General features: G+C 40.9%; 2 protein-coding genes across 5 annotated transcripts; one reads left to right on the top strand and one right to left on the bottom strand.

The window, feature by feature from the left end:
- The first annotated feature begins 102,893 nt into the window (after window positions 1-102,893).
- On the top strand, window positions 102,894-104,897 carry id2a (inhibitor of DNA binding 2a). Its single transcript, XM_048531868.2, has 3 exons — window positions 102,894-103,437; window positions 103,638-103,701; window positions 104,341-104,897. The coding sequence occupies exons 1-2, from the start codon at window positions 103,036-103,038 to the stop codon at window positions 103,692-103,694; spliced, it is 459 nt and encodes a 152-aa protein (XP_048387825.1). The 5' UTR covers window positions 102,894-103,035; the 3' UTR covers window positions 103,695-103,701; window positions 104,341-104,897.
- Window positions 104,898-120,896: 15,999 nt separating this feature from the next.
- kidins220b (kinase D-interacting substrate 220b) lies at window positions 120,897-257,121 on the bottom strand. 4 transcript variants are annotated; one of them, XM_059645604.1, is made up of 31 exons: window positions 256,934-257,121; window positions 226,292-226,439; window positions 225,138-225,236; window positions 224,940-225,038; window positions 222,242-222,340; window positions 219,047-219,145; window positions 217,960-218,058; window positions 202,863-203,060; window positions 201,780-201,878; window positions 200,743-200,841; window positions 195,260-195,358; window positions 188,144-188,321; window positions 177,772-177,936; window positions 174,358-174,537; window positions 170,869-171,034; window positions 168,250-168,401; window positions 162,462-162,760; window positions 159,856-159,996; window positions 157,811-158,054; window positions 157,607-157,695; window positions 155,364-155,508; window positions 151,219-151,381; window positions 147,853-148,031; window positions 143,145-143,368; window positions 141,967-142,083; window positions 140,913-140,969; window positions 132,081-132,095; window positions 130,204-130,341; window positions 129,015-129,113; window positions 125,553-125,786; window positions 120,897-122,972 (listed from the first exon to the last, which is right to left on the bottom strand). In XM_059645604.1, the coding sequence occupies exons 2-31, from the start codon at window positions 226,397-226,399 to the stop codon at window positions 121,590-121,592; spliced, it is 5,466 nt and encodes a 1,821-aa protein (XP_059501587.1). In that variant the 5' UTR covers window positions 226,400-226,439; window positions 256,934-257,121; the 3' UTR covers window positions 120,897-121,589. The 4 variants fall into 4 exon arrangements, with proteins under 4 accessions (XP_059501587.1, XP_048387748.1, XP_048387749.1 ...); XM_048531791.2 differs by lacking the exons at window positions 132,081-132,095; window positions 140,913-140,969; XM_048531792.2 differs by lacking the exons at window positions 140,913-140,969; window positions 141,967-142,083.
- Between the last annotated feature and the right edge of the window lie 7,640 nt (window positions 257,122-264,761).

Below are 264,761 nucleotides of genomic sequence, written 5' to 3'. Positions count from 1 at the left end.
AGCTGGCGCACAGGAGGATGATGCTGTGTAGCGACATGCAGAATTACAGGCTTTGTACACCATTGCAGCATTTCCCACAACACTCTGCGATCCAATAATTGACAGCTTTGATGCACGTGTTACTTTATCCATTTTTACTTCTATTGAAGAAGAAGGCACAGATTGATGCTCGAGCACTTGCAAATTTTAAATCCGAGATTGCTAAATTTTTGTTAACCAAAGAAAGGGGCATGGGGCAAAGATGAAATTTGATCACAGTTAGCCATGATCTTATTGAATAGTGGAGCAGGCTGCAAGGCATACATAGTCAAGTGTGTTCCAATGTTCACAGAGAAACATGAGCCATTGATTCCATGGAGGATTTTCATCTGCTTTGCACCCAAGCAGCACTCAGTTGCAAGACGCAAAGCAGTACAAAAAGCGGCAAAAACAGATGATGCTAGGTCTCCACACCTTTTGTCGTATCCTGGAATTTCAGCAGCTTCTTTTAAAGGTGTTGGTGAAATGTTTGTACCAGAACAAATGGTAATGAACAAATTTAGTTTAAATGAAGTGTCATAATAGCCCGATGGTCTCATTTGCCTCTCCACAATTCAAGGCAGGAACCAATTAGGAAGGAAGTCCCAAAGAGGCTGGCCTTAGTCCTTACCATGAGGTTAGTGGATCTGAAATGGGCAAACAGACTGCAAGAGCCCGAGAATTCTGAAAAGCTCAGTGCCCTTATTCTGATTGCAAATTATTCTTCAGGAATGGAGCCAGGCTCGCTGATGTTTATTGGTGTCTAACAGCCAATTTCATTGCGCCAAACCTTTCTGGAAACAGTAGCTGTTAGAGTTTTATTTCTATTTCATGCCCCAGAGGCTCTGTACTTGAAGCCCCTTCAGGGAATGGGTTTCCAATGACCATCTTTCTGTTTTGATTTCTAGTACAATGAGGCAGATTAAAAGGGCTAGGTTGTATAATCTCAGGTGAATTCAGAGAAGGACAATAAATGCTTTCTGGAAACACCAAAAACCACAGATGAATTTTAAAAATGTATTCACTCTCCCACAGCAGAATTTAAGACAGTATTTTGGATAAAGTTGGGTCCCAGGAGAAGGAACGGTGTATACATTTATTTAATTCTTTTCTTCACCACATGATACCCCATGTTGCTTCACAGCCAGTTAAATACTCTTAAATGTACATACTGTTGTAATATGAAGAAGAGAGAAGCACTACAGCTAATTGCACACAACAAGCTCCACAACCGGGAAGAAGCTAAAATATTTAACATTTTATTTTAAGGATTAATGATGTGCAGACCACCAGATAATGCTCATTCTGATTATTTTCAAATAGTGTTAAAGATGTTTTATAAAAATAATATTTAAGATGGGGGAAATAGGTTGCAGAGAGAAAGGGAGCTAAGATGTGTGCAAAAGCCTTTAAGTCAGACAAGCACTGAGACTGCAAGAAAACAAATTCTCAGAACCTAGGTTGAGAAATAAAGAACAGAGTCTGGAGGAGAAGCCTGGAGGAAAATCAGGAAGAAAGAAGGAAGATGCAAAGAAAAACAAAGTGCAAATTAACTAGAAAGACAGTGAATCAATTATAGATCTGCAAATATTATATTTCTGCTTGCAAGCCATGTTCTAATCAATGAATGTTTACAGGATAATTCTGGCTGAACAGAAATACGTATGAGTTTGACATTTCAATAAGTCAGGAACTTGACAGATTAAATACAGAAAGGTGTTTCCTCTCTAAGGAAATATTGGACCAGAGGGCAGAATACCAGAAAAAGGTGCCACACACTTAACACCTACGTGAGGAGGCATTTCTTCCCTCAGTGGCTAGCGAATCTGTGGAATGCTTTACTTCAGAAGACGTTGAATCTGAGTTGGTAAGTATACTCAAGGCTGAGATAGGTAGATTTCAAGCAGTAAGGCAATTGAAGGTTATGGAAAAAAAGCAGGAACATTCATTTTGAGGATTATCAGATCAGTCAGGATGTCATTGAATGGCAGAGCAGGCTCGATGGGCTAAATGGCCTCTTTGTGCTGCTGCATTTTATTGTCTCATGTGGAGCCTGTTCTGTGGCCTGTGCTCCTATCTGACAAGGTTCTAAATCAGAAAAATCAACTACTTCTGTCATTTTTTTTTCTGTTGTGGCTGTTCTGAATGTGCAGATGTGACTAAAAATATGATTCACTGCAAGACTGCCTCATTTTATAATTTTGGCAATCAAAGCACACATTTAAAAATAAGGAAAATATTAGAAAGATTACCATTTCTGGTAAATTCAAAATAACTGCAACACACCCGGGGCCAGCCCAAAATTGCTGTTCTCAAATGAATTCATAATGTACAAGTTAGCACATGGATAAAAGTTGGCAGCAAACTGACTTCACGTAATATGAACTAAATATATTACATCCACTATTAAATATGCAGCCATTATAGCCTACAACTGCCCACATTTTAGTACTTAAGCTTCAATTGATAGGCTAACTCAGAGGTTGGTCAGTGTGGGTAATGGAAAATATTTACCCTTTTTTAGCAGATGACTGGTCATTCGAACCTGCAGTTGAGGCATGTTGTAAAAGTCATTTAGAGCAGGGTGTAATTTGTTGACACACAGTATAGCAGGGAGAAGATTTTTGAGGTAATGTGAGTGATGTGGATGATGCATTTTGGTAGGAGAAGCATGGCCAGACAGTAAGAAATAATGATGCACTTTTTAAGATAGTGCAAGAGCAGAGTGATCTGTATGTATATATATGGTTGGCAGGATAGGTACAGAGAGCAACTAATAGAACATAGAACATAGAAAAGTACAGCACAGTACAGGCCCTTCGGCCCACGACGTTGAGCCGTGGAATAATCCTAATCCAAAAATAAAATAACCTAACCTACACTCCCCTCAATTCACTGCTGTCCATGTGCATGTCCAGCAGTCACTTAAATGTCACTAATGACTCAGCTTCCACGACTACCACTGGCAAACTATTCCATGCGCTCACAACTCTCTGGGTGAAGAACCTCCCTCTGACGTCTCCTCTATACCTTCCTCCTAACACCTTAAAACCATGACCCCTCGTGGCAGTCAATCCTGCCCTGGGGAAAAGTCTCTGACTATCGACTCTATCCATGCCTCTCATTACCTTGTACACCTCGATCAGGCCACCTCTCTTCCTCCTTCTCTCCAGAGAGAAAAGTCTGAGCTCAGTCTCTCCTAATATGGTATACTGTTTCCTGGGCTTTATTAATAAGGATATAAGGTCTAAGAGCAAGGAGGTTATGCTGAATTTATACAAGAGATTTGTTAGACCCGTCATAAAGATGAAACAGAACAAACGTTCTCCCAAATTTTGCTTCCTCCACAACAACATCAAATTATCATAAGAAGGAGCAGAGTATGCTCAGCCCTTCGAGTCTGCCCCATTACTCAATACAATCATAGCATGTCATCCATTTTAGTTCTCTGTTCCTGTTTTCTCCGCATACCTTTTGATCCCTTTAGTTCTAAGAACTATATATAAATCCTTCTTGTAAACATTCAATGTTATGGCCTCAACTGCTTTCTCTGCCAGAGAATTCCACAAGTTCATTGTTCTCTGAGGGAAGAAATTTCTCCTCATCCCAATCTTGAATGCCCTACACTGTTTCTTTAAGCTGTGACCCCTGATTCTGAACTTGCCAGTCATCAAGAATATCCTTTCTCCATCTACCCTGTCTCATCCTTGTTAGAATTTTAAAGGCTTCTATCAGGTCCACTCATTCTTCAAACCTCCAGTGAATAAAGTCTTAATCAATCCAGTGTCTCTTCATACACCAGTCATGCTTTCCAGGATCAGCCTGGTAAGCCTATATTGCGTTATGTCCATAGGCAGAACATCATTTTTCAGATACAAGGACCAAAACTGCATCCAGGTGTGACCTCACCAAGGCCTTGTGCACTGGCTGAGGAAACCACGTAAACCCTTCTCAACATTGCCCCCCTGCCTGAAACGCGGTGAACTTAAACTCAGCACCAGGCATCCCTTTTTAATGAAAGACAGTGTCCAATAGTCCCCTGAGACTATGGCAACTCTACCTTTGGGCACCAGTTAGCTCGGTTGGCTAGATAGCTGTTCTTAAACACAGAGAGATGCCAACAGCCTGGGCTCAGTTTGCACACCATTACCACCCCCCCCCCCACCCCTGCCAAATGTGGTTACCATCGAGGTCTGCCTTCTCAACCTCATCCTTCACCTGACCCATGGTGGCCTTCAGGTTTAACTCACTGCCAGTTGCCTCTCTCCATGAGAGTGCAAACTTGTGCTACTCTGGAGTAATGGAGACCTTAGCTTTACCATATAATTGCAGCAAGAGATCCCTGTTCCTGTATTGAAACCTCTTGCTTTGAAGGCCAATATACCAACGGCCTGCTCATGTTTATAGTCACTTGGCGACCACCCAAGTCTCTTTGCACTTTCCCCTTTCCCAAGCTATTGCCATTCAGATATAATCTGCCTTCTTGATTTTGCCACCAAAATGGATAATCTCACGTTTATCCACATTATACGTCATCTGCCATGCATTTGCACACTCACCCAAATCATCCAAATCACACTGAACTATCTCTGCATATAGCACAGCTCATCCTTTTGCCCCAGCTTTGTGTCATGTACAAACTTGGAGATGGTACATTTAATTCCCTCATCTAAATCATTAAATGTAATCAATACCTGGGATCCTCGCATTGATCCCTGAGGTATCTCATGAGTCACTGCCTGCCATTCAGAAAAAAAAGCTCATTTATTCTTATTAGAGAGAATGTGAACTGCAGTTGCAGATTCTGAAGATGCGTCTAGGCCCAAAACATCAGCTTTTGTGCTCTTAAGATGCTGTTTGGCCTGCTGTGTTCATCCAGCTCTACACTTTGTTATCTCTCATTTATTCTTATTCTTTGTTTTTGTCTTTGAAACCATTCTCTATCCATATCAATACACCAGCCCTCAATCCCATGGTGTTTTAATTTTACATGCAAACCTCTTACATGAAATCTTATCAAAAATGCTCTGAAAGCTCAAGCAAACTACATCCACTGTCTCCTCCTTATCATCTCAACTAGCTACATCCTCAAAACATTTCCGTACATTTGTCAAGCATGATTTCCCTTTTGTAAATCAATGCTGATTATGTCTGAGTCTAATGTTGTTTTCTCAGAGCAATGATATAAAATCCTTGATAATTCCCTTTTTAAATAGTAGGATTATATTGGCTACACTTCAATCGGTAGGAACTGTTCCAGAGTCAAAAGAATATTGGAAGATGACCACCAATGCACCCACTATTTCTAGGGCTTCTTCCTTAGGTACACAAGGATAAAGATGATCAGGCCCTGCAGATTTATTGGCCTTTAATCCAATCAATTGGCCCAACACCTTCTTCCTACTAATTCTCCCTTTCACTAGTCTGTGCATTCCCAACATTTTTGGAACCTGATTTTTGTCTTCCTTTATGAAGACAGAATCAAAATATGCGACCAACTGGGCTGCCACCTCTTGTTTTCCAGTAGGATGTAGGACTTACATTTCTCTTCACTCATCTTTTACTCTCCCCCACCTAAAGAATTTTTTACAAACAGTTTGTACAGACACACTTCTCGAAATTTATTTGTGTGTCTGCATGCAGTGATTCTATTTCTTTTTTCATTTTGCAGTTTTTTTTTCTTGTATCAAGAAAGCCTGGTTAAATTATTCCTTTTTAAAACATGAATTCACTTGTCTGGGAGAAAACTATCCACAAGGGAAGTATCCAACTGAAAGCCGGGTGAATAAAGTAGGAAAGCCAGTTCATTCTTGTTCATGCTAGAGTGTAACAACTTGAGGTATCCTGCCTGAAACTGTACCTAATTGCAGGATCTCACCGAGGGTCTAAATTATTGAAAACTCGAGCCACAGTATTGCATGCACTTCTGGATCCAACACACAGAAGGGACGTGAACACATAGGAGAGAGGGTAGGTAGGATTTACAAGATTGATTCCTGGGATAAGAACCGTCCATGATGAGGATAGTTTGAAGAGGTTAGGACTATGCTTCTTGGAGAAAAGAAAGCTAAGAGGAGATCTAATAGAATTTGTCAAAATCGTGAGTTATCTGGATAGAGCAGACGGGGAGAAGTTGTTCCCACTCATGAAAGTATATAGAATGAGATGGCACAGATTTAAAGTGATTGCCAAACAGAGTAAATATTTTGTCAGCATAAAAGCTTTTCCACACAATGAGTAGTTTGGGTAAGGAATTCGCTGTCTGTGATTGTGGTGGAGGCAGGTTCAGTTAAGGCATCCAAGAGGCATTGGGTGATTATCTGGACAGAAAGAATGTGTAAGGGTAGAGTGAAAGGCAAGGGAATGATACTAAATCATGATGATCATTTGGAGAGTAAGTGCAGACAAGATGGATGAACTGGCCTCCTTTCATGCCATAACACTTCCCTGATTCTGTAAGTTGTTTGTTGAATAGAGCATCGGGTAACTTATTGAGGGAAGGTGGAGTAGGAAGAAGTTTGCAGAGTCAAAGTGGAGCAGGGAGTAATTTATTGTAACAGGGTGGAACAAGGAGTAGTTTGTTGCAATAAAGTGGAATTAAGTGGAGTCAGGTTTTCAGACAGAGTGGGGGAAAAGGGAGTAACTTGTTGTGACAAAATGCAGCAGGGAGTAGTTTGTTGAGGCAGAGTTTAGCAGAGAGTAGCTTGTTGGCAATAAAGTGGAGCAGGGTGTAGTATAAGGCAGAGTAAAGCAGGATGTAATTTGTGTCGACAGTATGGAGCAGGGAGAAAGTGATACTTACACAGCATCACAAAACAGGTGAGTTCCATTTCTTCACCGTTAATAATCTCTTCTGATAGATCAAAAGTGATGAGTCAAGAGCATTTTATTGCCTAAACATTAACCTTTACTTCAGTGACTTTTCCATTACCCAAGCTGCTTTGTTCCTGTGAACAGGCTGTGCACATTTGATGGACGAGTTCCTGTTGTAGATATGAGAGTGTTTCTGCAGTGCAGAGTCGTCCTCTGGGAATTAGTTCGAAGCTGTCAATATGCACAACACTTAAGGCCCTTAGCGTGCATCACGGCTGGCAGGGGGCGGGGGGTTGGGGGTGGGGGGGCAGTGGTGGTCGGGGAGACTTTCATCCCATCTGTCACAGTTGGATTCAAAGCCAGGTGTTAAAGGTGAAAGGACAGCTTTCTCGTTGTACCACCCAGTCCCTGGTTTATTGAATTGTTTTGTACACTGCTGAAATTAAGCACCTCTTCCAATTTGATATATAATGCTAATTGTTCAGAACTACAAAGCAATGTGCATTGTAGTTTGTATCAGTGATGATTCTATTTTTCTTATTCCCAAGACAGTGAATGAAATGTAATTTATTAAAATCCTCAACACCATGACTATACTGCAGGCAATGAGCAAATTGGAATTTCTAGAGTAAATCAAATGGGACCTTTAGTCCTCATTCTTTCTTCAAAGCACAAATTGTTCTCTTAAAGGCTAAATGGTCTGGTCCAAATCATACATTACTTCGATGTAACAATCCGGGGAATAGTCTCACCATTCTGGCTGTGGGGGCCTCATTTAAAAAGGAGGCTTTTAAAGACTTGAAATGGTTTAGAATCTGTCATTTTTGAAGAATACTTATTAAAATCCAAGCAATGAGAATCTGAAACGGATGCTGTCAACAGAATGAAGTCTATTTTTATGCAGTTCAAAATTCAAAAAGCATTTTGAATCAGGCCAGTAAAGATAGATTTGGTAAATCAATGAACATTCTTAAGAAACAAAAGTATAATGATGGGGAAGGCTGCTCTAGATTCACATGTAACCCTATGGAAACTAGTTTACTGAATGTTGAGCTAAGAAAACCTATGTCGCATGCTGGTGTTGAATGAGTTTAGACTATGGGGTAGCAGGTTTAAAAAGGAGATGAGAAGGAATTACTTCTCTCATAGCATCATGAATCTGTTGAATCCACAGCCCTAGATTGCAGTGAATGGTGGGACATTGAATAAATTTAAAAGAGGAGATAGATTTTTAATTAAGATTGGGTTAGAGGGTTATAAGGAGCGGGCAGGAAAATTAACTTGAAGCCATGATGAGTTCAGTCATTATCATATTAAATGACAGAGCAGGTCTGAAGGTCTGAAATGTCTACTCCAGCTGCTAGATCTTATGAGTTAGCACATTAGAGTTGATGTTCAGATAGTTGTTACATAAGTCCTTCCATTCACTTAATATTTTCACTCCCTAAACCTTACTCTCATTTGCCCGGAGGTTTATGCTCATCATATTTACCCATTAAGATCAAATATATGTGTATATCTGCAGCACTACCTAATGAGGTTTAAAGCAAGTGCCGTCCACACCACCAGCACTTCCCAACACCCCCCAGTCCAAGCCATCTTAGTAGCAAACAGTAGGAAAAGCAAATGTAACTTTTATTAAATAGCTAACATTTGCAGAATGCACAAGATTTCAAAACATCCACAAGCTATTTGTACCCCGAATACAGGAAGTGGATTGTATTTCATTCTAACGTGACTGCGAAAACCAGAAGGCCAATAAAGGCTCTTAAAGATACTGTGTGCTTTACTGTTGAGTCAGCCAGCTGTTTTCAAGGGTGAGATGGGGGAGGGCACATAGGGTTGAGCAAGACTTCTTTCTGAGCCATTCTTCCAGCAAAGCATGTGATACAGATAATCTGTCTTCTCATGGACAGTGTTGGAAATATATGTAAATCCAAGTGGCACTAATGGGTTTTACGTAATAACTTTAGAATTAGATACAGTTGTTCCAGTGTGAGAATTTCCCACAATCTTCTTTTCTCTCCCTCTTGCCTTTGAGAATTAGTCATAGCATAGAAGTCACTGTTATTGTTATCATAAGTGTTCTAACATTTTGGCATTTGTTTGCGGTTGGTGGAAATATTAGAAGAAAGGTTTTGGCACTCAAGCTTAAGTAATATATTTGAATGTCATCTGATGTGTAATTTTGCAGCACACTTTGACTAATTAAATTCATATCATATATCAATTCTGATCTCCAGATTATCCTTATTGCAATTTTTCATCAACTAAAAAGGTACTAACTGCAAACAATCAAACCCTACCAAAAGCATTAGTTAGCAGTTAACTCCTTCAGTTGTGGCTGTGTTTTTCCCATCTGCGCTGATATTATCTTAAATCAGCTATGCTACTGAACAGTTTAATAGGGATTGAAATAAAGTGAGCCAAATTTATAGGAATATTAGGAACCAGAGTGGACCATTCAGTCCCTCAAAACTGCTGTGCTATTTGATGAATCTGATTTGTACTCAACCCCATATACCTGGCTTCACCCATATTTCTTGGAAACCCTCACCAAATAAAAATAATCTATCAATCTAAGTCTTGAAAGTTCCAATTTTTTTTATTCATTCATGGTATGAGGACATTGCTGGCTAGGTCAGCATTTATTGCCCATTATCCCCAGAGGGCAGTTAAGAGTCAACTATGTTGCTATGGGTCTGGAGTCACATGTGGGCCAGGGTCAGTAAGGATGGCAATTTCCTTCCTTAAAGGGCATTAGTGAACGAGTTTCCGACAACTGATAGACTTTTCAGGGAAAAGAAGGCTTCTGCTACGCTGTATATGGAAAAGGGCTTCTGGATTTCCCTACTAAAAGGCTTAGCTCTGAATTTAAGGCTATACATTCTTGATATAGTTTCTCCATAAGTTCACTGTCAAATCCTTTTAACAATACAAATACTTTCATCAAATCAGCCTTCCATCCTTTGTACTCAAGAGAATACAAATTATAGGCAAATTATAGCCTGTCTCAGTAAGTTATATGTCTAACAATTGGTATCAAACCACTGAACTATCAAATATTAAGCTGAATTATAACTCACCTCCAAACCGCCTTTATTTCAATAGCCATTTTACTTTCTTTATCTACCACCTTAAGTGGGCAGGACAGATAGCAGAATGCCAGACACTTTCATGGCATCCATTATCAAGGATACACTGCTGATGAGTTGTTTAGCAGATATGTTTGCGTGCAGTGAGACACTCCAGCTGTCAGTTGATATCACATTGGAAAAACCCATCCAGCAGTCCAGCTGTAAAATGATGAAACTCATACACATATGGTTAGCAGGTTGGAAACAAAAGCAGCCAGAACTTGAATTCACAACTGCAGGCAACATGTGAAGAAGCACCTTAGCTACCAAGCAACTGGGTCACTTGAGCACAAACATTTTTAATAAGACGAAAATGCTTTTATCTTAGGAACTTGGGCAGAGAGAATAAAACAATAAGCCAGAAACATTATTAAAGACAGAAAAGGTCCATCTCGATGAGAAATTGGCAAGGCCTTAAGCTGGCGCTGATTATTTAAAGAGAATCTCCCTGGAGTCATTTTCACAAGAATGAGGCTCTCAACAGCTGCGCAGTTGTACAGAGCAGGGCCCACAATTTACTGCTGCAATGGCAGGTGATTCCCATTTCATATCCCAACACTTCTCTGTCAGTAAAAATAATTCGACAAAGAGTTACCCACAGGCATTCCTGTCCAGTTAAACAACACGCGAACACTTAAAAACTCAGGAATTTTATGATAAAAAATAAGTTCTTGGGGCCCTGGTGGAGCACTGGGTGACAGAGGTACAGCACAGTTTTTATATGTTGGAATTTGGATTTGAATCCAAACCAGACTGAAGCAGATAAAGACCTCAACCTTACTAGAAATCAGCTAAATGTGATTTTCATTGAGCTTCATGAGGTTTGGCTCTGCAAATCCCTGCATACTTTCTCAGGCAATTGTTCCAAATTTGCCTCATTAATTAGGTATCTCACCCATTTGTACCACTCATCCAATGCCAGCCCCTTCTACCACTCGCTGTTTAAGCATTAGCCGTACGTTTTACCTGTCCTTAGCCATGTACCCTATCACATTCCTGTCTAATTCACTACCAATCATTCCCAATTCCCGCTGTAGCCCAAAATCTTATTATTGTTCAATGCGGGTCTGTCACGTTCAGAAAAGTTTTTAACACTTGCAACTAGCCACTTTTATTCAACAGCAGCAAAAGCTAAGAAAAAACAAAGACAAGCTGTATTTGCCTCTTGGAGTGAAAACAGACTGTTTGCCTTCCAAGCAACAACAAATTTTCAGTCAATGAATGATCACTGTGCTCAGCTCTCGCACAGTCATTGTCATAGAGTTTTACAGCACAGAATCTTACACTTTGATCCAACTCATCTGCACCAACAAGATATCCTAAACCAGTCTAGTCCCATTTGCCAACATTTGGCCCGTATCTTTCTAAACCCTTTCAAACATGCACCCATCCAGATGCCTATTAAATGTAGTAATTGTACCCACCTCCACCACATCCTCTGCCAGTTTGTTCCATACATGCACGACCCTCTGCATGAAAAAGTTGCCCCTCAGGTCCCTTTTAAATCTTTCATATCTTTTTTGGGGCGGCACGGTGGCTCAGTGGTTAGCACTGCAGCCTCACAGCGCCAGGGACCCTGGTTCGATTCCAGCCTCGGGTGACTGTCTGTGTGGAGTTTGCACATTCTCCCCATGTCTGCGTGGGTTTCCTCCGGGTGCTCTGGTTTCCTCCCACAGTCCAAAGATGTGCAGGCTAGGTGGATTGGCCATGCTGAATTGCCTGTAGTGTTCAGGGGGGTGTGGGTTATAGGGGGATGGGTCTGGGTGGGATACTTCAAGGGGCAGTGTGGACTTGTTGGGCCAAAGGGCCTGTTTCCACACTGTAGGGAATCTAATCTAAGAATCTAATCTCATCATCCTTACACCCTGAGGTTCCAAAACTAGTGTTTCATCTTGCTCACCATCATGATGCACACTACCCCTGACAAGGCAACAGTGGTCGTGACGGCTAATGACCCAATAATCCTGTGTCCTTGCAATCACTACTGCCTACACCCCTTCTTTGTTAAATTTTCCTCTTTCTCAATCCTTGACCTCCTTCATCGCAGACTGCTGCCTCCAATTTCTCAGTGTACGGCCCCCACATTCCCAACAGAGCAATGTCCCTGGGTAACATCTCTTAACTTGACCTGGGCTGATGCCTAGGACTGACCAAGGATAACCCACTCACCACCACCGCTGCCACTACCAAGACCAACTTGGATCGATAGCCCTGAATGAAGACTGCGCTGACCCCTGATTGATCTCAGGGCACGCCCCCCAAATGAATCCCTGCTCATCCCCTACCGCTCTTGGACTTGCAGAATTGACTGCGGCACACTCCCCAGACTGTAGTGAGATAGCCCCAAGTGTATCACTGACTGTGCCCACGTCCCTGTACTGATCACAGATGCTGCTTATGACTGACCATATGAGGGCCACCTGACTGATTGAGGCCTACACCCTGTCAATTTTGGGGTGCATTACCATTTTGTTGAAACACATGCAGTGTGTTTGATACACTGCTGCTGGTGCATGCTGGAAGTGTGTTATTGAGATAGCACAGTGCTGTGCGATTCCTTAAATAATGACCGCTGATAACCCTGACAAGTTACCTGGCTTTATATCTGCACTAAGCAGCAAGGCGAGGCAGAAATACTGTGAGCTTTTAAGGCACAGCAAAAGGCAAGGCAAGGCAGGGATGCTGAGCATGCTAAATTTGGTGAGGGGTAGGAGAGAGGGTAAACAGTTCTGAGATTCAGCCTGGTGCACATCATGATCTGTGTGCCCATTGCTGTGCGCAAAGTGCCCTGGCTGCATTACAGTGAAAGATGTCAGTGCATTCCAAAACGCAGCACTAAAGTGCAGATTTGAAATGTAAGTGGAACAGAGATGGGCCACAATAATGGACTGAGGTAGATGTCAATGCCCGTGGAAGTGGCGTTTAGCAGCTGCTGCCCACGAACTGTGCCCTGAGGTGTTAGTGCCCATTGGAAATCCAAATGGGCAAAACAGCGAGCTGAAATCGCCAGATACCTCCTCAGACTTTCGCATCGGGCATTCTCAGCATTTACTTTCTCTCTGAGTTTTGTAGAGTATGGGAAACAGCATATAAATAAAGTGAAATTAAAGGGTGATAAAGGGCGATAATCCGTGCAAATTGGCCCCTCATCACTCTTCAGCGAAAATCTCATTTCACCATTCAACACTTGGTTGGTAAATGGGGTTTTTGATCTCAATGTCAATAAGGCCTTCTTTGGACACCTTGCCCAATTTTGCCAAATTTCTCATAAAGGCCCATGTCTTTTGGGAGCAGAGAATGTTCCACTGAATACTTCTTTCTAGTTGTGATTGTTCAGATCACATTTTAAGTAAATTCAGCCACTATTAATCTAATTCCAAATGAGTACAACAGAACGGCACAAAATGGCCAATAATTTGGTATTAGTGATTAAAATTAAACTATCACACTCAACCTAATGGGGCTGATATTATAAAATTTAAATGGCATGGGAGCTGCAAAATATTCTGTCATGATTTTTGGAACTAACGTGGACTCATCCAGTGATCTGGAAGTGGTTGTTGTACAGAGTATAAAAAAAAGGGGAAAATTTCATTCCAGCAACCAATAGAAATTATTTGAGCAATAAACACAAGAATGTTCTTGGGTTTTTAATGTTGATGGTTGTTTTAAAATTGCCTCATATTAAAGTCCCTCATACACATTGTCAAAAATTCCATTACAATAAACTGCTGGAACCTTCTCCATCATGTTAGAAGATGTAAGTTCCTGCCGTATTCAAAAACTCCCATATGGTAATAGACAAGGATTGGTTAAATTGAACAGGTTGTCTTGAGGCTATAACACTCAAACCCACATTCCTGCTTCACAAGGCTTCACCCAAGGAAAGTGGGTCCACACCCCAGGAATGTGAATCCTCAATCAACATGCCTTGATCTACATTATGGAGAACAAAAAAACAGAATGTTGTTTAAAGGGAGAGAAACTGCAGAAAACTGCAACACAAAGGGACTTGCGGGTCCTTGTGCATGAAACACAGAAAGCTAGCACACTGGCATAGCAGGTAATCAAGAAGTCTAATGGAATGTTGGCCCTTATTTCAAGGGGATTAGTGTATAAGGGTAGGGAAACTGAACAAGATACTAGTGAGACCACATCTGGAGTACGGAGAGAAGATTTGACCCCTTTATCGAAGGAAAGATATCTTTTCATTGGAGGCAGTTCTATAAAACAGACTGTGTTAAATCTGGATGAAGATTCCACGCGTAATGTATGCTTTTGACCCAGATGTTCTCTACCACCTGAGAGTTTCCTTTGATTTGTACTGGGCGGTAACTTTATTTGATAGCTCTCTTTAGCAATGGGAACAAATATTTTTTATGAAGCAGGCAAAATATGCACTTTTGGAATTTACTTAAACGTGTAGGTTAACTGCGTAAGAAAGGCAGTAGTGTCCATGTTACTCCCAGTGTCATGAAGTGGTATGTTATAGGAATACAAGGCTAGAGTGGATGAATGCTTGCCTGGAGATGTGGAGCGCTTTAGGTTCCTGAGAGTACAACAGTCAATGATAACCAAACTCAGGCAAGTGGAACTAGTTTAGTTTGGGAAAATACTTGGCGTGAACTGGTTGGAACGAAAGGTCTGTTTCCATGCTGTATGACTATATGTGTGCTTGATATGTAATCTTTCTTCCAAATACAGAATACATCTTGAATATGTACGTGGGAATTTATTGCAACCCTCAATCCTCTTCAAGCCCCATTTCTAACTGGACTGAATACATAATATCCAGGAATGCTCAGCTACCAATCCGCCCATCTCTCAGCTGAGTCTCAGTCACAGCTACAATATCGTACTCCCACATGGCTCTCTGTGCTGTCAGTTTATTTGCCTTAATCCTCAGTCTCTTTGCCTTAAAATATATTCCATTCTTCCATATATTCCATTCCACACTGCTATAGGATAGCTGTTATCAAAATGGAAACGGTCCAAAAATTATTTACGGGGATCTTTCTGGGACCAGAGGGCTTGACTTATAAGGAGAGGCTGGAAAGGCTGGGAATATTTTCCCTGAATGCCTGAAGCTGAGGGGTAACCTCAGAATTATAAAATCATGAAGGGCATGGACGGGGCGAATAGACAAGGTCTTTCCCTCAGGCTAGGGGCACCTGAAATGAAAGGGCTTAGGTGAGAGAAGAAAGATTTAAAAGGGAAAACCTGAGGGAAAACTTTTTCACACAGTTGGTGATGCATAAATGAAATGGACTGCCAGAGGAAGTGGTAGCCATGAGTACAAATACAACATTTAAAAGACGTTTGGACAGGTACCTGGGTATGAAAAGGTTAGAGGGATATGGGCAAATTGCAAGCAAATGGAACTAGTTCAGTTTAGGAAACCAGGTTGGCATGGATGAGTTGGAATGAGGAGTCTGTTTCCATGCTATATGACTCTATGACTCTTATCATGGGTGGCAATAGGCCATGAGTTAAAATCTAAAATTGTGAAACAGCAAACCCAAGCCAATACGCATGTGACTTCTCCCATTTTTATGACAATGGGTTATGTGACACATCTATCTCACACCTTGGAGAAGCTGATACTATTACATCAGATCAATTTACCCAACTCTTTTGGGAGTCTGAGTTTAAACTTTTTGTTGCTCTCTTGTAAACCCCTTTGTATTTTACATTGGGTCTCTATACCATTTGCTGTCTTGCTCTTCTCTGTCTCTGTCAAAAATATTTTAAAAACTATTTTCCAACACCATTCAGTTCTGGAGAAGAGTCAGGTCAGTTTCAAAACGTTAAACAACCAGTTCTGAAGAAGGATCACTGGACCGAAATGTTAACCCTGCTTTCTCTTCACAGATACTGCCAGATCTGATGAGCTTTTCCATCAGTTTCTGATTTTGTTTCTTATTTCCAGCATCTGCTGTTCTTTGGGTTTTTTTTAATGTTTCTTTTTCTACAGATGCTGCTAGACTTGCTGAATTTCTCCAGCAATCTCTGTGCTCATTTCTGACTTAAATGTGATGTTTGTTAAACACCTTTCCCAGGAAAACCAACAGCTAATTAGAGAACAGTGCCACCAGCGGCAGGAGGCAATTTTTTTTTTTAAGTGATTGTTTGAGGGCCAGAAGGGGCAGTAGTGCTCCCCTCTCTCCATGACCTATCATTGCTGTTCCAATCTACTGATGTTTCCTGGCAACTGCTGATCTCAAGGTCCCTGCCCTATAATCTGCTGACATCCTTGTCCTTATTTACATCACCTTTGCTCAATCAGTCTTTTCATCCCTTTCATTTTCCAGCCTTTGATACACGTTCCACTGAGAACTCTTCATTCATAACTGCTGAAGAATTACTATCACAGGTGTCCACACCTGGCCAACACGTGGCCCAGTGGCTAGCACTGCTGCCCTACAGCACCAGGGACCAGGATTTGATTCCATGATCGAGTAACTGTCTGTTGCACGTTCTCCCCATGTCTGCATGGATTTCCTCTGGTCTGCATGGATTTCCTCCGTGTGCTCCTGTTTCCTCATGCAGTCCAAAGATGTATGGGTGAGGTGGCTTGGCTGTGCTAAATTGCCCCATCATGCCCAGGAATGTGCAGGCTAGGTGGATTAGCTATGGCAAAAGCATGGTTTCAGGGATAAGGTAGGCTGCAAGTCTGGATGGGATGTTCTTTGGAGGGTCGGTATGTACTCAATGGGCCAAATGTTCTGCCTCCAACTTGTAAGGTTTCAATGATTCTAACATGTCAATTTGGCTGACTGTGTGAGAGTAGAAAATGAAACAATTAAAGAAACAATAATGAGGTCCAGTGGTTCAAGTTGGCTGGAACTCCAGATCCAAGATTTCAAGCTCCCTATCCTTGGCAAGCGCCCCACCCAACTCCCACCACCCCACCCCCACACTTCCGTATTCTCCTTTCCTCATTTTAAATACTGGGAACTCAGATGTCTTACAGATCCAAGATTTGTTTTTGCTGCAATAACTTTGAACAGGCAATTAGCTGGTGATTTTCTCAATGCCCCTGTAGGAGAAGGATTTGCTGAATTAACCCTACAGTCACAATTTTCCAATGGGTTCTGTGAAAAATCTTAATTTTCAAAAATAAAATCAAAGTACAGCATTGATTTCCATTGTAAATGAGGTTTTGTAGGCATGTGTATTATTTGCTGAAGGAACATGAAGTTCTGAGATAGTAGGAGCTGCCGGTGCTGGAGAATCTGAGATAACAAGGTATAGAGCTGGATGAACACAGCAGGTCAAGCAGCATCAGAGGAGCAGGAAAGCTGACGTTTCAGGTGTAGACCCTTCTTCAGGAACTTCTAAAGAAGGGTCCAGGCCTGAAACGTCAGCTTTCCTGCTGCTCTGATGCTGCCTGGCCTGCTGTGTTCATCCAGCTGTACACCATGAAGTTCCAAGTGTATGTTAGAACATAGAACATTAGAACATTACAGCACAGTACAGGCCCTTCGGCCCTCGATGTTGTGCTGACCTGTCATACCGATCTGAAGCCCATCTAACCTACACTATCCCATGTACATCCATATGCTTATCCAATGAAGACTTAAATGTACCTAAAGTTGGCGAATCTACTACCGTTGCAGCCAAAGCGCTCCATTCCCTTACTACTCTCTGAGTAAAGAAACTACCTCTGACATCTGTCCTATATCTTTCACCCCTCAATTTAAAGCGATGCCCCCTCGTGCTCGCCGTCACCATCCTAGGAAAAAGGCTCTCCCTATCCACCCTATCTAACCCTCTGATTATTTTATATGTTTCAATTTAGTCACCTCTCAACCTTCTTCTCTCTAATGAAAACAGCCTCAAGTCCCTAAGCCTTTCCTCATAATGGTCACTCCTAATGACTCAGCAGTTGGGAAAACACAGATATGTGGGGATCACATTTCCAGATGAAAATCAATAGGACTGCAAAATTGTGAACTTCCCAACTCTTATTTTTAGGGTGGCCCAGTGCCAGAGGTCATTACAATCACACACCCTCATGACCTCGTCATATGATACCGTCACAATTGGAAATTCCACACTATTTGAGAAACAGTTGGGAAGGTGTGGAAATGGTATGCAAACAAACTTGACTTCCATGTCTCCACTCTAACAAGTTTCTTGCAGTCAAGGCCAAACAATGACCGAAGAGTACGGGTTAAATTGTGAACCATCCCGGACAGGATAAGGAGCAGACCAGCAGCAGCGTTGGGGACACTTGGGGCACCTGAGGGATGGACTTTGTTGCTTTGTTTTTCTAATGGCAGAGGATTCAGGGCAGAGGTGGGGGGAATGATCTGAACATTTCCTTTCCTTCAGGCTGTTTCTTTTATTTCTGCTTCTGTTTTTAATCCCATCTCTTGTGTTCGAAGATAGCACCAGAGAATAGTGAGATAACAAAGTGTGGAGCTGGATGAACACAGCAGGCCAAGCAGCATCTTAGGAGCACAAAAGCTAACGTTTCGGGCCTAGACCCTTCATCAGAAAAGGGGGATGGGGAGAGGGTTCTGAAATAAATAGGGAAAGAGCGGGAGGTGGACCGAAGATGGATATAGGAGAAGATAGGTGAGGAGGAGAGTATGGGTGGGGAGGTAGGGAGGGGATAGGTCAGTCCAGAGAGGACAGACAGGTGAAGAGGGCGGGATGAGACTAGTAGGTAGGAAATGGAGGTGCAGCTTGAGGTGGGAGGAGGGGATAGGTGAGAGGAAGAACAGGTTAGGGAAGTGGGGTCGAGCTGGGCTAGTTTTGGGATGCAGTGGGGGGAGGGGAGATTTTGAAGCTGGTGAAGTCCACATTGATACCATTGGGCTGCAGTGTTCTCAAGTGGAATATGAGTTGCTGTTCCTGCAACCTACAGGTGGCATCATTATGGCATTGCAGGAGGCCCTGGATGGACATGTCGTCTAAGGAATGGGAGGGGGAGTTGAAATGGTTCGCGACTGGGAGGTGCAGTTATTTATTGCGAACCGAGTGTAGGTGTTCTGCAAAGCGGTCCCCAAGCCTCCGCTTGGTTTCTCCAATGTAGAGGAAGCCACACCGGGTACAGTGGATACAGTATACCACATTGGCAGATGTGCAGGTGAACATCTGCTCGATATGGAAAGTCATCTTGGGACCTGGGATGGGGGTGAGGGAGGAGGTGTGGGGGCAAGTGTAGAACTTCATGCGGTTGCAGGGGAAGGTGCCATGTGTGGTGGGGTTGGAGGGGAGTGTGGAGCTGACAAGGGAGTCAGGGAGAGAGTGGTCTCTCCGGAAGGCAGACAAGGGTTGGTTGGAAAAATGTCTTTGGTGGTGGGGTTGGATTGTAGACGGCAGAAGTGTCGGAGGATGATGCGTTGTATCCAGAGGTTGGTGGGGTGGTATTTGAGGACTTCGGGGATTCTCTTTTGGCGGTTATTGCAGGGCTGGGGTGTGAGGGATGAGGTGGGGGAGACACGGTCGAGGGCATTCTCGACCACTGCGGGGTGAAGTTGCGGTCCTTGGGGAAACCAAGCGGAGGCTTGGGGATCGCTTTGCAGAACATCTACGCTCGGTTCGCAATAAACAACTGCATCTCCCAGTTGCGAACCATTTCAACCCCGCCTCCCATTCCTTAGACGACATGTCCATCCTGGGCCTCCTGCAGTGCCACAATGATGTCACCCGAAGGTTGCAGGAACAGCAATTCATATTCCGCTTGGGAACCCTGGAGCCCAATGACTTCACAAGCTTCAAAATCTCCCCTCCCCCCACTGCATCCCAAAACCAGCCCAGCTCATCCCCACCTCCCTAACCTGACCTTCCTCTCACCTATCCCCTCCTCCCACCTCAAGCTGTGCCTCCACTTCCTACCTACTAACCTCATCCCGCCCCCTTGGCCTGTCCATCCTCCCCGGACTGACCTATCCCCTCCTTACCTCCCCACCCATACTCTCCTCTCCACCTATCTTCTCCTCTATCCATCTTTGATCCGCCTCCCCCCTCTCCCAATTCATTTCAGAATCCTCTCCCCATCCGCCTTTTCTGATGAAGGGTCTAGGCCAGAAACATCAGCTTTTGTGCTCCTAACGTGCTGCTTGGCCTGCTGTGTTCATCCAGCTCCACACTTTGTTATCTCAGATTCTCCAGCATCTGCAGTTCCCCATTGTCTCTGACCAGAAAATAGTGACTTTGCACACTGATCGCAGGCATTCCTGTACTTGATTACACATGACAATAAAATCTATCTTAAGCCAGGATGGTGAATGGCTTGGAAGGGGCCCTGCAGGTGAAGTTTATCCCATGTATCTTCTGTCATCGTCTTGCTAGATAAATGTGGTCTTGGGTTTGGAAGGTGCTGTTTCAGGATCTTTGGTAAATTTCTGCAGTGCATCTTTTAGACAGTACACACTGCTGCTATTGAGTGTCGGTGGTGAAGGGAAGGATGTGGCACATACTGAAGTGAAAAGCAGGTTGGCTGCCTATTGTGTATGGTTCAGACAGGGTCTCAAAGGGTTAGTATTTGACTGCCTGCGCCAGTCACAGTGATGGTGTCATTGGGAACTAAAGTAAAGAAGAATCGGTCGTAAACAGACATGAAGCCACAGACACACAGACATAGATACAGACGCACAAACACCCACACACACCCACACACACACCCACACACACCCACACCCAGACACACCCACACACAAGGTTGGTAACATTTGTCATCTTACACCCACTTATAGCATACAAGCAGCACCTCTTTACCTGCACACCAAGGTGGTAATTAACACAAGGGAGTCTAAGAAATTGCAAATAACAACTTCTATTTGAGGAGACAACTGGTACATTTGAGGAGGCTATACATTTGAGGTGTGTTTTATGCCTTCTGTTCAGTAATGCTCTCAATTACAATTCACCGAGAGAGAGAGAGCTTTCAAGTCTGCTTTAAGATAGGGCATGTGATTCACGGTGCTGCAGACATTAGAAAACAGTTCAACATTCCAGGCTTTGTGCACTCATTGCTGCCGTGACAACTCTATTCATTCCGATGTAAATAGTGTCATTAGCAATAAGGTTAGTGGATTCCACTCTCGAGATAAGGTTGTATCAGCGATAATGGGAACTGCAGATGCTGGAGGATCCAAGATAATAAAGTGTGAGGCTGGATGAACACAGCAGGCCCAGCAGCATCTCAGGAGCACAAAAGCTGACGTTTCGGGCCTAGACCCTTCATCAGAGAGCTCTGATGAAGGGTCTAGGCCGGAAACGTCAGCTTTTGTGCTCCTGAGATGCTGCTGGGCCTGCTGTGTTCATTCAGCCTCACACTTTATTATCTCGAGATAAAGTTGTTGGTTTGACTAACAGCAAAACTGGATTCAGACTCCTTAAAATCAGAGAGAGACAAATGAAGAGCGCAATGTAAATGGGTTAGAAAAATTGCTTTAAGTCAAGTAAGATGGCCGATTTATGCAGAACATTTTCATTGCTTTACACTGTCTAAAGTCAATCTGTGCAGATTCAATTATGACACTATTCCACATGCTCATCTGATGGAAATAAAGCTACATAATGGTTCATATCAAAGGTGGTGGGAACATCACTGAGTCAGTAATCCAAAGGACCACAATAATGGTTTCAGGTCACAGGTTTAAATGACAGCTGGTAAAATTTGAATTTAATTAATAAATCTGGAAAATAAAACTGGTTTCAGTAATGGTGACCTTGACTACTATCGTTGATGTTTTAAAAACCCATCTGGTTCACTAGTGTCCTTTAAGGAAAGAAATCTGCTGTCCATACCTGGTCTGGCCTACGTGTGACTCCAGACCACAGCAGTGTGGTTGACTCTTCTAGCAAACCATTCAGTTCAAAGGACTGTTAGAAATGGGAAACATGTCCTGGCATTGCCAGTGATGCCTGAGCCCCATGAAAGAATAAGTAAAAGTCTTGTGGCATCAAATATTCACATGGGCTGTTTTCAAACGGAGTTAAGAAATTTTATCATATCAAAGACAAAAGTATATATTGCTACTCCTCGGGTTGTCCTATCACACAAATTTATATAAGGCTCTCAAGGTCAACTGTAAGGTGCTCAAGCTGTTTCAGGAAGAACTGACTCAGAGGGGTAGAAGTTACAAAAGTTTGAAAACAAGTACTAACAGATTAAAGAACAGCTTCTTCCCCACTGTTATCAGACTTTTGAACAAACCTCTCATATACTAAAGTTGATCTTTCTATGCACCTTCTCTGAAGTTTTTCTACATTCTCTTCTATTACCTTGATGTAAGGTATGATTTACCTGAATGCTACGCAAAACAACACCTTTCACTGTATCTCTGTACATGTGACAATAATAAAGCTTTAAAAAAATTAAAAATTTTAAAATAGAGGAGAGGTATACAGCAGTGCCAAATTTTAATTGATATTTGAGATATCCTCATTTATAAAGGCACAGATGGAGTAGGGAAGATCAAAGCATGGGCCCTTCCCAAGCTCAGGGGTGAACAGCACCCAGTCTTTACATATTTCCTCTGTTTATTTCTCACGCAGACATGCACGTAAACACCAGACAATTAGCCTCATATAATATAAATGCCATTTTACAGGTAAAGTTTGTGTCAGTGTTTTATTATTCTTTCCTTCTCCATCACTGTAAACCTGGATTATCGGTGATCTCCCTGCCACTGTAGCTGACAGCTTTGGTGTTGCTTTCATCAAGGCCTGTGAGTGTTAGCTCAGCTACACACATTCCTGAGGCTGTGTTTGAGGAGAACACACCTGGTCGGTCACAGAGCTCAAGGGAGAAAGATCATATGGTGGTATGAAAGGAGAAGTAGAAAGTCAGCTATTCTAAACTACCGGTAATGACAACCTCTATTGCAGAAAATACACTGCACTGCCTTGACTGTACCATCTTTCTGCTGCCTTCATTGGGAAGGGAGGTAAAAGTTTAGGCCATGTGGTAAAGGGATCATTTAACTGTTTGATGCACGTATTGACAGAACACTGAGTGACTCTGCTGCTGATCCCTGTATTAGGCTGGGAGGAACCAACAGCAGAAATACTGGGGTGAGAGCAGACTATGGTACACTATCAAGGGAGTAATCCTTGCAGACACATGGTACAGTTGGTTGCTTCAAATTCTCTATCCTGCAATAGTAAATCAAAAGATTACAATGTCCAAATGACTTTAACAAAAGACAATTCCAAAACTATGCTGTAAAATTGCAAAATCTTGTCTTGATGAAGTCTTGATGAAAGCAACACCAAAGCTGTCAGCTACAGTGGCAGAGAGAGCACCGATAATCCAGGTTCACAGTGATGGAGAAGGAATGAATAATAAAATACTGGCTCAAACCTTACCTGTAAAATATATTATGTGAGGCTGACTCTCTGGTGTTTACGTGCATGTCTGTGTGAGAAATAAACAGAGGAGATATGTAAAGATTGGGTGCTGTTCACCCTGAGCTTGGAAATGCCCATGCTTTGAACATCTAAAGCTTGTGATGCTTTCAGAATTCCATCAATTTTAATGTTCCTTGCTAGCTCAAACCACAAACCCATCTTGAAATGTTGGAATATCTGGTTATACCGAATCATTTTTAATGAATCATTTTTAAACCAGAAATGAAAACCAGAAGCACTGAGGAAATTCAGCTGGTCTGGCAGCATCTGCAGTGAGAGAAACAAAGTTAACATTTCAAGTCAGGTATGATTTTTCTCCAAAACTAAAGAGAAAGGTGAGAAGTGATAGGTCTTACACTATATAGAAGGAAAGAGCAAGGAGCAAGTGGAACAGAAGAGAAAGTTAGAAGATGAGGGAGATGAAAGATGACAGGTGTCACAGAACAAAAGACAAAGGGGCAACACACTCTTTCCACAATAATAAAATGTGAAGCTGGATGAACACAGCAGGCCCAGCAGCATCTCAGGAGCACAAAAGCTGACGTTTCAGGCCTAGACCGCTCTGATGAAGGGTCTAGGCCCGAAACGTCAGCTTTTGTGCTCCTGAAATGCTGCTGGGTCTGCTGTGTTCATCCAGCCTCACATTTCATTATCTTGGATTCTCCAGCATCTGCAGTTCCCATTATCACTCACACTCTTTCCACATGTGCTGCTTGACATTCTGACTTTCTTCAGTACTTGTTGTTGTTAATTCAGATTTCAGCCTCTGCTGTATTTTGCTTTTATATGTAACAAGTCATGTGCCTGGGCCAACCTACTTAGCTACATCTTACAAAGGCTAAGAAGTTGATTCTGCTCAGCACCGATGTAGATCCAGTCAAGTGGATGTGTATGTACATTTCCAGCCCTTTTTCATCCGCTCTGAGCCTCTACTAACAGGTGCAGTAACCAAAAAAATAGTTATTCTGACATAAATGTCGTTGTGTTTAATTGGGCCTTTACTCCTCACAAAACAGCCGTGATACTCTTTTGAAGGTTGGCATTATAATTAATGTTTCTGGTTTATATTTTGAACAGTATTTACTAATTATTATATTGCATACTGTTTCTTAATGCTAATTACCCCAGCAGTTCTGCGGATGTAATTACAAACTTCAGAAGCATTTACAAATCAATAACATGTTAACAAGCAATGAATTGCTAATACATAAAGTGAGATCTTCATCTGGATGTGGTGTCAGAGGTCCAAAGCATGCCTGGATTCATGGTATTTTCAAGAATGGTGAATTTATAGGATAACAATTAGAGAAGGTGAGAAGTTATATAAACTTACCTGATCTGTCCAGAGCAACACTCATTTACATTTCTTTGAAGAAGAAATTCTGGTCCTACAAGCTATCAAACTGTCAGTTAAACAAACTACTAAGTCATCAAACAACTTTAAGTACCTGATACTTTAGCAGCTGGAGAGTTTGAATTCTGCAGTAAAAATCAATATCTCAAAATATAGTAAAAGCTGGCAGCACTAAAATTGACCATGAAGTTGTTGGGAAAGCTTCAAAATAGTTCAAATGGTTCATTAAAGTATTATAGAAAAGGCAAACCATTCTCACTCTATGTAGCTCCTGTTTCACATCAACATGATTGACTTGTAGCTGCCCAGTGAAGTGACTGTAAGCTTTATAGTGATGTCAAACCATCTACAGCAACGAGAGATGCATCTCAGCAGTATATGTGGAGAGAGAAACAGACTGTAACGTTTTGGGGCCAGAGATCCTGTGTCAGAATACTTTATGTTTCTGCTTTTTTGTTTTATTTTCAGATTTCCAGCATCTGCAGGTTTTTTTTATGTAGAGGCGCATCTTGCTTTGTTATGTTCTCCAGTTTTGACTGGAACTGTTTCCATGCTTTACTCTTCCACACTTTGGTAGCTAGCTGCACTAAAATTCATGTGTGGTTCATCTATATTGCTGATGTAGCACAGGTAGTCATGCTTCTGCCATTGTCTGATGGTGTTTCACTGGAAACTGGTCATTTTAATTACAACATCCGTTGGCAATCTTCTGCTGAAAATGTAGACATTTCTGTTTGATGGATGGGCTACTTTACATTCAATTAAGTGGTTTTATCAACTGCCCTTTACTCTGAAATGTTTGCTGGGCTCAGAGGTTGATTTTGCCTGCTTAAGTGCATGTATACATATTACATTTCTAGTAACAATGTCAACATTTTAACAATTTTCAAGGACACACGCTAACACATGCTTGTCAAGTTCAGACAAGTATCCACTCCTTGTTCTCATACAGCATTTGGCTTTGGGCTTCTTATTCAAGGTAAATTCCTTCATCTTCCATTGTCACAACAGTTTCTCAGTAACAGCAAATTCTTTTATTGCAACACAATTATTTGATGAGTTATCGCAAATGTTGCAACTTTTATTTTGATACCAGCTTTGTACTTCTTTCTTTACTCCCAGAGGACGCATCCCTATGCATTGTTTGTCATGAGTGGTGTGGGCATGTTTTACAACTCCCATGAATCTTCTTGGCCACATGGTGTGTATTGCCTACTTGATCACACATGCTACCTTACAAGTCAAGTAAAACATGTTTTTCTGATGTTGTTGTCGTCAAGTCCTAATGCAAGCACAACATTGTGCAGAAAATTGGAAGTTTTAACATAGAAAACCAAGTGTAGGCCTTAACAAGACCAGGATATCACAAAAGATCAGAAAGAGTTTCATGTATACTAGCCTGGGTTTGAGTGCTAGTGTTCTGAGGAAGGGTCATTCGACCCAAAACATTAACTCTGATTTCTCTCCACAGGTGCTGCCAGATCTACTGAACTTTTTCAGCAATTTTTGTTTATGTTTCTGATTTACAACATTCTCAGATCTTTTAGTTTTCATCGAGTACTAGTGTGTTGTGTAGTTCACAGCTGAACAACCATCCACTCATCTCACCTGCATTGTAGCAAAGGGATCTTCTCACGCTGTATGCTAGAAGCCAGCTAACTAATGAGCTAGTTAAAAAGAAACAGGATTACAGAAGCACTCTGTCGCTCTGAGATCTGCCAGTCAATCACCTTCAAAAGGAAACACGATAAAATGGTAAACAGGAGATACCAAATTCCAAAATCCAAGAATACCCAAATTGACTGCTGAGCTATCAATGTTCCACTATCTACTCTTCATGAACAACTCAGAGAGACTGATCTGTATATCTTTTAACTTTTATCTTTTTGGATTCATTTCTTCAATCTAGCCGATCTGCGTGCTGTATTATTAATTCTTTTCGGGTTTGGCAATTAATAACTCAGTCTTTTATTCTAACCAAAGAAAGCCTGGCTAAATTGGCTCCTTTTAAAACACAAATTCATTTTGTTCTGGGAAAGGCATCCACAAGCAAGGGATCCTTTGCAAACTAATCTTGTTGTGGCCAACAGAGGGTCTGGTGAACAAAGAAAGGGAGACACATAATCCCTCGTCAACCCAGAGTTTAACAATTTGAGGTATCCATCTGAAACCAGAATAACTTGGGAGATCCTTTCCTCGGGCTTAATTGTAACAGAAAATATAAAGACATCTTATATCTCAGGTCAACTTATATGCCATGATCTACAAAATAAAGAAAAATACATCCAAATCAAATCTTATTTGCTTCTTATTATCTAAACAATGACAGATTTGCTCCTGTAAGAGGAAGAAATCTGTTACATAGGAATACTTATTTCAGGCAATAAATCTTGGCTCCACATATCCACTATTTATAGTTTGTTCAATTTATAATAAAATAGTTTGTTACTATTTAGAACAATTTCAGTCACCAATATATAACAACAAACTAATTTGATCATGAGATCAATGCATACGAGGGTTGCACACAGCTGTTCCCACACTAACTTCCTGTTTTCTACCTTATTAGTCATTCAGGCATGTACCCAACAGGGAATCAATTGGCCATTCAGAGCTCAGAAGCTCATGGGGTGGGATAGCCAGTGCTTCTACAGTTACCTAACGGGCTGGAGTAGTCTTAAACATATGGGTGTTGATGCTTTTTAGAATGGAGTAGGATAAAAAGCAGAGGGCAGATTCTTAAAAGGGCTTTGAACAATATGGGCCATGATGAGATTTCTATCAGAGTTGAACACAAAGCCTGGTGAGACCTACCTTGAACTCAGTACCTTTGCTGCATAGTGAGGTGAGTTTCTCACTAAGAAGTGGTAAGTTGCCAAGTAAGGCAGATTATAGCTTGTTAAACACTACAGCTTGTCTCGTTGTATTCAAGTTCCTTTCTCAACAAACTCGCCGAATAAGTTACACACGAAGAATCTTCGACGTGGAAATCAGATGGAATCGGCATGGAAATCCTCTCATCTTCAGCTCATTGCTCACTCTGAAGGACCTCCATGTTGAACACTGCACATCATCATCTATGGGCACCTCTCATTCACAGAAAATGTTTTGCAACATGTGCCAGCCTCAAAAATCCCTCTTGGCACATCTTCAATCCACCTACAGCACACCTTTGTGCTGCACCTTTGGTCTCATTCACCATTTGGATAGTTACACAGTCGAAGCCCTTAAGGTTCATCACAGAAATAGCACTGCATATTGCACATAAATATAGTAACTGGGCCCATGAGGTATTTTTTTGGCACTCTTTACACTATTTGCAGAGACAGGGTTCAGCAAGACTCCATTGGAACCTTTTACACTCCCTCCACCCCCACCCCCCTGGTCCCAGCCCCAGTTACATCTGACCTGGCATCACCTGCTATCACTTAGTCTCTAGCTGTGGGCAATAACAGCTTTTAACTCCTTGTGCTCTTCTTCCCCTCCCCCCACGGCCCCAGAACTTGCACCCTGCCCATTAACCATTTACAACTTAAAATCTTTACATTTTCATTCCACTCCTACTCCCTCCCACCCAACAAGAGTCATGGTCAGGCCTTCTGAATCAGAAGTAAAGATACTGTGGTGAGTTGACTAATATGCCCAGCAGTGTCCACTTTTTTTCTAAGAGGAGTAGTAGGAACACATCTACCTTATGACGAAGGATATGAACAGTCCATCGTGGTGGTTGGGGTATGTAATAAATCAGGAAGCGCGACTTGAAAGGAGCACCAAAATAGAGCCACTTATTGTGGCATACTTAGGCTAGTTGTGGGCAAGACATAGAGTTCTACAGACCCATCCAGTTGTGCTATTAAGCAGAACTGAATGACATTCTCATCCCCAAAATCACTTTTTCATAATCTAACAACCACCACCAGCAGTCACCCATGCAGCCAATTAAATATTTACAAGAGAAACCCATTATAGTCAATGCAAATCATCAAGTGTCAGGGGTTCGGGCCTACTTTAAAAGAGGCTCAGGTGATGTCACAGACTATCTTTCTATGCATGAGTGGGCTGTCAATCCAGGTAGGCCAGGGCTGTTTGCTGCTCGATGTCAGTACTGATCTGCTTCATCTGAGGATGTTTTTGTCAGTGGTGACAAAGTAAGAGCAATGTCGAACCGAGGAACTCAAGATTCGGTCAAGTCAGTTTTGGTCCCAGAGAATACATCCAAGTAAAACTGTAGACCATGAATGACATTTATCCCTGCATCCCTGTGGAGAAGCCTATATAGAACAATGTCTGCTTTGTTGAGGATTTGGACTTTATCCTGGACATATTCCATGGTGGGTTCAGGATGGCATCTGTTCTAGCTCTGTGATGTTAAAGATGGCCATCAGTAGTTTGTGATCAATCTGGAATACGGACTTGAGGCCTAAAACCACCCAACAGCCACCCCTGCATTGTGGGTAAAGGGTCCTATCATCCTGAGTTCAAGACACCAGTCAGGTGCAAGACCATCAAAAGCAAATAATACACAAAAATAGTATCTCATCCTGAGAACTGCCAGCCAGCTGCCATCCAAAGGAAACAAACCGAAAGGATTTCAACTGATCTGCAAAGCCAAGAATCTCAAAATTGACTGTTCAACAATTCACCTTCCATTATCAATTCTTCACAATAACGCATAGAGACTGATCTGAATATGTTTTAACCTCTCTCACTTTTTGGATTCAGTTCTCATCTCTAAACTGTGTGAATGAAGATTGCATTATTTCTTCTTTCCCTGTCTAGTAATTAATAAAGTTATTCTTTGTTAACTCAAAGCTTTCTCCAATTGGGTCCTTTAAAAACACATATTCATTTGGTCTGGAGGAAAGGTTGGCACAAGGGAGGGAGTGTATTGTTGCATGAATCTTGTTGCGATGAAGTAAACAGGTGAGTAAATAAAAAAATTGAAGCAGTTGACCCTTCATCCCCTGATGGCTTGATAATTTCGGGTACCTTGTCTGAAACCATAATAACTTGGGGTTTGTGATTCAAGTCCATGGCTCCCAAAAGAATACATTTGCATTTTTCTCTTTATTGGTCAGGGAATTGAGCACAAGAATCAGGATGTCAAGTTGCAGCCTTTACAACACTTCCATTGGGCCACAGTTGGAGCATTTTGCATTCAGTTCTGGTTGCCACAGTACAGGAAGGATGTGGAGAGTTTGGAGAGGGTGTGGAAGAAATTCACCAGGGTAATGCCTTGACTTTGGGGATATGATCTATAAGGAGAAACTCAGGAACAAAACAGAAGTTACTAGAAATGCTCAGCAGGTCTGACAGAATCTGTGAAGGAAAAATCAGAGTTAGCATTTCAGGTCCAGTGGCCCTTCCTCAGAACAGAAAAACTCAGGTTGATTTGTCTGGAGTGGCAGAGGCTGAGGGAAGATTTGACAGAAGTCTATAAAATTATGAGATGCATAGAAAGGGTTGATGGGCAGAATGTTTTTCACACAGTTGAAATCTCTCAAACTGGAGGCTGTGCATTTCAGGTGAGTGGGGAAAGTCCAAAGGAGATGTGGGGGGCAAGTTATTTACACAGTTGTAAGAGCCTGGAACATGTTGCCAGGGTAGTGCTGGAGGCAGATATGATAGAGGCACTTAAGGGGCTTTTAGATAAGCACATTAATATGCAAGGAACAGGGAGATAGGACAGGCAGAAGGGATTAATTTAGTTTGACGTCATGTTCAGTACAACTTCATGGGCTGAAGGGCCCATTCCTGTGCTGTACTGTTCAATGTTCTAACTTGCAGATACTTTCCTGGGGGCTGATACATTGGACGGCCATTCTCATTTTGGCGACTGAAATAACTTGCTAATTTAAATCATGGCCTACTGCTATAGATCATAGACTCCTTACAGTGTGAAAACAGGCCATTTGGCCCAACATGCCCACACCAAACTTCTGAAAAGCATCCCACCCAGATCCATTCCCCTACTCTTTCTCTGTATTTCCTATGGCTAACACACCTAACCTACACATTGCTAAACACAATGGGCAATTTAACATGGCCAATCCACCTAACATACACATCTTTGGGCTGTGGGAGGAAGCCAGATCACCCGGAGGAAACCCACACAGACACAGGGAGAATGTACAAACTCCACACGGACAGTGGCCTGAGAGAGGAATCAAACCCAGGTCCCTGGTGTTGTGAGGCATAGTGCTAACCGCCGAGCCACTGTGTCACTGATAATTCAGTGGTTTCTAGGAGGTGCACATAAATTTGTTTTTTGTAAACTTTCTTTGTCTTCCTTTAACTGGTTTCTTATATCGTGGATGATTTCGCTTTTTGTGTGTCCACTTTTCATGCCGGTCTTTGTGTATTAATATGTGAATCAGTGAAAATGTCATGCAGGAACGAACAAACAGTTCTGAATGCCTCATGCACGATAATACAACCACATTGCATCTATCCAGACCTCATGCCAACTCAGGCTTTGAGAATTGAGAGGCCTGCAAGGAGGGGAAGTGTTCAAGAGGAGCCCTCCTACTCAGATGATCCCAACTTATCCTAGATAGCTACGATCACCAGACAAATGTCCTCCACAAATCTACTATTATCATGTCCACTGCTTAGCAAACCCTCTACTTAAACCATACTAAGAGGACTGACTCACTAAAATAGATCAGGCAGCTGCACGCACCATTATAATGTGGTTAGTTACCACTATGTTTCTGTTTCAGGAAGTTCTGCTACCTTCAGGTCAAATTGACCACACCACTATCTCTTCCTTACATAGAAAATAGAACATAGAACAGCACAGCACAGTACAGGCCCTTCGGCCCATGATGTTGTGCCGGACATTTACCCTAAACCTAAGATCTATATAACCTCCAACACTACCTTATACGATCATCCATATGACTATCTAATAGCTGCTTAAATGCCCCTAATGAGGCCAACTCCACTACCCTCTCCAGCAATGCATTCCACGCACCTACCACTCTCTGAGTAAAGAACCTACCTCTGATGTCTCCCCGATATCTACCTCCTTTCACTTTAAAACTATGTCCCCTAGTAAAAGCTACCTCCACCCTAGGAAACAGTCTCTAGCTGCCTACTCTATCAATATCTCTGATCATTTGATACACCTTTATCAAGTCATCCTTTGTCATTCTAGAGAAAAGCACTAGCTCTCTCAACCTTTCCTTGTAAAACCTTCCCTCCATTCCAGGCTAAATCCTGGTAAATCTCCTCTGCACCTTTCCTAATGCTTCCACATCTTTCCTGTGATGACGCAACCAGAACTGAACACAATACTACAGGTGTGGCTGAACCAGGCTTTTGTAAAGCTGGAGGATAGCCTCATGGCTCTTGAACTCAATCCCTCTATTAATGAAAGCCAACTCACCATATGCCTTCTTAGTAACTCTATCCACCTGGGTGGCAGCTTTCAGGGAACTGTGAACATGAACCCCAAGATCCCTCTGCTCCTCCACACTGCCAAGAATCTTTCTGTTAACCCTGTATTCAGCTTTCAAATTTGTCCTTTCAAAATGAATCACCTCACAATTTTTGGGGTTAAACTCCATCTTGCCACTTTTCAGTCCAGCTCTGCATTCTATCAATGTCCCTTTGTAACCTAGAACAGCTCTCCGCGCTGTCCACAACATGACCCAACTTTGTATCATCCAGGAAGTTGCTAATCCACACTTCCACTCCTTCATCCAAATCATTTACAAAAATCACAAATAGAAGAGGACCCAGAATAGATCCTTGTGGTATACCACTCATAACTGAGCACCATGTTGAATATTTTCTGCCCACTACCACCCTTTGTCTTCTAAGGGTCAGCCAATTCTGAACCCAATCTGCCACATTTCCCCCTATCCCATGCCTCCTTACCTTCTGCATGAGCCTACCATGGGGAACCTTATCAAACACCTTACTTAAATCTATGTATACCACATCCACTGCTCCACTTTCATCCACGTGTTTGGTCACCTCTTCAAAGAATTCAATAAGTTTTGAGAGACGTGATCTACCCCTTACAAATCCATGCTATCACAAAAGAAACTGTGTCTTTCCAAGTGATCATAAATCCTGTCTCTCAGAGCCCTTTCCAATAATTTGCCTACCATTGACATAAGGCTAACTGGTCTGCAATTTCCAGGGGCATCCCTGTTCCATTTTTTGAGCAAGAGAATGATGTTTGCCTCTTTCAAATCTTCTGGCACCATACCTGTGGGCAGTGACAATGAAAATATCATCGACAAAGAGCCTGAGATCTCGTCCCTCACTTCCCATAGAATCCTTTGATAAATCCCATCAGGCCCAGGGGACTTATCTATCTTAATCTTCCTCAGAATTCCTAGCACATTTTCTTTACTAACATTAACCTCTCTAGCCTACCTATCTGTTTCACAACATTTTCTTCTACAACTAGGTCCCTCTCAGTTGTGAATACTGAAGAAAAGTGTTCATTAAGGACCTCTCCTACCTCTTTAGGCTCAGTGCACAAATTTCCTTTACAATCCTTGATCAGCCCTACCCTTTCTCTGATCATTCTCTTGTTCTGCATATATGTGTAAAAAGTCTTGGAGTTTTCCTTGATCCTATCTGGCAAGGTTTTCTCATCGCCCCTTATAGCTCTCCCAAGCCCTTTCTTCAGCTCCTTCCTGGTCAGCTTGTATCTTTCTAGAGCCTTTTCTGCTCCGCTTTTCCTAAACTTTACATAAGCCTTCTTCTTCCTATTTGGAGGAATTTGGCATTTTTGGATGTCAGAAGATTTCCAGATTTAATCAGCATGGGAAGTACCGAATGAATAAATCATGAATGAATGATTTATTGTCATGTGTATTTTAAAATGAAACACAAAATAAAATACAGCAAAAAGCTTTCGTTTATCGCCATAATTCAGCACCATTTTAATAGTTTAACATTAAAAGAAAATGAAAAGTTGCAGATTAAAAAGAAGTCCATCTACGCACCAGTTCTGAGCTGACAGACCCTACTAACATCAAAGTTGCTGACCCTTGGGAGCCATCTTTCACTGCTGGGCTGATTCACCTTCGCCACCACCTGCGGTGAGCACACTAATAGCAGAGACAACCATCGCGGTCGATGTTGCCATGGTGCCACCCCGCCACTGTTTCACTGCCACCAGTGCCAGACCCAGCCAACGACAACGTCGCCTATCCTAAGGTTCCGTCTTTCGCCACTGGGCCTACATTGTCAACGTTGCCTCAGGGCTCAATCTCCCCTGTGCTGGGCTCACTTTCTCCTCTGGGCTGGCTCTGACTTCCCTGCGCCCTCTTCTACAGGACTTGCCCTCACCAATGCTGGGAGGAGCTGACTCTGTTGTGCACATGCTCAGGAGGTCGGGTCCGCTCTTGCCCTGCCAAAGACACCAGAAGAGGTTTTTAAGGAGAGAAAAAAAAGACAAACGAAAAAGAAGCAGACCAAGAGTTAAAAAAAACAAAGAAAATCAAACGGAAGCAAAGAAGCCCTGGATCAGGAGTTCGGACACAGCGATGGAAGATCGAAGATACTGAGATGTGAAGTGAAAGTCTCCTTCAGGCTTTTGTAAAATTTCTTAGTTACACTGATCATATATGTATGTGAACATATCATGAGCAAAAATATTACCACCAACAGCCTTTCATACTTCATGAGGACTCCCTAAATTATTTGCATTTGAGACCACCTCCCTTTCACAATTTGTGAACCAAATTAGCAGCTGAATTCACAAAGCTGACTTTGGGCTATTTACGCACTGTTTCGTGTGTTACATTTTTTTCATGGGTCTTCAATTAATTGAGCAAAGAAGAAGGGTCTAGGCCTGAAGCGTCAGCTTTTCTGCTCCTAAGATGCTGCTTGGCCTGCTGCGTTCATCCAGCTCCATACTTTGTTATCTCAGAATCTCCAACATCTGCAGTTCCCATTATCTCTGATCACACTGTAGTTTCAGATGGAGGAAACAGTGCAAGTCCAGGTGTGGTTAAGAACACTGGTGAAAATATTGGGCTGTACTAGTTTTATTGAGGTCCACCAGCTGAATCTTCCTATTTGCAAAGTAAGGGCATTAAAAATAAATATATGCAACTTCTTTTTTCCCATAACTCATAAAATGTTTGGAGTATAGTTTACCATGAGGCAGAGTTTCTGGAGGTGGGTGAATCTTAACAGTTCCCCAACTGACAGGGATAGTTGAAAGGCAATGCGGTCATGCCCATTGGGTGCCCATCCCAACCTATCCGATTGCAAGAAAGCAAGGATACATTAAAAGACAGAAATTGAGCTCTAATATAGGGCATACAGCTCAGAAACAGGCCCTTCAGTCCAACCAATCCACATTGACCATAATTCCAAACTAAACTAGTCCCACCAGCCTGCGCTTGTCCTATATCCCTCCGAATGTTTCTTATTCATGTACTTATCTAAATGTCTTTTAAATATTATAACTGTACCCACATCCACCACTTCCTCTGGAAATTCAATCCACACATGGGCCACTCTCTGTGTAAAAAAGTTGCCACTTCTGTCTTTAAAATCCTTACCCTCTCACCATAAAAATATGCCCTTTGTTCTTGAAATCCCCCGCTCTAGGGAAAAGGCATTGTTATTCACTTTATCTATACCGTCATGATTTCATGAACCTTTCTTAGCTCACCCCTTAACCTCCTACACACCAGTGAAAAAAAGCCCCAGCTTATCCAGCCTCTCCTTGTAACTCAAACCTTCCATATCTCTGGAGCCAAGCTGTAATTTTTAATTCTTGCCCAGTTTGGGAAGTGTTGGTAACTTCCCTGTCAAGCTAAAAGGTGTCAGGAAGTGTACATGTGGCTACAAGAGGTAAGAACAGCGTCAATACAGTTGTACCGACAACCGATAGGAGGCATCTAGGATACGCCTGAATCCCGATAGAAATTGCTGGAGATTCTCCTGTCGGGAGAAAGTCTATTCTTACATGAGACGTGAGTGTCCCTGGCAAGACCAGCATTTGCTTCCCCTCCCTAATTGCGCTCAGACTAAGTGAGTCATTTCAAATGACAGTCAAGAATCAACCATGTTGTCATGGGTCATGGAGCGACACGCAGGCCAGACTGGGTAAGGTTAATGGATTTCCTTCTCAAATGATGTTACTGAACCAAGAGTGTGTTTTACAACAATTTGGTGATTGTCACCATGGTCATGATCTCTGAGACTAGCTTACAATTCCAGATTTATTGATCAAATCTAGATTCCCATGCCCCCAAAGCTGAATCTTGTGATTCTTGCTTACTAGTCCAGAAACATTACAAGTAAGCCTCTGTCATCTCCCTCACTCTGTTTCATTTTCCTTTCCCTCATCACCTCAAGCTTGAAAATTGACATGCCACCTGCTTTAGTATCTATAAATAAATGAAAGACTCATTGGTACAATGAAGGTAGCTCTACAAATAGCCAAAGCTAATCAACCAAACCCAAGACTTTGGAAAGTTAAAATTGAGCCATAGTTGAAACTGGTTTGTGGTCTTCTTCTCTTTGTGATAGATTTCTGAAGAAAGAGCAGGAATTGAGAGGCTATGTTTATATGATAACAGTGTAAGAGATTCAGAAACTTTCCAGACAAACTAGCATTCAAATATACAAATTTACATAGAATTCAGGTTAAACTCCTGCAAAATCAGCTACGATGGAATGGACTGTGTCTGGATGGCTACACAGCATTTCTCCCATGTGGTCCTATTTTCCCAACTCTCAAGTGGCCGAGGTTTCCGAAAAGGTCAAAGAAAACATTTCAAAGATTGTCTGAAGCTATCCTTAAGCCATAGAAGCTCATCATTAATAACCTGGAGCAACCTGCTACAAACTGTTCAAAATGTCTGCAACTTGTCCATCAAACGGAATCATACTTTGAATCAAAATGTCTTAATAATGAAATAAAATGAAGTAAAACAAAGAACTGAGGATGCTGGAAATCTGTAACGGATAAAAGCAGAAATTGCTAGGGTGTGTCGGCAGATCTGGCAGCATCTGTGAAGAGAAAACAGTATAACATTTCGAGTTCAGTGACCCTTCTTCAGAATTACACTTATAAAGACTCTGGATGTAAAACCTTAATGTTGTTTTCTCTTTGCAGATGCTGCCAGACCTGCAGAGTTTCTCCAGCAATTTCTGTTTTTAATTGTCTTTATGATGAGGCAGAGATGTGACAGAGAAGGAAAGAAAAGGAAGGAAATTTGGCGCTCTGGATCCTATTTGGCTTGAGTGATGTTCTGCCCCATGTGTCCAAAAACCTTCAGGTCTAAAATCGGGCAGTTCAGTCTGATGAAGACACATAGTAACTCTGAGTTAATGTTACCCATGAATCAATGCATGCCAGCACACACTGGTGTGAATGGGTTAAGATAATTTATTTACATATTACCCTAAAGTTGAGTACAAACATCACAAATTGAATCCAAAATCTCTTGAGAATTTAAATCTAAAGATCTGTAACTGTTCTTCAAGAAACAGAGTAGCTGTTACTATGGCTCAGACAGCCACAACTTGCATCTAAGTTCTTGGCGATAGTAGGAACTGAAGATGCTGGAGAATCTAAGATAACAAGGTGTAGAGCTGGATGAACACAGCAGGCCTAAGCCCCATCAGAGGAGCGGGAAAGCTGACGTTTCAGGCCTAGACCCTTCTTCAGAAATGGGGGAGGGAAAGGGGTTCTGAAATAACTAGGGAGACAGGGGGAGGCGGATAGAAAATGGATAGAGAAGAAGGTAGGTGGAGAGGAGACAAACAGGTCAGAGGTGGTGATGGAGCTTGTAAAGGTGACTGTCAGTGGGGAGTTAAGCAGGAGATAGGTCAGTCCAGGGAGGACGGACAGGTCAAGGGGGCAGGATGAGATTAGTAGGTAGGAAATGGGGATGGGGCTTGAGGTGGGAGGAGGGGAAAAGTGGGAGGAAGGGCAGGTTAGGGAGGCAGGGACAAGCTGGGGTGGTTTTGGGATGCGGTAGGGGGAGGGGAGGTATTGAAGCTTGTGAAATCCACATTGATACCATTGGGCTGCAGGGTTCACAAGCGGAATATGAGTTGCTGTTCTTGCAGCCTTCAGGTGGCATCGTTGTGGCACTGTAGGAGGCCCAGGATGGACATGCCTTCTGAGGAATAGGAGGGGGAGTTGAAATGGTTTGCGACTGGAAGTGCGGTTGTTCAGTGCAAACCGAGCATAGATGTTCGCACTGAACAACTGCACCGCCCAGCCGCGAACCATTTCAACTCCACCTCCCATTCTTTAGACGACATGTCCATCCTGGGTCTCCTGCAGTGCCACAATGATGCCACCCGAAGGTTGCAGGAACAGCAACTCTTGTGAACCCTGCAGCCCAATGGTATCAATGTGGATTTCACAAGCTTCAATACCTCCCCTCCCCCTACCACATCCCAAAACCACCTCAGCTCGTCCCTGCCTCCCTAACCTGTCCTTCCTCCCACCTATCCCCTCCTTCCACCTCAAACCCCATCCCCATTTCCTACCTACTAACCTCATGCCACCCCCTTGGCCTGTCCGTCCTCCCTGGACTGACCTATCTCCTGCCTAACTCCCCACTGACAATCACCTTTACTGGCTCCATCACCATCTCTTTGACCTATCTGTCTCCTGTCCACCTATCTTCTCCTCTATCCATCTTCTATTCGCCTCCCCCTCTCTCCCTATTTATTTTGAAGCCCCCTTCCCCTCCCCCATTTCTGAAGAAGGGTCTAGGCCCGAAACGTCAGCCTTCTTGCTCCTCTGATGCTGGTTGGCCTGCTAAGTTCATCCAGCTCTACACCTTGTTATCTCTAATTTCTTGGCTACTGGTTAATTTCACAAGATAACAGACCCACTCTGCCCACTTGCTCTCCATTTTTGCATAATACACTGTTTGCCCAATAATTACATTTGACACAGAAGCAAGAAAATTGAGAAAGTGGGCCATTAATTTTCATCTAATTTCAGAGCTTCCATGATATTTGGAAGCTCTAGCTTGTATTTTTTTTACTGTCAGCTGCAATATAATGTCAACCAAAAGGGATTTCATTTCCTGAATATCCAATTAGTATGTAGCTACAGGCACAGGCTTCCATACATCATTGCCCACAGTACAGGGAGTTGTTGAAATTTATTGTTCCTTCATCAGATTAGCTGTCACTGCATCTTCCAGAATGAAATTGGCCGCAGGTTAGATTCTTGGAACAAGGGCTCTCTAAAACATAACACAATGGCAACTAATATAGTTGAAAGGGACAAGCAATGAGGTGGAGAAAAGCTCGAGGAAAAGATGACCAGGCCACTTGTGTACAAAAGTTCAGAGATGCTGTGGAGCTCGCATTGTTCCCAGTGTTATTTCAGGAATAGTGGTTTTCTGCTGGATCCACCACAGTTTTGCTCTTCAGGACATCCTGAAAATTAAGACCTTAATCCAGGCAAACACTCAAATTTCAAGTCTTGAGACTGGAATTACGTGCCATACAGTTCCTGATGTCACCCTCCCATCGCATGACCAGCAGTATCCACAGTCAGTATGTTCATGATCGGGTGGCAGGGTTGGGCTAGGGTTGGCGCCATCACTTCTGGAAGCAGGCCTAAGCTGAAAACAAGCCAGGCAAATGTCTAAGATAATAAAATGTGAGGCTGGATGAACACAGCAGGCCAAGCAGCATCTCAGGAGCACAAAAGCTGATGTTTCGGGCCTAGACCCTCTCTGATGAAGGGTCTAGGCCCGAAACATCAGCTTTTGTGCTCCTGAGATGCTGCTTGGCCTGCTGTGTTCATCCAGCCTCACATTTTATTATCTTGGAATTCTCCAGCATCTGCAGTTCCCATTATCTCAGGCAAATGTCTAGGTGAGCAGGTTAAAAGGCTTGCCTCAGTTAGCTTGTACATAAGCCCAGACCTGTATATGATTGTTAGGTACCCTAGTCCTCTTCTCTCACCTTCTTTACAGTTATACACACACTATGCTCCTTCCTAGCTCCATACATTCCTCGCTACTCTATGCCCCTGTGGCCCAATGCCCCCCTCAAATCTGTTATGCCCTCCCCATTCCTTTGCCTTCATGCACTTTATGATAGAGCAAATTTCAGAACTTTAAATAACTGTTCATGGATTGAAAGTATCAGCAAAAATAAACTATTGCACATGAAAAGAACCAACAATTACTCTGTCTGGAATGAGCTGTTAAAGGCAAGGACAAACTTGTTCAAGTTTGAAATCAATTAACCATGTCTGGGAGAAGAAGGAGTTGAAGCAAACATAAATAAGCTCTTTTAGCAACTTCTTGATAAATGGCTGCCTCATGCTCCCAGGAACAACTGATAGCCCTGCAAAGGAACTTAAGAAGTTAATCACAGCAAAGCTGTATCTTCAAACAGACTGACAATTCCAAATGCAACAAGGAACAAAGAAGCTACTTCTGATAAGAAGGCAAACTGCAGACTTGCAATATTGTGGATGATAGAATCTAAAGAATCATCAATATTATCATATCATAGACATTAAGGATGAAAAAATTTGTATAAGAATCCAACACCAGAGCAATTCAGTGGTAGAACTTCAAAGTACAACACTGCATAAGGATTGAACCCTGGATACTTCATAGTGGAATCATGTCTAAATTCCGCTATGAATTGTGGAATAACCAGGTTGTTTTGTGAGGACTAACTTGCTTACTTGAGGGTTCTTACTTTGGTTGCTACATGCAGTAAAGTTTAAATCATTGTTTCAGTCCTGGATTGTCCATAAGATTTCTTAATAAGTAGCCAAATTCAAGGAAGCTCTGATGAAGGGTCTAGGCCTGAAACATCAGCTTTCTTGCTTCTGAGATGCTGCTTGGCCTGCTGTGTTCATCCAGCTTCACACTTTGTTATCTCGGATTCTCCAGCATCTGCAGTTCCTATTGTCTCTAAAGGAAGCTCAAGGTCAGCTACCCACAACAAACTCAGAACTTCTCATACTCCCTCATTACCCTTGCCTTCTCTAAAACTTCATTTCTCCCTATAAACTCATCTGCTCCCTCCAGTTTACTTTTCTTCGATAATACCATCCCTGTTCCCTTCAGTATTCACAATATGCAGAACTTATGAGTCACTAAACAACAGAGCCATTGAAATTCCATTTGAAAAATTACTCCTATTATATGGTCCAAACAGGTTTTCAAAACTCTCTTCCAAACATTAGTCTATTCATTGTTTATTAAGCTGTCAATCAAAACAAAGTTCATAGCTGCATCAAGGTTTTCTGATCTGAATCCAATAGTGGGAGCATTGAATTCAGCCAAATATTCATAATTAAATTCCACTGCACAGCTCTGCCAACAAAACCCCAGAGCAGTCAGCTGATGATCAGATGTCCGTTTCTTCCACTGTTTCAAAGATTGGACAGATGACTGGACTTTCAAACAATACATAGATTAAATCACAGGTAGTTATGAATTATATTAAGGCCTGATCTCAACACTGTTGAATGTTGAAGGACCCATTATTCAGTGGATAATGTGCACTAATGTATCTGAACATCTTGACAATGCTTGTTAATTTATTGATCCCTTCCTTTTCTAAACAATGGCCTATCATTAATCACTGTGTATAAACATTTATCACACAACATTATATTCAACAACTTTTGCCCTGATTCAATGGAAATAATAGGATGCTTAAAATTCCCTATGGAGTAGGCAAGGACAGGATTGCTCCATGTTACCTCTATACTCTCAGCCATGTCCCATGCCCTTCAAAATTATGCATAATACAAAAAAGAACAGGATACCTGGAATCAGGAACCACCAGCCATGCTTAAATCCCACCCATCTATTCCAACATAGTAATGAAAGCCTGACTCAAAGAGTCAAATTTAAATTCTCAAAGTCAAGTTAAAGTTGGACATGAGAAAGATGCAGCAGCTACAGAACTGCAACACAAACTCATCAGAGAAATTTCCAGTACTGTCCGAATACATTATAATTATAGGACATTCGCAATAAGCAGAATACGGCACATAATTTAAATTTACATCCCTGCAGAATAGCGCATTCATCATTAAAAGCTAAATCCATTGATGTTCCTCTATCCACAATTATCTTCTTTAGCTTCAGTAGAACTTCAGGCTTTGCATTGAAAAATCACAATTACAGCTTTACTTGCAAAACAAAAATCATTTCAGACTTCTGGAACCTTAGCATTTAGATGTTATTTAGATTCACTATTTCTCTTATGATTTTTGTGAGTTTTATACTGACTTCAAACCTGATATTTCTTATAGGCGTCCTCTGAGAACCAGGATTTCAAGAAATGAATAGCAACTCTATTTGGATTACATCTATTTGAAACAGTGTAGCTGTGTCTCAAGGCTACTGAGTCCGGTTGTGGACTGCTGATTATATTCCAGGCAGAAGAACATCTGGGGATGGAAGACCATTTATCCTGGTTTTGCGGTTCAGAGAAAAATCAGAGATCCCTAAATTAGTTCTTGTTCACATTACTACTATACCTTATTGACCAGGACACTGCATAACCTGAAAACTTACTCAAAAGGCACTCTCAGATCTAAAAATCCAATAGATTTTGCATGCTGCATCCCAACACCTTCCTCTTCTTCGTTTGGGTGCAATGGGACAATTCCGAGCATTCAAGGTGATGACATGGCTCTAGGTCCTCTATGCTTTGCTCTACAGCCACATTTCATCCTTTGGTGAACTAATTACAGGAGAACTTACCAGCAATTCATTGCCTCTCAGGGAACTCTCTGAGGCACTTTGCACCTTTGACCTTTGAGCTGGGGTAAACAGCTGTTTAGTGCTAGTGTGGCACAAGCAATGGAGGGCCTTCTTGAAAAGAGGTGACACAAGGTTCTTGCTGACTTTCCAGCCAGGAACTGGGACACTTATCTCCTCCACAAGATTTTACCTTAAATATCAGAAAACGACATTGGATAAAAATTGCTCGTAGCCTGATCACGAAGTGAGATCGCAATACATCACAATTTCCTTTTCACCCAACTCTTAGTGAGTGAAGCTGTGCTAGTTCTCTGCCTGTAGTTTATCATTGCCATGGAAATTCTGCAGGCTTCTCTATGAGTGTTGCTTTCAATCACAGACTTATTTATTTGACAGTAATTGAGGAATTTGTTAGGTAGGGGCTGAGCAAGTTGAGCACCAGACCTTCCCCAAACAGTGGCAGCAAACAATCATGACTAACTACTAGTCCTGAGCAAAAGTTCTGAGGAAGGATCACTGGACCCGAAACTTCATCACCGATTTCTCTTCACAGATGCTGACAGACCTGCTGAGCTTTTCCAGCAATTTCTGTTTTTGTTTAATGACTAAATACTACTTCCCTGTGCTCACATCTTGGCCTATACCTTATTCATATGGCAGAAGGAGTTCAACTAATTACACTTGGGAGGTCAAAAGCAACCAGCCATGCCAAGTCTGCTCAAAGAGATGCTGCTCAGGTAACAGCTGACCAATGAGCAGCCAGTTACAAAATCACAAGTCAAAGAAATATTAGTTATTGTACAAACACTTGCTAAAGAACAGGTCAAGGGATAATCAGTAGATTTCGTTGGCCTCCTAGACCATGGTGGAACCCCAAAAAAAGTTGAGATTATCTATGTTGGCATAACAGAACTGTTTCATACAGTCAACAAGATGGAAGTGTGTGACTACTTAGGGTTGGCATAAATCTTATCCCCTCCAAACACCACTGAGGAGAGTTCAGATATCAGAGATCAAAGTTTTCTAAAAGATGTAAACAATGACAAAGATAATTGGCAGTATGGCCCATGTGACCTCATCAATAAATCTTTATTTGAAGTCATTGAGACAGTAGCACTACCTGGTGAACAATTCATTATGGCAGATTTGAAGGTGATGTCAGATGAAGTCAGATCACAAGCCCAGAAAGAATATTTTAATTCTTCATTTGCCAAAGGAGAATTATCAGTGTCAGTGACAGATATCATGATAAGGGGAAGTGGTGGCGGCAGCGCAATAAGTTTAATTGGAATAGTAATCCTGAGGCTCAGGCTAATGTCCTGAGATATGGATTCAAATCCCAGATGGTGGATGGTGAAAGTTGAATCCAACGAATGGTGACCATGTAACTATTGTTCATTTCCATAGAAGCCATCCAGTTCACCAATTCCCTTCAGGAAAGGAAACCTGCCAGCCTTACCTGGCCTGATACACTTGAGTCCAGGCCAACAGCAATGTGGTTGACTCTAGAGACCTCTGAGCAATTATGGACAGGACCATGACTGGATGGTTGGTTATCTGCTAATCCAGTTGCAGCAGTGAATCATGGTGTATCATTGATTACATCTTGCAGGAAATATTTTGAAAATTCTTATTCAAAAGTTTAATTTGAAAACAAAATGACTGCATACAGATGTAACACAGTGTGGAGCCGAAGCACAGCAGGCCAGGCAGTATCAGAGGAGCAGGAAAGTTGACATTTCGGGTATTTTCTGGAACATTTTCTGGAGAAGCGTCCCGACCCAAAACATCAACTTTCAGGCTCCTCTGATGCTGCCTGGCCTGCTGTGCACCTCCAGCTCCACACTGCGTTATCTCTGACTCCAGCATCGGCAGTTCTTACTATCTCTGCATACAGACTTTCAGCAACCTCTTTAATAGATTTTATTGCAATACACCAATGTGATCAGCAGAATCTTTCTCAGTTGTGCAATCCAGATCAGTAGCAGTTGTCTCTGACCAAATCAAGAACCCAGGATTAGCCAAGAGTTCAAAATAAGTTGATTTGATCTGTCTTTACTGCTCTGTCCCTATGGAATAGGCTGCCATGAGTGTTCAAGATATGAAGGTGCCAGTGTTGGACTGGGGTGGACAAGGTCAGGAGTCGAACGACACCAGGTTATAGTCCAACAGGTTTATTTGAAATCACAAACTTTCGGAGCGCTGCTCCTTCATTAGGTGAAGTGAAGATACTGAAACAAAAACAGAAATTGCTTGAAAATTGCCACATGTCTGTGAGTATCTGAGGAGAGGAATCAGAATTAAAATTTCAGGTCCTGTGGCCCTTCTTCAGATCCTTCAAAACCCATTCCATGGGTCACTAAACCCCAAACATTAACTTTGATTTTATTCCACAGAAGTTGCCAGACCTGCTGAGATATAGCTGCAAGTTCTGATGTTTGTTTCAGATTTCCAGCATTCACAATCATTTTGGATTTTTGACTACTGAGATACTGCTCCCTTAGACTGTACTGTCTCTACTCTTGCTGTTCCAATATCGAGGTTTATGTCTCATCTTACAGCGACCTCTCGGTAGTTCCAGAAAACTCTGTTATTTACACATTATTATACATAGTGCTGATCTCTGTAACATAGCTTTTTAGTATGTGGTATTCCATCCTTTCTTCTCAGTCCTGATACTGTATATCATTGCTACCACCCACATGCAATAGGTTATTCTTTGGCCCTAGTAATAGCCTGTTAGCTCCATTGTTGGAAGACGACTAGGATTTCTCAATATCACCCTATTTGGAGGTTGTCACATCCCCCACTCCACACCCACTTCTAAGATGCCCTCTCCCTCATATACCCTGGAAGACTAACTTCACTACGTCAGTGTTGGTTCTTGAGCTAGTTTGGCCTGCACATCACCACCATCCTCAATTAAACAGTGAGCCTACTATCTGATCATTCATTGACTGATTTGGGGAAACACAGCCTGTCTCTATTCCCACACAATGTGGGCCTCTGACACCCATTTGAGGCTGATAGTGAAAAAACAATTAGCCTCTAAAGCCTTTAGATGAAATGAGAAAACAGAATATCAGCACCAACCAATTTCTGATAGAAATACAAGCTTCAACACTCCTGTGAATATATATTACTCAGGATGTATGTTAGTCAAGATACATATTAATCATGGGATATAATAATTAGAATATCTATTAAACAGGCTCATATTCACCAGAACACACAGTAATAAGGACATCCCTTAATCAAGGCATAAACTAATCAGAATGCGTATTAATCAGGGAAAATATTAATCAAGACTTGTGTTGGTCAGGACATATTTTAATGAGAATACAAATGAAACAAGATATATATTAATAAGGACAAATTTTAATCTGTACATGTGTTAATCAGGACATACATTAATCAAGGCATATGTCGTTCCAGATATATGTTAGACAGGGTATAATTTAGTCAGAGCATATATTAATCAGAACAAATACTAATTAGGGCATATATTCATCACTATATATATCAGATGGATAAGTAATTGCTGCCATTTATTCTGGCTTAAAATCTCTGTAAGTTCCCCAATGGCACAGAAAGTACAGACATCTGGTCGTAGTGCAGTATGATGCCATATGGATAAGAAGATCCATGTTTTGATCCTCACTGTCTACTGAGTTAGCTGATCACAACAGGGCAACAGATGGTTCTACCGGTTGGCATCAGCACCAACCCCACCTCCCCCCACACTTCCCACCCCCATCTCCCTTCCCCACCCATCCCAGCAAGAAAAGGAAAAAAAACACTGTTAGGTTTCCTGCTCCTTTTCCAGTGACTCCTACAAGAAGATGTGCCTGCTGTGCTGGGGTAGGATTGAGCTCTGTAGGATACTTTCCTGCAATGAACAACCCATCACCTAGGCTCACACACTTGTTTATCAGAGGATGACTTCAGCACATAGCAAACAAACCCATGAGGAGCCAGCACCACTTAACAGAAGGGGAGAAAGTGAAAAAAACAACAGTGAGAGCCATAAACAAACCTGAGAACATGTCACTCTCTAAAAAAATTTCGAGTGGCCAAGCACATCATGAAAAAAGGAAACAGGCTTGGCCTTATTTTGTAATAACCTTTTCAGCTAAGAAGAGGAGTGGAGTATTTACCATAACATTTACATCACTTTCTTCATCGGAAGTACTCAAACCACATCCTAATTAATAATAAAAGCACTTGCCTAATAGAAATTCTGTGTACACATTTGCGTCCTCCTTTCTTAGAAATTGCATTTCTCTTTTCTAAAAAAAAAGAACAGACTTCTCTTTTTAATTTGTGTAAACAGATGTTCTAAAATTTCTTGAAGGAAGTGAGAAGATGTGGATGATGGGTCAAGGTTATTTGTTGTGTTTCCTTTGCTAATATGTCTCTCATCCCATGCAGTTTGACAAGTAAAATTCAATTTATTAGAACAATTATTGTCAATTTTAGCAAACACCGGTAACAAGAATTGTAACTAACACCTGCAAAATCACTGTTTTTTTGTTGTCGTGCGCTGCTACAGTGCTTTCTGCTTTTGATTATCTTTATATGCTCTTAGTTATAATCAAAGAGGGAAAGAAAATGTAGGAGACCACTGCAATTTAACAGATTTTTGTTTTGGACGAATACACTTTACGATGCAGAAAGTTGAAATCAAATTTCTCTCCAAATTCTAGCAATGAGCCCTCTGAATAATTTCCATGAAAACTCTAATTTGTTTTTCTGATGGCTGCTTTTGTCAAGTCTGGTGAATAAAATCAAATGATGACTGTAAGGTTTGGTCGCGTATTAAACTGAGATTATTTGCTGAGAATTCATGGCTATTGTCGCTTTCTTGCTGACATAAAAGCCTCCTCACCACTCATGAGTCCTTCAGAAAGGAGAGGAAGTCCTGAAGAGCCATAATCATTAGTGAATTTCAGCAACCACTGACGCTGAATTGGCTACTGTCTCAACAAATAAGTTGTCCCTTCCACAAATACCGATTATTTCTATCCCATATTTAGCACTTATTTTGTATTCAAACAATTACAGATTTCACAAACACACTTTTGACACAAAGCTGCATACACCAGGAACTCATGTTGGGAATTAGTGGGCAGAAATAAGTATGGCCCACATGATATTTCAAGCACAAATTCATCAGACCTACTCTGCTCAATCCTTTACTGTACATTATCCCAATTATTTGTCCTCCTGGGGGAAAGCTCCATGAAGTTTTGTAAACTTTTAATAATTTATAGTCAATCAAACAACCATCCTACGGTTCATTCAAACAGTTAAAGTATAGGCCACAGTTTATCTAGCTTACTTTCACAAACCATGCATAAGTAAGTCTATTATACCTTCTCCTCCAAGCAATGAATTTCCTGAAGCAACATTTGGAAAAACAATTCCTGATCTCCAAACAGATTTCAGACATCACAATGTAGTTTATCATGATATTCATCAACACTTACAACTCCATTTTTAACTTTGTGAAGACTTTGACTGATAAGTAGTGAGCAACATTTATTCTACACAGACAATGACCATTTATTAGAAGAGAGAGTGTAACCACCTCACTTTGAAATTCAATGCTATTACCGTCACTAAATCTGCCTATAACACCATTCCTGAGGTACTCATTGTTCTTGTTCTTTATCCTTAAAGGTGTTCAGAAATGAGAGAGAGGTGGGGAAAACTATCAAAACTCCAGAAAAACACGCAGGACCTGCTCTTGCTGCGGACGATGGCGGTAGATGTCACAGTGGACCTCCAGGAGGTGAACAGCCAGCAAACCTCACTCTTTGCCTTGGAGGCCTCCAAGATAATCTTCCGGTCCAGGGTCCACACCATGGATCAAGACGACAAGGTGCACAAATGGGACTCTGCGCTCAGCAGCCTGAAAGAAGAAACATCATCAATCACATCATCTCAGTCTGACATCCTGAGGATCAGCAAATCCTCTTATGCCAGACTGTATGACTTGAAGCCCACAGACAGTACGGCCTCCCAGTCATTCCTGTCCTCTATAATGGAGATGACCGCATGGGGGGAGAGGTTGGACCAGCTGCTATCTCTGAACGAATTGGCAAAGGCCCTCAAGTCCTTTGGAAAGAATAAAACTCCCTGAAGTAATAGCTTTCCAGCTGAGTTATATTCTGTTCTGTGGGAGTTGATTGAGATCAACTGGAGATGTATGACTGTGCGCTTCTGACAGGAACCATCAGTCAATCCATGAGGAAAGGGATCATCTCCCTTGTCTACAAGCAGATGTGGGAGAGGGAGGAAATTAGAAATTAGTGAGCAATTTCACTGTTGAATGTGGATGCTAAAATCCTGTCTAAGATCATTGCCAACTAGGTCAGGTCTGCTCTGGGATCTGTATTTCACCTCGGCCAAACCTGTGCAATATAGGGCAGGAAGATCATTGAGAGCTTCGCACTCCTCAGAGATGCGATCACCTATGTGCAGGACAGGGGCGTGGACACCTGCCTCATTAACCTGGACCAGGAAAAGGCCTTTGACAGGATATCGCACACGTACATGTGGGATGTGGTCTCCAAAATGGGCTTTGGGGAGGGAATCTGCATTTGGATCCGACTGCTCTGCACCAACATTGTTACTGCAGTCTCAATCAACAGTTGGGAACCTGAAACCTTCCTAATCGGATCTGGGGTTACACAGGGCTGCCCAGTCTCTCCATCTTGCTTGTGTGTTGTAGAGATCCTTTTGCCAAGTCCATCATGAATGATGCTGGCCTAAGAGGGATGACTATACCAGGCAGAGGAGGCATGCCGTTCAAAGCCTCCCTGTACGTGGATAACGTCTCCGTTTTCTGAGATAACAAGGTGTGGAGCTGAATGAACACAGCAGGTCAAGCAGCATCAGAGGAGCAGGAAGGCTGACGTTTCTGGCATAGACCCTTCTTCAGATTCTCCAGCGTCTGCAGTTCCTACTGTCTCTGTTTTGGACTTGGATCCACTGTCTGTGCACAGGCTAATGAGCATTTGCAACTGGTTTGCAAAGGCCTTGGGTACCAAGGTAAGTCGAGGCCATGCTCTTTAGAAACTGGACAGGCCAATCCTTTCACCCCTTGACCGTCAGGTCAGATTACCTGAGGGGCTGGGCATTTGATTCGGAGAGCCTGGGGCATGCGCTAAAACTTGAGAGGAGTGTGTCACCAAAGTGAGGCAGAAACTAGGCAGATGGGAGAAGCGATCCCTCTCCATTGAGGGTAAAAACCCGTTCATCAGGTGTTAAGGTACTCTCAGTTTTGTTGCATGTGGCACAGTTCTAGTCTAGCAAATCTGTGTCAACACAATCACCCAGGCCATCTTTCACTTCATTTAGGGGTCAAAGATGGACCAAGTCCAATGGGACATTCTGTATAAAGAACTGGGCAGTGAAGGGAAAAACATACCCCATGCTACCCTTACCCTGATGGCCGCCTTTGCGTGTGACTGCATCAAACTGTGCAGTGATCCTCAGTATGCGAACACCAAGTGTCACTACACACTGAGGTTCTACCTGTCTCCGGCATTGCAAAGGATGAGGCTGGCCTTGCTGCCACAGAATGCTCCAAGTAGTTGGACCATCCCATATCACCTGTCCCTCATGGAGAAATTTGTAAAGGGCCACAGGGCTATCAGGCAGTGGTCAGCACATAGAGTCCTCTAGACCCTTCGGGGAAAGGAGAGGGTGGATCTTGTCGAGTGGTTTCCTGTGCAGTCCCAGTTTCCTGTCCAAGGCAATTGGCAGAATGCCTCATCACCAGAACTTTCCAACAAGCACAGGGATATTGCTTGGCTGGTGGTGAGAAGGGTTCCACCCGTGAGATCCCTTATGCACGCCCAGGCTATCTGTGCCACCACAGGCTGCCCTCAAAGTGGCTGCGGAGGGGCCGAGTCTGTCACACACCTCCTTCTGGAATTTGCCTATGCTACGACAGCCTGGAGAGAAATGCAATGGTTTTTGACGCGATTCAACCTCAGCAGCTCTGTGTCACTGGACTCGGTGCGATACAGTCTGCTACCTGGGACACACACATAGACAAACATCGACTGTGCCTGGAGGACCATCCAAAACTTGCTGGCCTTCCCATTGAAAGAGTTGACCCCAAGTGAATTTAGCAGACTGGCATATTCGAAGGCCCAGGTCTGTGTCGAGAGACACACTAAAGCTTGGGCCAGCTGCCACCAAGGTGCTTTGGGGAAAGACCACCACATAAGGTCCTTCTGCCAGAGCATAATGGGGGCCACTCCAGTGTAGGAGCCCTCCCTGAGGCCTCAGCTAAAATCCAAGAGTCTAATTGTATGTATAAAGAAAGCCAAACCCCAATGTGTGTTTTCTTCTCTGTAAATAAAGACAGTATAGATCTGAACAGCTTCATTAACTGTGCATATACATAAAGATTTCCTTCTACAAACAAAGTATATTTTGGCAACAAAAATAATTGTTCTTTTAAACGTTATTCCCTTTAAGAATGAGGCAAGACTTGCTCCAGAGATAATCGGGTGCAGCTGATGTGTATTGGAGCCTATGCTTAAGAGTTGGTTTTCCTCAGTAAGGAGAGATGGTTGGGAAGGGGAGAGAACAGATTGGAGCTTGTATTGAATGCTGGAATGGAAATAAATATTTGCAGAAAACAGACTGACTCCTGCCTCTGGCTTTAGCAAATGGATGGTGAGCAGTATAACAACTGTGAATGAGAAAGTCAAAAGGATCAGCCATATAAGTGCCAAGGTTAATAGACTAACTTAAAACAAAGCAATGACTTGACTGGAACACATAAATCCTGAGGAGCCCTGACAGTGTAGATGCAAAGGTGATGTTTTTTCCTAAGGGAGAATCTAGAATTAGGGGTCACTGTTTGAAAAAAAATCATTGGCCCATTTAAAACAGAGCTGTTGTGAATTATTTTCTCTCAGAGGATTGTGAGTCTTTGGAGCTCTCTTCCTGAAAAGGTAGTGGAAGTGATGTATTTGAATATTTTAAAGCAGATGTAGGTAGATGATTATTATTAAGCAAAGACGTGAAAGGTTACTGGGGTAGACAAGAATGGCGATTTGAGGTTACAAGATTAGCCATGATTATATTGAATAGTGGACCAGGCTTGGGCAGCTGAATGACCTGTTTCTTGAGCATGTATTTCGTTGTAATGCCCGAAACAATTCTTCCTTAGGGCCTTGATCCCTTCGAAATCATCTTGCAGCTATAATGTATCTTTGTGGAATGAGAGTTTTGTTCACCTCTTCTGCAACAAAGACATTGAGCCAAGAGCCAAAATAACCTTCTTGAGCAACTCTAAGACTTATTCCACTGGGAACATAGTCTCATGTCCACGTTACGCGAAGAATAATAGACCATGCTACAGTTAGCCATATTGTTATGATTTACAGTCATTATTGTTTTTTTTTGCATGGATGCTTTGAAAGTAATCATAGAGTCATAGAGTCGTAGAATCATTGAGCATGGAAACAGACCCCTTGATCTAACCAGTCTATGCCCACCATAAGCCCAAAAATAACTTGTCCTATCTGCCTGTCCTTGGCCCATATCCCTTCAAACATTTCTTATTTGTTTACTAATCTAAATATCTTTCAAATATTGTAACTGTACCCACATCCACCACTTCCTCTGGTAGTTCATTCCAAACATGAACTACTCTCAGTGTAAAAATGTTGCTCCTCAAGTCCTTTTTAAATCTTTCTCCTCTCACCTTAAAAATATGCACCTAGTCTTGAAATCCCTCACCCTGGAGAAAAGACACCTGCCATTCACCTTATCTCTGCTCCTCATGATCTTATAGAGGTTTATAAAATAACCTCTGTTGATTTACAAACTTGATTATGCTTCTCAGTGATTGTGATGTAGTTCCTACCTGCATCTGTTTGCAAGCCTCCTTATAGTGTCAAACTGGTTAAATAAGAAGGGGTTAGCTAAGGGAACAGGCTATTGGAGGTCACTGGTTCATCCCTTCAGATTAGAGAGTTGTAAAAAGACTGTCAGTAACTTCTAGGACTTTAGATAAACTTTACTCTTTGAGAAGAGGACAGAAGCACGGTCCCTCATCAGGACAGGATGCTGTTACACTGCTGTCTCCGGCAACAAGAAGAAAGCTGAGGACAAACCAGCAACATTCACTGGTTCAGGCCTCTTCAGCCCACAACTGCATTCAACTTCCATTCCCCATTCCCATTCACACATCTAGTTCCACCCTTGCCCACCCACCCCACACCGCTGATCTGGAGGATGTTCTGCAGACAATATTTCCACCTGGCAAGGGACTAATGATCCAAAGGAAGTGGTCTCAAGCGTTCGCCTGATTTATTATGTTCAAGCTGGTCATGCAAGTGTAAATACCACCTCCTATTTTACGCTGGATCAAAAGGAGATGGGAAGGGAGTAGAGAAGTCTCACAATTCTTGGCTCAGTGTAGTCAGAAATTACGGCATCAACTGACTCAGAGTTATTCCATCACTTTCTCATCAACACAAATTCAAAATCAAAATCACTCATGCAACAATAACTTAATATTAATGTTGATTCTGTAAAAGGCAGGTCAGTACTGGTCTGAGGCCTGTTCCTTAATAACCAACTAAAATCACATTTATCAATTTAGCATTCACAATTAAAGCAGTAGCTCAATAGCATGGGGACAAGTCAGAATAGGAATAATTATTGTGATACTTTACCACTAGCTCACACACCACAATCAGCAGTAAGTTGTTGTAATAAAGCAGCATATTGCAATATATTTATTGTAAAGTACTGGACAAAATGTGTTGCAATCCCAGTGGTCTCTACATCTCCACTGAAGTCGAATGGAAAATTTAGTTGGCTGTTTTGCCAAACAGAAGGAATCACACAATTTCTTGATGTCCAACGGTTTTATTTTCAGGCATAATGTTTTCGCTCAGTAACAAAAGAATGGCTGGGATCACAGCCGCTTCCCACCATTGCTATGCAAACTGAGCAGTAAAATAGTGTTGATTAGCATTTCAAGGAGCAACACATTAGTTCTGGCAAGAAGAGATCCTCTCGGCGGGTAAGATCTTTTTTGTCCTATGTCCTGACATCTGTTGTAACTTTTCCAGCCTGAGGGAGGGCTGCGATGGGAGAGAATCTTGGTATTTGCATCAGTGCCTCAGACTACAAGAATGCAAGTCTACAAAATGCTCAACAACATAACTTATTTGAGATCAATGTGAGGCAAGGTAAGCTAAAACATAAAGAAATAATTTATGATAGGTCATAATAGAGGAAGCTAAAGGAAGCTCATTCATGTACACTTGTACACTGGCATATGCTGAAAATGCATATACCACAACAATGGCCTTCCACTAATTATTTAAAAAGTACCACACATTTCTCCAGCAACAAAAAGCCACAGCCAGTAGTCAGGAAACCCCAGCGCTACCTCAGGAACGCTTTATCTATCCTGATTCATAAATGTAGCATTATTCAGACAGGAGTCTGTAAAGGAAGCAATAATTCTGTGAACTGTAAACAAGATGATCTATCTGCGAACTGGGGGAATGAATGTTTTTGTCAATACATTTAATCAAAGGCAAAGACCACGCAGAACAGCCAGGTCGGCAAAGTGTTAACAGGGATGATGGTATTAATAGAAGCTTGGAGAATGTGATGCTAAGTCTAACCAATGATTGTCTGCATTTGCAAAAGTGGTGCATTTAAAGATTGACGCAGCACTTCCTAACTTCTAGTTATTTCTTTGGAGAACTTCAACCACCTACAACAGTCACGCCCTTTCCCTCCAGCCCACAGTGGCATCAGTATGTACCATCGACAAAATGCCCTGCAGCAACTCACCAAGGGTTCTTCAACAGCACCTTTCAAACCCATGAGCTCTGTCACCAGAAGAGCAAGGAGAATACATCACCATCAGGTCCAAGCTCCGCTCATAATCATGCACTGTCCTGACTTGGAAATATAATGCCATTCTTTCATGGTGAAAAAGTCAAAATCCTGGAGCTAACTCTCTTCCCAAAAGCTGTGCTGGAAAGCATTCATCGTTTGGACTGAGGTGGCTCATGATGGTCATTTGCCAGAGGGACAATGAATGTTGTTTTGTCCAGAAATTCCTACATCCTGTCAATGAGAATGAAGTAAAATATCCCAACTCCGTTTGCCTTTCACCTCCCTTCACTCCAGCAGTGATCAGATTGCACATAACTGTCATATAGTGAGAATGATAGATCCACATTACCATGTGATCAAGTAAGTTAAACTGAATACATCATACAAATGCAGCTGTCAGCTGCTATCTGAGTGAAAGGGGGTCTGCGAGACTGTAGCTGAAGCTAGATGAATGACCATGCATAGAGTCATAAAGTCATACAGCTTGGAAACAGACTCTTTGGTCTAACTGGTCCACGCCAAGTTTCCAAAACTAAACCAGTCCCACTTGCCTGCATTTAGCCCATATTCATCTAAAACTTTCCTGTTCATATACCTGTTCAAATGTCTTTTAAATGTAACTGTACCGGCATCTATCACTTCCTCTGGCAGTTAATTCCAAATACAAACAGCCCTCTGAGTGAAAAAGTTGCTTATCAGGTCCCTTTTAAATCTTTCCCCTCTCACCTTAAAATTATGTCCTCTAGTTTTGAAATCCCCTCCCCCTAGAGAAAAGGCCTTTGCTATTCACCTTATCTAAGCTTCTCTGAATCATCAGGAGGAGAGAGAAGGAGATCTATTCTACTGGCACTATGCTTACACCTACAAAAGGACTTGTATATGGCACTGAACTAGTCAAAGGCAGTAGGAACTAATCTAGGCCATTCAGCCCTTTGAATGTATTCACAATTAAGTTATCATTGATTCCTATCTGAAAAGGAAAAGTGAGATTTGTTTCTTTGTGGAACCTTTTATGATCACTGGTATCCTAAAGCATTTTAAAGCCAATGAAACAGTTGTGAATGTTTTACTGTAGGAAACATGACAGCCACTCTTATGCAAACTCCAACATCAATGCGATAATGACCAGATAATATTTTTTGTGATGTTGCTTAAGGGACAGATATATGGCACGGCACCAGAAAAAACTTAAATAAAGGCAAAATTCTGGGAATGCTGGAAATCTAATATAAATGCAGAGAATGCTGGAGAAAATCATCCGGTCTGGCAGCAGCTGTGAAGAGAGAAACAGAGTTAGCTTTTCGAGTCTGGTATGACTCTTCTTCGGAACTTCTCCAGCATTCTCTGTGGAATAGAAATAAATTAGGAAAGAAATAGAATGAAATAGTATAGGATATCCTTTATTGTCACGTGTACAGGAAATTGTTCTGAAGTGCAGAAGTACAGTGAAAAGCTTTTACAATGGCTGCCTCAAATGGTACCATCTGGGGTACATCTACCATTGGATACTAAAGAGGAAAGTAAGGAAAATTAGTCACATTATTTGCAGTGTCTAAAAAATAAGTTAGAAGTGAGATAGTTATAACATAGTTAAAGGATTGACTTTACAGTTCAGCAAAGAATTTCACATCGACATTACATTGAAACATCATTGTAGCAGATCAGCAAGCATATGATCTGGCCACCCACAGCATCAAATATAACTTTCCTGCTCTTCAAAGTAACATTTTGGGACACTTTTGTTATCAAATCATAGATGTCCACAGTGCAGACAAAGGCTTCATGGCCCATTGGGCCTGACCCAGTAAAAGGTAACCATCCAACTATTCTAATCCTATTTCCAATTTACCCCACCTACAAAAGTAAATGGAACTTTCTTTCTCATCTCCCCCAGAGGACGGCAACTTCAACAATGCATTACTCCCTTTGCATGTCACCCTACGTTTGTCAACTCCTGAAAATGGGACATGATAAGGTAAACGTTGAGGGGATGATTCCCCTCATGGGACCGTCTTGGACCAGAATAGAGGGTGCCAATTTAAAACTGAGATGAGGAGGAATTTCTTCTCTCAGAGGGTTGTGAGTCTTTGCAACTCCTAGACGGAGAGATATAGGGACAGGGGCCTTGTATCTATTTAAGGCTGAGGTAGATAGATTCTTGATAAATCAGGGAATCAAGGGTTACAGGAAAACACAGAAAAATGGACATGAGGAATGTTGATCAACCATGATCTTACTGAATGATGGAGCATGCTCAAGGGGCTGAATGGCCTACTCCCATTCCTATGCTGGGCACTGAAGAAGGATCCCTGGACTTGAAATGTCAACTTTGCTTTCTCTACACAGATGCTGCCAAACCTGCTGAATTTCTCCACCAATTTCTGCCTTTGTTTCAGATTGCAAGCATCTGTAGTTTTTTGTTTTATTTTAGCATTCAACACATTCAATCTGATGAAAGAAGGGAATAACCAAATGAAACATTTCTGGAATTTAAAACATGGCTATGTGGAGGAAGATGGGGATTGATTTTTTTTGGGGTTGAGGGTTTCAAAATGAGGTTAAAAATTTCATACTCGTAAGCACTTCAGCTGCTACCAATTTTACAACTCCCTTTTCATATATAAACAAGATAATTTAAAATTATTCTTGAGGGGCTAACAAAAATGAGTGAGCTTCTCCAATCAATAATCTGAAACCTCATTCCCTTCATGATTACAAACCAACATCTTCCCACAACCACTAACGTTGCTGCCTCAGGGCTGCCTGATATTGGACCATCCCAGTTTTGGGACTCTATATTGGGACAACAGTTTGAGAAGTTGTTGCTCTGTACATTAGGCCCAGGTCCCAAAATGGCTATAGCTTCTTGGCTGCCAGTACTGGTGAGCAGCAAGTAAACTCGGCATGTCAGCTGCCCATTAGTTACAATGTACAACGGGCAGTACAGGAGTAACCGTTTGTGAAGCCAACAACTTGTGATGGGAACAGATGCTCGCTTTCGGAATCTGCATAGCTTACCTCGCCACCTTCATGGCACGCAATATTCCCCTTTGTGGCCAGGATGTCTGGGTCCTGTGCAGAGATCTCACCCTGTCAGCTATCTCCTGCAGACATTTGGACAGCTTGTCTGCAGGCTGGGTTCCCTTGAGGAGATCAGTTCACCTAAGCATTACTGGAATACACGAACATTTCAAGGACTGTCACTAATATACACATTCATGAAACCTTCACTAGTGAGAAGGAATATACCTTTAGTTCGTGTGAAGCAGGAGTTAAATTCTGAGGAAATATTTATTTGAATTTCAAATTTCTCTTTCTTGAATTGCTGCGTTTTATTTTCAGGCCATGGAGCAACAGTATATAGTATATAGAGTTTTGCTGTGATATGATTACCACTGTTTACGAAGCCAGATGAGCTAATTTCTTAAGTAAATCTCACTGTTTAGAAAAATTTATTGCACTTGAAACAAAAGTCAAGCACTGTGTAAAACTGATTGCTAATTTGTCATGAGCTCATTTCACAATAATACACAGGAATGACAACACAATTTTTCCTCCCCCATTGTGTCGAAGTTCTGAGGGGATTTCACTCCTTTGGCTCACAAGATGCTACATTTTCTCTTGGTGGTAGCACACAGTTGTAAACACGTTGAACAAGATTTCCTTGGTTTAAAATACTGTTAACATTTTTCTAAGAATGTGTTTTACTCCGCTAAAAACAGGGTGAGATTCTCATGTTATTCTTAGTGAAAAGAAAGTTTTAAATGCTGGAAAGAATTGACAGAGAAAAAGCAGAGTTAATCAAAACATTCAAAAGAAAGAAAGACTAAAGAGAGTGGCAAAAAAAGTAAAAGGGCAGAGAAAGAGAGATCTGAAAGAAGAAAAAGAGGTAAGAGACAGAAGGATAGAGTGAGTATGGTTTTGACAGATTTCATCCTATTGTCACCATCTGTACAACACAGCTTCATGGTTTCTTTCATGAGAACAAAGCTGTGAGCAGATTCCAGCAGTTACTCCATTCACCATTCATTCACAGGCTCAGCAGCTCCATATGGATGCAAACAACTGCTGGGTTGAATCAGGATTTCTTTCCCAGAATTGACATGGTAATGAAGTCATAGGCTCCAAAAGGACCTCCACGGGTACTTTCCCTCTGTGACAAATCCAACCTTTTCACCCCATTCACTTCCCAAAATTATCTCATAACTCTGCAGCATCTGTGAGTGGCTAATTTGTCTTTGAGTGCCTGGTAATGGTTTATTAGCTTTCCATACACTACATGCTAGTTAACACTGGGTGACAACAGCCACTACAGGACCCATGTGGACACATGGAAATTGCATGTCCCACTACACAATATACATGGCATTGCACCACACCTGCAGCCAAAACAATTGCTATAAAGACATTGCAGCAGCAGCATGGATTTAACAGCTAACTAGGGCTGCTCAGAGAAAGATACATAATGAATTCGCCTCTTCCCTCAGGATACACCACAATTATGTCAGCCTGTGGATTTAGCCCTCCCTCCCAAAGCTTTAAAGAAAAGCTATCAATTGTTTCTTTTATTTTGCACCATGACCCATGCTGGTGGAACCACCTCCTGACCTGAGGGCCTCGCAGCTGGTTGCAACCTGAAAGTTAGCCAAACTATCATTAGCCACATCAGGAATGGAGCATCTCAGTAAATGATTCATTCCCCTACATCATCCCCTGCCCCGCCTCCCTCCCCCCCACACCGCAACACCAAGCCCAAGTGAAAAGCCTGGTCTGTTTACTCGTGGGTTGCAGCCAGTTATACAAACTGCTAGAAGCTACCTCGTGCCAAGTCGTGGTGTTGCACTGCATTCACTGCAAAACCATTTCTCAAAAATTTCTAGAAGCTCAGGCCAGAAACTTTTTATTGCTTTTTCTGTGCGCACACTTTACATTCCCAGGACTTTCCCGCATGAATTTAAGGGAGGTGTTAAACCTATTTAACTTCTGGTGGATGAAATAGCGTGAGCTCTTGTATTAAAATGAATATTCTGCACCCAATGTCACCAAGTGTAATATTTGCCCCTCACCTTTAAGACCACTTAGACGAATCAAATTTGAGGATTGGTAAGCGACAAAATGATTATCCTTTGTGACCAACTGACGCAGTTACACTTCAAAGTGTTTCTATCTAAGTGTTAGACCTGACCAAATAGCCCTGTAAATAAAGGTGTAAAACTGAGCTGGCAGTTCAAGGAGGACAGGCCATTGTCTTAAGGTAATTGACTGGTAGCCCAAAGGCAACCAGTTAATTGACCGCGACAGGAAATATGCTTTATGAAGGTCCCAATCAATGTGGCTGCCTCCTGCTTTCTAGTCCAGAGGTGGGATATCAGCCACCTTCTCCAAATTCAGGTCAGAGTTTCCACTCAGGATTTTTGCCCAGTTCTTCCAAATGTAACAGGATCTATTTTCCAAAAAAGGGAGGTGCTTATCCCTGCTATGAATTTGCTTATATACTCTGGAGAGACAGTTCAAATCAGCATTGAGGGAGTACATTCCCTTGACTGTCATGTTAATCTGAGACTCCATTCTCTTGGGTGCACGTGAGCAGTCTTTCGATGCTCTTTGAGAAACAGCACTGAGTTCTCTGAGTGTTCTGGCCAACACACCTTCCTTCATCAAAGACACATTAACTAGTCAACTGTTTTCTGTTTGTGAGATTTCTCTAAGCGTAGATTTGCTGCCACTTTGCCGAAACAACAAGAGTGACTTCACTTCAAAAGTAACCCGCGAGAAGTATGCAGTATACTGAATCCACTGTACCCGTTGTGGCTTCCTCTACATTGGGGAAACCAAGCGGAGGCTTGGGGACCACTTTGCAGAACACCTCCGCTCGGTTCACAATAAACAACTGCACCTCCCAGTCGCAAACCATTTTAACTCCCCCTCCCATTCCTTCGACGACATGTCCATCCTGGGCCTCCTGCAGTGCCACAATGATGCCACCCGAAGGTTGCAGGCACAGCAACTCATATTCCGCTTGGGAACCCTGCAGCCCAATGGTATCAATGTGGACTTCACAAGCTTCAAAATCTCCCCCTCCCCCACTGCATCCCAAAACCAGCCTAGCTCGTCCCCGCCTCCCTAACCTATTCTTCCTCTCACCTATCCCCTCCTCCCACCTCAAGCCGCACCTCCATTTCCCACCTACCAACCTCATCCTGCCTCCTTGACCTGTCCATCTTCCCTGGACTGACCTATCCCCTCCCCACCTCCCCACCTGTACTCTCCTCTCCACCTATCTTCTTTTCACTCCATCTTCGGTCCACCTCCCCCTCTCTCCCTATTTATTCCAGAACCCTCTCCCCGTCCCCCTCTCTGATGAAGGGTCTAGGCCCGAAACGTCAGCTTTTGTGCTCCTGAGATGCTGCTTGGCCTGCTGTGTTCATCCAGCTTCACACTTTGTTACCACTAGAAGTAAAGCACTTTCAACTCCTAAAAGTGACAAAATATATAAATGCAAGTTCCTTCTTTAAACAGATCGTCTTACGGCTTACGACTGTTGTCACAAAAAGCAATTTTACTTGTATTCTTGACTCTTTTATCTCATGTTCTTCCCCACCCTTCACTTCATCCATTTGCTTTGTGAGACTCACTTATCTTCCAGCTTCCTGCTCTGAAGAGGCTGTATAAATCTCTGTCATAATTCTCTTTCCCCTCTGCAGAAGATAATAGATTTGTGTATATTTTCTGTTCTTATTTTAGATTTCCAGCAACTGCTGACATATTGCTTCTTTTTATCACCGTAATTAATCTAATTTCCTGATTGAAAGTTCTCCAGTGTTTCTCATTGCTGTTCGATTCCTCATGCTATCATACTGCCCAGCCCCCGTATCTTTGCTCAGTGTTTTCCATGGTCCCAGAAGATCAGAACTCATTGTGTTCTGTAGAGTATTTGATCACCTTGTGTATACTTACCCTTATCACCTTCACATTTCATTCCTTACAAGTCCTGCACAGCTGGAAAATAAAAATCTTTACACACAGACAATTGTTTGAAATCATTGATAATGCATTGTAAACAAATATAATGATTTCCAACATAACAGGGTGATGTTTTATTTGTATCAGGAGCTGTTATTCATTCAATTTAAAATATTCATGGTCTTTTAGCAAAAAAAATCACAATTCTTTTATCTGATATAATATTTATTCAATGCAACAAGCTGTGTAATTACCTGGAACTGGAAAAGTAAATAAAATAATATTTCGCCATGAGGAGCCCTCCCTCTCTGTTATGAAAATTGTTTAAAAATACATGAATAGCAGTATGCTGGATAGCACTATTTTATAAAGCAATGTATTTCAACCTTCCATCATATGTGAGATAAATAAAACACTATGAGATGTTAGAAGTGAACAGAATCCAACTACATTTTTTTCTTGCTAGTGAAACGGACTGGAAAATTGTTTTTTTAATGAAACATGCTCTTGACCTCTATGAATGAAAAATGGTCACGCTTTTATGCTACATAGGCTGAGAACTCCAAATAATAAAGAAAACATTTTAAAAAAAAGAACTGTGTAACCATTAGCAAGATTCTGCAGAACAAATGCATTCATTGCAAATCCATCATAAAGCAAGTGACCTGAAGCTAAGTCAACTCAAACTGGTTACTTAATAGGACTTGGGGTCTTTATATTAATGGCATTCCTAGAGGAAATGCAATAATTAGTAAAGGGATCACAAGAGATAACAGGTTCAAGGACAGATAGGCCATGAATAAGTCACTCTAGTATAACAATGGTAATCACGAGGATGATTTAACTGATTATAAATTTAGAGATAGAAGGCTAAAAGGGCTGTGTTAACAATGAATTACAGAAAGCTGTGGTTATAACGAGACTTTACATTTATTGTTGTACCTCAGGCTCTTCAAAAAATGAACACAGGGCAGTGAAATTAAAATTAAAAACCTGACATTGACTATGTTGTTCCTCTATGATTACTCCATTTTCTATGTTTTGGGCACCTTAATAATTAGTCTCATACACAGATACATATACATTAGTATGTACATAAACACACACTCACAATGCCCCTTTTCACAAATCTGTATTAACCAAAAATAAAGTGATTTTAATGATATACAAAGAGATAATGGAAAATGGAGAAGTCTGAGAAAATAGAAAAATAATTGGACAGTTGGCCACTCATGTATTGTTAAACAACTTTGATATTGGGAAAGGGGAGTTTCTCATGGTGAAATACCGTTTTATGTTATTGTTCCTGGCAATTACACAGCTTGTTTCAATGAATAAATATTATACCAGATAAAAATTGAAGATATGTTTTAAATAGATCCATATGCAAATACACTGAGTATTTCACTGCCTTTTTGACTTCCCATTTATTTAAATCTGATGAAAACCCACAGGGTACCTGAGGAATAGCCTGTAAAATGCTTTGATGTGAAGAGTTTAACATTTTCTTGTTTGCAAATCTGCTTTTCCTACCAAATGGCCCTTTGTTCCTAAACCTGACTAACCTTTAATCAGATCAATGCATAATGTCATCACAGACTAATCAGATTCTGACAGAAGTGAACACAAAATATGATTAAAACAAGACAGTCATGCAAAGGGGGAGAATACCACAAGAACATGGGGTTTTCCGTCAGCCTATGTGGGTGGCACAGTGGCTCAGTGGTTAGCAATACTGCCTCACAGAGCCAGGGGCCCACATTCGATTCTACCCTTGGGCGACCGTCTATGTGGAGTTTGCACATTCTCCCCACATCTACTTGGGTTTGCTCCAGGTGCTCCAGTTTTCTTCCACAGTCCAAAGATGTGCAGGCTAGGTGGATTGGCCATGCTAAACTACCCATAGTGCTCAGGGATGTTTAGGCTTGGTGGTTTAGAAACGGGAAATTAGGGGAATGAGTCTTGGTGGGATGTCTTTCAGAGGGGCAGTGTAAACTTGGGCCGAATGGCCTGTTTCCACACTGTAGGGATTCTATTTATTAGGGCATGGGTCCCAGCCATAATATGTTCACAGCATCAAGTAGCCCAACTAGAGGAGGCAGCAAACATACAGACCCCATTTTACATTAACCCTCCTGGAGGTACAAGGCCGATTTGACTCAAATGCTTATTTATTCGCTACCTGATTATGGCCTCTAGTGCCTTCAATGGAGTCTAATATGGTACAGGATCAGATTAGGTGAAGTTGACAAAATTATAGCACAAACGAAAGGAAGGTGAAGAATTCCATCTGTTTCTGTTCCATCTCCATTCCCACCCTACTATCTCAGGTTGAACCTATCCATTGACAAGCCTTAGAAAGCTACTGGACCTTGAGCTGACCAAGGTCACCTACTTCCACAGCAGCAGTAAATCCATTTCAAATTCAGCTCACCTACTGCTGAAACAGTTTGTTATCTCCAGGATCGGTGGTCTTAATAAACAACGCATCATCCTCCGACACTTCTGCCATCGACAATCCGCCCCCACCACCAAAGACATTTTTCCATCCCCACCCTTGTCTGCCTTCCGGAGAGACCACTCTCTCCATGACTCCCTTGTCCGCTCCACACTCCCCTCTAACCCCACCACACCTGGCACCTTCCCCTGCAACCGCAGGAAGTGCTACACTTGCCCCCACACCTCCTCCCTCACCCCCATCCCAGGCCCCAAGATGATTTTCCATATTAAGCAGATGTTCACCTGCACATCTGCCAATGTGGTATACTGCATCCATTGTACCTGATGTGGCTTCCTCTATATTGGGGAAACCAAGCAGAGGCTTGCGGACCGCTTTGCAGAACACCTCCGCTCAGTTCGCAACAAACAACTGCACCTCCCAGTCGCGAACCATTTTAACTCCCCCTCCCATTCCTTAGACGACATGTCCATCATGAGCCTCCTGCAGTGCCACAATGATGCCACCCGAAGGTTGCAGGAACAGCAACTCATATTCCGCTTGGGAACCCTGCAGCCCAATGGTATCAATGTGGACTTCACCAGCTTCAAAATCTCCCCTTCCCCCACCGCATCCCAAAACCAGCCCAGTTTGTCCCCTCCCCCCACTGCATCCCAAAACCAGCCCAGCCTGTCTCCGCCTCCCTAATCTGTTCTTCCTCTCACCCATCCCCTCCTCCCACCTCAAGCCGCACCTCCATTTCCCACCTACTAACCTCATCCTGCCTCCTTGACTTGTCCGTCTTCCCCGGACTGACCTATCCCCTCCCTAGCTTCCCACCTATACTCTCCTCTCCACCTATCTTCTTTTCTCTCCATCTTCGGTCCACCTCCCCATCTCTCCCTATTTATTCCAGAACCATCTCCCCATCCCCCTCTCTGATGAAGAGTCTAGGCTCGAAACGTCAGCTTTTGTGCTCCTGAGATGCTGCCTGGCCTGCTGTTTCCATCCAGCTCCACACTTTGGCATCCCATGATGGCTAGGCAGGTTAAATATGGGGAATGAGACCTCACTCATGGCCTCTGTCGACATGACTGTAACAGATATTTGGGTATGTGAGTACCCTGCCATTGAGAAGTGGGATATTTCAGTAGCATATTTAAATCACCACAGCGCATGCGAGAACTCAATTTAAAATTCATTGTTGCAGCAATAATTTCCAAGGCATATAGAAAACCGGCAGTGAAAGGGATTGGCTGGCTCCACAAGATAAGCGCATTTTCTAATATTCCTTTGGGCAATGAAGAACAATTGGTCTCTCTACAAAGTCTCACAGTCCAAATCACCAAATTCTCATCATCATCCCGTCCCTAATCATTGATCTTTCTCACATCCTGCTTTGTACCAACATTCAGTACCTAGGTAATTTTGTACCTAAGATGGTACTGTAAGCTGCAACTTGTAAAGTTTTCACTGTGCTTTTGTGAGTACATGTGACAACAAATCTAATTCAACTCTAATTTAATCATGATTACAGACTCTTTTTCCTACGTTCAACGATGCTCTCCCTTATCCCCACCATAGACTCCCCCCGCATTCCTGACAGTGGATTCTCTCAGCAGCCCAATGATCTTCTTCAACATCCACTCCCTTTGCCATGTTGCAGCAGTCTGTACATCTTCAAGATGCACTGCAGCAAATCACCAAGACTGCTTCAACAGAATTGCCCAAACCTAATAACATCTCGAAGGTCAAGGGTAGCAGATGCATGGGGACACCATAACCTGCAAGTTTTTCTCCAAGCCTCATACCATCCTGAGTTGGAACTGTACTGTTGTTCCTTCACTACTGTGAGATCAAATCCTGGAATTCCCTTCTGAACAGCACAATGGGTAACCGTACAACCAACAAACAGCAGTTCAAGGTGACAATCTCCCACCACCTTCTCAAAGACAATTACATATGGGCAACAAATATTGGCCTTATCATTGACACTATAGCTTTGGAAAAATTAAATGTATTCCACACATGGAATCTCTCTTCCCTCCTAATGACAGTCTCTCTGTCCATCATTACGTTCCCATTAAGTGACTTCAGATGTTTTCCCATGTTAAAGCTGCTAACATGTCAAAGTAAAGTTGTATCAGAGATAATAGGAACTGCAGATGCTGGAGAACTGAGATAACAAAGTGTAGAGGGGATGAACACAGCAGGCCAAGCAGCATCTTGGGCTAGTCCTAAGATGCTGCTTGGCCTGCTGTGTTCTTCCAGCTCAACACCTTGTTGTCTAACATGTCAAAGTATGCTTGTTTGCCTACTGCCTATGGCTCCTCATGCTCCCACACCATGATACTGCACTTCCATATCTATTCACCCACCATACACCATACAGAAACAAAAAAAACCATAATGGCAGGTGAACGTGTTTTAAAAAAAGCTTTTAAAGAAACAGTCATTCATTGAAAACTCTCCACAATGTTCATAATCATCTCATTTCTATTGCAGAGCAATAAAAATGTTAATCATCCAGAACCAATGATGCAATAGCTGAAACTGCAGATACTTGAAAACTCTTAGCTTATGTAAATAAACATTGTGAAATTGATAAAAGGAATGAAAAAGCCAAAGCTGCCCATCAAGCAGAGGCTCAGGTGTTTCAATAGAGTAATGGATTTGTGGGTTCTCAGCCAAGAATACATGATGAAGGGGAAATGGGCAGGGGCATGAGGAATCATTGGGGGTGTTTGGCAGATGCGAGGTGGCATGGAGAGGGTCTGACAAATGTAGGGGATGCAGATTTCTGAGGAGCGAGGGCGCAAGTGTCTTTCTATTGTATTCTAACCGGGATAAACTCCCGCTGTATCAAGGCAGGCCTTTCAAATAGCCCACCTCCAACCCGCCAGCCCCTGTGGCTGCTTCCTCATGTTTTCTCAGGTCAAATAGCCATGAGCACCCACTTCCATGTTCCACTGGAATGAAAATCCCAATATTTCTGGCAATGCCTATCAAGGCACCCAGGTCATGTTCCCTTCCTTAAGGATGAAAATCTAGGCCATTATAACAACACCACCATCTCCCCATTCTCTCCTATAACATATATCACATGGCCTGCTGAGCAATTCTTGAAAGCTTTGGAATGTCCACTGCCATTTGACTAATATGGATAGTTTTTTCCAGACTGCAAGATTTTATAAGTCATCTATAGTTGTACAAAACCATTACTCTGCTAGCTGCAGATATAAATCACCAGGCTGACTGAACTTCCCTGGGGACAGTGTCTGCTTCTCACATTCTGGTATGTCAGGGTAAGTTTGGGAAAACTAGTCAAGGAAAGGATCTTTTCCCACATTATTTAACTGAGCTACTGGCTGCTTAACCAAGGCCAACCTAGGAGATACTCAGAGGATGAACCACGCCTTCAGCTAAGCAGATAATAGCTAAGGAAAACTAAAGGTGCATGGTGGAAGGGTGATGGTATGTGGAAAAGAGATTAAAACTGTTCAAAGATTTTAATATTTTTTCTTATTCAGATCTTCTCATTTGTGAGAGACTGTGAAGTTTATACTATCTACCTTTATTAAATGTGAATTAATTTGGTCAGTTGTCTCTTTTTTCTCTCTTCCCTGTCTTTTATACTTGGAGGTATCTGTAACTCATTTCAGAAACTATTTCTTGTACCCATTCTGTCACTGCCGCCTCCATTTCATTCTTCTGCCACTTATCAGGTTTCCTTATCTCTCCATTTGCAGAATCCCATCTCCTGTTTACAAAGAGGTTAATTTAAATAACAACTATAAATAAGCCGAATGAGAAATATAATTAGTATAAACACATATTCCTGTTATCAGACCAGCCATCTCTAGCAAACCTCAGGCTTACCATTAGCAAGGTTGAGAATCAATATATTGGGTTGGGTGATCACCGAGATTCAGCAAGATTTCAATCAGAAAACAATTAGCTAAAATGATTGACAGCATTTACTTTCAAACATTATGGTTATAAGTTGTAAATTATAAAGCAGGCAATAACTGACACTTACAACTTCTAACTGCAAATATTTTACTTAGAAATTCAAGTGAACTGCTGACGCTATTAGAGAAAGGACATCTTGTGAAGCATAATCTTATTCTCATTTAAGGTAATGATAATGATGCAGTTCAGATGGAACATTCATTATTGTACATACAATCCAAAATTGTGAAAAGATTCATGGCCATTTTGGGAGCTGCAACTTTGAACATTCTTCAACTTTAAGCAAATAACAACTAGTTGGCACCATCAATGTTTGAGCTCTTGGGCTTTAACTATTTCCAGTCATCTGACTGGGTTTTGGTTTCTCCTCGTTTTATAAATTCCCCCAGGGTCGTACAGATTTACTCCAGCTATGTGACCTGCACAAAGAAAAGCAAGAAAATATACATTGCGTTCCATTGAAACAAAGATAATTACGTTCCAAACAGTGCTCACGTAAATGAAATATTTTGTACATTTTTCGATGTTAACACTATCAGTACAAGCCCCTTAGACCATGCATTGGATGCTGCATTAGCCTAAACTCCTCTTCCTACAGTCATAGAGATGTACAGCACAGAAACAGACCCTTTGATCCAACTTATCCACACCAACCAGGTACCCTAAATTAATCTAGTCCCATTTGCCAGAATTTGGCCCATCTCCTTCTAAACCCTTTATATTCATGTACCTACCCGGATGCCTTTTAAATGTTGCAATTGTACCAGCCTCCAGCACCTCTCCTGGCAGCTCATTCCATACATATATCACTCGCTGTGTGAAAATGTTGCCACTTAGGTCCCTTTTAAATCTGCCCCCTCGCACCTTAAATCTATGCCGTCTTTGGACTCCCCTACCCTGGGGGAAAAAAAACCTCAGCCATTCACTCTATCTATGCCCCTCATGATTTTACAAATGTCTATGAAGTCACCCTTCAGCTTTTGGCACTCCAGGGAAAATAACTCCAGCCTATTCAGCCTCTCACGATCTACCAGACAGGAAAGCTGATAGAAATAGGTTTTGGACAAGTAGCATTGAGGAATTGGGGAGGTGCACAAGAACTTGGGCAGGCTAAGAGAGTAAGGAAAAAGTGACATGTGGAGCACAATGTGAGAAGGATGTGCTAGCCTTGGGCGGGGCGGGGGGGGGGGGGCGGCGGTCTCCAAAGTAAGTTCACAAGAATGATCTTGGGAATGAAGGGCTTGTCATATGACGAGTGGTTACGGGCCCTGGGTCTGTACTTGATGAAGTTCAGAAGGATGAGGGAGGTTGTGATTGAAGCTTACAAATATTGAGAGGATAGAGAGAAGGTGGAGAAGATGTTCCCACTAGTAAGAGAGATTAGGAGCCAAAGGCACTGCCTCAGAGTGAAGGGATGACCCTTTAGAACTGAGGTGAGGAGGAATTTCTTCAGCCAGAGGATGCTGAATCTGTGACACTCATTATCACAGAAGGCTGTGGAGGCCAAGCTATTGAATGTATTTAAGACAAACTTGATTATTAAGGGGATCAAAGGTTACAGGCAGAAGGCAGGAGAATGGGGTTGAGAAACATATCAGCCATGATCGAATGGTGGAGCAGACTCACTGGGCCGAATGGCCTAATTCTGATCCAATATCTTATGGTCTTTTGATCTTTCACAAGTTTTTGTATGAACTATCTATATGAACCTCTCTTTGTCCGTCTCAAACATAGTAAGGACTCCCACAGCTACTTAGCCTATGTCTCCCCTCACCCACCCACCTGCAAGATTACGATCCTCTACTCCCAAGTCCTCCACCTCCACCACATCTGCTCTGAAGATGGGACGTTCCACTCCTGAACATCCAAGATGTTCTCGTATTTTAAGGACTACAACATCCCCCCAACATTGGTAGAAAATGTTCCCAACTGCAGCTCTTGCATTTCCCACACCTCTGCCCTCACACCCTATCCCTGCAACAAAAACAAAGACAGAATCCCCCCTGTCCTCATGTATCACCCCATTAACCTCCAGATTCAACATATCATTCTCCGCCAGTGCTGTCACCTGTAATCTGACCCCACAACCAGGGATAGATTTCCCTCCCCACCCCTATCTGCTTTCTGTAAGGACCACTCTCTCTGCAACTCCCGCGTCCGCTCCACACTCCCTACTAGCCTCCACCACTCCCAGCACCTTTCCCTGCAACCACAGGAAGTGCTATACCTGCTCCCACACCTCCCCACTTCATCTCCATCCAAGGAACCAAAAAAACCTTCCACATCAGACAGATGTTCACCTGCATATCCATCAATGTGGTCCATTGCATCCGCTGCTTCCGGTGTGGCCTCCTCTACATCGGTGAGACCAAGTGGAGGCTCAGAGACCGCTTTGTAGAGCACCTGTGCTGGGCTCTTGACAAACGACAACAAAACCAGTCACGAACCACTTCAACTCCCCTTCCCACTCCCTGGACTACATGTCCATACTGAGTCTCCTCCTGTCACAGTGAGATCACCAGGAAACTGGAGGAGCAGCACCTCATATTCCACCTTGGGAGCCTACTGCCCAATGGCCTAAATGTTGATGTTACCAGTTTCAAAATCTCCCCATCCCGGCCTCATCCCATGACCAACCCTCCCTTTCATCCCCACCTCCTTGATCTGTCCGTCTTCTCTCCCACCTATTGACTCCTCTCACCTGACTGACCAAACCCCACCACTGCCTACCTGCACTCATCTGTCACCATTCCACCTACCTTCCCCAATCCCACCCCTCCTCTCTCTATTTATTTCAGAGCCCCCTTCCCCCTCCCCCATTTCTGGACAAGGGTCCTGACCCGAAATGTCAGCTCTCCCCTTCCTCTGATGCTTCCTGGCCTGCTATGTTCCTCCAGCTCCACACCGTGTTATCTCTGACTCAACGTGTTTTGCCTCACGACTCTGTGAAACACCTTGGGATGTTTTTCATATGTTAAAGGTGTAATGTCAATGCGGGTTATTGTTGAAAATACAGCTTAGCCAAATCATAAGTTAACAGTACTCCCAACATTCCAGAATGAGTACAGCAGAAAATCATGACAAAACTTGTAAGAATCCTTGCAGTTTACTACAGAGAAATGATTGCCGGTACACAGAAGAGTATTGTTATTAAATCAGGCTGTCACTTTGACATGGAGAAACCATTTCCACACACGATTCACAACAGCATCTCTTCCTCACATAGCATTCTCCTCTATTCTCTTATTTATTCTGCCACTTTTCAATCACTATGCCCTTAACTTAATCCAGATACCCACTCATGTATCTTCTCTTGCGCTTTTCTCCTTACTTTGACTCAGTTCCTGCTGGAACTTTCCTCCCTGCTCAATTAACACTGAGGTGAAATTTTTCCACTGCCTTTAGAGTTGTGAACAATAGAGAGAATATTGAGAAAATGTGGTGAGTTCAGAAAAATCAAATCTTGACATCAAAAAGAAAACATCCAATCTTCCCCTTAAGGTTAAACTGGTAAGTTCTGAATTTTGCTGATGAACAGTAGCCACCTTATTTCCATGCATTTTCATCTCATTATTAGTCACCGATTTCCATGCATTTGCATCTCATAATTAGCTAATCTGGCTTCAATTCTGTGCAGCTCCCATTTCTCCTCTACTCCCTAGAAAACTAGATGATGCTAATTCAGCTCAACACTTGCTCCTCTGGGCTTCCATCCAACTCTGTCTTCAAAGCCAGTTCCGTGAACATTGCCCCCTTCCTCCACACAAATGGGCATTGTCAAGCCAGTAGCTTCACCACATTATCATGGCCACTCTCAGACAAACTCAAATTGCTCCAGCTTTTTTAGGACTTCACTGTGGAACTGAAGCATACCTGTAACTTGCATGCTACTGCTAGGCCACTTTGCATACAGTTACTAATGGCTGAGACAATGGGATCACCTACTGCCTGGGGCTGAGCAGGTGCTTATCCTCTGGGCTGCCAGAGACTCGAGGCAGCTCTTTACCAACCAGCATCAGAGAAATGTCACTACCTACGTCCGTGACATCACCCACGCCCTCCACCTCCTCCAGGACTTCCAATTCCCTGGCCCCCAACACCTCATTTTCACCATGGACGTCCAATCCCTATACACCTGCATTCTGCATGCAGAAGGCCTCAAGGCCCTCCGCTTCTTCCTGTCCCGCAGGCCCGACCAGTCCCCCTCCACCAACACCCTCATCCGCCTAGCCGAACTCGTCCTCACCCTCAATAACTTATCTTTCGATTCTTCCCACTTCCTACAGACTAAGGGGGTGGCCATGGGCACCCGCATGGGCCCCAGCTATGCCTGCCTCTTTGTAGGTTACGTGGAACAGTCCCTCTTCCGCACCTACACAGGTCCCAAAACCCACCTCTTCCTCCGTTACATTGATGACTGTATCGACACTGCCTCTTGCTCCCCAGAGGAGCTCGAACAGTTCATCCACTTCACCAACACCCTCCACCCCAACCTTCAGTTCACCTGGGCCATCTCCAGCACATCCCTCACCTTCCCGGGCCTCTCAGTCTCCATCTCAGGCAACCAGCTTGTAACTTATGTCCATTTCAAGCCCACCGACTCCCACAGCTACCTAGAATACACCTCCTCCCACCCACCCTCCTGCAAAAATTCCATCCCCTATTCCCAATTCCTCCGCCTCCGCCGCATCTGCTCCCACGATGAGGCATTCCACTCCCGCACATCCCAGATGTCCAGGTGCTTCAAGGACCGCAACTTTCCCCCCACAGTGGTCGAGAACGCCCTTGACAGCGTCTCCCACATTTCCCGCAACACATCCCTCACACCCTGCCCCCACCACAACCGCCCAAAGAGGATCCCCCTCGTTCTCACACACCACCCCACCAACCTCCGGATACAACGTATCATCCTCCAACACTTCCGCCATCTACAATCCGACCCCACCACCCAAGACATTTTTCCATCCCCACCCCTGTCTGCTTTCCGGAGAGACCACTCTCTCCGTGACTCCCTTGTTCGCTCCACTCTGCCCTCCAACTCCACCACACCCGGCACCTTCCCCTGCAACCGCAGGAAGTGCTACACTTGCCCCCACACCTCCTCCCTCACCCCTATCCCAGGCCCCAAGATGACTTTCCACATTAAGCAGAGGTTCACCTGCACATCTGCCAATGTGGTATACTGCATCCACTGTACCTGGTGTGGCTTCCTCTACATTGGGGAAACCAAGCGGAGGCTTGGAGACCGCTTTGCAGAACACCTCCGCTCAGCTCGCAATAAACAACTGCACCTCCCAGTCGCAAACCATTTCCACTCCCCCCCCCATTCTTTAGATGACATGTCCATCATGGGCCTCCTGCAGTGCCACAATGATGCCACCTGAAGGCTGCAGGAACAGCAACTCATATTCCGCTTGGAAACCCTGCAGCCCAATGGTATCACTGTGGACTTCACCAGCTTCAAAATCTCCCCTTCCCCCACCGCATCCCAAAACCAGCCCAGTTCGTCCCCTCCCCCCAATGCACCACACAACCAGCCCAACTCTTCCCCTCCACCCACTGCATCCCAAAACCAGTCCAACCTGTCTCTGCTTCCCTAACCTGCTCTTCCTCTCACCCATCCCTTCCTCCCACCCCAAGCCGAACCTCCATCTCCTACCTACCAACCTCATCCCACCTCCTTGACTTGTCCGTCTTCCCTGGACTGACCTATCCCCTCCCTACCTCCTCACCTATACTCTCCTCTCCACCAATCTTCTTTTCTCTCCATCTTCGGTCCGCCTCCCCCTGTCTCCCTATTTATTCCAGAACCCTCACCCCATCCCCCTCTCTGATGAAGGGTCTAGGCCCGAAACGTCAGCTTTTGTGCTCCTGAGATGCTGCTAGGCCTGCTGTGTTCATCCAGCCTCACATTTTACTATCAGAGAAATGTCAATGATGTGCTTACTGTATTCACTCCTGAGTCTAATCTGGAAAGAGAACTTGCAAAGGTGAAAACCTCTTAGCTGGTGGAAGCTGCAGTTGAAAATCCTGTTACTGCATCCTCAAAGGGGTGCAGGTTCATAGCTCCTTGAAAGTGGAGTCACAGATAGACAGTTTGGTGAAGAAGGATTCGGTACGCTTGCCCTCATTGGTCAGCGCATGAAGTAAACGAGTCGAGGTGTCATGTTGTGGTTGTGTAGGACATTGGTGAGGCCACTTTTGGAATATTGCATACAATTCCGGTTGTCCTCCTATAGGAAAGACGTTGTTAAACGCGAAAGGGTGCAGAAAAGATTTACAAGGATGTTGCCAGATTTGGAGGGTTTAAGATATAGGGAGAGGCTGAATAGGCTGGATTTTTTTTTCCCCTGGAGTGTCAGAGACATTGATCAGAAGTTCATAAAATCATGGATAGGGTGAATAGCCAAGATTGTATGCCTAGGGTGGGGATGTCCAAAACTCGAAGGCAGAGGTTTGAGGTGAAAGAGGAAAGAATTATAAAAGGACCTGAGGCGTAACGTTTTTACACAGAGATTGGTGCGTGTATGGAATGAGCTGCCAGAGAAATTGTGCAGACTGGTACAATTACAACATTTAATGTGCATCTGGATGGGTGCTTGAATAGGAAGGGTTTAAAGGACATGGGCCAAGTGTTGACAAATGGGACTAGGTCAGATTGGGATGTCTGCTTGGCGCGGGTGAGTTGGACCAAAGAGTCTGTTTCTGTGCCATACGACTCTATGACCCTGTGACTGAGTGGCTTTGTCCTCAGAGGTGGAGGTGGAGCTGACATATTTCGTATGGTGGCTTGTTGTGTCCCATTAGTTTCCGCTTATAGGAAGAGAGGGAATTGGTTGTGTGAAATGCGAAAAGTTTGTTCAGGTTAAGAATAAATTAGCATAAGCATTAATCAGGGAGCAGCACAGCACAACGTAATGAAGCTTACTTGGTGGAATCCTTTGCATCCATATTTGAGTAGTCATCCCTCTTTTTTAGCCAGCACTGGCGTTCATTCTACACATGGAGAGAGGATCCTCATGCCTGCCAACCCCATGGCCAGCCATCGCTCTCTTGGCCTGGTTCTGAGGCAATCTTACCTGCAAAGACACAAAGCAAGGCAATCGAGTATGATGGAAGTGGATGGGAGGGATGTCAATGATGATGCAAGGGCAACAAAAGTAGTGATGAATCATTGCTGCATTAGAATATTGTTATGCATCAGAACAGATCAGTATTTCAGTTCAAGAGTGGGGACGTCACTGTGAAACAATATTGTTGTGGACAGAGCACGAGGTGCTGCTGAAGAAAGAGGCAATGATGGTTTTCTTTGCTTGTGACGTTCAGAATTATAGAATCCTACAGTGTAAAAGCAGGCTGTTGGGCCCATCAAATCCACAACAACCCTCTGAAGAGCATCCAAAGCCCTGCCCTATCTTTGCATTTCTTAGCTAATCAACCTAGCCTGCATACCTCTGGACACTATGGGGCAATTTAGCACAGTCAATTCACCTAACCTACGTATTTTTGAACTGTGGGAGAAAACCTGCGCAGACACGGGGAGAATGAGCAAACACCACACTGACAGTTGCCCAAGGCTAGAATCAAACCCAAGTCCCTGGCACTGTGAGGCAGCAGAGCTAATCACTGAGCCATCATGTATATATTAACTTCAAAAAAGTGACTATCCAGCTGAAACACTAATGGTTGGCATGTATAGATACCTGGATTCTAAGCCCCATTGCACAGTGACACCTGAACAAACAGCTGCAGGATCATTTTATTCTGGGAGCTTCTCTGGTATGAATCTGAGCTTCCCATAATATTGAGGGAGGAGTCCAAGTAACAAAGACAGGTCTGTCTTGTCTGCACAAAATCACAGTAAATTATTTGAAACTATTTGCATTGTACAGGTATACAACATAAAGCAAACAATGTGGTTCCAAGTAATAGTGAGGCTGATGAGATATCCAGTGTAAAACCAGGACTGAACTTGCAGGCTTTGTTTATTTAACAACCAGTTTCTGTATCAGAGTGAAACATTTATTTGACGCAATGTACATTCTGGGCTTTAAAAGGTGGAGTGCTTTAAGCGTGTCTGTTAAAATTGAAAATTCGGGCAATTTAGGCTGAGAATATTGTTCCTGAGTCCCTATCCAAACATTTTTAATTTCAGATGTTGACTTCGTATTTGCAAAATTTCTGTCCTCTTCTTGTATTTCCTACCTTAAAATTAGAAAAAGTATAATTTCTGTAGGAAAAGATGATTTTGAACCATTTTCCCACAAGGATGACAACTCATCTAGTACTAGCTGGGGAGTGATTGTTAGCTTGTGATAATCAGCACCTGGCAGCGAATGGATACTAACCCCAAAGAGCAAGTATTAAGTGAATTTAAGGTAATTATTTTGTGATCTGTCTAAGTGGACATTCTTAGGTTATTGTGCAGTCATGGACCCATTCCTTAGGTATATATATTTAATTAAATTCCAAGGGCTGAGAACCATCAGTAGTGTTAACATATTAGAGAACTTGGAACCATGGCAACAATCTGGGGTATCCTGGAATCATCATAGTCTTCCAGGGATCAATTACATAGTGTGTGTGTGTGTGTGTGTGTGTCTGTGCGTGTGTGTGTGTGTGTCTGTGTGTGAATATGTATGTGTGTGTGTGTGTATATTTGAATGTGAGTGTGTGTGTGTCTGTGAGCATGTGAGATTAAGTCACTATTTTGTTATAGACCTGCGTGATGAAGGAACGACCGGCTCTCCTTCCACACCCAACCCCACTGCACCCCACTGTCTGTTCCTGAAAAGGTTAACTTAAAAGGATCTTTTCCCTCATAGACACCTTTCCCAATTCCAATGCGATTATGCTTTTTGACAAGGAGCCCACTTAACCACGCCTTCTTGACTTAATGAAAGAGTGAGTTTGATAATTACCAAAACATGACAAAAAATAAAGTGCAACATGTATGCACACAGAATTGAATTGAGATGTGAATAAAACACTGGCTTAAAAAGAAACATGAATCAATCTTTAATCTGTCTGTGCAGAGTAGGTGGCGAAATGTTGCGGTCATCAGGTTGGCAGATTCTGGCACCAGTGACGCCTTCACTTGAGCAGTTAGTTTGGAGTTTCTCGACATTAGCCGAAAGAAATTACCAGCTTCTGGTTCAACTGTGGCTCTTGACCTGCATCCAAAAAAGAGAACAAGGCTTTCCATCTTTTTCCTTGCCACCTACAATTGCAGGGTTGTCCACCAAATGTTCACAGCTGTAGCCTCTGCAGTACTTTCCTGCCCAGTGGTACAAGAACGCCAGAATGGCATATCAGCACTAGAACGCCAGACTAGCAAAATTCCAGAAGTGGACACAGTTCATCCCTCTCCCACTGCAAAAAGGGTCCTGACCCAAAATGTCAAGCTTTCCTGCTCCTGAGATGCTGCTTGGCCTGCTGTGTTCATCCAGCTTCACACCGCGTCATGCCAGAAATGGAGTTGGTTTTTAGCCCCTTTCCTTGCGTATTTATATTCCTGGCAGGGAGAAATGTAAACATGTCTATTACACAGACTCCTTTACCTCACATTATGTTCAAGGTCAGGAAATGTAAGAAATAGTTCAGGTTTTTTTTGCACCATGTCTCTTCCCTTGAAGTGTTTCTCTGAAATTCCTCGACAGTCTTACTGGGGGGTGTAATCTACACAGGGCTATAGTCAGCAATTATATTCTCAGCTGTCTCTGGATTGTATGTCCTTTTTGGAGACAGAAAACACCCTGTCTAATATCTGCAGGTAATTCAGGGCAATGATCAGTTGTCATGACAGAATATGGGTATAAATATACAATGTGTATAGTATAAATACTCAGATCAACCTACCCTGAGGAAAATGGATATCAAGTTGTGACATTTTATTTCATGTCGGTTTTTAGAGGTTAGGTAGATCAGGGAAGGAAGGTAGGAGGCACTGCACACTAGTGGTTATGTAGTGGGCGTTCTTATATTTCATGACCAGTATTAAGGACTGCTGTCAAAGAGAACCAAGATTTTTGATGAACACGTCTTGATGGATATGTCACAGATTGGTTTTTATTCTAGTTCCAAATAATTTTATTCCAACTTGAACTGCTGCCTAATTCAGCTCCTGTTACATTATTCTGGTTCCAGATAAATTAGCCCCAATATTTACTTGGACAGGATTCCCAGTCTGTGAATATTTGGGTAGGGGATGGGGAGGAATTGCGATTCTGCTGGACATGTGTTTCCATGAACACTCTGAAATTTGAACAAATATTCGATTTTCCAACAGATTTAACACCAGTGTGCCAGCCTTACAGACATGCATGGCTCAAACTCAGATAGAAGTACTCAAGAAGAGTTGCAGTTCAGGAACTGATAAAATTCCAGCTCCTTGGGGTACACGCTGCCAGATGGTGTGGGTACAACCTGGCTTCAAGAATTGAGATGATTGAAGGAGGTCAGACAGAGAGACTAGAGATCCGAGTTGAGTGCAGAAAGGGTCAGTGATGGCATGGGATTGTGGGATTTTGCTGCTACCCATAGAGGATTGAGATAGATGATCAAGGGAGAGACCAACCCTCACTCATTCTGTCTGTAAAATGCTCAAGGCTGTGGCAGCCTTTGTAATTGTGGTCTTCAGCAAGGAACCAAAGCTACGCCACTCTGTTCACTGATGAGTATGTTCAGGTTCCACTGAGGTCTGTGGGATTACAAGGTAATTTTCTTGTTGTCTTTTGGATTCCTACTCAAAATGGCTGAATGTATGGCCAGAATAGACTGTTGATGGTACAATTCCTTTATCAGTCGTTAGCTGGGGAGAGGTGAATAAATGAGCTGTATCAAGTTCAATGTTTTGCCCTGCTCATCTCTCCAATGCTGTCCTGACCAACTCCCACCCTCAAGATCTCAGCTCAAGTAAAAAGCTGCAGTCCATATTCTAACCTGCACCAAGTCCTGCTCACGCAACAACCCTTGACCAGCATTGGTTCCTGGTCATTAGGGACCACTAGTTCAAAATAGCATCCTTGTGTTCATGTTAGGATCTATGACTATTTGGAAAAGCAGAGCATGATTAAACGGAGTCAGCATGGCTTTGTGAGGGGCAGGTCATGAGTTCTTTGAGGAAGTCACGAGACAGGTTGACGAGGGTCGAGCAGTGGATGTGGTGTACATGGACTTCAGCAAGGCATTTGAAAAGGTTCCCCATGGCAGGCTCATTCATAAAGTCAGGAGGTATGAGATACAGGGTGATTTGGCTGTCTGGATTCAGAATTGGTTGGCTGACAGGAGGCAGAGAGTGGTTGGAGATGGTAAGTATTCTGCCTGGAGGTCAGGGCTGAGTGGTGTCCCGCAGGGCTCTATTCTTGGGCCTCTGCTCTTTGTAGTTTTTATAAATGACTTGGATGAGGAGGTTGAGGGGTGGGTTAGTCTGTTTGCTGATGGCACAAAGGTTGGAGGTGCTGTTGATAGTGTCGAGGGCTATTGCAGGCTTCAGCGAGACATTGACAGAATGCAGAGCTGTGCTGAGAAATGGCAGATGGAGTTCAACCTGGATAAATGCAAAGTGATGCATTTTGGAAGGTCGAACTTAAATGCTGAATTTAGGATTAAAGGCAGGATTCTCGGCAATGTGGAGGAACAGTGGGATTTTGGTGTTCAAGTGCATAGCTCCCTCAAAGTTGCCACCCAGGTGGATAACGTTGTTAAGAAAGCATATGGTGTTTTGGCTTTCATGAACAGGGGGATCGAGTTTAAGAGTCGCGAGGTTATGCTGCAGCTCTACAAAACCCTGGTGAGACCACACTTGGAATATTGTGTCCAGTTCTGGTCACCCTATTATGGGAAAGATGTGGAGGCTTTGGAGAGGGTGCAAAGGAGGTTTACCAGGATGCTGCCTGGACTGGAGGGCTTGTCTTACGAGGAGACGTTGACTGAGCTCGGACTTTTCTCTGTGGAGAGAAGGAGGAAGAGAGGTGACCTGATCGAGGTGTACAAGGTATTGAGAGGCATGGATAGAGTCGATAGCCAGAGACTTTTCCCCAGGGCAGGATTGACTGCCACGAGGGGTCATAGTTTTAAGGTGTTAGGAGGAAGGTATAGAGGAGACGTCAGAGGAAGGTTCTTCACCCAGAGAGTTGTGAGCGCATGGAATAGTTTGCCAGTGGTAGTCGTAGAAGCAGTCATTAGTGACATTTAAGTGACTGCTGGACATGCACATGGATAGCAGTGAATTGAGGGGAATGTAGGTTAGGTTATTTTATTTTTGGATTAGGATTATTCCACGGCACAACATTGTGAGCCGAAGGGCCTGTACTGTGCTGTACTTCTCTATGTTCTATGTTTTTTCCTGGTCTTACCCCTCTCTTTTCCTGTCATATCATTCAGCTCTCTAACATTTCACAATAACTGATTTCTTCAACTCTGTTAAATCCTTTCACCTAAAAATCTTTTCTCTCCAGCATTAGTGATCATGCCACCAGGTATCTGGTCCCCAAACTTTTAAATGTTTTCCTTTCCACTTTTATGGTCCAACTTATAACTCACTTCTGCAACCAATACTGCATTCATTCCCGCTACTATCTCCTTCTTCAGGTGGGTGACTAAGCTTGCGAAATGCCTTGGGATGTTCTTATGGAACTGAAAATATACACAAATCAAGTAAATGTCATCATGAAGAATCATCCAGGTTCAAAACATTAGCTTGGTCTCTCCATGGATGCTGCCTGACCTGCTATGATTTCCAGTACTTTTTCAATTTCAGTACAGATTACAGCATCTACCGCAATTTGCTCTTCCAGTATACCAGTTCACGTTAGTGCGCAAAGCATTCCAAAAATTCATACTACTCATAAAACTATGAACAATTTCTGTCATCTCCAAATGGTAAGAGTTTGGAGGAAACTGAGATTGGTGTAATGGATGTGAGCCAGGTGGGCATACCATAGGAGACTTAAAAACAATTAAAAACAAGACCTAATAAAGAAATAAAAAAACACAATTACCAATCTGTAAGTAATAAACACAGAATCAATTTGACAAAGCCTGGCCCAAGTTCTAAGTTCAGAACAGCATGCAGGCTAACTGGATGGGCAATGATGTAACCTACCATCAGGCGAACTTCTAGAAAAGATGCCATGAATGTACCAAAACTTGGAGTTAAGAAGCTTTCTTAATCATAATGTTTGTGTTTACCAGAAACGAATTAGGTTGAGTCATTCAGTGGGTAATAAATAACCTATTTGTAACAGCAACATTGATTCAATGGAAAAGTCATAGATGTTACATAGAACATAGAACAGTACAGCACAGAACAGGCCCTTCAAGCCCACGATGTTGTGCCAACCATTGATCCTCATGTATGCACCCTCAAATTTCTGTGACCATATGCATGTCCAGCAGTCTCTTAAATGTCCCCAATGACCTTGCTTCCACAACTGCTGCTGGCAACACATTCCATGCTCTCACAACTCTCTGTGTAAAGAACCCGCCTCTTACATCCCCTCTATACTTTCCTCCAACCAGCTTAAAACTATGGCCCCTCGTGTTAGCCATTTCTGCCCTGGGAAATAGTCTCTGGCTATCAACTCTATCTATGCCTCTCATTATCTTGTATACCTCAATTAGGTCCCCTCTCCTCCTCCTTTTCTCCAATGAAAAGAGTCCGAGCTCAGTCAACCTCTCTTCATAAGATAAGCCCTCCAGTCCAGGCATCATCCTGGTAAAGCTCCTCTGAACCCTCTCCAAAGCATCCACATCTTTCCTATAATAGGGCGACCAGAACTGGACGCAATATTCCAAGTGTAGTCTAGCCAAAGTTTTATAGAGCTGCAACAAGATCTCACAACTCTTAAACTCAATCCCCCTGTTAATGAAAGCCAAAACACCATATGCTTTCTTAACAACCCTGTCCACTTGGGTGGCCATTTTCAGGGATCTATGTATCTGCACACCAAGATCCCTCCGTTTCTCCACACTGCCAAGAATCCTATCCTTAATCCTGTGCTCAGCTTTCAAATTCGACCTGCCAAAATGCATCACCTCGCATTTATCCAGGTTGAACTCCATCTGCCACCTCTCAGCCCATCTCTGCATCCTGTCAATGTCCCGTTGCAGCCTACAACAGCCCTCTATACTGTCAACGACACCTCCAACCTTCATGTCGTCTGCAAACTTGCTGACTCATCCTTCAATCCCCTCATCCAAGTCATTAATAAAAATTACAAACAGTAGAGGCCCAAGGACAGAGCCCTGTGGAACACCACTCACCACTGACTTCCAGGTAGAATATTTTCCTTCTACTACCACTCGCTGTCTTCTGTTGGCCAGCCAATTCTGTATCCAGGCAGCTAAGTTCCCCTGTATCCCATTCCTCCTGACCTTCTGAATGAGCCTACCATGGGGAACCTTATCAAATGCCTTGCTGAAGTCCATATACACCACATCCACAGCTCGACCCTCAACTTTTCTAGTCACATCCTCAAAGAACTCGATAAGTTTTGTGAGGCATGACCTGCCCCTCACAAAGCCGTGTTGACTGCATTTAAGCAAGCCATGCTCTTCCAGATGGTCATAAATCCTATCCCTCAGAATCCTTTCTAACACCTTGCAGACGACAGACGTGAGACTTACTGGTCTGTAATTGCCAGGGATTTCCCTATTTCCTTTCTTGAAGAGAGGAATTACATTTGCCTCTCTCCAGTCCTCAGGTACAACTCCAGTGGAGAGCAAGGATGCAAAGATCCTCGCAAGTGGCAAAGCAATTGCATTTCTCGCTTCCCAAAGCAGCCGAGGACAAATCTGGTCCAGGCCTGGCGACTTGTCAATCTTAATGTTTGACAAAATTTTCAGCACATCAGCTTCCTCTATCTCTATCCATTCCAGCATGCACACCTGCTCTTCAAAGGTTTCATTCACTACAAAGTTCGTTTCTTTCGTAAAGACAGAAGCAAAACACTCATTTAGGGCTTCCCCGACCTCCTCAGACTCCACTCACAAGTTCCCTATGCTATCCCTGATCGGCCCTACTCTTTCTTTGACCATTCTCTTATTCCTCACATAAGTGTAGAATGCCTTTGTGTTCTCCCTAATCCGTTGTTTTGATTTTTTGAGATATGTATGGATTTTACCATTTTCCAAAGTATTATTTTATAGAGAACATTTATGAATTGAGACAATCAGACCTACATATTTTATCAGGTTAAAAATCATTCAGTATCAATAAACTTTTTAAGACCCACCTCCTTGATCACGCTATCAATGATAGGCTCAACATCTTTTCCACGTGCCTTTTTCACATTTTCTGTGCCTCCTGCTTTTCCCTATTCTGTTTTCAAAGGTGTTGTTTCAGGTCGAATGTGACTCGACAAAAGTTATATTCAACTCCAAACAACAACTCTTCTTCTTCCCATATGTGCTGGCAGATGTGTTGAATACTTCCAGCACTTTCTGTTTTTATTTCAGATTTCCAGTATCTGCTTGTGCCTTTATGATTTCAAGAGTGCTGCTAATCAACCCATATTTTATCTAAACGGGCATTCTTAATGATGAACTGGGCAGGAGAGCTCGAGGGAAATAAAAAGTGTATAACTGTATAGCTTCATGTGGTAATATGGAAAAGGGTGTTGTTGGCCAGAAGCTTAACTTACCTTGGCCTTGGCTGAACAGCCTCACGCTTTTGGATTTGACAGACTCTGCTTTTCATGAAATGACCTCCACGGAGCATTGCTGAAATCAAGGAGTACATCAAACAGTGCACTGCACTGAAGACCTCACTAATAGAATTTGAGGACGTTTTCACAACTCAGCGGCCACTATGAAGCATGTGAAGCATTGCAGCTGTGTGACATGGACAACAATGCTTTGCACTCAAAGATCTTCATTGCAGCATAAAAACTGAGAGCTTTTCAGGCCATTCTGAGGAAGAGTCACTCGAACCGAAACATTAACTCTGATTTTTCTCCAAAAATGCTGCCAGATCTGCTCAGCCTTTCCAGTAATTTCTGTTTTTGTTTCTTGCCAAGTGAGATTTGACACCTTTTGGTCTGTGAGTTCTTCTTCAATAAAAGCCCAGATTTCTACTACGAATACATGAGCAGTTTCACTGCTCTGGTTGATATTAGGTCTCTTTTCACTGGTTTTCTCCTGTATACTGACACTCAATTTTACCATTCACCACCACATTTCTTCACCCCTCCATTATTTTCCATTTATTTCCCCTCCTCTCTATTTTTTCCCCTTTCCTCACTCAGGGGTCCTTTTTCTGCAGTCTGGTTCCTACTTTAAATGACATTAGTGGAAAGTAGTTGCTGAACACTAATTGGCTAAAATGAGTGTTGCAGTAAGAATAAACACAGGTGATCTGATAGTGTTATCACTAGACTATTAATCCAGAAAATTAATGACATTCCCAGGTTCGAATCCTACCACAGTCGATAGTGGAATTTAAAATCAACTTAAAAATATTTGGAACTAACAATCTACTGATGATCATGAAACCATTGCCAATTGTCAGGAAAAACCCATCTGGCTCACTAATGTCCTTCAGGGAAGGAAGTCTGCTCCCCTCACCTGGTCTGGCCTAATGTGGTTGACTCTCAACTGCCCTCTGAAATGGCCTCGCAAGCCACTCAGTTAAGGGCAGCTAGAGACAGGTAATGAGTACTGGACAGCCAGTGATGCCCGCATCCCATGAGTGCATTAAAAAAAAATTAATGCTGTATCATCCTGTGTCACAGGATGCCAGAACATGGTAACAAAGCTTGCAATGCATACAGACGTGGCAGAAAGGACTTGGGCATGCAACAGAACACAACAAAAGGTGATAACTCCAGCAGGTCAGCTTCAGAATTTAGTTACCATGCAGTGATGACCATTTTAGGCTCAGTAAGCCTGTACTGAATCCCAGCAGCATGCTAACTCATGAGTTCTTATCAGTAAGGTAGCACCATGGAGAGTTACAAGGATAACAACCTCATACTCTGGCAACAACGGTAAGCACAACAAGGCTCTTAGAATTTGATTACTCACTACAGTTATAATTGCATTAGCATTGTTGCACGTGCAGACATTTTTTGGGGGAGTTGATATAATCTAGTGGTATGAATGGGCATTTTATGAGCTGTTACACACAGGTAAAAATGGTCTGCAAAACATATTACACTGCTGTTGGAAAGTGAACAGCTGGAATATGACTCTTAATATATTGGCAAGATTAAAAAATTTAAAGGGTCCCCTATAAGAGGATGAGATTAATATTTTTTACAATAAGAAACTGGCTGACCTCCACATTCTTTGTCAGGCTGTGCTTCTCCTCCAAAGCCTACACATTGAAGTCTTTTTGCAAAAGGAGTGTTTATAGCACAATACTATGATTGCTCAGTCCCTTTTGAATAATATGGCAAGTGGCCCCTGGTTGCCTGGGGCACTGCTTCAGCATAACCAATGATGTGCCTATTCTGGTGGATGCTCACAATCTATTTTTACCCATGTATAGTTTGCATGTACTGCACAGGTGTCTTCAACCATGGTCCAAGGGCTGGATAACTATGATCTCCCAGAGGCCAACATGGGTTAAACCTTCTGGATTAGACCGTTGGTACAGGACGCTATAACATTAAGGTAGGAAAGCAACTGTTAACTTACATGATGTGATGATGCTAGCTGCAAATGAGTTGCACATTAAAAGAGTGAAATTCCTTTCAGTTCATTTAGGTGGTGGCACTGATGTAGGGTTACTTGGGTTAGTTCTGTCACTCTTGGACCTTCAGGAATTCTGCAAAGCTGTTAAGTTGTGGTAACCTCTTTCACTGCTGGCAATTGATCATAAAGAAAAACAATTGCATACTTCAACAAGAAGAAACTTGAAAGGGTTCAGAAAAAATTGATGAGGATGTTGCCAGGGTTGGAGGGTTTGAGCTATAGGGAGAGGCTGAATAGTCCGGGGCTATTTTCCCTTGAGCGTCGGAAGCTGGGTGGGGGGCGACCTGATAGAAATCTGTAAAATCATGAGGGGCATGGATAGGATGAATAGTCAAGGTCTTTTTCCCAGGGTAAGGGGGTCCAAAACTGGAGGGCATATTAAGGAGAGAGGAGAAAGATTTAAAAGGGATGTAAGGGGCAACATTTTCACGCAGAGGGTGTTGCATGTATGAAATGAACTGCCACATGAAGTGCTGGAGGCTGGTACAATTACAATATTTAAAAGGCATCTGGATGGGTAAATGAATAGGGCAGGTTTAGAGGGATATGGGCCAAATGCTGGCAAATGGCACAAGATTAATTTTGGATACCGGGTCAGCAGGGATGAGTTGGACAGAAGGGTCTGTTTTTGTGCTGTATATCTCTATGACTAAATGGAGCCGTGACTTTTTTTATGCACCTGTGCTCAACTGGTCCATTGATATTAATGTTGCCTCCAGTGAGGTTCCATTTTATAAAACTAAGGATACTTGTGAAGCTTGGGAGCCACCAACAGTGTTATATTTATGTTGGAGTGGATGTGTCAGTGAGAAGAAAGCATGTCTCACTTAATGATTTTCCATGTAAATTAAAGCATTGTGCTTCAGTCAAATGCAGGTCAATGTCTCTTTACCCACACAGATACAGCAATAAGAGTTGATCAGTGATGGCCCTCCAGCGATCAATGTTTACTTCCAGAAAGCAAAAGGTAATTGGGAGTTCCTAATTCAAAAGCCATATTTAACCAGGTGGATTGATGGAGATTTTTGGACTGAGAGGGTCAACAACAAACAGCCTAACACCATGAAGCACAAGCTTGAGGAGAATGGGAAGAGATGGGAAACAGGAGGGGGATGAATGTAGATGGACTCAGGCAGTAAATTCATTTGGGTGAAAAGAGGAAATATTGCAAATGAGATAGAAATAATCAAACACACTGGATTTGGCATCATGTTCACCCCCCCTTTACACTCAAAAATGAGCAGCCATTTCCTACAGTTTGCCAGAAATAACACTGGAAAACAGCATACAGTATTAGATTAAATCTTAGTTCATACTTCCAATCTGCTGGTCCACTTCACAATTAAAATGTCCAGTAACACTCATAGGTCAAGTGATGCATATGGGTGTCAGTAGGATAAGTATATTGGAACATAAGCCAACAAAATTCAATTGCAAGTATAAAACAAGGTCCAGAATGGTGCACATACTCATTCTGAACTGAATGTGGGGCGCATGTCATTTTGTTTAGGGCATCCTTTAGTCCTTTTGTGTTATACTCATTATACATGCAAATCTGAGGTCTAAGGTATGAGTCAAGCCCACTGATGATGCTCTTTCATATTTGTGCTGTGCAGATATAGACAACGTGCTCATAAACACCTTGCCTCTGGTCTTATTGGTACTTGCAGCTTTTGAAACTTTGGGATCACCCTTAATTTCTGGACCATTTTGTCTCTCACCATCTTTCATCATCAACCCCTCTCCCCCCTTTAAACTTTCTCAGCCTTTCTTTCTCCCTTCACCTCAGATAAATTCTCAGCTAGTAAGTAATTTCTTGGTGGTCTTTTTTTCTAATTCTTTGAGGTACATGCTTTTTAAAAAGTGCATTAAGATAAAACTTAATGCAAGTTATATCTAAAATCTGCAATGTATTCTTTTGAATTTCTGTAACATTCGAAGAAGGGTAATAGGTCAGCAAGTGCTTTAAGCTGAAGAAAGAAATTGAATCAGTAGAATGAACTGTATTGATTCATCCTGAAAAAATGTGTACACATTTAAAACCTTACAATCCCATTTCAGCCCACAGAGTCACATGTCAAAGGAAGATCAGCTAACTCAGCTAGAGCAGTATTCTAGACTTGGGACCTTCTGGTCTATATTTGCTAAGTGAACCATCAGAGGAGCTTAGTGTTCTGCTTTATATCAAAACTTAAAACTGCTGTGAATCTAGATTGGAACCATTCAGGGAATCAATGTGAATGATGTGGGGACTCTTACTTGAAACACATAAAGTCCCATTTGTTGACCTTGGTGTCGGTTCAAACTCTAGAGTTAAAAGATTCACATCAGTTTGTTAGATTGCTAGGGTTGCCATCCATCTGGTTTTAAGTGGACTGTCTGGGAATTTTACCACAAAAAAACTATTTTCGTAAAAAGAAAATTCCATTTCTTCCAGAGATAATGGGAACTGCAGATGCTGGAGAATTCCAAGATAATAAAATGTGAGGCTGGATGAACACAGCAGGCCAAGCAGCATCTCAGGAGCACAAAAGCTGACGTTTCGGGCCTCGACCCTTCATCAGAGAAGGGGATGGGGAGAGGGAACTGGAATAAATAGGGAGAGAGGGAGAGGCAGACCGAAGATGGAGAGTAAAGAACACAGGTGGAGAGAGTATAGGTGGGGAGGTAGGGAGGGGAATAGGTCAGTCCAGGGAAGACGGACAGGTCAAGGAGGTGGGATGAGGTTAGTAGGTAGATGGGGGTGCGGCTTGGGGTGGGAGGAAGGGATGGGTGAGAGGAAGAACCGGTTAGGGAGGCAGAGACAGGTTGGACTGGTTTTGGGATGCAGTGGGTTGGGGGGAAGAGCTGGGCTGGTTGTGTGGTGCAATGGGGGGAGGGGACGAACTGGGCTGGTTTAGGGATGCAGTAGGGGAAGGGGAGATTTTGAAGCTGGTGAAGTCCACATTGATACCATATGGCTGCAGGGTTCCCAGGCGGAATATGAGTTGCTGTTCCTGCAACCTTCGGGTGGCATCATTGTGGCAGTGCAGGAGGCCCATGATGGACATGTCATCTAGAGAATGGGAGGGGGAGTGGAAATGGTTTGCGACTGGGAGGTGCAGTTGTTTGTTGCGAACTGAGCGGAGGTGTCCTGCAAAGCGGTCTCCAAGCCTCCGCTTGGTTTCCCCAATGTAGAGGAAGCCACACCGGGTACAGTGGATACAGTATACCACATTGGCAGATGTGCAGGTGAACCTCTGCTTAATGTGGAATGTCATCTTGGGGCCTGGGATAGGGGTGAGGGAGGAGGTGTGGGGACAGGTGTAGCATTTCCTGCGGTTGCAGGGGAAGGTGCCGGGTGTGGTGGGGTTGGAGGGAAGTGTGGAGCGAACAAGGGAGTCACGGAGAGAGTGGTCTCTCCGGAAAGCAGACAGGGGTGGGGATAGAAAAATGTCTTGGGTGGTGGGGTCGGATTGTAAATGGCGAAAGTGTCGGAGGATGATGCGTTGTATCCGGAGGTTGGTAGGGTGGTGTGTGAGAACGAGGGGGATCCTCTTTGGGCGGTTGTGGCGGGGGCGGGGTGTGAGGGATGTGTTGCGGGAAATACTGGAGACGCGGTCAAGGGCGTTCTCAATTGTCGGATTGTAAATGGTGAAAGTGTCGGAGGATGATGCGTTGTCAACCTCCGGATACAATGCATCATCCTCCGACACTTTCGCCATTTACAATCCGACCCCACCACCCAAGACATTTTTCCATCCCCACCCCTGTCTGCTTTCCGGAGAGATCACTCTCTCCGTGACTCCCTTGTTCGCTCCACACTGCCCTCCAACCCCACCACACCCAGCACCTTCCCCTGCAACCGCAGGAAATGCTACACTTGCCCCCACACCTCCTCCCTCACCCCTATCCCAGGCCCCAAGATGACATTCCACATTAAGCAGAGGTTCACCTGCACATCTGACAATGTGGTTTACTGCATCCACTGTACCCGGTGTGGCTCCCTCTACATTGGGGAAACCAAGCGGAGGCTTGGAGACCGCTTTGCAGAACACCTCCGCTCAGTTCGCAACAAACAACTGCACCCCCCAGTCGCAAACCATTTCCACTCCCCCTCCCATTCTCTAGATGACATGTCCATCATGGGCCTCCTGCACTGCCACAATGATGCCACCCGAAGGTTGCAGGAACAGCAACTCATATTCCGCCTGGGAACCCTGCAGCCTAATGGTATCAATGTGGACTTCACCAGTTTCAAAATCTCCCCTTCCCCCAACTGCATCCCTAAACCAGCCCAGTTCATCCCCTCCCCCCACTGCACCACACAACCAGCCCAGCTCTTCCCCCCCACCCACTGCATCCCAAAGCCAGTCCAACCTGTCTCTGCCTCCCTAACCGGTTCTTCCTCTCACCCATCCCTTCCTCCCACCCCAAGCCGCACCCCCAGCTACCTACTAACCTCATCCCACCTCCTTGACCTGTCCGTCTTCCCTGGACTGACCTATCCCCTCCCTACCTCCCCACCTACACTCTCTCCACCTATCTTCTTTACTCTCCATCTTCGGTCCGCCTCCCCCTCTCTCCCTATTTATTCCAGTTCCCTCTCCCCATCCCCCTCTCTGATGAAGGGTCTAGGCCCGAAACGTCAGCTTTTGTGCTCCTGAGGTGCTGCTTGGCCTGCTGTGTTCATCCAGCCTCACATTTTATTATCCATTTCTTCCACTTCATTCTGTGTCTTATGCTGAAGAGACACTAATAGTGAGGTTAATTCATTGAAATGCTTAATTATTAAAGCAAATCAGATCTCAATCAATGATCATCTGTCCTCCCTCAATCCTCTTGCCTCACAAGAAATCGACTCCCAGTCCAATTTTGCTCTTGGGAAAGTTACCAGCCTTAATAACTTTCAGAGCATAGGTCTGACAGGTCATTTATTATCTCTCGGCTCTCAGAGCAACTCAGGAGCATCATGAAGTATAAACCGTGATAGATTTAACCCTGACAGCAAACCATCCATTTTACAATTACAGACAGGACCAAATTAGACAGTTGCTCAATCTCCTAGATTGTCAGTCTCTAAGACTAATCATTTTCACCCTATGCTAATGCACATAGATACACTTCCGCAGAAACAAGTAACAATGGGTACATTTCTAAATTCCTCTTACAACTTAGTCTGTCCCCAATGCCAAATCCCAGAAATCTCCTGCTCAAAATACTCTGCTGTTTTTACTATTGTGCTTGTACCAAAAATGCAACAATATTTTCTAGAATTGTCTTTGGTAGCTATCACTTTAAAACTCAGCTAGCAAAGGAAATGTAATAGCTAACTGAAGCCCATTACAGAGACTACAAAAACAGGCCATTCCACAGTTAATTTAATGTTGGTGTTTATGTACTTTAATAGGCATGGTCTTCCATTCTTTCTTCCCTTAAGTATTTTCCCTGTTTTTCCTTCAATGTATCAATACTATTCACCTTAACCATTCTAATCACTCACAGAGACGTCTTGCGATATCTTTTCTTAGATTTAAAGAGACTGTTGATCGAAACAGTTGGGTGACTCACATGTATTGCTAAGGCATACCTGAGAAATGACAGCTCAAAGATCTCACAAAGGCAGCTGGAAAACTCACCAGGACAATATTCCTGACAGCAAAATAGAGAAATAGCGTGTATTTAAAAGTCAGTTTTCAAGGTGTCATTAAGAAAACTTTTTACTTCAGGAAACAGATTCAGGGGAGGGGATGGCCTAGTGTTATTATCGCTGGACTGTTAATCCAGACACCCAGTTAATGTTCTGGGTAACAAAGTGTGGAGCTGGGTGAACACAGCAGGCCAAGCAGCATCTCAGGAGCACAAAAGCTGATGTTTTGGGCCTAGACCCTTCATCAGACAGGGGATGGGGAGAGGGTTCTGAAATAAATAGGGAGAGCGGGGGAGGCGGACTGAAAGTGGATACAGGAGAGGTTAGGTGGAGAGGAGAGTATAGATGGGGAGGGGATAGGTCAGAGATGCAGTGGGGGAAGGGGAGACTTTGAAGCTTGTGAAGTCCACATTGATACCATTGGGCTGCAGGGTTCCCAAGCGGAATATGAGTTGCTGTTCCTGCAACCTTCGGGTGGCATCATTGTGGCACTGCAGGATGCCCAGGATGGACATGTCGTCTAAGGAATGGGAGGGGCAGTTAAAATGGTTCGCGATTGGGAGGTGCAGTGGTTTATGGGTGGGCGGGAGGAGGTGTATTCTAGGTCTCCGCCGCATCTGCTCCCAGGATACCCAGAATACACCTCCTCCCACCCACCTTCCTGCAAAAATTCCATCCCCCATTCCCAATTCCTTCGCCTCCACCGTATGTGCTCCCAGGATGAGGCATTCCACTCCTGCATGTCCCAGATGTCCACGTTCTTCAAGGACCGCAACATCCCCCCCCCCCCCAGTGGTCGAGAATGCCCTTGACCGTGTCTCCTGCATTTCCCACAACACATCCCTCACACCCCGCCCCCACCACAACCGCCCCCAGAGGATCCCCGTCATTCTCACATACCACCCCACCAACCTCCAGATACAACGCATCATCCTCCAACACTTCCACCATCTACAATCTGACCCCACCACAAAAGACATTTTTTCATCCCCACCCTTGTCTGCCTTCCAGAGGGACCACTCTCTCTGTGACTCCCTTGTCCGCTCCACACTCCCCTCCAACCCCACCACAGCCGGCACCTTCCCCTGCAACCGCAGGAAGTACTACACTTGCCCCCACACCTCCTCCCTCACCCCCATCCCAGGCCCCAAGATGACTTTCCACATCAAGCAGATGTTCACCTGCACATTTGCTAATGTGGTATACTGGATCCACTGTACCCGTTGTGGCTTCCTCTACATTGGGGAAACCAAGCGGAGGCTTGGGGACTGCTTTGCAGAACACCTACGCTCGGTTCGCAATAAACAACTGCACCTCCCAGTCGCAAACCATTTTAACTCCCCCTCCCATTCCTTAGATGACATGTCCATCATGGGCCTTCTGCAGTGCCACAATGATGCCACCCGAAGGTTGCAGGAACAGCAACTCATATTCCGCTTGGGAACCCTGTAGCCCAATGGTATCAATGTGGACTTCACAAGCTTCAAAATCTCCCCTTCCCCGACTTCATCCCAAAACCAGCCCAGCTCGTCCCCTCCCCCCACTGCATCTCAAAACCAGCCAGGCTCTTCCCCGCCTCCCTAACCTGTTCTTCCTCTCACCTATCCCCTCCTCCCACCTCAAGCCGTACCTCCATTTCCCACCTACTAACCTCATCCTGCCTCCTTGATCTGTCCGTCCTCCCCGGACTGACCTATCCCCTCCCCACCTGTACTCTCTTCTCCACCTATCTTCTCCTGCATCCATCTTCAGTCCGCCTCCCCTACTCTCCCTATTTATTTCAGAACCCTCTCCCCGTCCCCCTCTCTGATGAAGGGTCTAGGCCCAAAACGTCAGCTTTTGTGCTCCTGAGATGCTGCTTGGCCTGCTGTGTTCACCCAGCTTCACATTTTGTTATCTTGGATTCTCCAGCGTTTGCAGTTCTCATTATCTCTAATGATCTGGGTATCCAGGTCTGAATCCCACCTTGGCCGGTGGTGGAATTTGAATTCAATTCAAAAAATATCAGGAATTAAGAACTTAATGATGACCATGAAACCATTGCCAATTGTTGGAAAAACCTATCTGGTTCACGTCAGCCCTTTAGGGAAGGAAAATCTATCATTTTTCATCAGTCCTGCCCTCATCAGGCTCCAGATGCACAACTATGTGGTTGACTCTTAGCTGCCCTCTGGGCAATTAGGGATTGGCAATAAATGCCGGCCTAACCAGCAGTACCCTCATCCTATGAATGAACAAAACGATTTATGTGTATGGAAAGAAGATTGAGGGAGGTGGAATATTTCTGGTTTGGGATCTACATTGCTTTGATGATGATAAAGGGATGATAAAGATCTGGGGAGTCAGGCAGAAGAAACAGACAATAGGAATTGTTTAATCATTATGTTCACTTTAAAAATTCACATCTAAATGTTTCCTCGTCATGAACAAGATCTACCAAAAAGGTAGAACCTCAATAACTGAATGGCTCAAAACATTTCCAGAGGGAAAAAGAATTAAGTCTGTAAAAAAAACAAATGAGATAAGTCTGTCAATAAATATACAGAAACTGAATCATCAAACTATTTTCAAACCTTTTGGCTTCTGTTTTTTTTTCCAGGCAACTAACTGCACATTTGAAGATAAATCCTGCCTTAAAATAGGGTGTGTGCCACAATAAATGCATTGAAAAATTTCATATCAGGCCAATTAAACCTGTCTATAAAATTATCCTGTGAGTTTTGAATATTGTCATTAGACTTTCTATTCAAAGGCCTCACCTTCTCTCTTGGGATGATTTTAGTTGATGTTCTTCTCAGACTTTCATTTTATCAGCTGTGGGGAGTTATCAGCTACATGTGAGCCTGAAAATCCTAACTTGCCACAGTCTGAATTTGTGCCATGTTTAGCGTCTGCCAAAACAAATCAGTATTTTCTGAATGCAGCAACTGAAAACGTGTTTTCCTTTTGCTAGAACCATGCTTAGTATGTTTATGGCTTTTCCAACCTCTTTTTAAATGAAGCATGAATTTTAAAAGAATGTAAGATGATGTTTTGTAAGGAAACAATTATATAGTGATATAGAGTCATTACAGCACAAAAGAGGGTCTGTCAGTCTTCAGGTCCATGCCAGCTTTCTGTTCAGTAATCCAGTCACTTCCATCCCTCCAGTACCCTGCAAGTTTATTTCCCTCAAATGCTCATTCAATTTCCTTTTGAAATAATTGGTCATCTGCACACAAATCCCTTAACGACTGGGCCCCTTCAGAGACAGCAGGTTTCAGTTCATTACCACTACTGGGTGAAAAAAGTTTCCTGCACATTCTTACCACTCATGTCCCCTTAATCCCCCATCCCAGTGACTTTTGCCCAAAACCTTATATTTGTGCCCCTATGATTAGCTGAACATTATTTGCCAACTTTTTCCAAACATGTTATAACCATGTACAATTCTATTAGCTCTCCCTTTAATCTCCTTTGCCCCAGGAGACGAACCCCAGTTTCTCTAACCTGAACTGATTGTCAAAACACCTCAGCTCTGGAACCATTCCAATAAAACTCCTTTGCACCCTCTCCAAAAGTGGATGCAAAAGACCAAAGATACAAAGAACAGTACAACACGGGCTCAAGCTCCCCCACCCATCAAGACTGCACCACTACACGGCGTCTTTCTAAACTAACAACACTTTGCTTCTACACTGTGCTTGTCCCTCTATTACCTAACTATCCATATATCTGTCAAGATGCCTCTTAAACATTGCTAATGTATCCACTTCCTGGAATGTGTGGCCAGAGGAAGTGATGGAAGCTGGCACAATTACAACATTTAAAAGGCATTGAGATGGATTCATGAATAGAAAGGGTTTAGACAAATATGGGTCAAATGCCGGTAAGGGGGACTAGATCAGATTGCAACATCTGGCTGGCATGGACAAGTTGGACTGATGAGTCTAGTTCTGTGTTGTATGACTCTATGGCGTCCTCTAGCAGTACATTCCAGGCACCTAGCACACTCAGTGTAAAATGCCTGCCTCTCATATCTCCTTCAAACTTACCTTCTTTTACCCTAAATCTATGTCCCTGAGTAATTGACATTTCCACCCTAATAAAAAGACTCTGCCAATCTACTCATCCATGCCTCTCAAAATTTTCTACATTTCTAACAGGACACCCCTCATCCTTCAACGTTCAAGTAAAAACAAACCTAGTTGATACAATCTCTCCTGATTGATAATACCCTCCAAACCCGGCAACATCCTGGTAAACTGTTTCTGCAACCTCTCCAAAGCTGCCACATCCTTCCGTTAGTGTGGCAACCAGAACTGTACATGATATTCCAAATGTGGCCGAACTAAACTTTCATGCAGCTGCAACATGACTTGCCAATTTTTGTAGTCTAAGTCCCGACCAATAAAGGTAAGCATACAATATACCTTCTTGACCACCTTATCCACTTGTGTTACTGTTTTCAGGGAACTATGGACCTGTGTGCCTAGACCCCTCAGATGGTTAATCCTACTGAGATTTTCTTTTGCTTATTTTTTTCCTTTCAATGAGGCAGAAAGAAACAGACAAAAGGGAGAGATAACAGCAGCAGGTCTTCATTGTGTTTTGTGCACAGAATTCTAAAGATATCACATTAACTGTTCACCTGCAACATCTGGATGGCTAACTGGCACATCAGAATCCACAATTAGATTAGATACCCTACAGTGTGGAAACAGGCCCTTCGGCCCAACAAGTCCACACTACCCCTTGAAGCATCCCACCCAGACACATTCCCCAATAACCAACACACCCCTGAACACTACGGGCAATTTAGCATGGCTGATCCACCTAGCCTGCACATCTTTGGACTGTGAGAGGAAACCCACGCAGACATGGGGAGAACATGCAAACTCCACAAAGACAGTCATCCCAGACTGGAATCGAACCCGGGTCCCTGATGCTGTAAGGCTGTCGTGCTAACCACTGAGCCACTATGCCACCTCAAATGGAGGTTGGTCGGCTCGCCAAGCTGTTTTGTTGCTCCGCAGACGTTTCATTACTGTGCTGGGTAATATCCTCAGTGCAGCCTCTGGTGAAGTGTCAGTGTGTTTTCCTGCCTGGTTTTTAAACTCCACAATTCTGAGGAAGGGTCACCGGATCCGAATCTTTAGTTCTGCTTTTTCCTTCACGGATGCTGCCAGACTTGCTGAGCTTTTCCAGCAATTTCTGTTTTTGTTCCATTTTTATTTCTGTTGGCTTTCATTATCATTTACCCAAAGGCTTATCTATTTACCTCGGTCGAATAGATGAAATGTGATGCAGACAGTTGTTATGCAGAGGGCCGAAAACAATAACAACATGCATTCTCCAGGAAAATAATGTTCAAGAATATACGGATAAAGCTGAAAGATACCTGAGAGTCTTGGCAAACTCAACAACAACATGTATTTATAAAGCAACGTTCACGTAAGAAAACATCCTGAGGTGTCACAAATAGAAATGGGACATGGGTGTCACTAGCCAAGTGAGCATCAAATGCCCATTCCTGATTGCTCTTGAGAGGTATTGTAAATTGCCGTCCTGAACTCTGGCAATCCTTGGGGTTTAGGTACAGCCAGAGAGCTGTTAAGATGGGATTTCCAGAATTTTGACCCAGCACCAGTTAAGAAATGGCAATATAGTTCCATGTCAGGATGGTGTGTTATTTGGAGCAAAACGTGCAGGTGGTGATCTTCCCATTAGTCTGCTGCCCTTGTCCTTCTAGGTAGTAGAGGTCATGGCTTTGAAAGATGCTGTCCGAGCAGCCTTGATGAATCATTGTAGTGCATATAGTAGATGGTACACTCTGCTGCTGTGTGCATCGGTGGTAACGGGAGTGAATGTTGAAGGTAGGGGTTGTGGCGCCAATCAAGCAAGCTGCTTTGTCCAGGATGATGTCAAGCATTTTGTGTGCTGGTAAAACTGAACCTATTCAGGGAAATGGGCAGTATTCCATCAAATTTATGACTTGTGCCTTGTAGATGATGGTCAGGCATTCAGGAGGTGACCCCTGACAGCATATATCCAAGCCTCTGATGGGCTCTTTTGGCTAAAATACTAATGTGGCTGCCCCAGTTCAACTTCTGGTCATGATAACATTCACATGTTGATTGTTAGTGATTCGGTTGTGGTAATGCCATCGAATTTCAAGGAAAAATAGTTAGATTCCCTCTTTTTGGAGATGGTCGTAGCCTGGCAGTTGTGAAACATGAATATTACTTAGCACTAACCAATCCAATCCCGGATGTCTGACCGCACTGGGACATGGACAGCATCTGAGGAGTCTCAAATGATATTAAATATTGTGCAATCAACAGAGAACATCTCCACTCTGACTATGATGTCATAAAGATCATTTATGAAGAAGCTGAAGGCAGTTGGGTCTTGCACAGTGCTACCCTAAGGAAACTCTGTAGACATGTCCTGAGACAAAAATGATTGACTTTCAACTACCAAAGCAATATTCCTATATGCTAGATATGATTTCAACCAGCAGAGCTTTTTCACCTTGACTCACATTAAATCCAGTTTAGCTCCTTGATACCAAACCCAGACAGGCGCTAACTCGATGCTAAGGGCAGTCACTTTCAAATTAGCTCTGGATTTCAGCTCTTTTGTCCATGTTCGCACCAAGGCAGACTAAAAGGTTAATCATGACAAAGAAATTACAGCATTAGAGAAATCGAGATAGAGATGTAAATACAGTACGAGTTTCTTAGTTAAAAAGGAAAAAAAGGCATAATGAATGTTGGTCTTCAAGGGGCTGAGAATGACACATGAACATTACTAAGGTGATTACAACTGGGCACATGGAAAATGCAATGTAATTGGCACAGTTCAGCAGCCCCTGGACTGCCTGCTGCCTGTGCACTGACTGCCCTGTGATGGTGGGCTTACCCTGGACTGCCTGCACACTGCACACAGACCTCCCTGCGGTGGTGTACAGAGCCCCTGCAACTGACTGCTCCCTGCACATTGATCACCCTGTGGTGGTGCACAGAAGCCCTGGGCTACCTGCACACAGACTGCCCTGTGCTGGTGCACGAGGCTCCTGGGCTGCCCGCTCCCTGCCCTTTGATCGCCCTGTGGTGGTGCACAGAGCCCCTGGACTGCGTGCAGACTGACCGCCCAATGGTGGTGCACAGAGCCCTGGACTACCTGCAGACTGACCGCATCGTGGTGGTGCACAGAGGCCTGGACTACCTGCAGACTGACCGCCCAATGGTGGTGCACAGAGCCCTGGACTACCTGCAGACTGACCGCATCGTGGTGGTGCACAGAGGCCTGGACTACCTTCAGACTGACCGCATCGTGGTGGTGCACAGAGGCCTGGACTACCTGCAGACTGACCGCATCGTGGTGGTGCACAGAGGCCTGGACTACCTTCAGACTGACCGCCCCGTGGTGGTGCACAGAGGCCTGGACTACCTTCAGACTGACTGCCCCGTGGTGGTGCAGAGAGCCCTGGACTACCTGCAGACTGACCGTCCCGTGATGGTGCACAGAGGCCTGGACTACCTTCAGACTGACCGTCCCGTGATGGTGCACAGAGCCCTGGACTACCTTCAGACTGACCGCCCCGTGGTGGTGCACACAGCCCTGGACTACCTGCTCCTTGCGCTGAAGCTCCGCCCCCCGGATGGATACTTGTTACTTAAGTCGCGCGACAGTGTGAACCCGGGCAGATGGCACGCGATATGCGCGTGGCTGTAGCGTGCGTTCTGGGTTCTTGACGCTGCAAATCAGGCAAAACTCACCACCAAAAATTTGCTCCATCTCCCCCGTCCCCCCAAAATATGCTCAGGCCCGGGTTGACAGAGCAGCGGGAAGACCAGCCTTAGAACTCCTTAGAACTGATGGGTACTGTGCACAGTAGCAGGGGATGTTGCTAGTGGTGAGATTAGGCTGTGTTTTTCTCTTAAAAGAAAACAATATTTTGGATTATCATGTAATAATTCCAAAAAAAATGAAAACAGTGTAAGTGTTCTTGCTGAGATTAGTCAGTGTTTTTCTGTGTTTTAAAGGTTACTCCACCATCATCCCTGCAGAATTGTTGAGTCATCTTTCTGAGTAACCATTTAAAATTGTTCCTCCAGCTGCCTTTAGTCACACTGGAAATGATTTTCTCGCAGATGGTCGGCATATAGTGGGGAGTTTGTGGTGCGACATGAGTTCCCTCACATAAGGCGCTTTGTTGGGAAACTTTTTTTAAAAAAAAAGAAAAGCACTTTTGAGGAGGTTGCCTGCAGTATTCTTCACGGCTCTTTCTGATGCCTGATTGTGCAGCTGGACAAAGCCAGGACAACAGTAAAAAGAAAGGCGGGCCAGACTTCCCGACGCCAGACCGGAGAGCTCCCACCAACTCTGTGGCCGGCCAAGATTGTTTTCAGAACCTTATCTCGCCAACTAATTTCTCTCCTTCCAACACCCAACCCCCCCCCCCCCTCCCCAAAACTACTTGGGACCGGAATGAATTACAAGGGAAAGCTTTTGTGCTGAGTAAAGGCCGTTTCAGATCGGTGCACTTTAGAGAGGGTTTGGTGGTTGTTTGCTGATGGCTTTGATCTGCGAAGTTTAGCAAAGTATAGAAGCTGGTGTGGAGGCAGTGAGATGTTTCACGTAGATGTTGATCGCGAAATCGAGTGTTCCTCAGTCAGAATTGAGTTTTGCTCGTGTGCCATTGGAAGCCCAAATCTGAATATCCCAGTGTTGATGGTCAAACCGTGCTGGTGGAAACGTTCAGTCCGGTAGGTTTTGCAACTTAAAGGAGCAACGTGCTCTTTTTTTTCTCCCCACCCCCCGGACCTGTTCCTGAGAAAACTCTTTACCGGAGGGGACACCTCCGATCCGTCCTGCTCAACGTAGTTTTTAGAGATGCAAATAATGCAGGTGCGCAGAAGCCCGGAAGGGGTGTCGGTGGCGAATTGAATGACAATTTTCCGAGACCCCTCTCCCGGGGGCGGTGAGGAAGAGCGCGGCCCGGGGTTGCAGGCGGTTGATTGACAGCGGCCGTCGCCATGGCAGCCGCCAGCAGCGGCGCCGTGCGGGCTAGTGGAGGGGCTGCTGTGAATGGGTGACGTCACGGGACTGGCGCCAGACAGTCGGTGGAGCTGGGGTCTCGCGAACCGCTGGATGCTGTTGCCAGTGAATCAGCTGTCTGCGATCAGTCAGGGGGAAGGGCCAGCGGCCAGTGCACACTGCACAGCTGGGACAAGCACCAGAAAAGGATATGATGTCCGGGGGGGGGGGGAGAGAGAGAAATGCCTCCTGGTGCCAGATGTAGGCGAGACCTTGAGAATCTGGAAGCCTTAGCTTTTCTACATGTGCCTGTATGGCTTTCAAAAGCAAATGCATTTTCCCTCCCCTACCCCCCATGCCATGGTTCTGCAAACGCGGAATTTGCAGTATTGCTTGTTCATTAAGGATCTGACTGACGCTGCTGTTTGTTTTAATTCGACTTCCCTCCCGTCCCTCTCTGGAATTTCGGGAATATATTCTGTTGTTTCAAAAAATGGTCAGGTTCCAGAAGAGGTATCTGAACTAGATGTTTTTAAAATGGTCTCTGGATCAATAACTACGTGGAGAAATCCCCAAAACCAAAATTGTCTGTTCTGGTCCACATAGGGCAAAACACAAAATCTGCTTCTAAACCCATCCAAATAAAACTGGATTACTTTAGTTTATTAAACATTGGTAATTGGTGAAATTGCCAATAAAATTGATTTTATATAAAACCATTTAGGTATGGTTACTGTGCATTCATTGTCCACAGGGCTTTGATAATTTCAGGCCAATTGCTTACATTGCATTGCATCGCAATTTAAAATGCATGTCAAATTATACAAGGGATGAAACTGCACCACTTATCACATCTACATACAATACAGCAGATGTGTTGAGACTGTGAAACACACAGCGATTGGCAGATTGCAGTCATTTATATCACTACAGTGCCAAGGCATTACGATGAATGGGGACAATGAACATACCATGCTTTACATGAACAGTTAGAGTAAATCCATAGCATCAGCTATAATTAAATTTAGATATGATTTGCAATATTATGTACATAACAAAATGGAGCAGACAATATATATTTGGGTGGGGTAACTAATGTGGAATAAAACAAGATTTTGAATGTAGGTATAACCCCAAAAAAGGCAGTTTACCACATTTGTCAATTCTATAAACAAATGCAGTTATGATTAACCAAAGTGTACTGAAACAGAATTTGCAAAAACTAAATCCATATGATTTATTCTTACAATAGTTTAAACTCATTAAGGACCATACAAGACAGCATCCTCTTTAGAAAAAGGGAATTTCATATAGATAGGTTTTGGCCCAACAGCAATTACTAATCAATGCATCACTTTATGAGAAGTTAATTTCAGACAGCAGATGTAGAACACCCTTAGTCATTCTGGAAAAGTTAGTAAGATTACTTCGCATTAATAAAAACAGTATTGGATTCATTCGGCTAATGGTATGGTCACTGAAGCAATTTAAAGTTCAAATTATGTCAATAATCACTTAATTTACTGTTAGGCCTGGAAAATGCTGGTAATGGTGTTATTTGGAAGGCTTGGAATACTGACAGGTTTTGAGATGGTTAGCTAATAGCTATCTTATAAAAGTTTGGTAATCAATAAATTGCTGCAAAAGTCGATTTGTTACACTGTCGATGTTTTCAACAGCAATATGGCAATTTTGAAGAGAACTAAAGAATGTTTTTGAATTTACAGTGTTCAGCATGAACTCTCTAGTCATCCTGACCAAGGGCTGCTGACTAGAATTGGGAAACAATTGCATTAAATAAGAAAACACTAACTATTGCCCCTGGGGCAACAGAGGCACAAGCTCCTGTTAATTACTTGTGTTTAATCATGAATAAAAGTACTTTATTGTTATAGGTTGCATTTTATGGAACACACACATCTTTTCAACTTTTGTTAACACTATTTGTGTGACTATCTCCCCAGAAAGTACAAATGACGGTTACCTGAGCAAAATAAAAAAAATCTTTGAATTACTGTTAAAACACACTTACGACATTCAAGGTATTTCTTTTTTAAGAAAAAAAATTGTCTTGATAATTTGGTTATTTCAGAGTGTCGAAGAAACACCTGAGGAATTTGCACACTAGTATCTGAAAAAGTTGACACTGCTTATTCATTATGTGACATTAATGAAAACTCCAGTTCATATTAATTTACACACTACAGTGAATTTTCGGGGGGTGCGGGGTTTGGAGAAATAAACTGTACCCATTGTATGTTACGTTATCTGGATGTGAAGAACATCTATATTTAAATAAACGAAAGAAACACAATGCTAGAACCGCGCTTGTTTTGTTAAATGACGCATCCTAGAAAGTATATGTACATTATCTGAATTATTGAGCCTCATTTGTAAGATGTCAAATTCCTTCTCAATCTTGTGAAGCTATTTTCCCCCCATTCTTCTTTCCACCCCGTCGTGTGTTTTATTTATCTGTAGAATACTTGCTTCATACAGATTTACTTCCTTGTCCGGGTAGGAGATAACGTATTAATCCTTTGCTGGCTCAAAGTCAATTATTCCGATAGAGTACAATTGTTCCAAGATCGACCTCCAAAAGTGCCATTATAACACCGCGTCCCAAGTCAGTCCCTTTAAATGTCGCCTGGCTCAGAATTTTAGAGCGTGCAGGTTCTTCCTCGTTGCAAGCTTAGAGAGCCGCCTCTTGTACAACACAATTGGCAAAGGAGACACGAGTGGGAGGCGCTATGGAGGAAGACAGGCCAATGATAATGCAGGGGCTGTCCAATTGACATTACCGATGCAGCCAATGAGAGGTGGCAGGGGTGGAACATATTGGAACCCGGAGTTGTGGTATAAAGAGAACTGGGAACGGACACTCAGAGACAGAAAACATCGCCTGGACAGTAGTGGCTTAGAAGCTGGAGTAGCGCAGCAGATCTTTCTTCCTCCTCTCCCCTCCCACTTTTCCCCCCGCCCCCACCCCCACATCAACCTCCTGCTGGCTGCATTTTATGAAGTGCATCTCAGAGGCAGGAGAAAGTGTGAAAGGATCCGAGATGAAAGCTGTCAGCCCCATCCGATCATCCAGGAAACAAAGCGGCAGCGATGTTGTCCGGGGCCTGTCAGACCAGAGCCTTGGCATCTCCAGAAGCAAAACGCCGGTCGAGGAGCCTCTCGGCCTCCTTTACAACATGAACGACTGTTACTCGAAACTGAAGGAGCTTGTCCCGAGCATTCCTCAGAACAAGAAAGTGAGCAAAATTGAAATCCTACAGCATGTTATCGATTACATCCTGGATCTGCAGATCGCCTTGGACACGCACCCTTCCATCGTACTGCATCAGGGCCAGCATTCTCCCTCCAGGACGCCTCTGTCAACACTCAACACAGACGTTGCGATCCTGTCCTTACAGGTATTAGCGCCAGGATACTTGTATGTTTGTAAAATCGCGGCCAAACTGCACCTAACACACACGCACGAAAAATCCTCCAGTTAATTATTTTCCTGGATGTTTAAATATGTTTCTGTATCGTTCATTTTTGATATTTTTCTGAAAAAGATACTGTAATATAGCATTTAAGATGATTACAATGTCCTTTCCTTCTTAATTAGGCATCTGAATTTCCCAAACAGTTGTTGACAGAAGACAGTAAGGCATTTTGTCGTTGATGAACTGGTGAGTGCAAAATGCACATGATATTTTGTTTTTTTTCCCCCTTTAAACCCGCATTAGCCTTAAGAGAAATCCGATTGTAGACAAACTAATTAAAATAATCAGTCGTTACGTATGTGGTTTTGGGGAGACGTGAGACTAGTTTTAGAAATCAAATTAGATGTGTTTTCATTTTTTTTTTAAAAAAAGCCAAGCCGCTTTCACTAATTTCTACATCGTGAGGTTAGAATTGTTTTGCTCGGGCGGAATTTGGCACTTCACTCCGTAAACAAAATCTCAAATGTAATTTTTTTTAAAAGCCAAATTCCTTTACATTCTATTTTCCATCTCTGTGTGTTGCTAAAGCATTGGGACAGTGAAACCGCACTCCACCCCCCCCCCCCCAAGGAAAACGTAAGCTTCACAGAACTGTAAACGCGATGAAAGAAGCAAATTGTCTTGTGCAGGCAGAGAGATTAGAGTTGGATGCACGTGAGTGAGTTTTAAGAGGCGCTTTGTGCCAGTGACGGACGGCAGGCTGGGGGAAACGGCTGGGATCTTGCAAAATGCTGTTTTGTGTAGCTTCCTCTGTGGCGCCAGTCTGTCCGAAGAGCCAAGCTGTGTGTGACTAACACGCCCCTCTTTCTATTCAATGTTTTGCAGGTGTTCCTACATCACGAGGCCTGAGCTGATACAGCCCCCGGAGCGATCGCAGACAAGAGAAGCCGAGAGAACAAGCTTTGACTTTCTGTCTGTCCCTCCAACTCCTTTTTTTTCTATTATTTACCCGGACTGATCGGTTATTTATAAACGGACTGAATGCCCTTCCTTCATTTGGAAGGCGTGCGGTTGTTGTCTTTCTAGTTTTGATTGTTAATAATATCCCAGATGAGGGAAGCGCAGATATTAAACAAAAAACAAGAAAAAAAATCACGTTGTGGAGGAAGACTTTACCTTCTGAAGGTGGAGCGTGACCGAAGAAAAATCTTGTTGATTTTTTTTATTTAAAAAAAGTGTCAGAAACGTTATATTCTGGCAAAGGCAGGAGTGGCGCTGAGTTTGTGATAGACAACTTTGTGAACTCTGCTAATCAGAGAGTTGTATAATTGCAGAGATACACTTCTGCCACGTTGTAATGCTGTATCTAATTATGCTGAAACTTTTTATAAAAGTTATTGTAAATCGTACTTTTTATACAAAATAAATGGTCGCCTACTTAATACGGAGTAACTTGATTTACCTTGGCACTAGGTGAGATTTTTTTTAATGTGTATACACCCGTTGACTGGGGGACTGGTGGGGGGCTAAAACTGCGGAGTGGTTTATATTTCACCTATATGGGCTCTCAAGAGTTCCGAGAAACAGTGGGCACGTTATTGCAAGGCAACTGCTTCTGTTTTGTGTACGACATCTAGCCTACAACTAATCACGCTCGTTGAACCAGCGCGGCAAACAAGGCTTCAGCCACATGGGAGTAGAATAGATCGATGTGTGACGACAGGTACAGAGGCGATGGGCCGAAGGCCCTGTACCCTGTTGTGCTGTTTCAATATTGCGGTGAACCACTTGAGTTTAGAATAAAAAAAAGCAACGACTTAGTAAACCATTTCTCACCGCTAGCTTCCCCCCCCCCCGCCACTGTACTGACAATGTACTGTTTTAAAATGTGTCCTCAAGAAGTGTAATTCTCGAAACGTTGACTTGTTCTTCACTGCAGATGCTGCATTTCCATCCTCCTGTATTGTCTTAACCTTGGATTCCAACATTTGCAGTAATTTTGTCTCTAACCAATGTTAACGAATTAGCACCTCTAACCAGTTGGAAACCACTGATGAGATTTTTTTTAAGATACACGGACAAGTTTACTGGTGAAAAATGCAATTATTCCTCGACTACAAACCTTGTTCTCCATGTAAGATCATACAATTAAGTAGGCTCGTAACCACTTTTTTAAACTAACCTACATTCGCACTTTGTCAGTACAGAGTTGAGGTAATACAACGCGTACTGTCTCAGACCTTAATGTTACAAAATGGTGCACAGCTTTCAACTGCTCCTGATGCCAATCATGATAACCTAATTAAATGCACATTGTATAATCTAATCAAACCGCCACGCTCTCAGAATTGTAACTGAAAGCTGCCAATCTTTTGCCATGTTTCATTTACGAACGCCCAGAAAAGTGCTATTAACGTGTGTTTGTCTGGGTCAGTCAGTTCTTCTCCCAGTACCTGTACATTGCTGACAACTCTTCATTCTGAAAGGGAATGTTCTTGCGAAATCCCGCATCATCTCACCTCTGCACTAAGATATTAACCTGCGAGGCGCCGGCATGTCTGGATTTAGTGACCCTTTTCCTCATTCCAGTACCACAAACACACTCCGAGGAATATCACCCACTGACTCCTCCGGTCTGAAATTTAGACCCATCACGAAACCAATTCATTACCGCCCGGATTTTACGCTGGCCAGGGGCTAAACTTCCTACAATGTCACAGAAGAGAGGGCACAGAACATTATACCAGCCCACACAGTGTAAATACACTTTAATGCACCCCGAAGGATGGTGAGCACTCTCAGTACACTCCGACGCTACTTAGACACACAGCGAAGAACCATGCCTTTTACTCCCGTTCATCCACAGATGTCGTGTGGGTCTCCCATCAGTGAAAGGGGAAGGATTAGCCGGGGATAGCAGACGTTAGTTTGCTGAGAGTCGACTTTTAAAACTAACATCGGTGCACTTACATTTGACACAATGCTGTACCCGCAGAAACACTGTTACGGGTGAGAGTGTGTGAAGGCTGATAGCACCTACTCTACCTAAACGTGACTGATACATTTTGATAAGGTGGGAAGGGGGCGGGGACCTGATGTTTGATTACTTCTCTAACATTGTCTTTAGGACAGTATATGTCGTTTCCCGTTTTACCTACATTCTATGGTGAAATTTTCGACGCCTCCGAATGAACTAACTGGCACAGAAACACGTTTGGAAAGTGCTCTGTAGCTAAGCTGTGCACACGGATAGCGACAGCGCTACTGCCTGGTTTGCAACTTCACGAACTGCAGTGCAATCACTCACAGGGGCAAGTTTAAAACCAGGATCATTTCCCAATTCAAACAAATTGTACCCTTGCGCTTTACGTTCTTTACGACATCAACGCTAATGAAATGATAAGCTTCTTTTTCAAAAAAAGGATTTTTTTCTATGCGGGTGCTGGTCTCCAAAGTTGGCGCCCAATGTGCGGGCTGTTTGTGCCTGCGTTCGCTTTGTGGGATAAGCCCGCCATCTGTCGGCCGCAGATCGTATTGCACCTGATCTCAAGCCTGAGGATAAAGTGTGGAGCTGGATGAACACAGCAGGCCAAGCAGCATCTTAGAACACAAAAGGCTCCTGAGATGCTGCTTGGCCTGCTGTGTTCATCCAGCTCCACACTTTGTTATCTTGGATTCTCCAGCATCTGCAGTTCCCATTATCTCAAGCCTGAGGAACCCAGACTGATCATTACAAACAGTGAGAACTTCCCAGGGCGCCCAAGACGAAAGCAGCACTGGCACAGAGGAACATGAGCTGTACAGTATGGTTGGGTAGCTTCTGTAATTGAGCAAGGCAAGTGGAGAGACTGAGGGAGGCAGTGTCTAAGAATTGATCCCAGAACGGGGTTGGGGAGTGGAGCGGTGGTCCTGATGTCAAGGGAGGATGAGATAAGCAAGGCTGGCTTCCAGAATGTGGGAGAAGGAAAACTGGACAAAATCACAAAATGTGTTCAGGCCATGGAGGGATTTGTAGCTGAGGATTTCAATGTACATAAGGGGCCAATTCAGTGACAGAGATAACAAGGTGTAGAGCTGGATGAACACAGCAGGCCAAAAAGCATCAGAGGAGCAGTAAAGCTGACATTTTGGGTCTGGACCCTTCTTCAGCTGTGTTCATCCAGCTCTACATTTTGTAATTTCAGATTCTCCAGCATCAGCAGTTCCTACTATCAGTGTCAGTGAAACATGTCTTTCAGGGCTAATAGCATTGTGTGCGAAGCAGTAGAGAAAATTAAAGACATCAAGCATGTTTCACAGATAATGGAAACTGCAGATGCTGGAGAATTCAAGATAACAAAGTGTGGAGCATGTTTCTCTGAATGGCCTGTTTGAGGAATGAGCGAGGATACAATAGTCAGAAAGCTGCTAAAAGGGGTGGTAGGTGAGAAGAACTTCAAATTAATAACAGTGAGGCAGTTTGAATGAAGAAAAGGAGCAAAACACTGGGGGACTTTGAGCTGGGATTTGGTAATCAGAGCTACACCAGTGCTATTGCAGAACGTACAGCCTATATGGTGAAACAAGCAACATGCCTGGGAGGCTTCACCTGGAGAGGAGCAATTACAGGCCACAAGTCTCAGCTCAGTCAGAACCAGCGTGTAAACTGAGTCACCAAAAAGTTACAAACCTTCATGTTTTTTCATTATTCTTTCATATTTGGAAATTCCACTAAAAATCACCTTGGCAATAAATCCTATTTGCTTAGATCAGTGTGGAATTTGGATTGCCACTAAACAAATTCAATATATTTCCCTTTTCCTCTGTAAATCAAATTCCGTTTTAATGTGATTCTCACCAATGAAACGCTAATCAGTGATGAGCCCATTTTGCAGTTTGTTTTGAATTAATCTGTAGGGTTCTGCTGCCCACTGGTGGTCAGAAGTTGAGAGCGGGACAACTGAAAGCAGCCTTCCTTTCTTCCTTATTCAGATTGTTTATTAAAACTGAAATGGCTAGAAATTCTCGAAGGGTAAACTTTATATATGATGCACCCTGGATTAGTGGGACTGAGCAGATGCAGTGAAATATTCTGAATTAAAGCCTCTCCAGAGAGCTTGAGTAAGGGTCAGTTGTAGAAATTTTGTTTAGGTTAAAGAGTGTTAATGCCCAGAGAGGACGCCGAAGAAAAGAATGTCATAGTAAAATTGCAGAACTTGTGTGACAATAGGCCTGTGGGTGACAAAGTTGGCAATCAGTGAAATTCCTGACATGCGGGAGGACATGGGCTGTGTCTCCTTAATTCCGTTTCTTTGTGAAGGGTTTGGGGGCAAAATAAAGATTCTGTATTTGTGTTTGTATCTAAAACTTGTGATGTGTCTAAATGCCGTGCTCTACTGCCTTGTTGGAATATTTGCTTCAGAGGGTATAGAATCATGTAGAACAGGAGGAGGCAATTCAATCCATTACCCTGTTTTTTTGAAGGAAAGATATGATTTGTCCCCTTCCTTGGTCTTTTGGTTATTACCAAAGCTCCACAATGTTTTTAAATTTTCAAGTATTTAAGAAATAGATTGGTAAGCATTACATTTCAATCCACTTAGAGTCATAGAGCCATACAGTGTGGAAACAGACCCTGTGGTCCAACACATCCATGCCGACCAGATATCCTAAATTAACCAAGTCTTATTTGTCAGCATTTGGCCCATATCCCTCTAAGCCGTTCCTATTCATGTAGCCATCCAGATACCTTGTCATTACACCTGAAGGGATGCAGAGGTTTAAGAAGGCAGCTCAGCGCCAACTATTCCCAGACACTTAGAGATAGACAATAAACGCTGGCCCAGTCAGCTGACACCCACATTCCCACAACTGACGAAATAAATATAAAAATAATGCAGTCCAGACAATAATTGGGCCCTTCTGTAGCCTTCTTCAAAAATATCACAAAACGATTGAGGGAAACTTTCAGTGAAGTTATCCAAGTGTCAAATGAGTGAGCTGCGATTTTGTCCACTATTTCCTTGCTGTCAGTCTGCTGGTGAAAGGTACAGGTAGAGTTGGTATACACTCTGCACCCCTGCAATTTACCCAGAGCTTACGTCAATTAACCAACTCTCCAGTTGTTATGCAAATGAATCTAACTAGGAAAGGTTTGCATAAATTCTTCTCAGAGCCACCAGGGCAGTAAATATTTGTATTAGCTCAACAGCGTTATAAGTCACAATGTGAGTTTTCTTCCACAGCATATTCGGCCTGACGTGCTTTATTTCACAACCAAATTAGTAAATGATGGAATTCTGAACTCCTAACTCAACACTGCAGGATACGTTGTATAGAGATCCAAATACGATGTGCTATCAAGAGAAATCCAACCTCTTCAGTTGCAGACTGACTGCCTTTTTGTGTATTTCCAACATCTTGCAATATTATTACAGTATTTGTAATTTTTTAGTCATGTAGGCGAGCCTGCCCTGATCCACACATTTAAACGTGACTGAAATAGTAGAGACAGAAACCCACAGATCAGCTAAAGGTGTTTGTCCTTGCATCTCAAGTGCAATGACCCACAAGGTTTCAAAATGCTGGAAAGTGGGAATAGGGTCAGAAACTTCTTTCTTGATTGGCTCAGGCATGAAGTATGAAGTGGCCTCCTCCTGTACCATAGATTTTCCTTTATTCAAGTGGATACATATCTAGTTTGGAACTCAATTAAAAGTAATTAAATGTAGGAATAAACAGCGATGGTCAACTGTTATATAAGGTATGTGTTGACCTCTGAGCTGTTAGAGCAGTTGACATATTCACTGCCACATTGGAATACTATAGATTGTAGGTTTGATAAATATTCTATCAAATGTTCCAATTGATATTACTTCAGAATGAAGCTATGTTACAATCGGCATTTTTAGCTCAATAATTTCTTTTTATGATGTTGTGAAAGGCAGTTTCATAAGCAGACTGACTACCCTCTGAACTGAAATTTTCTGCGTTACTGTTTACAGGGAAGGATACCCAGTTTCAACAGTTAACTCTTGACTGTGACAAATCCTTGATTGGGAAATTAAATGAGCTTCTCAACATGGAAAACACGAAATAGCAGGATGTGTTCCAAACCTTTTGGTTCTTTAACTTTAAAGTATTACACAAAAAACAAAAGCATAGCAAGATATGACATTTAAAATTCAACAAGAATCCTTCAGTAAGGTATTAATATGGCCTTTATTTGATGAGGTTTGTTATCGAGTCTACTATGGACTGGATTTTTTCCAGGAACAATGAGGACTCAATTGTTTGGTCAGGAAGTCTACATTTTTATTTTAGAGGCAGAGAGTCTTGGCAATGCATAACATGCAAACAGAGTGTTCTATCCAACTTGTCCATGCTGGCCAGATACCTGAAATTAATCTAGTCCCATTTGCTAGCATTTGGCCCATAAACCTCTAAACTCTCCCGATTTATGCATCCATTCAGGTGCCTTTTAAATGCTAAAAGCCTCCACCACTTCCTGTGACAGCACTTTCCATACATGCACCACCATCTGCATGCGAAAGTTGCCCCTTAGGTCCCAATTCAGTTTTGCCACTGTCACCTTAAACCGATGCCCTCTAGCTTTGGACTCCCCTACCCTGGGGAAAAGACCTTGGCTATTCAACCTATCAATGCCCCTCAAGATTTTATAGACATCTATGAGGTCGCCCCTCAGCCTCTGATGCTCAAGGGAAAATAGCTCTGGCCTAGTCAGTCTCTCTCTATAGCTCAAACCCTCCAATCCTGACAATATCCTAGCAAATCTTTTCTGAACCTTTTCAAGTTTCACAACATCATCCTAAAGCAGGGAGACATGAATTGCACACAGTATTCCAAAAGTGGCATAACCGATATCCTGCACAGCTGCAACACGACCTCCCAACTCCTATACACAGTACATTGACCAATAAAGGCAAGCATATCAAATGCCTTTTCACTACCCTATCTACCTGGGACTATACTTTCAAGGGACTATGAACCTGCGCTCCAAAGTCCCTTTGTTCAGCAGCACTCCCCAGGACCTTACCATAAAGTCTTGCCCTAATTTGCCTTTCCAAAATGTAGCACCTCACATTTATTTAAATTAAACTCCATCTGCCACTCCTCAGCCCATTTTCCCATCTGAACAAGGTCACATTGTCCCATTGTAGGGACAAATCTAACTTAGTTTGTATTTGGCATTGAACTGAAACCTACAGCTTAAATTCTGTAGTCGTTAGTGGTATGCAGGATTTTAACAAGATGATCAGTAAAAAAGCAGTTCCGTTAAGAAGCAGCTGAAACCAAATCCTCATTAAATAAAAGCAAAATACCACGGATGCTGAAAAGCAGGAACAGATTTAGAGAATGGTGGAGAAACGATGGGCACTGGCGGCATCTCTGCAGATAGAAACAGCGCTAACATTTTGAGTCTGGGAACTAAACAAGGGCCTGAAACACTAAAACCTGCTTTCACAGCCTCTTCCCCTACCTCAGTGACTGTCTCTGGCTCTGTCTTACACTGAATGGATTCACCACCACATGCTCTCTCTCTCTCTCTCTCTTCCCACCACCCCACCCCCCCCCGACATCAGCATTGCCTCAATATCTCTGAGCTATCCCAGACCCCAGTTCCATTTTCATTCTTCATCTCCTTCAATACTGTAACAAGAAACTTCTTTTCAAGGTGGTAAGGAATGGAAGTTCCAAACACTCAAGGTTATTGTTGCCCCACTGGATCCTTCTTCCTTTCCCCTTCAGTCCCTTCATGCAACTCCATCTCATGGGGTCATACATTCCAGAAACAGACTCTTCTGTCCAAACAGTCCGTGCTGCCCATAATTCCAAACCAAACTTGGCTCACCCGCCTGCCCTTGGCCCATATCTCTCCAAGCATTTCTTATTTACATACATTTCTACATATCTCTAGTCTCGTGTTCATCATACCCTCTGACCTTCCCCACTCTGATGCTGTGCAATCTCTTCTCAGCAAAGGACTTAGTTTTATCCTGTTACATTCCCACCTCAAAGACATGATGCTGTACTCTTCTTCCGATGTATTCACCCCCATGATCATTTCAGTGGACAGGAGAGTCCTACCCTGCCACACTGACCCTTACCACCCATCTCCAATTACAGCCCCTCTGCCTGGACCTCTCCTTCTGGCTATCACCATGTTTATCACCTCAGAGTGCTTTGCTGCTCTTTCTCATCTGGACTTCAATCCAACACAGGTAGTTGACATGGAAATATGGTGAGTGATGCCAATGAAGTTCCTAAGAAGATTGATAACTGGCAATTCCCCTGTGAATAGACACAGAGGACGAGATCTTCCCAGCCCCTGAACAATGTGGGCACTGCTGAGAAAGTTGGAAGAAACACGTGAGATCATCAGCAAAGAGCTTTGCAATAGGTCCCATTTTCCAACTGAGTTTTGGATAGCAAGATGAGGTTCTCACCAGTGAGCCCATTGCAGACATTAAGATACACTAACATTCTCAGTGATGTGCAATCTCCCAGTCTTCCAGCCCTCTGGTTAGAAAGTAAGCAGTGACAATTCCTGACATGAAGATCGGAGCAGTAACCCAGTAATTCCAGGTCATCGCTCAATCTTCTGGGCAGTGATACATGTACGCAACCACCAACACCACTCCCCACCCTCCTCCCATCACCACACCCGCAATCCACTGGGACCTCCGGGTTCCTGTTGGCGAAGCCAGGTGCCAGTTTCCCTCTGGCCAGCGAGTCTCGGGCAATTAACTGGAAGCTTGTAAAGCAGCTGTACACTGCCAGACCTTAACCTGCTGCATGGTTGAGCTTTAAAACTGGTGCTGGTGCCAGAAATCTTGGGAGGTCCCAACAGTGGCCAGTTCTTGCAGCTGTGGGATACCAGCTTATGACTAAGGGGGCACCATTCGGGTTTAGCACTCAGGTAATGAGCAGAGTTTGGGAAGATCCAGTTAGAAATGCCCACTCAGGCTTGTGGAGCAAAACTCTCCGTGAAATCAATAGCATCAAAACATAAGTGATTCATGGTCAACTTTTGCTCAGGGCACCTGTTGTGGAAACTAGAAATTTCAAGTAGGTTTTCAATTATATTTTCTATTGTAAAAATATACTGTATTCATATGTACAAACACAGTTACTGAAGCAGTTCTATACAATTTTTGCACATGAGAAGAACAAACAAACTGTGGAATTTGGTACCCCCTGAAGGTGCAAAGTAACCCAAGGCATTTCTTCATTACATAAGAGAATACTTAGATTTGAGGCATCGAGAGAGTCTGATAACTGAATGGAACCCCACTGCATTTTGGCAGTAATATTTAAACCATGGTCGTTCCCCACTGTGCCTTGGTGGCAGCTTCCCCAAGCTTTAGCGTCCCCCTGAGCATATGGTCCTGGACCTGGGAATGTGCCCAGTCTGCAACACCCAGTCAGGGTCAACTCCTTGTTCAGGAAAACCAACACGTTTCGGACAGAACAATGAGCATCTTTCACTGAGCTTATGGTTTCCCAGCACAGTTGATGTTTGTCTTGGTATGTGTCTTGGGGAACTGGTTGTAAAGCACAAGGGTCCTACATAATGGGGATCCTTGGAATTAACGGTAACAATTTATTCCTCAAGGTGTTGTACCTTATCTTGGGAACACCCAATAATCTTACTGCATGCCTAAAAAGGGAAAATCCTGTTCAAATCATTCTTGTTGTTAGTAAAGACTCATTCAAACAAAGTTATAGAAAAATGAAGGATGTCATTTTAAGGTGCTTGTTCAGGAAAAAAAAAGACAGCCCTAACCTTGAACTAAAAAATTTAAAGTTGGAACTTGGAAATGCTATGTAACATTAATTGCCCGTTTCAAGGATCAGCTCCCCAAACTGTTTTAGAATAAAATCAGCTAAACACATGCTTACTTAATAAAATGTTAGATGCTTTACTCAGAGTGCAGCAATTAACAATTTTAAAACTGTAACTTTACCTCATAGTGTAACCAATAGTTATGTAAACAGTAAAAATTGCAAACCAATGGGAGAAATGATCATATTAAAATAAAATCCTCAAAACTTGAATGGCAAATTATTTTTCCAGAACTGTCATAGCCTCTATTGCCCATTAGAGATGTATTTTTTGCCCCATGTAATCACTGTTTAAACCCAATGTGGACACACTTTACTCAAATTAACCCCTAAGGGTAATCTATCTATTGTAAAAATAAATGATGTCAGAACAGTTTTCATTCATTCATCTTCCAAACTATTTGTGATATACCATCAGGGGCATGAAGCAACAAAGTCAAAATGTACAATAAAATAAATAACTGCAGATACTGGAAGTCTGAAACATAAAACAGAAACTTAGCAGACCTGGCAGGTATCTCATAGAATCCATGACAATGCAGTATGGAGCTGGAGGGAAACAGCAGGCCAGGCAGCATCAGAGGGCCAGGAAAGTGAAAAAGGGCCCCGACCCAAAACGTCAACTTTCAGCCTTGTCTTCTGCACTGAAGTGCTGGCTTCCCTATCACTAAAGGTGGAGACATATCTAGAGTGTCCTCCACCACTAGTTGTGGAACTATTCACCACCATTCATGGCCCGATGTGTCAGGACTGCAGAGTTTAGACATAATCGGCTGGTTGTGGGTTTACTTCACTCTAATGCACACCATGCGGGGGTCATCATGTCTGTTCCTCTTTCACAGTGATGTCTGCACTGGGGTAACTATCAATAGGGACCATGAGACCAGCATAACAGAGGCTTTAGAGAACTATGGGCACCATAGACCTTGGAGTGCATCATCAACCCAGCACCATTGTTTTTGCAGTAAGTCTCCATTCACCTTTTACAAGTTTCCTTTTATCATTAGTTTGTATTTTTGTTACAGTGCCCCATCAGGTGCTGTTTAATCTGATTTTAGGTTTGTTTTCAAAGAATAGAAACATAGAAAATAGGGGCAGGAGTAGGCTATTTGGCCCATCAACTCTATCCACCATTCTAAACCACTATGGCTGATCATCTATCTGCCTTACCCCTTGACTTCTGGTCTTTAGAAATCTATTTCTTTCCTAAACATATGCAGTGACATGGCCTCCGCAGCTTTCTTTGGTAAAGAATTCCACAAATCTCCCTCTGAGTGCAGAAATTTCTTCTCTGTAAGTCCAAAAGAGTTTAGTGATTGCCTTGAGACTGGAACCCTTTATTCTGGACATGCAGAGAATAGAACTTCAGTGCTCTATTCAGTATCCAGCTCTGGCAGAATTTTGTTTCAATGAGATCCTCTTATTCTTCTAAACTCTAGTGACCACCAGCTCAGACAACCCAAGATGCTGCTTGGCCTGCTGTGTTCATCCAGCTTCACACTTTGTTACCTCAGACAACTTAATCCTTCCTGAAATGACAAACCTGTCATCCTAGGAATCAATCTGGTAAATATTCATTGCACTCTCTTTATAGCAAGTACATCTTTTGTTAGATAACGAAGTGTGGAGCTGGATGAACACAGCAGGCCAAGCAGCATCTTTTTTTGTTAGGTAAGGAGACAAAAGAGCACAAAGTACTCCAGATGTAGTCTCACCAAGGCACGTTACAGCAGCAATAAGACTTCTTTGCCCCTTTACTCAATATATCTTGCAATGAAGGCTAATGTACCACATGAGCTCCTAACTGCTTGTTGGACCTTGAAGTTTGCTTCCAGTGAATGCTTTAAAAGACATTTCCCAATCCATCACAATTTAAATAATCCTTTGTTATTCTGTTTTTGCTATCAAGTAGACAACTTCGCACCTATTCATCCTATGCTATATCTGCCATGCGCTTGCCTGCTCATTTGTTTATAGTGCCTTAAAGGCTCTTTATATTCTCACACCACTCATGATCCCACCTAGCTTTGTAGGATTCAGCAAGTTTGAAAATATTACATTTGATACCCTCATCCAAATCATGTTCATATATAGATTTTGTAAATAGTTGATGTTCCAAGCACTGAAATCTCCCAGTACCTCACTCATCACCACCTTTCACTCTCAAAATAATCTACTTATTCCAAGTCAATTTCATGTCTCCTAAACCTATTTCTCAGTCAATGTCAATGTATTACCACGTGTCGTGCGCTTCAATTTTGCAATAACTTTTGTGTGCCATTTTATCAAAAACTTTCTGATAATTCTAGTACACTACATTCAATGGTTCTCTCTCATCTATTAGACTAGCCATTTCTTCAAAAATCTTCAGTAGGTTTGTCAAAAAACATTTCCTATTCACAAATCCATGTTGATTTTGTGAAATCCCATTAGTATTTTCTAAGTGTCTTGTTATCACATCTTTTATAATAGACTCCAGCAATTTCTGTACTTCTGTACTACCTTTGTTAGGCTAACCAGACTGTAATTTTCTCTTTTCTTGCTCCCTCTCTCCTTTAAATTATGCAGTTCTATTTACCATCCTCCAATCTATCAGGTTGGTTTCAAAAGCTACAGAACTTTTGAAGATTACAACAAATACACCCATTTAGTACCCGGGGATGTAGAATATTTCTTCAACACTTGTTTTTATACTAATCACCATCAATCCCTCCTTCCCATGAGACCCTTGTTTCCCTAGAATTTCTGGGAAGTAATTTGTTTTCATCTATAAAAACAGAAGTAGTCACAAAATTACTCAGCCACTTCCTTGTTCTCTATGATCAATTCTCCTTTTCAGATTGTACAGGGCATATGTTTGTCTTCACTAATCTTTTTCACATATTTAAAAGTAGACGGTAAGAGTTTCCAAATGTGCCTTCTTTACTCTCACCCTATTTTTCTCTTCTTAATCAACTTCTTGGTCCTCATTTGCTGAATTCCTAACTGTTCCAAGTCCTTAGGCTTGCTACTTTATCTTGCAGATTTATATTCTTTGAATCTAACACCATCAATAATTTGTTAGCCATTGGGCCACTTTCCCCTTGGTGTTGTTTTGCCCAAAAAGTGTCTATAACTGTTGTAATGCATGTATTACTTAAATATGAGCCATTGCCTATTCATTGGTTAACTTCATTAAAAGACGTAACAGTTTATTGTGGCCAAGTCACTCTTTATACCTTTGTAGTTTACTTAGAACCTTAGTTTTGGGTTGCATTTCACTTTCTATCACAATGAAGAATTCTATTTTGTTACATTGACTTTTGTTTCAAAAGGACCTCTTATAACAAGATTACTAACTAACCCCTTCTCTTGTTCAAAACCAAATCTAGAATAGTTTGTTCCCTAGTCAGTTTCTTGTGCAGGAATTCATCTGCCAAAGTATTATTGCTCATGTATTTATGCTCAGTCTATAATTAATTTCACATGCTTGCTGCAGACATCTCCAACTTCCTTTTTAATGCCATTTCCTATCATATCCGTACTGTGAAGGCCTATAGACAATTTCCACTGATTTATCTTGTTGCTCCTTTGTTCCTCTAAGATTTTCTTTTTTACACCAATATCCTTTCTCACTACTGCACTGATTTCATCTTTCATGAACAGTGCTTTTTTGCTTTAATTCACTTGTGGGTGTTTGGCCAGCATTCATTAACCTTTCCTAGTTGCCCTTGAAAAGGTAATGGTGAGCGGTCTTATTGAAACCACTGTAGCCCACATGCTGTAGGTTGACCCACAATATCCTTGGGGAAGGAATTCCAAGATTTTGACCCAGCAATAGTGATATATTTTCAAGTCAGGATAACTGGGGTGTGGAGAGGAAGTTGCAGGTGATGTCCTTATTTGTCTGCTGCCTTGCCCTTCTCGATGGAAGTGGTCAAGGGCTTGGTGAATTTCTGCACTGCATCTTGTACATGGTACACCCTACCACTACTGAATGTGAGTGCTGCAAGAGAGTGGATGCTTGTGGATTTGGTGCTGATCAAGTCAGCTGCCTTTTCCTGGGTGGTGTTAGGTTTTTTGAGTGCTGTTGGAACTGCACCCACTCAGGCAAGTGCGGAATATTCCATCACACTCCTGATTTATGCCTAGTAGATAGAGGACACACTTTGAGCAGTCAGTAGGTGAGTGACCTCTGTAGAATTCCTAGCCTCTGACTTGTGCTTGTAGTCATGTGTTTATGTGGCAAGTCCACTTGAGCTTTTGGTCAATTGTAACCCCAAAGATGTTGATACTGGGGGAATTCGGTGAATCCTGAAAATCCTTGGGTGCTCACTTCCCAGCTTTATTCGCTCTGCAGCCATGTCACATGTAATTACTATGATATTTTCCCCATTTACAACTACTTGTGCTGTTAATTCATTTACCTATTGCAAACCCTCTTTGCCTTCATATATAGATTTATCTTTTTGACATTATTGCACTGTTTTTGTACTCGAGTCCTATTTTCATAGTCTTTGATTCTTCTGATTTTTATTTTCTTCCAAGTCCATCTTTGTTTCCTTCACAGCTGTCTCCCAGTTCAGGTTCAGTACCCGCCACTAAGGGTCCTCACCTACAGAACGAGTGAGCCGTACTATGAGGATTCTGGTCCTAGCTCTGCTGAGATGCAACATGTGAAGCTTTATAACGCTCTAGTTAGGCCCCATTTAGAACACTGTGTCCAATTTTGGGCCCCACACCTCAGGAAGGACGTACTAGCCCTGGAGTATGTCCAGCGGAGATTCACACGGATGATCCCTGGAATGGTAGGTTTAACGTATGATGAATGGCTAACAATCATGGGATTGTACTCATTAGAGTTTAGAAGGTTGAGGGGAGATCTAATAGAAACTTACAAGATAATGTATGGTTTAGAAGGGGTGGACACTAGGAAGTTGTTTCCGTTAGGCAGGAAGACTAGGACCTGTGGGCACGGCCTTAAAATTAGAGGGGGTAAATTTAAAACTGAAATGAGACGACATTTCTTCAGCAAGAGAGTGGTGGGCTTGTGGAATTCATTGCCGCAGAGTGCAGTGGAGGCCGGGACGTTGGATGCCTTCAAGGCAGAGATCGACAAATTCTTCATCTCAGAAGGAATCAAGGGCTATGGGGAGAGTGCAGGGAAGTGGTGTTGAAATGCCCATCAGCCATGATTTAAGTGGCAGAGTGGACTTGATGGGCCAAATGGCCTTACTTCCACTCCTATGTCTTATGGGGATCCCATCTTCCTCAGAATGAGTCCCACTGCCTCAAAATTCTAAATCCTTTCCCTTATGCATTCAACTAGTCTATTCTCCCATTCCTTATGCAGTAAGAGTAATTTCTGAGATTATTAGCTGAGATCTTGCTTTTTAATTTGTAGCTCCTTTTATTCCTCTTGAAAGACCACATCTGTCTCTTTACCATGTCATTGGTAGTGACCAGGACAGCATTCTCTGACTGGCCTCCCTCCCTGTGCAGAATGTCCTGCAACTGTTTGGTGATAGCAACAAGGGAGGCACCTGCCCTAGTGTCATTGCAGTGGAAGAAATGCCTCTTTGTTCTCCTTAGGAACCCTTAACACTATGCAATAGGAAATTAGGTGGAGAGCAGTAATGTTCCTCAAGTCATTAAGCATAAATAACAAAGCTTTAAATCAAGTGATTGCATCACAAAACCTGTCCTCTCTTTACCTATCCACATATAGATCATTTTGTCAATAATAATTGCTTATACAAGATGGACGTTAGATGCAACTTTCTTATTTAATAGAGATTCTTAATAGAGGGTTTTTTTTTTAAACTGAGAGTAGACAGTGGAAATTCTGACACTTGTTGCCACAGGATTTTTCCATTTTAATACAACAATTGTATATTTGGGCACAGTAAACATCATATCTCAAAAGGTGATGTTCCTGGAGAAATCACGAAATTATTTTGTGCTGCTAGGTAGTTAAACACAATTAGGGTCTGAACGGAATTGAATGGAGTTGTTTTAAATAGGAAATACAATTACAGCATATGAAAAAGAACTGGAAATCAGTAAACGCTACTGATTTTACTTAAAGCTCCTGAACTAGAGGGACTGGCCTCAGTCATCAGGAAAACTTAACTAATTAGCTTTGAAAGACGACTCGGCGTTGAAACGTCTAGACAAAAGAATCAATACCTAATGATGTAGGTCCTGGGGCTTTAAGCAACTGATTATGTATATTACCACTTGCCCTGAATTTAGGGTGCAAGCTTTTGAAAGGTATATTTAGCACAGCTTCCCCAAATTCATTCAGCAATTGCGTTCCTAGTCACATTGGGAAGAATTACTTGAATTTACAAAGCATGCATCATTTTAACGATAAAATATTTACCTGTCAATATCAAGCAGAAAAATCTGACATGGCCTTACCGGTGAGGTGGTGCAACTTTGCTAGATAATATTGACCTGGGAAAATGTATAAGGTTTATAGAACAAATTGAAGAAAGATGCATTTTTCAGCAGATAATTTGCTGTGTTACAAGTTATGTAATAAAAAATGAATAATGACTGATGGTGTTTATGTATAATAATCTCTTTTAAAGATTTTAGACTTTAAGATGGAATGGATTCAGCTGTGAGCATTAACATTTGACAATATTTAATTTAGCTTATTGGAAATAACAAGACATTATCACCACAGCTATTTATTTCAACAGTAGTTACACAAAACATCAGCTTTTTCACAATTACAGATAACAAACACAAACCCATATATTAAGATATTTTGACATTAAACAATATTAACAGCCAAGCTAACAAACACATCAGAAAAAGTCTAAGAATTTTGTTTAACAATCACAGATTACCTATCAAAAGCACAAGTCCCAGGCACTGTTCAACTGTGACATACACAATTAAAATCAGAGTCCACATAAACACCACTATCATAACAATACTTACAACAGTAAAGCTAATATTCATATTTAATATTTGAACAAATACACAGTGCACTCAATACTGACCACATTTACAGTTAGAACTTGCAGGGTGACAAATACTAAAATTACAAACATAAGGTATGTTAGCTCACAATGGCATAGGATACAAAAAACATTAAATAATATCACTGTCATATATTACTTATACATATAACACCGTCTTGATAGAATTAATCTAATACTTGATGTAAATGCTACTAAAACAAACCAAGAAGGTGTGATATCATAAAGTTAGCCAAATGAAGAATTTCTAAGAATGCAATGTGTCTTGGATATGCCATTTATCAAACAAATCTTCGAGAAATTACTTTTTTTTCTTCACAGGATGCTTTCCCGCTCTTCCCCATATGAATCACTGGGACCAACTGCATGCAACTCAGAGGCGGTACCTTTTGTGTGCTTGACAAAATTTGATTGAGCTTTAGATGCAAGGCCCCGCTTAATACTTAAACCTCGTAAGTTGTCATTCTTGAATGAAGCTGCATATGTATCATTCTGGACTGGTGACTTGCCCACAGCTGAGCCTGCTGTTGCATGGACAACTCGAGGTGCATTCTTTGCCAAGTGTTCAGGATCACCGGCAGTTTCTCTGAATTCTTTGCTCTCATTTTCATCTGTATTCTGCAGCCTGGTAGAAGGATTGCTGTTGTTATTCAGCGTCTCTGTGCTTGCTGTTCTGTTGATGTTGGTTACATTAAACGTTTTGTGAGTTACAGGCCAATTTTCCTCTGGACTACTGGCCAACAGGCTGCATTCAGAGGTGGAACCAGTAGGGCTCTTCTTATCTTCAGAGCATATTGACATACGTGCAACACTTGAGTCGTGAAGGCCGCTTAAACTGTTAGGTATACCTCTTTTATCTCTGGACTGATCATCTTCCAACTCTATCAAGTTAGTCTTCTCCAACTGGCTGTCTTCAGTTTCATCACGGAGGGAGTGGTTTGGCGAACTTTCACTGGATCTGACACCAGAGTCTGATGAATCTTTTTTATCAAGCATGGCATCAGAAAGATATTCCTTTGATTTAACGAGGGATTGAACAGCTTCATTTCCATTTTCAGTTGAATTGGTTTGTTTTTCGTTTCTCCCTTCTATCTTACTACCTTTAAGAAGTCGGTCATAATCAGCTTCTTCTTGACCAGATTCATCTTCATCACTGGGTAGTTTCTGATAATGCAAGCCTTTCAGTGTTAAATCAGCACCTTGGAAGATATTCCCCTTGTCTGAAGATTTCTTTCGAGACAGAAGTTTTGATGTTGAAGGGTCTGGTTTTTCATCTTCTTCAGTGATGGGATCTAACGGTGATGCATCAGATGTAGAAACAGTGGATGATGTATAATCGCTAAGGTCACTCATAGAAGACTTGCCTCCACGTGGAATATTATCTCTCTTTACCACAAAAGATTTCTTATCATCATATTGCTTCTGCTCAGTGTCTTGCTCCAATGTGGTTTGAAATGGAGCTCCTGAAATGCCCTTCCCTATAAAAAGCGGACCAGAATTGTACGGCGCAGACAGATTTGACTTGTCAGTGTTGGCAGTTGTGGAGATGGATGGATCATCTAACTGAGCCATCTGTGCAATATATTCTTTATAGGCATCCCTGTATTCAGCCTGCTGCTTGTCTGTGAGTCTGGAAAGGTCATTGGAAGATTCCAGAGAGTTGATACTTGAAGCACTTGGTGTTCTTTGATGATTTAACTGAAAAACAAATTTAACACAAATTTTTATTAATTACAGTATTTATAATGTCAACGAGAAATCGATGATACTTACACCTAAATTTCACCTCACCAAATGCCAATTTTTGATATCTGCATCTGAGGAGGACTCTCTAAAACATGAAGCAGTCATGCATCTTTGGAGAAAACTGGTGCCTCAAACATTGCAGCTGCATACCACACTAATCTTGGGATAAGGGCATTGCTACAGAACGATGAGACAAAGGAGATTGCATGTTTAATCTTTGATCTTTTTCTAATTTTAAACATCTCAGTTACATCACACTTCAACTTTCTAAACGATGGAATCTAAACCAAAGTTTATGCACCTGTACATATAATACAACCTTTTAGTTTACATCATTCTGCTGAAACTGAATGATACTCAAGGCCAATTATTATCCTTGTGATGTTGTGCTCAAAAACTTAACACTAACCAAAACTGGGGTGACAAATACTGTGTAACTGATGCATCTCTTCTTTGCCCTTGCTGTTCAATAGCACTTTTTATTAGCTACCTTGATTACATTTTGTACCTGTGTATTAGCTTTAGTACAGTGTGTACCGCGACATTCATTATTTTTACCTTCGATAGTTTCTACTTATTCACCATTCAGGAAATTTTCCAGTGTGCTATTATTGGATCCACTTTAGATCCAAGTGATAACGAGAATCCAGAGACAGTATGTTCTTGTAAGGGTGAAGGGCAGGGCTAATAGGTGTAGGGAATGCTGAATGACTAGAGAAATTGATGTTTTGGACAAGAGAAAGAAGGAAGCCTATGTCAGGTATAGGCAGCAGGGATTGAGTAAATCCCTAAAAGATAATAAAGGCAATATACTTGAGGGGGAAATCAGGAGGGCGAAAGGGGACACGAGACGGCTTTGGCAAATAGTTTTAAGAAAAATCCAAGGGGATTCTACAAATACATGAAGGACGTCTTAAAACACAAAGATGGATAAATCCCCAAGCCCTGAGCAGGTGTATCCTCAAACTTTGTTGGGCCTCTGGCAGAGATATTTGCATCATCGATAGCCACAGGTGAGGTGCCAGAAGACTGGAAGTTGGCTAACCTGGTGCCACTATTTCAGAAAGGCGGTAGGAAAAGCCATGGAGCTGTAGACATCAGTGGTGGGAAATTTGTTGAAGGGGATCCGAAGGGACAGGATTTACATGCGTTTGGAGAGGCAAGGACTGATTAGGGATAGTCAACATGACTTTGTGTGTGGGAAATAGTATCTCACTAACTGACTGAGTTTTCTGAAGAAGTAACTAACAGGATTGAGGAAGGCAGAGCGGCAGACACGATCTACGTGGACTTCAGCAAGGCGTTCAACAAGGTTCCTCATGGTAGACTAGTTAGCAAGGCTGGATCACATGGAATACAGGGAGAATTAGCCACTTGGATACAGAACTGGCTGGAAGGTGGTGGGGGAAGGTTGCTTTTCAGACTGGAGCCTGTGACTGGCAGTGTGTTGCAAGGACTGGTGCTGGATCCACTGCTTTGCATCATTTATATAAATGATTTGAATGTGAATATAGGAGGCATGGTTAATAAGTTTGCAAGTGACACCAAAATTGTTGGGCATAGTGGACAGCGAACAAGATTACCTTGGAGTTCAATGGGACTTTGATCAGATGGACAAATAGGCTGAGGAGTGGCAGATGGAATTTAATTTCGATAAATATGAGGTGCTGCATTTTGGAAAGGCAAATCCGGGCAGGACTCATACATTTAATGGTAAGGTCCTGGGGAGTGTTGCTGAACATAGTGACCTAGGAATGCAGGCTCATACTTACTTGAAAGTGGACGCCTAGGTAGACAGGATAGTGAAGGTGGTGTGTATTGGTCAGTGCATTGAGTATAGGGCTTGGGAGGTCATGTTATGGTTGTACAGGACATTGGTTAAGTCATTTTTGGAAACAACCTTCCATTCTGGTCTCACTATTACAGGAAGCATTTTTGAAACCTGGAAGAGTTCAGACAAGATTTACAAACATGTTGCCAGAGTTGGAGGGTTTGAGCTACAGGGAGAGACTGAACAGGCTGGGGCCATTTTCCCTGGAGCATCAGAGGCTGAGAGGTGACCTTACAGAGGTTTATAAAATCATGAGGTGCATGGATAGGGTAAATAGCCATGGTCTTTACCCCCACGTGGGGCAAGTCTACAAGTACAGGGCAAGTGTTTAAGGTAGAAGTGGAAAGATTTAAGAAGGGACTTAACGGGCAACATTTTCCACACAGAGGGTGGTGCGTGAATGGAATGTGCTGCTAGAGGAAGTACTGGAGGCTGGTACAATTACAACATTTTAAAGGCATGTGGATGGGTATATTAATAGAAAGGATTTAGAGGGATATGGGCCAAATGCTAGCAAATAGAACTAGATCCATTTAGGATATGTGGTCGGCATGGACGAGTTGGATCAAGGGGTCTGTTTCCATGCTGTACAGCCCTATGGCTATTTCACACAACTGCACAATGTATCTTTTTTACCAGCATGCGGTCCATTCATTTAATTGCTACGACACTTTAAATGACTCAATGGTGCCACTACTAACCTGCCAACTAGAAGTGCTATGTCGTGCTGGTTCTTCAACATCAACAGCTCTCAGTTCCTCAAAGCTGAAAGTTAGGCTGAAGGTTTCCTTTGAGGAATGCCCAGGAAGTTCAGAGTTTCCAGCATAATCACTATTTGCTACATGAAGAGCAGAATTTTGTGCTGGCGCATTTTCTCCAGCAGCTCTCATTTCTTCTTGAAGTACTTGTGAATCCAAGTGGCGCATCTCAAACACCTAAGGAAACAAAAACAAAGAATGCAATAACTTATTTACTCATTGGGATACAGTATGTTCAATTATTACAGGAATGTAGTAAATATTTCATTTAAATGGAAAGTTCAGTTTTAATACCTACAAAACTAAATTACAAAGCCATTCACAAAACAGGCCTATCATTAATGTTTTTAGATTTTTGTGACGTGCGAAGCAATTCTTTTCCCTGCCGACTCAAAAGAAGTCCTTTTTTTAAAAGAAGCAGGAAAAATTGCAATTAATACTTCATTAACAATAATGCCATGAAGGGAAGAACAATCACTTTAAAGTGCTCTTTACTCAGATCTTAGATAACAAAGTGTGAAGCTGGATGAACACAGCAGGCCAAGCAGCATCTCAGGAGCACAAAAGCTGACGTTTCAAGCCTAGACCCTTCATCAGAGAGGGGGAATGGGTCTAGGCCCGAAACATCAGCTTTTGTGCTCCTGAGATGCTGCTTGGCCTGCTGTGTTCATCCAGCTCCACATTTCTCCAGCATCTGCAGTTCCCATTATCACTTTACTCAGATCTTCCTTTGTTTCCAAGATTGTTATATAAAACATGCACAAATGCATATCAAATCACAAAGCCAATACAACCTACTACAGCTTAAAAAAAGCAAATAACAAATGCAAAAGGATCTTCAGAAAGTGATTTTTTATAAAATGCTGGTCTAATTTAGCAGACAAAGACTAACACAATAACAGCATGTGAAGTGTACTGGTAGTGTTTTCCTTCAAGGATTTAACGATAAAAATGTCCTTGCTTAGTAATGTTCAATCCAAGTAGAATACTTAGAAACAGAAGCAAGAGGAGCAGCAATGTGAGAGACAAATAGAATTTTCCGGCAGGAGGGAAACATTATAGCAAAGCAATTGCATTTCTTGAACAGAGGAGAAAAGAAGCAAAAAGTGAAGCAAAATGAAAATAAAAAAACTGGCACATATGGTGGGTCCACAAGCAATAGCGTCTAAACAGTTTCCATGTTCATTTGGCAGTGTCAGTTGTGACGACTAAGAAAAGAGTTGGTTTTCTAGTGAAATAGGTAAATCTCAGATTGCTGCATAAAAAAAGCTGCCAAAGAAAGGCATCTGGGTGGGCTCAGTGGCTAGCACTGCTACTTCACAGTGCCAGGGTACTGACTGCGTGGAGTTTGTACATTCTCCCCATGTCTGTGTGCATTTCCTCTGGGTGCTCCGGTTTCCTCCCACAGTCCAAAAATGCGCAGGTTAGGTGGACTGGCCATGCTAAACTGCCCATAGTGTCCAGGGATGTGTAGGCTAGGTGGATGAGTCATGGGAAATTCAGGATTACAGAGAGGTGGTGGGTCTGGTTGGGGTGCTCTTCAGAGGGACGGTGGACTCAATGAGCCGAATGGCCTGCTTTCACACTGTTTGGATTCTCATGATTCTGAGTGTAACAAAGTGACTTCACATCCATTTGTGAACATGATGTTGCATAAAACGGTAACAACACATGCATTTATATAGTACTGTTAACACAGTAAAACATCTCACGAGAGGTATCAAGCAAAACATGACAAAAAAAGCTACAAAAGAAAATAGTAGGTCAGATAACCAAAAGCTTGGCCAAAGGGGAAAGATTTAGTGTCATAGGAGATTGAGGTGCAAGGAGGCTCAGGAAGGAAATTCCAGAGTTTAGATTCTCAGCACTCAAAAGCACTGAAAACTGTGGTGAAAAGAAAACAACTTATTTAATCTAGTCAGACAGAGTTAGGCAATTTCACTAATTTGTCAGTATGCTGTCTTAAAGATGGCACAATTGTGTGGTTGAAAGCTCATCTTGGAGGTCAAATACATTAGGCTGGTTCAACTTCACAACTGTCAAGAGAAAGGGATGGTTTTGATGTCTGGGAAGTAGTGTCTGTAGTGGTCATGAAGGCTGGTAGCTTAGTCTTTACGATATATTGTTACATTAATTCTGCTCATGCTGTACTAAGTTTTGGACAGAGACTGTAATGTTTTAAAGATAGAGAAGGGGTCAAAAGAGGTGCTGCTGAGGTAGAGCAAGGTGTCATCAACTGCTATCCATATCTTAACAGGCTTTCGGATGATGTTGAGAGGGTAGCTTGAAGATCAGAAGTAGGACGCAGAACGGATAAATCCTTAGGGGTCTCCAAAAGTAACACTGTGAAAGTGGGAACAGAAGTCATTAAGGTGATACTCTGGCTACAACTGTGTGTGCAAGAATGGAACCAAATACGTCCAGACCCACTGAGCTTGATGAAAAAGGACAACATTGAGAGAGAGAAAACAATGTGGGAACATAGACAGAAAGCCAGGTTGGGAATCCTTTTCCTGAAAGCCTCAGGGCCAACTGATTTTCAGAAAGAGAGTACTTTCATTCCTTGGATCCACAATAGTCCAAACAAGCTCTTTTGCTTAACTTGAAAGGACTTAAAATGTGAAGTTCCGCTCACCCCCACCCCTTCAGAACTCTGACTACAGGTACATTCAGGCCTACTGAAAAGACCTTATGTTCACGAGGTCAATTCCCGGAATGGCGGGACTATCATATGTTGAAAGATTGGAGCGACTGGACTTGTATACACTTAAGTTTAGAAGGATGAGAGGGGATCTGATTGAGGAGTATAAGATTATTAAGGGATTGGACACTCTAGAGGCAGGAAGCATGTTTCCGCTGATGGGTGAGTCCAGAACCAGAGAGGACACAGTTTAAAAATAAGGGGTAGGCCATTTAGAACAGAGTTGAGGAAAAACTTCTTGTGGTATGTGGAATGCTCTGCCGCAAAAGGCAGTGGAGGCCAACTCTCTGGATACTTTCAGGAAAGAGATAGATAGAGCTCTTAAAGATAGAGGAATCAAGGGTTATGGGGATAAGGCAAGAACAGGATATTGATTGTGGATGATCAGCCACGATTCATAATGAATGGTGGTGCTGGCTCGAAGGGCCGAATGGCCTACTCCAGCACCTATTGTCTATTGTTTGTCAGTCTTTTTGGTTTTCCAACGTATGGATAATGGGTAACTGACCTGAATAATACTTAATATACAATAAACATCCAACACATAGAAACTGTCTTATCGCGAGGGAAGACAATTATATTTGCATACATTTGCTATCTTTTGCCAGTGTATTCACTCACTCATGAATGTACTTTTGGAACACAGAATTAATGCACAAAAATAATCCTAAACACATTGATAATGGAGCAAAAATTCATCCTACCATGTTCCTAAAAAGTTGCCAGTCACCAAAATTCATGTTTAATTCTTTCTTCAGTTCATCCAGATTACATTGAATTAATACCCTCCCATTAATGTTTGCCTGAATTTGAAAAAAATAGAATATCAGTCAAAACTTCAGTCAAAAGTAATAAAAACAGTATGTCCAAGTTCGAATATCAGCATTGCAATTAAAAGGTGGGAGATAAATACAGCAAAGACAAAGCGTTAAATGGTGATTTCTTACATTTACGTATTACTATACAGACAATCTACATAAAAAGCAACCCATCAGATGCACGGCTAATTCGTGTGTTTGCCATTTCACAAGCCCATGACCTCTGGGAACAATAAAATGATGCGTACAGGAATGGTCTTTCATCAAGTAAAATTCACCTCTTTCCAAATGGTGCAATAATGCTTATTACTGTTCCCTTCTTTAATTATTTAATCTATCAAACAAATTGAGAATTTACTGAGCAGCATTACAATATCAAGCTACTGGGTGGTTTGAAAACGATCCACAAAAATTTTTTGCTCTCCAAATCTCAATTATTTTCTCATCTTCTTAAAAGCACCAACTCAAGAATCAGTCACATTACAATATATTGCAGCACCACCATCAAATTTAATAGATATTAACTCTAGTAGAAACAAAAACAGAAATTGTTGAAAACATTCATTAGGTCTGGCAGCATCTGTGGAGAGAAATCAGAGTTCACGTTTTGGGTCGAATGATCCTCCCTCAACATTCCAGTTGAGTGTTTTTTTTTAGCTTCACATTTTTCCATTGGAGGGCAATGCGAAGCAGTGGAAGGATCTGTAGACTTAATAACAACTAAACATGCCAATACTGGCGATGGAGAAACAGTGCGAGAGTGACACCAAGGCAACTGCTCTTGCAAAAAGCAGACACAAATACAGCCTCCTTCAATGCTGCAACCATTGTATGATTCTAACTTGAACACTCTTTTAATGGATAGGAATTGTTTTTAATGCCAATTGATAGGATCATTAATGTTAATGTTATTTTGGTGACAGAAATTTACGCATACCAAAAAGTCATGCACTTGATTCAGGAGAGCTTCAGGAGGCTTGGAATCCTGTACTTTCTGACTTGGAGCTGCCATTAAATTAAAGGCTCATGTCCTGTGAAGTTAATGAAACATTACTTAATAATTGCGTGTTCCTACCTTTCTGATAGTGGAAATGTACTGAAACACCATGGTTTGGTCAATTCCTTCCAACTGTTTAAGTTTTTCACAAATAGCATCCACATTCATTGAACTGAGTGGAGCAGTAGTGTAAGCTGATGCAATGGAATTGCCCACCTATTGGGCAAAAAAAAACAAGCATGTAATTTAGTTTAGAGTTAAATAACATTTCAAAAATTACACAAAAGGTTATTGGTAATTAGGTTATATTTCTTTTATTATAAATACATGAAGAAATCTAATATGAAGTTACTAAAACTGAACTGCATATTAAAAATGGACAAACAGACTGAAAGCTTTGAAGTTTTAAGTAGATGATACAAAACAGCTAATAACTCTACAGGCAAGACTGCTTTAGAGCAAGAAAACTGTATTACCCACTTTAATTCAAATTTCTTAGATCAACATTTCTTATTCAGCTAAAATTGCAAATCTTATACTCGAGCCAAAGCTGTTAAACCAAGGGCACAAAATTAAAGTGCAGTAACAGCATTAAAAGCAAAACAGGTTTCGGGCAGTGAATGAACTGTTTGAAGGATGGCAGATCAAGAGCAGGAAAATCAAATGAGAAACTCTACACTGAAGTGGATTAATAGTGTCCTTTAACCCCCGATATTTGGACTCAAATTTAGTCTAGACTGATAAACTGAAACTGTCCTCTCTGAGGATCCTGCAGACCTGAAGTTGTCAGGTTGCTGAAAATGGTGCAAAATGGAAAGAACTTTAGCGTGCAAATGACTCTTTCATATTTCACTTGAGAGTTCTCAATACTGACATCAGCAACCTGAAACGGAAAGGCCATCCAAGTACTGATATCACTTACCTCAATAAAAAAAAGGTACATATTGTTCAATGTAAAATGTCATGCTTAAAAGAGATTTAAATAATGGCAACTGAAAGCGCAATTATACAGTAGTTACTATTTCCACCTTAACTAAAGGCCGATATAGTCTATTCAAAAAGTTAAAATGACTAAAATGGTCACAGAATTCCATTATTATGGGTTAAGTTTATATTTAAAAATTTTATTATTACACTTACCTATATCATCCAATTAGTTGTCCAGCAATATTTAAAAGAACACTACATAGCTCTAACAATCATTTGATCTAGAAAAGTCCACTTTGTAATATACACAGCATATATGTACAGAAAATCCTGTAACTTAGTTATCAAGCTCCAAGCCCACAAGCAAAAAAAAATTAGTACTAGCCAAAACAATTTTAATAGATCATGCTCAAGCATTGCAAGTTAGAAAGTAGCAAATAAACTACATTTTTTTCTAGAGAGTATGAATCCTCCAATATCATTCCTTCCAACTTTCTCTTTCGAGCAAGACACAAGTACAGCCAGAAATGGGTGGCTTGCTCTCAGACCTCTATCCATTCACTTAGGATACAAGAAATATAGAGATAGCATCCAATCAAATCTTCTTAAAAATTAATCTTGTCTAAGCATCTCCAACCACCAGAGCATGGTTTGAAGTAGGAGATAGTCTGCAACTATCATCAAATATCATAACATCAAAAGGTCACTATCAACATCTTTCAACCATTTTGAAAAGGGTTACAGATCATTACCTGGTAATCATATCTAAATAATTTTTCACATTGTATAACGTATCCAAAATATGAAGATTTTCCAAATAGTTTAAGCAATATGTTACCCTCCAGAAATTAGAATGTCACTAACATAAAGAAGCACTTTTTAAAATCACATCATGCAAAGGGTTCATTAATCTAAAGATCATCAGCGGTTGGTAAGGCAATATAATGCAAACTTTTAAGAATCCAGCAGCAAAGATGGCTGCTGCATAAAGATTTTCACTCCAGGAGCAGACCGAGTTATTATTGTACCTGTTTTAATTCAAGCTGCATGGGGGGGAAAAGGAAGGAGAGACACAGACATAAAATTTGTCAAGGAAACACAATAGAAAGGACTTTCCAAGGAAGCAAGTTTCAAAAATTCATAATTAGAATGCTCCTCAGTTAACCATTTCCTTTTTTATTTATTTAAAGTGGAAATTCCTCTTTACTGTCAACTCATTCCATAATAGTAGTGGAACATAGCTTGCTGGTTCACAAAAACACAGGTTCAAAAGGACATCTTTTCAGAAGTCTGTCATATTAATGTTCGTCTTTGAAGGTTATCTTTAAACACATTACTGTTTCAATCACAAAAGAGATACTCAAATGTTGAGGCTTTCAAATATATCCCAAAAAAGCTCAGAATTATTAAGTACTTGACTGTCCATTGAATACAAGTCTGGAGCCTACAGTCTCTTTTCAATTTAAGAAAATTCAAAAACTCCAATGATAGTTGGCCATTGTGTAGATTGAAATTTTAAGAATAAATGTTATAAATAAACAAAAAATTGCATGTAATCGGAGCTGTATGTTACTTAAAAGTCTAAGCTGAGTTCAATTCTTAAAATTTATCCCATTCGGGTTAATATTCATAAAAAAACTGGACTGCAATTATAAGGCAATTGATCAATAGATCACAACTTTATAAAATATTACATTAGAAAAATCTTTTTAAAGCAAGTGTAAAGCGCCTGTTAGAATCAAAAAAATTTTTAAAAGATTTTCAGCAGAACCATGATAACAACTTGTATATACACAGGTTATGCACTGGAAGTAAACTACTCAAGTAAACATGCTTTGTAGCTTTGCATGGAAATGATATACTAAACAGATCTTCACTAATGCAGCTCCAGCAATAAGAGCCTTTGAAAAGTTTTACGAATGGAAAAAGAATGATTCATACGTTGCCAACAATCAATGCCATTGCAATAGTTTAAAATCCAGTCAGCATGTGGAATATGCCATCATGAAGTCAAAAATATGCATTTATTAATTTCTCACAGGGAGAAATTTGGAATAAGCAAAGGCAGGAAAAATGCAAAACTAATTCTGGCTGAAAGAAATTTAATAAAGTGCGAACAAATTAATGTTAAAATTAAAACTGGAGAAAATGATTCACAGAATTATACAAAACTTGGCAAAATACTCAAGTTTAAATGCTTCAATACAATTTGTGTATTGCCTAAAAAAAAGTGAAATGCTGAAATCCTAAGTACTTATTAAGACAGGTTCAAAACAGTAGCAAATTTCAAAGAGAACGAAATTCATTGAGATGGGAAAAGGAAGGTAATCGATCAAAGCCTTGTGAAGGCGAACACTCCAATAACCAGGTTATTCCTCCAAGCTTATGTTTAAATTCAAACCTGGCATGTCACCTGATTGTTTGAGGCATTACCATGTGGAATGCAGAATGGAACAGTTATTCCCAAGCTGTCGTTTACTTGAAAAAGCATGATGTCTGCACATATTTTTACTGTTTACAAAGGACAGGGACCTGCACATAAATACTTGAATGTGCTGCTAAGTACACCACAGAACTCTGTGCCATGTCAATATGAGATAGCGATCTGGTCTTATCACTATTATCCAAATCTGCATTTTTGAACTTATGGACTTCAGCTTTAAATAGTGTACACCCAAGTAGATGGTGATGCCAGAGGAAATCTTTTGCCCCAGATTTTGCCACAATATTGTTAGTTTCCACAAGGCATTCATCTTCAAATGGACGAACAACCACCCTCGTTCCCCTTGTATATTTTCAATACATAGGTGATATTTTTGCTAAATTTGAAATCTTGAGCTAAATGGAAGAATTGTCCTACACGCCTCAATGGCATCCATTTTGCACTCAAATTCACCTTTGAAATGAAGAAGTCTAACAAGCTCCCTTCACTCATTGTGCTAGTTGAGAAATTAGATGGATTTTCCATTACTGTCCACTATAAGAATAAATGTCGGGATTCTTATAGCTCCATGTGGTATAAAACTGACCTATTAGTAACTTATAAATAGGGCCCAACCCATTAGCTGAAGGTGTAAGCTTGAGAATGAAACAGAGTGGATCAAATCAATCCTGGGGGATAATGGCTCTCTCAATCAGATCACTGCTCACTATGTACTGCAACACTCATTAACAGGCTTAAAGTCACCACTCTGGGACCAGGAAGTACCCAGCCCCCATCAGACAAGATGCATCAAAAAACTCAACAAAAGTGAAGCATGCTTTAATCACACTATATAGTAGCAAAAAGTATTCTCTACTAACAGGATGCTGATGTTAAACCAAAACTATGTTCTGCCTATGGCAAACACAGCACATGAATTTCAGTGCTGGTGTGGTCCCAGGTACATAGGACACAGCTTCCAACAAATGGTGAATGGAAACTAATAATGCGTCCCTTAGCTGTTTACAAAAAGCACACGGTACTGGCCAAGCTCAACCAGCCTGTGTCCAACATTGGTTTGTTTTTGGATTAGTTAACACTTTCTAAAAAGAATCCTGATTATACTAGGAATTACAGTAGCAACTAATTTAATATGTATGGGTTCAAAACGTGGCTTACATCTGCTTGTTAGAAGCTACATACATTCACAGACTGTCAGACAGACATTCTGTTTTCAAAAGACAAACTCTGCAGATGAAAGTACAAAGTCTAGACATTGTGACTTACTCAGCTAAACAGAGGTTTGCAGGGCAACTGTTCCTTACCATGGAGAATGCAGCGATGCCTCATCTGCTTACAAATAAAACACTGCTTGAGAAAGAGGCAGTGAAAGTGGTTGTTCCCTTTAAAATTCAGCACACTCACAATTCTGTCCTAATAGGTTCAAGACAAAAAAAAACTGACTGCATGACATGTTTCCCCACCAAAGAAAAATCTTAAGTTTTGTAATACCAAATAACTATCCTTCGCTAATTTAATTATACCTAAAAAATCTTGTTGTCAGCCTTTCCCAAACAACTCATGCCAGGATAAATTCCCACACGTGATGTTGGCTCTTTGATCCCCCAGTCTTATAACTGCTCTTTTTATGAGAACTTGGACAGAGATTGTTAATTAACCAAGTTGATCCTGACCTAATTGAATCATTAGCATAACTTCTAACACAGGCTACTGAAAGTAGAAACCATAATTTATTTTACTGCTTTTCATGTACTGAGGAACCTGTATTTGTTGCCACATCTTTTAAAAATTTTAAAGATAATTTTTTGCTTTCTCCCAAAAGGAAGCAGAATGAAACATTTGGAAATACTCAAATAAACTCACCTATGAACTCATTAACAGTCTTAGGCCCATAAGAGTTCCAATAAGTACCAGACCTTAATAAATTAGACCTCTTGGATGCACTTCCTAGTTAAATATCATGTTTACACCAAGAAACTGAATGCAAACTGATTTTATAAGTAGTAGTTACCACCTGTGCTTTGTAATTTCTGCAATTCAATTAGTTTTTTCAATAATAATACAATTACAATTATATCCTATAAAAAACTCTGAACACACTACTGTCACACTAATGTACAAATATACTGATTTTTCTGTAAGAGGTGGAAAAACAACTGGAAGCCTATAAATGCAGGTATGTAGCAGACACAGAGGTCATCTAACTTGAAATATAAAACCAGCTTATGAAAAAACACTGCAAACCTTTTTAAAAACTTTTAATCACAATCAAATGTGTACCAAGTAAAGTACGTTGTACCAGTTAAGAATCCATATTTTGCATTTCTTGGATTAAATTCCAATAAACCCAAACATGAATTCATAAAGTAATGTCTGATGACTGCCTACAAACAAGGTGGCAATGACAGAAACAATACTGATATTCTAAAACACGGATAACCTGGGATTACCAACACAGACTCAGAACTATTAAATGAGGTTTGCAACTGCAGGAAAAATGTACTTTAAATAATAAGAGAGTGCAGTTTGCTAATAGGCAGACATTGCAAGTTAGACGCTACACGTAATAGGAAACTAAAAGTTGTAAATTAAATCAGCAGAGGCAAACAAGCAATAATGTGAGAGGAAATTATAGTAAACCAGGAGGACAGGTGTGGTCACAATAGGCACTTTAAGAACTGACTGGTACATAAGAAGCAAACTAATTGAATCAGAGATGCAAACACAGCAGCCATTACAGACATGGCCACAAAATGGTCAGGGTGAAAAACTGAATATAGCACTTTATACAGTCTACAGGAAGGCAAGGGAATCTGGTGGAGGAGCACCACCATTTCATGTTTAAGATGAAATTTAATCAGGAGGCTTTTACAGGTAGAACTAAAAGGAGTGAAAGTATTGAAAACAGTGACAGGACCAGTGTATAGATTCAGGTTATACATGAGAAGAAAGCAGCAGACATTAAAAAAGGATGTAGCAGTCAGTGTTTTTAAACAGGGGTCTTTTAACTTTCACACACGAGTTAAGCAGAAAAGTACAGAATTTTTTTGAAGCTGTTCAGGACAGTCTTCTGCAAAGTACGTTCTATAAATTAAGGGGACAGGTCATTTTGGTTTAATGATACCTATTGAGTCAAAACTAGTTAGCGTTTTGATACCTGAACGAATAGTAATCATTATGATTGATTTTATGCATTTGAGGGGAAAAATGCAACCAGCTAATGAGATTCTAGATTTAGATAAGGCCAGCTTCAACAGAATGAGACAAACAGTGTCCATTGCAAATTGAACAAATTTGTTAATGTGCAAAATGAGATATGATCAGTGGTAGAAATTTGGATGAAATCATGCAATACAGAACAAGAACCAGGGGCTGCTCTTGTCAGAAAACTACAACCATGGACCAGTAAGATAAATATGAAACCAAATGTTAAAAAACTTGCACAAAAAAAACGCACAAATCCTGATAAATGGCAGAAATACAAAGCCAAGCAAAGGATATCATAAATAAAGTTGTGAAGAGGACATAAAAATTTGCAAGGTCTTATAGATGCGTTAAGTGAGTGGGAAAAAATTGTCAGATGCAGTGTAATGAAGGAAAATGTGAACTTGCCCACTTTGGCAGGTAGAATAGAAAAGTGTATTATTTAAATGGACAGACATTGCAAAACTCAGAGGTACACAGGGAAAGGTGTATTCTGGTGCATGCAAAATTAATATAAGCACGTACAACAAGTGATTAAGGCGGCAAATGGAGCACTGTCATTTATTGCAAAGGGAATGGAATATAAAAAGAGGTGGCTTACAATAGTTGAACAGGGCAATGGTAAGACAACATATGGAACACTGTGTATGGTGTTGGTCTTTTTGTTTAAGGAACTACAAATATTAGAAGCAGTTCAGTAAAGATTCATTTGAACTATGCCTGAGATAAAGGGAGTTGTATTACGAGGAAGGGTTGGACAGTCAGGACTTTCCCCATCGGCTTTTATAGGAAGGCTAATATATTTAAGATCTTGAGGTGTTCAATCAGGGTAGATGCTGAAACAATCTTACAAGGGAAAGCAAAGTCTGGAACTAGGAGCATAGTCTTAAAAATAAGGGATCTACCATTAAATAGAGAACTTTTTTTTTTGAGATTTGGGTGTTTTAGAATTCTCTTCCTCAGACAGCAATATAGGCAGAGTCATTAAATATTTTTAAACTGAGAGGGAAATAGGTTTAATAGCCAGTAGTCTTCAGGGTTCGGCATCCCTGTTGAGACCCCACTCAAGTCAGCCATGAACGTGCTGAATAGTGGAACAGGCTTGAAGGGCCTAATGCTTACTCCTGCTCCTAATTAATATGTTCATATCTGTCAGAACAAATAGCATGAGACCTAAAAAGGGAATCTGAAGAGAATTCTGAGTAAGATATCAATATCATCACAAGACTCTTTGACAGTATTAGCAAACTGATAGAAGGGGATGTGGGCCCTGTTTAGTAGACTGGCTGAGTTATAGAAGGCAAGGACCGGGCTAATTGTTATTGGCAGCTGTCATTGATGTCTTTGCTGAACTGGTCACAGATGACAACAGTGGAATGGGAAGGTGCAAGATTTGCTGGCCCCATTGCATTTGGTGTTCTTCTGAGACAACTTAGTTTCTCCTTGAGTCTCGCAAAACTTTTTCAAACACAATCAGTCCTTATGGGTCATGACTGCTGCCTGGTTTGTGTGTCATTGACACAGACATATATGGCAGATGGTTTAACTGACTGGATGTAACTAATGGGGGAACCGTTCTACTGGTTATCAGTTTCGGAAGCTTCAAATATTCACTACTTATTCGAGATGAAAGAACTGCCGATACAAATTTGCTGACAACCCACAGATTAGCTATACTATTGTAGATGAAAACATCATAATATTCTAACCCAACCATCTGTAGCTGCTTCATCAGTAACCACCTATCATGCTAAGCCCAGAGTAGAGAGGTAGGCTAATGGCCAGTCAGTGTTCAGTATAATTTGTAGTTCTTTACATAGTGAAGCATGGCAGCAAGACAGAGAAGATTCAGATTTAGGCTAAAACATGGCAAGTAACAATCACATTACACAAGCATTGGGTAATAACCCATTGCCAATGAAAGAGAAAACCATCTTCCTTTGACGTTCAATGGCATTACCATTACTGAAACAATCACCATCAACAGCATGCTGGGGAGTTACCGTTTATCAGAAAGTGAACTAGGGCAGCCATTTAAATACTGCAACTACACAAGCATATCAGAAGCTGGGAATTGTTCTGTGTATAATTCATCTCCAAGGCAGAAGTCAGGAATGAGGTAGAATAATGTTCATTAGTCTAGTGAGTGCAGCTCCAATAACACAAGAAGCACAACACCAAAAAGCAACATGCTTGAGTGGCACTTCATCCACCACCTTAAAACATTCAATCCTTCTTCCACCTCCACAGTCACAGCAGGTATCAAATATGAAAATATTGTAAAAGTGAATAAAAGCAAAATTATGTGTATTCACTTCAGATTTCAGATTTCCAGCAAAGTGCTGGAAAAACTCAGGTCTATCAGCATCTGTGGGAACAGAAACAGAGTTAATGTTCTGAGTTAGATATGATTCTTCTTCAGTGTCTCTGCAGAAGCAATCAGACTTGCTAAGTTTATTCCAGCATTGTTTTTATTTCATACAAAAAATGACATGTACTTGAAAAGGAGAATACGGTAAATAGGATTTGTAATATGCTGACAGGCTTATACTTTTCAGGACTCACTACTTTACTCTCCGGATGCAGTCTGTTGATTAGATTGCCACTGTGTCTTGAAGTCAAGAAAGGCAACTCCTGGTTTACAAGTCTAGTGACATATTTAGGAGCCATTCTCGATGTATGTAAATGTGATTATTATTTGAGTACAGTACTAAGCTCTAAAGGCATGACACTGTCCAAATAGTCATCCATGGTCAATGCTCTTGCACATCAGCAAGGCATTGCAAAACAGTCAATTTCCAAAGAATTATAAGCAAATTACCAGCAAGAAGTCAATCCTTGTCTCATTAGTGGTGCTCCTTGGAACAAGAATCTTCAATTTTGACATTAAAGCTCATTCATGTACAAGACTGCATTTTGCATGTTTAGTATGATATTTGTGTTTGCTTTTCCAACATGATGTGTTTGTTTCTTTTTATCATATCAGAAAGCAACGCACTTGTTACTGATCTAAGACATTGATGAGACAATTTTGCAGCCAACCAACTGCCATATCTACTGTTTCCTCACAACACTGAAGGCAGCAATGTCCTAGTCTTGAGCTGATTCATCTATCATTTGCTGCAGATACACCCTTTGTGGCCTAGCACCTTTGCCAGGGGGGTCCCCTTTACCCATCTCTAATCTATTCCTATAGGAATGTTATCTGCTCAAGTTGCCTTGAACCACTAAGTGGAACTTGTTCAACGTCAAGATAGGTTGCAGTTTTTAACCTATTCCTTGCATTGAAAATGTGTGGTTATAAACTGTTCCAAGATGTTGACCTTGTGCTTTAGTCTGGTTGGCAAATTTAATAATGGAAATTCCCACTCTTAGTGACGCCCATTTTTAGCTCTAGATAGAACCGTGATGTGTTAGATAGGGAATCTCAGGATTTTGACCCAGTGATGTTGAAGGAACCGAGATATATTTCCAAGTCAGGATGGCAAGGGGCTTGCAGGGGAATCTGTAGTTGGTGGTCTTCTCATGTAGTGCTACTCTTGTCCTTTTAGATGGCAGTGGTCATGGGTTTGGAAGGTGCTGTTTAAAAAGCTTTGGCAGATTGTTGTACTGCGTACACTACTAATAACTTGCACCTGTAGTACAGAAAGTGAACGTTTGTGCACATGGTGCTAATCAAATGAGCTTTGTCCTGGATGGTGTCAAGCTTAAGTGTTGTTGGAGGTGCACATATCCTGGTAAGTGGGAGTATTCCATTACATTTCTGACTTGTGGTTTGTAAATAGACAGGCTTTATGTAATCAGGTGGTCAGTTACTTGCTGCAGGATTTCTAGCCTCTGACCCGCTCTTTTAGCTGCATTAATATGACTAAAAACTGAACTAGATGAGCCAATGACAACCCCTGGGATGGTACTGATAACAATTTACCCTTGAAGCAGTCTTAGGTTGCAAGAATATTTTTCCAGAAGCTGGTTTTAGTAAAGTCTAGTTCTATGAACTAACCTGACAAAATGAGTAGACTGATTCAGGCTGCAAAAGATTTGAATAACAACATTATGGTCAACACCACAACCACATAAACCATACCAGAGACAGACAGGGAAGAAGAAAATGAAAATATTGTTCCAAAAGGCCTTTCTAAGTGGTTAGGTATCATCACAGTGGAAGAAGCAATGAGATGCTACAACTCCACACCACATGACTACTCATTACCAGTGAGGTGTCTGTGGGGGAAGGAAGCCCCTCATCAACAGCCTCCTCGATCACCTCCTGACAAGAACAAAGTCAAAATTTTGGTAACATTACAAATAAATCAAAGAAAATAACGTACACCTCTCATCAGCACAGCATGCAAGATAGTGAATTGGTTTTGTGTTTTGCAATTGCTTAAATAAACAAGTGTTTATTTAATTCAACTAAGTAATCATTCTGTAAATAATAGATGTTTTGAAAGCACAGAATGCTTATATATCACAAATACAGGAAATGGCAAGCCAAAGTATTCAAGTGGTCAAAGATGTCAATCTGACAGTCATACAGCCAGACTGGATTTTATTGCTTTTTTTAGTAATTTAGAAGCAATTTTTATCCTTCATTATTGAAAACAAATGGCTGGCAGCATGTTACTTAACTTATATTTACTTCATATATTTGACAGTAAACCGTGTTACTGTTCTCTCATACAAAATAATAGCTGTGATTAACTGTAAGAATCAATATTCCAAAATAATTTGGTTTAGTTTACATTTTCTCAATCGTTTGGGCACACAAAACCCAAACAAAGTTAAGTTATTAACTCATGATTAAATACAGGAAGATATCATATTTTAGGTAGTCAAAGTGAGTAATCAACTTTAAAAGAACAGCTACTGCTGGTTTAATTGCTCATATCCAAGGGCAAACAGTTTGAAACAAAAACACAAAATTTTTATAGAGCCTTAAAGTAGAAAATTGGATTAGCGTTCATTTAAAAAAATAATTTTTTGTGTGTAAAACCAAAATGGGGGCAAGGAACCTCCAAGAAAGCAAAGCATGACTACCTTGTAAACATACTATTTTGGTGAAAACAAAGAAACAATGCTTTTTTTTTTAAATTAGTGCTTCATTAATATATAGTATTGAATTAGTATTTTGTAAACGTGTACTATGCCTGACAGAAGTAAAGTTTCACAGACACAGTTTTGAATTTAAAATAAAAATTCATTCTCCATTTCCGGACTACTATATTCCTTTATTCCTCTTACTTTATTCCATTAGCAATACTTACTAGATTACTGCTCTGTTCTCTCGACAAACTGGTTTTAGTTGATGAACGCGAGACAGGATGCTGCAAACTACCAAAGTATTGCCTTGGCACGTAACAAATAGGAGGGGCAAAATATGGCTACGGGAAAGGAACAGGTGAAAAGAAAACAATGAAAAATCAAATGAAGTCACAAAAAAAAATACACACACACAACCTATGGAATGTGTTATGATTGTGCAGTTATTGCCTGGTACGTTTTGGGGAAAAAAATTATATGCTTCAATTTTTAAAAAGTTAATCTGTAAATGGGCAAGTTACAAGTCACTTAACTATACCACTGCCAGTTCTGTATGGGTTAGACACACATTCCCTGACGTGGCATACAAAAGGTAGCTCAAAACGATTTCAAAGGCAAGCTGCCCAGGCAAAGTGAGATTCTATCTTAAAGCATCACAGAAGAAACACTCTCTGAGAATGACAAAGCATGTGAGCGACCTAGAATGTAACCACTATGGGGAGCCAAAAGTGCTACATTATAAAGATCAGAAGTCAGGAACCTTCCCTCTCTCCCTGCTATAATCTGCAATTTGGAGTAAATGTCCTGTACAGAAAATGCTACCTATTCAATTACAGAAGCAGCCTCAAATGCTGCGTCTGAATCCAAGTGTTAACTACTTTGCTGCAGAAACATGGAATTCAAACAACGGGCTCTAACAGCGTACCAAAGATAATTATTGATGCTTCCTTCTTATAAAGTGTCTTTTGTCTTTCCTTTAATTGTCATAATTTTGGAATATGTAAACGGTTGTCAATAACGTTATCACTAAGTAACTTCTGGCAATAACCTGACAATAAGCTATGCTTTAAATGAAAGCTTGACTGCTGGTCTACTTAACATGTATCATTATCAAATTAAAAAGGTGCCTACAGAAGCTACATTAAGCTACAGCTCACTGACCACATTGTGGACTTATCTGGTTGTGACAAATGACATCTCATTTTCATATGTGTAGAATGTTTACTTGTCAAACCCTAATCAATGATTAATGAAACTTAAAATAAACAAAAGTAACACATGGTTAGAAATTAATTAGGGGGTATGGCAATATGGAAATGTTGAAAGGGTCAATTCAATACTTCTCTTTAACATGCCCACAGTCATTTTGCATCTAGGTGATAGTAGATTTTAGTTTACTTACCCGATTATAAAACGGATGCTGCTGTCCAACCATGCCACTGTAATAGCTGCTGGGATGTTGCGGTGATACTACATTACCATTGAAAGAAGCTGAGGAGGAGCAGACAGATGGTGCCTGGCTGAACACTGACACAGCTCGAGGTGGAGCTTCCTGAAAGGGTAGTGCAGGATAAGGAATCCCGGTGATATTTACAGTGGACATCTGCTCCCTAGCTGCTCGGATATCTGCAGGCGTTGAACAAAGACCTTTTTTTAAACATAACTAAGGTTCACAAACACAGATTCAGCAAGCCAAAACAAACCCAAAGGTTTTGTGAACTAGTACAAGTGGTCCGTGCATGAGATATCTATTTAAAACTTTAAACCATATTTCCAACTTCTGGAAATTACCGCTCATGCTACCTGAGATCCAATGATTAATTGTGCCCAATGTCAGACTACTTCCAGCAGACAGAAGAGAAATAAGACTTGTAGTTATATAATGCACTTCAGTATCACTGTCAGTGAAACAGAAACATTGTAACAATGTTGCAGGGAACAAGACAGCTGTTCCATGCTGAGAAAATTCCCATAAACAACAATGTGATAATGACAAAATACTCAATTTCTTTTTGAAACGGTCCTCTTTGGAATGAGAAATATTGACCAGGAGACTGAAGGTAATGACCCTGATATTCCTCCATTTGGTGTCATGGATTGGTTATGTTAACCTAAGAAACTCAGGCCTATTTTAATTATCCAATGGGCAGTACTTCCAGAAGTGCAGCATTCTCTCTGAAATGGAATGTCTATCTAGTTTTTTTTTTAATTAAAGTCTTGGAATTCAGTAAATCCACAGTGTGCAGAGAAAATTCAAGACAGACAATCGTAATGAGATTAAAACACCCACAATTTTGTTTCTTTTAACAAATAAATTGCAAATAACTAGAAAATAATTTGTCCCGTTTTGGCATGTTGATATTTGGTTTGATGTTTTCTATAGTAATAAAAACGCATTTGGTAGAATTTCAAAAGTATATTAATAGCCTGAATTATTAGACCTGTGCATGTCTAGTTCAAATCAAGTTGGTCTTTCATTTCTTTTACAAGCCTATATCTATTCATAAATGGAATATAGAAAAACTCAAAATAATAATAAAAATATAAATTAGGAGACTTTATTGCATGAATGCTGCAATGATAAGTGAATTTTACTGCCCTTTGTTAGAAACAATATCAAACTAAAATAAAATCTGCTGTTAAAGTGGTGAAATGTGGTGATGGAGCAATTATATGTATTGACTTGTTATTAATGCAGATTTCAGCTTTTTAAAAGATGAAATATGGGAAATCCAGCCCAGATGGGCAGACCAAACTAGAAGAGAGTTAAAATGACCTTATTCAAATGATTGTTTACAACACTTCAAAGGTTATTTCTCCAGTTATATAGAGCACCAATGAGAACACACCTACAGCACGTATGTAGTGTTAGTAACCATATTTAAGGACGTAAATTTGTGACAAGCAGTTCAGAGAAGGTTTGAGAGACTAAAACCTGAATTGGCAAATTCTAGGACATGAGGAAAAATTGGACAGACAGATTATAAGCAGTTGGTGTTAAGTAGAGTAACAGCTTATTTGATTAAAACACAGACCATTCTGAGGGGCCTTGACATGGTAGATGTGATGAGAAAGTTTCTTCTGAAAAGAGGATTAGAATTAGGGATCACTGTTTAAAATCAGGGTTCACTCATTTAAAACAAGAGATGAGGTAAATTTACTTTCTCATTCTCGGAGACTCACCCTAAACAAATAAGAAGTCCATAAGAAATGGAAACAGGAGTAGACGGTTTGACCCCTCGAGCCTGCTCTGCCTTTAAATAGGATCATGGCTGATCCAATCTACCCCCTATCAACTTTCCTGCATTTTTCCTGTAACCCTTTATTGCCCTCCTGATCAACCGAGTCTCTCTCAGAATTAAAACATATACAAGGACTCTGCTCCCATAGCTCTTAGCAGTAAGGGCTTCCAAAGACTTTCAAGCTTCAGAAGAAATTTCTCCTCACCTCAGTCTTAAATTGGTGCCACTTTATTCTGAAACTATGCCCTCTGGTCCTAGACTCTCCATGAGGGGAAACATCCTCTCAGCACTTATCCTGTCAAGCACCTTAAGAATCCTGGTGTTTCAATGAGCTCATGTCTCAATCTTTTCAACTCCAGTGAGTACAGTCCCAACCTGATTAGCCTTTGCTCATAACATTCCATGCCAGGGATCACCCTCGTGAACCTTTTTTGAAAGGTCTCTAATGGAAACACCTTTCTTTAAACAAGGGAACCAAAACTGCTCACAGAATTCCAACTGTGGTGTTACCAGCATCTGGTAAAGCTGCTGCAAGTCTTACCTGCTCTGATACTCCAACTCCCTTGAAATGAGGGGCAACGTTCTATTAGTTTTCTGATTGTCTCTGTACATTGTTGGTTCTGCTTCTTAATTTAGCCTCTTCCTGCTCATATTTCCTCAGCAAAACTGCTTTCTTTTTCTACCTATATCAACTAGCTATGCAGGCACAACAACTGGGTCTTTCCCCTCCCACTCCACATTCCTCTGTAGCCCAGCTACGATATTCTGAACAAGGGCATCAGGCAGGCAACACGGCCTTCAGGACTCTCAATCATAGGCACACAGAATGGTGTCTATTCTCTTAACTATACTATCTCTGATTGCAACTACACTTCTCTTTTCTGCCCCCTCTTGAATGGCTCACTGAATTATAGTACTATGGTCAGTTTAACCATCCGCACCGCACCAACCCCACACCACCCGCCCCCCCCACCCCTGCACCAACCCCACCGCCGCCCCCCCCCCCCCACACACCCCGAGTACCCAACTCTCGTCCACACAGGGAGCCAGAATCTCAAACCTGTTTGAGGAGCTCAATGGCTGAGGCTCCTGCAGCACTACCTCCTGAATCTCTCTCCTTGCCTTGCTTGTAGCCACTCCTACCCCCTCCCTGACCACTTGTCGAATTTGAGATAGTTAATCTAAGGGGGTGTGACTACCACTCGAAACAGTGTTAAAGATCACTCTTCCCCGTCCATCTTAGGTCACAGGGAGCTGGAGGTGCTCAACAACAAACAATTGCTAGAGTTTGGTCACTACGGACCACAAATGGGGTCCATCAACTCCTACAGCATGCAGGTAAACTGCCTGGTCCTGCATCTCTAGTCTGTTTCCTACTGGTCTTTTCATTTTAATCGGTAAAATATTTCTTCTATTTACCTTTAATCAGACTATCTGGTCTAATTTGCTTTCAAATTAACAGTTATTACCAATCAATGAACTATGGTTTTCATAGAATCACAGAATTCCTACACTGCAGAGAGGCCGTTTAGCCAATCAGGTCAGCACCGTTCATCTGAAGATCATGCCACTCTCCACATCCTATCCCTGTAACCCCGCATTTACCGTAGCTAACCCACCCAGCCTGCACAAACCTGGACACTGAGGCAATTTAAACAGCCAATCCACCCATCCTGCACATCTTTGGACTGTGCAACGAAACAGGAACAACTGAGGAAACCTACACAGGCATGGGTAGAACGTGCAAACTCAGAGTCACCCAAGGCTGGAATCGAACCTGGGTCTCTGGCACTGAGGCAAGAGTGCTATCACTGAGCCATCACACGGTCCAATGATATGCTGGGCCCCTAATCCCTGGGCTTCAATTTATCCTGTTCCAAAGATGTTTAAAACTACAAACCAAAAATAAATTTAAAAAACAAATTCTTTCCCTCAGCACCAAAATCTTAGAAATCTATGCTCGCTCAAGTTATGCCTCACTCTGGATGTGATCTCTCTTTCTGATTCGTCTTTGAATATTTATAAGGTAGAGGAGGATTGATTATTAGTAAGCAAAAGAGAGTGAAATGTTATCAGGGTACACGTGCCTATGGATCTGGAATTACAATCAAATTCTAGGCGAAGCAGGCTCAAGGCTTATTTCTGCCCCCTGATTGTATGCTGTGTACTTTGTACATAGGCTGATTACAAAGCTGAAGTTTAGGATGCCTACTCTTTTTTTTTAAAATAAGGCCGGCCAGTACTGGTCCTTACTATCAGTAAATATTTGTATTAAGTCAAGATAAATATATTAACCAGTTAGGAACAGAATTAAAGTCAATTCAGAGTGGGATATTCCTTGTTATTGTAGAACATAGAACATAGAACAGTACAGCACAGAACAGGCCCTTCAGCCCACAATGTTGTGCCGACCATTGATCCTCATGGATGCACCCTCAAATTTCTGTGACCATATGCATGTCCAGCAGTCTCTTAAGTGACCCCAATGACCTTGCTTCCACAACTGCTGCTGGCAACGCATTCCATGCTCTCACAACTCTCTGCATAAAGAACCTGCCTCTGACATCCCCTCTATACTTTCCACCAACCAGCTTAAAACTATGACCCCTCGTGCTAGCCATTTCTGCCCTGGGAAATAGTCTCTGGCTATCGACTCTATCTATGCCTCTCATTATCTTGTATACCTCAATTAGGTCCCCTCTCCTCCTCCTTTTCTCCAATGAAAATTGTGTATTATTGAAGCATAATTCAGGTCAGAAGGACAGACAAAGAAATAAAGTAAGCTATAGAAAAGCCACAAGTTGCTCTCAAAAGACTCTGGCTCACAAGCCTGGCCTATAATAACTACCCCAATTGAAAAGTACACACCTGCAATAATCTCACGCAGTTTAGGATCCAGATTCACTGTGCATGGTAGAAATATTTTTACATCACGAGCTGAAAGAATGGGCATTCTTGAAGATAGGAAAATTTCAAAGCTGCGAATATCACTATCAATTTCTAGAAGTGGCTCCACATCTTTGGTCGTTGGTATGTTTTTGGAAATTCTGAAGATAATAAGAAATATTATTGAACAATTTTAAAAAACCTATTTATAGATTGTCAGAAATGTTACGCCGTGTGAAAGAACATTTACCAAGCATGCTATTTGCATCATCTCAATAATCTGAAAAGTTGTAGATTAAAGAACAGAATTTTTAAAAATGAAATCAATTTTCAATTTTTTTTATTTAAAATACAACTGCTAAGTGAAATGAGAGTGTTGCAATATTCTTGTCTAGAACAAATTCTAGATAGATTAACTCCCATTTTTAAACCAGAAACCCACAAAGTTAGCACTGAATTTCAGTATGGTTCAATGTTTTTATTCAATTTCCAAAATTAATCTAAAATTCTTCAAAAGTTGTACTAAGTGATCAATAAATCCTAAAATAGCAGGTTAGATAGATCCTTTTGGCGGACACTTAGAAATTCAAAAACTGAAACAAGATTAATGTACATTATAACCTTAATAGGTTTTCCCTCTCAATTTGTCTAGTAAATATCAATTTCATTTTTGATTCATGAGTCAGAAAAAATGTAATGATGGTAGACAAAGTATCGATGGCAGCTCTTTTTAAGAACGTTCTTCAGGGCCAAAAAGAAATTTAGTCATAAGAATAATTAAACTGCTAAAAAAGGTCTGTTCTAAAGAATTTGAATAATTCTCAGCTGATATGTCACATAGGGCAGGCTAAAAACTCTTCATCAGCTGTGCCCCCAACCACAAGCTACATCACATTTGAGAGCACAAAGTGATTGAGGGCTGTGCATTCTTCATGGTTTTAGTACTTTACAAACAGCTCAAGCAGCCTTACTGGTCTATACTGAAAAAAGTCGATTAGAAATATCACATGGAGTAGACAAAAAATTTCATAAATATTCCTTCAGTATGCAAGCATTTCACCAGCAAATGATTAAGAACAGAAGTAATAGCAGGAGTGGCCTATTCAACGCTTTGAACTCACTCTGCCATTCAATGACGTCACTGAGCTTATACATTTTTCACCTTTTTCCAAAACGACTCATGTGATAGCTAGCACGAGGGACATTGCTTTAAATTGAGGGGTGAAAGATACAAGACAGAAGTCAGAAGTCAGAAGTAGGTTCTTTATTCAGAAAGTAGTAAGGGCGTGGAATGTCCTACCTGCAACAGTAGTAGACGCACCAAGTTTAAGGGCATTTAAATGGTCATTGGACAAACATATGGGTAATAATGGAATAGTGTAGTTTAGGCGGGCTTCAGATTGATTTCACAGGTCGGCGCAACATCGACGGCCGAAGGGCCTGTACTGCGCTGTAAAGTTCTGTTTTATGTTCTATCCCATAACCATTTTAATCTGAAAAAAAACTTGAACATATATCACAACTGAGCTACCATAACCCTCAAAACAGAAAATTCCAACAATCTCAAATTTTCCAAACCTTCAAAATCTCCAACATATTAAAATAGTTCTGGATGTGAGTTTGCTCGCTGAGCTGGAAGGTTAATTTTCAGACGTTTCGTCATCATTCTAGTTAACATCATCAGTGAGCCTCTGACAAAGCGCTGGTGTTATGTTCCTAGGAAACCTAACCAGATAAATAGAAAGCGGGACATAACACCAGCACTTTGTCGGAGGCTCACTGATGATGTTACCTAGAATGGTGATGAAATGTCTGAAAACTAACCTTCCAGCTCAGCGAGCAAACTCACATCCAAAACCTCAACCTGAGCTACAAATCTTCTCAAAACTCGATATTAAAATAGTCCATCAGATATTGAACTAAGTTAAGATGGCACTGTATCATACTCTAGTTGGATGACATCTGCAGTACGATATTCAACGACCTGGTCATCTAAAGAAGTACCACAAGCTTGATCTTTAGCATGAAAGCTAAGATAATTAAGCTTTTTAAACATTGCTTCAATTCAATCAATAACAAAGTGAGTGAGAAATATAGGAAAAGTATACTGAACAGTAAGAAAAAAAGATGCATGGGGAATCAGGAAATGATCAACATTGGACAGGTTAGGAACATGTGACCAGGCATAGGCAATCAGCTCTGTGTGTCCATTACACCATTCAATTACACCGTTACTGATCATTCGCTCTGATTCCCTAAACTTCAATCTCCTTCTCTAGCAAAACTCTATTGCAGTTCAAAGATTTGCTTGATGTGTTCTGTCAGGTTCTTCAATTATTTTTCATTGTTAACAGATGTATCTCAATGCTGAATAAAATGAAACAAATTCTTCAAACAAAAATCCATCTGTGCATCCACTACTGATAAAGTGCTATGTTTTTTGTAGATTAAAAACCAAGAATCATAAGGAAGTGATTTCAATAATGCAACAATACAGATGATCACCCATGACAGCTGCTTTGCAACATACATGTATGTCTACAATGACATCAACTGTTAAACATCACTCTCACATCCACGGAAAGCAACATGGCCCTAATATTTTGAGATGAGAGATTTAGAAAATTAGCAGACTTAATATTAAGTTTAATCAGAGTCCAATGATCGGGGTTCTATCCTGTACAACCGCATCTTCAGAGTCAGTGGGTTTTCCAGAGCACAAGATACTTTAAATTTCCAAATCACCACCCGGAAGTGAATGACATGAGAACTCAATGGCATTAATATTTTTACTTGTTGAAGTAATTGTTCTGCAGTAAAAGTGGGGATCGCATGGCCTTTTACAAAAATGAAAAGAACATGTGAACTCAAGGATCAATTACAAAAATAAACAACTCCCTAAACTGACAGTAATTTGAATTTCTAGATACTCTGATTACACTGCAGTGGAATATGAATTCACCCACAGTGATCCTAAATCTTAGGGGATCAATTCCTGCTGTAAATGTTTCAATCACAAAGGTTATAAAAAAAGGTGGCAAGTAGAGACGTTAAAAGTGAAAGATTAATTTTTCAAATTTACTACACACAGTCTCTTAGAACTAAATTAAATCAAAAAGTTTAGAACAGAATGATACAAAGCCGAGAAAGGATTTAAAATAAAACAAAAAAACTGAAATGCTGGAGATCTGAAACAAATACACAAACAAACAACAATTTCTCCAGCAATTCCTGTTTTTGAAAAAGGATCTATTTGTGATAACAGTACATAAAAGTAAATATGCTCTCTAAGCGAAGTATGCTTGAAATGGGCAATTAATTTAAGTACAAAGGGCATTAAATACTTACTTTTCATAGGTATTTTTCAGGGTGAGATGATCTGGAACATTGTCAGTTTCTTCCAGATATAGAATGAGCCAAGAGGTCCTGTACGGCCATTGTTCTGTGAGGTTTATCCAAGAGGCAAGCCGATCCCAATTGAAACAAATTTGGTTAGCCCTTAGCAAACGCCCTGTAATGAAATTTAAATAACTCAGTCTTGGAAAGGCGTTATTCTTGTGATCATAATTATTTCCATGACTGAAACAAAATTAGAGATAATATTTTAAATTCTAATCCAAACAAATTTGTATGACAATTCTTGACACAGATGATCAATGAATTTGAAATCACCAACACATCAACACCTTTTTATTCATAACTAGAGTCAACAATTAAAACTGTATATACACTGTTACTTCTGTACTTTGTCAGTCAATTTTTTTAAACAATTATTCAAATCACCAAAGAAAGAATATTTGTTGAGGGAATAATGTTTTAAAATCATGAGACTTTACTTCAGAATTAAGTTGATGACACTCAACTGTGCTGCAGATCAGCAATGAGCATCCACGCAAAAAAAATCAAAATTATTTCCATAACATATTTTGCACACAGTAAATAGATTTTAATTAATTGTAAGTAATTAAAAATTTCTGCTTCGAACAGTAATAATCCCCTTAAAAATGGCCACCACAGATTCTTATTCTATTAGCCAAGCATCAACATTGCATTAAAAGAAATATGCAAAGTACACTTTTCTCCATAATTGTAAAGATGTTTGAATAGAAATGCAATATGGCTTCATGATCATCTTCTGATGTAAAGAGAGCAGGTTACATGGAAAAATCATTAAAGTATAATTCCTAAATATCTTGCTTGCCTGCCGTTTGTTTGCAAATCCTGACCCCCTGCTGTCACTTTAGTTTGTTACATTTTTATGCTTTCTATTCTCCCTCATGAACTACAAGTAAATACTATAGGCAACTCTGTTAGAGAGTGACAAGTGGCTATGCATCACGAGGAGTACCATTGCTCATCAAGGACAGTGTAAGACAAGGAGACAGGCTTCAATGAACTACCAATTCAATATGGGGATTGAACAAATACTGTTGGTGTCTATCCCACATTCTGCAACCTACAATTAGCCTGGACATCATCTTGATACTTCCAGAAATGAGGCCACTTACTCAGGCCAAAAACTTAGTTCTTTTTCTGATTTACTTGATTAAATATTTCCTCATTCTTTGTTGCTTTAACTATACGAACAATAATTCGGTTCTCCAGTCCTAATATCTATGTTAATTTACAAATCAATCCATATTTTCAATTACTATAAATTTTAAAAACAAGACATTTTCTTTGGAAACCTATATTGACTATACATTAATATATAATGTTAATACATTAACATGGCAATTCCGCTATATTTTCAACTGCCTGACGTTCTGATGTTATATTTTCTTGAAGTTGAGGCAATGTTGTAATATAGGACATATTCCTTACATTCTTTTAAAAATCCCCAGGGTTCTTCTACATATGTGCAATCTATAAAAAGCAGAGGCTTTATCCTGAGTTTAATGAGCTTATTCATTACATATCCTCTTTTTATGTTTTAAATTCAGTTATCTAATTATCTCCCTGCTAAATACTGTGAAATAATTATTGAATATTTGTCTCAATATTACACTATCCTATTCATTCCTATCACAGCCACTTCCCTGAATGTAAAATGTAAAATGTTACAATTTCATTTATTTTCTTCATATGTGCCTCTGTGCTAACCATCAATTGTTCCCTCATGTCTTTATTCATTGATGGGAGTCTTACAAGTGCTTCTCATCTACTTTTTAGCAAAAGTAATTTTCCCTCTACTGAACGTAGTTTTAAATGTTTCCCATTACTGTTTTTCATTATTTGTTGTCCATTTATTCTTCCTAAATCAGCTTTTTTTTTTCTCCAAACTGTTAACCTGGTATTTGTTATACTTCTGTCTTATTCTATTAGTCAAACCAGCAAGTTTACTGCATTTAAATCACTCTGCTGGAGTCACCATCGCTTTATTCATTCTTTATTTGAAAGGCACACATCATACTGCAACAGTAAAATTCAACCTTCATATTTGTTGCTTGTGAGGTTCACTGCACGGAACATAAGCACTGCAAGTTGCCGAGTCAACCGCAGTGTAGAAAGTATTACATTAGACTGAAAAAAACTACTTGATTATAGACCAGCAATACTATTAAAGACTTTGTAACAAATTCTAACACGTCACCTTGCCTGAAGTCATTACATTTGTAACTGAGATATATGATATAATAATTGCAAAGGATGGAGAGCACTAATCTATAATTAACTAGGAAATAAGATGTATCAAAAACCAATAAAAAACAGAACGCTGCAGGTACTAGAGATAAAACAGAAAATACTGTAAATACTTAATAGGGTAGGACAGCACCTGTGGAGAGAGTCAACCTTCCGAGTCTGACATTGCATCAGAACATGCAAAAAAGTTAGAATTAAAATGGTTCTAGTAAAGGGAGAGTGAGACAAGTATAAATGGAAGACAAGTCATCTTCTAGGCAAAGAAAGCAGTGATAGTGACATGCTAGAACATTTTCAATGTTATCCATGTAATACATCTGCATCAGATATAGAATCATAGAACATTACAGTACAGGAAGAGGCCATTTGACTCACAGTGTCCGTAACAGCTCCCAAAAGAGCTCCCTAGCTGGCCCCAGTCTCTAGCTATCCCTGATGCCCTCTAAATTCATTACTTTCAAATATACCTGAAGCACAGGAGACTGAGCTGTTACTTTATAGAAGTTAATAAAATCATGAGGGTCATGGATAGGGTGAAAGGCCAAGGTGTTTTTCAGAGGGTATGGGAGTCCATAAGTTTAAGGTGAGAGGGAAAAGATATAAAAGGGGCCTGAATGGCATCTTTTTCACGCAGAGGGTGCTGAGTGTACGGAATAAGCTGCCAGAGGAAATGGAGGAGGCTGGTACAATTACAACATTTGAAAAGCATCTATATGGGCACATGAATAACAAGGGTTTAGAGGAATATGGGCCAAACACTGGCAAATGGGACTAGGTTAATTTAGGATGTCTGGTCTGCACAGACAAGTTGGAAGCAGACCCTTTGGTCCATATTCTACATTTCCATGATTCTATACATCCAGCTTTCTTTGAAAACTCCAATGGAATCTGCCTCCACCACTCTCCTAGGCACGCATTCCAAATCCTAACAACTCTAAGTTTCTCCTCATCTCACTTCTAGCTCTTTTGCTAACAATCTTGAAATTGCGATCTTTAGCTAGTCACATACCAATTAGCAGAAACAGAATATCTTTCCTTACCCAGTTAAAACTGACCATCATTTTGCACACCTCATAAAGGTTATCTTGTAATCTTCTCTGCTGCAAGGAGAAATAGATCAATTTCTCTATTCTTTCCTCGTATCTAAAATCCCTGATTCCTCGTTCTAGTCAGTCAATCTCTTTTGCACGCTCTGCAGGATTTTAATATCCTTCCTTTAACAAGGTACCTAGAACCGAACACCAGACTCCAAATGTGGTTTGAGCAATGATTTGTAGAGTGTAGCATCATTTCTTTACTCTTCTATTCTATGCTTCAATTTATAAACCCAAGGATCCTACAAGTCTTCTTAACTACTGCATCAACTTGCCTGGACATCTTCAGAGAATTATGCAATGTGAACTCAGAGGTCCTTTTACCCCTGTACTTCCTTCAAAGTTGTACCATTCAGCTGCACTGTCTCTCCACATTTCTTCTACCTAAATACATTATGTCACATTTCACTGTAGTCAAATTCATATGCCAGGTGCCTACCCATTTGGCCAACTTGTCAATGTCCCTCTGAAATCATTCAGCATCATCCTCACAATTCACTATTCTCCTTAGCTTAACACCACCTGCAAATTTAGAGATTGTTGCCTTCAACGCCCATCTCCAAATAGTTTATATAAATCAGAAAAAAACAAGGGTCCCAACAAAAATTTGAGGAACACCACTTTCAACTTGACTCCAGTCTGAGAAAAGCCTACCTCTACCTACCCTGTTTCTTATCTTTTAGCCAAACTCTTCATAACAATGCAAGTATATACTGAAAAATACTCGAAACATATGAATCAAAAGTTGCTGCTTACCGGTCACCGAAACAATGTTGAGCAATCGCCTCATAGTCTGAGGACTAATGTCACTGAACCAATCTTCAGTAACCAGAAGTTTGGTCAGATCAAAAGACATTTGCCGTGTAACTTGCCGCTGCATTTGTCGACGACGATATGTATCCTGTCGGTACGGGAAATGATCAGTGTGTATAAAAAAAATGAAAAAGCAAAACAAGAGGGACATACAAGGGCTGAATGGAATTGCATACAGCTTTTCACAATTTGAAGCTTTTCCAAATCACTTTAAAGCAATGAAAAACACTTTTGCAGTTAAAGCATTAAAATACAAACATATTTTGCAGTTTATTTATGCGCAACAAGACATCAGAAACAGTAATGAGATAAATGGCAACAGTTGTCTGCCTAAGTGATAAAAGACAAGGATGAGATGCTAGCAACTTTCTCTGCTTATCTCTTAATACTGCAATGGGATCATCTGCATTTCATGAGAAGGCACATAAGAATACGTTGAGGTTGTACAGGACATTGATGAGCCTCTTCTGGAGTACAGTGTGCAGTTTTGGTTGCCCTGTTATAGAAAGCATATTATTAAGCTGAATAGGATTAGGCAAAGACTTACCAGGATGCAACTGGGAATGGAGGGTTTGAGATGTAAACACGGACTGGAAATGTCTGGGCTATTTCACTGGAGTTTAGGAGGTTGAGGGACGACCTTACAGGTTTATAAAATCACGAAGGGCATAAATAATGTGAATGACAAAAGGTCTTTTTGTTAGGGTGGGACAGTTCAAAATTAGGGGGCATCTTTTTAAGGTGAGAGGAGAAAGACTTTAAAAGGACAATTATTTGAAAAGGGAATCATTTTTCATACAGAGTGTGCTTTAAATGTGGAATGGATTGCCAGAGGAAGTGGTGGATGCAAGTACAGTTACAATGTTTAAAAGACATTTGGATAAGTTAGTTAATATGACAGGTTTGGAGGGATATGGGCCAAGCGCTGGCAGGTGGGACCAGTTTAATTGGGAACACGTTTGGTGTGGACCGGTTGGACTGAGGAGTCTGTTTCCATGTTATATGACTTTATAGGTGACCTAGTTCAATAGAACATCCAGAATCTCTCTCAGTCAATCTTTCTTTCTATGCTACATTGAAGTGATTATTTTCTTGTCTTTGGAGTGGAGCTTAATGCAAGATGAGACAGCATTACTCTGATCCAAGGTTGATAGATGAGTTCCATGTAAAACAAAACTTAAAGTTTAAGCATTTAATATTAGTGTTTTAATCTGGGACTCATTTTGTCAGAACAGTGCCATAAAAAGTCCGAGCACGTGCCTCACTGCTACACTCACTTAGCAATGAATGAATCGCAGTTAATTTTAGTCAAACATTTAAATAAGACCAAAGAATACCTCTAAAATGTATATGTTTGGCCTATGCCTGGACTGCTAATCAATGCTGTTTGACATCACTTGCCTCCTTATGTTATTGGCCGCTAAACAATCCCCTGACACTGAATGGTTCTTAAACTTACAAAAAAAAAGTACTTTGTCCTCTTCCCCCTTCTTGGGTCTCAGTATACCATTCAATAAGCTCTGTTCAGCATAACAGGAACCTTCTCCATAGCTGTCAATATCATTTGGAAGGAGTCTATAAGCAGTCTTGACCCAAGATAATCTATTCCTACACAAAGCAATTGATCTCTCCATAATTTTACCAGTTGAATCAATTTGGAATTAAATATGCAGAAATGTACTAACAGAAAAGACTGTTACTTTTAGTTAATATGGCTGCGAAACCTTTCACAACTCACACAACATAGCACTAAGTATAAGGCAAAACACAGTACTTAATTTCACTTTGATCCTAAGAAATCAAAAGGAAAAGGTCAAACAGATTCTTATAGTATCCTCCTTAGACATTTAATAATCTCAACGTGCAAATCATCAGTCCTAATATCACTACCAATTTCTCTTTTAGAGATTTTAAATAAGGTGCTACACAAACTCAGAAGGTCAGACAGCATCTGTAGAAAAAAAAGTTAATGTCTCGAGTTCAATGACTCCTCCTTCCAGAATTCCTCTTTTCTCTTTCAGAGGTGTTGTCAGATATGACATAATTCTCAGTCAATACTAATTTCCAGATAAATTCAAAAGTAATTATGAAAGTAGTTCAATCATCTTACACAATAAAACAACCTGCAAGCATCAGATGAAACTAAAAACCAAAAAATTAACTTGAATTTTAAACCTGTTTCTTACCCTTCTATTGAGTGCTGTTTTACTGCCGAGTTTGGTCAATTCTCCCAAGCTGTGTTGTGAAAGTTTTCGATCGTTATCTTCATGCCAACCTGCCACACAGTAACAAGGACCGTTAAAATGTATTTATACTTTCAGAACATTTGCAATACAGCTAGAATAATCAAAGTGCATATTATAAATTTTAAGTCACTGTCATCTTCTTACTTGTACAATCCGAGTTTCCTACATCTCCATTAGATGGCACTGCTGCAAAGACTTTCTTTGTACTACTAAGCCCACGGCTGTTAAGATAAACTGGCAGATGGACTATATTCCTCATATAGTCATGTCCATTTATATTAGAGTCTCTTAAAACACTGTTCAGATTTTGATTGATAGCCTTTATGATGATATGTGGATCACTGGCAAAAATGGCAATAAAGGGTCCTTTTGAAAACAGAACCCGTACCTAGAAGACAATAATATGGCAAAGTTGATATTTAAGACAAAACTCCAGAATTTGGCACGCTATTTTACAGTGAGTGATCGACGCTACCACTTCGTAATTTCAAACACCGCTATCAAATTAGTACTTGTCAAAGGCATCCATTCTAAAACTCTTCTTTTTTTAATCTTTGCATATATCAGCATCATTCTAGTTAATCTGTTATATTTTACATAATGCTCTGATATCTTTCCTATTATGTGGAAGATTAAATTCTACATAGTATTCCAACCATTGTCTTATGAAAGTTCTGTATAGATTCATATTGTGTACCAACATTTAAATTATCATTTGCGATGAAATCCAATGTTTTATTTGTTCAGGACTTTCTTCCCAAACTATTGCTTTTATTACGTCTTGTAAATGTGAACCCAAGGCTTTTTTTGATATTCCGCATCATTTAGCTTCTTTATCATCCAAGTATGATCATTACTTTCTCAACCAAAGAGTACCTTAGCATATTGAATTCCATTTACTGCTTTTCTGCTATTTCCACCATTGAATCAATTTCTCTCTACAATATGGAATGAGGAAATTAGACCAAGCAGCCATTCAGCCCATTGGCTCTGTGCTCTCTCTTTCAGAGAGGGATCCAATTGCATCCCACACAATTTCTCTCTCCACCCACTACATCTGCAACTTGTTTTCCTTCAGATATTTATTTAATTCCTTTGAAAGTTGGTGCTGAATTTGTTTCCACCACTATCAGACAGTGCATTCCAAATTCTAATCTGTCTTAAATGTTTTCCTCACATCGTCTCTTAACCTTTTGGAAAATACCTTAAAACTGTGCCTTCACTGTAACAATCCCACAGCCACTTAGAACAGTTGTGTGTCACTTCCTCTATTTAAACTCTTCTTGGCTTTCGTCAAATTTTCTCTGCTCAATGGAGTCCAGTCCAAACATCAATTCTATCCATGTACTGTATCCCCTCAAACACAGAATTTACTTGTAAGAGATAGTAGGAACTGCTGATGCTGAAGTCTGAGATAACAGGGTGTGGAGCGGGATGAACACAGCCGGCTAGACACCAGAGGAACAGGAAAGGTGGCACTTCGGATCTGGCCCCTTCCTCAAAAATCTTGTAAAAATCTCTTCTATACCCTTTTAAAACCCTTCACATCCTGCCTAATGTATGATGTCCAGAATTGGACACAACACTCCAGTTGAGTTTAACCTATTATTTTATATTGGTTTAGAATAACTCTCTAATCTTGTATTGCATGCCTCTACTTATTTGTGCATAATCATCTCCTTATTTTCTCAGCCTGCGCACTCCTTTAGAATCATTTAGTTAATACGATCCGTCCTCATTCTTCCCAACAAAATATATTAGCTCACAGTTCATTGAATTTCATCTATAAGTAACTAGCTTCCCCACTGCAGTCTCTATTACTGTCATCCTCACTGTTCAGTACATGTCTGTTTTTCTTATCATGTGCAACATTCAATACTGTGCCCTATATCCCCACGGGGATTTTTTTTTTTGGGGGGGGGGGGGGTGGCGGCGGGGGAGCGAGACCGAGCGCGAGAGCGTAAAAGAACAGCTGAAAGGAAAGCTCCTGCGACTTACCAACCACTATAAATTTAACTTGCATTTGAAGTGAACGATCCTAACTTTTTCTGACATATTAAATGGGTATCTTGGTCAGTAAGGACATTTTTTGTTTTAAAACCCACTGAATCATTAAATTTAGTTTCTATCAAAAGCTGATTAACAAATTCCTTTATAATGAAGTTATTTATGTCTGAAGAATTACTTACTGTGTCTAGCATCTGCAGCACTTTATCTTGTTCACATGCATCCAATCCATCAATAACAACCACAAGTCGCGTCTGATTCTGAGTAAAGCCATCAATAGACTTGGTCATCTGAGCCATAAGCTCCACTTCATTCTTTAGGACCTTTGAGAAAACACAATATTTTTTCACAAAATAATTTACCATTATACATGAGCAGAAAAAAGACCAAGTACAAAATTGAATCACTGGTTTAGCTGTACAAGAATACCGTAGTCAGAAATGTATTTTCTTTCTGCTGCTTTTTTTTGTATTCCACAGAATTAATCTGAATTAAGGCAACCTAGGCCTTCCCCTGGCACATCTCTTATGAGTATTCTTTGTCTGAGAGCTTAGACATCAAGTGCCATCAGCTAATCTGCCCGGGGGAATACTACAACTGACCTTACAGTCATAATCATACAGACCTATAGTACAGAAAATACCCTTCAGAACACTGCATCCAAACAGATCAGAAACAACTACCTAATTATTCTAACCCCATTGTCCAGCACTTGACACATTGTCTTGTATGCCTTAACAGTGAGCAAAAGATGTGATTAGATGTGCATGTGCATGTTAGGAGGGCTTCTGCCTCTATGATATTTACAGGCAGTGAGTTCCAGATACCAACCATCTGAGTGAATAAATTTTTTCCTCACACCTCCTGTAATCCTTCTGCTCCTTACCTTAAACCAATACTCCCCAGTCACTGATCCCTACATCTAAGGGAAAAGTATTTTCCTATCTACCCTATCCACACCCCTCAATTTTACACATTTCAAATCACATCCATTCTCATTCTCCACTGCCCTAAAGAAAAACAACCCCAGTCTGTCCAATCCCTCTTCTAACTGAAACTCTACAGACCACGCAGCAGCCTGGTAAATTTCCTCTGCATCCTCTTAGGTGATTATTACATCCCAGATTCCAGAGCTGCACACAATATTCTAGCAGTGGCCTAATCAACATTTTATATAGTTCCAGCATAACCTCCTTACTCTTAAATTCTATGACCAGTCAATAAAGGCAAGTAAGCTATATGCCTTCTTAACCACATTATCTTTCCATCCTGATACCTTAAGGAATCAGTGTGCATGCACACTATAATCCCTCTAGTCATTGATGCTTCCTACGATCCTACCATTTATTATGTATTCCCTTGTCTTGTTTGTCCTGTACAAGGGCGTCACCTCACATCTATCTGAACGGAATCTCTTTTGCAACTGATCAGGCCATGTGACCAGCTTCTCGATACCCTCCAGTAATCTTAGGCTATTCTCCTTGCTCCTTAACATCCCAACAATTTTTCATGTAATATCCAGTTTTCATGTAGTACCCAGGTCCAAAGTCTCTGCAGAGTCACTGGATAACAATCAGATATCAAGATTTGTTAATTTTCTTAACTTGAGTGCTTCAGAGCCAAGTTCTAATACTGTTAATACATAACCTGCTCTCCCCCAATCCTTCCAATGAGATCAAGTGATTCACTATAGACAGTAACCAAATGAGAAATTTTTTGGTACATGTGCCATTGCTACCATGGGCAGTGCCTTTGGCCAAAAGACCTTCAAACATGCTCATGTTGATTTATATTTAAATTAAGGTTTTTAAATCTATGTTGAAACCATACTTGGGAAGTGAGTTCCTTTTTAATTGGCTTTTCAATACTGGTCAGAGCACAATGGATCCAATAGGATGAATACCCTCTATCTACTCTGCATCACTATTACTTGTGGCAATATTAACTTATTCACAAATTGTGATAAAGTGGCTTTCAGTAAATAGATGGTAACCTCCAGATTACCAGGTTTTGGCTCACAGGTTTGCATGCAAAATAATTGACAGACAGGGGGAAGCCCTAAAACAATGGCAACGTCATTGGACTAATCATCCAGAATCACAGTCTAATACTTTAGGGACATGAGTTCAAATCCCATCATGCCAAATGGTGAAATTCAATTTTTAGAAATCTGGAATTAAAAGCTAGCCAAACATACTCATGTAACCACTCATTGTAAATACCCATCTGGTTCACTAAATCCTGGTCTGGCCTGCATGTTAATCCGGACCCAAGGCAATGCGATTGACTCTTACATGCTCTGAGTAATCGGGCAGTCAACAAATGATTCCACAAGTGACTCCCACATCCATATGAACCAATAATAAAACAAAAGCACAGAAGAGGTGTTGTCCTACAACAGCTGTAACTTCAACTGAGATTCAACAACAGGACCTTTCTGTCCGCTTCAATTAAACTTATAAACTACACAGCTGCCTGTAAATAGCAGTTTTTAAGGATAGAAATATAGTGCCACAGCGACTGTGCAGTGAAGGCACAGAGTAAACCACTTGCTTGTAACAAGACAGGGCAATGAGGAATAGGCACAAAATACCAGGTTTTCCAATAACATTCAGGAATTAAAAATAATTAACAAAACATTTGTTATGGTGCACAATTTATTTACAGACATGGATGATTCAGAGAAAGCAAAAAGTGAAACAACTATAAAATATATACTAGACAAAATATTTGGGGCATTGGTAAATTGTAAAAGTAAACTCTTGCACATCACATAAAGAACACTTACTTTCATAAATCCTTCAGGCTTTAGCTTATGAAGTTTTGAAGCTGCTAGTAAAACACGCTTTCTCTGAGAGTGAAGGACAGAATCTAACACCTGCCACCATGTGTGGCAGTTAAGAACCAGTGCAAGGCCAATGATACTGGCAACTGATATCAGGATGGCATTTACAGTCAGGTGTTCCTTATCTGCCTTGAAGATGGCCAGCAGCAAGACGCCAGCAACAAAGCAACACAAGATAAAAATAAAGATTACAAATGAAGGGATACAGCAGGTCTTTTTCCATTTCTTCACTCCTTTTTTACCTTTAAAAGAAAAAAAGCCAATATTACTTTTACAATTTTGATTTTAATTCAACAATACTCTTAATTTTTTGAAATACAAATGATTCTTTCAAAGGTTAAACACTTTGTTTGTACATTCCCTACATTTTTTAAAATTTGTTTGAGAGATGTGGGCATCACAGGCCAGGCCAGCATTTATTGCTCATCCCTAATAGTCCTGAGGGGAGACAAACAAAACACACTGTATCCACATCACTGCATCAAACTCAACTCCAATACTTCAAAAATTACCTTTGATGTTTAATATCTTATTAGTAATCTTTTCAAGATTCCCCAAATTTACTGAATTCGCTGGTACGTTAATAAGGAAACATTAAAAAGTGATTCACAAGCAGAATATCTATAGGGAATGCACCTTAAACATTAAGGCTTGGAATTTCCACTCGTTTTCTGTCCAGGTATTACAGCAATTTGGGTGGGATCAACTGAAAAAGTATATTTCAAAATTTAAAATATGAATTACACCTTGATAAGATGCTCAAGTTTCCATACTCAAATTACACTCATTCAAATCAATTCCTCTAAGTCAGCCTCATTCACAAAATCTGCCACACCCCAGGCCAGAGTTGTTTCTATCAATTGCACCTGTTTTTTTTGGGGGGGGGGGCGCTCTTCAAAAATATATTGTTATATTCATTCATTGTTAATGACCTGCAATTGAGAAATCAACTACCATCTGAAGCCTCACTCTGGTCAGTTTCTCAAATTAGCATAATTACTTTAAATTTGGTTTTAAGAAGCTGAATTTAGGGCTCCTGTGGCACAGCTGGTAGTGTCTCTGAGCCAGGGGCCCTGCTTTCAAGTCCCATTTGCTCCAGAGGTACATCAAAACATGTTTGAACATGATACAAAGAAAAATTAAACAAGCTGAAATGTAATCAAGTGATCCTCCTTTGGTCAATAACACCTGTGACCAGCAGTTAACTGAAACCAATAACTGACCTGTATCCAGATGCAGCAGCTGCTTGCACATGGCTTAGATTAATTTAATTTAGTAACCTGAAGGTGCTTTTGGGAATGTCTTAATCAATAATCAACTCAATTATGTATTCGAACTGATTCAAGTGAGGCTTAACATTTATACAAAAATTAATTGATACAGAAATGTGGACATAATCATGACTGCCAGAACTAGCACATTTGTGGCATATTTCTCAGTTGTGCTCCTACCTAAAACTCCAAGCCTAAATCTTAACACACAGGATGTCCCTTGTCCCATTCATCCCCAACTAATTAGGGATGAGATTTACTAAGTCATCCTAACTTCCTGGGGAATCTGCTCATCTTCAAAGTATGTTGTGACAGTTTGGGAGAAATCTTGCAAGTTTTCCAGGTCAATAATTTATTGGACACACAGATAAAGTTGGAATAGTAGAGTGATTAGAGGTATTTTTTTAAATTCGCTATATGCTTAAATTAGTTAATCCAGTTAGGAATACAGGAGTAGGAGTTAGCCATTTAACCCAAGATGCCAGTTCTGCCATTCAAAAATATTACAGCTCTCATGGGAACGGAGGAGGAGGAGATAATTTGGCCTCGTGAACTGGCTCTGCCATCCAATAAGACCATGGGTGAACTGTTTGCATTGGAATTCCATGTTTCCCCAGCTACCATCAACCTTTGACTCTCTGCTCTAAGTATCATCTATCTACTACTGTCTTAAAATGAAAAAACATGAAAGTCGTCTACATCTTGGGCTCAGCCTGAATTTATTGCCCGTCCCTAGTTGCACTTCAGAAGATGGAGGAAAGCTGCCTTTTTGAACCACAGCAGTTCATACACCGTAGGTAGACTCACAATGATGATGGGGAGGGAAATCCTGGTTTTTAATCACAAGTCAGTGAAAAAAGTGATATATTTCCAAGTCAGCATGGTAAGTAGCTTGGAGGGAAATTTATCATATGTTTCCATATATGCAGTATCCTTTAGATGTGGTCACGGGTGTGGAAGGTGCAGCACATTATCAAGGAAGTCCTTAGCAAACACAAGTCCTATGTTGTGGATTCACCAAGTTGAAATCTGATTTTCAGCTGCATCCTAACACTGGTCCTGGCATGCTCCTTTACTCTCCTCATTGAGCCCGAGTTGATTATCTGACTAAATGGTGATGAAGAATAAGCAATAGGTAAGGGCATAAGATCATGACTGAATACATCCTGCTCTTACCAACTTCTTGCATGCTATTTATATGAACTTTTAAAATGCTCCACACAAGAGACTACCACCAAAGTGAAGTGTCAAAATTGGTGCTGACCTTGTGATATGGGCTGATGATTGATTAGAGATGGAAGTCAGTAGAATGTTACAAGTGGTGCTCTCTCAAACTTAGGAAGAGGGAGAAGGAAGGGAGGAATCAGAGAAAAAGAGAAGGAAAGCAGGTCCTAAGGGATCATATTATTCTCCAATAGTCTCCAGTTTGAACGTGAAGGTTTCATGAATTGAGAGATTGAAATCTTTAATGGAATTGGTTAAAGCAATGCATACAAGTTTCCCAAGACATGCCCCTTTATACAATTTCAAATATATGTCACAAGGGCAAAATTTGGCCCTTTTTTTGTGATTGCTCCTTTTCCCAAAAACATCCAATATGCATGCTAGACACGCAGTGATCTAAAGGCAGTTTCTCAGGCTATCAGTAATACGTCTGCACAATTTTCAAGCTAAGTTGCCCCTTTTACCCTCAAAAGCCCCAACTTTCTTAAAACACAATCCTTAAACAACTCATGATCACTCAGATCCTGAGGACATCCAGAATGCAAAGATGTTAGTATAAGCTAGCAGAATCATTTTGACCATGCTAGTGATAGACTCAATGGTGCTGACATCAAAGGAGCAGCTATGATCTTATTGAATCGCAGAGCAGGCTCAAAGAACCACATAGCCTATACCTACTCTTATACATTACAGTCTTATACAGTAAAATGTGTGTTCAAAGGTTTCTGTGTTCAATCCTACTAAAGACAGAAATACAATCTAGAATAAGAACTTCATGCAGTTCCTCAGGTGCAATTTTTTCTTCCCTTTATTCATTCATGGGATGGGGGCGTTGCTGGCTACGCAGCATTTATTGCCCATCCTTAACTGCCGAGTGGAAAGTTAAGAATCAACCACATTGCTGTGGGATCTGGAGTCACATTTAGGTCAGACCAAGTAAGGACGACAGTTTCCTTTCCTAAGGGGCATTAGTGAACCAGATGGGTTTTTCCTGACAATCAGCAATGGATTCATGGTCATCATTAGATTCTTAATTCCAGATATTTACCGAATTCAAATTCTACTATATACCATGGCGAGATTTGAAGCTGGGTTCTCAGAACGTTATCTGTGTCTCCGGATTAACAGTCCAGCAATAATACCAGTAGGCTATTGCCTCCCCAATGATGTGAATTTTCTGATGTGAAATTAGGTCACATGGTGTTTGCTCAGCAGTATGAAAGGTCTCATGGCAAATTTTCAAAAACAGCAAAATTCTCCTTATCCTAGTCATACATCCTCCCTCGGCCAACAGTATTAAAGACAGATTAACAAGCCTGTTATTTGCTCTATAAACAGTGGGTACACACAGGATTTACAGTGGGATATAGTTATGCTCGTTAGCAGAAGGAAAGGTAGCCAATAAGTATAATGTGGAGAAATATGGCATTATTTGCTTTTGAGTTGAGGTTACAAAAACAGAATTTTTGAATAATTGGTTTTCAAAAGGGTTTCGATGCTGTTGTACTAGAAACAGATAAAGATACATGAGATTCCTCAAGCAAGCAGGCAGGTAAATCTTATTTTGTCTTTTATTGCAAGAGGATTAGAGCAGAAGAGCAAAACAATCTGTTGCAATTATACAGGCCTTTGATGAAATCACACCTGTAGTGGTGGTTTGGTCTTCTTATCCAAGGAGTCATTCACTTGTCTTTGAAGGACTGCACCAAAAGTTTAATGGATTGATTTTTGGGACCGATCTCCTGCAGAGATAATCGTCCATAAAATGGACAATGTCTGTATTCCCTATCATTTAGAAGAACGAGAGGTAATCTACTGAAACATGAGGTTTTGAAAGGTTTTGACATGGATGTTGAGGGGCTGCTTTCCCCAGCCAGTCTAGAACTTGAGGACATATTCAAAGGATATAGGGTCTTTCATTTAGGTCTAAAGTGAGGCCAAATTTTTTCTTAAAAAATTGAGAATCTTTAGAATTCTGTATCCCAGAGAACTAAAAATGTTCAGTATTTGGTATGTTTAAGACCAAAACTGACAGTCTTTAAAGAGGGAAACAAGGGACGCAAGGATTGGGCAGCAAAGTGGTATTGCAGTCAAGGATCAGCTATGATCTTATTAAATCTAAAGGATCTGGCTCAAGGAACCATATGGTCATTGCCTGCTCTTGTGTGTTATGGGATTATACACTACAACGTGCGTTGAGGCACACTCAGGGACCAGGTTCTGCTGTTAAGTAAAAAAATACTGGCTAGTGAGGTTGATCGCATTTGGAAAGTATGCAATACTTACTGTTTTCTCCTGTTCAGTAGTGGCCATTATTCCCATTAAGTGACAGCAAATGTCAGAATGTCACAATAAGGTTATGCAAAAGCACTCAGGTGTCAGCTAGAACATCATCTGTTGGTGAAGTATGCATTTACATCAGGGAAGTGGGGTGAAACCAGAGATGCCAGGGTGGTAAAAAATTCCAGTTTGCAGGACAATGTAAATTTCACTATAGATCAATTTTGCATGGGAGGGGCATCTGAACCATGAATTGCCTGTGTCAGTCACAGACCTAGTCATATTTATTTTGCCTTCAAGAATATCTTACCATGGCAAAATGTACTTACAGACACAGACAACTTTAGCACATGAAATTGTTATGGATCACATACATTTCCTCCGAGTGGGAGGAGTCCAAAACTAGAGGGTATAGGTTTGAGGTGAGGGGGGCAAGATTTCAGAGAGAGGCAAGATTTAAGAGAAACCCAAGGGGCGACTTTTTCATGTAAAGAGCGGTACATGCATAGAATGAGCTGCCAGAAGAAGTGTGGCAGCTGGTACAATTACAACATTCAAAAGGCATCTGGATGAGTGTATGAATAGGAACGGTGTAGTGGAATATGGGCCAAATGCTGACAAATGGAACTGGATTACTTTAGGATATCTGGTCGGCTTGGACAAGTTGGACCCAAAGATCTGCTTCTACACTGTACAACTCTACATTACTGACATTTTCAAGAGATTCAAAACTTTGTAGAACAGATCATAGTACTTGAAGTATGAATATAAAATAAAATAAAGATGAAGAGTCACTGGATCCAAAACAGTAACTTTGCTTTCTACACACAGATGCTGCTAGTTCAGATGAATTTAGCTAGCAATTTCTTTTTAATTAATATAATTTCTTTATAAAATAGCACCCACATGAAGATATATCACTTGAAAACAATATATTTGCCATCACAGACTAATACCTTGTGTATCATCAGTCTTAAATACTCTAAAAAGTCTTGTTGCCAAGAAACCAAACTCTCTTTCACAAGCATCAGAAAGGGTTGCAATCATCTCGGCCATAGATGTTTCTCCACCAACACTTGACAGCCTGTTGTAGTCTGTGAAAAGAAATCTTTTAAACAGAAAAAGATTGGTTTAAAATTGAATTGGATAAATTCATGAATAACACTGAGGGCAATATTAGAGGTTAATAACATGCTAAAATGCATTTGAAATTATTCAAAGTATAAATGCTTTGCTTTAAAAGAAAACCAAGGATAGAAAATTTTAAAAACTGCACAAATTAGTTAGGTCCATATCCAAAAGCTAATTATTATTGAGGTCATTTAGCAGGAAAAGTAACTGGAATGCAAGGCTTTGTTCATTTAGCAAAATAGACAAATCCATCCAATAAAACAATTACCAAATGTTTAAAACTTCAAATCAGAATTCAATGGCCTGATTCTGTAGCACAATTTGTACACATTTTTAATCAATGCAGAGGAAAAATAATATTCAAAAGAATGGAAGAGGGCCATACCATTGTTACATTTTCCTTCCACAATTTATTCTTCATGTAGCTTAGGAATAAACAGAAGGGCCAAAGAATTGGAGCGGCTCAACTATGATCTTATGTAAGAATATTCCTTAAAAAGGTAAACCTGTCAAATTAGGTGTCCTATGAAATTACTAAGTACTGTACATTACAGCAAAAAAAATTAAGTTCTCACTGTGAAGGCTGCAAGTTTTCTTTAATCTATTCTCCAAAATATGGTTCTTTACTCACCAGGAAGCAAAAAGCATCATGTCAAAATTGCTTGTGGGAAATCTTAACTAACTAAAATGCAGAGCATCCTCAAAGTGTTAAGGCATCAACATTGCTTGTCAAAAGTATTTTCACAAATGTTATTACTGCCCAGAAATTCCAATCGGTGAAACAGACATTGCAGCAGTGTAATTTAGAGATGTGCAATGGGATTTTGCTAAAATTCAAATGCAGCTGACTCTACAGGAATCGCCTAGGAAATTAAAGTTTCCTTAGAGTAATTACCTTCCAAAAAAGGAAGAAGTTCCACGTTGAGTTACAAGAGTTGGGGATTTTGGAAGATCCCAAGTCCTTTAAGCTTAAAAATTACCCAAATATTAGAGGCCTAAAAATTGATTTTGACTTCAAGGTAGCCATTACTTTGAACCTCCAACTCACCACTCGCACCCCTCTCCTCCAAAAACACCAACAGCCCCTAAGACACAACTGTTCACCATACCCCACCATACCAGCCACAACTGTCTACCAACACCTCTCTGACCCCCACCACTGACCCGAGTACACTGAACTAGACAATCCCACCACCATCCCCATTCAAACTATGGTAAACACTCCAACTCATTTGACACCTTAACTCTCTGCACTTGTCCCACCAACTCACTTACGACCCGTTTCTATCCATCACACTTAACCATACTTGGTTTCTCTCAGTAGCTTTCAAAGGAGGAGCAGGGCTTTTAAATTGCAGAATGAGGCATTTACTACAGAAAAATGGGTGCAGTTTGCATGCAAATCCCTCTGTTCTAGTTAGTCTGTATTTCTGTACTGCTGGTGTACTCTCTTAGCTAGGAAATTCTATGGGAGAACTGATCTAAAAAAAGTCTCCTTTTCTTGCTCTAAATTTGATTGAAGAATGCAAGCCACTATTATTAAACAAAAGAAATAACAACTTTCCTACTCTGCTGAATAACTTTAGTTGCTCTTGAATAACTGTACCAGTGAACATGACTACGTAGATGACCGAAAACAACACTCTGCTTTCTACACTGCAAGACGCACATTGCAGGTGCTATGTTTTCCTGGGAAATCAGAGTAAATTCAGCTTCTTCAGTGATCATCAAGTAGGTGCAATTTCTACCACAAGAAATGATCAAAATTGGCATAAAACTTTTGTAAGTTGAGCCAATGAATCAGGAACACATTTTTGCGGTTTGTCAATCTTCTCATTATGATCATTTATGGAGAGTTGATGGCTGAGCAACAAGTGAGGAATCCTAAAGTTCCTAGTGTCTGTATTCTTAGCCTGGAGAATTTTTAGGCAGAGTACAGACCTAGAAAGAATGGAGTCTCTCAGTCATGTTCAAGAAAAACATGGTAATTATGTTGCTCCCCACTGCAGTGGAGAGAAAAATAACCTGTTCTTACAACGACAGGATGTAGTGAGAAAACATTAGAAAAATCTCTCAAGTTACTCTCTTTAAAACAGGCTGCAGCCATAAACAGCTACAAATAATTTTGAGTTGATGACTCTTTAGAAACACCATTCTATTAAGATTTGGACTGTGAATCCAACATTGGTCATGAATATATCTATTAAATTACTAAAACATTCAAGAAACAACAGAACTGCAAATAGTTTGAATTTTTCTTAAGAACAAACTTAGGAAGCAGAACATTTTCAATCTTATTCCAAATTACCTTATTGTTCAAATAATATACTGGCACATGGAGAGCTAAGGTGGCATACAAGATTTTTTTTAAAATAATTATGAAAATGTCAGGACTCAAGAAAAGTTAGAAACCATTACTAAATCGCTGTTAAAGTGGACCTTACCTGACAGGCAAGGCTCTGGAGGTCTGTTCTGGCAGTTCTGGTGGGTTCACAAACATCAATTTAAGCAACAGCTCCAGATAGCCGATTTGCCGAGCAAGTTTAGTACTCAATACCCAAGCCCAATTCCAATTTTCTCCCTCTTGCCGACCACCAAAGTAAACAATTGCTTTGGAAATGAAAGAAAAGGCTATACTTAATACGATGAAATCTGTTACAGTTAAGATCACAAGCACTGTAGGGTAATCTTGGACCTTTGAGTGTCATTCAAAAACTGGATGGAGTTGTTGGACAATTACTGGGAAAAACTACGTAGAGGAATATGCAATATTTTAACACACTTAGTAAAATATCATTATACAATCCTTCCTGTTCTCAGGTAGTAGATATGGACAAATGCCAACACACACCCTGAAAAAATACATTAAATCTTTGGATTCCATAGAATATTTCTATTTGGGAACATAATGTTTAAAAGGACGTTAAGAACTAAGATATTAAAGATAAATGTTACACCTTACTGGGGTAGGTGCCGGTAATTAAGCCCTGCTATTCCTGGGGTTGTCACAAAAGATAAAGATTTAAACCTGTATGCAGAATTTACAAGTATTTTAGTCCCAGGTTGACAGAAAGCACAGATCAGATTGCTGTGCTTATGGATTATTATTTATTACAAATAGTAGATTCTTGGCCACAGACAATTATGGATGATTGGCAAAGAACTAATTAAAATTATAGATAATAAAATGTGCGGCTGGATGAACACAGCAGGCCAAGCAGCATCTCAGGAGCACAAAAGCTGACGTTTCGGGCCTAGACCCTTCATCAGAGAGGGGGATGGGGTGAGGGTTCTAGAATAAATAGGGAGAGAGGGGGAGGCGGACCGAAGATGGAGAGAAAAGAAGATAGGTGGAAACCATTTCCACTCCCCCTCCCATTCTTTAGATGACATGTCCATCATGGGCTTCCTGCAGTGCCACAATGATGCCACCCGAAGGTTGCAGGAACAGCAACTCATATTCCGCCTGGGAACCCTGCAGCCTAATGGTATCAATGTGGACTTCACTAGTTTCAAAATCTCCCCTTCCCCCACCGCATCCCTAAACCAGCCCAGCTCGTCCCCTCCCCCCACTGCACCACACAACCAGCCCAGCTCTTCCCCTCCACCCACTGCATCCCAATACCAGTCCAACCTGTCTCTGCCTCCCTAACCTGTTCTTCCTCTCACCCATCCCTTCCTCCCACCCCAAGCCGCACCCCCATCTACCTACTTAACCTCATCCCACCTCCTTGACCTGTCCGTCTTCCCTGGACTGACCTATCCCCTCCCTACCTCCCCACCTATCTTCTTTTCTCTCCATGTTCGGTCCGCCTTCCCCCCTCTCCCTATTTATTCCAGAACCCTCACCCCATCCCCCTCTCTGAAGGGTCTAGGCCCGAAACGTCAGCTTTTGTGCTCCTGAGATGCTGCTTGGCCTGCTGTGTTCATCCAGTCTCACATTTTATTATCTTGGATTCTCCAGCATCTGCAGTTCCCATTATCTCTAATTAAAATTATAACTCCCTGATAAATTCTACGCCACCACCAACACACACACACCTCATCATATCTGTGTAAGGGAAAGACTGGGAAGGCAGTTCAGTGATCTCTATTCACAGGGTTAACTGAAATGGTCCTTTTGGCTTGTCGTAAAATGCTACTGCTCAATTGCCCTTCTCCAGATACTCTGACTTGCTTGCAGCACGTATAGGGTGGTTGGTTCACACTAATAAAGTCTCTGGCTTATTGATTAACAGCCATAACTTACAGCAACTGCTGAGGGAAATGCAAACTTGTTTTCTTCAGACTTAAGGCAGTTTTCACTACACAGAAAAGAGACAGTTCCTGCCCTTAAAGACATCCAATGGCTTCTCCCTTAAATGTACATATCAGCTGTTCAGCTGAGAGCCAAACACATGATTCTTGGTATTCAGGATGCCGAAATTCTGTTCGCATGCAGCCCACTGACTCTAGCTTATCTGTAAGCAGGCTTCAACTACTATTTGAACAAGTAGCTGTGTCAACCGGACTTACAAGGAGTGCCAGGTAACTTGTTTTGCAAATGTGCAACAACCTTTTAACAATCCTTTTCTCATTTCAATCCCCAACCCAAAGTACAGAATAAATATAAACACGTAGGCTTTGCAACAAGCCACCTTTCTTCTACAGAACACTTCCTCCAAATAAACAGATACTGACCAAATACTCAAGACATGAACTGCAAGGAAAGGGAATCATGGTATTGGGAATTTGAAGCCCAAACAGATTAGTCATGGTTTATTGAATGGTATATCATGTCGGAGGAGCTGAATGGTCTCTTTCTGGTCTTAATCAGTGTGCTCATATACAAGAGGAAGTGCAGCAAGAGGAAAGGAAGAGAAACCAAATGCAAGGACAGTGGGAAATGAAAATGCTTTCTCAGGTGCTTGGTCTATCTGTTTAGCAAATTTCCATCTTTTTCAAGAAGCAGTCACGAAATAGATGGGTTGATCATTTAGAGGTCAATTGACCATGAAGAACACAAAAATGCACATCATGTTATCCTCATACTAGATCTTGGACAAGTCTCAGTTAGAATTCTGTATTCAGTTTAGGTTTTATCACATAACGAGCGACATGGAGGCTTTGCAAAAGAGACAGGGGAAGGCCACAAGAACTGGCTCCCAACTTAAAGCGTCTTAATTTTTAAGATAGCCTAAGAGAATTGAGCCAGAAGTACGCAATTAAAGTAGTTGTGAAGATTTAACAGTGATCTTATCAAGGTTGAAACATGAAATAAATGGTTTTGTTTAAGTTTATAAATAGGTTAGCAAATCTCCGAAGTCACCAGGGAGGCAGCAGCAGCATAGTGGTAATATCACTAGACCGGTAATTAATACAGAGGTTCATTCTCTGTTTATGGATTCAAATCACAATGCTGGAGCTGGAAACTAGACTCAGTCTTTTGAGACAATCTTTGTCACCTTTACTATCTGGTGAACTAATGTCCATAAAGGGAAAGAAATCTACCTCATGCAAATTCCAGACCCTCAGAAATACAACTGGTGCTTAATTAACCTCCAAGTGCTCCAGCAAGTTAATCAGTTCAAGAACAATTACATAATTATATAGTTCAACTTCACCAATTCTCACCAAACTCCAGAGTACACACAACCGTTATACCAATGAAAGAGGTGAATTTAACTCAAGTCCTTTAAATATTTAGTGAAATCCAATGTCTTTCCTTTAGTTATGCACAAAGCCAAAGGAATGAGCAGCTGACTCATGGCACCAATAGAGAAATTTGAGGTTAACGGGGAGAGCAAAATAAATCGTAGTAACATTTGAAAAAAAGGGAAAATAAAACATTATTCCTATATAGGAATACTTCCATTTCCAACTGTTAAAATTGATATTTGATTGCCAGCAGCACAAATAGACAAAGAAGCTATCAAAAATTAACCTGCACGTACCAAAGAAAATGTAAATAAGTGCCAGTAGACTCAGTCCAACTGCTATGCCAAGCTTCAGATCAACTGCGAAGCCAAGAAGTACTCCTGTTCCTCCACATATTAACAGTGTAATAAACACCACCAACCAAGAAAACTGGAAGAGAGGTTCCACTTGCTGACCAGCAAATGTCTTCATTTCATCTAAAGAGAAAAACAGTAAAACGTTAGCTCTCAATGCAAAAGGTTAGTAATAATTATTCATAAATTTTGACTTCAGATATTTTCTCTATTCATATCGATATTTGCGCCTATTCCATGGGCCTACAGTTGAAAACAAACTGGACTTAAAATATCTCTAACCAACAAAAGCTAGAACACATCATGATCCTTCTTCTACTGCTCAATGCTCTTAAAGCAAACATTAAACACCAACTTTCTCAGTATTATGCTCTGTTCTTTAACTGCCGCCATCGGCATGAAACACAAATATTAGCACAGTTCTTCCGAATATTTTTGGAAAATGGACTTAAATCACTTTTTAAATTGAAATAATGACATCTTGTATTTTCAATATATTAAATTAAAAGGAATTTCCAGGAACTGACATTTCAAGAATGGCCCAGCAGGGAAGGAGAGCCTTTTCCTCTCATTTCCAAAGACAGAGCAACATTTTAATGGAGTCAAACAAATTTCAAGTAATTTTATTCTCATTATCATCTTAAAAAGAGGGAGAACTTAAATAAGTAGCATCTCCGATCCCTCCCTCAGATCCTTCTTCCACTTTAATAGCTCAATCACAAAAAAAGTCATATAAAGTGAATGAATGTATAATATTTCAATGTGACATACACAAAGTAGAGGGGGATGGTAGTCCTATGATAGTTGGAGAAAGGGGTGTAAAGGATGGTGAGACACCAGTGGTGTCAAGGGGATGGTTGGCTGAACTTTTTAAACCCAGAACTTCTGAGAAACACTCGGTGTTCCACAGGATTTTACAATACAGCATTCAGGCCTCAAAAGTCAGTAGTTATGCCATGCCCACTATGAAAAATTTAAAGGTGTCAGACATTTGTTAGCACTCAGATCAAGCTCTATAGCAGCCATTTCTGTGACACACCTCATAGCTCCATTGAGTTCATAAAACCGAGTTCAGGAAACTCAGTTCTACCTAATCCATTTAGCCTAAGGATAACCAAAGTTTATTTGCATGAATGCCAATATACTATGCAAATATCAATATCAAATATTAATCATATTTACAGTATTAAAACTGTTTATAGTTATCTACATTTCTCAGTGATATCCTAAAACACTAAGGGTTTTGCTTTTGTAAAAAAAATGAAGCTGACACAGCAGCATTGGCTGCAAGTCCAATCTGTTCTGCACTAAAAGAGAAATGATATGGCATTTCAACTCTTCATTCAGTAGCGTTGTTTTTGGAACTAAAAATAATTAATTTCCATACCATCAGTTAAGGGGATGGGAGCAACCAGAAGGTTATACATTTCAATAATTTCGCTGTAACTTATCAGGGACAAAATAGATTGTCAGGAAGAACAAGTGATGGGTAGTCACACCTGATTAGATGAATTTGATTGAGAAACTTGGGGGGACAGGGGATAGTTATGGTTGTTGAAGACGGGGAAGAATATTAGCAATGATCAAGATGCAGAGGACTTGTAACAATCTGATAATTCATTGGGAAACAGGAAAGTAGGGACAACAGGAGCATATTCTAATTCACCGAATGTGGAAGTGGTGTTCGCAGAAATCTGAACACAGCATCAATTTTTTTACCATAGATATTAATGGCATGGATGCAGGAACAACAGTGTTGGTTTTCCAAATATGCAGATATTTGGAAATATCTGACCTTGCAGACCTTCAAGTGCATGGGCGAAAAACTGTAACAGCGTCTAATTTGATGAAGTAAAAGGTTTTATGCTCTCAGTTTTGGACTAAATTAGAATACTTTCTTAATGGTGACAGGAAACAATCTGTGGAGGAACAAAGAGAGTGGGATGTCTGGGAACATAAATCACTAAAACCCAATGAGCAGCCACAAGATGGAGGTGCAGAACTAGGCCATTAAGTCCAGTGAGTCTGAATAGTCACTCGATGAGATCATGTTTGATCTGATAGGAAAATGTACTTGAAGCCTATCTAATCCCCATAATAGCAAAGTGTGGGCCTGGATGAACACAGCAAGCCAAGCAGCATCTCAGGAGCACAGAAGCTGATGTTTCGGGCCTGGACCCTTCATCAGAGAGCTCTCAGCCAGCCTCAACAGCATTCTGAGGTCAAGAATCCCAAAGGATGATTTTGGTCTAGAGAACTTTCTCTGGCTGCCTCCAATGCCAATACATCTTTCTTTAGACGAGGGGACCTAAACTACATACAGTGTTCCCACTGTGGTCTGATCTGAGGGTTTTGCATAGTTTCAGCAAAATCTCCCTGCTTTTACTTCAAAGGGAATAGAGTATAAAGATCAGCATTCCATCTGCATTCTCCATTAGACACTGAAATAGATGCTAGCTTTTTGTGATTCAGGGATGAGAACTCGCAAATCCTTCTGTCTTGTAGCTTTCTAAAGTCTTTGTCCACTGAAATAATATGCAGTTCCTCCATTCTTGTCTATTGATAATTTTGTCAAATATCCTATCTAAATTGGATGGCATGGTAGATTAGCAGTTAACGCTGCTACAGCACAACGCCAGGGGCCTGAGTTCAATTCTAGCCACAGGCAACTATCTGCATGTTCTCCACATGTCTGCATGAGTTTTTGTCAGGCGCTCCAGTTTGCCCCCCCCACAGTCCAAAGATGTTCAGCTTAGGTTGTTCGGCCATGCTAAAATATCCCATATTGCCTAGGAATGTGCAGGCTAGGTGGATTAGCCATGGGAAATGCAGAATTACAGGGATAGCGTGGGCCTGAGTGGAATTTTCTTCCAAGGGATGGAGCAGTCTCAATGGGTCAATAGTCTCTATCTGCACTGTGGGATTCAACGAATCTAGAGAAAGTTTGTTTTTATTAGAAAGGAATATTTACTTTTAACAATATAAATTGTTTTAAAATGAAAATTCAATTGGAAGGAAATGCAAGATTTCTGGAAGCTGCAAATATCTTGTACAGCCTGATTTACATAAGCCTTTTCTACACTTACTATTCACAAATATAGTGTTGACGAGCTTGAGAAAGATGTCAAAATTTGGGATATTTCAGACCATGTATTTGTGAAATAATGCAGAATAACCACAGTTCTAGTCACATTCACACAAGATAAGGAAATTTGCCAAACCAACACACAAACACTAGAACATGAATACCAAAAAAGGGACATTGTCTCAATGATTTTATATGGAAGTTGAATAAATTACACATTATGCATTAGGAAAAACATACATTAATTCTGTAAACATGCAATCATGTTTTACCTTCAAGCTTTTTCAAAAGGAAAGATTTTCCACTTCCCCACTGTGCATAAAGTCCAACACAAATAGGAGGTTGCATAGTTGGTTCACTCAGAATGTCTGCCAGTGCACTACTGTACAGGTCATAGCCAAGCATATCTCCATCCGTCTCCGATGGTGACAGATGTCCTGCAAGTGTTGTGTTTTTTTTTAAAAACAATTTTTAAAATACTGGAACATTTGGTATCAAAAGAAACAGAAACAAAGTATTTTACATATTCAGTTGACAGTATCTGTAGGGAGACGGAGAAAGAATGATTAATATTGCAAGTGAATGGCCTTTTCATCAGTTCTGATGCTACCAATTTGAGAAACAAATCTAAGCCAAGTAGCAAAAAGAAATAAGGATGCTAAACACTAGCAGTCAGTAAACTGATATTTAACTATGAGACACGATGACAGCAGAGGTAACAAGTTATGAAAGCTAAATAATAGAGACAGAGAAGGAATAGGGAGAAATCAAAGACGACAGACTGTCACATGTTATTAGCCTCCTGAACCTATTTGATTTTTTCTTGAATGACTCCAACCTCCCTGCCTAATATAATAAAATTACAAAATGGGCAGAAGTATATAGTGGAACATTTTTAATATTATTGCAGCTTATAATGTAATGGAAGTTTCTCTGAGCACATGCAATCTTCAACACAGTAGAGTAACTCAATGACTGACTAGCTCAAATCATGGAACTATAAACAAGCGCCACTGTCATTACAAAAAAAGTTACAAGCCCTCAGGTTAACATTGCAATTTTAAAATGAAAGTAAAACCTTGCAGCTCAATACAGATTAAAAATTGATCAAAAACAGCAGAAAGCTGAAACTGTGCCTTGATGAAATCAGGAAGATTCTCTCCAACATGATAATGATTTGGACAATCAGTCCAAGAACGAGATTAAAATTCAAAGAAATGTCTACAAAAAGAAAGCTCAATTGCCAAAGGAAATAAACTTCCTATCACAGTAACTATGCCACAGACTTTGAACTGTTATCACCGGATTAAGTCAATTAAAAAGATCAGATCAATTGATCTCAGGATGTGTGACATTTAAAAACTGCATTTACTAGCTACCACTCGTGCCTTCATAAGGCAACGGTGGTGGTTTTCTTTGAAATGGTTAGTCATCATGCTGATTGAGCTTCCAAAATGGTGTGAAATTGATTACCTATTTAATGAAACTTGCTGCTGTGCCTCTTACTCTGAAAATCATGACATAGAAAATAGATTATCCCTGCTCTTGGAGAGTTAGAAATATCTTTTATAACCATAGTATGGTGGCAGGATGCTGATCAACAATATCCTAGTTAGTGCCAACCTTAAAGTCTTGTCATACAAAATCACACTTGTATACTCCTAACTTGACTCTTGTAGATAGCGGAAAGAGCTTTAAGGGTAAGGCAATGGGCTATGCATCAAGAGTAACCAATATTTCATTTGCTACTGTTGCTAGAATTATTAACTATTTAATCTTTGAATCCTAATCACACCAAAAGATTAATGCTCAGGTGAGGCTGTTGAAAGATGGGGTAGAGGGTTAGAATTACTTCATTATTAGAATGATTATGAACGGAAGTGACCAATTTACAGTCATTAGCAAACAGCTCGACACATGACTTTACGATCACTGAAGTGTCACAGCACAGGAGGCGGCTATTCGGTCCATTGTGCCTGACAGATAGAAGGTCACATATGATGCATCAGAGCATGGTCAGGCTAAGTAATCTGCCTCAAGGAACTCTCATAGCAATGTGAATTTATCCATGACATCTTATCTTAAGTAACCATGGAAATCTTATTGCAATTACAATGTCCTCATTCCTGGAAACATCCCTGTTTAATTATTCGCAACCCGTTTTCCCAGAGCATTTTGGTGCAATTGCTACCATGTTGACAAGGCAGCTACTTACTTCCCTTTAGGCAGACAAATTATCCGTTTATAAGTCAAGGCAATGGTCATCAGGAAGCAAGTGGTGCTGGCAACAGCTGGACCAAACACTAGATTGCAGATCATTGTCAAGTAGGTGCCACTAGCTGGAACTACTGATGATCTTTTCCATTGTTTGTGGGTTGTGGTTCATTTATCACCGGGAGATCTTCCGAATATGCCAGACTACATAGCAATAACATGGCTCAGGACCAAACTAACCTCAGATGCAAGTTTTCAACAACTCAGGCACAATGCCTTCAGAGTTATAGAGGTTGAATTTTTTTTTAAACACATTATAATGCATTTAAGACAATTTCATGTTTTGCTGTGCTGATGAAAGCCCACAATACACAAGTAGATTTCAGTCCTTTTTTTGCTTAAATAATTGGAAAAGAAAATTGGATTTTAAAACAAGTGGCCAATGCACATGTTCAGACAATAAACTGGCAAACATCAAAACCTATCCCCTGAGATCTTTAGCTGTTGATCAGGGCAATGGATATATTTTTCCCCATGTGTTATGGAAGACTTCTACCACCAAGACCTATCAGCTAACATGCTGAATGATGCATTTATATTCTAGACATGCTGGTACAACTTCCCCAACAAAATATAGACAAAAATCCTGAAAGTCACCATATGGAAATGAATATATGTCTGGAGGAAACAATTTCTAACATTCCAAATTAGGCCAGTTTTCTTCAACTAAACAAATCTCAGCATTTTAATGAAATAGTGTAAGACGCTGACCTACCTCTGGAAGAGGAGTAACATACTCCAGTAGTATTTCAAGAATCCCACACAGGTTGCTTATGCTACATTCTATCTACTCTCAGCCCACTTCTCCTCGGAAGGTTACAGGATGTTTTACCTGTTCATAAACTGACTCCTGTCACTCATGAAAAAATAGCACATTTGTTGATATTGTTGCATTTTTTGGGCAATCAGGAATTTTCCACATCAGCACAGAAAATCTGATCAGTGTCAGAAACCCTTTCTCTGGCCCTGATTGGACTGAAAACTATTCACTTACCTTTAGATCAGTTCTGCACTGGGAGATTTCTAGACAGGAACCTCTTGCTTTGAAACAGAACAGATCTACACAGGGAACACCAGAGTCAGAAAAGGAGAGGATCATTGCCTAAACTACTTATTGTAATATGGGTGCCATCTTCTGATGCTTAAATGTCAGCAGTATAGCTGGCCATAAAAATACAAAGAACTATTGATGTTGGAAACCTGAACAAAGCAGAGTGTTGGAAAAACACAGCAGGTCTGGCATCATCTGTAAGATAAAACTGAGTATTTTGAGCCCAGTGATCCTTTGTGACAGAACCAGAAATATTAATAATGTTTTTCTTGACAAATGCTACTGGACCTGCTGTGTTTCTCCATCATTCTCTGTTTGCGTTTCATTCAGGATGGCCACTTTGACAGATATTGAGATAGGGCAATAATATAAAGTATTTTGGAAGGAGGGCACAGTGTTAGATAGGTGAGATGGGTAGAGTGCCAGTAAAATGAATCAAGGCTTACGGTAAAAATGGGGGAACAGGTACTGTGCAAGTAGGTGGATTGTGGATATGGAGGTTCAGTTTATCAGTTACCCAGAAGTTATTTTATAGAACATAGAATATAGAACAGTACAGGCCTTCAGCTCACAACGTTGTGCCGAACTTTGATCCTAAACCCAAGGTCTATCTAACCTCCACCCCTACCTTACACTATCATCCATATACCTACCTAATTAAATGCCCCTAGTGAGGCCAACTCAACAACCCTCTGCGGCAATGCATTTCACACCCCTACAACTCTGAGTAAAGAACCTACCTCTGCTGTCTCCCCTTTATCTACTTCCACTCACTTTAAACTATGCCCCCACGTAATAGCTACCTGCAGCCTAGGAAAAGTCTCTGCTATCCACTATCTATATCTCTGATCATTTTGTACACCTTGATCAAGTCACCTCTCATCCTTTGTTGTTCTAAAGTGAAAAGCCCTAGCTCTCTCAACTTTTCCTTGTAAGGCCTTCACCTCTGCGTCTTCTCCAACGCTTCCACATCTTTCCTGTAATGACGCAACCAGAAGTGGTCACAATATTCTAGATGTGGACGAACCAGGCTTTTGTATAGCTAGAGTATAACTTCATGGCTCTTGAACTCAATCCCTCTATTAAGGAAAGCTAATACACCGTACGCCTTCCTTAACAACTCTATCCACCTGGGTGGCAGCTTTCAAGGAACTTTGGACATGAACCCCAAGATCCCTCTGCTCCTCCACACTGCCAAGAATCTTTCCGTTAACCTTTATTCTGCTTTCAAATTTATCCTTCCAAATTGAATCACCTGACAGGCACTTTTCAGGGTTAAGCTCCATCTGCCACTTCTCAGCCCAGCTCTGTATCCTATCAATGTCTCTTTGTAACCTTGAACAGCCCTCTGCACTATCCACAACTCGACCCACCTACATATCATCCGCAAACTTGCTAATCCACCCTTCCACTCCTTCATCCAAATCATTTGCAAAAATCACAAATTGAAGAGGACCCAGAACAGATCCTTGTGGTATACCACTCGTAACTGAGCACAATGTGGAATATTTTCTGTCCACTATCACCCTTTGTCTTCTAAGGGTCAGCCAATTCTGAATCCAATCTGCCAGATTTCCCTCTATCCCATGCCTCCTCACTTTCTGCATGAGCCTACCATGGGGAACTTTATCAAACGCCTTACTTAAATCCACGTATATCACATCCACCGCTCTACCTTCATCCACGTGTTGGTCACCTCTTCAAAGAATTCAATAAGGTTGTGAGGCATGATCTAGCCCTCACAAATCCATGCTGACTATTGCAAATCAAACTGTGCCGATCCAAGTGATCTTAAATTCTCTCAGAGCCCTTTCCACTGAATTAAGACCAACTGGCCTGTAATTTCTGCGGTTATCTCTATTCCCTTTTCTGAGCAAGAAAACGATGTCTGCCACTCTCCAATCTTCCAGCAGATATAACCTTGGCGTTATTAGCACCACGCTCTAACCAGTTGAACTAACTGACCGCCACTAACCTCTAACAATTTCTGGGTAACTATTAGGCTGAAGCAAAATGGAGCCCTCTGAATTCTCAAACTTGAAGAAATTTTTTCCAGGGACTTTCAGACACAGATGTGCCAGCTGAAATTTTCAATTTCTGGGCAGTTTCTTTGAAGTCAGATGCATCAGTATTTCCCATGGTACTGCATGCAACTCCAATCTAGCCTGCAAAAACAACTACTAGTTTTTTTAAAAAAGTCCTTTTCAACCAATGTAAAAAACAAGGGAATTTAACTTTCTAAATCGCCAAATTGTCCTAGACTGCCACCCTACTTTCAACAATAATTCAAACTGTACCGTTTCTCAGAATATGAATTTTGCAGAGGTCCATTGAATGTTCATCCAGCATCATTCGATATTGGTTTTAATCCAGTTTAAAAAGGCAAGAACACAATTAATTTGATTCCATTTTCCACAACATCCATTTCAGCGCGAACATTAGGATAATTGGCTCTGCTATTACCTCAAGGGAATTTAATTAGGAAGTAATTGTTATACAGATGAAGGAAGTCCCAGACTAGAACTAAATAATCTTCGGCAACAGATCAACAAGCTCAGAACATACTTGGGGGATGGCGGTTGGAGAGAGGGAGGATATCAAACGGAAAGAATCTTACTCCTCAGTATTTGGCAACCCTTCCTTGAGGTGTGCATGTACAAACATCAAGACAACATTGACTTTTGACTTCTGTCACTCTCAGCTCTCCAAGACGCCCAGCCTATCGACACTGCCAAAACTCATACGAGAAATGGTTGTTTGGGCAAAACACTGAAAAATACATAGTGCACAAGGAAACAGATCACAATAGAAAAATGCTGTTTCAAGTAGATCATGTGTTTTAACCATGCACCTGTTAAAATCAAGAGCTTCCAGATCTTAAAACACCTACAACTGAGACACATTGTTGTTTTATTAGCTATTTCCACTAACAACAATTTCAAGTTGTCAGCTGCAGAATATTCAAGTGCTACGTTAATAGCAGACAGGCAGATTTTTGTGATGCAGTGGTAGCATCCCTTCCCTGAGCTGAAAGACCCAGGCTCATGTTCCATTTGCTCCAACATCTCTGAAAAGGTTGATTAGAAAAATAGGTTAATAGGTAAATTTTTTTAAAAAACTGCAGAGGGAACTTGTGATGCAGTGGTACTGTCCCAACCCCTGGGGGCCTGGAAGCCCAGCTTCAAGGCCCACCTCTCCAGAGTTGTGTAGCTCTGAACAGGTTGATTAGAAAAATATCTGTAATTTCAGTTTGACGGTCTTGTGGTGTAATGCTTGTATGCCCAAGTTCAAGACCCATATGCTCCAGAGGTGTTTAACACCATCTCCAAGCAGGTTGATCAGAAAGTATCTAATTTCAGACAGAAGCACATGCATTGAAGATCTCTGGCAATTTAATGAACTTTGATCTTTTAATCACACTGATCATAGAATTTTATTGCAACTAAATAATAATCTCATTCAGTTCAGATGTTGTGAACTGCAGAATTGAAAATTTCACAAGTGACCCTTGTTCAACAATTTTTTGTTGAGGAATCTCCACCAATTACTAACTCATAGGCAGCATATTTTTTTAAACTAATCTTGTTCCAAATAAATGTTAAGGTAGTAATGAAGAAACTAGAATTCCCCTTCACAAGAGGAATGCTATCCCATCTGCAGTTAGTAAGATGCAAATAGGAATTGGCTATAAAGAATCAATAGAGACACAAACACAGGACAGCATGATTGAGCAGCAAATTGGTTTGCTAAATTCTAGAAGAGGACTGCACTGGCAGATGTAGACATGGTTAAGCTGCAGGTTGCACATAATCTACTCCTTGATATCTGAAAAGAAGATGCAAATTATTTTTCAACATGCTTTGGGCCAGACCCGGGCTGGACAACTTTCACGTTCATATTGCCACACTACAATGACACATTAACCAATATATAGCAGGAAAGTCATACTTACATAACTGTACCTGCTATAATTGGTAGGAACTACATAAAAATAAAATAGATCTGAGGGACATTTTTAAGGCATGCTAGAATAAGTATAAATGGAGGAATATCTATGATGGTTCACAAGTGGACTAATCCCAAATTAACATGCAAAAACATTAAAAGCATCAAATGTGGGGCATGGTCCGAAAAATTTTGTACTTTGTTGATTTTGCCCCCTTTTGGTGCAAAATAAACAGAAGCAATTAGTTTAAATTTACTTGCCAACACTGCTTTATACCAAATCAATCATTCGTGCAATAAAGCTTTTCTATTTCCATTCTTCAATAATCTCTCAGCATTGATATAACCTTCAGGTAACAGGTATCATTGTTCACTCACTATGGCATGCAGGATGGCCTTATTCAGAAGCATCTTCTCCCTCAAGCAATGGTACCAAAATAGATCATCTGGTCATTACCAAAATGTTATCTGTAGAAGGTTATTACTTGTATTTCACAGGCTTTAAAGCCCTTCGGACATCACAGGGTGTCCAAATAAATGCAAGTTTTACTTTTCCTGATTGGATAGGTCAAATTCTCGGTTTTTGCTTATTTTGTTGGACGTAACGTGGTCAGCCTCTCATCGTCCTTTCAAACTTCCACCTTTTCTTTCACCCTTTTTCACCTGACCATAACTGACTGTGGAAGTCTGGCATGCCTTTAGGACATTTTGCATAGATTTAATTTATACTAAAAATGAATCATGAACTGGAATATTTAATAAACACTCTTTATTATGCATCGGGACTACACACTTCATTGCTCATTCTTTCTTGATGTTTACAATATCACAGATTTTGCTGTTTAGCTATCTCCTGTTCTGACCTGGTTATCGTTCTTGTTGCATTCTATTTATTTGCTGAAAATTATAAAATTAAGTAACTTTTAAAATACAAACCAAAAACTTACACACACCAAGGATACAAAACAAAATCATGGATGAATTATTAAAATGCACAAATTAGGAGGGAAAAATTCCTACCAGGGATGTTCAAGGATATTATTCCCTGACATTCTGCTTTATTTTAGAAATAAGGTTAAATGTAAAATAAGGAGTACAGCCATTTTTAACAGCATGTCCTTAGCAAATCAATGAAGGGTTTAAAAGTCTCAACCTCTACACAAAACACAAAACAACACTGTCAAGAGATTTGGGAACTGCAATGCCAATGTTCAATATAACAGAAAACACTTTATTTCACTTTGATTTTGATGAATTACATGAACACTCTTGACTTACAACAGCAGTCTCGCAAACATATTCATGATTTCTTTACTCTCAGTAACTACCAGTTAGAGATGCTTTTGTTCATATACTTTACAGTATAACACAATACAGTGCAGGAACAGGTCCTTTGGCTCAGCAAGTCTGCGCCAACTCTTAATCCCTATTTAGATCAGCTACTTATTGCCATGTGTGGTATGTATTCCTCTATACGCATCACAATAAGAGTGTCCGGCATGATATGACTTAGAAGTTATTAATGTGCTTGCTTCCACCACCTTTATGGGCAGTGCATTCCAGGCACCCATCAGCCTCTGTGTCAAAAGAAATTCCCCATAATTCTACCCTGAGCTTTCCCCTCCCACCTTGAGCCCATGCCTTCTTGTAGGTAACTTCTGACCCTGGGAAAAAGCCTCTGACTAGCCACTTTACCTATGCCTCTCAGGCATAGGTAAACTTTGTAGACCTCTATCAGGCTGCCTCTCAGCCTCCGTCTTTCCAATGGAAAAAAATGAGTTTATCCAACCTCTCCTCATAACTAAAACCAGCCAGATCAGGCAACATCCTAGTAAACATTCTGTGCCCTCTCTAAAGCATCCTAGTCCTTCTGGTAGTGTGGTGACCAGAACTGCATACTTCTTGGCCTCCTGATATGTCATCCAAAAAGCTGAATTATTACGATACAGCAATCTCATCATGATCTTCAATTAATATTCATAAAAGGACGATCAAAGCAGTTTATGGCTATTATTTAAATCTGGGATGAAATTTCAAATTTGAATTACTCCCATTGTCCTTTTTTAAATGATATCCATTAAACTGTACTATCAAGGCATTTCCAATAGTGGAGCATTATTAATTAGTAAATTTAAAATAATAAATTTTTGATACTAAAATTCAGAACTGTCAGTGCTTGTAAGAACACCAGTCATTAAGTGAACTGCATAATTAGTGCAAGACATTTAAATACCTATGATTGCAGTTTAGACAACACTACTTTAGTGACGTTAAGTATTGTAGGCAAATACTTGTTTCTAGTCACGTAAAAGGGTCAAGATAGATAAGAGTTAAGCTCAAGCAAATTAAAAACCATGAAAATTCTATTAACCTTGAAATTAATACTCAAATACTTTACATATTCCCCACAGCACCTAATCTGTTTTGCTTTGGCAGCTCTTGCCAATACAGCTACCAATTTACTTCATCGCCATATATAGTGATTATGGCGATATAATTGCCCGAATTATTTCAGGTGCAATCACAGAGTGGCATGCAATGGATCTGCACAAAACACCATTATGGAATTTATTTTCTTCCCTCTATGTTGACCTCATCACAGAACATATGAAATGAGCTAACATGTAGAATGGACTTTGTTCTCAGGTTCAAGTCATCTGGAAAAGTCCAAAATTCTCCAATCACAGCTTACCACTTGGCAGGTTATGCACCCAGGATCAGGAGTGGAAAACCATTTATAAATACTCAAGGACAAAAACCTAATGCAATACCCAGGAATGATGAAGGAGGCCACTCATCTTTTTAAGGTACACCAAACTGCTTTCAGAAGTTGATCAAAGTAAGTTTTCTGCAGTCAAAGATGGCTTAACTACTTATATCTTCCCACCTAATTTCACTGGTTGTTCCGCAATTACAAAGAATCCTTAGGAAGCACCTAGGCAGTGTAAAGTGGCAGAGACAAAAACTAAGTTCTCTTCTCTATGTACTCATTTCTATCAGGGGTGCACACATATCATATTTCCTAGTCAGTCTCTTTCTGAAATTTTTTTTTTTAAAGAATTTTGATTCTAAAAAGTGATGACAGTGTAAGAAAAATAATAAATGAAAATGAAATGTCACTAGTTAGCAGCGAGAAGTAGGAATTGTGATAATTGTGTTCCACACTATCTACCTGAGCAAAAGAAGCCAAACATCCTACAATAGCGTCACAAATGAACTTAGCTCACTAAGCACCAGCTTTCCTCAAACTTAGCACCACCCCAGAAACAATGGCGTACAAGAGAAAAGCACAGTGTACTTAAGGAACCAACTTTTACCCTTTTTATAAAGCCAAGAGTTTAGGGACTGCACAAGTAAACAGGTAAAGCTCTTACTTGCTCCAAATATCTGTGTCAAAATGCTTTTCTGATGGCTGCAATCTATGTTGTATGGAGTTTCACCCGCTTTGTTCGGTCGGTACAGCAGACGGCCGTCTTTAGGGTTCCTCAACAGCAATTCAGCTAATTTTCTGCTTCTTCCACGAATTGCTATGTGAAGTGGAGTGTCTCCCTTCTAAAACCATAAATAACTGAAGCTTTAGAAAAAATACTTCAACACTTCAGTTCAATCATATTGTGTCTTGCAAACAAGATTTTATTTTAGGACAAGTTCATATAAAGACAGACAATCAGAACATAACTCTGACTGCAGTGTACAGTTAAATATCCAATAATCGAGAAATGTCAAGTTTTTACTGCTAAACAGTAACATAAACATGTACTGATGGCAATGAAATTGTGATTATACATCAAAAAATACATGTACCATATAATCAGTGTTTACAAGTGTATTACTGAAATGATACTTTCTCCATCAGGAGTGCACTATATCTACAGTAGCAGTGCAACTGTAGAACACACAAATGTTCAATCAAACAATAAAAATCAAACAAGCAGTCTCAAATTTTCCAGGGCAAAATATTTACACATCTAACTGCATAATTAATAAGGGGTAGCACTTTGCAACTGAACATTATTGAAGTGAGTGAAAATTACTTTATTGCTGGAGGCTTGTTCACCAAATAACTAGTTACTCAGGCAGACAAATCAAATACCACTTAAACTAAATCACAAGGAAGAAAATTGCTTGTAAACCATACTTTGTGTCAGTTCCAAACCCCTTTTCAAATGTTTACACAATAATCTCACAAAATAAACAAATTAAGTGTTAGTATACATTTATGATGAAATATAAATTAGACTGTACAGCTAGATAGCAGTGGAGGAGAAAAATGAGTGGCAGTTTGTTACAATGAGACAAGTTTTAAAAATTAGGAAGCTACATACAACTCAAAATATCAGAATACGTCAAAATACCAATTTTACGCATGAATAAACCTCAATTGTGCCTTCTTTCTTCAACAAAAGTAAGGTTCCAAACTTATAGAAGTATACACAAAATACATGTATTCCAATTCTTAAAACAGTTGTTCACTACGTAAGATGAAAAACTTGAATTTCCTTAGAGCCTGCTAAGGCTGCATTGCTCTAGAGGTGAGGTGACAGACTATTGCTGTCACTAAGACGGCATTTCACTGAATACGGCAACAATGACCCTGTGCAAATCAGGTTACGTTTCCAATGACTGGAGTCATACTGACATAAAAGGAAGATAATTGTGTTGGAGAATAACCATCTTACTCTTGGAACACCACTGGACACACCCCAGGAGCAGGTGGGACTTGAACGTGGGCATTTTGACTCAGAGGTAGGGGCATGACCACAACAACACAAAAACCCACAAGTTCCATCCTTTGCTACGTGTTACTTGCTATTTATCAGCCCAAGCCTGAATGCTGTCCAGATCTTGCTGCATACGAGCATGGATGCTTCAGAATCGGAGGAGTTGCAATTGATGCTAAGTATTACATAAATCATCCATGATATTCTTTCCATTATAAAATCAGAAGCGAGAACATTCACTGTTGGTTGCATTAAATTCGACATCAATTGCAACTTCTCCGATACTGAAGCAGTCCATGTCCATATGCAGCAAAATCTGGACAACATTCAGGCTTGGGCGGGTAACATGCATAACATATCATCTCTAAGCAATAACTGTTACTCCTTTACACTCAATAGCATTACCAGTGTTAATTCTCCTACTATCAATACTCTGGGAGTTACCACTGACTATGTTTACAAACAGCAAATCGGAAGCTAGGAATTTGAGTAATTCCTCAAAACCTGTCAACCTATCAAAGGTGCAGTCTGAAGCATGTTATAATACTAGTTACTTACCTGGATGAATGCAGCTACACCATTCAAGACATTTGACATTCAGCACAAAGCAGCCGATGGATTGGCACCCATTGACCAATTTCAAAATTCACTCCCTCCATCACTAACATTCAGTGGCAGAAATTTGTACATCTACAAGATGCATTGCAGAAACATACTGAGGCCCCTTAATATCTTCCAAATTAGGGTCCAAGGTATCACCTAGGACAAGAGCAGTAGATTCACAAGAGCACCATTACCTGCAAGCTTCCTTCCAAGCCACAAAGCATCAGACTTGGGACTATACCATCTGCTATCGCTGGGTCAAAACCCTAGAATGACTCCCCAACAGTATTTGCATTTCCAGCACTGACTGCAGCCATTCAATAAGTCAACTCACCAGCACCTTTTAAAGAGCAACGCGGTATGAGCAATAAGGGTGTTTGTTTCCTCCCACAGTCTAAAGATGTGCAGGTTAGGTGGATTGGCCATGCTAAATTCCCTATAGTGTCCAGGGGGATGTACCTTAGCTGCGTTAGCCTTGGGAAATGCAGAGTTGCAGGACAAGGGTAAGGGGACGGGTCCTTGTGGGATGCTGTTTGGAAGGTCGTTGTGGACTTGTTGGGCCAAATGGCCTGTTTCTACACGGTAGGGATTCTGTGATGATATCAAGCTTGACACCATCCAACACAAAGCAACCAGTTTGATTGTAACTCTATCCACATGCATCCACTCCCGCCACCACCTACTCTCAGTAGCAGTAAGATGTACTAATTTGCAAAAGACCCTCAGAAAGCACCTTCCAAACCCACAGCCATGTCCATCAAGAAGGACAAAGTTGGCAGATACATGGGAACACACCCACCCTCAGGTCCCCTTCAAGCCAATCACCATTCTGACTTGGAAGTATGTTACTGTTCCTTTACTGTCACTGGGTCAGAATCCTGGAATTCCCTCCCTCAGGGCATTACAGGTCAACCTACAGCAGATGGACTGTAGCCGTTCATAAAGAAGTTCACTACTATCTACCCAAGTGCAACGAGGGATGGCAATAAAGCCATGTCAGCCAGCAACACGCACATCCCAAAAGTAAATTAAAATCTCTTTCTGTTCTTAATCCCAAGTTCAAAAAAGTGTTTCCATGTCTTCAGCTGATTCAATGGGACAAACAGAAGTTTCTGTTTTTGGCAATGGAGTGTTCCATATATACTCAGGATATGATGAGTTGTTATGTAAATCCGAGATATTTCATTCTTTCTTAAAGTTTGCAGCAATTTTTTCTTGCCCACGACTTGAAGACACCCAGGTTGACAGGGCTGTTAAGAAGGCATACAGTGTTTTAGCTTTTATTAATAGAGGGATCGAGTTCCGGAACCAAGAGGTTATGCTGCAGCTGTACAAAACTCTGGTGCGGCCGCACTTGGAGTACTGCGTACAGTTCTGGTCACCGCATCTTAACCTAATCGTTCAAATTTATTTTTAGAAAGGGGCTGCATGGTGGCGCAGTGGTTAGCAATGCAGCCTCACAGCGCCAAGGACCCGGGTTCAATTCCCGCCTCAGGCTACTGTCTGTGTGGAGTTTGCACGTTCTCCCCATGTCTTTCCTCCAGGGTTTCCTCCCACAGTCCAAAGATGTGCAGGCTAGGTGGATTGGACATGCTAAATTGCCCGTAGTGTTCAGGGTTATAGGGAGGATGGGATGCTTCAAAGGGTGGTGTGGACTTGTTGGGCCGAAGGGCCTGTTTCCACACTGTAGGGAATCTAATCTAATCTAATTAATAAATGACATCCTAGACAACAACAAAGATCCCATGAACTACAAAAAAAATTACTATCATAAAGTAAGGTTTTATATTCTGTTCCAAAGGTCCTTCATGCCTCTAATGGCGATGGCATGATCAAGAAGTGTATCCAGAAGCAAATGCCTGCTACAGCATTCCCAACCAGGTTGGGCCTACAGGAAGAAATTCTGGCTTAGATTAAAATCACATATTGACAATCCAGAATATAGTAATGTGTTGCCATGAGGAAATTAAATTTGCAAACCTGGTGACCCTCAATTCTAAACTAATGCGCACCAGTTTTGACTGAGCATATCCTATGGTGTGGGCACTGAATTACCAGCAATTCCTCTCTGCAGTAACTAGTCAGTCACACTTGTAGCAATGACATAAATAAAGAAGGGTGAAACAAGAACTTCTCAGCTGCACCTCTTAAGGAAGTCTCCACAATGGTACAACTAAACATGAGGCGCTGCATTTTGAAAAGGTAAATCAGGGCAGGACATATACACTTAATGGTAAGGTCCTAGACAGTGTTGCTGAACAAAGAGACCTCGGAGGGTAGGTTCATAGTTCCTTGAAAGTGGTATTGCAGGTAGATAGGTTAGTGAACGCAACATTTTGTCTGCTTGCCTTTTTCGGTCAATACAAAGAGTATAGTAGTTGGGAGGTCACTTTGTGCGCGAGGCCACTATCAGAATACTGCATGCAATTCTGGTCACTCTGCTATAGGAAGGGTGAAAGCTGAAAAGGGTTCAGATAAGATTTACAATGATGTTGCCAGGGTTGGAGGATTTGAGCTAAAGGGAGTGACTGAATAGACTGGGGAATTTTCCCTGGAGCTTCAGAGGCTGATGGGTGACCTCATAGAGGTTTATAAAATCATGTGGGGCATGGGTAGGGTATATAGACAAGGTCTTTACCCATGGGTAGGGGAATCCAAAAAAAAAGTGCATAGGTTTAAAGGTAAAAGGGAAAAAGGTTTAAAAGGGGACCCAAGGTTTAAAGGGGTGCAACTTTTTCCAGAGAGTGATAGGTGTATGGAATGCGCTGTCACAGGAAGTGGTGGAGGACTTACAATTTTACCACTTAAAAGGCATCTGAATGGGTATATGAACAGGAAGGGTTTAGAGGGATAGGAGCCAAATGCTGGCAAATGTAACTAGCTTAATTTAGGATATCTGGTCGGCGTGAGTGAGTTGGACCGAAAAGGTCTGTTTCCGCACTGTACATCTTTATGACTCTGTTAAGTCATGTTGCAAATTTGACTTTGGGGTATTCCTGTAATTCCTGCATTACATCTAAAATCCAAGTATGTTCAGAGCTTTGGGGCTGGACTCTATGTTCCCCCAAGTGATGTGCTTACAGCAAAGGGTCATGTAAAATAGGGCCGATGCCTTGCTCACCACCCTTTTACAACACAAAGTGATTCCCATAATACAAGAGCAGGTGAGAACCAAAATCAGCCATTCGCCCATCATACGAAAATAATAAATGGCCAATTGAGCTCAATAGTACCCTGATAGTAGGAACTGCCGAAGCTGGAGAATCTGAGATAATTACTGTGTAGAGGTGGATGAACACAGCAGGCCAAGCAGCAGAGGAGCAGGAAAGCTGACGTTTCGGGTCGAGACCCTTCTTCATTTCTGATTTATGATTTCCACTGACAAGTGGAATTCCAACTCTGCATTAACTTATAACTCCATTGTGTCTGCGGAGCAGGCTTCTTCTGGGTCCATCACCTAGCCACCATTTCAGAAGAAGGGTCTCGATCCGAAATGTCAGCTTTCCTGCTCCTCCGATGCTGCTTGGCCTGCTGTGTTCATTGAGCTCAACACCATGTTATCTCAATATTATCCTCCTCACGACATAACATTGTTAGTGTGGGTACCCAAGTAGGCGTGGGAAGCCATTTTCCTTAAGCCAAGTTTGCAAAAGAGGAAGGGAGGGGGTTGCATCTTCAAAGGGTGCTCTTTGCACATCAGGCGGCGTTCCCCAGAAGATAGTATACCCCTCTTTTCTCCTTGCACATACTGAAAACTAATTTCTCCATCCTTCCCCAAGATATCCAAACCCTTGCCAACCAACAGACCCTGTCTACCTGGGTCTGAGAGGCCATCAGACCTTCTTCTGAGGATTGGCTGGAGCCCCATCAGCACCCACTATCTAGCTCTGGCACTCTGGTATTGATGGAGCTACTAGCCAATCAGATTAGCCAACAGCTCCACAGTATATGATTTCCACTGACAAGTGGAATTCCAACTCTGCATTAACTTATAACTCCATTGTGTCTGTGGAACAGGCTTCTTCTGAGCCCATCAGCTAGCCATCAACTTTAATTCTGCCAAGATTCCCATCTATGCCCCAGATTCTGAATCTGTTTAAAAATAAAAGAATGGATAATGCAATGTCAATTTTTCATACTTTTGTACCCAAGTCGTTTCAAGTTTATTAAATATTCTCCAGTTCACATTTAAACTAAAGTAATAATTCATCCTACACACACTGGTTTGCTTCACTTGAAGTTACCACGTACAAAATCAGATCTGCCCCAAGCAAATATTTGAGATTGTATTCTCACTTGGCTGATTGGAAATGCAATATTTGCAGTCAGAGAAGTACCTAGTACTGTGAAGTAAAACTAAATGGGAGGCATCATCTATATAGATGAGTGATGCAATGAAAAACAATCAACTGCACACAAACATGTAGTCATTTCTAGATTTGAAAAACGGTTACCAATGATTACAAGAAAAGCCATAGACAATAGACGTACAGAATTTTATCTCTAGGTGGAGTGGGGGGAAAAACTCATTGTTCACTCCCCTTTACTTTGAAAAGCACATTTTATTTTTTTAAAAAGAGCAGCTCAATTAATCTTTTTGTTTTACACAGCTTACAATTTCAATTTTCATTCTCCCTTTTGCACACATTATCATTCCAGAGGAATTTTGGGAATTACTGCATCTCACCCAGAAAGCAACATGAAAGCATGCAACCACCAATTGTTTAGAATTAAGTGCAACTGCAAATAATTGGCATTCATAATTTTTTAAAAAATTAAGTCACAAGTATCTTAATAGAAGATATGCAAAGTACTTAAAAGTGACTTATCATGGGCACCTCCATTTCTAAAATCAACCCTTCCTGCCTTTCAAAAGGAAACTCAACTGCACATCATTTGCATTCAACCTCCTATTCTTTAAATAGTTCAGGTTTCAATAAATATGAAAATACAACTTTTTCAAATTTACTGGATTTCACATTGACTCTGTCCTGTATTCCAAATGGTTTCAAAAAGTTACAATTTCACATAATATTTCACTGAACTATTCATTTTCAATTAAAGGCTTACAACATGCCTAGTCATGTTCAGTGGTTAAGTTTTAAGACAACAGCTGCAAGATGTTGCAGAAACAACGCTTATCACATTAAACACACATTATGTTACCTTATCTGCTGCTGATACTTTGGCTCCCTTATCCAATAAAAGTTCAACTATTTCAATATTTCGCATTTTAGTTGCTTTAATGAGAGGTGTCTCACCATCCTGAAAATGCAAAAAAGATTTATTTCATTTTAAAATCAGTGACTAACATATTGTATTGTACTGTATTCCACTTTATATTGCCTAGACCCCCAAAAGAACATTTTTCATACATTATGTCACTGAGGAGTTAGCAATTCTCAAAAACACTGCAACAAATAACTCTATGCTAATTACCTTAAGAATAATTCAGGAGAAAACACAAAAAGACATGGTCAATTAGCTTAATCTGTGCTTAATCACAAGACTTTTATTTGAAAATAGGGGTCTGAAAGAAGTTTTCAAAATCATAAGGGTCCAGGGCAAAGTAGATAAGGAGAAATTATTCCCACTTTATAAAATGATCAAAAACAAGAGTGCACAGACTTGAATTAATTGGTAAGGGAAGCAGATGTGCCAAGAGGGGAAAAAAATTATGCACTGTGAATAGGGCACTACCTTAAAATGTGGTAGGAGGCAGGTACAAACAAAACATTCAAAAGATCATTAGGTGAATCTTTATTTAGAAACAATATGCTTGGATACAGGTAAAAGATTAGAAAATGGTGCTAAGCAGGTGCAGAAGCCGGCTGAATGGCCTCCAGCCACTTGAAATTTGGTGAAATAACATACTTCCATGAATTCCGTTCTATGTCAACAAATAATGTAATAGTAAATTGGGAATGCTTGAAGCATAGTGTGTGTTTCAGTACTGTAATATGAAATATCACCGTCTGCTGATATCATTGCAATACTTTTCAAAAGTCAAACTAAATTTAGTGACCACAGAAATACCAATATCTGAAAATAAAGAAAGTACCTTAATGCATCCAGAGTCAACATCAAGTGCATTTAGGCCAGATATGGCACAAGCCAAATGCAGGTAAAAGCTCTCTTTAGTCTCCCACCAACTTCCACACAACAGAAATGTTCTTCTGTCGATTAATTATTCCATTTCACTACTGGTCACTCTTATAGCTTCCGTCATGGAACAGGTGGGAGAATCTCAGGCATAAAGGCAGAATCTCAAAAGAAGCGATTGCCAGTTAGAAAGGAAATTGTTCCTCATTCCTGTCCTAACAGTGGTGAGTCAGTGAAATTGCTTACTGCAGATGCTGTAAAGGTTGGAATATTCAAGAATGAGATAGATTTTTAATTGGTAAGGGAATCAAGAATAATGAGGAAAGAGCAGGCAAGTGGAGTTGAGGATTATCAGATCAGCCATCATCTCAAAGAAAGACTGCAGCAGATTCATTGGGCTGACTGACCTACTTCTGCTCCTACATCATGTGATCTTATGTTTCCCTGCTTCTATACCATCATTCCTTTCAATCTACCCAATCAAATCTAGCTAGTTCTTACTTCGTGCATGTGAAATTAGCTTTAATATAAATGTCAGTCATCAGAATCCTTCTTATTCATTTACGGGCTTTGGCACTGCTGTCTAGATGACCAGTTATTGCCCATGAGAAGGTGATGAGCTAACTTACTGAAGTGCTGCACTTCAAGTGGCATTGACATGCCCAAGAGCAGGTGGGAAAGGAATTATAGGATTTTGACCAGCAGCACTGAAGGAACGAAAATTCAGTTCCAAGTCAAGATGGTGTGGGGCTTGAAGAGGATCTCGTCAGTGGTGCTTGTCTCTGTTGATTGTTTCACTCGTGAGCCTCAGGTCAAGAAACAGCTACTGATTACAACAGAATCTTCTTCCAGAATCTTTCACTTGTACACTGTACTTGGAACCAGCCGGCTGGAGTATGGCCTTTTACACAAGCTTGGTCTAAATTTTACAAACTAGTTGTAAATGTGAAATAAAGGTGGGGCAGTCTAAGCATGCATTGGCACTGAAGTACTCCACAAACTGATGTGCCTGCACAAACAAATCCTGGCATGATAAATGTCACAGCTAGTCAACATTAACATCACCTTCAGCCTGAGCTCAAGGCTGATGGCCATTTTGATGTTCCAAGTAATTGTTCAATGACGACTCATTCCCAAGTTGCAAGTTTTGGATCATCTTCCTGTTACAGTAATTAACACCTATTCAGACAATTTACAGTTGGTGGATATCTAGATTGCCAATTACCTTCTAAAAATAGCTTCAAGTAACTTGTGAAATAAAAACCGAAAGAACTATGGATGCTGTAAATCTGCAACAAAAACAAAGTTGCTGGAAAACCTCAGGTCTGGCAGCATCTGTGAAGGTAAAAAACAGAGTTAACGTTTCAGATCAGTTGACCCTTCCATTAACTGTTTCTTCATTCACACTTGCTGCCAGACCTGCTTAGCTTTTCAAGCAACTTTGTTTTTATTTCCCCCAAGTAGCTTGCAGTCTATTAGTCCAAAGCAACGCAGCTCTCAGAACAAGCCCAGTGAGGATAAGTCTTTCAATAAGGCATCAAAACAGTTGATACGATTCAGCATTTAAAGGCTTTCCAGCCTATTAGATTCATGGCCCCCATCAACACCTGCTGCGCTCTCGGGTTTCAGACGGTTTTGAAAACCATGTTAAAAGTGAGAATAATACAACTAAATTTTCATTTCTTTTCCAGACCCACCATCCCCAAGCACCTCTTAGAGGCACACTAGCTACATGTCAGAGAATGGGATCATGTTAAAATTTCCAGTGTTAAGTACAACATTTCAGTCCCCAACCCCTTTGGACCTAAACTCATGCCTTTCCCACCTTCAGCTCCCAAACCAAACCTTACAGGTTAAAAATTCACCACAAATTGAGGAAAAGGATGGGTGAACTAAAGGCAGAAAAGAACAGTTCAGACAAAAAAAAAATTGTAATATTTAAAACTTAGAACAATTCATAGCCTATAAACAGTAAGTCTCCACACCTACATTTCCTTACCATAAAAGATTTCCTCAGAAACAGTGACCATAACATGGTAGAACTTAGCATTCAGTTTGGGAGGGAGGGACTCGAGTTAAATGTAACAGTGCTAAGCTTAAGTAAGGATAATTACAAAAGGAATGAAGGGAGAGCTGACTGGAGTGGTCTGGAAAAGGAGTCCAGTAGCAAATATGGTTGAGGAAGAACAACAGACTTTAAGAAAGCAGTTCATGGCTTACAGCAACAACATATTCCAGTGGGGAAAGCAAGTTTCTAGGACAGAATGAGCCATCCATATTAAATCAGAGAAGTTAAGGATAGAGTCAGATGGAAGGGGCAAATAAATACAATGTAGCAAAGATTAGTGGTAAGCCAGAGGATTAGGAAAGTTTTAAAAACAAACAAAAAGATAACAAATAGAAAGGAGAAGAAAATTTACCCTGAAAGTTTATTTAAGTAATATCAAGAAAGACAGCAAGAGGTCATTTAAATTGATAAATAGGAAGACAGAAGCCAAAGTGAAGACAAGTTACAAAGCAAATGAGGGTAGGAAAACATTAATTAGGAACTAGGAAGTAGCAAAGGATTTCCATAAATACATTGCATCAGTCTTCACAGCAGAAGGCGCTAACAGCATTTTAAAATTACTAAAGATTGAAGGGGCAAAAGGAGAATAAGAAATAAATATAATTACTGCTAGGAAAGAAAAGGTGCTGGGGAAAATAAAAACTGATCCAACCCCTGGACCTGATGGGATTGTAGAACTTCATGAAGGGGAAATAACGTATGACAAATTTAGTAGAAATTCTTGAGGAGGTAACAAGCTGGATAGACAAAGGGGAAGCAGTGGATGTAAACGTGTTTGGATTTTCAGAAGGCATTTGAAAAGGTACCACGCGTAAGACTACTTAAGATGGTCCAGGGTGTTGGGGGAAATGTACTACCATAGTTAGAGGCCTGGCTAGCTAACAGAAGACGCAGTTAGGGGTTGGGGGCGGGAGGGGTACGTTTTCAGGATACCAATTATTATTTGTGGTGTGCCACTGTGATCATTGAGAGGACCTAACTCTTTACAATATAATGACTTGGATGAGATATGCATTATAGCCAAGTTCGAGGTGACACAAAAATAGGTACGAAGGCAATTGGTGAAGATATTAGAGTCTGTAGAGGCATACAAACAGGTTAAGTGACTGGACAAAAACTTGACAGATGAGACAGAATGTGGGGAAATGGAGGAACGGAATATTATTTAAATGCAGAAAGACTGCAGAAAGTTATGGATTTCAGAATCTTCATCCACGATTAGCATCCACATTCAGCAGCGACTAGAAGAGGCAGACCGAACGTCAGCCGTTACTTCAAAGGGAATGAAATATAAAACTAGGGAGTTTTTCCTAGAAGTATATAAGGCGCCAGTCACAACACAGTTGGAATAATGTGAAGTTTTGGGCTCTTATCTAACATATACTGGCTTTGATGTCCAAAAACCATTCTCTGGCTGATACCAGGATGGAAGGAGTGTCTTACGAGGAGACGTTGAGTAGATTGATCCTGTAATCATTACAGGTTAAAATAATGAGAGGCAACCTTACTGAAGCATACAAGATGCCCAGGGGAAATAATGGAAGATGCTCCAAGACTCTTTCCATGTGGAAGAGTCTAGGACCAGTGGGCCTAATCTCAGAATAACAGGTTGCACATTTAAGTTAGAGATAAGGAGGAATTTCTTCTCTTAGAGGACAGTGAAACTATGGAATTCTTTACTGCAGAGGGCTGTTATGGCTGGATCATGAAGTGCAGTTAAGCCAGAGATAGCCAGATTTTCAACAGATAAAGGAATTTATGAGCAAAAAAAAGGCAGGAAAGTAGAGTTTAGGATTATTGGATCTGTCACAGTCATTGTGACTGGCTAAATGGCCTACTTCTGTTCCTATGTCTTATGCTCTTTTTTTAAAAAATCTTCTGGGCCAGGAGGTTGAGTGGCAGTACTTAACAATTATCACGTTGCTTAAATGGTGCTTGGATTGCTAGCTAAGTACTAACTTACTGTAGAGTGTTTAAGGGGCAATAAATATAAAAGTTCAACAACTTTGCACAACCATAAGGCTTGGTGAGACAATACTTGAAGTTAATAAAGGGGAAATGCAAATTAGAAAGCGATGTGATATTAACAAATAATACATGATTTCCGTCAGTGCAAGCTGTTGGCTGATTTTCAAAGTGCTTATCGCATGCAGCATTCAGACACCATTACATGCTCAGTAAATAAAAAAAACGAGACCAGGAAATTTTAATTAATTCCAGCATCAAACTATACAAAATTGATTTAACTCAGCAGATACAACATTAGAGTCTCAATGACAAACATGCAAGGATTCCTCGTAGTTCAAATGAGGGAGAGAATAAAAACTAATCTCAATCTGATTAGACAAGATGTCTGAAAATTGAATCTTCTTTCCTGCAGGAAGCAGGTGTGAAAGAACAAAAATGTTATGATAGCGAAAAAGTAATAAGCAAGTATAAAGTCTGTCTGTATGAATTCCAGTTAAGTATCCAGTCTTACCTTAATGCAAATTTCTGTGTCAGGATTGCACTGAAGAATATCCCTTACTATGGTTGCATTTCCTTTCTCCACAGCCCAATATAGAGCAGTCTTATTATCCTAAGAGGAATGAGAAAACTTACAGTATTACGCAAATGTATAATTTCACGTAATTTTTATTTTGCCAAAAAGGGCAAGAAAATTTGATCTTCTCTGGGAGTAAACAACATGACACAATCTTAAACTTCAGCCTTGACTCAAGGGTGTTAGTTCTGCTCTGAGTGACAAGGCTGTGCATTGAGGCCTTATTCCAGGAGACTGGACAGATAATCGAGACTGATCCTGCAGTACAGTGCAAGAAACTACTTAGCATAGATATATGATTTTGGAATATACGATTTTGGATGAGGTGACTAAACAAAGGACCGACCTGGTGGTTGCAAAAATTTGGTGTTTTTTTTTGGGAAAGATTAGCAGGCAAGTTCTCCTGACTAAGGAAAACATGTATTCTGCAATCTCTAATGTTAAGCATAGATTATCGAGTCACTTCTCTCTTTGAAATTTGTAATATATTGTTATATACAAACTGGCTGCTACATTTCCCATCATCACAAGAGTGACTATCATAGCACTGTATAAGCTATTAATCACTTTGTGAATCCAAAGTTAGTGAAAGGTTATATAAATCCAGATTTTCTCCTTTTAAAACAATTCTTCGCACCAAGTGACTTTGTCAAGTTTGCCACTCAGTTTCCTCGTCAAAAAAAAAAACGCTGCAATATTTTAAACTGCCAAAGTCTCTGACATATGACAATTATGTTCACCCTGCTATATAGACAGGCACTAAAAATTAATAAATTAATTCAAGTTAATGTCTCATCTCCATTCCCAAGATACCAGGGTGGCTGAGGAAGTTTTTGATCATTGCAATCTGAATTTATGAATGATTTTCTATTTTATGCATAACTTTTATTTTTTAAAAAAAAATCAAGTAATTATTAACATTTGAAATTAAGCAACTCTTCGTATCTCTTCTACTGGTTTATGTTTAGACTTACTGTTCCCTTTATATCTATGTCCGCATATTTTTGCAGTAAAGCCCTCACAATCTCCACATGTCCACCTTTCACAGCACCAATTAGGACAGTGTCTCCACTCTAAAAAGAAAATGCACATACAGCATGGTAAAAATTTGCTCAGCAACCATAACACCACAACAATGGAAAATTAAAAGACAAGACTTAATATTCTCACAGTTAGCTGGATGGCTGATTGACGACACAGAGTGACACCAACAGCACGTGTACTGGCTGAGGTTACCCCAAAGATCCCACTTTCTCAATCTTTTCCCTCATCCAAGGTGTGTTGTCCCATGGGTTAACCACCACCAGAGGTTGCTGTCTAATGAGAGTGCAGCCTTATGGTCCTTAGGAACCATGACCAATTTAATTTGTGTGTTCGCACTATATTAAGGCCAAAATAAGGAAAGTTTAAACCTACTCTTGAACACACTTTTACAAACAGATATGCAAGTAATTAATTTACTTCAAAGTAAAGTCCTGCTTTGATCTGAAAGATACTACCAGACTGGACAAACTCAGGTAATCTCATAGCATCTGCAGAGATAGAAACATAGATAACATTTTTGACTTTCTTCATTACACAACTTTCAAAGTTCCAAAGAATTCCTATCACTCAAAGCGTTAACCTGACTTCTCACGCCACAAGCACTGCTAGGACTGTTGAGTTTCTCCACCACTTTGTTTTCATTCAAAGCCATAATTAGATATGTAAATACTCAAAAAGATCATCACCAATTGTAAAGTTAGAACCCAACCTCTACAATACTATCATGATGAGGTGCTTCCCTACAAAAAGCCAATAAAGAGCTAAATCAATTCCAATGGTTAAAGATTTCTTTGTAGCAAGTTATGAATAAACGTGAGCAAATGCCCAGCCAGCCAACCTGCTCGGAAAGGATAGTGTGGCTGAGAAAAAATATGAATAAAGATTTGAATCATGTCAAAATTACAAAATCCGTTTGTCAGTGATTTCACTACATAACAAGGTTTTTTTGCAAAAGCTGAAATTGGCATTAACCTTAAAAAAACTCTCAAACATAATATGAAAGAAATACAAACCCTGTCAGGGATATTGACGTAAGTACCAGCGTCCAACAGATCCTGAACAATTTCAATGTGTCCTTCCTTGGCAGCAATCATCAAGGCTGTATTCCCATCTTTGTCAGTCAGATTAACATTTGGATTGTACTTTAACAACTCCTTCACTCCTTCCGTGTAGCCGCCTTTAACTGCCACTATTAAAGCAGTCATAGAGTTCTACAAGATGATGTGGAAAAATTAGAGTTTTCAATAAAAACTTTTCTAAAATAGACAAGCGTCATTTTTGCCTTTTGCAAAGTCAGAGAGACTAATAAGTAGAGACATTGCTGAAAAAAGATGTCGTGTCTAAATGTTTTGCTTTGCACTCATCAGGACAATTCATACGACTATCAATCAACAGCATTATATTGGTGTGCTTGCAAACTGTTCTGATAAAAGGGAGAGGTGAAAAGCTTCAACAAAGTGTGCTTTTTTTTTTCCCCAACAATACTCATGCTATGCACTACCAAACAACGAAATAAATGTGGAGATATGCTACTTCCGACTGCAGTGGATGCAGAAATAAAGACCAAGAATAGTTTGTGGATGAAATCAGGGTAGGAAGATGAGACACAACTGAACCAGACTGGGTGTGAAAAATAAAAACACTCTAAAACCTCATCAAAAGAATGTTGTCAACTACTGATCACAGCCCTGCAGGGCAGAAGACCCTTAAAATCTCTGCCAAAAACTCCTGCAATATACTCCTGCAACTTCCCTCAAATTGCTTTCTTGGCTCTTCTCCCAATACCAAACAGTTTCTTCCTAAACATAGCTACCTCTCAGGGGTGATTATAAACTTAGTTGGGAGATCAGAGCAGATAAAACAAACTCAATTTTAAACCCAACTGAGCCATAGGATGCACTGGACAGGCAGCCTATACAAGGTAAGAAACAGTGCAAAGAAATGTGCTGAGTGCCAGGTTTGTGAGAAAGGCATTGTTGCAATAAATCATAAAACAATGGTAAAAGTAAACACTGAGGAATCAACCAACTAGACAGGAGTTAGTAGGGGTGTGCGCAGCGCACGCATACTCTGTGGAGAATATATGTACAATCAGACTGGGCAAATTATGTAAAAGTCATTGGAGCACAAGTCACGTAATATATTTAGGAGTGTATCCTGGAACAATATTTTCTAGGCAGAGGTTATCTTAGAGATCAGTTTTGTATAACGATAAAGGGTTAAAGTGCAACTGTATTGTCAGCAATCCCCATAGGAGAAGTGATCATATGATAATTGTGCACCAAATCTCACAAGAACTTGTCAATTGAAGTTTGGGTATAAGGCACAATATTAAGTATAGTTCATCCTTTTACCTGTATTCATTCATGGAATGAGGGTATCACTATTAGGCAGCATTTATGGCCCATCCCGAATTGTCCAGAGGGGAGCTGACAGTCAACCACATTGTTGTGCATCTGAAGTCACATGTAAGCTAGACCAGGTAAAGATGGCAGTTTTCTTCTCAAAAGGACATTAGCGAACCAATTGGTAGAGGCAAAGGGACATTAAAAGAGTTAATTGATAAGCAATGACAAACTTTTTTTTAAAAAAATCACAATTTGTGATTATACAGTCCATTAAGAACTAAAAATGGCTAACTAAATAGACTGAAAGTAGAAGATGATAAAAAGTAGTGACTCATAAGGCTTGATAGCCTTCTTGATAGTATTAAGATTAGAAGAGTTTAAGAAATGAGACAAGGATGACCAGAGGGGAAACTTGAAATGAGGAAGTAGCAAGAAATTGCAAGAGAAATTCCATACACAAGGAGAGTAGTTAAGTAAACATGGGCTTCTTAGGAGTTTGAGACAAAAGAAATTATAATGGGGAATAGAGGCAGAGGCATTACATAGGTTGAAGAAAAGAAAATGCCAGAAAAAAGTGGGACGCAGTATACTGTGAATGAGGAAGTAATTTCTTCTTCTTAAGGAAAAGATACTGGAGAAATGAATGAGGCCAAATGCCAACAAACTGTATAACCTGAAGGCCTACATTTTCAAGTTCCAAAACAGGAACTAGCATCAAGAGTAGATGCGCTGCTTATGACTGTCCAAAATTCTGGACAATTTCCAGTGAATTTGAAAGGAACAAATAACACAGCTATTCAAATAAAGCAAGGGAAAGAAAAAGGCAGAAAAGAAAGAATTTTTGAACTGTTAAAAACTTATTAAAAATTGCCCATGCACACAAAACATAAAAAGTTAGCAAAAGTACGTGCATCAGCAGACCAAAAAAGTTTATTGCAAGAGAATGGGTCTATACTCTCTGGAGTTTAGAAGAAATCAGAAATTATTTCGGAATTAAAAAACTGAAAAATAATTGGAGATAGGTGGAAATGTCAAGTAAGCAGTTTAGCAAGGAACTTATTGAATGTCGGAATATGGTCAAGAGCCTGAGAGGCCAGCTCCTTCTCCAAATTCATATGCTCATAATCGTTCACATGATTTTATTGAAACAGAAAAATTCTGAGTGAGCGTGGCAGGATAAATGCCAAGAGGCTGTTTTCCTTGGGTGAAGTGTCCAGACCAAGGAGACATAAACACAGAAGATGGCTTGGTTATTTGGGACAAAGTTAAGGGAACTCTCTCTGCTCAGAAGATGGGAAATCTTCTGAATTCTCTCTGCACATACTGGTAGATGGTCAGACACCAAACATGTTCAAGACTGCAATTAACAGATTTTTGGACACCAAACAAGATTAAACAACATGGAGGAAAATAAGCAGGAAAATGGGGTTGAACACTAGAACTAGGAGCAAGAGAAGTAGGCAATTCAGCAGCTCCAGCTCTCAATTTGGTACAAGCATTGCTGATCTCATCCTGGCCCCAAGTTCACATTCCTGCCCTCTCTCCATATACCTTCAACCCATTGCTAATTAAAAATCTGCCCTCCTCCTTAAGTTTACGTAATGTCATGGCACCCACCACACTCTAGGGTAGTGAATTCTACAGATTCGTAAACCTTTGAGACAAGTAATTTCTCCTCAGCTCTGTTTTAAATCTGCTGCTCCTTATTCTAAAACTGCAACTTCTCATTCTAGATCATCCCTCATGGGAAAACGTTTCCTTTTTACGTCTACTTTGTCAATCCTTTTCAGTGTCTTGTATACTTCAATTAGATCTCTTCTCATTCTTTTAAACTTCCACCTGAACTGCTCAATCTTCTGGTGAACCTCTTTTGAACTGCCTCAAACACAACTACATCCTTCCTCAAGTAAGGGACCAAAATTGCATGTAGTACTCTAGGTGTGGTCTACCTAAAACTTTGACCAGTTCCAGAAACACTTCCCTACTTCTATGGTATACAGCAAGAAATGTAAAAATTCCATTTGCTTCCTTTATTACTTGCTCAATTCATGACAATGAAGGGTGGAACAAGGTCACATAGCCTTCTCCTTAGGATGAAAGGGATTGATTTGTGATCAAATCGAAAGCCAAGCTGAAACGAAGAGGCAACTGGACTGCAGATCAAGATATCTCTGGTTAAGATACAGGATTAGCTGGTTAACAGTACATCTCTGCAGGAGTTCCCCAGGGTTGCGTCCTGAACACAACCATCTTCAGCTACTTCAATGACTTTCCCCCCAGCACAAAGTCAGAAGTAGTGATGTTTGCTGATAATTGCACAATGTTCAGCCCTATTCCCAACCCCTCAGATACTGAAACAGTTCACAGTCAAATGCAACAAGATCTGAACATCCAGACTTGGACTAACAAGTGCATGTAAACATTCACACCACACAAATATTGGGCAATGACCACCTCCAATAAGAGACAATCTCACCACCATCTTGATATTCATTGGCATTACCATCACTGAATTACCCACTATCAACATTTTGGGGTTACGACTGGTCAGAAACTAAATGGGACTTGCTGTACAACCACAATGGCAACAAGAGCAGGCAAGAGACTAGGAATACCGAGGCGTGTAATTAACCTCCTCACCCTACCATGTACAAGGTTCAAGTCAGGAATGTGACGCAACATTCCCTACTTGCCAGGATGGGTGTGTATCTCCAACAACACTGAAGAGGTTTGACACCATCTAGGACACAGAAGTCCTCTTGACTGGCACCATATCCGCAATCATCTATTCCCTCCACCACTGACAGTCAGTATCAGCAGTGTGTGTACTCCACAAGATGACACTGCAGAAATTCACCAAAACAGCCTTAGACAGCACCTTCCAAAACTATGACTTCTTCTATCCAGAATGGTAAGGAGAGTGGATAAATGAGAACACCACCACATTAATGTTCCCCTCCAAGCCACTCAAACTCTGACTTGAAAATATATCACTATTACCGGGACAAATTCTTGGAATTCACTCTCCAGGGGTATTAAGTCTCTGGAACTCTTCTCTGAAAATGGAGGCAATTAGGTCATTGAGTACTTTTGAGAGAGGTAGACAGATGTTCAAACAAAAGGAGGCAATTCAAAGGTTATTGGCGAAATAAGTGGGAATGTGGTGCGCAGGCCACAATCAGATCAACCAATCCTGTTCCTAGTTAACATATTCATGTGCAGAGTAGAAAATGTGGTTATTATCTCTGTTCTGATATACAATATTAAAAAGATTTAAAAAGTTAAACATGAATCAAGAAACAGATTAGAGTTACATAAGAAACTAATAGAGGCAGTGACGGACTGACTTATATTTCAATTTGAGAAAGCGCGACTAGTCCGACGGCAGAAAGATCCCTAAAAGGGAAAATTATTGCATTAGATTTTTAAAATTTAGCTGAGAAAGGTGGTGGGTCATGCCAGAACCACAACATTATAAAGGAAGACTTCAACTATCTGTTCAGTTATTTATATAGGATCGTAAAGCAATACTTGAAATGCAGGCTCTGACTACATGCTAACCAACTTCCTTACCTCATGCAAAGCCAAAGAACAACATAATTAGCCTGTCATGTTCCTACGTGCACGACGATAATACTTAGCTTTACCTCATTATTACTTCACTCAGCCCTCCATCATTTCAAAATTATCAAGCTCTTCATTATATCCTGTAATGGACATGCTAAAACTTCCACCAATTAAACAGATAAAGGATGGCAAATTTACTTCCCTAAAAGAACATCAGCAAACCAAATGAGTTTTGATGACAACTGATAATTCTGAGGCCACGTGCAAACGACAAACATCCAACTTCTAAACACTCAAGCTGACAAACATGATCCCATACAGGGGTACAATTTTAAAGATCTGACACATGAGCATTCCTTGCATTTACTAACAGCTATTTTATATTACCTTGCATTGTGTTCTGACTTGTATACAAATCAGTTTGTGAACAAACTCAAGAACAGAATCCATCTGCAACCTGGGGACTGCCTGTAGTTGCTAATGCAGATAGTCATTTTGGTCCCAAAATTAAAATACTAGCTGTGATTCTAACCCTCTCCCTGACAACCACAAAAGGCTAAATTAGAATATTTGCAACTTCAGAGTCATATTCGACCCCTAGATGAACCTCTGTCCATAGTAAGGATTGCAGCACCATAACGAGCTGCGCCAAGAGCAGAATGTGAATAGATGTCACTGCATTACCCTGCAGATTACCATTATGGGAGAATGTGCAAGTTCCAAAAGTGTGTATCAACCAGGAGATATAGAACAAAATTTAGTGCGTTTTATAATTATGTAAAGTTCAGTTCAGACTGATCATTATTTACTGCTGGTTTCATGAGAAGCTATTTTAGATTATTGCCGTCTTCTTTGACAAAGTCACCTTAATCTACGAAGGACTCATATTAAAATCAGATGACAGAAGGCGAATATTGATAGTGATAATGGGAACTGCAGATGCTAGAGAATCCAAGATAACAAAGTGTGGAGCTGGATGAACACAGCAGGCCAAGCAGCATCTCAGGTTCTCGGCCCGAAACGTCAGCTTTTGTGCTCCCAAGATGCTGCTTGGCCTGCTGTATTCATCCAGCTCCACATTTTGTTATCTAGGCGAATACTGAAAGGCCACTTTCACTACAATTGCAAAACTTCATAAACTTAAGGTCAACCAGAACTACAGTGCCAACATTAAATTCTCCTCACCAATCTGTGCACACAGCTGATTAAAAATGCATAATTAGAGTTCTTTCCATTGGTTTGTGTTGCAGTAAGTTCATGATCTCTCCCCTCTACTTCTCTCAGAAACTTCAACCGGTGACAAACCCTCAATCTGTACGCCACCAATTTTGTTCATCTAGGACTTCAAATCATTCCATTTCTGCTGGATGTGCTTTCAGATAATGTGACCATTACCCAGGAAGGCTCCTCTAAAACTCCTGGGCCATTCTAATTGCTTTCATTAAGCTGTGCCTTAAAAACTACCACTTTCAACGAAGATTTTTTATTCTCACTTTGTTGCTCTGAATTATGTTTCACAATGCTTTTGTGAAAGATCTTACGACGTTTTACCACACTAAAATAGAAAGTTGTTGCTGATCTCACTTTCTGTTTATGACACATTTCTTTCATGCAAAATTTATATTCTGCAAATGACCAGACATAAACCACTTCAGAATATCATGAAGATTCAATAATTTCACAACTATTTCACTTCCACTTTCTGGTTAGCCATACTTTATTTATATCTGTCACCGTAATTACCAATGCCCCTGTAGCCACAAGCTTTTGCATCTTATTTTGACTGCTTGTTTCAAACCACCATTCAAGGCAGACTGAGATAGTAGTGACGTCAGTGAACTAGTCTAAAGGACCAAGCAAATTTCTAGGGGGACTGGGTTTCAAATACACCTCTGCAATGCATAAAGTTTAAAATCAATTAATAAAATCTAGAATTGAAGGCTGGTCTTAACTGTGATGCCAATGTGAAACCACAATCACTTCATAAAAACTAGTTCACTAAGTGTCTTTATGACAATGAAATCTGCCTTTCTTAACTGGTTTGGCCTATGTGTGATTCCAAATCACAATATCAAGTTTAACTTTAGGGCTTCAACCTAAACCCCATTCAGGTTGAAACAGCCTATCAAACCAGTGATTTCACAGGACAATTAGAGATGAGCCATTTTCATCCTATAAAAGAATGAAAACAACAGATCTAGTTTGAAACTGATACAATTCAAAAAAGTTTTGAAACAAATTTCATTCTTACATGCATAATTTTTAAAACTACAAGCAACGTACAGTGGATCCTTCTCTGTAAACACTGTATATGTTACAGAAAGTCAGGGTTATCAAGTGGTTTATACCATTAGACAGCATTTCCCTCTATTCCTACATATATAAAAGATTAATTAGAGATAACTGTGGTCTCTTTGGTTCTATTGTACACCATCATCATCCTTGAATGCACTGATTTACTTTTGACCCACACATCCTCCACACAGGTCACAGAGTGTGAGATAGATGCAAAATTCAAATTAAACTAACAGATGTTCATGGCAGTGCTAATGGATCAAAGATTTAAAATTGGTTTTAGTGTCTTCTTGCATCACATTTAGATTATTGTGTTGTGTTATGATCCCAGCTCATGTGATAAATAGATAAGTCAGATCCCAGATAGGAACATTTGTTTTTAGACATTATATGGCTTGATAGATCATATTTTGATTTGTTTCAGTTTCAAAGTAATTGGAAACTAAGCACTCAATGCTGCAGATTTCGCTTTACTAATAAAATGGAAGTTTATTAACAAAGTAAATGGAAACAAAATAGACTAAACCAAAATAACTACTCGGAATTTGCATTATAAGATTTTTGAACACACAGTAAAAGTAGGATCCTATTCATCAAAAAACACTCCTTTTTAATTTGAAGGGAAGTAAATTAGCTTTTCTATACTACCAAAAACAGACCATGGTATAGAAGTCAAATTACCATGCACATAATATTCACACCAAAGTCCCTTTCAAAGGGCTTCACAGGACTGTTCCAAACTCAAAATATAACTAAAAGAAACACTTCTCTTAAGTATAGGTGTATTTCCTTTAAGCTTGAAAAAATATCCTGACATTCCAAACTAGAGCTTATTTAAGTTGTTTGGTTATAACTCTACCAATATATTCAAAAACCTATTAATTCTAAAGCTAAACCTCAAAAGCTGTTTTATAAGAAGTCACTATGGCTGCAAAAATACTTACAAATTAAGTATTCACTTCAGACACTCAGAAAACCCATTAATATCAACCCAAAAAGCAGAAACACAAATCGTACAATCCATATTAAAATATCCTAAGATTACATCAACCCCTTGATAATACAGAACTGACTGGTTTTTTTTCATAAATCTGTCAAAGCTTTTCATCATGCACTTAACAGGAAAGGTGCAAGACCACTAGATTTAAAAGGCAGTAACAATTTATATGCCATATAAATTTATCACGGAGATCTCATAAACAGGACCTGAGCCACACGCTCACTGTGCAAGACTGAGGCTCACTGTGCAAGACTGACACCAAAACAGGATGCCTCAAAGTCACCCTGTGGAAAATGACTATTCTAACTGTTCAGTATGTATCAAGCATGCTCTCAAATGGGCTTAAGACCACTGCTTTTGGACTCAAAGAAAAAATGCCAAATTGATTTTGGTTCTTGGAAGCACTAACATTTGAGCAGAACTAGCATTTTCATTCTGCTACTATTTAACATGGATGTAGAACACAGCTATCAAGCTGAGAAGACCACAAAAATGAATGATGCAGTAAACGAATTTTAGCACCAGCATAATGCGGAGGCCCATGGGCCATACGTCACAACTACCAGATCACATTATAAACAGCACACCTTTTCAGCAGTCTCCAACAGACAGAGGATTGATCACATGAAGATAGATTAATGCCATGTAAAGCTCAGATCATAAATATCTAATGGTAGATTTGATTCTATGATTGGGCAGATCTTGCTGAATAATCCCGAGTTTCCCAAGAATCTCAAATTGTTTTTAATGCAGTTATTAGGTGGGTTTGCAGTTTAGCTTACTTACATTTGCTAAAACTGTAGAAAAAGGTATAGTACTGAAAGAAGCCGTTCAGCCCATCATATCAATACAATATACCATATAATAACAGGTATGGAATTGGCCTCTGTTTGGAAGAGGAACATCCAAAAAATTTAGCTTCCTGGTAACTTCGCCATAGTAGCACCAAGTTGACCTGCACTCCTTTCTCGTGCATTATAAAAATTGTTTCCCTTTTTGATATTTGGCATTGTTGCATTTTATCTGATGTGTACAAGTAAGAACCTTCCACAGCAGCATCTTTCACATTTTCATGTACATTTAAAATCTTTCCATGTCATGAACATCTGGAAACATTCAAAATAGAGCAACTTAAGAAATTACTCATGATGAAGTTCATCCACATTCTCAATGAATGCAGTTTCTTCAACTTTTGTGCAGTACTGGATCCTTTCAAAACAAAACAAACATCTCCATGATCGTTGACTCATCTCAAGTCTCTAGTAGAATAACATTTCTCCACTTAGCAGTGGACAATTTGATGTGTGGAATGTGAATTGATGGGTTTAAAAGTGAAATGCCCCAGTTTCCAATCTTATAACTTGCCAACTTCTCTCTCAAACTGGTTGAAACTTTTGTTACCGAATTTGAATGAAGATCCGAAATCAGAAAATATCTGAATCAAGCATCAGAAGTATGTGCAATTTTTTAAAGCAAAATTTTAAAAAGTCAGAAAAGGTTTTTTTTGAAAATGTCTACTGGGTACAGTGAATTATTTCCTGTAAAATTATGGATAAACATTTCATTCAGCAGTCCAAGCAGATAATTTGAAAAATCAAAATTCTTTTGTAACTCACTTGTAAGAATAGTTCATCTATGTTTTGTAAAGATAAAGCCACTTGTCCAGAGGTGAGAAAACGCTAACAAAAATATTATGGTAGCCAGTTTATATTCACATTCAACAAATTCCAATGGTTACTGAACTCAAGAAACATGTGTGGCAACTCATAATAAAGCAGCAGCAGTAAAGTATAGTCCCTTAATTTGACACATGTTGCAACAAACTTGACTCAGCAGGGATAGTTCATTTCAAATTCAAAAGAGACTGATTTTTGGGAGGGATTGTCTATGAAAGGGCACTACAGGCACAGACAGGATGTGTGAAGCTTTGCAATCTGTGGGTCCAAGACTAGTGTTTTAAATTTAAATAAGAGCAATTATGAGGTCATGGGAGCAGGTTAACTGAAGCAAACTGGCAAACAAGATCAAGGAATAAGTCAATACAGGTGTAGTGGCAGACTTTTCAGAGGAAAATTCAGAATACTCAGAATAAGCACATTTCAATAAGAATGAAAAATTACAACCGGACGGTCCACCATTTGTGACGAGCTAAAACAGTTAAAGATGGTGTCAAGCTTTGAGAAACCATTTAATTGTGCAACAAAACTGGTAGGTTAAGAAGATTGGACAAAATATAAAAAAAAACAAAGAATGACTAAAAGATTAATAATGGGGTAAAATTAAAGAACATGAGAAAGTTAGCTCAGAATATAAAATCAGATAACGAGAGTTTCTATAGATATTTAAAAAGTTAACAAAATGAGTTTTGATCTCATAGAAAAGGAGTCTGGAGAATCAATAACAAAGTCGGGGGATAAAGGAATAATAGTCATTTTTCATCAGTCTCCACTACATGTGACACCTCAGAAAGAGCAGTAACTCAGCAAACCGAAGAAAAATTATTAAAAAATCATCAGGAAAGTGTCCCTGCGCAAACTGTTGGAGCCATGGGCTAATAATCCTGGTGAGATGAACAATGCAATGGTTTTAAATTTTCCAGTATTCCCTACATCAGGGAAATTTCCACAAGGTTGTAAATTAGCAAATGCAACTCTTTTATTCAAAAAGTAATGCAGTCAGAAAGCAGTCATAGGAAAGAAATTAGAAGCTATTATTAACATTATAGCTGGGCACATTGAAAAGTTCAAGATAATCTGGCAGAGTAAACACAATTTTGTGAAAAGAAAGTCATTGCAAATAAATTCATTGGATTTCTCTGAAGCAATAATAGGGTGGCTAAAAGAGAACCAGTGATGTCCTGAATGTGGGCATACAGGGAGTATTTGATAAAGTGTCAAAGATTATTCTAGAATAATAATAAAGACAGAAGGTAACATATTGGCATTGATAGACGTCTGGCAAGCTAACAAGAAACAGTCGATGCAAACAAGTTGTGTAATCGGCAAGGTATAAAAAGTGCAGCATCATAGCGATCAATGCTGGAGCCTCAACATTTTACAACTTATATAAAGAGGTCTTGGGTGAAGGGATGTAAGATATAGTTGCTAAATGTCGTCATGATACAAACTATATAGGTACATTTTATAGTTTCCTTATCCTCTTCAAAAGGGACAGAGATAGGTTCATGAGAGGGCAAAGATATGGCAAATGAGGCATAATTAAGGATGCAGAACTGCCCATTTCAGTACGATGAATTTTAAAAAAAGCACACTACCCAAATGGTGAGAGATTGCAGAACTCCGAAGTGAAGAGGGATCCGGATGTGTGCATGAAATCACAAAAGGTCACTATGTAGATACAAGTAACTAGGACAGCCCAAAGTTTATTATTTATTGCAAGGAGAAATGAATACAAAAGAGAGAAGCTATGCTTCAGTGTTACAGCATTGATGAGACCACATCTGGAGTACTGTGACCAGTACTGGCTTTGTATTTAAGAAAGGATGTAAAAAAGTGTTGGAATCAACTCAGCGAGAAGAGAAGAGAGTGAGCTGTCTTGTGAGGAGGAGTTGGGCATATTAGGTTCATATCCATTTTTATTTTAGGCTCATATTTACTTGAGTTTAGAAGAGTAAGAAGTGACGTGTTTTTAAAAAGCATGCACAATCTTGATGGGTTTAAATCAGGCTGGATGCACAATGAGATTTCGCCTTGTGGGAGAATCTGGAATTAGGAGGTTACTGTTTAAAAATAAGGGAATGCCCAATTAAGACACAACTAACAAGAAATTTCTCTCCTAGTTGGTCATAAATCTTTGAAATTCCCTTCTTGAAAAAGTGGTGGAAGCAGAAGTAGGTAGATGCTTGATAACTGAGGAAATGAAATGTTATCAAAGTAGCCAGAAACATGGGGTATTAAGATTAGCTACACAATCTTACTGAATGGCATGGCAAGCTTAAAGAGCCGAGCAGTTTACTTTTACTCCTAACTACATACCAGAAATGTTGGGTTGCGAGGCAGGGAGTGACTGAAGGAAATCAGCAATAGCAGGGAAATTGCATTGGAGAAATTGATGGGATTCAAGACAGATAAAATCTCCATATTCTGACAACCATCCCAGAAGGATATAGGGAAATGGCATGAGAAATAACGGATGCATTGGTGGTCATCTTCCAAGAATCTATAGACTCTGGATTCGTTCCTATAGATTGGAGGGTAGCTAACGTAACCTCTCTATTTCAGACAGGCAGGCAGCGAGTAAAGTGGGAGTTCTAGACTAGTCAACCTAACCACAAAATGTGGAAGTAATCCATTCAGCCCATCGTGTACACACAAACCCTCCAAGGAGAATCCCACCCAGACTTACTCCCCCTACCCTATCCCTATAACTTTAATTTTACCGTGGCTGTTCCACCTAACCTGCACATCCCTGGACACTATAGGCAATTCAGCCATGGCCAATCTACCTAACTTACACATTTTTAGGTTGTGGGAGGAAACTGGCGCAAACTCACATAGACACTGGAAGAATATGCAAACTCCACATAAATAATCACCGGAGAGTGGAAGTGAACTTGGGTCCCTGGCACTGTGAAGCAGCAGTGCCAACCACTGAAACATTGTGCTGCCCTGGATCAATAAATGGGGAAAATATCAAGAGTCCATTATAAAAGAATTAACAGCTGAGCATTTGGAAAACAGTGACAGGGTTGGACTAGAGAGAGTCAACGTGGATTTCCGAATCATGCTTAAATCTACACAGGAATTCAAGGGTGTAACCAATAGAATTGATGAAGGTGACCCAGTAGATGTGGTTTACATGGGCTTTCAAAGAAGACTTTCAACGAAGTTCTATACAGCAGAGTAGTGTGTAAAATTAAAACACAGGGGGTTTGGGGATACTGTGTTGAGATGAATAGAAAACTAGTTGGCAGACAGGAGGCAAAGCAGAGGAATAGATCCATCTTTTTCCGAATGGTAAGCAGTGACTAGTAGGATATCACAGTTATCAGAGTTAAGACCCCCATCTATTGACAATATATCAATTACTTGGAAGCGGAAACTAAATGTAATATCTTCAAATTTGCAGATGACACAAAAGCGGAATGAGAGGGTGAGTTGTCAGGAGGTTGCAGCAATACTTCAATGTGATTTGGACATGCTGAGTGAATGAGTAAATGCAAGACATACAGTATAAATGTTGATAATGAGGTCATTCACTTTGGTAGCAAAAACAGAAAAGGCAGATTATCTAAATGGCAAGAGATTAAGAACAGGGAATGTGCAAGAACACGTGGATGTCCCCCTATGCGCTGAAGATAATCATGAACGAACAGCAGGTGGTAAAGGCAGCAAATGATATTATGGCTTTCATAATGAGAAAATTCGTTTCAGAACAGGATGGCTTGCCTCAAGTATACAGAGCCTTGGTGAGGGCACAACTAGAATATGGATGCAGCATTGGTTTCCTTAACTGAGGAAGGATGCTCTTATTATACAAGGAGATATGAAGGTTTTTCCACACCACTTCCTGAGATAGTGGGACTGGCGTATGAGGAGAGGCTGAATTGGTGAGGGTTATATTCAATGGAGTTGAGAAGAATGAAACCTATAAACCTATGTTGATAACAGAAACCTATAAAATTCTAACATGACTATGCAAAGTAGATGCAGGAAGGATGTTCCTGATGGCAGGAGAGTGAAAAAACAAGGGTGACAATTTAAGGATACATGTGAAACAATAAGGCTGGAAGAGGAGTAATTTCTCTACCCAGACGGTGGCAAGCCTGTGGAATTTTCTATCACAGAAAGCAGATAAGGGCAAAACACCGATTTCAAGAAAGGGTTAGATATAGCTCTTGAGGCTAAAGGGATCAAAGGATATTGGGGCGAAGCATGCTAACCGGCAACTGAGTTGGATGATCAGCTATTTTTATAATCAAAGCGGCAGCTTTGGGGCCGAATGGCCTGCTCCAGCTCCTAGTTTGTATGTTTGTATCCCTATTATGCAAACTGTTTCAATCCATGCTTAGGTTGTGCTACAATATCTTCACTTCGGTCTCCTAGAAACAGCTTGCATGAAGAACTGTATTTACTGTTAGATATTATTTACATGTCTACAGGCTACATGCTACTGGAATATACTAACAAAATTGACATTGGTGTTTCTCAGCCAAAGAAAAGTCACTCTTTATAACAAGAATACAACCACTGGTGCCCAACTGAATACCAATGAAATAAAGTGGAGGCAGGTAGCCTCTCTCTGAAAAACCAATTAGTGAAGAGAAAGGGGATTGGGGTCAGGTAACAAGAAAGCAAAATTTTGGTTGGGGGGGGGGGGGGGGAATGCTTGAGCCCACAGATCTGAAGGAAAAAAAAAATCACAAACCTATTGTCTGTCAATTCACCTTCACTCCCTAAAAGACTAAGTTTTCAATTTCACAAAACTTCACAAAGAGAGGAAAATACATGACTTCAAGAATAAATAGTCTACTTGAAACACTGAAATAATATACATTTTGAATCAATCCAGTTCCATTATTTCACTAGATCTGCCAAAATTTAGTACTGCAATGTTTGCATTTCATAGCTAGCGACAGTTACTGTGACTATATCTAGGCAACATATTGCATGGGCACATGGAGTCCTCATTATCAAATCATTAGGAGTTATTCCATATAAATTTATCCTTAATTCGGAAGAATCACAGCACTCATTTTCAACTCAAATTTAATTTAGGACCTATTTCAGTAAGTATTTACACACCAAAGATTCTTTATTTCAACATAAAATTCAAGTACAGTTCATTATGTTGATAAAAGTACATGAATCTTTTAAGTTCCTGAACATTTTAAGACTCACTGAAATGTATGTTAAATGTAGGACTGTTGGAAATACATACAGCTCCTTCCTGATCAACATCAGCACCCATTTCCAACAAGTGTTTCACACACTGAAGATGACCCTTTCTGGCAGCCCATATCAATGGAGTTGTTCCATACTGAAAGAAATTACAAAAAAGCTTTTATAAACTTGTGCAAATATACTTTCTTATAATTTATTACTACAATAGATTCTATAGTTGTGTCAGCAGAAACATGGTTTGTGAAGACTTGTCAAAATGTTGAACAGGTTATATTCCCAATCATCCTCAGTGTCAAGCGTACAGCCTCCCTGAGTCATGATTAGAATTATTTTGTACACAAATCAGTTTAAAACTAAAGGTAAACACAAGATTTGAAACAATTTATATGGTACTATAGTAGTATTATTTACAGCTAAGTCAGACAGCTACTGAAAAGCACATTTAATGCTCTAATCACTGTTTCTTCCATTCCAGATTGATTGTATGTATGGAATTGGCCAGATTGGTGTGTCTGGAATCATGTGAAGGCCAGATCAGGTAAAGATGGTAGATTTGCTTCCCTTAAGGATATCAGTGAACCAAAAAAGTTTTTGCAATAATCGAACATAGTTTGGTAGCCATTAGACCTGATATGTTTAATTCCAGATGTTTATTGATTATGAATTTCACCATTCGCCAGTTTGCAATTCAATCTCATATCTCCAAAACATTATCTAGGACTGTGAATTTCTAGTGATATTATTGCAACACCACATCTCCCTGTATGAAAGGAAAATTGTGTTTGACAAGTTTATTAAAATACTTTGAGGCTGTAGAAAGTAGTGTGGATAAAGGAAAACAACTAACGGCTGTTCATTTAGATTTTCATAAAGCATTTAATAAGGTGCACTTTTTATTCATTTGCTGTACAAGAACTCATGGCTTTGGAGGTGAAATATTACCAGTGATACTGCCAACTTATCAGAGACAGAAAGTAGGGTTAAATGGGTTTCTTTCAGGTCAGGAATTTGTAACTAGGGGTGTGCCACTAATTCTGGATTTAATCAAATGGAAATAAAACTTTTGTTGCACTTCCATACAAATGCTAGGAGCAAGTATTTTATGTTATCTATTACATGCTTACTTTGTCAGAGCAGTTGACCTTGGCTCCATGTTGCAGCAGAAGTTCAACAATTTCATGATGCCCTCGTCCAGCTGCCCAAATAATAGGGTAAACACTATACTGTTGATGAAAATGCAAAGCTGTCATTAACTGATAATTAGAACAAGAGTATTAAGAGAAAACAAAAGTAAATTTCATAGAACGTGTATTTAAAATACACAAGTAAAAGATCAGCCAACTTTTACAGCTGTCGGTGCTCACATCATTACTTTGTGAATCTGGCAGCAACTTCAAGGTTTGCTGCAAGTGCTCGTTACAGGCTGAGAGGATTCAGAAAAAAGGTTTAATCAAGGGCAGCAAGGAAAATATCAAGGCTTCAGAGCAGGGAAGCATTAAGCAAAGTAGGTCTGGAAGGGGCATGAAAGCAATAAAAGATAAAAAAGGTGTAAGTAAATAAAATGATATCAGGAAGAATTAGAAAAACATTAAAGCTAAAAGCACTATATCAAAATGCATAAATGTTATACAGAAATTAGATGAATTAACAACAAATATATGAATGGGTTTGATCTAATAACAGTTACAGCAACTATGCTGCAAATCGACTGAGGTTAGGAACTAGCTATCACAGGATGTCTAATTTTGATAAGTGTCAGAAAATGGAAAAAGACATGGGGTACATCTGACAGTAATGGACTGAATAAAGACAAAGAAAATAAAAAAAGAAGTGGACTCAATTGGGGTGGAATCAAGAAACAACAATTTCATTGATGGGTAAGATTTAACACTCAAACTGGACAAATGAAATTTCCTTCACACCATTACTGGATGTGTTCATGTAAACGCACACAAGACAGTCAGTAGATCAGATGTCAAGAAGGCAGCAGACAATAGACTATTTGGATCTAACACTGAGCGATGTGAAAACGATAATTAATAAAATTTATTGTACAGGAAAGACTGACCATAATCTGTTAAAATTGAGTTTTAAAGTAATTCAGTAATCCAAAACCAGTTTATCATCTAAAGAATGCAAACTACTGGGTTATAAGGGATGAACTGGCAAAAGTAGACTGGAAAGCTACATTAAAATACATACCATTACTTGTGATCTTTTGCTTGCTTAAAGAATATATATTTTGCAACAAATAAAACATACATAGACTTGGCTCAAGCATGGTTAACAACAGTAACTGAAGATACTGTTAGATCAAGAAGAGGCCTATATAAATTTAATTTTGACAAAATAGTACAGCCATTTGTCAACTTGTCAAATTTTAGTCAAACTGCATATGCACTCCGCACATGTAGAATTTATCTAACGTGGTGATTACATCTGCTTGTTACACACAGCTGATTCAGTGAGTTGTCAATGAGTTTAACAATAAATGGATTGTTGGGGACTGAAGCTTTTCATTAATACGAAGTGGGGACCATTTATCGCCTTTCCCTAGTTGCCCAAAGGCCTTGTTATGAGTCAACCACAATGCTTTCTGTCTGGAGATATAAGTAAGCCAAATCAGGTAAGGATGGTAGATTTCCTTCCTAAAGGATGTCTTTTTACAATAATTGACAGTGGTCACATGGTCAGAAGTGAGGATGCTTACTGATGAGTAAGCAGTGTTTTGCACTATTTGCAACTCTTCAGGTACCAAAGAAGTCCATGTCCAAATGCATCAAAACCTGGACAATTTCCAGGCTTGGCTGTAAAGTAATATCATACCACACAACTGTCCAATGGCCAATTTCAACAAGAGACAGACAATCTAACCACCACCCCTTGACATTCAACGTCATTACGACCAGTGAATCCACATCCTGGGGGTTACCACTGACCAGAAACTCAACTGGGCTTAACATATAAATACAATTTCGACAAGAGTAGGTCAGAGGCTAGGAACACTGCAGCGAGTAACTAACCTCCTGATTCCTCAAAGCATGTCCACCATCCTCAAGGCACAAGTCAGGAGCATGATGGAATATTCCTCCCTTGTCTGGGCAGCTCGAACATCACTCAGACTTTACACTATGCACCACAGAGATTTGCCAAAGATTCTTTGACTGCACCTTTCAAACACAACACCACTATTTAGCAGGACAAGGGTAACAAATATTTGGGAACACAGCCACCTGCAAGCTCCCCTCCAAGCTACTCACATCCTGGACTTCGAATTTTCATCACCATTCCTTCACTATCACGGGATCAAAACCCTGGAATTCCCTCCCAAACAGCGTAGTGGGTCTACCTACAGCACAGACTCCAGCGGTTCAATAAGGTAGCTTACCACTAACTTCGCAAAGGCAAGTACAGATGTGCAATAAATGCTGTATAGCCAGCATCACCCAAGTCCCACAAGTATGCGAATAAAATAAAACTTTTATTCCAGTTTTTTCTTTAAAAATAAAAGACAATTGAGATTTCATCTGCCTTAGAGGGTCTTAAATTCAAACCCTCAGAATACTGGCCTGAATTTCTGGATTACTAATGATATTACCAGTAGACCACTGCATTCCTGTTAGATTACATTTAGATTCCCATCTACATCAGTTCCGTCTCATGAATTCAACTCCTTGGAAGCTAAATTCAGCTCAACAGAACAACTTCAATTGTCCTCACTTTTTTCTCTTCAATGTAATTTAATACAATTATAGTTTTAAAAATTGACAATTAAAAAGGGAAGCAAACTACAAAAATTCATGATTCACTTGGTATTTTTGGTTCAGTGTCAAATTTCAAATCAACAAGTTACAGTCTAGCTTCCTTCTTCAACTCCCAAAAAAATCCAGCTTTCCTTTTCTCAAAAGGATAGGCGTGCTCCAGAATTAAATAACAGCTTTAGCTCTGTTAATTCCTACTGGACACCACTGTAAATTAAAAATTGATTAATGAATGAAATACTCAGCCCAATAATTTTGCAGAAGAGCAAGAAAAAATTGGATTGTTTTTCCCCTCACAATCCTTGACAGAAATCTTAAACAAAAATTGAGATTCAAGACAAGACAATGTGAACCAGTAAAGATCTTTTCCACATGGAAGAAAAGCGACAGTTAATGCAATCTTAGAACCAATTACGCACTCCATAGTTTACATCAAATAGTTACAAATTTCAGATGGATTTCTTCGTAACATGGGCAAATCTAAATCAACTTTTCAGTGGATTTATCCTTGCACGCAATATATTGTTAACCCCAGTAATTCAGAAACAAATTGCTCACCTGTCCAGTAATATTTGGGTTTGCTCCTTTCTGAAGCAGCAATCGAGAAATTTCTGTGTTTCCTTTGTATGCTGCCCACATAAGGGCAGTCCAGCCGCCCTACAACATTTAAATTAAAATTTTAGCTGCTTTCAAAAATAAAGTATTTTTGTATCTCCTCATAAAAAAATGACAACAGAATCAGTAGGTCTTCAGTATTAAATAATTCTAACCAGTGTATACAAACATTAACAAGAAAAAAACTAAAGTTATGGTTCATCAAGGAAGATCAAATCCAACATGCGAATGCACAAGCAGCTATTACTTCAACTATAGGCCAACTTTAAATTCTAATAAAGTAAAGAATTTGCTTAATTCAACTCTCAATCCATACGGATCTCATCCGAAAGACATACTGTAGTACGCATTAAAATGTTTTATTATTTTCAAATGTCACTTTCTTTTAAAAAAAAGAATGTGGACCTGTTCCATTTGACACTTTCCTAGTTTAATTATAGGATCTCAGGGTGCATGCCCAGACCTACCTGAAAGTAGCAACACAAGTGATTAAGGTGGTAAAAGGTGATGTATGGCATGCTCATTTTCATCAGTCAGACACCGAGTATAAATGTTAGCAAGATAAGCTGCAGCTGTATAAAACTTATGCTGGGCCAAATTTAGAGTAGTGTGTGAAGTTCTGGTCACTACATTTTAGAAGGATATGGAGGTTTTGGGGAAGGTGCAAGAGGTTTGCCAGGACGTTACCTGGATTGGAGTGTATTACTTACAAAAAAAGGAGAGGATGGACAATTTAGGTTGTTTTCAACAGGGCTCAGAGGCTGACAGGCCACCTGATAGAAGTATACAAGATTATGAGAAGCACTTAGACAGACACAGGATCAGGCACCCCGTCCTCTTTGACACCACCCCAAGGCCTCCTTCCCTCCCTCTACCTCTTCATCTCCAACTGCCGTTCACGACATCGATCGCCTCTGCCGCTCTCACTTACTGCAACCTCCCCCACAGAACGTGCAACCCTTTGCTCCAAACCTAACCTAAATATAAAACCTGTGGAGAAGGGAGGTGCACTGACCACTATATCACCAAGGCTAGGCGCCAAATGTTTGACACCACCTATTGCCCCCTTGATCATGACCCCACCCGTGACTATCGAAACATATCTCCCACACCATCCATTACCTCCCCACCTCAGGTGACCTCTCACAGCCCATCTCGTCCCCGGCTCCGTGACCTGTCTGTCTTTTCTCCCATCTATCCGCTTCTCACACTCACTGGCCAACCCCCATCCCAATTCCCTACCTACACTCACTTATACTGACTTCATCCCTGCCTCCTTGACCTGTCCATCTTCTCTCCACATACCTGTTCCTCTAGCCACCTTTTATCATCACTTTCCCCCTCTATTTATTTCAGAGCTCCCTACGGCTCTTCCCACGCCCGCCATTTCTGAAGAAGGGTCCAGACCCGAAATGCCAGCTTTCCTGCTCCTCTGATGCTGACTGACCTGCTGTGTTCATCCAGCTCTACACCTTGTTAAACAAACCTGGACCTGGTTTTGTATTTAGGTTAACAGAAAATCTTTATGGTTACAATATAAATGCTATACAAGCAAGGTTCTTTGGAAAGATGATACTTTCTCTTTTTCCCTTTCTCAATCATCCTACTAACACAGACAGAAGTTGGTTATTCAGTCCCTCGATCTTGCTCTGCCATTGATTGAAACTGTCGCTGATCTGATTGTGCATTTGAGGTACATTTTGTTTCACTCCCTCGCTTATGAAAATACCATTTCTTTCTATCACTATTCTTGCCTTAAAAAGCAAATAAGCAAATGGCTTGAACAAATTAAAACAAAATGCTGAAAAAAAATTCGATTAGGTCTGAGAGAATCTGCAAAGTGAACACAGAGTTAAAATTGGAGTCCAGAGATGACCGTTCTTCAGTATGACTGGATCAGCAGCACCGATGGACAGGTAATCACAGGTTCATAAACTACACAGAGGCAGACTGTCCTCGAAAAGGAACTTAGCCTCAACGTACTAATCACTTCACACAGCCTTGACTGATACCAGAGTTCCCAGTGTAGAAAGCAGAAGGCAAAGTCCCATTCACACTTTCATTGCAGTTTAACCCTCAACAAGTTATGCTATGACATGGTTTAAATGGCACAGAAAAGTTTGCACCATTAATCAGTTACGCAAAAAAGCAATCTCCATAAAAATTTTTATCATGCATCACATGAAAATAATAAGGGTCTTTTTTATTGCTGTTAGGCACTTCCAATTACATGCAATTAATCTTAGCCTGTCAATTTTTTAAAAAGACCACTTTCTCTGATTAATATTTACAAATTAATTCTATACATTAATTTTAGAATTCTACTGGACTATAGGCTGCTCTCATGAGACTGACAGTAGTTTAACCCGAGAGCCACCACACCCTCAGGTGAAGGAAGAGATTGAAAAAGGAGAGTCCTTCATGGTCATCTCAGCCAGTGTAAGAATTTAACCCAAGTTGTTGGCGTCACTCTGCATTGCAAAACTAGCTGTCAGCCAACTGAGCTAACTGACAGCTTCTTCTAATTATAATAACAAAAAGATTTATTCTTTTCATTCAAGTGGCCCAGAACTGCCCTTGCACAGTCAAATGCTGTAGACACCGCTTCACAAAGGAAGAACATATTTTATTTTAAACCTACCATATCTCTATGTTCCAGGTTGGCATTGAAGTTAATGAGCTCGCTCACAATTTCCAAATATCCTTCTTTTGCAGCTGAAATCAGAGCTGTCCAGTTATCCTGTCATTAAAAGAAGTCCTCAAGTAAGAGTTTTTGAAATGTGACTAAACCAAACAAAATTCTGTAGTCAGTTATTAGAATTACAGTAAATGTACTTACAGCATCTTCCAGGTTGCAGTTGGCTCCTCTTTTGAGCAATTCTTGCACTATCTCCAAATTCCCTTGCTCTGCTGCCAGCATCAGTGGAGTCTGCCCGGTCTGCAATGTAATGTTATTAGAATCACAACAATCCAATGTTCAACTTACTATAAATCTCAAAAATATATGATACATATTGAATATGTTTAAAGTATTTTTTCATTTCTAAACACACACCCACCAAGTATCCTTCAGGCATTTTAAATGTTTTCAAGCTTGCAGCAAAACAAACAATCAGCCTGACGAACCAACACGTCTCACCACTGAAGATATTAAGTGAAGATCAGCTGTCTCAGGGGAAATGTGCTTACTTTTCAGCATGCTTGAACACGTTTTTTTTATTAAGAATCATTAATGTAGTGCTGTTTTGAAAGTGCAAAGTATTTTCAGTTTGCAAATTCTGAAACATTCCCAACACAACCTGAATTTTTGATGGAGATAATTGTGGGCATTAAAATTATACATAATTGCAAAGGCTGTAAAGTTTGCTGCATTTGTTTACTTTAAGAGTGGTCAGTCAACAATTTGGGTGTGACAGGCGTCAGGCTCCAGACTGACAACAGCCTATAATTGTGATCACACCCACATGACTGAATAAACAAATACATCAAGCTTCACATCACTAAGGAGCTAGAGAAAGACAAGTTCCCAATGCAAATGCTTACACAATATTAAAAGATAGATAGTGGAGTACTGAAACTTATTCAGTTGTCTGTTTACACTTATTTCAAAAAGGAAGCTGAAACTACACACAATGCTGATGTATCAAAGAGAGAGAGAGGGAAATATACAAACAAACCAACAGAAAGACTTGTAATTTTCAAACACTTTCTGTAATACAGTTACAGAACAGTGAAGAGACACATCTTCGAGGCAATAAAATTTGCAATCTCTTCACTAGCATGTGTTAGGGAGGCTTGAGGGGGAATTAATTATCTCTAAACAGACTTTTTTAAAAATCTTAATAGCATAGTTATGTTCCAGTAGTTATATTCTGAACATATTTAATCATTAAATAAAATGTACTCAGTTAAAAGAAACATTTTTAAAAATCTAAGATTTCAACGTCATTAAATACAAGATGGTGAAATATTTTAGTGTAAGTAACTTCCTACCTCATTCCTTTCATCCACATCTTTGCACTTCTCCAGCAATGCCTTAAAAGCAGTGATATTCTCCTCCTCAACATAGGTCAATAAACTCTGCGTTGTGACAGCAGCCATTATGTCGTAATCACACAACAAATGCAATCGTCAAGTATACCTACAATATTAAAACACAAACTGGCATCACTTTTAAATCAAAAGACAGAAACAGTCAGGGACATAAATCAATAACAGCTGAGCTTCTTAAAGTGGAACATACAAAAGCAGAACTTGTTGGTGAAACTGCGCAGAGAAAACAGAGTTGACACTGAGTCCAGAGACCCCTCTTCAGAAGTAGTGACAGCAGCTAGGAAAACTGTGGCATTTTTGTTGCTTTTTTTTGGGGGGGGGGGGGGGGGGGGAGGAAGCGAGCAGCAAAGGAATAAAATGAGTGAATGGATAGATAGCCCAGAGTGGAGGATAAAAGGGCAAAACGGATTAAGATAGGAAGTAAGGGAAGAAAAGGCGGCAAATTACAGATGATGGAGGCTAAGTATGTGAAAATGGGCTGGCTGTCCTGAAAGCAAACCATGTCACAAGACCTGGAATGTGGAGGTGGATAATATTGATGTGGATAAGATGATGTTCAAGCTCTAAAATATCAAACTAAAAAGGTTAAGTCATAGAGTCAGAGTCGTACAGCATGGTCCAACTTGTGCACTCTAACCATGATCCCAAAATAAACCAGCCCCACTTAGCTGCATTTGTCCCATATCCCATAAAAGCTTTCCTCTTGTATTATTTCAAAATGTTTTTTTTTAAGTGTTGTAACTGTACCTATTCCGACCACTTCCTCTGGTAGTTCATGTACATAAAAAAAAAATTGCCCCCATATCCTTTATAAACCTTTCTCCTCTCACATTAAAAGTATTCCCGTAGTTTTCAACTCCCCCATTCTAGGGAAAAGGCCCTTGTTATTCACTTATCTTTGCGCCTTATGATTTTATAAACCTCTACAAGGCCACCCCTCAACTTCTTATACTCCAACCTATGTTTATAACTTAAACACCTCATTCCCAGCAACATCTTGGTAAATCTATTCTGAACCTTCGCCAATTTAATAATACCCTTTTAAAGCAGGGCGACTGGAACTACACACAATATTCCAGAAGAAGCTTCACCTACATCCTGTAAGACTTCAACATGACATTCCAACTCCTCTACTCAAAAGGTCTGAGCAATAAGGGCAAGCGTGCTAAACACTTTCTTAGCCACCTTAACTACTGGTGGCCAAATTTCAAAGAATTATGCACCTGAACCCCTAGGTCTCTCTGTTCTACAAAGACTATCCAGGGCCCTACAATTAATTCTATAAGTTCTGCCTTTGTTCATTTTACCATAATGTAATGCTCTACATTTATTTAAATTATACTCTGCCATTCCTTAGCACATGGGACCTTAGCATCTTTCAAACCCATAACAACCATCTAGAATGACAAGCTACGTTATGATCTGCAAGTTTGCTCCAAGTTATCATCATCCTGTCTTGGAAATATAGAATTATTCCCTCAGTGTTGTTGGGTCAAAATCCTGAAATTTCCTCCAACAGCACTGTTGACAGACCACAGTAGTTCACAGCAACTCACCACCACATACTCAAGGACTTCTACAATGGACATAAAAGGGTCCAAAGGAAGGGCAATGAATTACTGAATAAAAAAATTAAAGTGGACATGGATCTGTTAAGGAAATGAGACTTGGTGCAAGTACATGGGCAGCAGAGATGAATTCCTTCAAGAATGTGGGAAGCCAGCCAATGAGAATAATCAAGTCTAAAGGTTACAAAGAGGTATATTAACAAAGTCAAATGTAGAGTCCCACATGGTTGGCAAAGTGGAAATTTGCGTTTTAAGACCTGCACAAAGAAGCAGAAGGCAGCCATTCAGCCCAACAAATGTGTTCTGTCACTCAATGAAATCAATGCTGACCTGATATTCCTGAACACCACTTTTGTTCCTTTTCCCCATAATACATGGCTCCCTTACTGCTTAAAGACTGACTACCCTTGCTTCGAAAATACTTAATAACCCAGCCTCACGAATCCTCTGGGTAAAAGAACTGCAGACTCCCAACACTCAAAGAACAAAATTCTTCCTCGTATTTGCCTTAAATATGTGACACTTTATTCTGAGATTATGTCCTCTGGTCCTGGATTCGCCCACAAAGAGATTAACCTTTCTGCATCAATCAAGTCCCCCAAGAATGTGGAACACTTCAATAACTTTGCCTCTCATTCTTCAATATTCCATTGAGTTCTGGTCCAATCTACAGAACATCTCTTCATGAAACAGCCCCTCCATACCTGGATTCAGCATGGTAAACCTTTCTTTTTGTACTGCCTCCAGTGTCAGTATACTTTTCCTTCGATAAAGGGCTCAAAACTGTTCAGAGTACAGTAGTCTGTAGTTCAGAATACAAAGTCAGTAGTATGATGAGTGTAATGAACAGTTTTAGCAAATCCTCCCTACTTTTATATTCCATTCACTTTTGAAATAAAAGCGAACATTCCATTTGTCTTTTCTTTTACCTACTGAACATGGTGGTGTACGTTAAATTTGAGAAGGTGCAGAAACAATTTACAAGGATTTTGCCACAACTGGAAGGTTTGCGTTATGGGGTGGGGCTAAATAGGCTGGGACATTTCCCCCTGGAGCAGAGGGCGAGGTGTGGCCTTATTGCGGTTTATAAAATCATAAGGGGCAATGGATAGGGTGAATAGCCAGTCTTTTTCCTAGGGTGAGGGAACTTCAAAACTAGCAGGCATAGGTTTAAGATGATGAGAGGGGAATATTTAAAAAAAGGACGTGAGGAACAATTTTTTTTGTTTTATACAGAGAGTGGCGCGTGTATGGAAATGAGCTACCAGAGAAAAGGTACAATTATAACATTTAAGAGGTATTGGGGTGGGTATATGAAAGGAAGGATTTAGAAGGATATGAGCCAAATGGGACAAGCCCAGATTGGGACATCTGGTTGTTGCAGACACATTAGACCAAAGGCTCTGTTTCCATACTGTATGACTCAATTGATGCTGTAATGTAGCTTCTGCCGTCTTTCACCATTTTAAATAATATTCAGCTCATGTATTCTACTGGCCAAAATGCATAAAATCATTTCCCCATGTTATACTCTATCTGCCAAATCTCCATGTCATCTTCACCATTGTCTTCCCAAGTATTTGTGTCACCCACATATCTGGGTATAGTACATTTATTTTGCCCATCCAAATCATTAATCTGTGTTGCAAATAATTGTGGTCTCATCACTGATCTGTGTAGCACACCACTAGTTACAGGTTGCCAGCCTGAAAAATGCTTCGCCATCCCAACTCTGTCTTCTATTAGTCAGCCAATCTCTATCCTTGGTGTCTTATCAAACACCTTCTGAAAATCCAAATATATCACATTCACTGTATATCCTTTTTCTGTACTGCTTGCTACCTCCCCAAAAGAATTCTAGTAAATTTGTCAGACACGATTGACTGTGATAACCATTATGCATTTCAGTATGGTCTGCAATTACATCCTTTAAAACAGACTCTAATATTTACCCAATAACAGACATTATGCTAACTGGCCTGTTTATTGCCTCCTTCCCTTTTAAATGAAAGTATTACATTGGCAGTTTTCCAATACTCTGAGGCTTGTCCAGAATTTAAGCACTGCTGAAAGATGCATCCAGTGCATCTGACATCTCTAGTGGCTTTGTCTAATATCCAAAGATGCATTCCATCAGATCCAGGCAATTCATTAGTCTTTAGACCCATTAGTTTCCCTAGCGCTTTTCCCCCCTCTATTGATAATTACTGTATTTTTGTGCTTTTTTTGCCTCTTGAAAGTTGTTAGTTTTCATGAAGGTGCAAATATACATGGCTGGAAGCTCGCCTCAGTGCCAAAAGCCATTCCAAAGTTGCAAACCATCTGCTTCTGCATCAGACAGGAGAGGGCTAGAGTCATTAACTAAAGAATGAATCTAGTTCTAATGAAGGATCACAAAAAATGTTGATAACAAAGTGTGGAGCTGGATGAACACAGCAGGCCAAGCAGCAACTTTTGTGCTCCTGAGATGCTGCTTGGCCTGCTGTGTTCATCCAGCTCCACACTTTGTTATCTTGGATTCTCCACCATCTGCAGTTCCCATTATCACAAAATGTTGACTCTGTTTTCTCTCCACACATACCATCAGACCTGTTACGTTTCTCCAGCAATTATTAGTTTCGTTTCAGATTTCGAACATTCACAGTTTTTGGTTTATTACAACAAAAGAATGGAGTTTGTTCAAGACAATAGCTTTACTCTTTCCAATATTTAATTGGAGGAAATTTCTTGTTGTGTAGTACTAGATATTTGGCAAACAATTTGTTAATTCAGCCACAGCGGCAGAGTCTACACAGGTGGTGTTAGGGTACAGCTGGGTCTTAGTTCTGAAGTGAAAATTAACATTGCGTTTTCAGGTTTTGTCACCAGGAAGCAGCATGTAGATAACTGTGGGGCCAGGGCTAGATCTTTGAGGGAACAGCAGAAGCAAATATAAGTGGAAAAACCATTCCACATGATACAGTGACTAAACATCAAGAAAGAAATTGCTGCAGCTGCACACTGTTGCCATGACAATATGGAGGCAGTTAGGCGATAGGTTTGACTACTCTATCCTATCAAAGATCACAGACAAATTGAGGAGGAGGATTGCTTCACCTTGGTCACTGTCACATATATAAGTTGTAACTTTTATAACAGCCCTTTCAGAACCCAGGGTCAAAAATGTCATCAGAGGGGTTCAGAAAGGGAATAGATTCTGGAGGTTACATATTCATGGGCATGAGCTTAAAAAGGTTGGAGACAGAGTAGGAAGCCTCAAGTACAGTGAGAAAAAAAGTTTTATTTTGAGGAGAAGGCTGTGATTTGCAGTCATAATGCTACTTGTCATTGTTTAAAGCCCAAGCCTGGATACTACCCAAATCTTGCTGTATTTGGACATGGTCTGCTTCAGCCTCTGAGGAGTCTCAAATTCTGGTGAATATCGATGAAGCAGCTGAAGATTAGGATATTATCCTGAGGAACTGTGAGGCTCTTGTTGTATATTGCTAGTGTCACTAGCTATGGGAATCTCTGAACAGGTTGATTAGAATGTAATCTACCCAAATGAACTGCTGCAGAGATGTCCTGGACCCGAGATGACTGACCTCCAAAAACCACAACCATCTTCCTTTACAACAGGTACGACTCCAGCCAGCAGAGAGTCTGCCTGATTACCTCAAACATTTTAAGTGCACTCCTATAACATCTTTTTTAATAGTTTGCACCATTTTCCCTACAACAGATGTTAAGCTATATAGTTTCCCCAATTCATCTCTCCTTTTCTGAATAAAGGAGTTACATTTGGGATTTGCAGCAATTCTAGGGAATTTTGGAAAATTAACACCCAATGCATTAACTATCAGACTAGCCATTTTCAGTAAGATTGCAGGATACCCTTCCCTGGTAATTGTACTTTGTTGGAATTCCTCTGCCCTTCCATTTTCTGATGTACTGTTTGAGATGCTACTTAAGTTCTTTGTAATGAAGACCAATACAAGTTTCCTGCTGAATTCATCTGCTGCTGTCTCCATACATTATTAATTCACCAGACTCATTTTCTACAGGACCAAAGCTTGCTTTCAAAGGAACATTCACTACTTAATTTTATAATTCTCGCTAGCTTTCTGTCAAATTCAATTTTTCCCCATCCTTTTTATCTTTCAGTCATTCTTTGTTGTCCTTCATAATCTGTCCAATTTTCTGACCTATGCCTCATGTTTACACAAATATCTGTTTCTAAGTTTGATACTATATTTATAAACACTTAAAGTTAACCACACATGGTAATTCCTCCCCTTAGAACAATTTTTTTGAAACGACATCTATTGTGCATTCCGAAAAACTCCTTTAAACTATATGCACAAATCTCTATCGTCTACCCCTTAGCCTTGTTGGCCAGTACATTTTGGCTAGCTGATTCCATACCCTCATAATTGTCTTTGATCTTAAAATGCTAGACTTGAACCCGCTCTTCGTACTCAAACAGAATCTAAATATTCCACCATAATTATGACATCTCCAGCAAATTCTGTTTTTATTTGTTTCAGACCTACAATATTTGTAGTTCTTTGCTGCTACCTAGGAGAACATTAATCCAACTGCATTGCACAATACCAAATCCAAAACTACCTGCTTTCTAGTCAGCTCCAACATGTGCTGTTGTAAGAGACTATCCCAAAAATGAATGCCATCTCACCTATCTGTTGCCATCTAATTTCCTTGTCCATATGTGGATTCAAGCCCACCATGATTATTGCCACGCCTTTCTAAGAAGTTCCCAGTGTTACTTCCTTTAAATTCTACCCTGTGCTGTTACTGCTAGGGAGCCTGCAGTAATCAACTCTCATGAATAATTTTCAGTCTTTATTTCTCACTTATACTTAAGCCACTTAACTCCTGACAGGGGACAAGAACAACACAATTTAGAGCCAACAGGACTGAGGACACAAGCAGTGGATCTTGTAGTCAAGATGGGCGGACAGAAGACAAAATGAGACATGTGAGAGAAAAGGGGAATATGCAATTTTAGCTATAAAGATGGGGAGATCTTAGGAGAGGTTTCTGGGGCTAACAAAGGGAAGGGAAGCACAGACAACTGACCAGATTGTTATTAAAATTGAGACTAAGTCCATCAGCTCCTTGTGTTTATTATAGGTGGTGAGCAGGGAAGGCACAAGGATTCTAGACAAGAAGTTGGCCAAGTTTAAAATATAATTATAAGACATACAGTTTTCTATCAATGAAAACAGAAATTGCCACAGAATCTCAGCAGGTCTGGCAGCATCTGTGGAGAGAAAGCAGTGTGAACATGGAGTTCAGTGATGCTTCTTCAGAATTGATAGTAGCACAGAAAAGGGGCTGGCTCATGGCAAACCAAGGAAAAAGAAAAGTTGGTAATGGGGAACAATACATGGGTGAAAAATGGGTTGCCTATGCTGAAGGCAGCCAATACCATGGCAGAGCCTAAGGTGTTGGGATGGGTAAAAGGACAAGAAAGATAATGTTTAGGCTGTTAATGTTTATACTGTTGAAACTTTAACTCTGTTTTCCTCTCCACAGATGTTGCCAGACATGCTGAGCTTTTCCAGCAACTTTGTTTTTGTTCCATTAACAGCTAGATGCCCTCCTAGCCAGATTGTTATCATGGCCTTTGTCCACCCAACTGTTCTTGTCTTTTTTTTGGAACTACATCTCCACCTATCATTTTACTCCTTACACCCCACCAGCATCGCCACTACCACCCTATCTTCTGCATATAAACTGACATTTTCCTTCGCTACCATCAGTTCTGAGGAAGAGTCACTGGCCCTGAAACATTTTTAAGTCTGATTTTTATTATTTATCAAAGATGCTGCCAGACCTGCTTAGCTTTTCCAGCATCTTTTGTTTTTATTCCTGATTTACAATCTCCACAGTTCTTTGTTTTTATGGGTCGAGCTAGCAATGCTTGCATTCCATATGTGAATACAGGATTAGCTCCTCCTGTCAACAACAGGTTATTTTTCAGCTTGTTTCCCAAAATCCCAAGTTATGCTGAATTTCAACATTAAAAATTAATTTGCTGGATCCTGAACATGCACTATACCCGAAGTGAAGATATGAAGTGCACCCAATGAAATATTTTGTTGCTGTGTCAATCTCGCTTTAAATTTCTTGCTGATGCCTATGATTTTCACTTGTGGCTGTTCAAATTATCCTGATTGTAGTTTTGGTGTATTGATGCCATTTACTTAATTCTGAAGAGATGGGAGCCTTTTGTGCTTCCCAACTTCTTCCCATTTTTGGTGCTGGAAACTGCTATGACTCGAGTGGAGATGTAAACGGGAGACCTGAGAGAGCCAGATAAGGGAAAACAGGGAACTTGTGGTAGCTTGGTGGGGTGTGGAAACTAGGAAGGCTGAAATCCTTTTGAAGTGAAAAGCACTGGCCGTTCCTTTAGTTTTTCAGGACAGGATTTAGGCCACATGCAATTTTTTACAAAAAGAGCTGTTAGCAGTCAATTGACGCTTCAAGGCAGCCACTGAGAGAGAGAGAGAGAATCTGAGATAAGGTGTAGAACTGGATGAACACAGCAGGCCAAGCAGCATCAGAAAGGCCGGAAAGCTGACATTTCAGACTTAGACCCTTCTTCAGAAATTTGTTTTCTGGAGGAGGGTCTAGGCCCAAAACATCAGCTTTCCTGCTCCTCTGATGCTGCTTGGCCTGTTGTGTTCATCCAGCTCTACACCTTTGTTATCTCAGGTTATTTTATGCAATTTAATTAAACTTTTCTTCTTGTTTTGAAATATGTTGTTTTGAAGGATGGAGCTTGCTTGAAGGGCCAACTGACCTACTCGTATTCCTATTTTCTTTGTTTCTTTCTCAATGTATTCAATGTTTACCATAACTGTCAATGACCTTTATTTCTGAAATAGTATTTGTTTTGCTAATAATAACAATTGTGGAGTTGAATGCCTTCTTCAGGGTCGATGCTGTTCAAATCAATAAAATAGAGCAGCAAAAGAAGCCATGTTCTTCAAATATGGGCTAGCTGCTCTAATATTTTTCTGCACTTTGCCTTTATTTTCTATTTTTGAAAGAGGCTGGATTGATTAGGATTTTTTTTTAAATGATTCTAGCCCTTCATTTGATAACTTGTGGTAAAGCTTGCCATGTTTGAGTATTCATTTATGAAAGATTTCTATTTCATCTACTTGTTATATAATATTAAAGTTTGTGTCATCTTGTTAGATGTGCTAATATTGAAATCACTAGAAACAGTCAATTAAAAAGTGCACTTGATTTATAAGCTTGGGCTCTTTTTGGTTACGTAGAAAAAAATCTGAGAATTAATTCACACAATCAAATGTTTGAGAAAGTTCTGTATAATGAATTCTAGTCCAGAGAACAGGCACCTGCATTGTTTCCATTTAGTATTAGTAATATTTAATATGGAAGAAATTTTTAAATGAGAGATGTGATTGAAAATTGGTTTGCTTTGTGACTTTATTCTAGAATTACAAGAGACCATTGACATAACTCTACAGAGGCAGGTATCCCATAACCAAGTCACCCTTATTCGCACTGATCCAGCTCCTTCAGAGCCGGCTCTAAGTAGTCCTGTTTTAATCTGTTAGCCAGGACTCCTTGATTGGAGCTGTTAATCTGGTCCAATCAGGGGAATCCTAATTTATAAGATCCACTTGGCTGACCTCTTTACATTCACTACAACCATCATACATAAACTTGACTTTATGGCTCAGGAGAAGAAAAAGTTCTGATTCAGCTTTCAAGATGAATGACTATACCAAGTTAATTTTGGTAAATTATGTTTATATTCCTAGGTCTGTTTTCACACATGGGCAGTTCTATGTAGTTTTTCTTCCTGCAACGGTGATTTGATTTTTGTAGAAGTCTCCTAGAAAAACTATTTCAGAAACTTGATTTAAGGAAATAATGTTGCAATAAGGATACAGTTCTAATTTGGACATGTTGTCAGTTTCTGCTAGTTTTAAATGGTCCAAGATATTTCCCCAAAATTGGGAAGATTTTTAACTAAATTTTCATTTCTCTGCTGCCAAATTGGCTGCAATGACTGGAGCTGAGCCAACTCCAAAGAAATGCTAAAAATTTGCTTCTGCATTTTTCTTGTTGCAGGCCTTGAGATCTTTAGGCTGGCCAGCTGTTGACTGTTTGTTTGTTTATTTAAATATTCAGTATGTACATCATCCATTTCAGGGTTTTTTCAATCATCGTTCACTTATTTCCAGTTAGGATTTTCTTGGTTTTTCTCTTTTTTGAAGTGGGCACCGTCTCCACTCCCCCACCCCCCCAAATTACTGACTCTATTCCTTTACCCAGATGTCAAGCTAAAGTTTATAGTATTTGTGGGAAATAAGATAAAAGGTAAAGCTGCCATATTCCCAGAAGGCCATTGGACTGCTCTCTCATCAGAGCAGATGATCGATGGTGTTTAACCAGAAAAATTGACACCCATTTTAAGAATCTTGCTGCAGCTGATTTATTGCTTGCAACCATGTGATGCTCTTTGTTACCAGAAGGTGGTAGAATAAGTTAATAATTCATATTAACTGACAAGCATCTATTTTAATAACCATTAAAAAAAAACTTGTCTCCATCCTGCTGCAGTGCTTCAGCAGGACTCAGCGACAGTTGAAAGAACAGCATCTGGACTTCTCCTTGGGGGACCTGTAGCCTTAGGACTCAATATCGAGTTCGACAGTACAAATATTACCAGTTCCGCCAGTTTGGAGGAAGGGTCACTGGACCCGAAACGTTAACTGTTTTTCTCTCCACAGATGTTGCCAGACCTGCTGAGCTTTTCCAGCAACTTTGTTTTTGTTCCTATTTACAACATCCGCAGTTCTTTTGGTTTTTAGCTGTTAATGGGCACTGTCAGTGGCTGACAATAGGTCGTGTGTAACTGCAGGCTGTGAGATAACAGAGCCTGGTGTGTGGGGTAGGGGCCAGGACATGGGAGAGTTTAGGCCCTAAACATCCTTGAACTCAATATATTGAGTCCAGTGGGCTGCAAGGTACCCAGGCAGAAAGTACAACGCCGTTCTTCCAGCTTGCGCTCAGCTTTGCTGGAACACTGCAGCAAGTGTGAGACACAGATGTTAGCCAAGGAACAGGTCAGGGTGTTAAAGTGACTGCCAATTGGAAGCTCAAGGCCTTCTCTACAAGGAACAATGTAGATGTTCTACAAAGTGGTCATCCAGTCCACACTTCGTTTCCCCAATGTACAGGGGACCACATTGAGCAGCGCAGGTAAAGGGTTTCCAATTTCCACCTTGCCTTCACTTTCAGCTGGTCTATCTGACTCCTCCCTTCCCTCCTTGACATCTGTTTCCAGCCACGAAAATCCACTATAAACCCACCAACTTCCACAACTACTTGAACTATACATCCTCACACCCTGCTTCCTGTAAAGACTCCAATCCATTCTCTCAGTTCCTCTGTTGAGGCCAACTTCGAAAATACAGCCTCTGAGATGTCTACCTTCTTCCTCAACCGAGGATTCCCCAGCAGCATTACTGACAGGGCCCAACCCATTTCTCGCACACCTCTCTTCCCTCCTGCAACAGTGATAGGGTTCCCCTTGTTCCTACCTGCCATCCCACCACCATCCACATCCAGAAGGTCATCAGCTGCCATCTATGCCACCTCCAGCGAGATGTCATCACCAGACACATGTTCCCTTCCCCTCCCTGGTCCACCTTCTGCAAGGACTGTTCCTTCTAGGTCACCCTGTCCACTCTTCCTTCATTCCCAACACCACAGCCGCCCCCACCCCCAGCAAAAGCCCCATGGCAACCTTTCCTTGCAACTGGCAAAAGGTGTATCACCTGCCCTTTACCTCCTCCCTCCCCAGAATCCAAGTGACCAAACATACCTTTCAGGTGAAGCAGCACTTTACGTGCACTTCCCACAATCTAATCAACTGCAATCACTGCTCACAAAATGTGGTCTCCTCTACACTGGAGGTACAAAGCATAGTCTGGGTGACCGCTTCGCAGAACATCTACGTTGTGCCCATAAAAAAAGAGACGCTGACCTTCCAGTTGCCTGATCCTAACACATAACCCTGTTCTCTGGCCAACATCGGTCTCATACTTGCTGTAGTGTTCCAGAGATGCTCAGCTCAAGCTGGAAGAAGAACACCTCAATTTCCACTTGGGAATATCAGAGTCCAGAAGTCAAATACAATAATTTTAGGGCCTAAACTCTATATCCTAGAACCCTTCCCCACACACCAGGCTTGGTTATCACACAGCCTGCCATTACACACTACCCATTGTTAGCCACTAGCTGTCTTCATCAACAGCTATTCACCCTCCCAGCAAGATCATTATCAAGTACCTTGTGTGTCCAACAGTTCTTCTCTCTCTTTGGGCTCTATCACTACCTAGCATTTATTCCTTACCCTCTTTCCTCCCTCCCTCCCTCCCCACCACCCCACCCTACCTTCTACATATAAACCAATATTTTCCTAGCTACCATCAGTTCTGAGGAAGGGACCCAAAATGTTAACTGATTTCTCTTTAGAGACGCTGCCAGATCCGCTGAGCTTTTCCAGCAACTTCTGTTTTCACTAGCTAGCTCATTCCTATAAGTTGCCCAGAGAGCAGTAAAGAGCCAACCTCCTAGCTGATGTGACATGTCAGCCAAACCAAGTGAGGATGGGAGTTTCCTTCCCTAAAAAGGGTCATTTTGGAAAATTCCACGGTTTCATGGTCATCATCAGACTCTTAATTCCAGCTGTTTTAACTGAATTCAAACTCCACCATCTGCCACGGTAGGGTTTGAAACCAGGTCCCCAGAACATTACATAGATTTCTATATTAATAGTGTAGCAATAACACCACTAAGCAATCACCTCGTTTGTCATGATTATTGAAGTAGAATCCTTTTATTAATGTTGAAATATCAAGATGGCAGCAGAACAGAGCAGGGGGGGGGGGGGGGGGGGGGCAGAGCCCAGGGCCTGCCCACTCCCACTCCCACTCCCATCAGCTTCCCTTTCTTTTAAACCTAAAAAAAAGTGATAAGAAAGAGAGGCAGCTTCCCGCTGCAGCAATGCCACGATGAGCCAGACACAGCTGTACTCTCACTCTGGGTCTCCTGGTGAGTGAGGGCCACATTCCAGGCTGATTCTCCTGGCATGGACGCACAGGCTAGGCTGAGGCTCCAGCTCCAGTTCCACAGCTAGGCCCAGGCACTTGAAGGAGGGGACAGACAGACAGACAGAGACAGAGTCTCAACCCAGCTGAACCTTCCAGATTTTCCTTTATTCCTACAATCGGCTTTTCCCTGAGCCCGGGGGCTGTTAATGGAACTGAGGCGAGTCTAACAGCCTTAACATCAAGCAGCACTAGAAAAACTGGAATCAATGGGCATTTTGGGTGGGTGGGGGCAAACGACTCTCCCATGGTACCCAACACACAGGAAGATGGTCGCAGTTGTCAGAGGTCAGGTCGCCTCAGCTCCAGGACATCTCTGCAGGCATTCCTCAGGACTGTGCCCTCGCCCCAAACATCTTCAGCAACTTCAATGGCCTTTCCCCTATCAAAAAAAGGGTCGGAATTGGGGGTGTTTGCTGATGAATGCACAATTAGCAGCACCATTCATGACTCCTCAGATACTCAAACAGACCATGTCCTAGTGCAACAAGTTCTGGACATTATCCAGGATTGGGCTGACAAGTGGCAAGTAATATTCACGCCACACAAATGCCAGGTAACAATCAACACCAATAAGAGACATTCTAACCAGTGCCCCTTGACATTCAATGGCATTACCACAGAATCCCCCACTATCAATATCCTGGGGAGTTAACAAAGACCAGAAACTCAACTAGAATCACTACGCAAATGCAGTGGCTCCAAGAGCAGGTCAGAGGCTAGGAATACTGCAGCAAGTAACTCGCCTCCTGGCTCCCCAGTGCCTGTCTACCATCTACAAAGGCACAAGTCAAGAGTGTTATGGAATACTCACCACATGCTTGGACGAATGCAGCCCCAATAAACACTCAGGAAGGTGGACTCCATCCAGGACAAAGCCGCCTATTTGTTTGGCACTAGATCCACAAGCATCCACCACACCACCGCCCTGCACCCCCCACCACCAATGCTTGGTACACACCACCGCCATTGCCTACAAGATGCTCTGCAGAAATTCACCCAAGATCCTTAGGCAGCATGTTCCGAAGTACACAACCACTTCTATCTAGAAGGACAAGGACAGCACATACATGCAAACACCACCACCTTCAAGTTCCTCTCCAAGCCAGTCACCACCCTCACTCAGAAATACATCATGTCGGTGGGTCAAAATCCTGGAATTCCCTCCCTGATGGCATTCTGGTCAACCCACAGCAGATAGACTGCAGTAGTTAAAGAAGGCAGTTCACCACAACCTACTCAACAGAAACCAGGTATGGGCAATAAATGCTGGCCAGCCAACAACGCCTGCATCCCACAAAATGAATAAATTTAAAATGTCGCAGTTATTGACTGTGAAAGCAGTTTGTGACAATCCTGGTCTCACAAAAGACATTTGAATGTACGTTGAAAAAAAAAAACAAGTAGCAGATCATAAATTGCTCAGGTCAAAGTTCCCTAGAGGCTGATTAAAAAATTTGGAGACATGCATTTTAAATTATTTTGCTTCTCAAACAAAACTCAGATTGAATCATTCAATAATATAGAAAAATTACCGGTTGCTATATCCTAAGAGCCTTCTTAAAATTCACTGAAAACAAAACAGAGATTGAAATATTAATAAACTAAACAGTGGCAATCAATACCATACAGCAGCTGTGACAAGATTTCAAACCGGAATAGATAATGCATGAGCAAAGATAAATGTCATGTCTTGTTCAATTGTTTCGTCTCTTCTTACTTTGCTTATTTTGAAAACAGTTACAACTGCAGTCAATGACTTCTTTGCTCAAATTCATCCCACTAACAAACTGTACTTACATAAAATGGTAAAGCAAAATTCTACCCATTAAATACTCACTAATGAATTCCTAATGTTCTGTTAACATTAGAAGTTGTTTACAATCTACAATCACATCTGCCAGCATAAATTTCTGAAATCCTGAAAACATTGCACAAATAGGACTGAATGCAGAAAAGTAAATCAACCAGATGATGTTGCCAAAACACATTACATCTTTGTAAAAATTTGCTTAAAGTTAAAATGACATCTTACAACATGCTTGTACAATCCTGAAGATCATGTTGTTGATTTTAGTAACCACTTTGTTTCACCAGAACCCAGTTAGTGATGAAATCTGAACATATATAGGACAAGGATCAAAGGAGGTGTCATCACTGTTGAAAGTCTAATGTAGGCATACAAGATAGAAATCAAACAAGAACAAAATGTCACAATATTCTAATGTAAAACATAACAGTTATAAGCTGGATTTTTTTTTTAAAAAGTGAGATCAATAAACTAAATCATCAGCCACACAAAGTAAAACTCTAAAAAAAAACCTGAATGCTTTTAATGTATTAATGAAGAAAACTCAACTCAATTCTGTTTCAAACTACTGTTATATTCATGCCTCAGAATTATGATATGTATGAAATTGCAAATCAGCAATATCACGCGAACATTTAAAATACAGACATTAATGATAAGGCTTCTGTCAAGTCAGTGGAGGACAGGTGATCAAGCAAGTATAGATTGCATCAAGGAAGAAAAAAAAGCTACCTTTAAACTTTTTTTAAATTCTAGGACTTAATTCATTTTTTTAAAATTTGGTGAATCACTGAAATTACAGTAAAGGTAGTCCACATACGAACAGGTGCAAGCGTACCTGCACACACTTCTTTCGGGTTGATTTCTGCTCACTATGATTATTTGTGAGCTGCACCAATTTTTATTTCAAAGTCAAGTCAAAAACAGACAGACAATGCTCTAAATTAGTGCCAACAACTGAAACAAAATCTTCAACCAAATTATGCATCAATGACTTTGTACAGAAAATGAATAGTCACTCATTTACAGCAGGCAAGACCATAAGAATTAGGCGCAAGAAGTAAAAAAGAAATCACAGGTCCCTTTCAAGGCTGTTCCATCATTCAAAATGATCCTGGCTGATCTTGGGCCTCAACTCCACTTTAATACTCATTTCCTGGAGGAGGCCAAAAGAAACCTGTCTATCCCAACTTTAAACATATTCAATTACGGTGCATCCAAAACCCTCTGGGGTGAAGAGATCAGAAGAATGTAAACTTGAGTGAAGAAGTTTCTCACCTTTAGTCCTAAATGATTGTCTTTTATAATGAAACTGTTCACCCTTGTTCTAAATTTCCAAGCCAAAATAAAACCTCTCAGTATTGACGAAGTCAAGCTCTTTCAATGAAATCACCGCTCATTCTTCTGAACTCCAGACACTACAGACCCAATTAATTCAGCATCTTCTCATCCGTCCCTCTGATTGGATGACTGTCCTTTCCAGTTATTGTCTGCTGTATTGTCTGCAAACTAAGTATATACTTCCTTAAATACAGAGACCAATATTGCAGTACTCCAGATGCAGTTTCACCAAAGCCCTGTATAAGTGTAGCAAGACTGCCTCATTCATATACTGTAATCTCTTTGTAATAAAAAGCCAACATGCTATTTCTTTTCCCAATTGCTGAATCAACATGCATATTGATTTCCTTTGCTCTGTGGATGAGTACGGCCCGAATTTAAGGTTCAGTGTCATTTAAGAAAAGCAAGGCAGAATGTTTTTACTATAACCAAAGGGTTCCCCACGTTATTTGCTTCCGTGTTGCCAACTCACCTAATTAGGCCTTAGTCAAGAGTGATTCAAGTCTTTCCACATATAACATCATTTCTATTATATAAAATCACAGATTTGCTCAGCACTGTGCAGGAAATCTCCTGGTTCTGCTAAATTGTAAGTAAATGCTTCAATTCTTTTGAATTAAACAACGCATACTTTTCCAACTTGCAATATTGGGATAACACGGTATAGAGCTGGATGAACACAGCAGGCCAAACCGCATCAGTCGAGCAGGAAAGCTGAAGTTTCGGGTCGAGACCCTTCTTCAGAACTGGGACACCAACTTGGTTGTTTCAATTACTTTGTAGCCCTAACTTAAGGGTACAGTTAAAATAAATTGCACGACAGCAAGCTTTTTCAACAGACTTTTAAAACACAAAAAAGTTATTCAAATTCTTACTGAATCAATTAATTGATAAGTAGAGTTGAAAATCCAAATGTAATTCTACTAATTTTGTCAAAATGTGGTCACCTCTCACATTCCTGAATACTGCTTTTGAACTGGTTCAAAAATTCTGATGTAAGTGTACACATAAAGCAGTATAAGTTTCCTATAAGTTTCCTATCAACCTCCAAATCAAAATAATTCCACTGCAACTTTTCTAAAACCTACTGCCTAAATCTGTAATGATACACTCACTATATTTTCCAGACTTCCCAAATTGAGTCATCACAGCCACTTTTCAAATATAGCTTTGTCATAATTACATGACTGTACAAATCAACAATGCTTGAAAAACTTGTTGAACAATTTCTAACATTAGAGATCATTGTGCAATCAGACAACACCCGGTGAATAATCCCAACTATGTCCCAAACTCCTACCAACAAGCAATTTTACGATTCAGTCTGGCTTACAACTTAGCTACCTCATACTTGCTAGAAATATATGTTCATATCCAGAGACATGGCCTTCTGAAAAAAAAAGGTGAAAAAATCCACACAATTTTGTTTTAAATAAAAGTTTGAGGGCAACACTGCCTAGATGCATTCATCATGCCAACAACTTGACCAGAGATAACGTTCCTCATGCTGTACAATTTGTTGCTCCAAACAAAATTTGGCATTTTTATGTGCCCTAAAGATTCAGGATGGAAAGCATACCTACGTCCTTTTCACAACTAAACTCCAGGTCTGTACCATGTGGCAACTATTTTGAAAATTTAACTGTTGCCCTTGGTCCAGTATCAGTTTGGTACTGCCCACTTCCTCTCAAAGGGTAAAAAGGAGTAGAATGATACAAGGCACAGCTGAACATTCACACTAGATCTTCAGGGCAATAACTCAAAAATCCATCTTTAAGTGTCACTGTGATATACTTTTCTTGGTTGACAATTTTTCCACCTCCACATGGTACCTGCTTAACATGGACGAATTGTCAACAGTCAGAAGCAGAACTGGATGTTCAATGGAAGCAAGAGCTCACTGGGTGTGCCAATTACATTTAAACCAATGGATATGACTATGTGCTACTTGATTTAAGTACAAATGACACAGGAGAACATTAATAAACAATAAATTAGTTAGGAGAAAATAGAAATAAGTGATCACTAGTTTTCATAATTTGTTCAAGTGATGATAAACAATAGCATTTAATTCCATGGATATATTTGTTAGGAGGTCAATTCAGTAACTTTACTCCAAAACAATGCAAAATTCTTTACTAAGAGTGAACATACAAAAATATAGAGAATATGGAGCAGAGTACGCCATTTGGCCTTTTGAACCTGCTCCACAATTTTATAATGTCTGGGCCAATCTAACTGTAATCTCAAATTCATCAAACCTGATAACCCTCCACCCCTTGCTCCCCAATAACATATCCACATCTACGTTAAAAATATTTACAGATTCTCGACCTGAAAAGGCAAAGTACGCAGAGTTTCAAAGAGTCGCAAACCTCAAAAAAAATTGTTTCATCTGTTTTAAGTGGATGATCATATTTTTAAACAGTAACCCATAGTTTTAGATTCTCACCAAGAAGAAATATTCTCTCCATGTCTAACAGGTCAGAGCCTTCAAGTTTTTAATATGTTGCAATTAAGTAATTTCTTATTCTTCTAACCCTCAAATGAACACAGGGTTTACTACGTCCAGTATTATGAGATAATACAACCTAGCAATTCCAGGTATTAGTGCAGCAAATCTTCTCTGAACACTTTTACATCCTTAAATAAAATGATATTGTACAATACTGTACAGAGTACTCCAGATGTAGAGTCCAGGTCCTGTATAGTTAAGCTTGCTCTTCAGCTACCCAAGCATATCATCCACTTCATCTGAAACGATCTACTTTTCAGAGTCAGCATCCAGTATTCTCTGAATGTGAAAGTGTTTAACCTCGGTTGCTTCCAGGCAAAAACAAAAAAAAAATCACCACTATGAACATGCATAACTTTCAGTTCATAGATGGCTGCTGTATGACAGCTCACTCCACGGAAGGCCTGTGAAGAAGGAAGCTTGACCTTTGATGCCTCAAGTGATGCCTGGCGTCCTTAAACACTACCACAATAAAATTCCTCCAAGAACTTTTCCCAGACCAGTGAGCTATTCCCTATTCCATTTCTGTAAAAAGGCTGGCCCTGAAGTATACACAGCACTTTCTATATCTTGGTTTATGCCTCTCTCAAAGCAACTACCCCTGAAGTCATCTAGCACTATGTCAACAAAAGCCAGCAATGTCTTCTTCAGGCACAGTAAATGTGTCTTTGACAACAGCAATCCTTGGAAGTCAAAAGGTCCTGGTCTATAAGGCTGTCGTGGCAAACACTCTCCTCTCCTGAGCAAAACCTGGACCATCTACTTATAACACAGGTGGATACTTGAGAGCTTCAACCAAATGGGAAGACCACTGGAACACAAGCTTCCCCCATGAAGAAGTGTCTATCAGCATTGGAAGCTCTGCTCCTGAAGAACCAACCTTGATTTAACCACGTGTCCAAGAGAGCATGTCTCTTAACAATTTCTCTTCTCCAGCTCTCAGCTGGCCAATGCTCAAAAGGCTACCCTGTCTTTAACTGATCTTCAAGATATCAGGAAAGTCTTTAACCTTCCAAATTCTGTAGAAGGTTAGGTCTAAGTTGTAAAATCCATGTTGGACTGCAAGGTCTGTTTCCCTGCGTTACATCTCTATGACTCTATCTCTATATCTCTATAAACTCTGAAGTTCAGGTATCATTTTTGTAAACCTACATTGAGCTCCACCCAACACCAATATATCCTTCTGATCTTTTGTTTTCCGTAATAACATTTGATAAAGTATTTTATTAAAATCCAAGCACACTGCATTGACTGGTTCCCCTCCATCTACTGCACATATTTCCTCGAGGAGATCCAAATTGCTGGTTAAACATGATTTCTCTTCCAAAAACCATGTTGACTCCGCCTGATTAATGTAAACTTATCCAATGCCCTGCTCTAACTTCTTTAACAATAGCTTCTAATATTGTTCCCTTAACAGACACAGATTTCCAACTTTCTGTCTCTATTTTTTAAAGAATACAGGAATCAGGCTTGCTATTTTAATGTCAAATTGATTTAATCAGATTGGCACTGAATCGAATGAGTTTTGGAAAATTAAAAACGAGTGCATCAATTATTTCACAAACTAATTCTTTTAAAACCCTAAGATGAAGTTGATCAGGAATTCATACTTCAGCCCCACAGTTCAAACAAATTACTCAATATCATTTGTCTGTGATTACAAAGAGTCTCTCCTCCCGTTTCCTAACGGACTTGTATATACATTTTTTAGTGAAGATGGATGCAAAATACTTTTTCATCTGCCACATTTCCTTATTTTTCCATCATCAATTCTCTAGGCTCACTTTCTAGAGGACAAATATTCAGTTTGTTCCACTCAGATAGTAGGAACTGCGATGATGGAGTCTAAGATAACAAGGTGTGGAGCTGGAGGAACACAGCAGGCCAGGCCCAGCAGCATGAGAGGAGCCCAAATCATCAGCTTTCCTGTTGGGAGCCTTTTTCAGAAATAGGGGAGAGGGGGGTGCGCTCTGAAATACTTGGGGAGGGGGGGGAAGAGAATGGTCAGTGATAGAAGGTGGACAGCGGAGTGGATAGGTGGGAGAGAAGGCAGACAGGTCAAGAAGGTGGGGATGAAGCTAGTAAAAGGTGAGTAGAAGTGGGAGTGGGAATGGGAATTGGTCTGTGACGTGGGAGGAGTGGATAGGTGGGAGAGAGAAGACAGAGAGGCTGGTCTTGGGATGAGGTCGGGGTGGGGAGATTTTAAGCTAGTAAAGTCCACATTGAGGCCATTGGGTTGTAGACTTCCAAGGGAAAATATGGAGGTGCTGTTCCTCCGGTTTCTGGGTGGCATCCTTGTGACACTGGAGGCGGCCCAGGATGGATATGTCATCCAGGGACTGGAAGGGGGAGGTGAAGTGGTTCACAACTGGGAGGTGTTGTCGTTTGTCACGAACCGAGCGTAGGTGTTCCACAAAACTGACTCCAAGCCTCTGTTTGGTCTCCCTGACGTAGAGGCGGCCACATTGGGAACAGCGGATACAGTAGACCACATTAGTGGATATGCAGGTGAACATCTGTTTCATGCAGAGGGTCTTTTTGGGGCCTGGGATAGAGGTGAGGGGGAGGCGCATGGGTAGGTGTAGCACTTTCTGCTGTTGCAGGGAAAGGTGCTGGAGTGGTGGGACTACTGGGGAGTGTGGAGCAGACAAGGGACTCGCGGAGAGAGCGGTCCCTCGGCAGGCAGGGAAGGGCGAGGAGGTAAATATATCCTCGGTAGTGGAGGCAGATTGCAGGTGGTGGAAAATGATGCATTGAATCTGGAGGTTAATGGCAGGACAAGGGGAGTTCGACTTTGTTTTTTTGCATGGAGGTGGTGGGAGGGCTGAGGTGCAGAAGCCATGAGAGATGTAGTCGAGGGCATTTTTGGCCACAGGCGTTGGGGGGGGGGGGGGGGAGGAAGAGAAGAAGAGAAGAGAATTATGGTCCTTGAATAACAAGGACACCTGGGATGTCGGGGAGTGGAACGCCTCATCTGGGGAGTTGGTTTAAACAAATGAAGCGGCTACATTTCACAGTAAAAATGGTGTTGTTTTATACGATGCATGAGTCTATCAAATCAAATACCAAATGCTATCTTGCATAACTATCAACATCCTAAAATTCAATCAACATATCAAACTTGAACTGAAAAGGCAAATTTTGGTCAATTATAAACTTCTAATTACACATTAAATGACAAATACAAGTAATGCAGATTTTACAAACTAGACTGAAATTGATGTATAAGTCTTTCATCACTGTGCCTTCCAAATAATGGGTAAATGTAGTCCAAACAGTAGGTTGGATGAAGTTAGCAGACTAGGAAACTTGCACGGAAAGAAAACAGTTAAATCTCTATAGTCTGATCTAACTCTTTTCCCAAAATGAAAGGGGCTAGAAAAAAGATGATTGTTTTTATGTCATAGACAGTGGGCGAGTAAGATAAGACAATCAGTTGGTGAGGGTGTCCAGGCCCAAAAAGGCAGAGTTTGCTAACGGTGGTGAACGAACAACTGATGTCAAATGGGTGTTAATGAAGGTGTGAAAGGGAGAAAATGTCCACACTACCCAGAGCAAAGTAATGTGGGTAAACAGAAACAAACTGGAAAAGGCAAACCAGGGCAGGAGTTGTGCAGTTAATGGTAGGGCCCTGGGGAATATTACTGAACAAAGAGACTAGTGGGTATAGGTGCATAATTCCTTGAAAGTGGATTTGTGGATAGAAACAGTGGTGAAGAACGTATCTGGCATGCTTGCCTCCATTGGTCAGTGCAATGAATATAGGATTTGGGAATTCACGTTGCAGGGGTATAGGTATTTGGTACGGCCACTTTTAGAATACTGCATAGGTTTCTAGTGGCCCTGCTATAGAAAGGGTTTTGTTAACAAAAACAAAGTTGCTGGAAAAGGTCAGCAGGCCTGGCAGCATGTGAAGAAAAAAAACAGTTAACATTTCGGATCCGGTGGCCCTTTGTCATAAGGATTTTGTTAAACTGGAAGGGGTACAGAAAAGATTTATAAGAATGTGACCAGGACTGCAGGGTTTGAGCTACAGGGAGCGTCTGCTTAGGCTGGGGCTTTTTGCCTTGGAGTATCAGAGTGCCAAGGGGTAACCTTACAGGAGGTTTATAAAATCATGAGGGGCATGGTTATGGTTTTTCTCCCTGGAGTGGCAAGGATGAGGAAGGAGACCAAAACTAGACAGCATAGGTTTAAGGTGAGAGAGGATAGATTTGAAAAAAAAAGACCCAAGAAGAGTAACTTCTTCACTCAGAGAGTAGCGCATGTATGAAACAAGCTGCCACAGGAAGTAGAGAAGGTGAGTACAAATTACAATATTTAAAAAGGCAGCTGGCTAGGTATACGAATAGGAAGGGTTTACAGGGATTGGGGCCAACTCTGGCAAATGTGGCCAGGTCAGATTGTGATGTCTGGTCGGCGCAGACAAGTTGAACTGAGTGTGATAATGGGAACTGCAGATGTTGGAGAATCCAAGATAACAAAGTGTGGACCTGGATGAACACAGCAGGCCAAGCAGCATCTCAGGAGCACAAAAGCTGATGTTTCGGGCCTAGGTCCAAAACGTCAGCTTTTGTGCTCCAGAGATGCTGCTTGGCTTGCTGGATTCATCCAGGTCCACACTTTGTTAAGTTGAACTGAGGGGTCTGTTTTCACTAAATATGGCTCTATAATGAATTTCAGCTCCTCTTCTACGATTTAGCACAATCCCCAGCAGAAAGCAGTACACTACCAGTCTATGTTCCATAGACTTGGCTTTCATCAAAAAAAAACAGACATCAGAAGAACTTCTTCATCTCTGTATCATGGTCAGCATGGTGCATATCCACTAATGTTACAGCTATGTAACAGGAACAGCCTCAGAAATTCACTCTCTGTCTATGCTCAGCTTTTCAATCCAGCTTCCTACTTCTTCAGCCTGTATAATACTATGGGGTTAATTATCTGGAGTTCTGCATCCTTTTATATGCTTTCAAGCAGTTCCAGTTGCCCCAGAAATGTGTTTGTTTCCAATCTCCGTTTCAGCTTTAGTTTCCTTACAAATGGAAAGATCAGACTATTTTCTCAGTTTTCCTTTCAACTAAAATCAGTCTCGAAGTTGTACAAGAACAAGGCAAGCATTCCTTAACTGTGCAGCATAAATGCAGTTGGTTTTACTGCTAGATACAGTTCTACTGCATAGAGAAAAATTCACTTTGCCCTGATGAGTAAATATAGAACAGCAGATTGGGACAAAAAGAAAATTACAATTACATGGCCTATACAACAGCAAGACATATATTAACACTTTCAAAGATCAAATATTTTCTATACCTAAATTTAGGAGGTAAACAACAGCGGCAATAATTGAAAAAGTAACACATTCTCTTAAGCATGCCTTGATCAAAACCAGGGTAAAGTATAAGTGTAACATGCAATGCTTAAAGCACATTTAAAAAGGTAGATAAAACAATTTCACAGGAGTAAATCAAAATAGTAACTGATACTGAAGCTAGATAATGTTAGGACATATCCAAAAATAAAGCCCCACAGAAAACCTCCCCCTTAAGAGAGAGAAGAGATGGGCAGGTCCAGAGGCAAAATTCCGAAGCGTAGGATCGAGAAAGCTAAATTTTATAATTTTCTTTGGTAATATCATTAATGCAATCTTAATTACTGGAGCAATACATATTAGAAAGAAAACTTCAAAAAAGTGGAGATCTATCTTGTTCAGGCATTGTTTCATAGTTCAAAATATTCCGAATGAAAATCAGTCTTCGACCGTCGTTATATTTGTCTGAAATTCCAAATTAATGTAACATTGTATCTCATCTCCATGTTTTGTAAATTGGCAAACAAAAAACAAGAAATATATATCAGCTGAAAGACAACTGATTTGAACCTTCAACATCAACATTCAACTGTTAATGAAAGTTTTCCATTTTTTAAAAAACTGCACCAGCAAAGCTACACTAAAGCTGTTGCAATTAAAGTCGAAATATTAACTCTCCTGTTACCATAGTTGGTAACTCAGCCACAAAGAACCGAAGGCTCTAAATCACTGTCCTAACTTTTCTAAAAAAAAGCCTTTTCACACAGTCTAACATATCGGCAACTCCCTTCCCAAGGGAAACAGCCGCATATTAATTTTTGATGCACTTATAAAAGACACGATTTATCCGGTTAGCTCACAAAACAATACTTTTCACTGTATCTCAGTTCGCGATAGCAACAAATCAAAATCAGTGGCCTAGCAAGCCACAGTTTTATTCAAACATCAGCTATTCATGTGGCAGCCTACTCCCATTTTTACAGGTTAACTATGGTTTAACAATAAATGTTCATGTGACTAGTGATGGCTACATTCAAAAATTAAATTAAAATAAACTGCCAGTGATTTTGGTACCTCTTGCAAAGTTGCTTTGCAGCAATCAGACACAGTTAAAGGCTATAAACCAGATAAATACTTGACTGACTCCAGCAATTGCTACACAATCAGGAGCAGCTCATCAAGCCTGGCTTAACTGTATACTAAAACAATTAAGTGACTCAATTCATTAGAAATGCATTATTTATTCACAAGATAGTATTAGTTATAAATTATTTACAGGTCAACTTTAAAAATACATTAACTTTTTAGAAGATACAGGGTAACTCATTTAAAACTGGGCCACGGGTGTAGTGAAATGTCCCAGGGCGCTACAGAAAAACAAAGTAATAAATACCAGAAAGCGAAAAGCATTTCTTTAATGCCTATGTCCGATAACAGTAGCCACAATGTGGAGGTGCCAGTGTTTGACTTAGGGTGGACAAGGTCAGAAATCACATGACACCAGGTTACAGTGCAACAGGTTTGTGTGAAATCGCAAACTTTCAAAGTGCTGCTCCTTCATCAGGACTTCACCTGATGAAGGAGCAGCACTTTGAAAGTTTGTGATTACAACTAAACCTGATAGACTATAACCTAGTGTTGAAATGGTAAAGGGTTAATATCTGTTCTGCTCTCTGTAAATGTAACATCTGTAAGAAATTAGATGCCTCATGGGTGCCCCTGTCTCGTAGGCAAAATACAGTAATCTAATTATGCTCTGCTCTCTGTAAAGGTTGAACTAAGGCTAAAAAGATAAGGAACTGTCTATCTCACAGGTCCCTCTCTGATGAAGGGTCTAGGCCCGAAACGTCAGCTTTTGTGCTCCTGAGATGCTGCTTGGCCTGCTGTGTTCATCCAGCCTCACATTTTATTATCTGTCTATCTCACACATTGTTTTTGGGCAGCTGATCTTTGTTTTACTGTTAGATAATTAAGTTACGTACTATCACTGTTGCTAGGCATGTAACTATTACGGAGAAAAAAATTGTATCTTGCCTGCATGTCTGACTGTGCTTAAAATAAAACCTATATAAAGGGAGGACGGTTCCCTTACAGAGAGCATCGCTTGACAGGGCTCCACAAGTCCTGTGAAGATTATTAAGTGATCCTTCAAAAGCTTGTTCTTGATTAAATAAACTGTGGCTGTTCATAAACATCGGCATAATGTATGTGTATCAAGTGTGTAGGAATCTCCTAAAAGGGAACCCAACAGTGTCATGTGACATCTGACCTGATACGCTGTGCTAGCAAAGGCAGCATTTTTTGCCCTCCTAATAGAACATAAGAACTAGGAGCAGGAGTAGGCCTTCGAGCCTGCTCCACCATTCAGTAAGATCATAGCTGATCTTTTCGTGGACTCAGACTTACCCGCGTTCTCAGCATATCCCTTAATTCCTTTATTGTTCAAAAGAGGACCTACCCCAGCTTTAAAAATGTTTACTGAAGTAGCATCAACTACTACACTGGGCAAGGATTTCCAGATTAACAACCCTGTGGGGGAAGAAGTTCCTCCTCAATTCAGTCCTAAATCTGCTCCCTCTAATCTTAAGGCTATGCCCTCTCGTCCTAGCTTTACCTGCCAGTGGAAACATCCTCTCTCTACTTCTATCTGATCTATTCCCTTCATAATTTTATATGTTTCTATAAGATTCCACCCCCACCAATCTTCTGAATTCCAATAAATATAATCCCAATCTACACCATCTCTCCTCATAAGACAAGCCCCTCAACTCCGGAATCAGCCTAGTGAACCTCCTCTGCATCCCCTCTAGTGCCAGTACATCCTTTCTCAAATAAAGGAGATCAAAGCTGCACACAGTACTATGGGTGTTGCCTCACAAGCACCTTGTACAGCTGCAACACAACCTCTCTGCTTTTAAACTCAATCCCTTTAGCAATGAAGGACAAAATTCCATTTGCCTTCCTAATTACTTGTTGTACCTGCAGGCCAACCTTCTCTGATTCATGCACAATGACACCCAGGTCCCTCTGCATAGCAGCATGCTGTAACTTTTTAACCATTCAAGTAATATTTTACGATTTCTCCTATCAAAATGTATGACTTTACATTTATTTACATTATATTCCATCTGCCAGACCTTAACCCACTCACTCAATGTATCTATGTTCCTCTGCAAAGTTTCACAATCCTCTGCACACTTTGCTCTGCCACTCTTCTTAGTGTCATCTGAAAACTCTGACAATCCTACATGTGGTCCCCAACTGCAAATCATCTATATAAATTGTACATAACTGCAGTTCCAACACCAAACCCTGAGGCACACCACTAGTCACTGATTGCCAGCCAGAATAGCACTCATTCATCCCCAACCTTTGCTTCCTGTTAGTCAACCAATCCTCTATACATGGTAATACTTTACCCCCAATGCCATGCCTTATCTTATGCAGCAGATGCTGGTGCGGCGCCTTGAAGGTTTTTTAGAAATCTAGGTACACCACATCTACTGGGTCCCCACTGTCCACCTTGCTCATAATGTCTTCATAGAATTCTAAAAGATTTGTCAAGCGAGACCTGCCCTTCATGAACCCATATAGAAATTGCCCTGTTGGGCAGATGCCATCGAGATGCCTTGCTATTTCTTCCTTGATAACAGACTCAAGCATCTTCCCCACTGCAGAGGTTAAGCTAACTGGTCTATAATTTCCCACCTTCTGTCTAACTCCAGTTTTAAAACAGTGGCGTCACATTTGCTGTTTTCCAATATGCTGGGACTGTCCCAGAATCCAGCGAATTTTGTAAAATTACCGCCAGTGCACCTGCTATTTCTCCCGCCATCTCTTTCAGTACCTTCGGATGCATTCCACCAGGGCCAGGAGTGTATTAATCCTTAGCTCCATTAGCTTGTCCACCACTAACTCTTCTGTTATTGGCCCTCCTGACAGATTCTGTACTTTTGATGCAAGTGAAAAATCACAAGAAATAGCATTAAACAAGATCTCAGAAGAAATAGGACGTAGAGGGGTTTCAGAAGCAAATTCTATTCATCCAATTTAAAAAACATAGGGTGCAAACTGGTACAGAGAACAGATTATAGTGTAAGACCACATATGTATTTGTAAATAATGACAAAAGAAATGGCATGTACTGACTGAGACTGTGCTAGAAAGGAAGTGAAAATAGAAAACACTGAAAACACTGCACTGATACAGTCACACCCAGTGAGTATTTCCAGCATTTTCTGTTTTTCTCGTAAATATCCACGTTCACTTTAAACATCATGTCACAATTTACAAAAACTTGTACTATACCGAAAGGGTTGGTATCCTTCCATGTATAAAGGATGTTAGACACGCTGCAAACAACTCATCTAGCTGGGTGTCTTCAATGGTGCACTTGTGCTGACGCCTGTGAAGGCCAATTGCTAATAGCAGATTCTGCCATGACAGAAACACATGAAGCCAACAAATTATGTTCTGGGTCTCTTTCAAAATTAGCATCGGTTGCCAAACTACAGAAGCCATTGATCATCAGGTTTGTGGACATCAACACCAAAAGGGTCGCCACCTCTTACTTTCACTCATTATTTAAGACACAACAGTCATTGTTTAGAGCTTTCATGTCATGATTCTGAGGTGTGAAACAGAGGTTGGGATGTTCAACTTCTGGCTCCAGCTATCTGATTGTACAGAAGACTGTCGGGTACGTGGCTATCTTCCAGCCTGTGGAGAAATTCAAAGTACTGATGTTGCATTGCTTGACTTGAGTCAACATACTTGAGAGGTCTGCCTTTGAGAGGTCTGACACATTCATGGTTTTGTTTTGCCATGCGTCTCAGAGAGGGAAGACAGAAGTTACTGAACTTTTTCACTTGGTCTGAGATAACAAGGTGTAGAGCTGGACGAACACAGCAGGCCAAGCAGCATCAAAGGAGCAGGAAAGCTGACATTTCGGGCCTAGACCCTCGAATTGTCAGCTTTCTTGCTTCTCTGGAGCTGCCTGGCCTGCCGTGTTCATTCAGCTCTACACCTTGTTATCTCAGATTCTCCAGCATCTGCAGATCCTACTATCTCTTCCTCACTTGGTCACTTGTTTCAAAGCCATCCAAAGTGCCGAGGTCATTGGCACTATAAATCAACAAATTTGTCTTGAAGGTTAGCTTTCCGTTACATTGTGCATATTTCACGACTTGGCCAAATGTGGTACCTGCTTTCCCTGTGTATTGATTAAAGCATTCCATTAAAGGGACAGATGCATCTACAGTAATGAGACAAAGTTCGCAGAATTTGCTAGGCACTTCCAGTCTGATACTATTTAGCATTAATCTTTCTCTTACTAGATTCCTTTCCTCTCTTTTCACTCACAAAACTGCAAGAATTGAACAATTCGATAACATTTAAGCATTTACGTTTTCTACAAACTAGGAATGAAGACATCACTTGTCCTAGCACAAATCACAAACACTAGATTGAAGATACAAGTAATTAGGAAGGCTAATAAGATGCACAGTTTACTGCAAGGAGAACTGAATATAAAAGTAGGAGAACATGCTTCAGTTAACCAGGGTATTGCTGAAACCACATGCAGAGTTGCGTATTGGTCTTTTATTTAACAATGGAGGTAAGTGTGTTAGAAGCAATTCAGAGCTTTACTGGACTAAAATGTGGAATAGCAAGTTGCTTTCAAAGGAAAACTGGAATAGCTAGGTTCGTACTCGCCACAGATTGAGCTAGAAAGAAATAGCTTCATTGAAACATGTCCACCCTGTCAAGACCTCTGTTATATGGAAATGATGTTTCCTACAGGGAGAATCCAGAAATAGAGGGTCTCTATTTAAAAACGAGGGGTGTCCACTTATGACAGAGAGGAGTGCTTTTTAAATATAGAGTCTGTGGATGGTTTCCCTCAAAAGGCTGTACATGCAGAGTCTTTGAGCACGCTTAAGGCAAGGATGGATAGATTATTCATAAGTAAAGGGGGGAAAGATTATTAGGGAAAGTAATCAGATGAACCACGACCTGACTGTATGGCAGAATAAAGGAACAAAGTGGCATATTCCTGCTACCATTTTGTATATTCATATATAAATTAATACTTCATTGCTCCTTGTACAAATGATTTGTATACATTAACAATCACATTTTATTATATAAAAATAATAGCACCAAGGAACAGAAAACACAACCAATGTCAACCTTCCAAAATAAAGGCCCTTAACAAATAACTTAATTGACTCTGCCCACAGGCTAAACATTTATTTGACATAGTACACTAGTTATCTCCCACTGAATTAGAATCGACAGCATTACCAGAGTTGCTGAATGACAACCGTTCGAATCGATTCAGTGCACCCTGATACAAAGGCAGATGAAATTAGATTTGCCTTTATTGGAGGGAGGAGGGTTTTTTTTGTTCTCAGGAAACAGGTTACACTAAAACGTATTTTGATGACACTCTTTAAAAAAGAAATCCGCTTCCCTATAATCATTTGTTCCAAAGAGGTAATTACAGCAATAAAAAGGAGTAAAGTAAATCATTTTCCAAATATGTAATAACTCGGCAGGTACATGATGAAGCGGTGGATGCACCTGCTGTCAGCTGATCAGATGGATGTATGGATGCCGAAGAAGCAGTGACCCCCGAGCCGATCCGGGTCATCCATTCCGGCCGCCTGCACGTCACAATGAGCCACTGTCGCGTTCCAGAACACACACAGTGAACGTTAGCCGCGCGAGCCGGCTGTTCGTTTCAAAAATCGCCGGGGGAAATAGGCAGAAGGGACTGGACCCACCGACCCAGGAACTCCACCCGCGGCCGGAGCTCGCTCACCGACTGCGCCCGCCCCGCAAACATAACAAAGACATCAGGCTCGTACCGTTTTCGAAAGGCTCCGGTTTACTCGCCCACTTTTCACCACTCCGCTTCACGGAAAACGTACACGACGACCAACTCCTTTCCGTACCCCTTCTCTGTGTCTCTCTTATTCCACTCGCGTCGCCACCTCCTGACGGGCCGCCATTTCCGCCGCCGCCGCCCGAACACAGGTCACGTGGACTCGACTGCGGCGACGTCACCACCCTCCCAGCAGCAGGAGGCGCCCAAACCCAGATCATCCGGGATCACTGCCCGGGGTTGGCTGGGACCGCTGCCGCAGTTCATTGTGATGTCTGCCCGACAAACCAATTGGGATCACTGCCCCAGGTCATACGGGATCACTCCCCGAGATCAATAGGGATGACGGCTGGAGATCACACAAGATCACTGCCCAGATCTGCGATTACAGCCCCACCCGCAGACCACAACCTGAATCCGGGATCGCTGCCCTTGTCCTGGGTCAGAACCAGAGGTTGTTATCACAGCCCGAGTCCCGGATTAAAGTCAGATTACAGGTTCACATCCCAGCTCCATGATCCCATCCCAATTCACAGATCACTACCCGAGTCTCAGATCGGGCCCTCGGCCCTGGATCACAGCCTGAATTCCGAAATACAACCCCAGTGCCAGATTACAACCGGATTCTGGGGTCATGGTTTTGGATAGGTAGCGAACCTGAAATCATCTTCTGTGATTGAGGAGTAGCTTTGGGATCCAGAACTCGACTGGTGATCTGAAGGCCTGGATTTGGGTAATGATTGCAGACGCAGTTCGTGATCTGGACTCCAGTTGTAATCTAGGACAAGGACTGGGTTCCTGGAATCACTTGGGGTTGTGATCCTGGTCTTTGACGGAGATCCCAAACTCGATCTAAGCTCTGGACTTGGTCTACGGTCCCCGACTTGGGCTTTGAGCTGGTACATGGACTGGGCACCCAGACTCTGCTTGTGATCTGATACTTGGGCTGGGATTTCAGACTTGGGCAAAGATCCCAGACAGATTGGGGATCTCTGATTATGATCCTAGATTAGGACTGAGATCCCAAACTCGAGCTGGTATCCTGGATTCTGACTGTGATCTCGGACTTGGGCAGGGATGCAGGAATCAGTTCTGATCTCAGCTTCAGCTGGTATCCTGAAATCCAGTTGCAGTGCCGGCACCTGGCTGCAATATTGGATTCGTGACGGGATCCAAGATATGGGCAGAGAACTATAAATCCAGTTGTGATCTAGGACTCAGGCTATGATCCCAGACAAGGATATGGTCCAGGTTCAGACTGAGATTCTGGAATCAAGCAGTGATCTGGGAATTGGTCAGCAAGCTGAGATGCAGGCTGGGACAGAAATATCCGAACAGGAGCTGGGCATTCAGCTGTTAAAGCCTGCTGCATCATTCAATAAAATTAGAGTCATACAGCACAGAAGCAAGCAGTCAACACAAATCATCCGTGCATTTATCTAAATTATACTCCATCTGCCATTCCTCGACCTGCTGGCCCCATTGACCAAAATCCTGTTGCCCTCTTAATAGCCTTTTTAACTATCTCCTATACCACTAATTTTGGTGTCACTGTCAAATTTATTAACCATGCCTCCTACATTCTCATCCAAATCATTCAAATAAATGATGAACAACAGTGGACCTAGTACCAATCCACTGGTCACAGGCCTCCAGTCTGAACAACAACCCACTACCAGTACACTCTGTCTCCTACCATCAATCCAATTTTGTATCCAATTGGTTACATCTCCCTGGATCCCATATAATCTAACTTTACTAACCTTGAACCATGCAGGACCTTGTCAAAGATCTTGCTAAAGTCCATGTAGACAAGGTGCACCATCCTGCCTTCATCTGTTTTCTTGGTCACCTCTTCAAAACTCTCAGTCAAATTTGAGAGCAACTTTTCCCACACACAAAGCTATCATGACTTTCCCTAATCAGTCTTTGCCTTTCCAGTTGCATGTAGACCCTATCTCTAAGAATCCCCTCCAACAATTTACCCACCACTGACATTAGGCTCACCAGTCTGTAGTTCCCTGGTTTTTCCTTGCAGCCTTTCTTAAATAATGGCACAACATTAGTCACTCTCTAGGTACGAACAAATTACTGCAAATGCTGGTATCTTACTGAAAACAACAAATCCTGGAGATCACAGCAGGTCAGACAGCATTCATGGAGAGAGAGCAAGCTAATGTTTTGAATCTAGATGATTTTTCATCAGAGCTGAAGTGACAATCTGATGAGATTAGTCACCCTCCCATCTTCCAGCACCTCATCTGTGACTGTAGATGATACAAATGTTTATGTTAGGAACCCTGCAATTTCTTTCCTAGCTTCCCGCAATGTCCTGGGATACAACTGATAGGGTTCCAGAGATTTATCTACATTTATGTGTTTTAAGACCACCAACACCTCAATGGTTGCTCATCCTATTCAGGACCACCTTCTTCCTATACCTTTTGATCCCTTTAGCCAGAAGACCTACATCTAACTCCTTGAAAACACTCACTGTTTTGGCCTCAACTGCTTTCTGTGACAGAGAATTCCACAAACTCACCTGGGTTAACAAATTTCTCCTCATCTCAGTCTTAAATGACTTACCCTGTATCCTTACACTGTGACCTCTGGGATCCTGTTCTGGGGATAGGATCTTGAACCTGGGCAATGATCTTGAATCACAACCAAAGTCCGGTATCCCAGCCCATGTCCAAGTTCACAGCAGAGTCTGGGAGCCTAGCCTGAGTCTGGAAACTTCAATGACTCTGGGATTCCAACCAAGTCTGGGGTGATGACCCAACTCCCAGATCATTGCCCAAGTCTGGGATCTCACAAGGATTCAGGATCCCAGCCTACCTCCGGAAGTTCAGCTCATCCAGAATCAAAACCAGAATCTGGCTCACAATCCAGTTGCAAACTCACGGTCCAAGACTGAAATCACAATCAGAGTCCTGGATCACAAGCTGACCCCCAGATCTCATTCTATGTCCTGGATCAGAACCTGCATCACCACACAGGTCCTGGAACACAACCCAAGTCCCAGTTCACAGCTTGAGTACCAGATCGCACCTAAGATCTCAAATCACACCAAAGTCTGGTATCACAGGCAGAGTCTGGGATCATAACCCAAGTCCCAGATCAAAAGCGGAGTCCAGGATCACAACCAGAGTCCATGATCAGAGATCACCAATACAGCCTTCTCCAGAAGTGCCAGCATCACAGATACCAATCTTCAGAAATTATGATTCACTCCAAATGATTTCAAAAAATGGTTAGAGGCACTGGATCCAACAAAGACTATGGCCTCTAACAACTTTCTGGGAATTATACTGCAGAGCTATGCTCCAGAACTCACTGCAAACATAACCAAGCTGTTCCAAGTACTCTGAAAATCACCCAGGTTGGCCCTGTACACAAAAAGCATGGCACATCCAAACCAGCCCACCAGTAATTGATCGGGACCAACCATCAGCTGCTTCACTAATGACCTTCCCTCCATAAGGTCGGAATTCAGGATGTTCGCTGATGATTGCACAATGCTGAGCACCATTTGCAACTTTTCAGATACTGAAATAGTCCATGTCCAATGAACTCTTGATCATTAGTAAATTATCAAATGTTATCAACAGAGCTACCAGATAATACCAGCTCACTGACACCCAGAGATAATGGGAACTGCAGATGCTGGACACTCCGAGATAACCAAGTGTGGAGGTGGATGAACACAGCAGGTCAAGCAGCATCTTAGGAGCACAAAAGTTGATGTTTCGGGCCTAGACAAGGGTCATTGCCACCTTTGACAACGTGCAGCATCGAGCAGTCCAAAAAAAAACTAGTCTCTGGTAATGAGGGAGCAAATTCTTTGCTGGTCGGAGTTATACCCGGCACAAAAGAAGATGGTTGTGACTTTTGGAGGTCAGTTATCTCAAGTCCAGGTCGTCACTGAGGGATTTTCTCTTGTTTGTGTCCTGGGACCAACCATCAGCTGCTTCGCCAATGACCTTCCCTCCATCATAAGGTCGGAATTCAGGATGCTCGTGATGATTGCACAATGCTGAGCACCATTTGCAACTTCTCAGATACTGAAACAGTCCATGTCGAAATGTAGCAAGAACTGGACAATATCCAGCTTCTGAATCCAGTACAGAACCAGAGTAAGGGATTAGGGATTGCTTTCTGAATCTGGGATCAGGGCCCAAATCCAGAATCTAAGATATTTTCTGTAATTTAGTGTAAATGTACCAGGTTTTTTTAGGCCACATGTTCTTAATTTGTAGCAAGATCTGCACAATTTCCAGTTTGAGCTGAAAAATGGCAGGCAGCATTTGTGTCACATAAAAGCCAGACAATGAACCTCTCTGACAAGGGAGAATGTACCCATCGCTCCTTAAAATTTAAAAGCATTACCATCATTGAATCCCCTACCATCAACAAACTGGGGTTATATTAACCAGAAATGGAACTGGACTAACCACATAAATGTGGTGACAAAAACAAAGGCTCAAAATTCTGCAACGAGTAACACACCTCTGACTCCCAAAGCCTGTCCACCATCTATAAGATGCAAGTCAGGAGATTGATAGAATACTCCCCACTTTGTTGAATAAGCACAACTCCAACAACACTCCTGAAGCTTGATACAATCCATGACAAAGCAGCCTGCTTGATTGGCACCACATCAGCAAACATCCACTCCCTTCACCACCAACACTCAGTAATAAATGTGTGTACCATCCACAAGTTACACTGCAAAAAATTATTATGGCTCCTTATGACATTCCATCCCGTGACCATCATCATCTAGAAGGACAAGGACTGCAATGCCACCAACTACAAATTCTTCTCTAAATTACTGACCATCCGGACTTGCAAACATAGTGCTGGTCCTTCAGTATCACTGAATCTAAATACTGAAACTCACTTCCTAACGGCCTTGTTGGTGTGCCTATACCAAATGGACTTCAAGACGGCAGCTCATCGCCACTTTCTCAAGGGCAACTCAGGATAGTCAAAAAGTGCTCACCCAGTGACGTCCACCTCTTCAAATGAAATTTAAAAAAAGCACAGCTTAATTTCCCAGAACACAGTCCAAGTTCAGGATCAGGGATCACAGCCCAAAATGATATTCTGAGATTATATTTTTCTCCACAGTTGCTGCTAGATTTTATTAGTATCTCCAGCAATTTCTGTTCTTGTTTCTGCCCTCCATCTACTCTGCCTTTTACATTAATAGGATAATTAAGATTTCCCATTAGAACTATAGTTTTAGCACGTCAATGTAATTTCCTTGAAAATGTTTCTCTATACAAATTGATCATTTATAGAATATACCCAGAAAAGTTATAGTAGCTGTTTTGTTTTATTTGGCCAATTTATTTGAAGTAGGTTCTTCACACAGAGAGTGGTGGCCATGTGGAATGCACTGCCGGCAGTGATAGTGGAGTCAGATTCTTTAGAGACTTTGAAATGACTCTTGGACAGGCACATGGAGGATAGTAATATGTAAGACACACAGGGTAGATTTATCTTAGTGGGATAATAGGTTGGCACAACATCGTGGGCCAAAGGGCCTGTACCTGTACTGTACTGTTCAATGTTCAAACTAAATCAGTGCTGTCCTAAACATAGCGACATTCTCTTTCTCCAATAGTCATGTCTAACTTCTGCCACCTTTCTTTCTTTCCTTCCCTGTCTTTGTGAATACAGATATTTTAATCAACCTGTTCAGGGATATTATTACATACAGATGAAGTATGTGGGACTCGAACCCAGGCCTCCTGACTCAGAGGCAGGAACACCTTGTTAAAACATTGTATCCAGGAATATTTAATATCCTGCAGCATCTGCAGTTCCCATTATCTCTGATACATATTTAATATCCTGTACTGCCTTTCTTTGATTCCCATTCAGTTATTTCCATTGAAGATTATCATACACCATGCATTTTCTTTAATAGATCATACACCCAATTTATGCTGTATGACATTCCCTGTTACTCTGACCCCATCTAATAACTCACTGTTTCTTTTCGTAGTGCTGCCAGCCTCTCCCATTCATTTGTTACCTTAGTTTTCCTCCTTAATGTTGACTCCCAGTTCCCATGCCTCAGCCAAGTTGGATTAAATTCTCCCTATTACCAGTCAAGACTTTATCTTTTTTTTAATTCATTCATAGGACGAGGGCGTTGATGGCCAGGCAGCATTTATTGCCCATTCCTAATTACCCAGAGGGCAGTTAAGAGTCAACCACATTGCTGTGGGTCTGGAGTCACATGTAGGCCAGACCAGGTAAGGATAGCAGCTTCCTCCCCTAAAGGACATTAGTGAACCAGATGGGTTTTTCTGAGAATCGACAATTGATTCACGGTCATCATTAGACTGTTAATTCCAAATAATTATTGAATGCAAATTCCACCATCTGCCATGGTGGGATTCGAACCCAGGTCCTCAGAACATTATCTGGGTCACTGGATTAACAGTCCACTAGGCCATCGCCTCCCCGAGTACCGTATATCAACTACCAATATGTGAGTTGATGGCATCACCAGTAGTTATGTCCGGTGAGCTGATATTCAGCAAGTAGAAGCATATACTCAAAGATAGTCATACAAGGAAACCATTCCAGCTCTGTATACAATATACATACTTCATCAATAAAACATTTTAGTTAACAGGATCTGCTCCACTTCCATCACTGAGCACTTACAATAGTGAGCATATTGATCATGACTGTTGACGTGCAAATTATTCATGTGAATTAGACTGGAAGGTTTCAATAAAGAAAAAGTAAAGTGTATTCCATGCTAAATAAATGATGAGCAAGAAGAGATAATGGGGACTGCAGATGCTGGAGAATCCAAGATAACAAAGTGTGAAGCTGGATGAACACAGCAGGCCAAGCAGCATCTCAGGAGCACAAAAGCTGACGTTTCGAGCCTAGACCCTTCAGAGAGGGGAATGTGGAGAGGGTTCTGAAATAAATGGGGAGAGATGGGGAAGCAGACCGAAGATGGATAGAGGAGAAGATAGGTGGAGATGAGAGTATAGGTGGGGAGGGTATAGGTCAGTCCGGGGAGGACGGACTGTCAAGGAGGCGGGATGAGGTTGGTAGGTGGGAAATGGAGGTGCGGCTTGAGGTGGGAGGAGGGGATAGGTGAGAGGAAGAGCCATTTTAACTCCCCCTCCCATTCCTTAGACGACATGTCCATCATGGGCCTCCTGCAGTGCCACAATGACACCACCGGAAGGTTGCAGGAACAGCAACTCATATTCCGCTTGGGAACCCTGCAGCCCAATGGTATCAATGTGGACTTCACAAGCTTCAAAAACTCCCTTCTCACCACTGCATCCCAAAACCAGCCCAGATCGTCCCCTCCCCCCACTGCATCACAAAACCAGCCCAGCCCATCCCTGCCTCCCTGACCTGTTCTTCCTCTCACCTATCCCCTCCACCCACCTCAAGCCACACCTCCCTTTCCCACCTACTAACCTCATCCAACCTCCTTGACCTGTCTGTCCTCCCCGGACTGACCTATTCCCTCCCCACCTATACTCTCCTCTCCACCTATCTTCTCCTCTATCCATCTTCAGGCCACCTTCCCCTCTCTCCCTATTTATTTCAGAACCTTCTCCCCATCCCCCTCTCTGATGAAGGGTCTAGGCCCGAAACGTCAACTTTTGTGCTTCTGAGATGCTGCTTGGCCTACTGTGTTCAACCAGCTCCACAGTTTGTCATCTTGAGCAAGAAGAACCCTCTTCTTCAAGGTGGCCAAACATTTGTATAAAGATACTCCATTTCCTGTATTCCTCAGAGTTATTCTAGCTATCCCT

This window comes from Stegostoma tigrinum, chromosome 4 (genome assembly GCF_030684315.1).
Source record: "Stegostoma tigrinum isolate sSteTig4 chromosome 4, sSteTig4.hap1, whole genome shotgun sequence".
Taxonomy (NCBI): domain Eukaryota; kingdom Metazoa; phylum Chordata; class Chondrichthyes; order Orectolobiformes; family Stegostomatidae; genus Stegostoma; species Stegostoma tigrinum.
The sequence above is the reverse complement of the archived record's forward strand: the minus strand, read 5'-3'. Positions and strand labels throughout refer to the sequence as shown.

What these genes read in the sequence shown, in the direction of transcription:
- id2a (XM_048531868.2), top strand. Translation starts at nt 103,036, where the DNA reads ATGAAGTGCATCTCAGAGGCAGGAGAAAGTGTGAAAGGATCCGAGATG. An exon ending in TTGCGATCCTGTCCTTACAG is followed by an intron (nt 103,438 to 103,637) that starts GTATTAGCGCCA and finishes CTTCTTAATTAG; the next exon opens with GCATCTGAATTTCCCAAACA.
- kidins220b (XM_059645604.1), bottom strand. Translation starts at nt 226,399, where the DNA reads ATGGCTGCTGTCACAACGCAGAGTTTATTGACCTATGTTGAGGAGGAG. An exon ending in ATGTGGATGAAAGGAATGAG is followed by an intron (nt 225,237 to 226,291) that starts GTAGGAAGTTAC and finishes ATTACATTGCAG; the next exon opens with ACCGGGCAGACTCCACTGAT. An exon ending in ACGTCAATATCCCTGACAGG is followed by an intron (nt 201,879 to 202,862) that starts GTTTGTATTTCT and finishes TTTTCTTTTTAG; the next exon opens with AGTGGAGACACTGTCCTAAT.